The following is a 288,358-nucleotide window of genomic DNA, read 5'->3' as shown; positions in this document are numbered from 1 at the left end:
CGTGGCAGAATGCACTGGGCCTACAGCAGGCTGTAATGCAGCCTGGCCTTTTCAAGTGGAAGTTAAATTTCTTTCATATTTCCACAGTGTGAGATATCTACATTCACAAATATTTCAAAAATACATGATCCAATTCTTTTGAAACATGCAGCATCCTTTGGGAAGTATTTTTGGTGTCTTACACTTTGCTTGGTTCTTTTTATAATGAACTCTTTATATGTTTTTAAAAGTGAATTCATGGCATGTGAGCATCACTGACAAGGCCAGCATTTGGTTCCTATCTCTAATCAGTCTTGAGGTGATAATAATGAAGCTACCTTTTCAAATCAATGTAGTACGAATACACCCACAATGCAGTGAGAACATTACAACTAGGAGCAGGATGAGGCTCTTCAGTCCCTTGAGCCTGACCCATCATGGTTGATCTCATGTTGGCCTCAAGTCTATTTTCCTGTCCACTCTCCCTAACGCTTCAAACCATTACAAACTTTGTCTAATCTCCCCCTCCTTCCTTAAATGTATTCAATGGCCTGGCATCTATTGCATTCTGGGATAATGAATTCCACAGATTTGTGACCCTTTAAGAGAATTAATTCCTCCTCATGTCTAAGAAAGCTTCAAATTGCTGAGGAAATAAATTTCTTGTGAATGAATGTAGAATGTTTAGTTGAGGGCTGCATACATTCAGCAGCTACTATACTTGGCGAGGGAGGTGGAAAAATTTCAGTGTAATAAACTTTGTCAATTATTAAAGTTAAATCTGAAATGGAGGTCCAAGATGTAATAAATAAAGCTCTCACCACTTGACGATGCTCAGCCCTCTTGTCTCACTTTCCAAAATTGTCAGTCTTTGAGGGGCGATGTACAATGTTCAATTCCCCTCCCTTGCCCGCTCTAGCTGCCCTCACTCTCACTCCTTTCCTGCACTTCCTCCTCCAACTGAGCTGGCTCCTGTCTGACCGAGGTCAAAAGCCTCACCACTTCCAGTGTTGTGGATGGAAGCTGGTGAGCGCTATCAGAACGTTTCGTGTGGGGATAGTGAGCACAAGGAGATGAACACTATCGGGGTGTGCTGGTTGGATAACAGATGTCGGGGTTGTGAGTACCATAGGGCTGGGGGAGTTTAGTGCTGTAGCACTATCGAGGGCTGCACAAGATTGGTCATGTGCTCTGTCAGGGAGAGTGGTGAGAGAGAGAGGCGGAGGGTTGAATCCATTTTCATGGGGTTCTGAGCTGTTGGTGAACTAAGTTGAGGTTGTCATATTGCTGGATTGGTTTACACTCCTTTCATGAAAGTTCAAAGTGAATCTGTCTTAAAGCCAGGATAAATGCATTTATGACAAGCAGGCCAAGTGCCTTAGGGTACAGTCATAGGGAATTGTGTAGAAATCTGTGCAGAGTAAAACCAGTGACTGAAAGTTGTTCATAAGTACCCTGTTACATGTTTGTTAGAGTGCGAGAGATGATTGAGCAGGGATGAATACAGGGCACCACGGTGGCTCAGTGGTCAGCATTACTCCCTCAGGGCACCAGAGACCCGGGCTTGATTCCAGGAGTTTGTGGATACCCCCGTATCTGCATGGGTTTCCTCTGAGTGCTCTGGTTTCTTCCCACAGTCCAAAGAGGTGCAGGCTAGGGTGTCATTTCCTGTTCTTTTTTTCAAGAGATGATAAATGAGATCCAAGTCAATGTGTTTGTTGATAGGGTTCTGGTTGGAATGCCTGAATGTTTGTTAGAACTTCCTTAGGGTCTAAAAGTATATCACTTCCTCCTACCAAGACTTGGGCAGATGTATATTGTATTCTTATAATAATCCTCATTGTAACTATTAATTCACATTCTATTTGTAGTTCATTAACTTTAATTGGCTCACTATGAACCAGTTATTAAGTGCCCTTTTTTAAGATGTAATAAATGCTCATTATATCTGATTGTCGATAATTGGATTGACTAAAAAAGTTTCTTTATGCAATTAATGTTTTAGATGGTGCATTTCCATTTTGTGTAGCATATTGCACAACATCAGTGCTAATAATGCTGGAAACTTTTAACCAGACCGGTCTTAAAATGCTGTGGGGAGTGGAATAAAAGGTGACGATTAAAATGAACCACAGTATTGTGATTACAATTGATCTACAATGATTGAATAGTAAACACAGTACTCTGCAATAAATATGATCCTTAAGTGTCTCAAAGTCACAATAAATGTCAACAGTTATGAAAGATGAAAGTTGAGGTGCTACTTCAGTCCCAAAGGTGTGAAGACAGCCTCTGTATTGAACATTAAGCAGCCAGATGCAAAAAAGACCCTGAGCTTCCAGTTGCTTTCTACTTCAACACAACATGTTTTCTGGCCAACAGCTGTCTCAGGCTTGCTGCGGTGCTCCAGCAAAACTCAGTGCAAGCTGGAAGAGTTTCTGCTTGGGAACCCTACAGCCTTCTGGAGTTAATATCAAGTTAAACAATTTTAGGGCTTTGGGCACCTCCTCCCATCTCCTTACCCCAACTCCCACACACCAGGCCTTGTTACCATATGGTCTGCTATTACACACTACCTATTGATTGCCACTAACTGTCCCCATTAGCAGCCATTCATTCTCCTAGGCTGACCATTATCTACTGTTTTGTCTATCCAACTGTTTGTCTCTTTCTTTGGGCTCTATCCTTACCTGGATAGAGGTTTGCTCACTGAGCTGGGAGGTTCATTTTCAGACGTTTCATCACTATACTAGGTAACATCTTCAGTAAGTCTCTGGATGAAGCACTGGTGCTGTAGCCTGCTTTCTATTTATATGTTTGGGTTTCCTTGGGTTGGTGATGTTATTTCCTGTAGTTACATCATTTCCTATGGTGATGTCATTTCCTGTTCTTTTTTTCCAAGAGATGATAAATGAGATCCAAGTCAATGTGTTTGTTGATAGGGTTCTGGTTGGAATGCCTGAAAATGAACCTTCCAGCTCAGCAAGCAAACCTACATCCAGAACCTCAGCCTGAGCTACAAATCTTCTCAAAACCCTCTATCCCTACCTATCATTTATTCTTTGCCACCTCTCTCCGCCCTGTTTTCTGTGTAAAAAACAACTTTTCCTAGCTGCCAACAGTTCTGAAGAAGGGCCACTGGATCCAAAATGTTAACTATTGATCTCTCTTCATTGATGTTGCCAGACCTTTTGAGCTTTTCCAGCATTCTCTGTTTTGATTAAGCAGCCAGTGTGGTGCTAAGCATTCAGTGAGTGCTGCTGTGTAGTGAAATGCTGGAAATTTCTTCTGTGCAATGACGCCAATGAAACATGTGAAAATGTGCAAAATATGTTGAACAGAGTTGGTGACAGGTCATCATACCACACTATGGTTTTTAAGTCATTAACATCAATGAACTGTGAAATAAAAAAGGCCATTATATGGTGCTTTTAATGATCTCAATCTAACCTAGGGAGTGTTGCCGAACAAAGAGACCTTGGAGTGCAGGTTCATAGCTCCTTGAAAGTGGAGTCGCAGGTAGATAGGATAGTGAAGAAGGGGTTTGGTATGCTTTCCTTTATTGGTCAGAGTATTGAGTACAGGAGTTGGGAGGTCATATTGCGGCTGTACAGGACATTGGTTAGGCCACTGTTGGAATATTGCGTGCAATTCTGTTCTCCTTCCTATCGGAAAGATGTTGTGAAACTTGAAAGGGTTCAGAGAAGATTTACAAGGATGTTGCCAGGGTTGGAGGATCTGAGCTACAGGGAGAGGCTGAACAGGCTGGGACTGTTTTTCCTGGAGCGTCGGAGGCTGGGGGGTGACCTTATAGAGGTTTACAAAATTATGAGGGGCATGGATAGGATAAATAGACAAAGTCTTTTCCCTGGGGTCAGGGAGTCCAGAACTAGAGGGCATAGGTTTAGGGTAAGAGGGGAAAGATATAAAAGAGACCTAAGGGGCAACTTTTTCACACAGAGGGTGGTACGTGTATGGAATGAGCTGCCAGAGGATGTGGTGGAGGCTGGTACAATTGCAATATTTAAGGGGCATTTGGATGGGTATATGAATAGGAAGGATTTGGAGGGATATGGGCCGGGTGCTGGCAGGTGGGACTAGATTGGGTTGGGATATCTGGTCGGCATAGACGGGTTGGACTGAAGGGTCTGTTTCCATGCTGTACATCTCTATGACTCTAGTGAGTGTTACACACTGCAAAATTGCTTTGTTTCTTTGCTATAACTATTAAGGCTCCCTTTATCTTTTGTTCTATTAGACCTTTGTCATTTAATCTCTCCCCATCCTCTACCCTTCCCCAGATCTTTTCTTTTTTAAAAAAATTTTAGCTTTCTCCCTCTCCTGTTAATTCTGCTCAGCTGTCCACAAATACTGCCAGACCTGATGAATATTTCCAGCACTTCTATTTCTATCTTTTTATCATCTGCAGTCTTCTGTTGCATTTTAGCAAGAAAAATTACATATCTTGGAAACCTGAAATCCAAACAGATGATGAAATGCGTATCAGTCAGCATCTGAAAGACAGGATAAGGAATTGACTGAAGGGGAAAAGCATCATTTAGCTGTTGGAGTTAGTCAAAGCGACTGTCTGGAGATTTAGTATCCTTGTAATTCATTAATTTTTTTGAACTGACAAGTTCAATGCAACTTACACCAATTTACAAATGAGATTAAACGATGCAGAATAGTAGACAGAATTGAAAGGTTTATAAGGATATGGGTCTAGACTGTGGTGCTGGAAAAGCACAGCAGGTCAGGCAGCATCTGAGACGCAGGAGAATCGATTAGATTAGATTACATTACAGTGTGGAAACAGGCCCTTCGGCCCAACAAGTCCACACCGACCCGCCGAAGTGCAACACACCCATACCCCTACATTTACCCCTTACCTAACACTACGGGCAATTTAGCATGGCCAATTCACTTGGCCCTGCACATCTTTGGACTGTGGGAGGAAACTGGAGCACCCGGAGGAAACCCACGCAGACACGGGGAGAATGTGCAAACTCCACACAGTCAGTCGCCTGAGGCGGGAATTGAACCCGGGTCTCCGGCGCTGTGAGGCAGCAGTGCTAACCACTGTGCCACCGTGCCGCCCACAAAAGGATTCCGGCTGAAGGGTTTTTGCCTGAAACGTCAATTCTCCTGCTCCTAGGATGCTGCCTGACCTGTTATGCTTTTCCAGCACCACACTCTCGACTCTAAACTCCAGCATCTGCAGTCCTCACTTTTGCCCTTATAAGGATATGGGCCAAGTGCAGGCAAATGATTCTAATTTAATTTGGGAAACTTGGTCAGCATGGATGAGTTGGACTGAAGGGTATGTTTCCATGCTGTATGTCTCTATGACTGTTTTAAATCTGCCAGTCCTTTGCCAGAGATTATGACCTCTCATTGTCAATTCCCCCACAAGGGGAAATGCCTAATTTGTCAACCCCCTTTAGCGTCTCACATAACATTAGATCTCCTCTCATTCTTCTAAACTCCAGAGAGGATAAGCCTAAATGGCTCAACCTCTCTACATAAGACAACACCTCATCTATGGAGTCAAACTAGTGATTCTCCCTGAACAATTACATCCCTCCTCAAATAATAGGACCAAAATTGGTTCAGTGATTGCGATGAAAAGTTGGTTCAGAATTTACATATGATCAAGTGCAACTGATCACAAGCAGTTCTAGAGATATCCATTTTGTATGCTGTGCTCAGGCTCAGTTATTAATATTTGCAAATACTTTTATCTATTTCTTGTGGTTTTCCTGAAATAAAACTCTGAGTCATTTCTGGTTTATCCCATTTGGTATTTCTAAAAAAGTCTTTCTATGGAGAACTGAGCAAACATAAATAGAACACATAGAATCCCTACAGCATGGAAACAGGCCATTCAGCCCTACATGTCCTCACTGACTGTCTAAAGAGTATCCCACCCACATTCACCCTTATTCCTGTAACCCTGTATTCTCCATCTAATCGACACATTCCTGTATACTATGGGCAATTTAGCATGGCCAATCCACCCAACCTGCACATCTTTGGACTGAGGGAGGAAACCAGAGCACCCAGAGGAAACCCACAGAGACACAGGGAAGAGCATGCAAACTCCACACAGAAAGTCACCTGAGGTGGACTTGAACCCCGATCCCTGGCACTGTGAGGCAGCAGTGCTAACCGCTGAGCCACCATACCACCCGAAGGCAAAGTAATGCAGTGGAATAGTTGACAAGTTGATTGGAGTCTAACAGGCCATGACAGTCACAACCTTCCATGGACAGAGTGGGGGTTAGACTCACTGAGGAAGCCCCAACTCATTTTCACCAAACTCAAATATCTCACTTGATGTCAACCCAGAATGCAAAGCTGGAAAAGCAGCAGCCTTCATTCAGCAGGATGGTCAAGCTGCAGACTTGGAAACCTGGGAAAGATACCCATCAAACAAAGTTTCACTGACCTTTTTTGTTTAATCTTTCATAATTGCATGTGGGAGTTTTGGTTAGCTCAGTTGACTAAATGGCTCGGCTGGTGTTGCAGAATAAAACCAACAGCAGGAGTACAATCCCTCTACTGACTGTGGTAGTTCGTGGAGTGTCTAATTCCCTCACCTTACACACTGCCTGTGGGATTGACACCCTTGAACTGTATGTCATCCATTAAAGAGAGCTGCTTATTGTCCTCTGTGAACTCAGGAATCGATTTTCAGAGTCAAGAGGAGAGAGACTGAGTAGACTGGGACTATACTCATTGGAATGTAGAAGAATGAGGGGGGGAATCTTATAGAAACATATAAAATTATGAAGCAAATAATTAAGGTAGAAGCAGAGAGGTTGTTTCCACTGGTGGGTGTAACTAGAACTAGAGGGCATAGCCTCAAAGTAAAGAGGGAGCAGATTTAGGACGGAGTTGAGAAGGAACTTCTTCACCCAGAGGGTTGTGAATCTGTGGAATTCCCCACCCATTGAAACAGTTGATGCTCTCTCTTTGAATGTTTTTAAGGCAACAATAGGTTTTTGAACAGGAAAGGAACTCAGGGTCATTGTGAGCATGTGGCTATGTGGAGCTGAGTCCGTAAAACGATCAGCTGTGATCTTACTGGATGGCTGGAGCAGGAGTATGGCCTGCTCCATTTCTGACGTTCTTATATTTTTATGTTCTTAACGACGGCCACCACCATCACACAGGTAAGGGACATCAGCATTATTCACAAACCTCAACACATTTCAAAGAGGCTGGTTGGAAAATATATACTGTACAGAGAAGGTGGTGAGCGTGTGAAGTGGGCTGTGAAGAGAAGTCGTGGGGACTGATTACAATCAGCAAATTTAGAAGACTGGAGATCGAGAGGAATTGTGATTTCTTTTCCTGGACTGGAACTTGGCAATGATCGTTCACAGAACCTTTATTTTCTGGACCAATAGCTTCATCACTATATTTCATAGATTTTCATGTTCTTGTTGAAAGGATACAGAAACTCTCAGCGATCTGAGCAAAACCCAGTGAATATCAGTGGCTGTTGAATTGTGATTTTATTTTGTAGCATAGCAATTTATTCAGATATTTGACTGGTAGCTGAGATAAACCATTGCAAAAATGTGAATAAAGATAGGTGTGTAGATTCCATTTATAGTCACGTGATTTATAATCCAATGAAGATTAACACCCTATGGCATTTTACAGTGATAATGCCAGCCTTAATTGAACCCATGCTGATAATAAACTTGGCAGTTCAGGAACTGGGACACGGCATTATTACTTGTATTTCATTGACAACCTCTACAGTATTCTTAACACAGAAAGAAATGAATATACTGGAAAAGGTTAAACAAGGAGGTTAACTACTTTCCTTGTTGGAACATAGCTCTGGCATATGCATTAATATGCTGAATGTATTTCTTACTAATAGTGGTGCCACTTATGAATACAGTCTATTATTCTCAGTTGCATTGGATCACGTGCAGTCACATTACTTCCTTGTACAGACAATTATTTGACCCTTGGCGTGATTTTGCTTAGTGCTGTGGGGGCAGACATATTGTTTTGTTGCTTAGGTAACACACACACCGGAATGAGCCCCATCCTCAAAGAAGACTTGAGATGTTAACTGTGTTCCTTTCTCCACAGAGTATGCCAGATCTGCTGAGTGTTTCCAGCACTTCCTGCGTCTATTTTAGATACCCAGAATCTGCAATATCTTGCATATTTTTATTTATTCACTTTTGGGGTGTGTGTGTTGCTGACTGGGCCAGCATTTTATTGCCCATCCCCAGTTGCCTTTGAGAACGTGATGGTGAGCTGCCTTCTGGAACTGCTGCAGTCCACCTGCCGTGAGGTGACCCTGGAATTCTCTCCCTCGGGGCACTGTGGGTCAACCCACAGCAGGTGGTCTGCAGGGGTTCAAGAAGGCAACTCACCACTGCGTTCTCACGGGCAACAGGGGACAGGCAATAAATGCCGGCCAGCCAACGAGGCCCTCTTCCCAAAAACGTATAAATAAAAAACAAATTGGAGAGACCTGTTTCCAGAAACATGACTTTTTGAAGAGCAGCTTGATGGTGACAAGTGAACCAAGTGGGACACCTGCCTTGGAAAGATTTAGATCTCCCTCAGCTATAACACGTTCTTGACCTCCCTCATCCAACTACTTCTTGCTTGTTCATCTACATGAGGCCTCTAAAGTTGCTGTAATATTTGCCAGTAGGCAGCTCCTTCACTGCATTGCCACAGCTACTGGGTATACTGTCATCATTGATGTGCAACCACTCCTATCAAAAAGAGCTGGGCAGTGGCATCAATGTTAGTAAGCCAGTCTAACCCTGTCTCTAAAAATGCCTCAAAGTGCTGGTAAGAGTCTGGTCAACAGCACAAAACTGAGGCCCATTAAGACGAGGGCAACCAATGGTGGCTGAGTAAATTAAAGAGGTAAAACTTTCATTTATACAGCATATTTCGATGCTCCTTTCAGTCAACAGCATATTCTTGAAGTGTTGTCAACTGTTGCAAAATAAGAAATGCAGCAGTTAATTATGTGCTATAAAGTGTTAGTAAATAAGTGTTAATAATCTGCTGTTTGAGGGATAGAGTGGCCAGGCTGCTGGGAGGAGTACCTGATCTTGTTTGATATCATTCAAAGAGATCTTTTGAAACTAGGGTTCCTTGAGCTCTCTTTCAAGGTGATAACAGAGAGGTTAGAAAATAGAGAAATTTATACTTGCAAAATGAGGATATCACAGTCCAATAATTCTCATTGTTGGTGCAATTGGAGAATTGTGTGTAATTAACTGAATGAGTCTTTGTTTGTTTAAATATTGACATTTGCTAGTTGACTACTTCCTTATCAGACCTTGCCAGTGAACAACAAATATAAAATGTCCCTGTGATAGGATGGCTCTTAATGAAATAGTTCAATAACAGGGTTTGCTTGTGAAGAAGCTATAAAGAACCAGCTGTAAACAGAAGCAGTAACAGAAGTTGCTGGAAAAGCGCAGTAGGTCTGGCAGTATCTGTGAAGAGTGACCCTTCCTCAGAACTTATGATAACTAGGGAAATATCGGTTTTTATGCAGAAGATAGAGTGGGATAGGGGTAAGGAGTAAACAATAGTTGGGGATGGAGCTCAAAGAGAGAGAAGAACAGTTGGACAGACAAAGGAGTGGATAGCAGTCTGGCTGGGAGGGTGAATAGCTGTTAATGAAGACTGTTAGTGGCTAACAACAGGTAATATGTAGCGGCAGATCATGTGATAACAACGCCTGGTGTGTGCGGGGGGGGTAAGACATGGGGAGTTCAGGCCCTAAAATTATTGAGCTCAATGTCAAGTCCAGAAGGCTGCGGAAGATGAGGTGTTGTTCTTTCACCTAGCACTGAGCTTCACTGAGCAAACCAGTGCAACTCTCTCCCTCTACCTAGACCTCTCCCTCTGGCCTTCTGCCTGTACTCGACCTGTTCATTGAGAATTGGCAGTGTGACATTGCTCGCCTCAATTTCTCTGCCCACTTCACCCATTTAAACCTGTCTCTCCCTGAACTGACTGCACTCTGTGCACTCAGATCCAACCCTGACTTTGTTATTAAGCCTGCTGATCAGGGTGGTGCTGTTATAATCGGGGATACTGGTCTCTACATTGCAGAGGCTGACTGCCAGTTCTCAGATACCTCCTCCTATCTCCCCCAGACTAATGACCCCATCATGGAACATCAAGCCATTGTATCAACTACAGTCAGTAACCTCATTTCATTTGGTGATCTCCTCCCCCAACCGCTGCCTCCAAGCTGATAGACCCCCAGCCCCACACAGCTTGCTTCTACCTCCTTCCTAAAATCCACAAACAGGTCTGCCTGGGCAGACTCATTGTCTCTGACTGCTCCTACCCCACAGAACCCATCTCCTCCACCTTGTCTCAGTCTTATCCGTCCTGGTCCAGTCCCTGCCCACGGATATCTGTGATTCCTCTGAAGCTTTACGCCAGTTCCGGAATTTCCAGTTTGCAGGCTCCAGCTGCCTTCTCTTCACCATGGATATGCAATCCCCTGTGCACGCCTGTCCCCCACCAGGATGGTCTCAGAGCTCTCTGCTTCTTCCTGGGACAAAGACCTGAACTGACCCCACTCCCCCACCAGCTTCCTCCGCCTGGCTGAGCTCGTCCTCACCCTCAATAACTTCTCTTTTAACTCCTCACATTTACTTCAGGTCAGAGGGGTGGTCATGGGTACCCACATGGGCCCCAGTTATGCCTGTCTCTCTGAGGAGTACGTGGAACATTCAATGTTCCAGTCCTATTCCGGTATCTACCCAACCTTTATCCAATATATCGATGATGTCATCGGTGCTGTTTCCCTCTCTTGTCTGGAATTGGAAAAGTTCATCGATTTCACTTCCAATTTCCACACTGCCTCACTTTTACCTGGTCTATCTCGGACTCCTCCCTTGACATCTCGGACTCCATTTCTGGGAATAGATTTGCCACTAATATCCACTTTACACCCGCCTCCTCAATCACCTGGACTATACATCCTCACATCCTGTTTCCTGTAGAGACTCCATTCCATTCTCCCAGTTTCTCCATCACGGTCACATATATTCCGATGAGACCAACTTCAGTAAGGGGGCCTCGGAAATGTCTACTTGCTTCCTCAACCGAGCATTCCCAAACACTGTTGTTGACAGGGCCCTCAGCCGGGTCTGACCCATCTTCTGCACATCCACCCTCACCCCCACGCTTCCCTCCCACAACAGCAATAAGCTTCCTCTTGTCCTTACCTACCATCCCATCAGAAGATCATCAGCGCCATTTTTGCCACCTCCAGTGAGATGCCACCACCAGACACATATTCTCCTCCCCTTGTCCGCCTTCCGCAGAGATCATTTCCTCCAGGATACCATGGTCCACTCTTCCTTCACTGCCAACACGTCCCACAGCCCCAAGGTGCCTTTCCCTGCAACAGCCGAAGGTGTAACACCTGCCCATTTACCTGCTCCCTTCTCAGTGTCCAAGGGCCCAAACATACCTTCCAGGTGAAGCAGCACTTTACCTGTACTTCATACAATCTAGACTACTGCATTCTCTGCTCACGATGTCATCTCCTCTACATTGGGGAAACGAAGCGTAGACTGGGTGACCACTTTGCAGAACATCCACATTCTGCCCACAAAAATGACCCGGAGCTTCCAGTTGCCTGCCACTTTAACACCACCCTGTTCCCTGGCCAACGTTTCTCTCTTATGCTTGCTGCAGTGCTCCAACAAAGCTCAGCGCAAGCTGGATGAACAGCATCTCAATTTCCTCTTGGAGACCCATCAGCCCTCCACACTCAATATTAATGCCAGCCCTCCACAGCCCAAGTTCAATAATTTTAGGACCTGAACTCTCCCATGTCTTCGCCCCCTACTGTACACACCAGGCCTTGTCATCACATAATCTGCCATTATACACAACCTATTGTTAACCACTGACAGTCTCCATTAACAGCTACTCACTCTCCTGACCAGATTACTGTTGACTCCTTTGTCTGTCTAACTGTTCTTTTCTCTTTGGGCTCTAACCCCACCTATCGTTTACTCCTTATCCCCTACCCCACTCTATCTTCTGCATGTAAACTGATATTTTCCTAGCTATCACAAATTCTGAGGAAGGGTCACCAGACTCAAAACGTTAACTTTGATTTCTCTGCACAGATGCTGCCAGACCTACTTGTTTTTCCAGCAACTTCCGATTTTGTTTCTGATTTATAGCATCCACACTTATTTCAGTTTTTACATAGAATCAATAACCCGCTGACTGACACTCAGCTTGGGATCTGCCAGAGCCAGTTAGCACCTGACTTCACCGGAGCCTTGGTCCAAACATGGACAAAGAACTGAATTCCAGAGATGTATTGAGTAACAGCCCTTAACATCATGGCTGCATTTGACTGAGTTTGGCATCAAGGATCCCTAACAAAACTGAAATAAAATGCGTATTGCGAGCAAACTCTCCGGTGGTTGGAGTCATATCTGACACACAGGCCATGGTTTTTGGAGGTCAGTCATCTCAGCTCCAGGACATCTCTGCAGGAGGTCCTCAGGATAGTGTTCTCAGCCCAGCTACCTTCAGCTGCTTCAATGACCTTCCCTCAATCATAAGGTCAGTAGTGGGGATGTTCGCTGACAACTGCATAATGTTCAGCACCATTTTCAACTCCTCAGGTAGTAAACCAGTCTATGTCTAAATGCAGCAAGACCTGGAGAACATCCAGATTTGGGTTGACAAATGTCAAGTAGCAATCATTCCACACAAGTGCCAGGCAATAACCATCTCCAACAAGAGAAAATCGAACCATCACTTTTTAACTGTCAATGGCATTAATATTGTTGAATTTCCCACAATCAACAGCCTGGCAGTTATAATTGACCAGACACTAATCTGGACTTGCCATATAATACCGTGAGTACAAGAGCAGGTCCACCATCTATATTGGCACATATCAGGCATGTAATGGAGTACTCCCCACTTGCCTGGATGAGTGCAGCTCCAACAATACTTAGTAAGCGTGACACCATCAAGGATAAAGCAGCCAGCTTGACGGAGACCACATCCACATGCATCCATTAGCAGGCACAGTAGCATCATGATGTCCCATCAACAAGAGGAATTGCAGTTCCATGACTTCTTGGAAACGAAACCTCACCATCCCCAGCATTGACGCAAATGTGAAAAGTGGATTGAACCTTGAATTGCCTAAATTTCACCTAATTCAGATTAAAATAATATGCACATCATGTTTTTCATTGACAAGAAAATAATCGATTTATTGTATTCAAATGCCTGGCTAGAAGGAAGTGTGCATTGCTACCTTATGAATCCGAAACCTAAACTCTAACTTTTTAAAAAATTTCCATACATGTACAGGAAGATAGATATATTATGGGTAGTAAAGGAAAAAAAATGTCAAATAAGTGAGCTGTGATGAAAGGTTAAGCCCGAAACATCGACTCTCCTGCTCCTCGGATGCTGGCTGACCTTCTGTGCTTTTACAAGTGCCACGCTTTATTGACTCGGAGTCTCCAGCATTGCAGTCTGCACTACCTCCAAGGAAAAAAATGTCAGAGAACCACAGACCTGACACCTCAGGCGACTGACTGTGTGGAGTTTGCACGTTCTCCCCGTGTCTGCGTGGGTTTCCTCCGGGTGCTCCGGTTTCTTCCCACAGTCCAAAGATGTGCAGGTCAGGTGAATTGGCCATGCTAAATTGCCCGTAGTGTTAGGTAAGGGGTAAATGTAGGGGTATGGGTGGGTTACGCTTCGGCGGGTCGGTGTGGACTTGTTGGGCCGAAGGGCCTGTTTCCACACTGTAAAGTAATCTAATCTAATCTAAAAAAAACAGTCTGGATCACAAACATTGATGAGTTATTTTCTTACAACTCTTTATGGTCCATTGCTAATGATGTGAGGTAGTGAATGCACTGATTCTCAATCTTCCATTCACTCATTGAGCATTCACCTCTTCAGGATCTCTGCTGGTGCTTTTTTTCCTTATTGTTTCAACAGGGGATTTGCAGAAAGAACAATTTACAGAGAAAAGTAAAGCACAATGGATTTTATTTCACGTCACAGAAGAGAGGGTGGTGGGGTGAGGGTTGCTGAAGGATGCTGTATCTCAGCACACTGGATCATTCTGCTAACATGGTCCACACCACAGCTGTAGGCATCTCCCTGGAACCAATCAAGTGGCTACTACTATGCTGAACACGCCTAAACTCACAACCATTTGTAAAGCCAATTAAAAGACTGTCTTTGGACAAAATGGCCCTGAACGTACACGCAGCACCATTCTGCTGGAATGCTCGCTCCCTGTTTTATTAAGGCAACATTGTAGACACAACTCCGCAATGTTCTCCATTAAGTTGCTTTCAATACTGAAAGAACTTCTCGAATGAGTTCCTTGGTTCAACACACTGGCTTTTCCCAAATTTAGTCTACAGTCCAAATGAAAGCTAGCTTTACAGCAAATATCCACCAACTCAACAGCAACACCCAAATCCATGACCACTGCCTTCTAGAAGGACATTGGAGCACCACTTCCTGCAAGGTTCCCTCGGAGCCACTCACCATCCTGACTTGGAAATACATTCCCATTTCTTCAGTGTCGCTCGGTCAAAATCCTGGAATTCCCTCGGCAACAGCATTTTGAGTCTACCTATAGGAGTTCAAGGAGGCAGCTCACCACCACATTCTGAAAGACAATATGGAACAAGCAGGAAACCTAGGCCCAGCCAGTGATGTGCAACCACATCCCATGAATTAATTTTTTAAAAATTTTATAGGGCAGGATCAAATCTGTGAATCAGAAATAGAGGCGTACAGCATGGAAACAGTCACTTCGGTCCAACTTGTCTGTGCTGACCAATTTCTCAAACTAAATGAGTCCCACTTGCCTGCGTTTGGCCCATATTCCTTGAGACCTTTCCTATCCATGTACCTGTCCAAATGGCTTTCAAATATGTTGTGACTGTACCTTTATCTACACTTCCTCTGGCAGTTAATTCCATATGAAAATGTGTGAGAGAAAGTTGCACCTCAGGTCCCTTTTCTCCTTTCACCTTAAAACTATGCCCCCTAGTTTTAAACTCATCCACCCTATTGGAAAAGGCCTTGACTATCCACCTTATCTACGCCCCTTGTGATTTTATAAGCCTCTATAAGGTCAACTCCAACCTCCTATACTCAGTGAAAAATGTTCCAGCCTATCCAGCATCTCCTTAGAACTCAACCCTTCCAGTCCCAGCAACATCTTGGTAAATATTTTCAAAGGAGGTTAGAACACAATACAAGTGCTAATCCTGAGTTGGTAGCATGATATCAACTCAAAAGGCATAAATAAAAACTGGAGGGCTAAACAGTTCAATAAGATATTACAATCAAGGTGGTTCAAATAGTAAAAAAAGATAGCAAATGCATCCTACTTCCAAACACTACATTCTGAACACATTGGACATCCATTACTTTGAAGTCTTCAGGGAAAACAGGTTGCATTGATTGCTTGTCATTGAATGTCATACTTTAGTGTGTAGGCAATGCTGTAATTAGCCAGAACATTGCAACTTGTTTAAAAATCCTTCAGTGCAGAATCTGGCAGAGCGTTCTGTTGATTGGTTTACACAAAGACAACCAGGAGGCTGCTCATATGGAGTTTAGCCATAAATCACTAGCTTAGTCCAGATGGGACAATTGACCAATTTCTGTGTTGCAGTATCATTGTAATTCAACAAAACCTACTGCTAAGAGACATAACAATGTAATGTTGCATCAATAGCTATGGAGAGAAATTCACTGATGCCAGGAAAGGTAATTTACTGCTCTCAGATTAGTAGTTTTAATTTTCTGTCTAAATCATGACCTAATAAATTTAAGAATGAAAATGTGTTTCGTTTTTCATTCCATTTCCAAAACATCACCATTTTTGTTTACAAATGTTAAACTGACTGGAACTAGACATAAGAATCTGAGACATGGTTGCTATTAGTTGACTAGACTACGACACTTTCCAAGGGTGAATTATAAAGTGACATGCCCAGACTGTAAAGACACTTATCCAGGAGATAATAAATATTTTATTGAAGACTCATTGTGAGAATCTAAACTGGACTTTGACCAGAACAAAAAGATTTTAAAAAAAGGTGGGAGAAGGGCTGTTACAGGTACAATATCTAAAATAGGATGATTTATCAGGAGACTTCTGCAAAACGCTATGAGCAACCATCCTAGATTGCCAAATAAGAAAGGTATCAAATGGAAAACTGTCTAAATACAGAGCATTTGCATTTTAAATATCTGGAAGTCATCATTGGAGACAAAATGAAAGGGCGAAGGAGCCTCATTTTCTGCCTGGAGACCCTGCAGCCTTCTAGACTTAATATTGAGTTCAATAACTTTAAGGCTTTGAGGTCCTTAACCCAACCCCCAACCCCCACACCAGGCCTTGTTAACACAGAGAATGTGGTGCTGGAAAAGCACAACATCTGAGGGGTAGGGGAATCAACATTTCAGACATAAATAGCATTGTTGTACTGGCCAGTTATCTCTCTACCCCCTCGGCTCACAAGCCTCATTCCTGATGAAGGGCTCTTGCTGGAAACGTCAATTCATCTGCGCCTCGGATGCTGCCTGACCTGCTGTGCTTTTCCAGCACCACACTCTCAACTCTGATCTCCAGCATCTGCAGTCCTCACTTTCTCTTTGTTATCATGCAGTCTGTTATTACGCACAACCTATTGTTAGCCTCTAACAATCCTCATTAGCAGCTATTCCCTCTTAGTCAGCTTGTTATCCAACTATTCCTCTCTCTCTTTGTGGGCTCTATTCCCACATATTGTTTACTCCTTCTCCCTTCCCCAACTCTATCTTCTGCATGTAAACCGACATCTTCCTAACTACTATGACCCTTCTGAGGAAGGGTCACTCGACCAGAAACATTAACTCTGATTTCTCTCCACAGATGTTGACAGGCCTGCTGAGCTTTTCTAACAATTTTTGTTTCTGTGAGCAAAATGTTAGGTCAACGAGGCAAGTTTCTGCGCACTCTAGCCAAAATCCGTTGTTCGCTTGAGAAGCTTGACTGGGGCTGTTAGCACCTCTGCAGGCATAATGAGTCTCAATTAGATCTGTTCATCTGCAGAAATGAAAGATCTGTGCTTCTTTTTGTCCCACTGTTCTTGCAATTTGACCACACAATGACAAGTGTGAAATTACTCAAGGATGATTTCTTTTTAGTTTTGTCCTTAGAATTACACTGCTGGCAGTTTCTGGAGCCAATTTGCAAGTTATTTGATCTGTAGAAGCTATTTTAGCTCAGCAGAGACCATTTTAAAAATAAGATAGTATAGCTTTTTAAAAACAATTTAATGATCTTTCATGACTTATGGAAACTTCAGCAAAACTTGTATTAAACTTACCTTAAACTTGTTTTTTTTTTTAAAAAAAAGCTTGATCATTAGTCTACATTAAATTGAAATAATACAAATGTGAAAAAAGAGCGGAGTGAGCCATAATAATTCAGTCACTGACCACACTGTGCAAAAGCCAAGTAGTTACTTTGCAAATGCGTTTTGACATTAAGTGAGGACAATGGTTAATTTTGCTGTCCTGGTAACCCAATAATTTGGGCTGAGAGATTTTGGGGAGTATGTGTAAGGCAATTTAAGAATTTGATTGGAAACCTGGCAACATGAGTGTGTTGTGTTCCCACTATGTTTCAAATAGATCAGTACTCTTTAGGGAAAGGAACCTGCTACTCTTGCCAATCTGGTCGACAGAGGAACCTCGATTATCCAAAGGACACAGGCAAGGAGTATTTCGTTCGGTTAAACGATTTCCGGATAATCAAATACCAGATAACATTGTTTAGCGAAGCGTTGGGACCTTGTGATCTCGCTGGATAATCCGATATTGGGATAATCAAATGCCGGATAATCGATGTTCCTCTGTATATGTAACCAATGTGGTTGAACTAAAAGACCTGGCACGTAACAGTTGCACTAAGAGATATTCAGTAAATGGTCTGCCAGTGGATCTCATATTCTGAGAATCAATTTAAAAAAAACACAAACCAAGAAAGAAAAACCATCACAAAAATCAGATCTATCCTCACTGTAGTGATTGTAACTCAGTCAGCCAGGTGGTCTTCATGGAATATGAGCTTCCTCATTGAACTGAAGGAACATTCCCAATCAGGGAGCCTAGGCTGACAGATATAAACAGGACAAAAGTGAGGACTGCAGATGCTGGAGATTAGAGTCGAGAATGTGGTGCTGGAAAAACACAGCAGTTCAGGCAGCATCCGAGGAGCAGGTGAATCGATGTTCCGGGCAAAATCCCTTCATCAGGAATTCTGGGCTTTTCCAGCAACCACACTCTTGAGGTATAAACAAGAGTTGCATAGAATCCCTACAGTGTGGAAACAGGCCATTTAGCCCAACAAGTCCACACCGATCTTCCAAAGAAGAACTCATTCAGACCCATTCCCCTACTGTAATACTCTACATTTACCCCTGACTAATGCACCTAACTTACGCATCCATGAATACTGTGGACAATTTTACCATGACCAATTCACCCAACCTGCACATCTTTTGGACTGTGGGAGGAAACAGGAGCACCCAGAGGAAACTCACACAGACACAGGGAGAATGTGAAAAATTCACATGGACAGTCACTCAAGGCTGGAATTGAACACGAGTCCCTGGTGTTGTGAGGCAGCAGTGCTAACCACTGAGCCACCGTGCCACTCTGTCAGAGGGTTTGTTCACGCGGAGAGCTGGCTCTGAGGGAGCTGGATTGGTGTCAATGTGTAAATAAAGGGTGACTTGGTGACAGTATACCGACCTCTGTGGAGTTATATCAGTGGCCACGAGGGAAAAACACACTCCTGAAGAAATTCACTCGCATCAGACATCTTTGAGTTGAAGTAGGTATTTCTGGCATCATGCCATTATTTGGGAAGCTTGAGTCATTTAATCCTGCTGTTGAAGTGTGGGCCTTGTATGTGGGGAGCATGTATTACTTTCTCCTGACAAATGACATTAGGGCAGATGAAAAGCAATGAATAATTCTCCTGACACCTCATTGGCCCGCAGCTTTTTGAGTTGTTAGGAGCCTTACTCTCCCTGAGGCACCAGATAGTAAAACCTTTCAAGACCTGATGAATTTAATGAAGGAATATTACAACCCCAAGCCTATTCTAATTCTGAGACATATTGATTTTACTTGGAAGTTCGAAAACCAATGAGATGGGTATCGGGAGTTTTGACTAGGTTAAGACAACTGGCAGAGGCATGGTGACTTTGGTTCAACGCTTAATGAGAGGCTGAGAGAACGTGTGATATGTGGGATTAATGATGTAACCAGGCAAAAGTGCCTACTGACAAACCCAACTGGACTTCGACCAGACACTACTACTGACTTTGTCATTGGAAAATGAGGCAAGTGGAGCATGTGAGTTGCAGGATATTCCAATGGAAGTTGCCTGTCCAGGCTAAGGTTGGGGAATACCACGTGAATGAAGGTAATTGCATAGCCTCACTCAGGACCTATCCTGAGCAGACGGACTCCAGCTCAGCCCACAGCAAAACCCCAAAACAAAGCCAAGTCTTGGCCAAACAGTTAAAATGTGTCAGAGGTTCTGCTCTCTCAGAGCTGGCTCTGAGGGAGTGAAGTCAGTGTCAAGAACTCTCCACATGTAAATAAAGGGTGACTTGGTGATGGGATACCGGCCTCTGTGAACTTATTTCACTCATCACCAACTATCAGTTACATCTTTGTTGTACCGCTTCCAAATGTTTCCAGAATAAAACTCACACTGGCTTCAACATATTCCTAGGGCACATTCCAGGTCTATAGTCAGACAAAACCAAATAAGAACAATTGCTTAAACGTTTGTCAATGTGGTAGATTTTAAGAAAGAGAGAGATAAAGAGAGAGAAAATGTGCCAATATCCATCCAATGTTAATTGTATGATCAAGATATTCTGAACATAGCACATTTCATTTTGTGAAATGATGAACAGTACTAGTGACATGCGATTGGAGAAGTCAGTAATTGTTATTCATACAGTTGCATTCAATTAGTGGACATTATCTGGGGATTCACTTACATAGGAATAGATTGAGAGTGGCATTGCTGGGTTTGGAGCTGCATATTTGGAATATACATCTGTAAATTAAAAACTTATTAAAAATGGTTAGGGTTCAGTTCTATCCTCCAACTGATGACTATCTGATAGGAGAGTATTGTACAGAAGGAACAACATTTTTCAATTATATAACACATTAAAGTTATACATGAATGCAAACTGACCAAAGGATTAGGAAAAAAAAAATGTTGTTAACTGAAGAAGTGAGTTAATAGAAAGAGAGTGATGACAATTGGTAATGAGATGGGTTTCAAGGGATATGTTAGAGGAGAAGTGGGACACAGGAACGTCAGGTGTTTACAACATTCAATGTAGACTGCTAGAACCATCTCACATATGGGATATGTACATTGATCACCAATTATAATGATCAACTCAATAGTGTGGGACCTTTTCCAAAATGAATTTAACTGAGCAACACAAACTACTGTATACTGCACAGTTTCAATTGACCAACACGAAGCCACTGCTCCCTACATAAGAGGGAAGCAGATGGCGGTTACCCAATGCCACGAGTACATTAAAAGAATTTGTATTAGTGACATTCAATTAGTGGACAAAGGGCATGCTCTCCTCTCATTTTTCAACATTCTAATTAAAAGTGTAACCTCCACATCAGGAAGCAGACAGGACTTATGTTTAATATTTTCTTCTAAAGACAGCATCACCCAGGGTTTGAATATTTTCAACACTGAAGATCCTAGGCTGAGTTAGAGTGCTACCCGATTAAGGGCTTTTGCCTGAAACATCGATTCTCCTGCTCCTCAGATGCTGCCTGACCTGCTGTGCTTTTCCAGCACCACACTCTTGACTCTAACCTCCAGCACCTGCAATCCTCAATTTTGCTTAGAGTGTTACCAGTCAGTAAACATTGCACCTGCACACTGCTGATCAACTCCCTTGAAGAACCTTTTGGCAAATTTTAAACTGGAATGCCTGCTGTACTGAGACCTACATTTTAAAAAGAAAATCTGTGCACAGGGCTTCCTTGAATGCAAGGGCAAAGTTTTTAATGTACCTAGAATGCCTGCTGTGTAATCCGAAGATTTTACCTTCTATCCAGTCAAACATTCTGTATCTTTTACCTCTAATAACAAGTGCAGAGACATTTAAAAGGTCTTCGGTGCCTTTCAATTATCTCATAGAATTTAACAGCATAAAAACAAATGGACTCCAAATGACATTATAGAGGTTTGTAAATAGGGTCTTTTCCCTAGGGTGATGGAGTTCAAAATTCAAGTAGTTCCATGTCAGCAGTTAACAGTTACATGTTAAGTTGGGGCGGCATGGTGGCTCAGTGGTTAGCACTGCTGCCTCACAGTGTCAAGGACATGGGTTCGATTCTAACCTCAGACCACTGTGTGGAGTTTGCACATTCTCCCTGTGTCTGCATGGGTTTCCTCCTGGTGCTCTGGTTTCCTCCCACAAACCAAAGATGTGCAGGTTCGGTGAATTGGCCACGCTAAATTGCCCATTGTGTTCAGGGATGTGTAAGTGCACTAGTCAGAGTAATAGTGTAGGGGAACGTGTCTGGTTGGGTTACTCTTCGGTGTGGACCTGAAGGGCGTGTTTCTACACTGTAGGCATTCTATGAAAACTAGGGGGCACATTTAAGGAGAGAGGAGAAAGTTTAAAGAAAGGACACGAGGGACAAATTTTTCACAGAGTGGTTCGTGTGTGGAATGTGGTAATTGCAGGTATAGTTACAATGTTTAAACAACATTTGGATAGGTACATGAATATGAAAGGTTTGGAATTATATGGGCCAAGCACAGGCAGGTGAAATTAGTTTAGTTTCGGAACATGGTCAGCGTGGACTACTTAGAGTGAAAAGTCTGTTTCTGTGCTGTGTGGCTCTATGAAATATAGGATAAAACATTTGAAAGGGCAGAGTTCCATGTTAAGTAGGTTCATTTTCTGTCTTCCAATAGGAGGGGGTTATATATCCTCCTTAAATGTTTAAATCACATATTGTTTGATAATCATGTCTTCCAGCATTAACCAGGCAAACATTTGTCTTCTGCCACAGTACTTCAACTTCAACATTATAGTACAAGATTGCAACCTTGAATTCAATGCCAGAATCGTGCACATTAGAAGATGCCCTTTGGCAATGTGTGCTTGTCAGAAACTGCTTTGTTAAATACCTCAGCAAATGTACGCAGCATCTCAAGTTTGCAAAAAAAACCCTGAATTTTAACAACTGAGAAATTCTTTCAGCTCTGAAAAAAGGCTCAATGCAAAGACATGAGCATAACAGCCAGAGTGAAAAGGCCTCAAAGCCATTGATGGAAATATCCTGTATACAGTATTATCTACTATTGCCAGCTTCAACTGAAACTTAAGCACATGGCTACAAGACTCAGGGGCCACAGAACTATGTTGAGCCAAGGCTGACAATCCACAGGCTACTGGTTCAATTCTTTGTCTGATGCCCTTTGATCCTTGTAAATGGAACACCTAGTATACCAGGATGTGTTGTTTGGAAGGGATTTTAGTTGTAGTCACAAATAGAAAGGTGAAAAGTGTACGAACCGATCATTAATCCACACTGGTATTATATTACTGATGTTAAAATATGATATTTTAAGTTGTACAGTTTGTGCAACATTGATGTACCATAACTCACAATAATCCAATACTCAGGATACAGTGAATTCCAATCAAAGGGATAAAATTATATCTCTTTTTTGTATATTGTACCTTTGGCTTTAAAGGAAGTGAGTTATAAGTTTTTTCAATACAATTGATTTGACAGATTTATTTATGATATGAGTGATAAAGTTACACTCAATAAACTATTCTTTCAACTAATCATGGTTACCACAATCAAGACGAGCTTTATTCTCCAGACTGATTATTCGAATGTCAAATTCCACCAGCTACTGCAGTGCAAATTGAACATACACCCCCAAAGCTTAATCTAATACCAGCCCAGTGACAACACCAAACCACTTCCCCACCACATCACCTTCTCCCAGTTATGCACCAATCCCTTAAATTTGTTCAAGTTCTTCAGCCTCTAATCTAAATGATAAAAGTCACTGGGGTGGAATTGTTACTGACACTGTATTTTCAACATCAGAGTTTGTCTATTGAGCACCATGGGGTTGATGGATTCAGGTAGGTAAAAATAATGACTGCAGATGCTGGAAACCAGAGCCTAGATTAGAGTGGTGCTGGAAAAGCACAGCAGTTCAGGCAGCATCCGAGGAGCAATAAAATCGACGTTTCAGGCAAAAGCCCTTCATCAGGAATACAGGCAGAGAGCCTGAAGGGTGGAGAGATAAGTGAGAGGAGGGTGGGGGTGGGGAGAAAGTAGCATAGAGTACAATAGGTGAGTGGGGGAGGGGATGAAGGTGATAGGTTGGGGGGGGGGGGGGGAGGGTGGAATGGATAGGTGGAAAAGAAGATAGGCAGGTAGGACAAGTCATGGAGGAGAAAGGTGAGGACTGCAGATGCTGGAGATCAGAGCTGAAAAATGTGTTGCTGGAAAAGCGCAGCAGGTCAGGCAGCATCCACGTTTCGGGCATAAGCCCTTCTTCAGGAATGAGGAGGGTGTGCCAAGCAGGCTAAGATAAAAGGTAGGGAGGAGGGATGTTGGGAATGTGATAGGAGGAAGGAGGTTAAGGTGAGGGTGATAGGCTGGAGAGGGGGTGGGGGGCAGAGAGGTTGGGAAGAAGATTGCAGGTCAAGAAGGCGGTGCTGAGTCCGAAGGTTGGGACTGAGATAAGGTGGGGGGAGGGGAAATGAGGAAGCTGGAGAAATCTGCACTCATCCCTTGTGGTTGGAGTGTTCCTAGGTGGAAGATGAGGCGCTCTTCCTCTAGGCGTCATGTTGCCAGGGTCTGGCGATGGAGGAGGCCAAGGACCTGCATGTCCTTGGCGGAGTGGGAGGGGGAGTTGCATCCGCTGCACCCCGATGTGGCCTCCTCGATATTGGGGACACAGGCTGCCTACTTGCGGAACGTTTCAGAGAACACCTCTGGGACACCAACCCAACCGCCCCATGGCTGAACACTTTAACACCCCCTCCCACTCCGCCAAGGAACTCCTTTCTTTAGGTCATGTTCGAGATCTTCACAACTGGGTGTAAAAAAAAGTCTTCATCATTCCTCTCAATCTTTTACCAATCATTTCAGATCCATGAATAATGATAAAGCTGTTCTGTGCATTTGCAAGTTATCATTAAGCTAATACATTAAGGACTTTCATCATCATGTAATGCTTTAGTAGGTCATCTCTTAACCTTGGCCATTTAGAGAACTGTCCTGACTCTTCCAAGTTCTCTTCATGGATTTATAAGACTATAAGACCATAAGACATAGGAGTGGAAGTAAGGCCATTCGGCCCATCGAGTCCACTCCGCCATTTAATCATGGCTGATGGGCATTTCAACTCCACTTACCTGCATTCTCTCCGTAGCCCTTAATTCCTTGTGACATCAAGAATTTATCAATCTCTGCCTTGAAGACATTTAGCGTCCCGGTCTCCACTGCGCTCCACGGCAATGAATTCCACAGGCCCACCACTGTCTCCAGAAAAGCCAATCAATATCTCCAGCTTAGAAAGTGAACAGTTTAAACTGTGCAGTTTTACTCCAACAAGTTGCTGAAGATGTTAAAACTTTACAATGCAAAAAAAAAATACTTTTTCTTGTTTCTGTTTATCCTCTCTTTTTGAAATGAAGTGATATATTTAATCCACTCAAATCCCATTCACTGAGACTGGAGTTGAGTCAGGTGTAGTTCTAGATCGGCGTTCAGCTTTTGTACAATTCTGCTTCAGTTAGGGAGATTCCCACTTGGAGTCAGAGTCAAGACTTTGAATGCTGCTATGTTCTGTTGATTTGAAGCTACCATAAATGTTATGACCAGAATTTACATCTCAAGAGATGCTCCAATTACTTCAGCTCAAACAGGTTTTGCCCTTTGACTTGCTGATGCAGTGAGCTGATAGTACAGAATGTCTAACTAGGCATCAGGAACCACAGTAGGATTGTAAACGGATCTCCAAAATAATGAATTGACCTCGACTGAGTGCTGCAGACGGGCTCATTTTAAGATCCAGGACCACCTTTTGGGGGCACAATAAAGCATGGGCAGATGCCAAAGCATAGCGGGGAAAGACCACTGTCTGTGGTCTGCCTACTGAAATTCATTGGGAGCTGGTTCAGCTGTTGGACCCTCCATTGTGCCTCAATGCATGTAAAATAAATCTTGCATGTGTAAGAAGGGCCTTTGGTTTGTTGGGATAGAGTCAAACTCAAATGTTTGTTTGCTTAATTGATATGCTACTGTACAGAAGTCACTTACATTTGTGACAATGTATATATAATAGGGATTTTTTAATGAATAAAGTATATTAAAAAAAGTGACAGCAGATTTCCTTTAGCTATGATGTTAAAGGATTCAAAGAGAAAGAAAATAGTCTGGATTAGAGTCACTTGACTTGGCTTACCATATGAAGCCAGTGTTTCCTTTGTAGCATCAGATACAGAGCATTGCAGGAAATTCTCTTGAACACAGTCTAGGCACACTTGTCCGCCACTACCCCTTGCATCCCAGTTGACAATTGGATAATTAAAGTCCCCCATCATAACTGTTCTATACTGCTTACACCTCTCTACTTTTCCTGCAGACTTGATGATCTACATCCTGCCCACTGTTTGGTGGCCTATTTACTACACCAAGCAATATATTTGCATCCTTCTTATTCCTTAATTTAAACCAACTTCATTCTATTCTTGAACCATTGCCTTCCTCTGGGCTGCAGTGCTCTCCTTAATCGAAAACCCCATCCCTACTCATTATTTTTCTTATCTTTTCTGAACACCAGGAATATTTAACAGCCAGACCTGCTCTTCCTGAAGACTACTCTCTGCTATTAGCACACCAAAATTCCAGATGGCAAACTATACTTGTGACTTTCCAATCTATACACCATGCTTTCACAGACATGCAGTCTAACCCCGATTCAGAGTTTTCAATACTTTCTCCCTGACTTCACCGATTAACTTACTTTTACTTAAGTGCTATCTGTTCTCCCAGCATGTTGTGTACCATTCCTACCTAATATATTCTCCTGATTTCCACATTCCTGCTGAGTTTGTTTAAACCCTCCCCTACATAACTAACAATCCCCACCCACCACCCAGAACTCAGTCTCAGCTTGGTTCAGATGTAACCATTCCAACTTGTACAGGTACAATCCCATTCAGTCAAGCCCGTGTCCAATGAAGCTAAATCCCTCTCTCCTGCACCTTCCTTCCAACAGTGCCTTATCCTGTTATTTCTATACACACTTGCACGTGGCCCTGGAATTAATTCAGGCAGCTGAGGAGCAGGCTGCTGCCTGACCGGCTGTGCTTTTCCAGCACAACACTCGATTCTGATCTCCAGCATCTGAAGTCCTCAGTTTCTCCTAATTCTGATTGCAGCATGGCATTCCTGCTTCCTGCCATGTCATTGGCATAAATGTGGGTCATGACCTTTGGCAGCTCATCCTTACCCAGAATAATGCCAAACTCGGTCATCCCTGACCCTAGCACCAAGGTGACAATACACCGTCATGGAGTCAGGTTGACAGTCACAGAAGTGCAGGTCTCTTCTCTAAGCTTAAAAAGAAACCCTCTCAATACTGTCTTTCCTTTCTCATTCCCTTCCTTCCAGCTAGGCTACCAATGGGCTTTGCTCTTACTGCACCCATCACTCTCACCAATACTTCCTTCTCATTTAGGCATGGGATGTGGATGGTATTGGCTGGGACAGCATTTAGCACTCATCCCTGATTGCCCAGCGGGCAGTCAAAAATCAACAACATTGCTGTGGATCTGAAGTCACATGTAGGCCAGACCAGGTAAGATTAGCAGATTTCCTTCCCTGGAAAGCACTAGTGAACCAGGTGGGGTTTTCCTGGTTATTGCCAATGGTTTCATGATCATTACTAGACTTTTAATGCCAGATTCTTTATTGAATTTGAATTCCACCATCAGCCTTGGTGGGAATTGAACCTGGTCCCCAGAACATTACCTGGTTTAGGATTATTAGTCTAGCAATAATGCTACTAGGCCATCACTTCCCCTGCAGAACAGAAAACTGGTTAGCGAGCAGGACCTTTTGTGGCTGCTGCACTGTTTCTCTCAGACTAGCTGGTAGTCACTCACTGCCTCTCTATTTGCTTGTCCCTATCTTGTGGTGTGACCGCCTCTTTGACTGTGCTATCCATACAGCTCTCTGTCTCATGGATGTACCTTCCAGTCACTGCTCAGGCTTTGAAATGAAGAGCTCAAGCTGGTACAGCCAGTGACACTTGCTGCACCCTGGACTCCTCCAGGCCGCAAGACATGTCCACAACTCCCCACATGCCACAGGATAGGCATTCGAACAGTTATCACAATATAAAATAATGAGGATATAGATAGGATTAGTGGTAGTTATCCTTTCCCTCGGGATGGTTGATTTCAAGACTGGGGACACATTTTTAAGGTGAGAGGAGAGTGATTTAAAAAGACATGGGGGCATTTTTTTTATTTTACACAGAGGGTGGTTCGCATGTAGAATGAAGTTTGAGGAACTAGTGGATGTGGGTACAATCACAATCTTTAAAAGACATTTGGACAAATACATGAATAGGAAAGATTTGAATGGATATGGGCCAGGAGCATGTGGGACTAATTTAATTGGAGATTATGTTCAGTATGGACTGGTTGCATCAAAGGGTCTGTTTCCGTGCTGGATAACTCGACGACATATTCATTAAAAACACTGAATGCCAACAATATTAATAATGTTGAACTCTCATTTTGATTGCAAATTCTGAATCATGATTGATTTTCAGCAATCTTGGATTACAACGAACTTTAAAACAAGTTAAAAACAAGAACACGTTACAGTTCAAATGTATTTACTGCATTTGCTTGGCCAACTAGCACCAACCAACTGTTAAATTATCTAAACGTATGTATCATTCCAGAATCCAATGTAATGTCTTACATATGGCCACTAAATGTTAACACTGTTTCTCTCTCCACAGACCTTGCCAGACCTACAGGGTGTCTCCAGCATTTTCTATTTTTATATATAACCCAGCACCAAATCACCCAATTCACAAAATAAACCAAACAGCAAGTTATAAGCACCACTCACCAAGGGCAGTGCAACACCAACAGAAGTGAAGGCAGCGTTAAAATGGAGTTGAAGAGATAATAATACACACCAACTCCTCCAATGCCCAACTCAAGGGTTCTCCAGCACTTCCTCGTTTTTATTCACCTGACTTGGCTCAAATTAATGACATGCTATCTCATGGTTTAAGCTGATTGGTGCAGAAAGAATCGACAAAGCTCTGCCACTAGGTGGGTGGAGTCCAGGAGTTTAGGGGGAGGTCAGAATTGTTGCCAGGACAGCAGATACCTGAAAGAAAAAGAGCGACAGTTGGAAATGGGACTTGGGGCAGAATGATGATGGATCGAGGACTTTGGAATAGGGAGGAAAGCTGGTGGAACATCAGGTCTAATTGTGGTTGTAAAGTCATGGGGATAAGGTCTTGAATGCAGCCAGGTCACAGAACTGAAAGTTTGTGCCAAACAATATTAAACTGAATCTCACAATGTTAAATGAGTCATTGCAGAAATGGAACATTAACGAAGGTAAGCCCTTTTTGGAGATTCCTGGTGGCATGGTGGCTCAGTGGTTAGCACTGCTGCCTCACAGCGCCAGAGAACTGGGTTTGATTCCACCCTCAGGCGACTGTCTGTGTGGAGTTTGCACATTCTCCCTGTATTTGCATGAGTTTCCTCCCATAGTCCAAAGATATGCAGGTTAGATGGAATGGCCATGCTAAATTGCCCATAGTGTTCAGGGATGTGTGGGTTAAGTGCATTGGTCGGGGTAAATGTAAAGTAATAAGGTAGGGGATTGTGGCTGAGGTGGGTAACTCTTCAGAGGTTTGGTGTGGACTAGTTGGGCCAAATTGCCTGTTTTCCCACTGTAGAGATCCTATGAAACAGCAGACAGGCTAAAAGGGGATCCAGTCATTGCTAATTCAAACCAATCACTCTGAGCCATTCATGAAGAAGAGTCATAATAATTTCCGGATCAACACCAAAGTGCATACATTTAATCATTCTGGCAAACAAACTTTTTGGTTCTTCTGGGAAAATAAAAATCGCTCAGATTCATGCTAAAACAATTTGTGCAATCAGTGCCAGGGAATCCTGATCATGGGCAGTCTTTTCTTCCACTGCATGGACCTCTGGAAGAAGTTGGCATTGACTTCTGTAACCGCAAGGCAATGCATCAGTGCACCCATCACACCGAACCTCAGAACTGGCTGATTGACCATGCAACTTAGAGGAAATATTCTAGGCAGCCGTTGAATTAAAAGGCTCACTTTTCAGAGATTTAAGCACACCACCCAGGGCTGATACTACGGTGAAGCACTGAAGGGAGTGCAGCACCATTAACAGTGCAATCTTTGGAGTGTGATCTTGAACACAGACATCTGCTCCCTCAGGTATTTGGAGAAATTAAAAGTTCTTTCTTATGTCCTGACCAGTACATTTTCCCAAAAATTATATCATTGGAAAAAAGCAGAGGTGGCAGGTTTCTAACCTCATTGCTGCTTGTGGAATCTTTCTGTGTACAATTTGGCATTATGGAGTACAGTCAGTGGAGTGATTTAGAAATGTAAAAGTGTTTTGCCATTTCCTGAGGGCACTACAGGTGATACATAAATGTACCCTGTTTCAATTGGCCAAGTAAATGTCACTTGGGAAGGCAGATATACACCAGTCCTCAATTACCTCTCACTAACCACCTCCACTTGTTTCTGTGTGCCTCCTACCATTGTTTCTGGTTGTTTTTCTGGTGGATGTCCCGGTCAGTAAGAAATAGTCATCCCCTCCCTCCCTCCCAAAGTTGGCCGGGGCGTTGCTATATATAGAACAAGAACCAGGTACACAGAAAGCAAAACAAAAAATGTCTACATTGCAAATGATTGGTTCAAAACGTCAAAAGCAGCTCCACTGAAACAAGATGAACCTTATTTAACTATCAAAAAGTCAACATTCTTTATCATTTGAATCTACGCTTGGCAGAACACCATCCTGCATTTTTGTTTGGTTCAATGGGGATTCACCAATGAATGTTTTGGTTCTATACAGAATATGGAATATAGCAGTGTAAACCTTCCCTGCAAGTTGTCACACTGCGACAGGCATCCAGGTACTAAAGTTTCTTCCAATTAAGCATTTCGAAGACAAAGATATTATCTTCAGCCCTTGGCACAATCTCCATGCCTTCAGTCATCCAGAAGCCAACACAGCCTTTAAGTCTTTCATCATGTCCGGGTGTATTATTTCTTAAAATAAATGTTCCTCTTTTGGAGATTTTGGCTATTGAGTTGGAAATAATAGTGTCCTGTTGTGGTTCTGTTCGCCGAGCTGGGAATTTGTCTTGCAAATGTTTCGTCCTCTGTCTAGGTGACATCCTCAGTGCTTGGGAGCCTCCTGTGAAGCGCTTCTGTGGTGTTTCCTCCGGCATTTATAGTGGCCTGTCTCTGCCGCTTCCGGTTGTCAGTTCCAGCTGTCCGCTGTAGTGGCCGGTATATTGGGTCCAGGTCTATGTGTTTATTGATAGAGTCTGTGGATGAGTGCCATGCCTCTAGGAATTCCCTGGCTGTTCTCTGTTTAGCTTGCCCTATAATGGTAGTGTTGTCCCAGTCGAATTCATGTTGCTTGTCATCTGCGTAGTCAGGGGACGAAACGTTTGCAAAACAAATTCCCAGCTCGGCGAACAGAACCACAACAACGAGCACCCGAGCTACAAATCTTCTCACGAACTTTGAATAATAGTGTCTTAATGTAACCATGTCTCTTTACTTTTACAACTTGGCTTCAATCAGCATACATATGCTTACATATCATTGCTTTCATACAGTGTGTCCCAGGCAATTTGGATTATTGCACAGATCCCAGAAAGGCAATGTGCTTTTAAGGCATCACAAAATGAGATACTCCAGTGTGACGATGCTATCACTTTAAAAGGTTATTTTGTCCTTTTTTTTTGGAGAGAGGTTGAGAAGCAGTGGTGTTGAACTGGCTACTAAAGACTACTTAAGTAAACAATTTCTGAAGCCTTGGTTTTTGTTTAAAGATTGAAATAATGGAAGCAGCCCTCACAGATCTAGAAATCTGGGTTTTGGTTTCTTTCAGTAAGCCTTTGAGATCTCCAAAGAGTTGGAAACTTCAGTGAATGAATCCTAGTTGCTATTCTCTCTGAATTTTCTCTTAATGGTTGTTTTTCTCCTGGATTAGAGAACTGCATGTGAACATCTGTGTCTTAATTTGTCAAGGAGTGCGTTTATGGGATACTACTGTATTGGAACAGTTAATTAGTAATGGGTACTGTATCTATTATTCAGGTAAGTTTTCCAATAGTTAAGTTATTCTAAATTCCTCTTTCTGTTTGTATTTTAATTATAGTATTTACATAAATTGTGTTTTGCTTAACGTCAAGTAGTTTGACCAGTCGTATTGCAACTGGAACACAGCACTTCACATCTACTTTTTAAAATAAGAAAAAGTTAAGGCCGAGGATACCCTCTTCCAGTCTAGATGTCCTTGTCTCAATCACAGTGACTGGAATGGAGACAGCACACATTGTCGGGTCACAGTCATATAGTGCAGGCATAACATCAGTAAGCCTGGATTCCAATCTGTGTGTGAGTCTGAGATCTTATAAGAGTGTAAAGAGTTAGTGTGTTAATAAACTTCAAGACATGTGTCTCAGTAAAAACTCAATATTCACAGTGTATTCCACATGAGCTAACACTGAGGGTACATTCAGACTTGAGCACCCCCTTCCATGTCGTCCCCCATCCCCACATTCTAGGCCTTGTCATCATATGAGCTGATGTTACCACAGCCAACCCTTTTTCTCTTATTAGTAGTCCCCATCAGCAGCTTTCTTTTCTCCCCAGCTCACCATTATCTGTTGTGGTTCTGTTCGCCGAGCTGGAAGTTTTTGTTGCAAACGTTTCGTCCCCTGGCTCGGCGACATCATCAGTGCTTGGGAGCCTCCTGCGAAGCGCTTCTTTGATGTTTCCTCCGGTGTTTATAGTGGTCTGTCCCTGCCGCTTCCGGTTGTCAGTTTCAGCTGTCCGCTGTAGTGGTTGGTATATTGGGTCCAGGTCGATGTGTTTGTTGATGGAGTTTGTGGATGAATGCCATGCCTCTAGGAATTCCCTGGCTGTTCTCTGTCTGGCTTGCCCTATGATAGTAGTGTTGTCCCAGTCGAATTCATGTTGCTTGTTGTCTGCGTGTGTGGCTACTAAGGATAGCTGGTCGTGTCGTTTCGTGGCTAGTTGATGTTCATGTATGCGGATAGTTAGCTGTCTTCCTGTTTGTCCTATATAGTGTTTTGTGCAGTCCTTGCATGGTATTTTGTACACTACATTAGTTTTGCTCATGTTGGGTATTGGGTCCTTCATTCTGGTGAGCTGAAACTGACAAGCGGAAGCGGCAGGGACAGACCACTATAAACACCGGAGGAAACATCAAAGAAGCGCTTCGCAGGAGGCTCCCAAGCGCTGATGATGTCGCCTAGCCAGGGGACGAAACGTTTGCAACAAAAACTTCCAGCTCGGCGAACAGAACCACAGCAACAAGCACCCGAGCTACAAATCTTCGCACAAACTTTGATCACCATTATCTATTCCTTTGTCTGCTGGTCTCCCTCTGGGCTTCACCTCCACCTATCATTTCCTCCTTCCTTCGTTCTGAAGGGGGGGTCACTGCACCCAAAACTTTCACTCTGATTCTTCACCACTGATGCTGCCAGACCTGCTGGTTTTCTGAAGTAATTTCTGTTTTTGTTTCGGATTTCCAGCATCCGCAGTTCTTTTTAAATTTTACTCAGACTGTATCATAGTGGCAGTCAGATTATACCACCTCCCCACCACACCAAAACATCCACGTGCTGGTGGCAGCCAATTGAGTGATAATGGCATTAGCAGTTGTGACGACCTTCTCTAATAGTTATTTACAAGAGTTAAGGGCGGACGTTTACAACCAACATCAAAGTGCTCCAACCCATTCTGCAACGCAGTAACCTCAGAGAAAGAACACATGTGACCAATTACTTAAAAATAATCAAGTTTCAAAAAAAGAGAGACATTTACATGAGGTATAGGGCAGCTCTAATCTAGAGAAATTGACCTTGGGAAAAGCACAGGCAGAAAACTGTTGAAAAATAAGCCTGGGAAGCCTTCAGAAATGAGATAACAAGAGCCCAGAGACCATATATTCCTGTGAGGGTGAAAAGAAAGGCTGGTGGGTATAAGGAATGCTGGATGACTAAAGAAATTGAGGGTTTGGTTAAGAAAATAGAAGGAAACATATGTCAGGAATAAACAGGAGAAATCAAGTGAATGCTTAGAAGAGTATAAAGGCAGTAGGAGTACACTTAAGAGGGCAAAAAGAGGACAGGAGATAGCTTTGGCAAATAGGGTTAAGGAGAATCCAAAGGGTTTTTACAAATACATTAAGGACAAAAAGGTAACTAGGGAGCGAATAGGGCCCCTCAAAGATCAACAAGATTGCCTTTGTGTGGAGCTGCAGGAGATGGGGGAAATACTAAACAAGTATTTTGCATCAGTGTTTACTGTGGACAAGCATGTGGAAGATATAGAATCCAGGGAAATGGATGGTGACATCTTTAAAAATGTCCATATTACAGAGGAGGTGGTGCTGGAATGTCTTGAAATGCATAAAGGCGGATAAATCCCCAGGACCTGATCAGGTGTACTCTACAACTCTGTGGGAAGCTAGGGAAGTGATTGCTGAGATATTTGTGTCATTGATAGTCACAGGTGAGGTGCTGGAAGACTGGAGGTTGGATAACGTGGTACCATAATTTAAGAAAGGTGGTAAGGACAAGCCAGGGAACTATAGACCAGTGAGCCTGATGTCGGTGGTGGGCAAGTTGTTGGAAGGAATCCTGAGGGACAGGATGTACATGTATTTGGAAAGGCAAAGATTGATTAGAGATAGTCAACATGGCTTTGTGCATGGGAATTCATATCTCACAAACTTGATTGAGTTATTTGAAGAAGTAACAGAGGATTCATGAGGGGAGAGCATTTGACGTGATCTATCTGGACTTCAGTAAGGTGTTCGACAAGGTTCCCTATGGGAGGCTGGTTAGCAAGGTTAGATCTCATGGAATACAGGGAAACTAGCCATTTGGATACAGAACTGGCTCAAAAGGTAAAAGGCAGGTGGTGGAGGGTTGTTTTTCAGACTGGAGGCCTGGGACCAGTGGAGTGCCACAAGGATAGGTGCTGGGTCCTCTACTTTTCATCATTTAAATGAATGATTTGGATATGAACATAGGAGGTATAGTTGGTAAGTTTGCAGATGACACCAAAATTGGAGGTGTCGTCGACAGCAAAGAAGGTTACCTCAGATTACAATGGAATCTTGATCAGATGGGTTAATGGACTGTGGTGCGGCAGATGGAGTTTAGTTTAGATAAATGCAAGGTGCTGCATTTTGGGAAAGCAAATCTTAGCAGGACTTATACACTTAATGGTAAGGTCCGAGGGTGTGTTGCTGAACAAAGACACCTTGGAGTGCAGGTTCATAGCTCCTTGAAAGTGGAGTCGCAGGTAGATAGGATAATGAATATGGCATTTGGTATGCTTTCTTTTATTAGTCAGAGCATTGAGCACAGAAGTTGGGAGGTTATGCCCCTCATGATTTTATAAACCTCTATGAGATCATCCCTCATCCTTCAATGCTCCAGGCAAAACAAATAGGTAAAAACAATGACTGCAGATGCTGGAAACCAGGAATGGGCTGATGAAGGGCTTTTGCCCGAAATGTCGATTTTACTGCTCCTCAGATGCTGCCTGAGCTGCTGTGCTTTTCCAGCACCACTAATCCGGGGAAAACAACCCTAGATTATTCAACCTGTCCCTGTAACACAATGTCCAGCTGTACAGGACATTGGTTTGGCCACTTTTGGAATATTGGTGCAATTCTGGCCTCCTTTCTATCGGAAGAATGTTGTGAAACTTGAAATGGTTCAGAAAAGATTTACAAGGATGTTGCCAGGGTTGGAGGATTTGAGCTATAGGGAGAGGCTGAACAGGCTGGGTTGTTTTCCCTGGAGCATCGAAGGCTGAGGGGTGACCTGATAGAGGTTTATAAAATCATGAGGGGCATGGATAGGATAAATAGACAAAGTCTTTTCCCTGGGATAGGTGAGTCTAGAATGAGCGGGCATAGGTTCAGGGTGAGAGGTGAAAAATATAAAGGCACCTAGGGGCAACCTTTTCATGCAGAGGGTGGTGCGTGTATGTAATGAGCTGTGAGAGGAAGTGGTACAATTGCATTATTTAAAAGGCATCTGGATGAGGATATGAATAAGAAGGGTTGAGGGATATGGGCCAAGTGCTGGCAAATGGGACTAGATTAGGTTGGGTTATCTGGTCGGCATGGAAGAGTTGGACTGAAGGGTCGGTTTCCATGCTGTACATCTCAATGACTCTATGATTCCATGACCTCTGCATTTCTCAGATGTGAGCAATGTTCAGACATCTAGTGTCCTTTCTAAGACCGCTCTTTTCTTGCTGTGTGTTTCCTTTCTTATTAATGTCAGGGGTGTCTCATCAGATTGTCGTCAGGTCTACAATGATCTCATTACACGGCACGAGGGGAGGGGAATCCTAGCGGGATAGAGAGCTCCCTTTCCTCCATGTTATCAATCTTTCCCTGTGGATGACCATGACAGAAGGCACTGGCTGTGCAGCAACTAAGGGAATGGGACATCAGCAAACCCCAAACTTGCCACCCTCACTTACATGTGGCAGGGTGGGCAATTAAATAATAGCATCATTATCCTATTGCTGAGGCCACCTTCAAATGGAGAAGCCATGCACGCAGCACTTCCCCCTTATAGAAAACTGGGTGAAATCTATCTCTGCATTTGGCAAAGTGGGTCTATTATAAGTTCCTGCATCAATGCTGATGGTGGAAATGGTCTCTCTAAAAGTTTGCTTCAATGTTATAGATCCTTCCTGTCCCTCACTCTCTCATGCTGCACTTCTGGGAGAATGCAAGTACAACTTACCAAGGCAAATCCCATTACAGGTGTGGACATTTCGGGCAGAATATTTTGATAGTTTGGATTTAAGATAAAGGGATTGTCTTATGAAAACAGATTGAGCAGTTTAGGCCACTTTCAAGTTAAGAAGATATGGAGGTGCCAGAGTTGGACCTGGGGTGGACATAGCCGAAAATCACACAACACCAGGTAATAGTCTAACAGGTTTATTTGGAAGCACTAGCTTTCAGAGCGCTGCCCCTTCATCAGGTAGGATCATAAGATTCAGAATTTATAGCAAAAGATTTCAGTGTTATGCAGCTGAAATGATATATTGGAATGATATGATTGTTAATAAAATTAGAGATCTAATTGAGGTATAGAAGATACTGAAGGGGATTGGCAACATAGCTGCAAAAGGGATGATCTAGAATGAGATGTTATGGCTTTCGGATAAGGAGTAGTAGGTTTAAAACAGGAATGAGGAGAATTACTTCTCTCAAAATCTGTAGAATTAATTCCCTCAGAGTGTGACAGCTGCTGGGACATTTACTCAATGTGAGGAGGAGATTTTTAATTAGTAACAGCTTGAAAGAAATGGAGGAGAAAGTGGAGTTGAGGTCAAGGTGAGATCAGTCATGATCGTATCAAGTGGGAGAGCAGGCTCGATGGGCTGAATTGCCTAAACCTGCTCCTAGTTCTTTAAGAACATAAAAAAAGAACAATGTCATGGCAATACTGTCCAAGCTGCACGTGTAAGTCTTGGTGTCGAACATTTCTGTCGACTTTGGGGTAACGTGGCTGCAACACATATCAGCAAGATATTCAGTCCCCCTCCTTTAGACAGTCAGCCCAATGTTAAATCCAGTAGGTACGATTAACATTCTAAATCAGGATCCTAAAATGCTAAGGCGATCACAATTGGACCTCTCACTGGCGGAGGATGCAGGTTAAAGATCACTTACAATAAAAAAACCTCAAGAAGAGAACAGGACTCTTTAAAGACAGAGTTGTTCTGATTTGCAACTCACTGTCTGAGAGGTTAGCGAAATAAAGGTTCAACCACAATGTTCAAAAGGAAATTGGATTTATGCTTGACGAGGGGAAAGAAAATACAGGGAGCTGTTGAACCAAATAGCCTGACTCTGTGCTGGATGATTCTGAATACATTAGCTGTTATTCGTTTTCCTCAAAAGGAACTTTCCAGGACAGCTGCCGACACAGCATTCGATTTTCTTCAAAAGAGATTGTAGCCATTGTAGAGCTAAGGAACAAACATTTCTTGGCATGCATTTTTTAATTGGCTTTAGTGACAGAATCTTCCCACTGCTTCTTGTTTTAAATTGCCTGCATTTGGAAGCAAACAGGAGAGTGGGAGGAAGATATCCTCACACCTTTCTGAAAAGGAATCTCATTCTCATGTCTTCAACGTTTACACTTCCTCCAGATAATCCTACATCTGCCACTGCTGTAAATGATGGTTATTTACTTCAATAAACACAAATCTAATTTATCTTCTATACAATTCATATTGGAAATGAGAGTGATGGAGTCAGGGGCTGGAGCAAATGATTTGTGGTTAATTAGAAGCCCCCCCCCCCCTCTTCATACACACACACACACACACAAACACACCTTCACATGTTCACTTACACCCCCCCGTTTACACTCACACACCCCTCCATGTGTTTACTTGCACACGTCCACTCACACACTGACTCACACCATCGTTTGTTCACTCTCACATCCCACATATATACCCTTCTCATGTTCATGTGTTCAGTCACACACACACACCCTGTATTCACTCAGACATACTCACTTGTATGCTATCTCTCATGCCCCCAACCACATGCACTCTTATGCACCTAACAAGTATAAGAGGTGTTAAATATGGAAAGAAGTCACAAAGAAGTCAGTTGAATGGCTGGCACTGATGAAGTTTCAAGGCAAGACTGGAGCTGAAGTCCAGGCTGTGGAGAGCACAGCAGGTGTTTTGTGGAAGTTGGCAGTAGATGAAATTGTGATTTGTGAGAGATATTTGTTGTTTACGTTCCAGAGAGAGAGAGAGACGCAGACAGAGAGCGCGAGAAAGAGAAAGAAAAAGAAAGAAAGAGAGAGAGCGCGTGCGAGAGAGAGAGGGAGGGAGAGAGAGAGAGAGAGATTGTCTAGGAATTGGATTTGAAAATGCTGTTGTCACACAGTGGAAAGAAATGTGAAATGGCGGAGAAAAGCACTTAATTTCTTCATAAATCCACCTGTGGGATGTGGTTTTAGACACCCATGTGGTTATCAAACACAGGCTGGCAGACAGGGCCACACCAACACATCACAAAATCCCTTTGGGGTATAGCAGGAAAGCCAGTATTTAAAAATAAAGATGGATACACAGATCTAAACACTTATCCTAAAGATTATAAAAATTGCTGGATAATCAGAGACAAGGTTGGTATGAAAGTGTGAAATTTGGTAACAGATTAATATACCATGATGAAGTTAATTCAGACATAACAAAGAATCAGTTATCATTGCATGGCAAGAGAACACTTTTTTGAAAATGTGGCCAGCCCAAGAGTATCAAATTCTCTGAATCTGCCAACAATCTAAGAGCTCAAGGATAAAACAATCAAATCCTCGATCCCACCCAGTCACAGGGAGCGGTGTTTGAAGGATGTTGGAAACACAATGGTAAAGTCCATTCTCTGGCCTTTGTTCAGCTCAGAGTCATAAAATACAGAAACAGACCCTTTGGCCCAACTCTTCTATGCCCACCAGGTTTGCCTGCGTCTGGCCCCATATCTGTTTAAACTGTTCCTTTCCATATACCTGTCCAAATGTCTGTTAAATGCTGCAATTGTATTTGCCTCTACCATTTCCTCTGGCAGCTCGTTCCATAAACGCACTAGCTTCTGCATGAAAAAGTTGTCCCTCAGGTCCCTTTTTTATCTTTTCCCTCTCGCCTTAAAACTACACCCTTTAGCTTTGCATTCCCTACCCTGGGGCAAAGATCTTTGTATTCACCTTATCCAAATCCCTCATGATTTTATAAACATCTTTAAGATCACCCCTCAGCCTCCGACACTCCAAGGAAAAATGTCCTGGCCTATCCAGCCTTCCAGTCTCGGTAACATCCTCGTCAATCCTTTTTTTTTTGCACTCTCTCCAGTTTAATAACATCCATTCTATAGGAAAGTGACCAGAATTGTATGCAGTTTTCCAAAAGTGGCCAACTGAGCTAAGCGTGCTGTTGGACTGTACAAGTGGGATATTGCTTGATTCCTCTTCCTTTTCTCACGGAGCTCTCTAGGCTACAGATCAAGAACACTTCGAGTAGAAGAACATGGCTGTAAAACAAGTGAAGGAGAGGCTCTTATGATTGCCGCTCAGTTGTAAATAACTAACATTCAATGTTGATACCGATCTGCCAAATTGGGAACATTGGGCTAACGTTTACAATGGCCAAGCCAACATATTGGCTCCCATATCACGGTGGGCAGGTAAGGCATCCTGCCCAGCCTTTGGATTATTGAGCGACCAATATAACCTACAATATGGACCTTATTCCACCTCAGTCAGTATGACATGAGCAGCTGCAGGAAGTGGAAGCAAGGGAGATTTGGGCCCAGAGACACTCTGCCCACCAAAATCATGCCACCACTTCCTTATGAATATCGTTTTGTCACGTGCATTCAATATAAATACAGCAAAAAGTGTGTACCGTCGCTCATACATAATCACCATTCATAGAATAAAGTTTTAAAAATAACTTAAAGAGAGTCCAACGTTACCTTCTCTGCTGTTCCCATTCCACCTCCAGAGTCCTGCTTTGGTCTTTCCAGCCCACAATATGCAGCTGAGAGAGTGTCCCACTCTGGCCTTGACCAGCACACACCATGCCGCTGAGAGAGTGTGTCCCTCCACCCGCCTCCACACTCTAAAAAAACACAGCTTCTTATCCTACCCCATTACTGACTGAGGTACAACCTGGCAGGCCTGTCAAAATTCCCCAAGATTAGCTGAAGTCCATAGTGTATCAGCTTCCTTCCTCAGGGATTAACTACCTATTGTCTCTGAATTGACCTTGAGTCAATACTGACGCAGCCAGGACTGTTGGATTGGCAGTCAGCTTTGTGGGGCACTGTGAGACCACCTCCCAGAGGGGAATGGAACCTTCACTCTAGATCAGGTAAGGTCTGCCCTCTGCCTAATGCCACTCTGGCTGGGTTTCCGCTGGGTAGACTGCCAGTGGTGCTTTTGGTCAGTGGTGAGGAATCAGTCACCCTGTTGTATCCAGCCCACAGGAATCGCTGCGTGGCATTCAGACTGTTACACCATTCATTCAGTGAGATCATGTCTGGTCTGTGGTCAAATCCAGCAACTCTCTTTTAATATCATTTGACATTAGTATTCAAAAATCTTATGATTCACAGTTTACAAAATTAATAATTTGATCAGGCTCTATTGTGACACTCTTAACTTGAGGGTATTTCATCTACCTATCTTAAACTTCAGCATTTTGTAAAATTCCCACACACTTACACAACTGCACAAAAAAAATGGACAACACATTATGAGTAGAGTCAGAAGAACACAAGTCTGTATCAGGAGTCCAAATCACCAAACTTGGTGACTTATTTCACAAATCCTTTGATTTTTGTTGCTCTCTAAGAAGTGACGATGAGTCGTTAGCTGCTTGGTTGGACCTGGGATCTTTCTACTTGTCTTAGGGTTTTAAAATTATATCTTTCTGCATTTTATCTACTCTTTTTGATGGGAAAGTAGAGACAGCAACATTATAGAGAAACACAAGAGCAAGAACAACACAGCCAACATCTGGAGGTCTCTTTACTTCAACTCTTTCACTCCTTTCACTTGGTCTGTGCTAATTACAATCTAACCAATCACAGGGTTGTTGTTATGTTGAGCACTCCTGTCTGGACACAATGTTGCCAAAAATTAGTCATGATTTGGAGATGCTGGCGTTGGACTGGGGTGTACTAAGTTAAAAATCAGTAACATTGTTTTTTCCAAGCTGAAAATAAATCCTTATATTCTTCCCATTTTTATAAAGCATTGAATGAATTGAATTGAATTTATTGTCACGTGTACCGAGGCACAGTGAAAAGCGTTGTCTTGTGAGCAATACAGGCAGATCTCAGAGGTAAGTAGCATAGAGAGTAAATAATAGGTAAACAGCAGCAAAAACAAAAACACAGGTACAGGCGAATGTTAACAGTTTGTGAGTCCATTCGGGATTCTAACAACAGTAGGGTAGAAAAACTGTTACAAAACCGGGATTTCTGTACCTTCTTCCAGATGGTAGAGAAAAAAAAAAGAAAATCGCCTGGGTGGGATGGATCTTTGAGGATGCTGGAGGCCTTTCTTTGACAGTGGGCCTGGTAAATGGATTCTATAGATGGGAGGTTGGCCTTTGTGATTGTCTGGGCCGAGTTCACCACTCTCTGTAACTGTCTCTGGTCTTGAGTGGTACAGTTGCCATACCAGGTAGTGATACATCCAGACGGAATGCTCTTGATGGCGCATCTATAAAAATTGCCAGGGGTATTTGCCGTCATGCCGAATTTCCCCAGCTGCCTGAGGAAGAAGAGACATTGTTGGGCCTTTGTAACCAGTGCGTCCACATGAAGAATCCAAGAAAGCTTGTTGTGGATGACCGCTCCCAGGAGCTTGACACTCTCCACTTGTTCCACCTCTGTGCTGTTAATGTGTAGGGGGGCATGAGTAACATCCCACCAAAAGTCAATAATGAGTTCCTTGGTTTTGCCAGCACTAAGAGCTAGGTTGTTCTCAGTGCACCATTTTTCCAGGTCTTCCACCTTCCATCTGTAATCTGTTTCATTGCTATCAGAGATTCGACCGACTATGGTCGTGTCTTCAACGAACTTGTAAATGGCATTCATCTGGTATTTGGTGACGCAGTCATAGATATACAGTGAGTACAGTAGGGGGCTGAGTACACACCCTGGGGGGTTCCAGTGTTGAGTGTCTGTGAAGATGAAATATTGTCCCCAGTCTTCGTTGTTTGAGGCCTGTGGGTCAGGAAACTGAGGATCCAGTAGCAGAGAGTGGGGCTTAGTCTGAGATCACTAAGTTTAGTAATCAGTCTCGAGGGGATAATGGTGAACTGTAGTCAATGAGTTAACTATATTGGCAGGCAGGGCATTCCACGCCCTGGAGTAGAGTCAAGAGTAGTGGGGAGGCTGGAGTTGATTAATGCCATGACCAGCCTTTCAAAGCACTTCATGACCACCGAAGTTAGGGCCACTGGGTGGTGGTCATTGAGACATGCTGCATGAGCCTTCTTAGGTACAGGGATGATGATGGCCCTCTTGAAACAGGCAGGGACAGTGGCCTGCTGCAGGGAGAGGTTGAAGATGTCTGAGACAACCTCTGCCAGTTGATCTGTGCATGCTCTGAGTGCACGGCCTGGTACTCTGTCTGGTCCCATCGCTTTCCTAGGATTCACACAAAGGAAAACTGATCTGACCTCTGATGCAGTGACTGCTAGGATAGGTTCATCAGGACTTGTCAGAATAAGTGTTACCTCTCCGCCAAAATTCTGCTCAACGTGAGCATAGAAGGCATTGAGACAATCTGGGATGTGTCATCATATGTCATCATCTGCTTTGTCTATTATTCCCCCCCAGGTTCTGTCCAATGTACAAAAAAAAACTTGTCTATAAAGAACTGTCTCACAGCATATGGATCATCACAACCATGCTGGAAGCCAGTGTGCCAGTTCAGTTTGGATTCCTGAAATTATCTGACCGAAAATCCCAATATTCCAGCAGTGACTGTGCAGCAAAGACAATCACCAAAACTTGTGAATTTCCTCAAGCAACTTCTTTTCATAAATCTTACCTACACCAATGCTACACCTCCAGCAAAGGCACAATTCTGGAAGTTGATACATCAAAGGAATAAGAACCTGTCTTTTGCAAGATGTGAAGTTTATTGTTTTTGATTTAAAACCTGGTCATCTGCACAAATCATCTATTGCAATATATAGTGCACAAGACATTATCCCTGATGTTTGACGCCATGCAGTTTCCCCATCTATTCATTTCGCGAAAATTTACCATTGAAATGGATCATAGGCCTCTGGCCGCAGCCAGCATGAACAGTTACAAATGCCAACTACCAAAGATGAGTAACCATAAGACTTGAAAAAAAAAGATAATTTTCTAAGGATCGCCTCCTAGCTCAACAGGGGGATGGGTACCTGAGGTGTGGTTTCAGTGCACAGGAGGATGAGTGTAGGGAGGACAGGGACAGGATTTCACAGTCACAGGAATGTGCTGGCAGACAGCAAGCTGGTTTGAAGTGTGTCTACTTCCCCGCTAGAAGTATCCAAAATAAGGTAGGTGAGCTTGCAGCATGAATAGGTACCTGGGACTTCTATGTTGTGGCCATTTCGGAGACATGGATAGAGCAGGGTCAGGAATGATCTTTCATTAAGAACAGGGAAGGCGGTAAAAGAGGGGGAGGTGTGGCCTTGTTAGCCAAGGACAGTATAACGGTGGCTGAAAGAACTTTTGATAAGGACATGCCTACTGAGGTAGTGGGCTGAGGTTAGAAACAGGAGAGGAGAGGTCACACTGCTTGGAGGTTTATATAGGCCTCCGCAAAGTTCCAGGGATGTGGAGGAGAGGATCTGCAAAACGATTCTGGGTAGGAGTGAAAGGAACAGGGTGGCCACTATGGGAGACTTTAACTTGCCCAACATTGATTGGAAATGTTGTAACTCTAGTACGTCGGATGGATCAGTTTTTGTTCAATTGTGCAGAAGAGTTTCCTGACACAGTATGTTGAAGGGCCGACAAGAGGGGAGGCCATGCTGGATCTGGTGCTTGGTAATGAACCAGGCCAGGTGTTTGATTTTGTGGTAGGTGAGCAATTTGGACAGAGCGACCATAATACCGCCAATTGGGCGGTACGGTGGCACAGTGGTTAGCACGGCTGCCTCACAGCGTCAGAGACCCGGGTTCAATTCCCGCCTCAGGCGACTGACTGTGTGGAGTTTGCACGTTCTCCTCGTGTCTGCGTGGGTTTCCTCCGGGTGCTCCGGTTTCCTCCCACAGTCCAAAGATGTGCAGGTCAGGTGAATTGGCCATGCTAAATTGCCCGTAGTGTTAGCTAAGGGGTAAATGTAGGGGTATGGGTGGGTTGCGCTTCGGCGGGGCGGTGTGGACTTGTTGGGCCGAAGGGCCTGTTTCCACACTGTAAGTAATCTAATCTAATCTATAATTCAGTTATGTTTAGTTTAGCGATGAGCTTAAAAATGTGTTACTGGAAAAGCGCAGGTCAGGCAGCATCAAAGGAGAAGGAGTATCGACGTTTCGGACCTAAGGCCTTCTTCAGGCTTATGCCCGAAACGTCGATTCTCCTTCTCCTTTGATGCCTCCTGACCTGCTGCGCTTTTCCAGCAACACATTTTAAGCTCTGATTTCCAGCATCTGCAGTCCTCACTTTCTCTTAGTTTAAGATGGAAAGGGATAGGTACATGCCACAGAGCAAGAGTTATTAATGAGGGAAGGGCAATTATAATGCGATTAGGCAAGACTTAGGATGCATAGAATGGGGTAGCAAAATGCAGGGGACGGGGACACTCGAAATGTGGAGCTGGTTTAAGGAACACATCTTGCGTGTCCTTGATAGGTATGTCCCTGTCAGACAGGGAGGAAGTGACAAGGTAAGGGAACCGTGGTTTACTCAAGAAATTGCATCTCTTGAAGCGAAAGAAGGAGGCTTATGTGACGTTGAGACATGATGGTTTAGATGAGGCGATGGAGAGTTACAGATCAGCTAGGAATGATTTACAAAGAGAGTTAAGAAGAGCAAAGAGAGGACATGAGCAGTCTTTAGCAAATAGAATAAAGGAGAACCCAAAGCTTTCTATAGGTACATGAGGAATAAAAGGATGACTAGGGTAGGAATAAGGCCAGTCAAAGACAGAAGTGGGAAGTTGCGTGTGGACCCTGTGGAGATCGGAGAGTTCCTAAATGAATATTTCTCATCAATTTTCACTCAGGGAAAAGGTGAATATTGTAGAGGAGAAGAATGAGATACAAGATATTAGACTAGAAAGGATCAAGGTTAGTAAGGAAGAGGTGTTACCAATTCTAGAAGGAATGAAAACAGACAAGTCACCTGGGCTGGATGGAATTTATCCAAGGATTCTCTGAGAAGCTCGGGAGGAAATTTTGGAGCCTTTGGCTTTGATCTTTGAGTCAGCATTGTCTACAGGCTTAGGACCAGAGGACTGGAGGATTGAAAATATTGTGACCTTGTTCAAGAAGGGGAGTAGAGATGGCCCAGATAATTATAGACCAGTGAGCCTTACATCTGTTGTAGGAAAAGTTTTAGAAAGGATTATGAGAGATAGGATTTATAATCATCCAGCAAGCAACAATTTGATTGCAGATAGTCAACATGGTTTTGTCGAGAGCAGGTCAGGTCTCACAAAACTCATTGAGTTTTTTGAAAAGGTGACTAAGCATATGGATGAGGGTAGGGAAGTTGACGTGGTGAACATGGACTTTGATAAGGTTCCACATGGTAGGCTGTTGGAGAAAATGCAGAGGCATGGGATTGAGGGTGATTTAGTAGTTTGGATTAGAAACTGGCTTTCTGAAAGAAGGCAGTGAGTGGTGGTTGATGAAAAATATTCAACCTGGAGTCCAGTTACTAGTGGTGTGCCACAAGGATCTGTTTTGGGACCACTGCTGTTTGTCATATTTATAAATGACTTGGACGCAGGCATAGTTGGATGGGTTAGTAAGTTTGCAGCCGACACTAAAGTCGATGGAGTAGTGGACAGTGTAGAAAAATGTTGCAGGTTGCAGAGGGGCTTGGATAAACTGCAGAATTGGGCTGAGAGGTGGCAAATGGAGTTCAATGCAGCTAAATGTGAGGTGATTCACTTTGGGAAGAATAACAGGAAGGCAGAATACTGGGTCAATGGAAAGATTCTTGGTAGCGTGGATGTGCAGCGGGATCTTGGAGTCCATGTACATAGATCGCTGACAGCTGCCACCCAGGTGGATAGTGCTGTTAAGAAGGTGTTTGGTGTGTTAGGTTTCATCGGTAGAGGGATTGAGTTCTGGAGTTGTAATGTCATGCTGCAACTGTACAAAATGCTAGAGCGGCCGGAACATTGTGTACTGTTCTGTTCGCCTCATTACAGAAAGGATGTGGAAGCATTGGAAAAGGTGCAGAGGAGATTTACCAGGATGTTGCATAGTCTGGAGGGAAGGTCTTATGAGGAAAGACTGAGAGACTTGGTCTGTTTTTATTGGAAAGAAGAAGGCTAAGAGGAGATTTGATAGAGACATACAAGATGATCAGAGGATTAGATAGGGTAGACAGTGAAAGTCTTTTCCCTAGGATGATGATGTCAGCTTGTACGAGGGCGTATAGCTACAAATTGAGGGGTGGTACATTTAAGACAGATGTCAGAGGCTGGTTCTTTACTCAGAGAGTGGTAAGGGCATGGAATGCCCTGCCCGCCAATATAGTTAACGCAGCCACATTAGGGAAATTTAAATAATCCTTGGATAAGCACATGGATGATGATGGGATAGTGTAGGAGATGAGCTTAGATTAGTTCACAGGTCAGCATAACATCAAGGGCCGAAGGGCCTGTTCTGCGCTATATTGTTCTATGATCTATGTTCTCTATGTTCTAATAGTATTAAGGACGTTCTTGATAATATTTATTCATGTTGGTTGTACAGAGATCAACTTGGTATATTATGGTGAGTCAAGAGCAAAAAAGTTCAAATACCAAAAGTGTTAGGCGAGGATATTACAGCCATATTACATCAGGGATACATGGCTATTGTGCACCCAAGAAGGACAGTATGTGAATCTGTGCACTGGCCTGCGGTGAAATTAGGATATCTAAAAACAACTCTTGGAATGCATATAAAAGGTATCAAGCTCAGCCATGGAGGGAGCTTTTTTATCCGCATATTTAACTCTCTGGACAAAGATTAGCAACAGAACTATTCACATTGGGCAGAGAAGATGACATCCTTACCTGCCAGCTCAAAGTGGAGAGACAACCACCTGATGAAGAAGCAGGGCTTTGAATGCTAGTGATTCCAAATAAACCTATTAGACTATAAGCTAGTGTTGTGTGATTTTTAACTTTATCCTTATGGTAGATTACTTCTCCAAATTTCCCATTGTTCAACAACTTAGCAACGTTATTGCAACCATGACTGAAACAATGCCCACTGCTTTCAGTTTATTCAGCAAACTAGTGTTGATAAGATTCGACAATGGACTGCAGTTCACTAGCAAACCGTTCTGAGACCTACATGCTTTGTGGAGAGAGTGAGCCACCTCACATTGTGACTGCATTATCTACATTTCGAATGCTTTAGCAAAATGTGTGGTACAGACCATCAAACCCATGCTTATCAAGTACTAAGAAACCAGTTTCTCATATTGCACTGTTCATGGAACACTGATGGAGAAGGGACGATCATCCCAATCTGCATAACATATGCTCAGAAGACAAGTGTGAACAATTTTGCCTAGCAACCAATTTTTTAACCATTTCGAGGCACATCACCTTCCACAAGGACAGAAGAACCACAGCTACACAATAGACAGGATGTAAAGTCTGAAATGCAATCACAAAACCTGGGCACCAGCAAAGATTTCTAAGAAATGCTAACAACCCAGGTTATATGAAGTCAATATTAATCCTGGTGCAACATTGAGAAGGAACAGAAGCCAGCTCTGATCAATGTGTAGAGGTACTAATCATACACAGAGAATGAGTAAGACGACACTGATGATTGTTTGATGATGCTGAGTGACAGCTAACAGCAACAAGACAAACAAGTTGTCAACCAAATGCAAACAAGAATAATGCAAAACTCTCCACGATGAGTGGTTGAGCTTCCGAAAGCATTATATCAAGGTTTGATTTATTATTTTTGTAAACGTTATTTTTACTGGTCAACATAATTCTGGACCTAACAAAACCAATGTTCAATGAAGCAATGAAGCATAACTGTTTGGAATTTAGTTTCCTTTGGAAAAAGGGGATGTTGTGAGATGTCTTTCAGCAGATATGGAGTACATCTATAAGATTGATGCTCATGATTTACCATCGTATCATTGCTTGTGACCTAACAGTATAAAAGGTCTCCATCTCCATCCTACTGAGTCCTCTTGTAGCATGACATGCTGAGGGAACATGCTGCAGTACGTCTGAAATGCTTACCTTGAGCCCAGACACTGCCTGAGATTCAAGTCTCCATATATAAATGCAAGCAGATGTAATAAGAAAGCTTATTGGTTTCTTTTGTATTCAGGGGAGCTAATGCAATCACATCGTGACAGTTGCATATCCTCAGCTCTCAAGTCTATGAACACAGATTAGATTGGAATCAAGATTGGAATTAAGCGGTAGCCTAGTGGTATTGTCATATGACCTGTATTTCAGAAATCCAGGTGATGTTTAGGAGACAGTTTTCAAATTTTCCATCGTGGAAAGAATAATTATCTGGAAATCAAGACTAATCGTGATCATGGGCAAGATAAGATTAGATTCTCTACAGTGTGGAAACAGGCCCTTCAGCCCAACAAGTCCACACCGACCCTCCGAAGAGTAACCCACCCAGACCCATTTCCCTCTGACTAATGCACCTAACACTATGGGCAATTTAGCATGGCCAGTTCACCTGACCTGCACATCTTTGGACTGTGGGAGGAAACCGGAGCACCCGGAAGAAAACCCACACAGACACGGGGAGAATGTGCAAACTGCACACAGACAGTCCCCCAAGGCTGGAATTGAACCTGGGACCTTGGTACTGTGAGGCAGCAGTGCTAACCACTGAGCCACTGAGTCACCCAAGGAAGCCACCTGCTAATTACCATGTTCTGCCCACTCCAGACTCTGGAATCAGTGCTCCTTCATGTTGAACAACATTTGGAGGAATCTCTAAAGGTTGACAAGTGTGCAGAATGTACTTTGGGTGAGTGATTTCACTGTCTACCACCAAGGATAGCTCAGTAGCAGCATTACTGATCAAGCATATTGGATCGTAAAGGGCGCAAGTGGCGAGGCAACCAACAAAAGGGAAAAGCATTCAACCTCATCCTTACAAATTTGTCAGCTTCAGATCCATCTGTAGTATTGGTAAAAGTGACCACTGCACAGTCCTTGTGGCGATGATGTACAATTTCCACATTAAGAATATTTTCCACATTGTTCCATTTAGCAGGGTGATTGTGTGGCACTGACTTTGAACATATCTAGCAACTCAAGACTAGACATCCATGAGGTGCTGTGAGCCATCAACAGCAGAACTATACTGCACAATCTGTAACCTCATGGCCTGGCACATCCTCCACTCAACCATTACTATCGACCAAGGGGATCACCCCTGATTCAATGGAGAGTGCGGGGGGGCATGCCAGGAGCTTCAGGCAAACCAAAAATGAGGTGTCAATCTGGTGAAGTTACCACACAGGACTACTTGCATGTCAAAAGGCACAAGCAGCAAGTGATAGACAGAGCTAAGCGATCCAGCAACCAACAGATCAGATCTAAGCTCTGCAGTCCTGCCACATCCAGTCGTAAATGGTGATGGACAATTAAACAACTCAGTGGAGGAGGAAGCTCCACAAATATCCTCATTTTCAATAATGCAAGAGCTCAACATAACAGTGCGTAAAATAAGACTAAAGCAATTGCAACAATCTTCAGCCAGAAGTACTGAATGGATGATCCAACTCAGCCTCCTCCAGTCGTTCTCAGCATCAATGAAGCCGGTCTTTAGCCAATTGGATTAACTTCACATGATTAAACGAAATGGACACAGTAAAGGCAATGGGCCCTGAAACCATTCCAGCAGCAGTACAGAAGACTTGTGTTCCAGAATTTGCCATTCCCCTGAGCCAAGCTGTTCCAATACAGTTACAACACTGGCATCTATCCAACAATGTGGAAAATTGTGGTGCTGGAAAAACACAGCAGGCCACTCCAGCTTCCTCATTTCCCCTCCCCCCACCTTATCTCAGTCCCTTATCCCTCGGATTCAGCACCGACCTCTTGACCTGCAATCTTCTTCCCGACCTCTCCGTCCCCACCCCCTCTCCGGCCTATCACCCTCACCCTCACCTCCTTCCACCTATCGTATTCCCAGCGCCCCTCCCCCAAATTCCTTCCCCCCTACTTTTTATCTCAGCCCGCTTGGCACACCAGCCTCATTCCTGAAGAAGGGCTTATGCCCGAAACGTCGATTCTCCCGCTCCTCGGATGCTGCCTGGCCTGATGTGTTTTTCCAGCACCACATTTTTCAACTCTGGTCTCCAGCATCTGCAGCCCTCCCTTTCTCCCAATGTGGAAAATTGCCCAGGTATGTCGTGTACACAAAAAGCAGGACAAATCCAATCTGATTAATTACTGCCCCATCAATTCACTCTCAATCATCAGTAAAGTGATGGAAGGTGTTCATCAACAGTGCTGTCAAACATCCATACCCTCCACCAATGATGCTCAGTAGCAGCAGTGGATATCATCTCCAAGCTGCACTGCAGACATTGACTAAATTTCCTGAGACAGCACCTTTCAAATCCATGACCACTTCTGTCAAGAAGGACAAGGCAGCAGACACATGGGAACACCACCACCTGCAAGTTCTCCTCCAAGTCACTCTTCATCCTGACTTGGAAACATATCGCTGTTCCTTCAGCGTTGCTGAGTCAAAATCCCGAAATTCCCTCCCTAAGGACCCAGAGCCTGTGGACTGCAGCAGTTCTTGAAGACAGCTTACCACCACTTTCTCAAGGGCAATTATGGATGGGTAATAAACGCTGGCTCAATCAGTGATATGCATATCCCATGAATAATTTTTTTTAAAAGAGAAACTTTGATGAATGTTTTACAAATGAACATTCAGATTGGCCAAATGTGGTTATGTTCTTCCCTGAACTGCTCTTGGGCTGGAGGGTTGGAGACATAGGGGCAGTACAATGGCTGAGTGATTAGCACCGCTACCTCACAGCACCAGGGTCCCAGGTTCAATTCCAGGCTTCTTGTGACTGTCTGTGTGGAGTTTGCATGTTCTCCCTGTGTCTGTGTGGGTTTCCTCCAAGTGCTCTGGTTTCTCCCAAAGACCTGCAGGCCAGGTGAATTGGCCGTGCTAAATTGTCCATAGCGTTAGGTGCATTAGCCAGAGTGAAATGGGTCTGGGTGGGTTACTCTTCAGAGGGTCAGGGTGGACTTGTTGAGCTGAAAGGCCTGTTTCCACACTGTAAGGAATCTAAAAAATATCTAATCTCCAGTAACCTTTTTGAGACAACATGAAGGCTTGGAAAACAAATTTTCTTCACAGCATTAATGGCCCATAAGACAGTCCAACAGTTAAACATTTGTCATGATGTTAACAAATTAATTGTATTTGAGGTTTTTATTTTGTTTAAACCTTATAACCAATAGAATGTATCTTAAATATGTAAAGTCTATACATGGTTTAATATTCACATTAAAATTCAAAATAAATCAAAATAAATGAATTATCAGGAAAGATCAATCAATACGTATCACAAATAACCAAGGAAGAAACAAAAGGATCTCATGGATTTAGTTGGCAGATCCCTCAGCTTACTCGGCAACAAATTCGGTCACAAGGTTCTTCAGAATACAAGATAATCTTGTTGGAGTTGCTTTTCTTTGAAGAATTAACCTTCGACCCTTTGCTGCTAGCAGGAAACATCACAGGTATTGCCTTCAAAAGCAACATGTTTTCAAGAAGCCCTTCAGCTCTGCTGTTGGTGGTCATGATTTCATGAATCAGCTAATTCCCTTTCTCCAAAGATCCCATGTACACTATACAGCCAGTTCAATTCCATCAATTACATACAAGCTGCAGCAGCTTGCCACCACCTTCGGAAGGCCAATTAGGAATGGGTAGTAAATACTGACCTTGTCAGCAGTCCCAAGATTAAATAAATAAAACTAAATACAAGAACTAGTGCTTGGATAAAACATATCTCACTCCAGGTGTTACAGCCAGACAGAAATAGTGACCGTCAATCTTGCCTGTACATTGAAAAGACAAAATAGTCACACATTCTGTTATTATAAAGATTTAACTTCACCTAACCATTGATTGAGAACTGAGGGAGTTGTAGCCAAATTCTTCTTCATGAATCTCCAAAGACTTCTTAGCTTCAAGCACATGAAACATAAAATCTATATTCTCAGTGCACTAAATAGCTTGTTGAGTAAATAAAGGCTGTCAGACTTCAAAGGTGAGCTGATTCAACTTACCTCCCTATCTTATTTACTTAACATCTTGCAGCTCTCACAAATGGCTCTCGTCACTCACTTAACAATTAACTGTTCATTTCAAATTCTCTAATAACCAACCTGTCAACCTGGATCTAAGCCTGTGAGGCAGAAACCAAGACACCTTTTCTCATGGATCATGTTTATGAACTATTCAGTCTTACAGCTCCGTCCACAGTCTGGATACCCAATTCCCCGTTTACATACACACAGTCAATTATTTTTCCATCATGACTAAAAAATAATTTTATTAAGTAAATGTTCTGCCACAACTAAACAGGTATAAATGACATGACAATAATACATTAAGCTTCAATCTGCAATTTGAGAGGGAGAGGGTACAGTTGGAAGTGATAGTACTTCTGTTGAATAAAGGGAACTATGGAGCTATGAGGGAGGAGCTGGCGAAAGTTCAATGGTGCAATACCTTAGCAGGGATGACCGTGGAGGAACAATGACGGATATTTCTGTGTATAATGCAGAAGTTGCAGGATCAGTTCATTCCTAAAAGGAAGAAAGATCCCAGGAGGAGGCATGGGCGGCCGTGGCTGACGAGGGAAGTTAAGAAACATATAAAGTTAAAAGAGAAAAAGTATAACATAGCTAAGATAAGTGGGAAAACTGAGGACTGGGAAGCTTTTAAAGAGCAACAGAGGATTACTAAGAAGGAAATACGCAGAGGAAAAATGAGGTACGAAGGTAAATTGGCCAATAATATAAAGGAGGATAGTAATAGCTTTTTTAGGTATGTGCAAGGCAAAAAAATGGTTAGGACTAAAATTGGGCCCTTGAAGACAGAAACAGGGGAATATATTACGGGGAACAAAGAAATGGCAGAGGAATTAAATGGGTACTTCAGATCTGTGTTCACTGGGGAAGACACAAGCAATCTCCCTGAGGTAACAGTGGCTGAAGGACCTGAACTTAAGGGAATTAATATTTGCCAGGATTTGGTGTTGGAGAGACTGTTAGGTCTGAAGGTTGATAAGTCTCCGGGGCCTGATGGTCTGCATCCCAGGGTATTGAAGGAGGTGGCTCGGGAAATCGTGGATGCGTTGGTGATTATTTTCCAGAGTTTGATAGATTCGGGGTCGGTTCCTGAGGATTGGAGGGTGGCTAATGTTATACCACTTTTTAAGAAAGGTGGGAGAGAGAAAGCAGGAAATTATAGACCAGTTAGTCTGACCTCAGTGGTGGGAAAGATGCTGGAGTCTATTATAAAGGATGAAATTACAGCACATCTGGATAGTAGTAACAGGATAGGACAGAGTCAGCATGGATTTATGAAGGGAAAATCATGCTTGACTAATTTTCTTGAATTTTTTGAGGATGAAACTCTGAAGATGGATGAGGGAGATCCAATAGATGTAGTGTGCCTGGACTTTCAGAAAGCTTTTGATAAAGTCCCACACAGGAGGTTAGTGAGTAAAATTAGGGTGCATGGTATTGGGGGCAAAGTACTAGATTCGATTGAAAATTGGTTGGCTGATAGGAAACAAAGCTCCATTTCAGAATGGCAGGCAGTGACCAGTGGGGTACCGCAAGAATCCATGCTGGGACCGCAGCTTTTTACAATATATGTTAATGATATAGAAGATGGTATCAGCAATAACATTAGCAAATTTGCTGATGATACAAAGCTGGGTGGCAGGGTGAAATGTATGAGGATGTTAGGAGATTACAGGGTGACCTGGGCTTTTGCCCGAAACGTCGATTCTGAAGCTCCATGGATGCTGCCTGAACTGCTGTGCTCTTCCAGCACCACTAATCCAGAAGTTAGGTGAGTGGGCAGATGCATGGCAGATGCAGTTCAATGTGGATAAATGTATGGTTATCCACTTTGGTGGCAAGAACAGGAAGGCAGATTACTACCTCAATGGAATCAATTTAGGTAAAAGGGCAGTACAGAGAGATCTGGGTGTTCTTGTACACCAGTCAATAAAGGCAAGCATGCAGGTACAGCAGGTGGTGAAGAAGGCTAATAGCATGCTGGCCTTCATAACAAGAGCAAAGAGGTGTTTCTGCAGCTGTACAGGGCCCTGGTGAGACCACACCTGGAGTACTGCGTGCAGTTCTGGTCTCCAAATTTGAGGAAAGACATTCTGGCTATTGAGGGAGTGCAGCGTAGGTTCACGAGGTCAATTCCTGGAATGGCAGGATTGCCTTACACTGAAAGACTGAAGCGACTGGGCTTGTATACCATTGAGTTTCGAAGACTGAGAGGGGATCTGATTGAGACGTATAGGATTATGAAAGGATTGGAGACTCTGGCAGCAGGAAGCATGTTTCCGCTGATGGGTGAGTGCCAAACCAGAGGACACAGCTTGAAAATACGGGGTAGACCATTTAGGACAGAGCTCAGGAGAAACTTCTTCACCCAGAGAGTGGTGGCTGTGTGGAATGCTCTGCCCCAGAGGGCAGTGGAGGCCCAGTCTCTGGATTCATTTAAGAAAGAGTTGGATAGAGCTCTCAAAGATAGTGGAATCATGGGTTATGGAGAAAAGGCAGGAACAGGATACTGATTAGGAATGATCAGCCATGATCATGTTGAATGGCGGTGCAGGCTCGAAGGGCTGAATGGCCTACTCCTGCACCTATTGTCTATTGTCTATTGTCTATTGTCTAATTCAATACATTTTATGGTGAATACCTTCCAGAGATTTGGAACACGGGATTAGGAGCAAAAGGTCCATTCAGTTGATTAACTAATCAATTAACCCAAATCACTTTAATTACTTGTTGATTAAAGCATTCCTCTCTTTAAAAAGGCCCTTTGAAGATGTAACAGAAAACTTAAGCAAAGCTAATGAAAATTATGCAAAACGATATATTTATTTCACTGGAGCTCAGTTGGTAAAAGAACTGGTATTTAACCCGACAGTCTGGGATTCAAGTCATAGTCTGGGTGCAATTTTGGCCACCGCCCTGTATTTATTTCACAATCTATCTCTTAGCTCATGAATACAACTGAGTAGTAACATTTCTTCCATATCCAATATGACACAATCAACCTTCCAGATTTACCTGATTTCTTTAAATAAAAGAGAGTCGGTTTAATTACAAAGCTACTGAAACAAAAATTGATTTTTCATTTCCATGCTCCTATGCCTCCTCATCCATAGCTGATTGAAGATGTCTGATAATCTTTTGAAGTGGGCACTATCTTTTATTAAGCCATGGACTGGATTGTCCAAGGAGTAGGAATCTCACTTGGGTCAGTTCTTGTGGGGAGGTAACTGTTGGGACCAAGTGTCTGTTTGGTAGTGTGGGCTGGGGGTGTGTGAGGTAAATATGGGGTCATTCAGGAGTTAAACTATGTACTTAATAGTCTACTGAGTAACATTTTCATTTAATTTCATTAGAACCCTCTGATGTCTCCAATTTAAATGTCAATTTTTGGAGGGTTCCAGACGTAAAGGAATGTCCACAGGAACATTCAACTTCCGAGGCCATTCCTTCAGAGAGAGCTACAGTGGAGATTCTGCAGTTTGAGTAACTGCTTAATCAGTACCAATTACCCTCAAGGAATCCCTCCCAATAGCTTGGTTGCCAGGCTGTAATATCACTGTTTCTCTCATCATTACCTCTAACCTTATCCAAATATTTCCAATCTCTGCTCTACTCTTTGGTTACATATCATACGCACTTGTTAAGAACGATGGCCTTCCATGATTCACAAGCCTTTTGCACTTGCTTTAAAACTTTAACCTGAAAGGCATCCTTTCTCCCTGTAGTAATTGTCGTCTTTTCATCAACTGAAGGTTGATCACTCATTACTGCTCTCTCACTTACTATGTTGACTAATAATAAACTGAAATGGACTGTGGCCACCAACCATGTCACAATCAGTTCTTCACATGGATTCATCATTCCTGGCAAATTACTAATTTATATCTTGATTCGTCCAACAGGATTTTGTGAAGCATCTAATCTATTACCACATGATTTCTTTCACACTTTCTTTGAGTAAAGAGACTTTGGACTGTGGCCTTCATTATCACAATGTTCATATCTTCACACATACTCCTAAATTAATCAATGACAAATGCATGGTCAGTTAGAAATTTGACTGATGGTCCCCAGTCAGGTCACTATCCATTTCACCATTACCTTGTCTGCTATTATTACATTTCTCTTTATTGTATATTATGTAGACTGACTAAATCTAGTGACCAGGTCTACTAAGTTTCAGGTTAAAACAGTTTCATCCTTATCCCTTACCTTCTCATCCATTGCTACAAGTTCTTCTTAATGGGAACATTACAATGGACTGTTATGGTATCCACCTATATCTTTTATATATATTGCCAACCTCTTCTAGATGTTTAATGTGATTATCAGCCCTTATTCCTGCACCCTTCAGTAAGATCTACAACCTGTAAGAAGATGGATGGGCAAACTGCCAGTGTCGTTTCAAGTTAATTGGATGTCTTTTCTTTTAGAACTCCTATGCTGTGATGTCAATAACACCTGCTTACTATGTTGATTAGAGAAGTTAGGTCTTGTTAAAGGAATACAACAAGGACTGGAACTGTATAAACTGCAAATCTATTAACTTCTCAAAAACAATTGTCTTATCATGTTTCCTGCCCAGTTTCATTTAAGTGTTTTTCATTGATGGCCTGTTCAACACTAAGGGCATTTCACTGATAAAGTGCTTTACCCTAACTTTGTAACAGAGAATCACCACACGCTTAAGCGATTAAAGCAAGTTTAAACCAATAGTAGGTACTACTCTAAATTCCTTAACTTTACTTTGGCCCTTACTATTTAAAGAATCAAAGTGATACTATAATCAAACTACTCCACACACTGTAGATGTGCATTTGACAATAAATTTGAATGAATGTACATCTAAAATATTAAATACTGGGTGGAAGCTTCTTGTAACAAGCTCATTGTTTCTGTTTAATCAGTGTCACTATCCCCTCTTCCCAAATAATCTGTATCTTGAGTGTTTTCAGAAATCTTGTTATGCCATTTAAAACAATTCATTGCATAACTGTGTTTTGAGTCACATCATAAGCACTTATAAGCCATTTCCCAGGGATTTCTGGGGTTCATTATTTTGTTATGGTTCCCTGTTATGCGTTCTAATTGCCTAAGGCAACTCTATTAGGCATGATTTTCCTTTCACATTGATGCTTTCAACCTCTACATGTGCTCTCTGTCACACTGAATCCTCCATTTCTTCAACTAATGTCAAGCATCCCATTTAAGTCATGAGAGCCTCTGGGGATGAATATTTTTCCAAGAATTTTTTAAAGCTTCTGAGATCTGTTCCAAATCTCTTGTTTCTTTTGGAAAGTCTGACTCTAGTTAATACTGAGAATTGACACCTTAGCACAATCCAACAATTAAAGGCAAGCACTGAATAAGGAATTTCCAAGCAGTTTTTGTTTGCAATCTTGTTTCTAGCCTGTTAAATTCCATTACATGTCCTTCTACAGAATAGCCATAATACCTTCTAAATTTAACAAACTCTAATAATAATTAAATGGATCATCTTTCTTATTCATTTTGCCCATACGTAATGTCCACACGTTTTGTCCAGAAATAACATCCTGACATTTTGCACTTTTTTGTTAACCAACTGTTCAACTGATAGAGATTCAGATTTCTAGGCTTTTGTCTGAAAAACCAACTTTTCACCATCCCCTAATATCAAAGTTATTTTGGATCCTAGAGACTTTCTAAGACAGATACAAGATGCCTTTCCTCAAGGATGGAGTTTATTAACTACTCGGTCTTACTTTTCTAAGAGGGTTCTTGCACACACCCGAACATTGTTATTCGCCATCACTGAATCTCTCGTGTATTTTTTTCAACTATTAACCTCAACCAATAAATCATTCATGTTTTCCAACTGATCAATTTACATAGAAAGACCATTTGTGCAATTTGGATCATCAAAGAGGGAGCGGGCCTAAATCAGAATGGATTTGAAGGGGATACGTAAACTCCCTTCTGAGGACCACATGGAAGGAAAATGAAAGAAGATTTTGACCCACTTATTTATCACCTGAACCATTGGGAGCAGAGCATTTTTCACTTGAGCTATTTTCTAATTGACTTTCAGAGATGTCATTACACCCCTCTGGAGCAGGAAGGACTTGAACCCAATCCTCTGAAGACCCCTATCATTTTCCATTTTAAACAGCTCCGTTGAACGAGTACCAAGAGCCATCTTTAAAAAGGGATGTTGGGCTCCAGGTGAAGCTGACAAGTAAGGTCACCGGTGGCCAGCAGTACTAACTGTCCTTGTATGGCCAGGGGGAGTAGGAGTTTTGCACTGAATCCTACAAGGGAGGCTTCCAAATCATGTGATTCCCCAGGGAGTGTGTACAGCATGCAATATACCCTCAACTGTTGTCAGCAGGCAACACCACCACTGTGCGATTTTCCTTCATTTGTGACCAAAATAGATCAGATTTTAATGAGCTTTTTTCTCCCCTTCTTTCTTGGATTGTGGGTCTTTCTGGCAATTTGCTGTACATCTCTAATTCAGCTATCTTCAGAGGACAGTTAAGAACCAAGTTGCTGTGTATCTGGATTAACGTACCAGCTAGACTAGGTAAGAGGGACAGGATTTACTTTTCTGTACAAGTCATTAGTATGCACACTGAGGACAGTTTTACACTCTGGCTTTTATGAATTGAACTGAAATTCCATTGGCTGCTATAAACTTTGTTTCCAGACCATAAACCCATGGATTGTAAATCCTATAATGCCACTTTCCCTGTATTTGCATGTCTCTTATTGCAGAAGTGATTTGATGTATCGGGATTTCTTGGTATGGATGTAATTGTCCAGGAAGCAGGGTCAACGCCCTGAGGCATCTTTTCTGATCTTGATTTCAGCAAGGGCGGATAATGGTGTTTTCATGGAGAGGCCACAGTTTAATGGCTATGGGCTCACCTTCCCACAGTCCTCTGTCTCAAATCATGTGATGCCTATGGAAGGTACCAGCAGATAATCAGAAATTCTGTATCAGCAGGAGAGCAACTCATGTTGTCTTGAAAAATGTGAGAACCATTGTTTTTAGGTAAGGCTAAGAGTATTGGTGGTTTTATCTGGGTCTGGAAGTGTTAATACTGACGATTGTCATAAGCATTACCTAAATGATGATATTATATGGTCTCATGGGTGGAACAGTTTAGGATCCTGAGGGAGTGAGACCAATCATCTAAGTCCTTCCTAAAGTATCTGTAACAACATCTATTATATCAGTGTAATCTGTAATGAGTTGTTAATGTGAAATAAACTATAGCTTGTTAATTACAAGAGACTCTTCTAATTAGATCAGGAAATTATTATTTTTGTCTCTACTACACAAGACAAACATTCTCTGCGGTTTCTGATATTTAAGAAAGATGGTGGCACGCAGTTTCAGCAACTCATATGACATGCTGAGCTGGCATGTCAATAAAGCATTGTGGCGGTGGTGTGGGTTTGTGTTCACTGCTCATACTACAAATGGTGAGCAGTGTGGTGAGATCTTCAGACTCATTTTGAAGCCACCTGCTCAGACAGTATGACAATTAACTCGTCATTCCAGAGTCACTTGAGCAAGTTGTCCGAGGGAAGCAGGGAATTACCAAGTGCAGAATCAGACCTCAGTCATAGGTGTGGTGACCCAGGCAGTGCATTCCAGATCACCATCAACCACTGCGTGGAAGATTTTCCTCAAATCCTCTTGAAATCTCCTGTCTTTCATTTTAATATTACACCCACTTCTTATTGACCCTTTGAATAAGGGTCAACAAAAACTCATTGGCGCCTCCTATTCCTATTTAACAGGTTCGAGCAGTTGAATGGCTTCCTCCTGTTTCTCTAGAACAGGCTTGAGAGGTTGAACAATCTCCTTTACGTAAAATAAAAATTCATGGATTAGGGGCATTACTAATAAGGATGTCTTAGTTATAATTGCATAACTGCTCTTCATAAGGTGGTGGTGAGCTGCAGTCTATCCGGTGCTATTGGGAAGGGGTTCCAAGATTTTGACACAGCAACAGTGCGGAAATGCTGATATACTTTCAATTCATAATGGTATATGGCTGGGAGATGAACGTGCAAGTGCAGGTGTTTCAATACATCTGTTATCCAGGAGGTTTGATTCACAGGTTTGGAAAGTACTGTCACAAAAATCTTGATAAGTGATTGCAGCCCATTGTGTGTCTGGTACACTTTGTTGGAGCTATACATCAGCGATGGAAGTGAATGTTTCCATTGATGGATGGAGTCTTGAGCAAATGGACTGCTTTGCCCTGGATAATGCTAGGTATTTTCTGAGTGTTGTTAGAGCTACAGTCACTTAAGCAAGTCAAAAATATTCCATCACACTCTCGATTTGTGCTTAATAGATAGTGGATAAGCTTTGGGGAGTCAATAGGTGAAATTACTCAGTGCAGAACTCCCAGCCTCTGATTTGTTCTTGTAACATCACTATTTAAATGGCTGGTCTCAGTTTGGTTTCTAGGAGAAAGTGAGGACTGCAGATGCTGGAGATCAGAGCTGAAAATGTGTTGCTGGAAAAGCGCAGCAGGTCAGGCAGCATCCAGGGAACAGGATAATCGACGTTTCGGGCATAAGCCCTTCTTCAGGAATCAGCATGGAAACAGACCCTTTGGTCCAAATCATCCATACCAACCAGATATCTTAAAATAATCTCGTCCCATTTGCCAGGATTTGGCCCATATCCCTCTTAACCTTTCCCATTTATGCCCATCCAGATGCTTTTTAAAATGTTGTACTTGTACCAGCCTCCTGAAGAAGGGCTTATGCCCGAAACGTCGATTCTACTGTTCCTTGGATGCTGCCTGACCTGCTGCGCTTTTCCAGCACATTTTCAGCTCAGTTTGGTTTCTCGTCAACATTAGCCCCAGAGTGTTGATAGTGGAAGATTCTTTGATGTTAAAGCCACTGAATGTTGAGGGATGATGTTTGGAAAATCTCTTGTCAGAGATGGTAATTACTTAGTACTTCAATGTTACTTGGTACGTTTCAGCGCAAACCTGGGTTTTGTCCAGGGCTATGTTGCATTTGGACATGGACTGCTTCACTGTCTAAGGAATCACAAATGCTGCTGGTTATTGCACAGTTGTGAACATCCCCACTCTGACCTTATGATGGAAGGAAACAGCTGAAGATGATTGGGCACAAGACTTTATCTTCAGGACCACGGGGCTTTTGTGGTGCTGTGGTAGTGTCTCTATCTCTGGGCCAGGAGACCCAGATTAAAGTCCCACCTGTTCCAAAATTATGTAGTAATATCTCTGAGCAGGTTGATTAGGAAAACATCTATCTTAAGGAAGTCCTGCAGTGATTGTCTGAAATTGTGTTGATTGACATGTGTGTGGAACGAGCTGCCAGAGGTAGTGATGGAGGCTGGTACAAGTACAACATTTTAAAAAGCATCTGGATGGGCATAAATAGGAAGGGTTAAGAGGGATATGGGCCAAATCCTGGCAAATGGGACGAGATTATTTTAAGATATCTGGTCGGCATGGATGATTTGGACCAAAGGGTCTGTTTCCATGCTGTGCATCTCTATGACTCTGACTCTATAACCTCAACCATACCCATTTCTACTAATAATGACTCTAACCAATGAAAAGCTTATCCCAACTCCCAATGACTTGGTTTGCTCATGTCCCTTGATAACACACTTGACCAAATGCTGCCTTGCCATCAGGAGCAGTCTCTCACCATGCCTCTTCCAGTTCAAAGTTCATGTTTGGTTCAAGGCTGTTGGTATGAAGAAGCTTGATAGTTATGAATCATTGGAGCATTTAAATATTGAAGGTCTGTGTGGAAATGAATTTATTGCAAGTTTGCTATACCTAGCACATAATTTCTTTAAAAGTGGTCATTGAAGGTTCACTCCAGACATTGGAAAGATTTTTCAACTAGGTTTCCTAAAAATCATATGACTGGTGATAACTGCTTGCTTTATTGTAGACCCTGCCGGGACTGATCGAATACGAAGTGGTTTGGAGAGCTTTTAGTTTTATCTTGTTGACTTGGAAGAAAGCTCGCTATGAACAAGCTGCCCAGCTGTTCCCGCCCAATTCTGGAAAGAAAATCCTCAACATCAGTTCAAGGTGAAACCTGTCTCTCCTTTTGAAGAGTGACTGAATAAACGTCACAAAATTAAATTTCCTGAACAAGCTGTTTCTGTAAGACTTCAGAGACACAGTTACACTCACCAAAACATCAGAACAACAGGCTCTGGAATGTTCTGCTTAATGTTTCAACATTTAAGAATAACCCACTAACCACCAGTTTTATGGATATTTGGGCAATTTTCCACATTACTAGATAAATGCCAATATTGTAGCTGGTCTGGAACAGCTTGACTAGTTGCACACCAAGTTCTGGAGAAGACACCTTTAATACTATTGCCAAAATGTTGTCGGACCCCATAGCTTTTGCAGTATCCTGTGCCTTCAGCCATTTCATGATATCACTTTTAGAGTTAATTGATTTGGCAGACAGGAGGATGAAATGGATCGTCCACTCAATATTTTTTGACTGAATATGCTTGCAAATGCTTCAGCCTTGTCCTTGCACTGATGTGCTCGACTTCACCATTATTGAAGATGGAGATATTTGAAGACTTTTCCTCCCATTAACTGTCTAATTGTACATCAGTGTTCACAACTGGATGAGGCAAAACTGATCAGTTTGCCAATGGGTTTGCATATTCCGAAATAACTGGCAGAATAATGGGTCAAATAGCGTCCATTCTACGGATACACTATTTAATGAGTATTTATTTGATGAGGGCAACACGGTGGCTCAGTGGTTAGCAATGCTGCCTCACAGCGCCAGTGACCCGGGTTTGATTCCAGCCTCAGGCGACTGAATGTGTGGAGTTTGGACATTCTCCCCGTGTCTGTGTGGGTTTCCACTTCGTGCTCCGATTACCTCCCACAATCCAAAGATGTGCAGGTTAGGTGGATTGTTATGCTAAGTTGTCCCATAATATCTAGGGATATGCAGATCAGGTGGATTAGCCATGGGAAATGCAGGGTAACAGGGTTGGGGGAAGGTCTAGGTGGGATGCTCTGAGGGTCATTGTGGACTCAATGGGCTGACTGACTGAACACCCTAGGGATTCAATGATTAATGAGAAATTGAAATTCTCAACTATTTAGTAATGATATTTAAACTAGACTAGTTTTTAACAATAAGATGCAGCACTGCTAAAAGATCACGTAGTCTGATAAAAACATCTCCACATTTAGAAACTCAAAAGGCTAATAGATCCAACCTGACTACTTCCCAATCCACACCATTTATATTCTGATGCATAAACAGTTGATGGCAAAACTTCAGTTCTTTTTCACGAGACCAGAATGTTTGATGTGCAGACAGTTAGAGTAATGAAGAGTTAAATCAAACCAGCTTACCCCTGGGAGGAGCAGTGAATACACAGAGACACAGAAATTCCTATCACTTCATAGCACAGAACAAATCTCAGAGATGTGGATGGAAGAGACAGTTCTGTCTGCCAGCAGCTACTGGAATTTAGATAAAATACAAGGTCACCTTGAGAGAATAATTGCTGCCAATCTCCTGCTTAAGACTTGGAAGAGTGTGAGCTGTTATATATACAGCTTGACTTTAGGTAAATGCACACAGAAGATTGTCACCTTGGTATGGCTGATGGAGGAACAAATGAAGCCCAGCATGACAAAATTTAAAGAGGGAGAGGGGAAGGAGTTTGAGGAACTGGCAACACCTAAGCATATTGTCTGAAGATGTCAGCCTGATGCCCATCCAATTTCAGGAAGACAGTCTTACCTGCATGAGAAAATGATAGAACTCCTCTATCCTTTGTTGTTACTACCACAAAGCATTTTACTTTCACCAGTGAGGAGAAACTGAGTCTTAACTTAGCATCACATCTGAAACAAATTATAGTAGGATCAGATCTCAATTGTTGATAGTCCACATCTAGTTGATAGTCGTTAATTATCAGTATTCAATATAAATATATACAGGGATGATAAGAAATGACATCTCCTGAACTCTACAGACTCAGGTCCCAAGCCCATGTGATCAAATATGGCTCCCTACACACATGCTCAGCAGCTATTATTAAAGTTACCCCCATATTCTGCATCTCCCTCAAAGTTCACTCTTCCCCCAAATTGTTAACATTATTAACTATTTACAGATTCTGTCCAACTCATGGGTCTGACCAGCCCCTCCAAGCCTCTTTGACTGTGAGCTCAAGCGCCCAGAGAGCTCAAGTGCTCTCTGCTCATTTCAACAACATAGAGGTGATATTTAATCCCTTATCATTTCTCTGAAAAGCAAAGTATGGAGTGGAATAGCTCCTTCATGATCTCTGACACTTATAATGGCCTTATTGTAATGGCATTGAAGACTAGTGAAGGAAAACCTGATACAAGACACAAAGCTCCAAGACCCAAACTTCCTGAAGAAGGAGCCAACAGACTGGAGTTTGAATTCTGCTTTCCCCTTGAGTGGCGACTAGTTTAACTCAAAGAAAAAGTGAATCACTTTCAGTTCCAATGAAAAATGTCAGGATTATACTGTGCATGGCAAAAGAATCATTCAACACTGTCTCCAGCAACAGACAAAAGGAAGACTGAAGATCACTCTAAAGTCAATCTGCAGATGGAGAAATGTGGGCATCACTGCTATTTCTTGGCTCAGTATGTCTCTCTCTATGAGTAATGTTCTCACTTGCCGCAATTCAACATTGCTCCTCTGCTCATAAACAACATGTTGGCAACTTCACCTAAAAGTAGGAGTGCAATTTAAGTTCACTTTTGTTTCCATCTCTGTCTTCGAAAGGATATAACTGCTGTGATGTTGAGCTCTGCGATGAACAAAGACTTGCTTTTCCAGGGTAGTCTCCAGTGCATTTCCAGCAGCTTAGATCCAAGATGGCAGAGGAGTAGAGCTCCTGAGCTGGAGCTTGTCTGCCCCGACCGCTGTTCATTCTTCTTTTCTCACTTTTGTTGCTCTCTTTTCCTTTCAGTGTTTGTTAGTTTTCTTGTTCTCTCGGCTTACCTTCTGAAGGCAGGTCAGTCGTGGAGGCGATGGCAGCGGCTGGGGGCTCAGAGCAGGTCTTTGCCGGTTCACCATGAGGTGGTTGGTGTGCCTGGGTATTGCTCTGGCATTTGGAGGCACCATGAAAGCAGCGTCAGAGTGGAATGTTGGCAGCCTGTTGCGAAGCGGTTGGTAACCCGGGATGGTGGTCAGCGGTGAGTCGGGGGGGCAAGGGGATTGAGAGATCAAGCCCAGTGCGGGGGACAGATTGCGCCCTTGAGGGGAAAGCCCAGTGTGGTGCGACTACAGGCCCATGACTAAAGAAGGACTGTCATTTGGAACTTTTAACATTATTTTTCATTTCCTCTTTTATACCGATAAGAACTGTAATACTGAACTGTTATTTCTTCAGTTTTCTACTTTTTAACCTAAGATTTTGTACCAAGGGAGCTACGATGACACCCATCAATGGCAACATTGTGAACTTGTTACTGCACTTGTTACTTGAGTATGCATCACAGTAAAACTTAATTCTAATTCTCAATGCAAAGTAAGATTGCAGTTCTCTCTCTCTCTTTCTCTCAAGAGTATCATTTGTTGATTGTAACAGAATGTTTTCCTCACAGTGATCTTCAAGTCACTGAACACTATTTCAGTGAGAGAGAGGCTTTCTTCACCATGACAACCTTTCTCTCAGGAATCATTTTCTCAATAGCACTGATGGCCTTTGCAAAGGATCTATGGAAATCTTATGTCATGTATGTGACTGCTAATATCTGGGCTTTCAGTTCAGCATCAATTTTAGATCATTAGATTTTTCTAAATATTGTTTAATTTTAATGTATTCACACTCCAATTGATGCTTAGCTAGTCTAATGTTCTCTGCAGCTCTCGAAACCTAAATGTTGGGCCTTTGCTCTATTTTTTAAATACCCCCCTAATTATTTCCACAGCTTCGTGATGGAATTCAATTGCAGACTTCCACTGCTATTTATTAATAATTTCTTAAAATCCAATACATAATACCTGACCCAGTTTGGACCTGTATCTCCTTTTCCATGGTCACTGACTAGGCAGTTATTGAACCTATTTTTCCTAATAAACCCATTCAGAGATGTTATTACACTCCACTGGAGCAGGTGAGACGTGAACCCTGGTCCAGGGGGAGGGACTCTGCCACTGTGCCACAAGATGGCCCTTAATTTTCTTTTTTACTTAATCTATTTATTCAATTTGCCTGGTCAGTGATATTATTACACTCCTCTGAAGGAATGGCCCACGTTGGGATCAAACCCACAATTGAGCTAACCTGCCAGTTGTTGAGTTACCTCTCAGTGGGTTGTTTCTCAGATTTGCAGCTTTTCTTTTATGAAATGAATCACATTCATTTTCATCTTTTGCTGTATTGAAGTGTTGCGTACAATTGCTGTCTGCTTATAGAGGTTGGACACTACTCATGCTGCTCAAAGCTTTGATGCTCATGATTCTGTGGTGAAGACCTGAGCCTTATTTCATGCGTTATTGAAGATCCCTTTCTGACCCCACGACACTTGACCTCTGAGATATTTGTGGCATCTTGCTGAGTGACCACATTGCTGAAATTCAGTTTATCTTTGTTTGTAAGCTCCAGGGCCTATAGAGGTACAGCTCCAAAATTTCACTCTCTTTCTGTTTCCTAAGTCCTATGGGCTTCTTCCAGGCTCTTACTGTTGCTATTGTTCTCTGCCTCTAGTGGATTGGTGAACTAAGCCAATAGATTTACCTCTTTGTTACCTTGTTTCACAAAACAGTGAGTCTCCTCAAAAGAGGTAACAGAGACTTCACAATCAATGGCAGTGGAGTCAAAGGGTATAGAAAGATCAGCGGCTTCTGTTATCTGCAGTATCTTCCTGCAGTTCTATGAATGGAGCTTCTGCAATGGAGACTGATTCATACCTCAGTGTCTTGGCAAGCTGCTGAGTGAAGAAGATTCAAATATCTCCATTTAGTAAGGAACGATACTCAGGAATGATGCACAATGGACTGTTAGTCTCTAACATATGATCACAAAGTATAGCTTGCATTCGCTCTCTCACTCTGATTTGAAGATCTCCTGTGTCCTGAAGTTCAATAGAAGGAGGATGGAGAATTCTCAACCACTGTGTGAACTCAAAAAGAATGGATCCATTTTCTCCTGTATCCAATTCGAAATTCACTTTCCTGCCATTGTCATATTATATGCAAGTCAGAACATCTCTCATGGGTCTGTATCGAGAGTCATTGAGATGTACAGCACGGAAACAGACCCTTCAGTCCAACTCTTCCGTGCCGACCAGATAGCCTAACCTAATCTAGTCCTATTTGCCAGCACTTGGCCCATATCCCTCCAAACCCTTCCTATTCATATACCCAACCAGATGTCTTTTAAATGTTGTAATTGTACCAGCCTGCTCACTTCCTCTGGCAGCTCATTCCACTCACGCACCACCCTCTGTGTGAAAAAGTTGCCCCTTAGTTCCCTTTTATAACTTTCCCCTCTCACCCTAAATCTATGCCCTCTAGTTCTGGACTCCGCCACCCCAAGGGAAAAACCTTGTCTTTTTAACCTATCCATGCCCCTCAAGATTTTATAAACCTCTATAAGGTCACCCCTCAGCCTCTGACCCTCCAGGGAAAACAGCCCCAGCCTATTCAGCTTCTCCCTATAGATCAAATCCTCCAATCCTGGCAACATCCTTGTAAATCTTTTCTGAACCCTTTCAAGTTTCACAACATCCTCCCAATAGAAAGGAGATCAAAACTGCATGCAATATTCCAACCAATGTCCTGTACAGCCGCAACATGACCTCCCAACACCTGTACTCAATACTCTGACCAATAAAGGAAAGTATACCAAATGCCTTTTTCACTATCCTATCCACCTGCGACTCTACTTTCAAGGAGCTATGAACCTGCACTCCAAAATCTTTTTGTTCAGCAACACTCCCTAAGACCTTACCGTTAAGTGTTCAAATCCTGCTCTGATTTGCTTTTCCAAAATGCAGCACATCGCATTTATCTAAATTAAACTCCATCTGCCACTCTGCAACCATTGGCCCACCTGATCAAGATCCTGTTGTAATCTGAGGTAACCCTCTTCGCTGTCCACTACACCTCCAATTTTGGTGTCATCTGGAAACCTCCTAAAACAGTACAGTGAACCAGTTATATTTTCCAAGAATTCACATTGTTTCTCAATTATCACTAATGATTGAACGTTTATAGATGACTGTAGTCTTCTTTTTTCCTTTTTTTAATGCTGCTAATCCAGCTCTTAAATGTGGGCTTTGGCATTTCTGGCTCTGTAATACTATCTGAGCAAGTCCCTAACTGTTGGATCTTTAATAAGTGTGCTTTGATCCTCACCCCATTTTCTGCTGGCAGACTTACTATGTGTGTTCTTATTTCCCGTCTCTGTAACTTTTAATCTATAGTCATCTATTCTTCACTCTTGTTGATTGATTTTTGAACTTGCCCTGTTCCCAGTGTTGACTATTCTCGTGTTCTGTCATTCATTCATTCACTAGATAAGGATGTCAGCAAGGCCAGCATTTATTGCCCATCCCTAAGTGCCCTGGAGAAGATGGTAGTGAGCTGCTTTGTTGCAACGTGTGCGGCCAGCCACAGTGCTACTCGGAAGGGAGTTCCAGGATTTTGATCCAGTGACAATGAAGGAATGGTGATATATTTCCATGTCAGGGTGGCTTGTGGCTCAGAGGGGAACTTGCAGATTGTGGTGCTCCCATGTATCTGTTTCTCTTGTTCTTCCAGCCTTTAGAGGTTGTGGGATTGGAAGGTGTTGGGAAAAGAGATTTGCTGAGTTCCTAGAGTACCTCTTGCAGATCTTTCATCGCGATGCCACTCTGCGTCAATCGTGAAGGGAGTGAATGTTGAAGATTGCAATTGAGGTGCCAATGAAGTGAGCTATTATTTCCTGAGATCCAAGGGATTCCCTCTCTATGGTCCAGTGACTAGGTCAGACTTAATGTGCTTCACCATGCATTATACTATCACCGGACATTCACAGTCCACTTGTCTCTGATTCTGTCAGACCTGCTGCCAATTGCCTCTGTGTAGTATGATTCTATCTAGGCTTTTGATTGAAGACAATCCACACTTATATCAGTGAACACCAACAACCATTATTAAGTCTATGTATATGAATGAGAATAAGTAAGGAAATTTTTGAAATCTTGTATACTCAAGTCTCAGTTCCATGTGATTTGTTATTATGGCATAACTCCTTATGCATCTGAGCAGTAGCTCTTTTTTAGAAATACAGTTAAGACTTTACTCTGCATCAGCGCCTCTGACAATATACTCCATAAGTACTATATTAGAATATTATCTTTGTATTTTGTATTCAAGTCACCGGAATTAGACATGATTCACAATGTGCCCACTGAGAGGCCAAAAGTGCTACCAACTGAGGCACTGTTACATTTTGTGATGCATTTAAAGTGATAAAGAATATTACTCAATGCTTAATCCCCTACCACTAACACCCTGGCTGACACTATTGACCAGAAACCAGCGACATAAATATTGAGGCTACTCAGTCAGAAGCTGTGAACACTATGGTGAGGACATCCTAGCTCCTCGAATCCTATCCACTATTTACAATGTACAATCCAGAAGTGTGGTGGACCATGCCTCACTTGCATGTACAGCTCCAACAACACTCAAGAAACTCAACATCATCCAAGACAAAGCAGTCCATTTGATTAGCATCTCATCGACCTCTGCACAGTGAAAGCAGTGTGGACTGTTACAAAGACTTCATGTTTAATCATTTTGTGGACTACGTGGAAAACAGTATTGTTTTATTTTGAAAGAGGCCATTGAAAGGACATTGGACTGATTTTATTAACAAGGCATTTCTTGACTCGGCAAGATGGTGGTGATTCTGTAGAACTGCTGTGGACAGGTCTGCCTAACAGTCAAGGCATACTCGTGTTTTTTGCCATCCCTGGCCAACTTATGTGGTGGAATTATTAGTTTAAAACCTTACAGAACACATATTTGTTAATATTTTGGAGTGGGAAGGATGCCAATGGGAAAAGGAGCAAGCAAACAGCAGCAGGGAGGACGCTCCCCTGCGGCACCTGCCACACCAGACACTGCAGCAACAGCAGCCTCTCCTGACCCCCCGGGGACCTGACAGATTCACAGGAATTGGCTGCAGCGATGGAGAGACTTACCTTGAAAGTTGGGGCTGCGATTGAGGAGATCCGTTGGGAGATTCGTGCCCAGGTCCAACCTATCGCAATCATGCTGCAGAAGCATGAGCAGGAAATCCAGGGCCTTGGGGAGAGGCTGGAGGAGGTGGAGGGTCGAACTAAGGCCTCGGAAGCTGTGATGGAGTCCTCATCCAGTCGGATCCAGGTGCTGGAGTGAGAGGTGCGGGCCTTGTAAAACCATATCGATGACCTTGAAAATCGAGGACGGAGGATAAATCTCCGAATTGTTGGGCTCCCTGAAGGTGAGGAAGGTGAGCAGCCAGTCAGCTTCTTTGAAAGGTGGCTGCCAAAGTTTTTGGGCCTTCACATTGAGTCCAGCAGGCTTCAGATTGAAAGGGGTAAAAACAATGACTGCAGATGCTGGAAACCAGATTCTGGATCAGTGGTGCTGGAAGAGCACAGCAATTCAGGCAGCATCCGAGGACAGGCAAAATCGACATTTCGGGCAAAAGCCCTTCATCCTGATGAAGGGCTTTTGCCCGAAACGTCGATTTTGCCTGTCCTCGGATGCTGCCTGAATTGCTGTGCTCTTCCAGCACCACTGATCCAGATTCAGATTGAAAGGGCTTATCGGGTTATAGTGCACAGTGCAGCACTTCCACTCAGTCCTAGTGCACTTCCATTCATATAGGGACAAGCAAAAAGTCATAGAAGCTTCCAGATCCCTGGGAAAAGATCCGCAGGCACTGCTGTACAAGCGGTCAAAAAATCGTGTTTTTATGTTCAGTTAAAAAGAGGCTGAGGAACCTGGGCATCCAGTACTCCATGAGATACCCCGCAGTGCTTCGTTTCAGCCACGAGGACTCAGTTTATACATGTGACTCAGCAGATAAAGCTAAAATCTTTATGGACACTGTAAAATAGACGGATTGGCCTGAAAAACACAGTTAATGTTTATTCTCTTTTCTATCTTTCCCCATGTTTTCCCTACCTTTTTTTAAAATTCCTTTCTTTCTCCCTAATAATTTCCTTTTTGGAAAGCGGGGAAAAGACTTTGGAATAAGTTGTTCCTTTTTTTTAGTAACTGGATTTTCTGATGGGAGATTTTGTGGATGTTCCTTGTTGTCTCTCCCCCTTCCTTTTTGTTTCTTCTGTTTTTCTTTTAGTCACTAGTAGGGGTGACATGAAGCCAGGGATGGGTGCAGTGCTCATCCTGACTTGGTCTTTTTTCTGTTGAGTTAAGGATCATCTCCTTGTTTTTTTTCGTGGCCTAAGGCTGGGGCACAGTCTGGTTTTGAAGGAGCTTAAAAGAGGGGATGGGCAAGGGGAAGAGTCTTCCATTCAATGTTCTATAATTGGTTTTCTTTGGAGTTTTTTTGTAGTAATAGTTGTTTATAGTTATGATAGAGTAGTTTTTGTATGTATAGTTTTTCAATTCTATGAGTCTTTAATTACTTATGCTTGGTGTTTTATAAGCAGGGTTCTCCCTCCCAGGGGTTCAAGGGTCTCTGAAAGGGGATATGGCTAAGTGTCTTATTAAATGGTGCACATGGAACATTAAGGGAAGTCATTCGCCTGTTAAAAGGAAAATAAAATGCTTTCTAGCCTTAAGAAGGAAAGTGTTGATATCGCTTTGTTGCAGGACACCCATTTGATGATGGGGAACACCTGAAATTACAACAGTGGGGTTATAACCGGTTATTCATCTCATCCTTTACTACTAAAAGTAGGGGAGTGGACGTACTTATCCAGAAAAATCTTCCATTCACATTATTAGAGCAGGTGAAAGATGAGCAGGGCTGGTTTGTGATACTTAAAGCCCTGATACAGGGGGAGGAATATGGCATTTTAAATGTCTACTGTCCCCCGGCACATCCCCTCAAATTTTTGATTAATGCTTTCTCTAAGTTGAGTGCTTTTGGAACACAGCACATTATTATAGGGGGGGATTTTAATTGTCTTTTGGATCTGATAGTGGACAGGACGCCTTGTGGGCCCCCAACTATTTCTTCGCAGGCCAAGCAGGCGGTTGACTTATGCAAGGTGTTGGGGCTGGTGGATATTTGGAGATGTCTTCACCCTACCGGCAGGGGCTTCACTTTTTTTTCAAACCCACATAAATGTCACACGAGGATTGACTTCTTTCTGGCTCCCTCGGCCCTTCTGGATACGATTATGGGTTGTAAAATGGGGAATATAGCGATAGAACATAGAACATAGAACATAGAAGAATATAATGCAGTACAGGCCCTTTGGCCCTCGATGTTGCGCCGATCCAAGCCCACCTAACCTACACTAGCCCACTATCCTCCATATGCCGATCCAATGCCTGCTTAAATGCACATAAAGAGGGAGAGTCCACCACTGCTACTGGCAGGGCATTCCATGAACTCACGATTTGCTGAGTAAAGAACCTACCCCTAACATCTGTCCTATACCTACCCCCCTTAATTTAAAGCTATGCCCCCTCGTAATAGCTGACTCCATACGTGGAAAAAGGTTCTCACAGTCAACCCTATCTAAACCCCTAATCATCTTGTACACCTCTATCAAGTCACCCCTAAACCTTCTTTTCTCCAATGAAAACAACCCCAAGTGCCTCAGCCTTTCCTCATACGATCTTCCTACCATACCAGGCAACATCCTGGTAAACCTCCTCTGCACCCGTTCCAGTGCCTCCACATCCTTCCTATAGTATGGCGACCAAAACTGCACACAATACTCCAGATGCGGCCGCACCAGAGTCTTATACAACTGCAACATGATCTCAGGACTCCGGAACTCAATTCCTCTACCAATAAAAGCCAGTACGCCATATGCCTTCTTCACCGCACTATTTACCTGGGAGTCAACTTTCAAAGATCTGTGTACATGGACACCAAGATCCCTCTGCTCATCCACACTACCAAGTATCCGACCATTAGCCCAGTACCCCATCTTTTTGTTACTCTTACCAAAGTGAATCACCTCACACTTAGCTACATTGAACTCCATTTGCCACCTTTCTGCCCAGTTCTGCAGCTTATCTATATCCCGCTGTAACCTGCCACATCCTTCCTCACTGTCAACAACTCCTCCGACTTTCGTATCATCTGCAAACTTGCTCACCCATCCTTCTAGCCCCTCCTCCAGGTCATTTATTAAAATGACAAACAGCAATGGTCCCAAAACAGATCCTTGCGGAACACCGCTAGTAACGGCACTCCAAGATGAACCTTTACCATCAACTACTACCCTCTGTCTTCTTCCAGCCAGCCAATTCCTAATCCAAACCTCCAATTCACCCTCAATGCCATACCTCCGTATTTTTTGAAGTAGCCTACCATGGGGAACCTTATCAAACGCCTTACTAAAATCCATATACACCACATCTACCGCTTTACCCTCGTCCACCTCCTTAGTCACCTTCTCAAAGAATTCAATAAGGTTTGTGAGGCATGACCTGCCCTTCACAAAACCATGCTGACTATCCTTGATCACATTATTCCTATCCAGATGTTCATAAATCCTATCCCTTACAATTCTCTCTAAGACTTTGCCCACAACAGAAGTGAGACTCACCAGCCTATAGTTACTAGGGTTATCCATACTCCCCTTGTTGAACAAGGGAACCACATTTGCTAGCCTCCAGTCTTCTGGCACTACTCCTGTAGACAACGAGGACATAAAAATCAAGGCCAATGGCTCTGCAATCTCCTCCCTTGCTTCCCAGAGAATCCTAGGATAAATGCCATCAGGCCCAGGGGACTTATCTATTTTCACCCTTTCCAGAATTTCCAACACCTCTTCCCTACATACCTCAAAGCCATCCATTCTACTTAATTGTGACTCAGTATTCACATCGGCAACAATGTCCTGTTCCTGAGTGAATACTGACGAAAAGTATTCATTCAGTGTCTCCCCAATCTCTTCAGCCTCCACACGCAACTTCCCACTACTATCCTTGACTGGACCTATTCCTACCCTAGTCATTCTTTTATTCCTGACATACCTATAGAAAGCCTTAGGGTTTTCCCTAATCCTACCAACTAAGTTCCTTTCATGTCCCCTCCTTGCTGCTCTTATCTCTGATCACGCAGCAGTATATTCGGAGGTTAAAGCCAAGAGTGAAGGGCTAGGTTTGCGGCGCTGGCATTTGGACCCTTTTCTCCTTCAGGATTCCAAATTTGTGGAATACGTTTTGAAGGAGCTTCAGGAATTCTTGACTATCAACTCAGGCACGGCTAGTAGTCCATCTATGCTATGGGAGACTGCTAAGGCCTTTGCTAGAGGATTAGCTATTCCCTATTCGGCCAGTTGGAAATGACAGAAGGAGGAACAGTAGCGTCTACTGCGCAGAGGCGGCACATTTTGTGCGGCCTTCGATGACTAAGCTACAACGGATCATGGCCCTTCGGGCTGCCTTGAATTCAATCCTGACACAAAACGCAAAGAAAGAACTTGCTTTTACTCAACAAAGGAAGTTCGAATATGGGGATAGGCCAGGGAACTATTTAGCCAACCTGACTAGGAAAAAGCATGCTCCCCAATCCATTACTGCAATCAGAGACAGTGCCGGGGTCCTTACATACGATGCTAAAAAGATTAATGAGGCTTTTCGGAACTTTTACTCTGAACTGTATCGCTCTGAAGGTTGCGAAGACAGGAGGGCTAAAATGGAGACCGTTTTTAAGAACCAGGACCTCCCAGGAGTAACCTTGGAACAGGCCTCTCTCCTTATTGCTCCCTTGACAGTTCAGGAAATACAGGAGGCAGCTGGGCAACTTCAGAGTGGGAAAGCGCCTGACCCTGATGGTCTCCCGGGTGAGTTTTATAAGGAGTTTATAGGGATTCCTATATGCATGAATGCCTCACATCATCTTTGAGAGAAGCTAATATTTCCTTAATTCTTAAGAAGGGGAAGGTTCCTGAGGATTGTGCCTCATACAGGCCCATCTCTCTATTAAATTCAGATTTCAAAATTCTATCCAAGATCCTGGTGCTGAGATTGGAAAGGGTGTTGCCCCATATTATTAAAGAGGACCATTCAGGCTTTATAAGGGGCTGTAGGTCATCTAATAATATTAGAAGTTTGCTGAATATGGTCCAAGTTTGTCAGCAACGATCGAATCAGGGATTGGTGATTTCCTTAGATGCAGAGAAAGCATTTGACCGGGTGGAATCACCATGCTTTTTTTATGTCTCAGAACAGTTTGGGTTGGGTGGAGTCTTTACTAGGTGGGTGGAGGTTTTATATCGCCACCCTCTGGCCGTAGTCATCACCAACGGGGTGAAGTCAGGGAATTTTACGATTGTTAGGGGTAGTTGGCAAAGCTGCCCCCTCTCACCGTTGTTGTTTACGTTGGTGATAGAGCCTCTGACAGAGGCCATTCATCAGAACATCCACATAACCGCTCCGGAAGTGGTTACATTGTACGCGGATGATGTTCTTCTGTTTTTATCGAACCCGATGACTTCCATATCCCGTTTGATACAATGTATCAATTCATTTGGGGCTATTTCAGGATATAAGATCAACTTTGCAAAATTGGAGGCTATGCCTTTGGGGAACCTTAAGGATATGCCAGAAGTTGAAGGTGGCCCTAAGTTCCCTTTTAAGTGGTCACGGGCAGAGTTCTGATACCGAGGCATTTTTATTACCCCCAAAGTTTGATCTGTTATTTCGGACTAACTTTGGTTATTTGCTCGACAATATTAGGCGAGATCTCCAGACATGGGAGCCTCTTCCAATTTCATGGCTGGGCCGAATATCTCTCATTAAAATGAATGCTCTTCCTCGTTTGCTTTATCCCATGCGTGTGCTCCCTATAATGTTTCCAAGGTCAACGCTGCAGAAGCTTATGGGGTGGTTTGGTTCTGTCGTCTGGCATCGTGGGCGGACCCTCATCAAACTTACTAAATTGCAGTTGCCTCAAGGAGAGGGAGAAGTTGATTTCTCAGACATCAGAAGGTATCAATTGAGTTCCCTGCTGTCCTTTGTCTGTGATTGAGTAGGTAACGATCCAAACTCAATATGGCTGGATATTGAGGCCTCCCAGGCCAAGTGCCCTCTTTTTAACCTGTTGTTCATGGATAAGATGAGGACAGTTATGGACCACTGCCGGAACCCCATTGTCATTAGTACAGTCAAGACATGGAGGGCGATGCGTCAGAGTGAGGGTTGTTTATCCAAGACTTCGCCACTCAGTCCCATAGTTGGCATGCCAGGGTTCTGACCAGGAATGATGGACTCAGGGTTCCAACTATGGGCAGCGAGAGGAGTTTCTAGTTTGGGAGACTTGTTTGAAGGGGAGGTTATGATGTCTTTTGAGCAACTGAGCCGCAAATACGGGCTGCCCAGCAGAGACCTTTTCCGTTTTTTTTAGGTTAGGGATTTCATCCGGAAGAAGACTATGCTTCTCACTAAGCCTCCGATACAGAGAGGCTGTTGCTACGTTCCACAAGCACCCTTTCGGTTAGTGCCCTCTGGCTGCTGGGTAGCAGGGCCTGGCAGGTTATTAACCGGTTATGTGAGGTATGGGAGCAAGAGCTGGGAGTGGAGATCTTTTCTGAAACATGGGACAACATATGGGAGAATACTCGAAAGATCTCAATCTGTACTAGGACATGTGCTACTCAGTTAAAAGTTCTGCACAGGGCTCATCTGGCACCAAACCGTCTGGCGAAGTTTAAAAGAGGGGCATCTACAGTGTGCCCCAAATGTAAAATAAGTGTAAGTACTCTTACCCATTGCTTCTGGACAGGCCACAGGCTCCGTGTTTATTGGAGCGCTATGGTGGGAGAGATAGGGAGGGTTTTGAGGGCTGAAGTCAAAGTAGACCCAATATCTCTCCTCTTAGGTCTACCGAATCTACCATCTTTAGACGTGCATGGAAAGAAACTATTTAATATTCTTGCATACTGTGCACGGAAGAATATTCTGATGAATTGGGTGTCTGAGAACCCGCCGGACTTGCTGGGATGGCAGAAATTAATTATGGAACACATTCCCTTGTATTTTTATACAAACATGATGCACCACACAACAGACCATTTTAATAAGACATGGCAGCCCTATTTGAGTAATTTGGAAATAGATTTGTCAGTTGTCTTAACTAGAGCGTTTGTTTAACCAGGATGGTTAGATTTGTCAAGCCCTGGGCCCTGGAGGGGGTCTCCTGAGTTAATACGGGTATATATACAATGCTTCAGTTCCTTTATTTGGGAGCTTTACGTCGGGCATAGCAGTTCTGTATTTTGTGGATTTTTTTGGTTTTTTTTTGCTTTGCTTTCTTTTATTGGTGTTGCTTTGCACAGTGTTAGGGTTTGCTTTGCATTATAGGGTAGGTTAATAGTTAGCAGACAGTAGTTGTATTGTAATTTGTGTTTTTCTTTCTTTTTATTATACTGTTACTTGTTATTGATTTTTTTTTCAATAATTTTATATGTTGATAAAATTAAAAAAATTTACTAATAAATATACTTACAAAAAAAAGGCATTTCTTGGTCATCATATTTCTTGTGGCAAATGTTTGTTTACCACAGACTCCTGTGGCCGTCAAGTTTCTTTGCCTGTTCTGGGTATTTGTTTGGAGTAGTTGGTGACCATTTTGCTGAAGGAACGAAGATTCCTGTTTCTCACATAAATCTTTGTTGTGTATCCAATGAGAAACGCACTTTGTTTTTGAGAGTACATTCAGGGGTCTGATGGTTAAGATGATCAAGGGTTATGGGCAGATGGCAAGCCAACCAGGTGGTGAAACATCTCAGTCATGATTGAATGGTGGAGCAGGCTCAATGGGCTAAATGGTCTAATTCTGCTCCTGCGTCTTATGGTCTTACGGGAAATGGACTTCCCTGGCTTGGCCTGAAGTGATTGCCCACCCCTAATTGCTCTTGAGAAGATGGTGATCACTGCCTTATTGAACCATTGCAATCCTTAGGATTGGGTTCTCTTTGACCTCTTAACTGTCCTCTGGAAAGGTTCTCAGTTCTGTGTTTCTGAGGGGAAAGGCATTTTCAAAGATCTCAGAGATAGCTGTCTCTGTATGATGATGTGTCCTCATGTGACAGAATGCCAGACGGACAGTCATCTGAACATTCCACATCTTAGCATTTTTGCCTTCAAGAACTAACTATCATTGGTCAAATGTGCTTTTCTTTTTGAAGTGAAATCTATAGAGCGAGAATTCCAATCTTCCCCTTTTCCAGGTTTGCAATTCCAAAAGGAAGCTATTTATACTTGCCTATTTCGAACTGTGTTATGTTTATACCAAATAATTTTCATTTTCACAATAATTTCACAATCGGTTTAGAGTTTACCAAAATAACTGATTGATGAGCTTTTCATTCTAATTCTGAGTAGAGAAAGCACACAATTGGTTGCATTCGGAACTTATGAGACACTTAAACTTTATGTTGTGACAGATGGAATAGTGGGACTACAAGGAGATTGTGCACTCCTGCAGCTTCATGCACACCACAAGACACACCACAGGAACTCACCAAGGCTCCTTTGACTGCACCATTCAAAACAACAGCCTCTACCAATTGGGAAGACAAGGGCAGCAGGTACATGGGAACACCATCACCTCCCCAAGCCACTCACCATCCTGACTTGGAAAGATATTATTGCTCCTTCAGTGTCGCAGAGTCAAAATCCTGAAATTCCCTGCCTAATGGTGTTCTGAGTTTACCTACAGCACATGGACTGTAACGTTTCAAGAAAGCAGCTTTTCCAGGACAATTAGCGATGTGCAATAAATGCTGGCAAAGCCAGTAATACTCACATTCCATGAACAAATAAAATATTCGGCTGTAGCTATCTCTGCCCTTCTCTTTACTTTTATACAAATGGCTATGTTCTACCATAATAATTTGTGATATATGTGAATATCATTTCTCAGAAGGTACAGATGATTATGGAATTTGATGTCATGATTTATTAACACACTGACGCCTTAGTGGTGACAGGATTGCAATCTCTAACTATACCTTTGGCTAATTTCCAATTTTAAATATGAACCTCTGTTCAAGAGAACAACTTTGAAACATGTCAAGCATTTCCAATATTTTTATTCACAATATGAAATAGAACAAAACAAAATCACTGAATGGTTATAGTGCATCAGAGGCCATTTGACCCATCGTGTCTGCACTGGCTGTCTGAGTAAATACAAGACAAAGACAATTTGAAATGTTACATTAAGAATTGCACCATCTTCAAAAACAATGAACAAAGGACTTGCATTTATACAGTGCCTCCATCCAATCTCAGGGTAACCCACAGTCCATGAGGTACATTTTCATGCACAGTCACCATTATAGCAGAAATAAATTATATGCTTTATATGCTTGAAAAGAAACAAAATCAGAAGTTGTTGGAGAAACTCAGCAGGCCTGGCAGCATTTGTGGGGAGAAAACACAAAGATACCTCATACTGCAAGCTCATAGTACCTTGAATGTGGTGGATAGGATAGTGAAGAAGGTGTTTGGTATGCTTGCCTTTATTGGTCAGTGCATTGAGTATAGGAGTTGGGAGATCATGTGGCAGCTGTACAGGACATTGGTTAGGCCACTTTTGGAATATTGTGTGCAGTCCTGGTCTCCATCCTATCAGAAGGATGTTGTGAAACTTGAAAGGGTTCCAAAAATATTTACAAGGATGTTGCCAGGGTTGGAGGATCTGAGCTATAGGGAGAGGCTGAGGGGTGACTTTGCACAAGTTTATAACATCATGAGGGGCATGGACAGGGTAAATAAACAAGGTCTTTTCCCTGGGTGGGGGAATCCAGAACTAGAGGGCATAGATTTAGGGTGAGAGGAGAAAGATATAAATGGGACCTAAGGGACAACTTTTTCATGCAGAGGGTGATGCGTGTATGGAATGAGCTGCCAGAAGAAGTGGTGGAGGCTGGTACAATTACAGCATTTAAAAGGCATCTGGATGGATATATGAATATGAAGGGTTTAAAGGGATATGGGTCAAGTGCTGGAAAATGGGACTAGATTAGGTTAGGACATTGAGTCGGAATGGATGAGTTGGACTGAAGGGTCTATTTCTGTGCTGTACATCTGTAATGACTCTATGACTCTATAACAATGTGACACTTCATCAGAGTCTGTATTTTTCTCCACAGAGGCTGCCAGAGCTGCTGAGTTTCCCCAGCAATTTCTGTTTTTGTTTCAGATTACCAGCATCTGCAGTTCTGAGGAAGAGTCACCGGACCTGAAATGTTAACTGTAATTTCTCTTTACTGATGCTACCCGACCTGCTGAGATTTTCCAGCAATTTTCGTTTCAGATTTAGCGCAGCAGCAGTTCATTTGGTTTTTATTCTGCAGTTTTTTTGTGTTATTATACTTTCAAAGAGAGTTTACTCTGTTCAAGTGCTGGTCAGAAACATTTATAGGTGGACATTTTTGATGTAAATTACATACAACTATCATTACATCACACACAGTCTGAAATTAGAGGAAAACAGTTTGTTATTAGATCATTGCATAATAGAAATTGGACTAATTAATTGGTCCAAAACTTTGTGCCATCATTCTGATTTTAACTTTGTCCACCCCAGTCCAACACCGGCACCTCCTCATCCTGATTTTCAATGACTTGGTGCTACCTTGACTCAATATAAAACCTTGAGCTGAAAACCAGCCTACCTCTGCAGGAGAGCTGCACTCTTAGCAGTTCCATTTTTGGACCAGATGTTAAAACAAGGTCTCATGGGCGTAAACGTTAACAGTGCATTAACCTGAAGACAAGCATCCTGTTCTCCTTGTCAATATTCATCTTTCAGCCAACAGCTATTGTGACTATTTATGGGAGCTTGCTGAGCTCCAACTGACTAGCAAGTTCTCCTGCTTTACAGAGAGACTTCACATTAAATATACTTCCTTTGTTGCAATTGGGATTCGAAAATGCAATTCTTTCTTTCTGATGTGGGGATATGATCACCTTCTACCACTTTCTCAATTCTGGAAGCATCTCTTAGAAATGGAGTAAACTGGTTTGTAAGACCTCTTACCATCACCTTTAATAGCCAGACCGTTCCTTTTGCATAAGCATAATTTCTTTGTATCGTGGAACCTGTTTATCTTCAGACCTTGTCAAATATATACTGTTATGGACCGACCAAACCTCCTCAAAATATATTCAGAAGATAATCTAGATCCTAACTTTTTTTCATATTTTAAAGGTGTTCCATTCCAGATGCAATTCAATTAGTCAAACTACTCCATGCTATTTTACTTTTATACTACAGTTAAAATACTGAAAGAATGAGTTGGCTTAACATTAACTCTATCAAAATGCTGTATATGTATATGTTCCAATGTAATAACATCCCATAAACACACCCTTGGTAAAGGTAAATTCAGTAAAATCGATTGTCTCACAGGCAATTCTCCAGTCCAGAAGGAAAATAATCAAAAGAAAACTCAGAGAGAGAGAGAGTAGCAAGGAGAAATCTAATGCAGTTTCCAAACCTGACTTCAAGACCCCAGCACCTGCTACTGAGAAACTAAAACTAAAAACCCTGGTTCTGTGGGAGTTTGACCCCAACCATCCAGGTTGCTTCTATTATTCTGACTCTTCAAAACAAAAACCAAGGCCTCACAAGTTGTTTACTTTACAAGATTCAAATAGACAGCTCAACACCTCTATCTTAAAACCTCTTTTTAAAAAACATAATAAAATACACCTCTTAGAGCCATTGTGTCATCACAATACATAAACCTCTGACTATTTTAAAACTGTCCACATTTCTGTAATCCTTGGCTATGACTCACTGGATAGAGCTGAGGGAGTCACACATTGCCTGCCATGCTGCTCTCAGTCTTTTGCTGGATGCTTACATATATTGCATCCCTAAACATCAAACAAAAACAAGTATCTGCAAAAACCTTCATCTGTCATTTGACTCTGAACAGTTCAAATCCCTACCAGCCAAAATCAGGCAGTAAGAGCAAATTTAAAATGATATCTTTTCTTTCTGTACTTTTTCTTGGCTTGTAGGAGAATGCTGACCAGCCACTGGTTGAAATGGTTTGAAAAAATGCCAGGGAGCAAATTTTGAAAATGTTTATTTCAATATGAGTTGGCCAGCATCTTTACAATTCTTCTAACAACCTTCTGCTCTCACTATACCTGGAACCCAATTGTTTTCAAAGCTTCTTAGAATAGAATCCTACAGTATGGAAGCAAGTCATTTGGCCCATCGAGTCTGTACCAATCCTCCAATCCCTGGACTCTATGGGGCAATTTAGCATGGCCAATCCACCAACCTACACATCTTTGGACTGAGGGAGAAACCCGAACACCTGGAGGAAGCCCACGCAGACACAAGGAGACTGTGCAAACTCCACACAGACAGTTGCCGGAGGCTGGAATCGAATCCGGGCACCTTGTGCTGTGAGGCACCAGTGCTAACCATTAAGCTCTCGGACTAGGACCATTCTTCAAATCCAGGTCACCATCATATCACTCCAGTCAGTGCTGGTAAACCCTGGCTACTTGGCTTTCCACTGTTGCATCATACAAACTATCTTCTACATATTTCCAGCCTCAAAACAGCAAAGTATAATAGTTAACTCGAGGCATAATAGATAATGTATAAAATATAATGACAACTCACTTGCCGTTATGAAATAATGGGATGGCTTGTACGACTCAATTCCCAAAACACCAGTGAGAAAAACAATTATGGAAAGTATTTAAATAAAAATGAACCTTGAGTCATTCTATTTTGCAATCCTGTTGTTACTCCCTCTGCCCAACAATATCAAAGCAGCATGTTCTCTGACTCAGAGCTAACAACACCACGGCAGATTGACTGGTTACATCAATAAATAGCAGTGCTGTTTTACAATCCTTAATTTAAATTTAAATGGATCAGTTATTAGCTTCTAATTCTTATTAACAACAGAATATTTTGTAAGGTAATGAGCATGGATTTGATTATCAACACAGACCATACCCAACGTTTCATGTCATTCCCTCCACAAGTCACCCCCACCTTCTCAGGGGCAATTAGAGCTGGTGACAAGTGATGGTCTTGTCAGAATTGCTCACATTCCATGAATAAATTTTTCAAAAACTAATCTATTTCAAGAAGCAGATAAATAAACAAGAGGAGAGGTCCAGTTACCACAACATATAATAGAGGCAGTTTGACAGTGGGCACTAACTGAGTGCAACTTCTGAAATGATACAGCACACACTCACTTCATTACACAATCCTTTTATGATCCCAAGTGTGAATGTCAACTTCTTATTACTATAGGTTACTTATTACGTCAAGAGACACAGAAACACATTTATATGCAAAGAAAATCACAAAACTAATTTGCATGCAAAACTAAAAGCCTCAGCTGCCTAATTGTATAACTCTATTTCCAGTTCCATGTATGCTAATTTATTTATATGCAAATGAGTTAATCCCTGTGTAATGGCTGCTGAGATACAGAGAATAAAAATTGCACTCATTACTCTGCAGTCCAGCATCAGATACATCGTGTTATGGATTTCTCATTGAGTCTCAAAGCTCAGGGGCACAAACCACACTCCAGAGCACCTAAAGACAATTGAGGGTGGGCACTAAATGTTGATCCTGCCAGGGGACACTCCAGTGCAGTGTGGGTTGGTACTGTACTATTGGAGGGGTTGCCTTTTGGATGAGATTTTAGGTTAAGCACCTTGTCTGTTCTCATGTGAGAACAGAGAAAATCCCTGTTGCATAATTTTAAAGAACACAGCCCATCTCATTGGTGGTTGAGGGAGCCTGATGTACAGAAATTGGCTGCTGATTTATTAGAATCACAAGGTTACCGCACAGGAGAAGGTCATTTAGTCAGTTGCGTCCATGCCAACTCTGTGACAAAGCAACTCGACTATTCTCACTTCCCTGCCTATCCCCTGCAGTTCACCAAATTGATTTTTCATTTCAGGTGTTTATCCAAGCTTTCTTATTGAATCGGACTTCATCACACTCTCAGGTTGTATTTTCCTGATTCCAACCATTCACTCAATAAAAACATTTTCCTTCTGTTAGCTGTTGGTTCTTTTACCACTTACTTTAATATGAGGTGAAATGGACTGTGCTGATGTCATTTAAATGTGTGAGGTATCAAGAAGCTCTAACAAAACTGGAGTTAATGGAAGTCACAGGATTGGAGTCATACCTAGCTCAAAGGAAGATGGTTGTGGTTTTTGGAGGTAACTCACCTCAATCCCACCACTTCAAAGGCTTGGGCTCAACTCTCTTCAGCAGCTTGGTCGATGACTTTCCCTCCCCCACAAAGGTAAAGGCTTCCTCAGCCCTATATCATATTCAGCAGAATTCACAAATCTCCAGATCCTAAAGCAATCCATGCCTAAATACGGCAAAACCTGGAGGTCCAAGCTTGGGCTGATTCATAGCAAATAACATTTGTGTCGCACAAGTGCCAGGCATTTACCATTTCAAAGAAGAGAAATTCTCTAAGCTTCACTTCTCCAAAGGGAAAGGTCTTAGCTTCTCCAAACTGCCAATGTCACTGAAGCTGGAACCATTCTCAGTCAACCTGTTCTGCATTGTCTCTTCAGCCTTTACATCTTTTCTAAACTGCAGTGCCCACCTCAAATGGTCCATTTCAAAACATTGTTTCAACTAATTCTAACTGCCACTTTCAATGATAAATGCACAATTATCCCCAGCTCTCTGTTCATGCATACCCTTTAGAATAGTACCCTTTAATTTAATTTCATTTGTCACTTATCCACCTATTCCATCAGCCCATTTGTCCCTTTGAAGTATCACTCTTACCCTCAAAACTTACAATTCTTCCAAGTGTAGTGCCACCTTCAAATTTTCAAGTCTAGATCATTAAAATATATCAAGAAAAGCAGTGATCCGTGTTTCAATCTCTGGAGAAGCCCATTTTATACCTTCCTTCCAACCAAAAGCAACAATTCACTACTATTCTCTTATTAGCTGCCATTCAACCAATCAATGATGTTAATGTCTTTGGTTATTCCATAGACTTCAGCTTTGTTGACATCAGAAAAGTGACTACACTTCATTGACTCTAACATTTGGTTAAGTACATGAATAGGAAAGGTATGGAGGGATAATGGGCCAGGAGCAGGAAGGTGGGACTAGTTTAGTTTAGGACTATGTTCGGCATGGACTGGATGGATCGAAGGGTCTGTTTCCGTGCTGTGTGACTCTATAACATTACGAGGCCATGAAGTGTGCTATCGAATTGCGAGTTCTTTCTTAAATTTGTAACTTATGCACTTTTGGACTGTGCAAGGACCTTTTTTTTATTTTGAACTGTGGACTAAAAGCAGAAAAAATGGACCTCATTTTAAACAGGGATAACAAAGTGTGCACGGAGTTTATTTGCAACTTGTAAAAAAGCAAGCAAAGTTAAGTGATGCATATGAAACAATGTTAATTTTTTGGCACAAAGAATTTGGACAAATTGGTGCAATCTTTTGTGGGTTCACCTGAGCTCAGCATGGTAACAGCTTTCAGATTGGTCCAGCTGCAGATTAATACAGACTGGATGATTGGACTGCAAATAGAAACCTCCAGGCACCAGTGATAACAGCATCTCTCTACCTGCTTTCTCTGTAAATTGCTCTGTCCCACTCTTTATCAAAAGAACAGGAAAGGCGACATTCCAACCTCAGGTGACATTCCAACCTCAGGTGACCAAGTGTGTGGAGTTTGCACGTTCTCCCCATGCCTACGTGGGTTTCCTCCGGGTGCTCAGGTTTCCTCCCACAGTCACAAAGGTGTGCAGGTCAGGTGAATTGGCAATGCTAAATTGCTCATTGTGTGCATTAGTCAGAGGGAGATGGGTCTGGGTGGATTGCTCTTCGGAGGGTCGGTGTGGACTTGTTGTGCCGAAGGGCCTGTTTCCACACTGTAAGGAATCTAATCTAATCTAATCTAAAAGAAAGAATTCCAAAATATCAAGGAAAGCAAAGACTCTGGGTCCAACCGCTCAATCAATGAATCAAAATCTGATCATCACTTTGCAGACAACATTGTGTCATCATCGATGACAATTAAGACAATTGCTGAGAACAGATCATTCTACTTTTGTAATCTGAAATGTGATGCCAAACTATGACTTTCACTTTTGTGTCCCCATTCATACTATTGTGTCAGTCTGTCTATCCTCTGTCTTATTTGTGAACTAATGTATATTTGGGGTAAGAGACGTATAGCTTAAGTTTAATAATATTGTAATTAAAAATAGTTGACGATGGAACTCCAATGAGAACCTCAAAGTAATTAAAAGTCTGTCTTGGTCATTTTGTTAAAGTTTAAAGGTACACTCAGTTCTGATATAATGCGATACTTCAATTCTCGTGCAATCTTCCGTTATAAGAAAACTGCACGATAGCTACGCCATTTAAACTAATGAGGCTGGAACTGCGTTATAGCCAATGCAAGTAAGGAAAGTTTGCATTCTACAAATAACAGCCTAAACTCTTCAATCGCATTAAAGCCAATTTGTGTTGAAGAAACACGCATTATAGCAGAACTGACTGTATATGATAAATAGAGTTACTTTTCCTTTTAGATTCAAATACATTTGTCACAACTTGTGGGAATACTCAGGCGTGATTATCGGCATCATCTTCTCAAACGGGTCACGACCAGCTAAAAAGGAATATCAAGTTAATTTTTAAATAATGATATGTTAGAAACTGTCCAGGAGCAAAGACACTTCCAAGGGATCCACATACAGAAATCATGACATTCTAGATATTAGACCTAATGGAATGTTCACCATGATCTTGAGTGGGTTGAATCATAAGAGCACTAAAAATCTGTTCCATTCAATCCTACAAATCTTTTAGAGTCCCTTAGAGAGTCCCTACAATGTGGAAACAGGTCATTCGGCCCAACAAGTCCACAGTAAGCCTCCAAACGGTATCCCTCCCAGACCCATCACAGCCATCGCACCTCACTTACACTTCCCTGAACACTATGAGCAATTTAGCATGGCCGATCCACTTGACGTGCTCATCTTTGGACTGTGGGAGGAAACCGGAGCACCTGGCAGACATCCTGGCAGACATCCACGCGGACATAGGGAGAATGTGCAAACTCTGCACAGATAGTCGCCCGCGGGTGGAAGAGAACCTCGGTCCCTGGCGATGTGAGGCATCGATGAAGAAATTTTATCAGATCAGTTCTGGGTACCACACCATGAAAAATGTTGAGAGAAAAAAAAGTTAAATGATGAGGCAGGTTGAATAGTAAGGGATGATCTAATTGAGGAGTTTGAAATGATTCAAGCATTTAAGAGTGTAGAACATAAGAATTAGGAACAAGACTAAGTAATTCAGCTCCTGAAGGCGGTTCCATCTTTTAATTAGATAACAATGTTGAAAAGCTTATTTCTCTTGGTGGAGGTTCCTTACCCCCAGGCATTTCCTTAGCATTAGAGTTAGGCCATTTGGGTAATGTCAGGAAGCCCTTCTTCACAAGAAGACACCCAGAACCCTCCAGATAATAGTTACTGATGGGGCTCCATTGAGAATATCAAAGCACACTGACAAAGGTATTAACAGTTGCACAAACAGGGACTCTAGGCAAACTTAAGAGCCAGCTCAGAAATGACTTAATTGAACACCAGAATAGGTGTGAATGGCTGAGTAGCTCATGTTCCTATCTTCCAAACAGTTTGAAAATTAATGACAGTGCAATAATTTTTAAAATACTGCATTTCAAGTAAAGCACAGCGTTCAGTGTGGAGTGGACATTCGAGCCAGAGAATCAGAGCGAAGACAATTTTTCCCCTAATTGAACATGTTGGTCGTTAACATATTATAACTCTTCCGTCCAACACTAAGATTCAGTGTTGTGCTGACAGCAATTTGACTATCTCTTCCATGACCTGAATGCTAATGGCACAGCTGTCACACTGTATAATGAATCTGTTGGTCATGAACACAACGCACAGTAATGCATTCTAACTGAAACCAATTGCAGATTTTATTTAAAGACAAATTGCTGCGCTTGCTGGCATTTGAGTCCATGCAAGTTTATGGCTTCACAAGGAGCCTTGCTGAGTTTTAAATTACATTTGCTCGCTAGCTCCCTAATATTATATTTACACCTTTCTTTACGGAAAACGTGCCATTGCTGTAAAGAAAGCTCAGACGAACAAACAGATTCATTATGCTGCTGACCATGAAATTGTTGGTGAAATGATAAACCATTTTGTCAACATTAGTTTATTTTTTAAAAAAAGAGAGTAATCTGTGGTGTGGAAGAGATAGATCTTGATTGTTAATTCCCTGCAAATCGCTGGAGGATTTTAACCACTCAGCCCCAATAAAGCCCCAAAGCTTGCACCATGATGATGTTTGAATGGAACCACCATGATATGTCTGGATTTATGTCCATGATGTAGATTAATGGTGCTGCAGACATAGAGCTGGTACTTCTGGTTGATGTGAATTATATGAGTTATGGATGTTGTTGTGTAAAGTAGTAATGATCGGAAAGGATGGACAGACTTTGCCTCTCAGGACACAAAGGACTGTTCCTGAGAGGAGCTAACCAGAGTTTCTAGAGAGTATTTGGAGTCCATTGCCTTCTGCCAATGCTGTGTTAGAGTGTTTTAGTCACTGTAATGGGAACACATTCTTGAATTGAGCCTGACATCTCACAAACAACAATGTTAGTTTTCCTCTTTCCTTTTTCATGGGTTGTAAGCATCACTGGTGTTGCCCAGCTCTAATTGCTCTTGAGTGGTTTGTTGGGGCCAGTTCAGAGGGCAGTTACAAGTCAACCGTATTGTTCAGAGACTACAGTCACCTGTAATCTAAGATTGGGTGAGAATGAGTGATTTCCTTCTTGAAAACGGACATTAATAAATCAGATTGATTTTACAACAATTGATAATAGTTGCTAAGATTACCAACACTAACATTAAGATTTTCCTATTTTGAGTCAGTGTTTTTTTTAAAAATGAGATTCATGGCATCCAGTTTGCCATGATTCACTGCATGTTTTGTCACTCAATCTTCCTCTCTTTATCTCATTCATGATGCGTTCAGCCTCTACAGCATACCTCATGGGCAAAGACATGTACAAGTTCTGGCAGGAACATCCAGTGTCCCAACAGTTGGCACCATATTTAAGCCCCAGTCACACTTCGTAGAAGGCCTACAGTGTAGAAACAGGCCATTCAGCCCAACAAGTCCACACCAACTTTCCAGACAGTAACCCACCCAGACCCATTACTAATGCACCTAATCCACACACCCCTGAACACTCTGGGCAATTTAGCATGGCTAATTCAGCTAACCTGCACACGTTTGGACTGTGGGAGAAAACTGGAGCACCCGGAGGAAACACATGCAGATATGGGGAGAACATTCAAACTCCACACAGATGGTCACCTGAGGCTGGAATCGAACCTGGGTCCCTGGCTCCGTGAGGCAGCAGTACTAACCACTGAGTCACCGTGCTGTCTCCCTAGAACATCTGGATAACAAGGACACCTACACCAGAGTCCTATTTATTGAGTTTAGCTCTGCCTTCAACATCATAATTCCAACAAAACTCATCTCCAAACTTCAAGACCTAGGACTCTGCTCCCCCCTCTGCATACAGTAAGGATAGGTGACAACACCTTCCGCAAAACAATCCTCAATACCAGTGCCCCACAGGCTGCTTACTCAGCTACTTACTATATTCCTTACACACTCACAACTGTGTGGCCAAATTCAGCTCTAACTCCATTTACAAGTTTGCTGATGACACCACTGTGGTTGGTTGGATCTCACACAATGACGAGACAGGAAAATGCTAAAACGTTTAAAGGCATGGTATAAAGACAACAATCTCTCCTTCAATGTCAGAAAAATGAAGGAGCTGGTCATCAACTTTAGGAAGCAGAGTGGAGGACACACTCCTGAGATGGAGGTAGTCAAGAGCTTCAAGTTCCTAGGAGTAAGTATCACCAACAATCTACCCTGGTCCATCCATATCAATGCTATGGTCAAGAAAGCAAATCAATGCCTCTAGTTCTTCAGAAGGCTCAAGAAATTTGATATATCCACAATGACTCTTACCATTTTTTTTTGCTGTACCATAGAAACCATCTTATCCGGATGTGTCACAGCTTGGTATGACAACTGGTCTTCCCCAGACCACAAGAAATTCTCGAGGGTTGTGAACACAGCCCAGGTAGTCTTCCTTCCATCGACTCCGCCTACACTTCCCACTGCCTCAGGAATGCAGCCAACGTAATCAAAGACCCCTACCACCCACTTACATCAGACAGTGGCCTACCAAAACATTCAAGAACAGTTTCTTCCCAGCCATTATCAGGCTTACGGATGGACTGCTCATATTTGCAGTTTTTGAGAAGATTTGTAGCTCAGGTTGTTGTTCAGGTTGTAAGTTTGCCTGCTGAGCTGGCACCTTAGTTCCCAGACGTTTCATCACCATGCTGGGTAACATCATCAGTGAGCCTCTGTTAAAGCGCTGATGTACTGTCCTGCTTTCTATTTGTATGTCTTGGTCTACCAACACACTGAATCAGCTCTTGATTAATCTAAAGGACGCTGTACCAACAATGAGTAGAACAAACATCGTATACAAAATACTCTGCAAGGACTGCAACAAACATTATATCAGACAGATGGGCAGGAAACTGGCCACTAGGATACATGAGCACTAAAAGACACAACCAACTATCACTACTTTCCTTATACACAGACAACGATGGACACCAGTTCGACGAGGACAATATGTAAATCTTGGGACAGGCTAAACAAAGACATACACAGGAATTCCTGGAGGCCTGGCAGTCAAATCAGAACTCCATTAACAAAAACATTGATTTGGACCCCATTTACCAACCTCTGAGAAAAAGAACTGGAAGTGATATCACCCCACAACAGACCAAACACATAAACAGAAAGCAGGACATAACACCAATGCTTCAACAATGGCTCACTGATGATGTTGCCTAGCATAGTGACGAAACATCTGAGAACAAACCTTCCAGCTCAGCGAGCAAATTTACAACCTGGACTGCACCTCTCTCTGCACCTTCTCTGCAGCTGTAACACTATATTCTGCATTCTGTTCTGTTAACCTGATGTGCTTTTGTAAGGTATGATTTTCCTGGAAAGCAGGCAAGACAATCCTTTCAACATGTGACAATAATAAATCAAATTCTACTACATGTCAGGAGCTGCCCAGGAGAAACCCAGGAGAGGATTCAACAGTTATGATCAGATCCCAGAAAAGCAGATTATCTCTTTTCTGCACTGACAGATCCTGGTGGGTGAAGACCCCTATCAGACCCAGCGCTGGACTGGAACACACACTTTGGAAATGAGAAGAATGGTTCTGCCCTATTGACAGCCAACCCAAAACCACACAAACAAGATGTGGCCAGGTTTAGTTGGGGGAAACCTAATAAGATTTGAGCAGAGGTGTCATGATTTGAAGTTGTGCAACATGTTTTTGAGGCTTTTACATTGCCAGTGAGGCATTTTTCCAGGCAGATGATCGCACAGTCTCCACCATGAATGACTTTGTCAAAATGCATAGACAGGATCACGAAAAGCACACAGCTTTGTCCGAGACATTTGGATTGAAGGGTGGAGTATTTCACCAACTTTGTCAGCGCTGCACTGGCTCCAACATGTAGAGAGTGGAGTTGTTGGTAACCATCATGTAGGCCTGGTCCAGCAGAGCATCTGCCTTTATACGCACACAGGCCTGTACTTCCTTTCTGTACTGAAGCAAGAGAGTGATTAAAAAGAAAACCTCAAGCTCACAGGGAGACAGGATGGTGCAAAAAGACACCTAGGAGGAGGAGAAGCCACAGATGGCACCCCTAGGTAGGATATTCCAGAGGTACATAAACCCTCCACCTAGCTACTGCATGTGGGCATCTGTCTGTATATGGGATCGATAGCCTAAGCTAATGCCAACAAGAAAGATTTGTGGCAATCAATCTATCAAGGACATCCCAGACACTAAAAGCGAAAATCAATACATGTCAGATGGTGATGACAATGGGCATTTGAAGATATCATTTAACCTACCACAGTGGATGATGCAGCCTTATATTAAGAAGGTTTCCCTTAAATTAGAGATGCTGGATTCAGACAAAGCTGGTTATGATTTTTAACCACTTACTGAATCCGACTATTCACCTGAAGCCTCAGGCTTTTGAATTTGAGGGCCAGGGAGACTCCGAACAGGAGCTGCCCCCAGCCTTACTGCCCACTGTAGACATTTTCAAAGAATGTACAAGATGAGAATCAAACTGTTAGGCTGCATCATGAATGCACCTTCTGTGAGCATTAAGTCCAGGAATGGGGCATATAATTCCAGCTATGGAAATTCAGAATACAAAGTGTGGACCCTCACTCCTGCAGGTGGCCCATTCTTTCCCAGCATTTTCTTGTATTTTAAATTATTTTCTGTTTCTGCTTTTCTGTCTCTTCTTTCTCTGTCATCTTCCTTGCCCTCCCTTTAATTCTCTTTCTCTGTCTAATTTGGCTCTAAAACATTCGATTTGGTTTCTGCTCTTTCCTTCTGATTTTCTCCCTCTCGCTTTGGTTAAGGAGACAGGTCTGAGCAACCAATGCTCAGGAGGTTTCAGATGCCCCATTGATGTTGTAACATCATTATGAAACCGCATTGGCTGCAATTTGTGGTGCAGACATTAATGATCTCTAGGAGGAAGTCCAACCCTTAGTATTCACGGCCTGATGTTTAATCCCCACACTAACCCCACACCCCCATCCCAAATCTAGCTCAGTGGAAACATGGGAATCAGTAATTTTTGTTTCCAGTTACAATAAGATGGAGAATAAGTGAGAGTGTTGTATCTAAACATATAATCCATCAGCACAGAAACAGAGCCCCCCTTTGGTCCAACTCATCTATGCTGATCAGATATCCTAAATTAATCTAGTCCCATTTGCCAGTAGTTGGCCCCTATCCCTTTAAAGCCTTCCTATTCATATATCCATCCAGATGCCTTTTAAATGTTGTAATTGTACCAGCCTCTACCACTTCCTCTGGCAGCTCATTCTATACACGCACCACCCTCTGCGTGAAAAGGCTACCACTTTGGTGCCTTTAAAATCTTCCTTCTGTCACCATAAACCTACGTCTTCTAGTTTTGGACTCCCCTATCCTGGGAAAAAGGTCCTTGGCTATTCACCCTCTCAATGCCCCTTATGATGTTATAAACTTCTATAAGATCAGCCTCTGACGCTCCAGGGAAAATAGCCCCAGCCTATTCAGCCTCTCACTAGAGCTCAAACCCTCTATCTGACTCTATGGCTCTATATATGTGATCTATATATAGCGGAACTGAACTCATCAGTTTAAAAAAGTCAGCAGTGTAGACTGCACATCAGCAAATGCACTTTGTGAACAGACTTCCACTCAAAACAAACATAAATGTATGAGTTAGGAATAAGGTAGGCCATTAAACCCTTCTAGCCTGGTCTGTCTTCCTATAAGATCATGACTGACCTGATTATGACATATTCCCATCTACCCCTGATAACCATTCACTCCCTTCCTTATCAATGATCTAGCTACCTCTCCCTTGAGAGTATTCAAGGACTCTGGATCCACTGTGAAACTATGAGTTCTCGTCCTTTCCACCTGCAACCAGTGAAAACACCTCTTAGACACTCCTTGGGCGAGAAATTATTTAGAATCTGGTAAAATGTAATCCTGTTTCAGAGATCAAACTTATTCAACAAATTGACAATTTGTGGGTGTTGGGAAATCTGAAACCGAAACAGTGATTGCTGGAGAAATTCAGCAGGTCTGTCAGCTTTGGTGGAGAAAAGGCAAAGTTCACTTTTCAGAATGGAAGTGTCATTGGCCCTGAAATGTTGACTCCGCTGTCTCTCCACTGATGCTGCCATATCTGCTGAGTTTCTCCAGCAATATCTATTTTCATATCAAAATGATTAAGCTGCGTTCCACGAGGCTTAAGCAACAAGAGATAAAATGGCAAAATAGTGGTATCAACACTTATAATAGAGCACCCTTAGCAATATTGACAGACAATGCATGAGATTGAACTGCACTGACAGCTGCAAAGTCATTATAAACTTGAAAGGCAGGAGGTCAAAGGGGAGACAAGAATGAGCGAAAGCCGTTTCACATTTGTGTGCTGTCCAGCTCCTGATTAAATCTTCTCAGGTTGAGTGACGCAATTTGACAATATGTTGGTGCACAGTAAGGCTCCATTGTAAAACGAGATGACAGCTGTGTAACTTGGCTTGTCCCCTGCACTGCTTTCCGTCAACGTCAGGCAAAGAGATTTAGTCTCATCTACGTGTTATCAGGCAGCTTCACTCTTAAGGTTTCAGCTTGATTTGATAACATGTATTCCATGATATTATGGCTGGTTACCAAACTTACAGGGTTGTCGTGATGGCTCTAAGAACTGAAGATTATTTGTTTTTTGTAACTCAACAGAAAAATCACAGTAGCCCTGAAGAAAAATGCTGCATTGTTCCATCTCTTTAAACTCATCTATTTATTAGTTTATTAAATATGGAAGATGACTATCGAAGGGCTATTTGGCTGGGGAGATTAATTTAAACATGAGTGGCAGAATGGCTCAGTGGTTAACACTGCTACATCAAAGCACAGGGGACCTGGGTTCAATTCCCACCTTAGGTGACTGTCTGTGTGGAGTTGATATGTTTTCCCTGTGTCTGCATAGGCATTCTCTGGTTCCCTTAAACCTAGGCCCTCTAGTTTTGGACTCCCTTATCATGGATAAAAGACCTTAGCTATTCAGCCCCTCATGATTTTATAAATCTCTGTAAGGTCACCCCTCAGCCTCTGATGCTGCAGGGAAAATACCCCCAACCTCTCCCGATAGCTCAAACCCTCCAGCCTCCACAACATTCTTGTAAATCTTTTCTGAACCCTTTCAAGTTTCACATCTTTCCTATAGCAGGGAAACCAGAATTGTACACACTATTCCAAAAGTGGCCGAACCAATATCCTGTACAACTGAAACACGTCATTGCAAATCCTATACTCAATGCACTGACCAATGTAGGCAAATGTACCAAACACCTTCACTACCCTGATTACCTCTGACTTCGCTTTCAAGGAACCATTAACTTACATTTCATGCTTTTCCGAGGGTCAGTGTGGACTCGATGGGTCAAATGGCCTGCTTCCACTCTGTAGGGATGCTATGATTCATTTGTGTAATGACACCTCCAGGAACACCTCCAAAAAAAGATGGTGGTAGCAAGGCACTAGGACTTCACTATCATATTACTAACTTCCCTAATATATCGTGCTGGAAATTCCTGTTTTGGATTAAAGAGCAAACTGCCATCCACACTAATTTTATTAAATATATACAGAGAATACGACCAACAGAGAAAACTGGCAGCTCTTCTGAAAAATGGATCATCACCAGATTCCTCCAGACAACTGAAGTTAATTTTCAAATTACCATATGTTCTCTTGATTGGAAGCCAAGAATAATAATGAACTTGTTTATTCACATTACATTGGAGATTCAAATTCTAGAATAATAGTCAGCCTTTAAACCGCTTCCTTATTCAATTCCAACACTTCAATGAGTCATTAATCACTGTTCCTTTATCATCACTCAGTTAAAAACTGGAATTCCTTCACCTATGAAAGCTATTTTCACCGAATGATCTGCAGTAGTTCAAGAGGGCAGCTCAGCAGGACCTTCCCAAGGGCAATCAGGGATGGATAGCCAATGTTGGTCTTGCCAACACTTCCCACATGCCAAAAATGGATGACCAAGAACGTTGACCATCTGATCCAAATAGAACTGTGGTTATCTGACAAGAATTTGCCACTAAAATCACCTTGTTGGAGAGGTTCAGTGGCTGCTGAGGTCCCTATAACAGTCATCTGCAGAGCCTGGTGTTTTCTCCACAGAGAGCCAGATTGTTAAAAGGCAGGTTAACATAGTCCCTTACAGATAGTTTTGCCAAGGACAACGGAAATATTTGGAGGCTTCTTAATAGATGCAGAAAAGTCAGCCTTGGATTCTGGTCACCCTAACCTAACTCCTTTCATTCAGTCCCATATAATTTATGGCAAACTCTAACCAAATGATTCAGAAGAACCTTCACATTTCTTTACTTCAAGTCTACAGCACAGAAACAGATCATTTACTCAAATAGGTCTTTTATACTCGATACAAGCCTCCTTCCATCTCTCTTCATCCAGTGTGTTTGGACACCTCTCTGTTCCTTTCTTCCTCATATGCTTATTCAGTTACCCCTGAAATACATATCCAAAAGCATCAGTACAGTCTAGAATGTTTGGGACCAAGTAATTTCTTATTGCAGAGATTTGGGGAGTATTGGATAATGTTAAAGTGCATAATCTCAAGTACATGAACTGGAAAATGCTGTAGATATAAATATTTAAAATAGCCCTTTCTAAAAAGACAGTGATAAAACATTATTAAGTCACTGTTAAAATTGTTCTATTTATCCAAATACAATATCTTTCATACTTGTGCTTCAAGAACCAGAGAGGAAAATCAAGAGAGAGAAGGAAAAACAGACTGACATCAAGAGAAAGAGAGAAATCAAGACAAAAAAGAAGAATTGATAGAGTCGTTGAGTGATGCATCACGGAAAAAGCCCCTTTGATCCAATCTGTCCATGCTGACCATGTTTCCCAAACTAAACTAGTCCCACTCTTTTGAGTGTGGCCCACATCCCTCTAGACCTTTCCTATTTGTGTACCTATCCAAATATCCTTTAAATGTTGCAACCTTACCTGCATCTACCACTTCCTCTGGCAGTTCACCCTCTGTATGAAAATGTTATCTCTTGGGTCTCTTTCAAATCTTTCCCCTCTCCTCTCACTTTAAAAATATGGCCCCAGGTTTTGAACTCACCCAGTCGAGGGAAAAGACCTTTGCTATTCCCCTCAATAAGGGTCACCCCTCAACCTCCTACGCTCCTGTGAGAAAAGTCCCAGCCTATCTAGCCTCTCCTTCTAACTCAAAGCCTCCAGTCCCAGCAGCAGCAACCCAGTAAATATTTTCTGAATCCTCTCGAATTTAATAATATCTTCCCTGTTGCAGGGTAGACAGAGAGAGATTGAAAGAGAGAGACAGAGAAAGAAATCATGAGAATACGAGGTAAACTGAAAGATAGGAAAGCTGGAGAAGTAGACAGACAGATAGACAAAGAATATATAGAAAGAGAAATCTGTAGCTTTGTAAACTCAAGCTGCAATTTCTTGTGCCACACATCTGCCTATCACCTTTCTGTTGTTACCCTCTGTCTGAAGCTTAGGTAAGCTCATGCATTCCTGATTTCTTCCACCAGTCAAACAGCAAGTGCATGGCTGGCTTGGAGTTACTCTGATTATTTCTGAATAAGCAGTTGCAAACTTTGCATTTCCAGACTTGGACGTTTGCTATGAGATGCTTCTAATCTTGAAAAGAAAAATCTCTTTCTTGAACATATTTAATGATTTATCTCCACAGCCTTCTGTGGTAAAGAATTCATTTTCTTCTACATCTCACTTCTAAATGGTCTATCCTATATCCTGAGACTGTATTCCCAAGCGCGAGACTCCCCAACCATGGAAAACATCCTCTTTACATCCAGTCTATTTAGTGGTGTTAGAATTTTATACATTTCAAACCTCTCATCTTTCTAAATTCTAGTAAATATAAGCCCAATTGAACCAATCTCTCCTCATGGAGAAGTTTCACAATCCTTGGTATCAGCCAAGTGAACCTCCACTGCAATCCCTCTGTGGCAAGCATATTATCTCTTTGGTGGAGACACCAAAATAGCACCTCAGTTTTCCGAGTGTGGTCTCACTAAGACCCTATATAATTGCAATATGACATCCCTATTTCAGATCTCAAATCCTCTTGCAGTGAAGGCCAATAAAACCACTTGCCCTTTTAATTGCTTGTTGACTTTGCCAGTCTGCTTTCATTGTTTGGAGCACAAGGACACCCAGAACCATTTGTACAATCCACATTTCCCAATGCATCATCACTTAAACAATACTCTGCCTCATTGTTTCTTAACTTCTTTTGTAGTATTTCTGTATTCAGTTTTTCCATTCTGTGCTTTGTGCTCTACAAACTTTCTTTGTTTTCAATTTTGCTCTTTATGCATCCTCAGTGATTCATTTTTGATGGGTTGTTGGAGAAATATATTTACTCCTGAACTCTATTGAACATTGAGTTCTGAGGAAGGGTGACTGGACCCGAAACAGACCTGCTGAGATTTTCTAGCAATTTCTATATTTTTTTTGGTCATTGTTTTAAGCATTTTCTCCTGTTTCTTTCTTTCTCCCCAGTTCATTATACTTACTTCCACTTTTATCCCACATAATGATGAATTATTTCTAATCTGCTTAAGAATTAGAATCCCTACAGTGTGGAAATAGGCCCTTCAGCCCAAGCCCACACTGACCCTCAGAACAGTAACCCACCCAGACTCATCCCCCCCTCCCCTACATTTAGGCCTGACTAATGCACCTGACCTACACATTACTGAACACGATGGACAATTTAGCATGGTCAATTCACCAAACTTGCACATCTTTGGACTGTGGAAGGAAACCCACACAGACACTGGGAGAGTGTGCAAATGCCACACAGACAGTTGTCCAAGACTGGAATTGAACCTGGGTTGTTAGCACTGTGAGGCAGCAGTGCTAATCACCGAGCCACCGTGCCGCTACTGCTGCTGGGGCAATTTTCTTACTTAGTCTTTCTTGAACATTATTTTTTACTCAATTACAATTAGTATTGCCAAGACTATTTGCTTCGGATGATTCCCCAACACTTGATCCATAAGGGAAAACTCTGTTTTTCTAATACTCTGAGAAAGCAAAGACTACACTTTAACATTCCCTCTCTTTGTCTGCTTTTACGACTTCATCCTAATGACAGGACCCCAAAGTACAACCTTGGAATTCATCAGTGAGATGAGAGTAGATCAGAGATGTGTCCTGATGATGCAGATAAACTGGCATGCATCTGAAACCAGTGTCTATGTGAATGGCTGCTGCCCAAGGACTGTGGCCTATCATGGTGATTTCAGGTACCTAAGATGGAGATGCAGAGCTACTGAGAAAAGCCTCATTCAATTCTCACATGATTCTCTCAAATTTCTCATCATAACCCAAATTGCTCATGGTCCTATAATACTCTGCCCTCTGTATGTATTCTCCAGGAGACAGGCTAGGGCTCGGACACTAGAGAAAGGCAATGGCCCCAGTTTTGGATTCTCTAAGGAATTTGACACTGCCCTTTCTTCAGCATCGAAACAGTTGGGCCCATTGAATGTAATGAATTTCTGAGAAGCTGGATTTTTAGCCATCACCTCTTGATATAAACAAAGCACAGGTGGGTGTCAAACTGATGCCAGAAGTTGGACCACCGAGGTTGAGACATAGGTTTGAGGCTTAAGAAGCAATAGTACTAAGTTTCAATTCAAATACATGGAATAATTCCTCAGCAAAATCTGGAGATCTAATGGCACTGGAAAATGATCATGAAATGTTGATGTTTAGTCTGACAGAAGAAATCGATGCACATCCAATATAAATGTATAGGGATTTATCTTACACGTACCCATTATTATGAAGTATAATGATGACATGTTAAGTATAATATCATGATGCTGCATTAAGAATAAGGTGGAATTTTAAGTTAATTTATATTTTGCATTTTTGTGCTGGGGACGTGGTTTAGTTTAATGTTTCAGTGTTCTTGTAGATTGGTGCAGAGATGCGTGGAGGTCTGTTTCGTTTCCATGCATTTTAATGAGGTTCCTTAGAGGTGAACAGTTCAGTGCATTAAGCAAAAAAAAGGAAAAAAAAATGTTCTGGTGCTCAAAGGCAGGGGTCCAAGTGATGGCAGCTATACAGGCAAGGAGCCTTAGAGTCAAGGTGGTAAAGTCTTTGTACGGATATTTCTGGGATAAAAGAAGTAATGTGAATTTAAATTCTTTTCTGGTGTCTGTAATGAAATCTTTCCAATCTTGCATTGCTTAATGTAAATATAAGTTCTCCTCCTTTAATAATTGATTGATTCTTTGATTCACTGGCAGCCTCTTGCAAATTTGTTCAATAACTGACGTCTATAATTAACACAGAACAAAGTTAGGATCTAGTAAGCCTGATCCGACTCTAGGATCTGTCTTATACTGTTTAATATTAGACAAGGTCATACAGACGTGATTGAGTAGAGTGAACTGGAAGCAGATAGAATCTCTTACTAAATGCTGAGAGAAAGCAGTTGTAACTGAAGAGTTCTTATACAAAGACCCATGGATTCCAGCAGCAATACTATGGGAACAAAAGAAAATTGAACCCACAACATACAACAAAATAGAAAGAAATCTTGAAAAGATGAAGTTGAAACAGTCATGAGGCTGAGAACTTTGCAGCTTATTCATCGAGTTGAGGGAGCTGAAGATTTTTGAAAACTGAGGTATTTTTCTCTTATGATAGTTCTTCTGCTACTTATTCAGCTGCAACATCCAGCAGGGGATTTACAACCAATGAAATTGTTTCAGAGTTTTTTCAATGCTTTTCCACTTATCTTCTGGAGAGAGAGCTCAGTCGTGGAGGCAACAGCAGCAATGGAGCATGGCAGTGGCTGTGTACCCACGCGAGCCACTGGTTTGCGAGTTATTGGGGAAGCAGCTGGCACAATTTAGCCTAGTGTGCGTGAAAGCGTGCCCAGTGTGGGGAAGAGTGAGCCCACATAGGGAAAGCCCCAACATCTGCAGGCCAATGACTTAAGAAAGGATTATATTAGAGTCATGGTCATAGAGTTGCAGAGTCATAGGACAGCACTTTGGCTCAAAGGTGAGCACTGCTGCCTCACAGCACCAGGGACCAGGGTTCGATTCCAGCCTTGGGCAACTGTCTGTGTGGAGTTTGCACATTCTACCAGTGTCTGTGTGGGTTTCTGTCCAAAGATGTGCAAGCTAGGTGAATTGGCCTTGATAAATTGCCCATAGCATTCAAGGACTTTTAACTTCGTTGTATTAGTCAGGGGAAATGTAGGGGAATGTGTCTGAGTAGATTAGATTAGATTGTAGATTACATTACAGTGTGGAAACAGGCCCTTCGGCCCAACAAGTCCACACCGACCCGCCGAAGCGAAACCCACCCATACCCCTACCCCTACATTTACCCCTTACCTAACACTACGGGCAATTTAGAATGGCCAATTCACCTGGCCCTGCACATCTTTGGACTGTGGGAGGAAACCGGAGCACCCGGAGGAAACCCGCGCAGACACGGGGAGAACGTGCAAACTCCACACAGTCAGTCGCCTGAGGCGGGAATTGAACCCGGGTCTCTGGCGCTGTGAGGCAGCAGTGCTAACCACTGTGCCACCGTGCCGCCCAGAGGTTCAGAGGTTCAGTATAGACTTCTTCAGAGTATTCTTCAGAGGTTCAGTATAGACTTATTGGGCAAAAATGGCCCATTTACATGTTGTAGGGATTCTAGGATAAAACATGGAAACAGACCCTTCCGTCCAACCAGTCGATGCTGAACATAATCCCAAACTAAACTAAACATAGTCCCGCCTGCGTGAATTCTAACTTTATTTTCTTATTTTTCTACTTTATACTGAAAAATACCATAGTGATGAACTTTTTAAGTTATTTCTTTATTTTTCTATTTTTGTATCTAAGATTTTGTACCTTGGCACTTTTGTACTTAAGATGGCCCCTGGAAGAGCGACTTTATCCATTTCTCACTGTGTCCCTATACTTGAGTACATATTACAATAAATGCAATTTCTCATTTTTAACCCGCTGAGTGAAAGCGTGCGCCCAAACTTTACTGAAATTAAGAACTGGAAAGGTATAGGAAACTGAGTAAAATTTGAGTTAGTGTGGATTTATTTTTTGCCAACATTTACTTGTACAAATTCAAAAGTCACCGGAGAACTTGCTTCGCAAAAGTGAAGCCTAGAGCTTTGAAAAATAACTGGCAGAGATTGAATTTGAACTTTTCAAAACACTTGTATCAGTTTTCTTAAAAAAAAAGGAACTGAAAAAACAAATCAAATTAATGTCACGTTTCCCTGACTGCTTCTTTCAAATGAGATTTGGCAGCAAACATCAAAAATTGAACCACACTTTCAAGACAGATTTACAAAATTGATGATAAATAAGCCATTCAGAAGATTGAAAAAATAGCAAAAGTATTTGAGGTGCATGCAGTTTAAAATTGAGTTGGTTCTTCTTTTGATTGGGAAAGTTTTTCAACAGAATTGTGTAAAAGCACATGTTTCAATTACATATAGTTTTCTTCATGCTTTGCAAACGTTAACCCTTTTGCAGGTAGATAATTATTCTAACTCACCACACAGTATCCACTGTATATTCCAACAAGTACATTTGAGTATCATTCAATTTTAAATTCCTAAACTTACAGATGTGATTGGACAGATTATTGCATTGCAGTCTTGTTTAGAGCCATCATGTACCAAATTAGAGTTGCTTTTTTAACTATGATCATGGTTTCCAATTCCATGTTAATACTGATGAAGGGTCACTGGATCTAAAATGTTGACACCGCTTTCTCTCCACAGACCTGCTAAGTTCCTCCAGTGATTTCTTAACCATTCAGATCATTTGTTATCTCTATGAGACAAGTATTTATGAACAGCAGATATGGATGATACCGCTAAAAGAATTAGAGGTGCTTTCTTCTGATGTGAAACCATCGCTTAAAGTCTCAGAGTTTCTGAATTTTTGAATTGATGAAATGAGACCAGTGACCAGTGGTGTGCCACAAGGATCAGTGCTGGGTCCATTGCTTTCTGTCATTTATATAAATGCTTTGGATGTCAATATGGCAGGAATGGTTAGTACGTTTGCAGATGACACCAAAATTGGAGGTGGAATGGACAGTGAAGAAGATTACCGCAGAGTACAGCGGGACATTGATCAGGTGGGCAAATAGGCTGAGGAGTGGCAGATGGAGTTTAATTTAGAGAAATATGAGGTGTTGCATTTTGGAAAGTAAATCAGGGCAGGACTTATACAATTAATGGTAAGGTCCTGGTGAGTGTTGCTGAACAAAGAAACCTTCAGGTTCACATCCTTGAAAGTAAGTCGCAGGTAGATAGGATAGTCAAGAAGGCATTTGGTACGCTTGCCTCTATTGGTCAATGCATTGAGTACAGGAGTTAGGAGGTCACGTTGCAGCTGAACAGGACATTAGTTAGACCACTATTGGAATACTGCGAACAATTCTGGTCTCCCGGCTATAGAAAAGATGTGGTGAAACTTGAGGGGGGTTCAGAAAAGATTTACGAGGGTATTACCAGGGTTGGAGGCTTTGAGCTATAGGGAGATGCTGAACAGGCTGGGGCTATTTTTCCTGGAGGATGATAGGTAACATTTTATAGAAGTTTATAGAGGGGCATGTATAGGGTGAATAGTCAAGGTCTTTTTCCCAGGGTAGGGGAGTCCAAAACTACAGGGCATAGGTTTAAGGTGAGAGGGGAAAAATTTAGAAGGTACCCAAGGGGGAACTATTTCACGCAGAAGGTGGTGAATGTATGAAACGAGCTTCCAGAGGAGGTGGGGGAGGCTGGCATAATTACAACATGTAAAAGTCATCTGCATGGGTACTTGAATAGGAAGGGTTTAGAGAGATATGGGCTAAATGCTGGCAAATGGGACTAGATTAATGCAGAATATCTGGTCGGCCTGGATGAGTTGAACCTAAGGGTCTGATTCCATGCTGTACATCTCTATGACTCTGTATTGAAATGAAATATTATTTCAATTACTCAAAGTGAAATTTACCTGAAGTTTAAGGAGTCATTAATGTTATCACTTATTTTTAAAAAATCTTATCGAAAATACAGTCTAGGTGTTTCCAGAATATGAAAAAGGAAATTTGTTTTGCGAATTTAACAGTACTTTTTAATATGGGATAATCTTGAAATCCAAAAAGAAACATCAAGTATCATTGAATGTCACCAAAATTACAGTAATGCCAGGACTCAAATAGGAATGCTTGATTTGTCTTAAAGATAACATGAAAATACTTTATCACAATAATATTTATTGAGGGTTCTTGAATTAGACAGCTTGTTAGCTGTCTCTTGTATGAACACACCAACAAGGAACAACACATCAAGACTTCTCCACCATTCTGATCTGATTTAATCTCAAATCTACATTCCTACATTTTTCCAATTATCTTTCAATCCCTTGATAATCAATAATTTATTGGAATGTATTGAATTTATGGAACTAGAAACTATTATCACTGTTAAAAAAAATCAACACTGGTCATCCATTGTGGTTCTGACTAAGACCCCAGAGGGCCAATCTGTCCAATCATATTTGTAAATTCAGAAACTTAAAATTGAATGATGTCCAATGCGTGTTTAGACATGCATTTAAGAAGCATAGAATCCCTACAGTATGGAAACAGGCCATTTGGCCCAACAAGTCCACACTGACCTTCCAAAGATTAACCCACCCAGACCCATTCCACTATGCTATTACTCTACATTTCCCCTGACTAATGCACCTAACCTACACATCTCTGAACACTATGGGCAATTTGGCATGGCTAATTCACCAAATCCACACATCTTTGAATTGTGGAAGGAAACCGACACAGAGATGGGGAGAATGTGCCATCTCCACACAGACAGTCTCCCAAGACTGGAATTGAACCCAGGTCCCTAGTGCTGTGAGGCAGCAGTGCTAACCACTGAGCCACCATGCCATCCCATTTTGCAAGGTAAACTTTTAAAAAACTACTTGCAGAAAGTGTTAATTCCACTGTTTATTTGCAAGGGATGAAGAAAACTACATACAATTCCATTTTTTTTTACGTAGAGTCACAGCATGGAAACAGACCTTTCAGTCCAGCCAGCCCTTGCCGACCATAATTCTAAATGAAACTAGCCCCACCTGCCTGCGCCTGGTCCACATCCCTCCAAACATTTCTTATTCATGTACTTGACTAAATGACTTTTAAATATTGTAATAGTACCCACATCCACCACTTCCTCAGGAAGCTCATTCCACACACAAACCACCCTCTGTGTAAATAAATTGCTCCATTTGCCTTTTTAAAATCTTCCTCCTGTCGTCCTAAAAATATGCCCTCTATTTTGAAATCCCCAACCCTAGGGAAAAGACACTTCCCGGTCACCTTATCTATACCCTTCATGATTTTATAAACCTCTATAAGGTCACCCTTTGACTTCCTACATAATTCTTAAAATGGTGGAGAATGGAAAATCATGTCATCGAATGGGAATTGAAGTAACTCATCTTCATTGTAGATCACTGGAATACTTCAACTCACACTGCTTCACTATCTAGTTAAAATAAAAGCACAGATGCAATAAGCTGGCAGTTTTCCTTTGGAGAATATACATTTTGTATTCTACGAACCTTTAAAGACACTGAATTTCACAGTCTGGCTAAAAGTCAAAATGTCACGATTCTACAGGGGCTGATAAGGAAAGATTTTCAGACAGACAATCATTGATCTTTTGAAAAGGTAACTTCAAAGCTAAGAAGGCTCACATTAAATGGAACATGCTATTGGGATATTGTTGTGAGTGTGCAGGAGTGATTTGTTCCGCGTGAAGTAACTAAAATGCAGGAGTGTACAGACATATATCCCAGACATAGACTGTTACTTGCCAACCAGAACAACATGAAATGATTGATGTATCCTGCTGAGAAAGAAAATATTTTCAATGATCACTGCACTGGCAGATACTCCATAGAGAAACTCAATTTAAGACAATCAAGGTGGTGGCCATCAGAGAGAGCAAAACTAAAATAAAGAGAAGTGGTTTGGCTTATTTGAATGCTAGGGAGAAATACACAGTCTAATTCATGAGCAGAAATCTCACCTGAATCTTTTAAGGGGATGGAGAAAACTAAACAGTGAAGGCCAGTGGTAACATCCCTGTCCCTGGATTGGGAAGTCTAGGTTCAAGTGCACTACAAGTGTATAATAACAGGTCTCAACAGGTAGATTAGAAAAATAGGTTAGAATTTTAAAAACAAAGTTCAATGAAATCGGGTTGTATTTAAACCCAAGGAAATGGTGCAAGGAATGATAACGGCATAACAGAATCACACAGACGTTAAAACATGGACGGAGGTTAAGTGCAGGGTGAGCAGCAGCATGAGTACAGGCCATTCTGCTATAACGCGACAGTTGGACAAACGGGCAGGAAGCTAACCACCAGGATACATGAGCACCAACTAGCCACCAAAAGACATGACCAACTATCCATACACACAGACAAAAAGGGACACCAGTTCAACCGGGATAATACATCCATCCTGGGACAGGCCAAACAAAGACACGGGTGGGAATCCCTAGCGGCCTGGCATTCAAATAGGAACTTCATTAACAAACATATAGATATGGACCCCATTTACCAATCTCGCAGAAACAGAACTGGAAATGATATCACCCACCACAACAGACTAAGACACATAAATAGCAAATGGGACAGAACACCAGCGCTTCACTGGATACTCACTGATAATGTTACCTGCTTGGTGAGGAAACATCTGAGAACAAATCTACCAGCTCAGCGAGCAACCTGATCCAAGAGCTGAGCAACAAATCTTCTCTAAAATCGTGACTGTTGTGTTCCTCTACAACCTTGCCTTACAGAAATCTGCGCTAGGGAAGATTGCTAATAAAAAATTGCTATACCTGTTTCATAGAAAGTTCACATTATCCAAACAACGCCCACAATTCGTCAATTGTGTTATAGCCAATTCACGCTGATAAAACGCATGTTATAGCACAATGGCCCATAGCATCTTAATTCCATGTGCTTAATATCCCGTTGTTATCTCTTTGAGGGTCAGTTAACTGAGCTGGCCTGTAATGATACCAACAGCATAGATTCAATTCCTACTTCGGTTGAGGTTATTGTGAAAGACTCCCCTCAATCTGTCCTGCCACCTGACAATTGCTGACCCTCAACTTAATCCACCATCAGTTATCTTTCTCTAATGAGCAAGCAGCCCTGTGGTTTGGTATGATTATGGCAACTTTGCCTTTATTATCTCTTTGTCTATCTCTCTAACCCTCTCCTGGGTCAGCTGCAATCACAAGCTGTCATCAGATGGGAACTGGAGGAACTCATCTTCATTGTAGATCATTAGAATATATCAACTCACATTGTTTCACTATCTAGTTAAAATAAAAGCACGGATGTGATAAGTTGGCAGCTTTCCCTCGGAAGGTAAACATTTTATATTCTATGGATCCTCTCACACAAAGAAAATCTCTGCTTTCTGTTCAAAATTTCCTAAATTATATCTTTGGCCTCTGACCTCTCTTCCTAGACTCTGCTGAATGCCTCCTCTATTGTGCACTCAGGCCCCACTGTACAAATCTCACATGGTCACCAATGACGGAAGTGGAGACTGTTGCCCACCATCGCTCCCGCTACATGTTTGAAACCCAACAGTGTGCCGTTCCCAAAAGGTGCAAAGCAGGAGCCGCCCTTCAGAGTGTGGCCAATCACAAGGAAATGTTTGGCAAAGATATGTGGCATTCCACTTCACTGGCAGGGAGCATGTAGACGGGCATGTGGATAGAAAGACTGTCAAGAGACCTTGCCACTCAATACCATCCAGCTAGTCTGAAGTTGCCATTAGTGCAGTGTCCACGGTCAAGAGAAAGGTTAATGATCTCTGTGAGGGTAAGTGCCACCATCTACTCTCAGCCACCTCACTCCATCTCTCTGCTACTGCACCCATCTCCCATCGAGACTGACACACTTCGTCAACAAAAACAGTCCGCTGAAGAAGCTTAGCAGGTTTGACAGCATGTGTGGAGGGAAAAAAAAGAGTTGACGCATCAAGTCCAGTGACCCTTCAGGACTCACAATGTTAACCCTGCTTTCTCTCTGTACAGATGCTGCCAGATCTGCTGAGTTTCTCCAGCGCTCTCTCTTTTTGTTTCGGATTGCCAGCATCCACTGTACTTTGTGCATATTGTTTTGCTCTTCTATTGCATGCAGCTTTCTCCCTTACTGCTCTTACTCAAGTCATCTCCCCCCCAACTTCCAGCACAAAGTAGGAGTCCCCTTCCGCTCTCTGTGCTTCCTGCTCATTTACTTGGGACACCCAACCACTTTCATTAGTCCTCCTCTATCACTAACAGCCCTTCTAGCCACTTTCATCTTGGTTAATCCCACCCCCACTTGGTCCCACAAAGCAGCCCATAACAGAGCTGAAAGGACCAAGACACAAGTTGCTTGTGGCTAATATTCATCGCCACAGTCTACATTTAAAATTCTCAATCCCTTTGATACTAGTTTCAGATAGATCTTGGTCAATAATAAATGCAGCGATCAGGTAGGATTTCCTGCCCAGCAAATTAAGGAAGCCATTCGGGCAGACAAGATTGTTCTGGGAGCCATTACTATCATGCTTCATTCCAGAAATGGTTGTCTCTCTCTCTCTCGGTCTCAGTGCCCACAAAATAGAGAAACAGGAGGCTGGAAGAACACAGCAAGCCAGGCAACATCAGGAGGTGGAGATGTCAACATTTCAGGTGTAACCCTTCTTCAGGGACTGGAGGTGGGTATGAGGGCATCTGTAGGTAGAGGAGGTGGTGGGGGGGGGGGGAGCAGGGTGGCAAGGTGAGGATAGGTGAAGACAGGTCGAGGGTATGACCTGGTTGGTCAATGGGAGGAATGAATCCAGTTGGTAGCTGAAGGGAGGGTTGATCAGAGGAATGGAAGGAATGGGAAGGGGCTGGGAAAGGAGTCGGGGGATGGGGAGGAGGTTATTTGAAATTGGGGAACTTAATGTTGAGTCCACCGGGCTGTAGGCCTACAGAGCTGCTCCTAAACTCAAGTCCCCCAATATTTGGAAAGAAGATCAAACATTGAGCACGCAAACAGGTCTGAAAATTAGGTCCAAAAATATTTCTGTAAATCCTAATTTGTTTATAAATTAACTTATCAATTTAGACACTGCGTCTTTATGGAATCGTTACCTTTGATTATAAGATAAATGACACTGAATATACTGAACTAGCAACATGGGAGCATTTTATGTTTTCCCTTTTATTCAGTACAATTGATTGCTTCACGTTGTTTATTATCTTTCATTCTATATTTTCCATTCTCAGTGTAATTTAATCAGCTTCTCTTTTACCAAGGGTTTTACTACAATTCTTTGATCAATCCGAAAACCATCAGTTCACCATCTCCTATCTCCCCTGGGTTTAGTGAAGTAATGATCTGCTTTGCAAAACCAAAGTTAAGTGCACAGTAAAAAAAAATTTCCAAAATTGGCACAATATTCATAGCTAACCTTTCAGCCAATGAACCCTCCATATCTTGGCATTCTTCCAATTCTGACCCGCTGTGCCTTGGCAATTCCCTCTGCCCCATTACTGATGCCCATGCATGCTTTGGCACCATCTTTTTATCCTCACCTCTTGGCCTCTCAAGACATTCTTTCAAACATATTTCTATTAGCCAAGCTCTTGGTTAGTTGTCCGAATACTCTTTATTGGCTCGGTATCAAATTTGCTTCATAACAGTCATTTGAAGTGCCTTTGGACATTTTACTTCCTGAAAGGCACTGTACAAATGCAACATGTTGTTGTTGTTATGTAACCTAGCTGGATTAGGGGCAGGAGTAAGCCATTCCGCCCATGCTATGCCACTTAATAAGATCTCATTGCGCCCTCAATGTTCCCCCTTTTATTCCCACAATGACTGAGCCTCTATACTCGCTCGGCTAGACAATTCGACCATCCTTTCAGTGAAGAAATTCCTCTTCATCTCAATCCTCTTATTCTGTGGTTGTGTCTCTCATTCTTGACCCTACTTCCCCCTCCTCAATCCTGGGGAAACATCACTCCTGCATCTACCCTGTAAAGCTCTGTAACCCATTCAAAGTCAAATTCCAGCAGCCCCCGTGTTGGCGCACATGTCACTGTAATGTTTCACAGGGTTGGAATCTTCCCAGCGCTGGTTAAGCTGGGTGCTGGCAAGACAGTTGTGAAAATGGGGTAAGATGGACTGAAAGGCTCCAATTAAGTTTCGAACAGCACGATGGGAATCTCATCAGCAAGAGGCCACAGCTGAACTGCAGAAGTTCTGGCCCATATTTGACATGGTGCTGTGATGAAATTTCATTTCCAGAAACGAAAAAGGAACAGAGAGGAAGCCAACAGTAATTCGTCTCCATCATTTCCTACCAGATATCAGTGTCATGGCCAACAATGCTACACTCCACAGTGGTCTGCTCTCCCCTCCGACTGGAATCTGGTGTCAGTGACATTCTGGTCAGGCTTGTCGTGCCTGATATAACCAAGCTGTAATTCCTTCTTCCTTGTACCATCATCCTCTTCTTCAGAAGATGCTCCTGCTCCCCCCCCCCACTTCCTCAGCATCCAGCACATCACTTCGCTACCTACTTCAATTATACAGAGCATGGCACACCAGGATGATGGGGCACACTCTGTCCAGTTTATATTGGAGGGCTCCCCTCCTTCCAAACCAGTCCAAGCAGCAGAACCATTTCTTCAGCAACCCCTTTGCTGTACCACAGCTTGTGTTGGGGCATGGGTGCCAATAAACCTGCTCTCTGCATCAGCAGGGGGGTTGTTCAATAGTATAATGAGCTATGGTTGCTGTGGGTAGCCCCAGAAACCAGGAACACGAGAGTGGTTCTGGATGGAGTTATGGCTGCTGCCAGAGTAGACGCCTGCAGTGCTACCCCAGCCTCTCAACCTTACACCCACCTCCTCAAATACTCACCCTCACATTCATTCCACAAATACACTCATTACACTTACGTTACCCAAACCTGTGTGGCCCACACAGTATCCTTCGAAGATGGATCGAACAATGGTTCCCATTTCAGCCCGCACTGGTCATTTGGACCAGCGTGGCTGCTAACCTCCCATGATGCCCAGGTTCCATTTACAAGTGCCAACTGTGTGTAGCAAATTGCCTTTTACCAGCATCTGATCCTCAGCTTGAATGTATTTGAAACGGACAATACTTGTAAGTGGAATGGGGTTGGGCTTTGCAAAGGGCTGCTTCATGTTTTAATCAATGCCATGTGGTTACATGGATCTCATGCTGTTGGCCATCAAACTGGCTCTGACTCCACCCATGCTGGGTGATGTTCCACTCACTTTCTAGTAGCATTTCACCTCCAGATAGCAGAAATGCTGATCACACTGGACACGATCGGCAGCGGGCCCCAACTGGTTGCCCAATATCTTCCAGATTCTACGTATACCTCCCACCCAGATTACCTCAGACCACCTCGACAACCCATTTCCCCAATGTTTCTGATGCAGAGGCATGCCTCTGTTTCCCTCTCCGAGCCTCCTAAACCTCAGCATTGCTCTTTAATGAGGCCCACCATATTCCTCCAAGCTATCCCTCGGAAGGCCATTGCCAATAATCCCCACATTCCTATAGCCTGTCACACTCTCCAATACTTTTCCACAGAAATATTGGAGAGAGGAGCAGGAGTAGGCCATTCAGCCCCACGAGCCTACTTCACCACCCAATACAAATCATGGCTGATCTTGCAACTCGGCAGCCAGTTCCCACTTTCTCCCCCATACCCTTTGATCCCTTTAGCTCGAAGAACTATATCTCGGTTTTTATAGATACACTATAGAAAGCATCCTATCTGGATGCCTCACAGATTGGTAATGGCAACTGCTCTGCCTGAGACCAAAAGAAATTACAGAGTTGTGAATGCAGTCCAGTCCATCAAAAAACAAACAGATTTCCATGCATTGGTTCCATCTACACAATCCTCAGGAAAGCGGCCAACGTAATCAAAGACCCCTCCCACCCCAGTAATATCTTCTTCCACCCTCTTGCATTGGGCAGAAGATAAAAGAGTTTGAAAACATGTACCAACAGATTTAAGAACAACTTCTTCCCTGATGTTATCAGACATATGGACGGACCTCTCATATACTAGAGTTGACCTTTCTCTGTACCTTCTCTGTAGCTGTAACACTATACTCTGCATGCTGTTCTAGTACCCTGATGTACTTGTGGAAGGCATGATTTGTCTGGTTAGCACACAAAACAATACTTTTCACTGTGTCTCAGAACATGTGACAACAATAAATCAAATCAAATCAAAATCCTTCAAGGATGTTGGAATCATTTGCAGGGTAGTGAAATCTCGAGTCTTTCACATAGATGAGCCAACAGCTACTCAGTACAACCACTGAAAGGCTTTTCAGTATGTCAGCTTCAGTAATTAATGATTCTGCTCTCAGCTTGTTGACTCTGATGAATTCCACAGAGCTGGGAAAATTCATGTGCAGTTGGTCAGCCTGGGCTGTCGGTGCTAATTCCTCCAATTCTTTCCATTCGTTCCTAGGATGTGCGTGTTGCTGGCTGAGCCAGTATTCATTTACTCATTTCCAAAGTTCCATTGTTTTTTACACACCAGGGCTTGAAACATTTCTGTGAAAGAATGCTTCAGCATCAGTGTGTCACCCATGCTGGTTACAGATATTTTCCAATCAACTTGTTAACTTCTCAAGGTAACTGGGGTGTGAGGAATTAATGACAGCCCTGCCAACAACACCCCCATCCCAGAAATGATTGCTTTCAAGGTAATGTTCTTGCTTTTGAGTCTCCGTGGATACATGAGAGAGAAGGAATAGCAGGATATAGAAGGGAGCAGAGTGGGAAGAGGTAAGAGAGTCCCTTCAGTGAGAAAGCAGGTCATTCAGCCCATCGAGTCCACACCGACCCTCTGAAGGGCATCCTACCCCCACCCCCATCCACACCCACCCCATCCTTGTAACCCCACATTTCCCACGGTTAATTCACCTAGGCTGTACGTCCCTGGACACCACAGACAATTTAGCATGGCCAATCCATCTAACCTGCACATCTTTGAGCTGTGGGAGGAAGCTGGAGCACCCAGAGGTAACCCACACAGGCAAAGGGAGAACATGCAAACGCTACACGGACAGTCACCGCTGAGCCAGTGTGCTGTCAGTGGAGTGGTAGACATTTACTTGAAGTATAAACACTATTAGGGACTATCTGGAGTCAATGTTTGTGCACTGCAGATTCTAGATAATTTTATGTAATGTATGCAAGCCTCATACAACATTTAAATCAATATTCCCACTGATGGGCCTATATCTCAGGTTGCTGATGGGAATCGATCTCAGTGTTCTAATTTAAGATTTAGTCTCTAACCAGGTGCCAGCACAAAGAATAGACCTTTCCAAACCTCAGACTTTCTGAGCAATCTCTCAACAGTTCACAAACTACTAGAAGCCACAAACCAATTGCAGTCTATAGATAGCTCTTGGCAGCAATACCAGAAGGTCCTGTATTGTCGATTGTACTGATGCAGTTAGTCAGAATTATCCTGCTTTATCAGATCTGGGACCCAAGCTTCCTTTATGTATTTAGGGAGAAATGTTGATATAAAGGCTTTCCCTGAAAATAATCCAAAAACAATTTTCAATGATGGATAAATGTTGAATACCCAAGCAGAGCCTGTTTGCAGGAAACAAAAATACTTCATTCTAATTCAAGTTAGAATTCATTGAACTTTCAGTTGACCTGAAAAGTAGGTCGACATAAGTAGTTTTGACAATGAATTACCTTTAATATGTATCATCATTAATTACACTTCAAGCAAAATTTGCATTTAAAGAGGAGATTATTTTCCATTTAAGCACTTTGCAAACCCCATCATTGTGGAAACTGAGTACCTCTATGTCTTGACTTTCAGCTAAGCCAGCGCTGGGGACTTGCATTTGATTCCACCCTCGGGCAACTGTCTGTGTGGAGTTTGCACATTCTCCCCATGTCTGTGCGGGTTTCCTCTGGGTGGTCCAGATTCCTCCCACAACCCAAAGATATGCAGGTTAGGTGGATTAGCCATGGGAAATGGAGGAATGGGATAGGAGATCAGAGTCAAAGAGGGCGGTGCTGGAAAAGCACAGTTGGTCAGGCAGCATCTGAGGAGCAGGAGAATTGACATTTCGGGTATAAGCCCCTCATCAGGAATGGGGCGGGGGGAGGCGGAGAGATAAATGGGGTGAGGTAGCTGGGAAGGTGATAGGTAGATGCAGGCAGAGGGTGATAGTGAGAAGTCAGAGGGGAGGGTGGAGCAGATAGATGTGAAGGAAGATGGACAGGTAGGACAGTTCAAGAACATGGTGCCGAGTTGGAGGGTTGGATCTGGGATGACGTGGGGGGTCGGGAGTTGAGGAAATTGGTGAAGTCAATATTGATGCTGTGTGGTTGGAGGGTCCCAAGGTGGAAGATGAGGTGTTCTTCCTTCAGGCGTCAGGTGGCTGAGATTTGGCAGTGGACGAGGCCCAGGACTTGGATGTCCTTGATGGAGTGGTAGGGGAAGTCGAAGTGGTTGGCCACAGAGCGGTGGGGTTGTTTGGTGCATGTGTTCCAGAGATGTTCCCTGAAGCATTCTGTGAGTTGGCGTCCTGTCTCTCCAGAGAAGACCACATTGAGAGCAATGGATACATTAAATGGGGCATTTGGATCTCTGTGTGGAGTTGGTCACCAGAGATGGAAACAGAGAGTTCCAGAAAGAAGAGGGAAGTGTCCAAAAGGTCCAGGTGAACTTGAGGTCAGGGTGGAATGTGTTCTATCCATGGCCCTTATGATTTTACAAACCTCTATAAGATTACCCCTCAGCCTAGGGAAAATAGCCCCAGCCTACTCAGCTTCTCCCTTTAACTCAAACCCTCCAACCCTGTGAAGGAGACTTTGGAGTGCAGGTTCATAGCTCCTTGAAAGTAGAGTCATAGGTAGATAGGATAGTGAAGATGGCATTTGGTCTGCTTACCTTTATTGGTCAAAGTATAGAGTACAAGAGTTAGGAGCTCATGCTGAGGGTGTACAGGACATTGGTTAGGCCACTTTTGGAAAATTGTGTGCAATTCTGGTTTCCTTCCTATCAGACGGATGTTGTGAAAGTTGGGAGGGTTCAGAAAAGATTTACAAGGATGTTGTCAGGGTTGGAGGATTTGAGCTATACGGAGAGGCTGAATAGGCCGGGGCTGTTTTCCCTGGAGCGTCAGAGGCTGAGGAGTGACCTCATAGAGGTTTATAAAATCATGAGGGGCATGGATATGGTAAATAGACAAAGATTTTTCCCTGGGGTGGGGAAGTCCAGAACTAGAGGGCATAGATTTAGGGTGAGAGAGGAAAGATATAAAAGGGACCTAAGGGGCAACATGTTCACTCAGAGGGTGGTACGTGTATGGAATGACGTGCCAGAGGAAGTGGCGGAGACTGGCACAATTGCAACATTTAAAAGGCATCTGGATGGGTACATGAATAGGAAGGGTTTGGAGAGATATGGGCCAAATGCTGGCAAATGGGACTAGATTAGGTTGGGATATCTGGTTGGCATGGATGAGTTGAACCGAAGGGTCTGTTTCCGTGCTGTACATCTCTATGATTCTGTGATGCATTTAAGATATTTATATTGTTCCATTAAATTTTCAAGAATAAGTAAAATCTGAATGAGTGAGACTCCACAGCTGTTAAATTCTATTTTCAGTACCAGAGAGGTTGAAGGGGAATAATTTATCACAGGATTGAAAAGGTAGTTACTCTGGAAGAGCAAAACGCAAACTTTCTCTGGCGAATTTAAAACACTGATTCTGTAAATTTGAAGATCACCTCTCCTCACATGGCAATGTTCAAGCAAAAGAAGCAAAGCATTCCAAATAACAGCTTCCTCATTTATGCGTCTCGCTCCACATGTGCCTTCACTTGAAGCTGCTGTCAAATTGACATGTTAATAACAGGGAGTATGCTTGATTAATTTTCACCATTAATTTTACTGCAAAAGCCCGGTCAATACATGTCCAAGTCAGGAGAGTGCATGATTTGGACCAGAATTTGGAGGTTATACAGTTCAGGATTTGGTGGCATGGAAAAGAAGATTGGCAAGGTGTTTTAATCTTATTCCTTGATGATAAATTTTCAGACAATAATTAATAAATTAATCATACATTTCCCTGACTAGAAACAGTTCTTTCTGACCAATCCTGTTATTGTGAAATGTATAACCTTGAATTAATAATCAACTGATCCAAACATTCAATTAAAATCATTCTTTTTTTAACCGCCAGGAAATTAATTATAGTAATTATAACAGAATTATGAATTTCTCATTTGTATGGAATTGCATTGAAAGTAAAATACATCTTAATCCAGCAATCTTTTTAATTCTGCAGGGAAATATGGGCTGGACTGAGTTTCCTAACTTTGTGTATCTCAGGTTCAAAGTTCCCAACAGCAGAGGGATACTCGAGTCTTTGCCCCATGGAGTGGATTGTGCTATCTTTTTGATGATTTTTCTTTGAGGAATATTCAACAAGGATAGAAGACCAAGTACTAGGACTAATTAAACGCATTATTGGGACATAATCTGGCAGTTTGTCATGAGGCACAAGGTTTAAAGATATGTGCAGAGTATGGTTGGAGGCTCCATGGTTTTGTGATGCAGTGGTAGCATTCTTACTTTTGAGCAAGAAGTCCTGGGTTCAAATCCCACACCATCTCTTGCTGGCCATATTAACCCTGTTTGTAATGTGACCAGACGTGAAGACCACTGGACTGCAAACCTTTCCAATACATCCAATGGCAGACTGTAAGAGCCATGAGTGCTTCCTGGTCCGCCATCCCACACAAGGCAATGGAAAATGAGTGCGGACTAATCCGCTGGCAGGAGAAAGTGAGGACTGCAGATGCTGGAGCTCAGAGTCGAGAGCGTGGCGCTGGAAAAGCGCAGCAGGTCAGGCAGCATCCGAGGAGCAAGAGGATTGACGTTACGGGTATAAACCCTTCATCAGGGAATCATTGGCAGCCAGGAGCAGAATCCTTGTGCATAGCTAAGGCTGACACGGTTAGATTCTTGATGAGTTGGGAATCAAAGGTTCTGGGGAAAGTTAATAGGAGTAATGGCGGATCTGCCACAATCCAACTGAATGACGGAGCAGACTCCGGGGGCTAATGGCCTACCTCTTTTCTTGTTTGTTATGACCTTACAGTCTAAGTCATTGGCCCAGCCCTGGGAAATGTACATGCGAGAAAGAGTAGCCTTCACAAGGAGCGTTTGCCCCACAGAAACAGTGACACTTCCCTGTAGGCTGCTCATCCAAGGAGAGACATTCTGTTTCCAGCAGACCAGAGGAAGGGGTCTGCAAGCAGAATGTAGGAGGCTATCTGGGATAGTCGGCAACTGAGCAGCAGTACTACAAGAACCTGGATCCTGGAAAGGTGAGGATCAAGTCGAGTGGAAGTACTGTATGCATGAAAAGTGAGGCCTGATGAAACACCAGGCATGAACAACCAGTCCTGAGCTAGTACATGGCCTGCCTTTTCACCTCCACTGCCTCACCAGACCCAACCACTACTTAAGTCGCCACTTTTCGGGCACCATCTTTCACCACTGGGCCAATTCTTCTCCATTACCGCCCACGTCGAACCCACCAATGTCAGTCAAAGTCGCATCTTTCACTGCTGAGCCCACCCCAAATGTTGCTGTGATGCCCATCCACCACTGCTTCACTGTCGCCAGCAACAAACCCAACGAACTGATCCTCAAGCACCATCCTTCACCACTGGGCCTGCCTTGCCGACGACACCTCCACCAGTGTAGCAGCCACCGATTCTGATGCCAGGTCCCATGTTTGCCCTAGGAAAGGAGGGGCTCAGTCGCTGAGTCCACTCAACTCTATACTGGACTCCCTCGACTCCATGCTGGGTCCACTTGACTCTGCACTGGACCCACTCAGCTCTGCACTGGGCCCACTCGGCTCCCCGCTGGGCCCACTCGGCTCCGCACTGGGCCCACTCGGCTCCACCCTGGGCCCACTTGGCTCTGCACTGGGCCCACTCGGCTCCCCGCTGAGTTCACCTGAGTCCATGTTAGGCCAACGTAACTCTGCCCTGGGTCCACACAACTCCACACTGGGCCCACTGGACTCTGTGCTGGGCTTGCTCACCTCCGACAAGGCCATCTGAGCTTGGGACCAAAGGTAAATAAAAAGAAAAATAAAGTAGTTGGAGCGGACGAACCCCAGCTCAGAATTTAGGAAGCGATCTTATCAAAACACTTAAAATGATTAAGAAACTCAATGACGTAAAGAGAGAGAATCTAATGGTGGAGACAGCCATCCCACAAATGGCACTAAAAGCAGGAGGAGAGGGACAAACCCACCCTTCAGCAGTGAATGGGACCCAGGGACATCTCTTGCTAGTGGCAATTAGCTTTCCCAACACAGCCATCCGTAAGAAAGAGAGTTTCCCTCCCTTAGAACTAAGCACCAACCAGCAAGTGGGCATATCAGCAGTCCCAACAGTACCACTGGGAGACAAGGCCACTACTGGTACTGCAACTGGTGGAAGAGCACCATATCAATGGAATGTGCTCTCACAAGTAGGGACGTGGGGTCTGGGACAATCAGCCAACCCCCGTGCTGTGGGGCTGTTGCAGGTGTAGATGGGTTGCTAAGGCAGATCCTGCCATTGACTCAAGGAAACCAATGTCTATAAATGGATTGCCCCTCTGTGGGCCAAAGAGTGCCCAGATAGGAATCTCTCACCGCTTCTACTCAAAGCCTGCTGGGATCACTGCCATGCCTCACCAGGAATTCTCCGCACGCAGAGGAGTGCTGACCATTGGCAAGGCGGCATGGCAGGAGGACAACAAGCCTGGGCGCTACCAACTTGGCCATCTTTCCTCGCCATTTTACAGACGCCACTGCCAGTCAACCTGTTGGTGGGAAAATCCTATCCCTATTTCTCTCACGGTGAGCAGAATTAGAGCTGACCCCAAAAGGGAGCTTCCGGAATCTCAAAGAAGCTTTTTATTGTGTAGGAAAATGGAGCAGATCAGCCTGGTATGGCTGCTTGGGGTTTGCAGACTTGTGAGAATGAATACCTACAACTCTCCCTACATTTCTCTTCAAACTTGGGAGTCGCTGGACAATTGGAATGGATTTGGGAGTACAAACACAGTGAGACATTTTTGGAGCGGACCGAGAAGTTAATTTGATGTGGAAGGGGATAGAGTTAAGGATGGATTTTTTTTTTTTGGTGGAAAAGAGCTGAACAGGTTGGTTAGGGAAGATGACCAGAGAAGAGAGAATCATTCCCAATGTCAGCCAGTGTGGATAGCACGGAGGAAATCTGACTGGTCAGCAGCTCGGTGAAACCCAACCCTATTAAATACATAAATCATACACATTCAGCAGCCAGCCGTTCCTCGAGAACGTTAAAAGGGCATTTTATTTTGCTATGATCAGATTTGCTGAACAGAAAACCACTGTGCAAATGGAGAATTTAATGAGAATAAACAGTGTATGAGCTGCAAATCTTACAGCAGCATGATGTTTAATAAAGGTCAGTTATGACGAAGATTGGCAAAGCAATGATTATAAAAGATTAATTATGTTAATTAGATATCTTGTTCCCCTTGCTAAATCTCTGAGCTGTGTTATTTAAATATCAGATAATTAATCTGGAATCCTGAATGAAGTACACCACTTCGTCCTCAGAGAATCTAATTTATACTGACGCAGCACTGATAGAAACCTACAACAGGCCATTTGGCCCAAGCAGTCCATATTTTACAGCAAAGTTGTGATCAACACTTCTGTAAGTGAATATCAGGCCTTATGAAACATAATTACACACAAGGGTTAGTAAAACAAGAACATTTTTCTGGAACTGTACAGACTCAAACTCCAATTCTACGTGAACAAAGTGTCATAGTGACACATCTCCTGATGCACACAATCTATAGATATACTCGGAGTACAGGTAAAATCAACCCTTTCACCACAGTGTAAGTACTCCACACAAACTTCCTTCCAAACCTCGTCAATCCAGTTTGTTCAGCATATCCACCTGTTTCTTCCTCCGTCACGTGCTGTTCAAGGTGATTCATCACAGTGTGGTCTTGAGTCATCTCCCCTTTCTGGGTAATGAAGTTGCCCTTCCTCTTACTATTGAACTTATTGCCCATTTCATACATGTGCGGCCTCCAGTTTTTATCTTAGTGTCATCTGTTTCACTAGTTTTGTTAAGCCAAATCAGCAGAGTTCTTTTACATCCTTAACATTGTTCACATCTGCTACAAATGTTAGATTTCTGTATCATCACCAATGTTGGGTCAGCCATGATGCTATTGAATAGCAGAGCAGGCTCAAGGGGCCAAATGGCTTACTCTTGTTCCTTACAGTATCAGCTCACCCTTTTTTACTTGTTCTTTTTGACTGCATCTGACCTGAAGCCCTTGAGTTGGTCATTTGGTGTATCTGGAGAGCTGCCATAAAGAATGCATGGATCGAATGGTGAATTGTTACAATGTGCCTGGTAAATCTACTTAACTATTCCCCAGTTGGGAAGAGAAGGAGGATATATTGTTCCTGCAGCAGACTTCAAGCAATAACTGAACACTTAAAAGGATAAAATATTAAAGTTTTTTTTTCATTTGAAGGCTGTGAGAATTGATGCAATGTGTAGTCTCATTCTCCCTTAGTCAGAAGGACTCGGTTGAGTTCCACTTCAGGACCTGAAATCCAATGAAGATGCAACTGTCAGATTTAAAATTCTAAATATGGGTTTACAAAATGTCATGCATCGTAGTTATTCAATGGTAAACATAAAGAGCAATTATTGTCAGATAATAGTTTTGCTACACAATTACTCAAATATATTCCAAGCGTCAAAAGAAAAGTGTCCACATTTTGAGTTTTCTTGGCTCCTTACCAATAAATCTCAAAATGTGACTCAACTGACGCCCACCAAAATTTCATTTCACACAAGAAGTAAGCTCGTCAATTCTGAACACGCATCTCAATAGTGACATCTATTACAAATATTAATACCTTCTGTGTCATGCTGTTAAAGTGATACTCAGAAATAGATTCCTCCAACTGAAGAACTCATGCAATGGAGAATTGTTCATAAATCTCAAAGATAATAGCTACCCCGAAGGGATTTGTATTTATGGTTAATACATTCTGAGTAAATGACGGCATTAACCAATTATTTTTAATGAGGACTGTGAGAATTATAATTAAGCTAGTGCACACTTTGTGGTCTAATGACCACACAGGGTTATGCAATTGATCTCTTACAGGTTTCCTTCTAGAATCCTTACAGTGTGGAAGCAGACTATTCAGCCATCAAGTCCACACTGACCCTCTGAAGGACATCTCACACACTCTCCATTTCCTATGGCTAATCCACCTAGCCTGCATATCCCTGGGCACTATGAGCAATTTAGCATGGTCAGTCCAGCTAACTTGCACATCTCTGGACTGTAGGAGGAAACCAGAGCACCCAGAGGAAACCCATGCAGACACAGGGGAGAATATGCAAACTCCACACAGGTGGTGGCCTGAGGAATCGATCTCGGGTCCCTGGTGCTGTAAGGCAGCAGTGCCAACCACTGAGCCACTGTGCCAACCCCTGTCCTGAGGGTGGAGATTGCCTTGAAAGCAGAATTAATAGAATAAATCAGTAGAAAAGTCCCCACTGAAACCAAAACCAAGTAATACGTTTTCCTATTCCCACAGTAGTAAAGTTTATTAGCTCTCACTGAGCAAAATAACACTGAAATGTGTTATTTTGTCTTTTCTCAGCAGATGAGAATGTTATTTACTTTGTTAAGTTGAGTGAGCTCTCATTTTTAAACGATTGGTCACAACCGCTCAACTACTCTGCGCCTGGGGGGCTCTTGTGCAGTGTAAGTGTCCCTACCTCTAAACCAGGCGGCCTGGATTTAAGACCCACCTTCTTCAGAAGTACGTATTAACATCACTGAATCGGTAGATTAGCAAATAGGTACATATACACTCTGTCCCCGATTCACAAATCAAGATGAATGAATAAGGCTGGGTGAAGATATTTAAAGTAATATTTCATCCTGACAAATACCAGCAGTGACCATCTCCTAAATGAGAGAATCTAACCATCTCTCATTTGACATTAAATGGCATTAAAATTCCTAGGACCCTCAGTACCATAATTCGGAGAGTTAGCAGTGACAAAAATCTAAACTGACCAGCCATGTAAACACTGTGACTACTAGAGTAGGTAAAGGCTAGGTATCCTCTGGGGAGTAACTCAGCCCTTGACTCCTGACAGTGCCCGTCCACCATCTACAAAGCTCAAGGCCGAGAGTGCAATGGATTACTCCTCAAGTGCCTGGATGGGTGCAACAATAACAGTGGAGAAGCTTAAAGCAGTCTATTTGACTGGCACCACATCTAGCAGTTTAAACATTTACTCCATCCTTTCCTGACACTGTGCACCACAAGGTATACTATGGCATCTTCACCCAGATGGTGGTGAATCTGTGCAGCTCATTGCTACAGAAGGCTGTGGGGACCAAATCTTTAAGTGCACTTAAGAGAGAGAGAGAGAGGTTCTGGTTTGGTAAGGAGATCAAAGGGGAGAAGGCAGGAGAATCAGGTTGAGAAACATATCAGTCCTGATTGAATAGTGGAGCAGACTTGATGGGCCAAATGGCATAATTCTGGTCCTACATCATATGGTCTTATCTCTGAGCCTCCTTCAACAATGCCTTCCTTGACTTCTGTCATCTAGAAGAACAATAGCTTTATGGGAACATCACCACTTGCAGGTTTTTCTCCAAGTCATTCACCATCCTAATATTGCTGTGAACATCCCAGAACTCCCTCCCTAAACACACTGCAGGTGTCCTTAGAGCACATAGCCTGCGCTGATCCAAGAAGATCACTCACTACCATCTTTTCAAGAGGTAGTTAGTGTCTACTCAATCAAGCCACATGGAGGAATGGTTTATGTCAATGATGAACCAATAACCTTGATCATCAAAGTGTTTCCACTCCCATCCCTCCTTACAATAGCTCTTAGACAGGACATGCAAGAACAAAATGCATGAGGCATAGATTTTGTTTCAACCTCTAATGCAGTTGTTTATTGAACTTTCAAAATTTCCTTCCCAATTCAAAACCTCCATAACTTGCTGGAATATTACACCAATCTCACAGCTCAAAATAAATGATTGAAACTTACACAAGTAAACACAGTCTAAGCCCCTCTGGAATTTGACTGTAACTTGAAATGCTCCCAGTACAAATTGCTGTCCGATTTGACAGAAAAGGTATCACAGGCATTGCTGCTTACTACTGGGGTTGGTAATAGGCTGAACCAACAGATGACCAGTTTCTTCTCCCAGCTGCAGTAACCAGACACAGGTGGTGAATATTTTTTATGATAACTCATGTCACTAATATCAACCTGCTCAATTGTCCTGTGTTAAACAGGACTTACTTCACAGGCTGGCCTTGGCAGAACTGAAAGCGCATGGTAATGTTTCAGGAGCTGAAGGATCCCTGCCTTGATGGATGTGTGAATGCTCCTTCTGTCTTAATGCTTATGATAATGGAGCCTTCTTAGTACATTTGGCAATGGAAGTTAGCTTGTCCCATTGTTTGTGATAATGTTACTTCCAATCTTTTAATGAACTTGAGATTTGGTTCGGAGATGCCGGTGTTGGACTGGGGTGTACAAAGTTAAAAATCACACAACACCAGGTTATAGTCCAACAGGTTTAATTGGAAGCACTAGCTTTCGGAGCGACAATCACCTGATGAAGGAGTGTCGCTCCGAAAGCTAGTGCTTCCAATTAAACCTGTTGGACTATGACCTGGTGTTGTGTGATTTTTAACTTTGAGATTTGGATATACCATCTTTATGGATACAATGAACCAACTCATACCTATGTAGCTCATCCATACATGTTGAGATTTGGCTATTTATATCTGTGGTTTTGGATCTGTTTTTTCCTTCCAGATTTTATGATTTTACTGTTTGAGGCACATCATGACCTGCCATTCCCAATTCCCTGTTCAACAACATTGTTCAACTTCCTACCTTCCCTCAGTCTCTGATCATCACAACCTTCTTTGTAACAATGTCAAAGTAAAGGATAACATGAAAGGAAGGATTTCATCCCAAACTTATAAATCATAACCTCTAGAGGTGAGATGAGAGTGACTGCCTTTGACATTAAAGCCATGTTTAATGGAGTTTGGCATCAAAACGACCTAGCGAAACTGATCAAAGGGAATCAGGGGCCAACTCTCCGCTAGTTGGAGTCAGACCTGGCACATAGGAAGATGGTTATGGCTATTGGAGGTCAGTCACCTGAGCTCCAGTTCCTCGGGTAGTTTCCTAGGCCCAACCATCTTCAGCTGCTTCATCAATGACTTCCCTCCAATCATAAGGTCAGAAGTAGGGATGGTCGGCCAGCCAGTGACCCCTCATTTGTAATTAAATACATTGTGCTTGTTTATTAATCACATTAACACTCGTCTTCCTCTGGCCTCGTACTCCTATACTGTCTTAACCAAGTAGCTGAGCATGCTGGTGGAAGGTTGTTGATTTTCACTGAGTGATACTACAGATGACCAGAGGATAAATTTGAGTGGCACTTGGGCTAGAAGCCCTGGCTTTGAACTGCGCAATGGCGAGGCACAGATTACAATATCTATAGACAACTGACAAAGCACGGGCAAGGGCACAAGCAGAGTGGCAAAAGCAGGAGGACAAACATTATCCTCCGAAGGGAGGGTGGCAGCTTTGAGCTCCATAGGATTGCTCCTGGGACAATGCCTCAGCGATCCTTGTAGCCTGCTCGAGGACAGAGTGCAGGAATCTTGCCAGAACCTGCATTATTAAGCACAGGCATCCAGCACATGCAATGATAGCAGGTTGAGTTTACAGAACAGCCATAGCCATTTCCACTGCATTACTCTACCTGAGGCTGGAGGCTGCTTGAGTCACAATGGAAGTGCAACATAAACAGCCAGACTCTGTCTGAATGACTGAATCCATGTGTGTGCAGTCGGAGGTAGCCTGCTATTCCATGTGGAAAGCATAGACTCCAGGCTCTGCCCAGACTGTGCTCATTGCTGGAACTGGGCCCACCTGGACCAGACAGACTATACCACAGAGTTCGAAGGGAGATGGCTGAGGAGATAGTGGAGGCGTTAGTGGTGATCTTTCAGGAATTGCTAGAATCATGGAGAATCTCAGAGGACTGGAAAATTGTTAACAGAACATCCCTGTTTAAAAAGGGAGTAAGGCAGAAGACAAAAAACTACAGACTGATTCGCCTAATCTTTTTCTGGAATCCATCGTGAAGGCTGAGGTTTCTGAATACTTGGAAGTGTATGGGAAAATAGAGCAAAGTCAGCATGGATCCATCAAGGGGAAGTCATGCCTGGCAAATCTGCTAGAATTCCTTGAGGAAGTGATGAGCAGGTTAGACCAAGGAGATTCAATGGATTTTATGTACCTGGACTTCAAGAAGGCCTTTGACAAGGTGGTGCACAGGAGGCAGCTGAGTAAGTTAATGGCCCAAGGTGTTAGAGGCAAGGTGCTAGCATGGATAGAAGCTTGGCTGATTAGCAGAAGGCAGGGAGTGGGGATAAAAGGGTCCTTCTCAGTAATGGCAGCTAGTGATAGGTGGTGTTCCACAAGGCTCAGTTTTGGGACCACAACTATTCACTTTATACATTAACAATCTGGATGGAGGAACTGAGGACATTCTGGCTAAGTTTACAGATGATACAAAGGCTGCAGAAAGATGATACAAAGGCTGCAGAAAGATGATACAAAGGCTGCAGAAAGATGATACAAAGGCTGCAGAAGGATATGGACAGGTTAGATAAATGGGTAAAGATGGAGTACAATGTGGGAAAGGTGAGGTCATGTACTTTGGTAGGAGGAATGGAGGCATGGATTATTTTCTAAATGGGGAGAAAATTCAGAAGTCTGAAATGCAAAGAGACTTGGGAGTTTTAGTCTGGAATTGTCTCAAGGTAAACTTTCAGGGCGAGTCAGGTTGAGGACTTGAATATAAAAGCAGGGATGTACTTCTGAGGCTACATAAGGCTCTGATCAGACCACATTTGGAGTATTGTGCACAGTTGTGAGCCCCATATCTCAGGAAGGATGCTCTGGCCCTGGAGCGTGTTCAGAGGAGATTCACGAGTATTGTCCCAGGAATGAACAGCTTAATATATGAGGAATGTTTGAGGACTCTGGGTTTACATTCGATGGAGGTTGGAAAGACAAGGGGAGGTCTAATTGAAACTTACAGAATACTGAATGGCCTGGACAGAGTTGATATTGGGAAGATGTTTCCATTGATAGAAAAGACTAGAACCTGAGGGCAGAGCCTTAGAGTAAAGAGAAGACCTTTTAGAACAGAAATCAAGAGAAATTACTACAGCCAGAGAGTGGTGAATCTATGGAATTCATTGTTACAGAAGGCTGTGGAGGGCATGTCAGTGAATATACATAAGGTTGAGATAGATAGGTTCTTGATTGTAAAAGGGATCAAGGGTTAAGGGGGAAAGTGAGACAATGGTGTTAAGAAACTAATTAGCCATGATGAAATGGCCAAGCAGATTCGATGGGCTGAATGGACTAATTTCTACTCCTTGATCTTATAGTCCTTATGGTCTTAAACCAGGATCAAAACAGTTGAATTATGAGGATAGGTTGAATGACTGTGGGTCTAATACCTTGAGCACTGAGAATTAAGGGTGATCTAGTTGGGGCAGTTAAGGTGATTGATGGAGTTGGCAGGCTTGACAGATTAAGTGCCTGCTGGACATGCACATGGACAGCAGTGAATTGAGGCCTGCGTAGGTTAAGTTGTTTTATTTTACATTAGGATTAATCCTCGACACAACATCATGGGCCAAAAGGCCTTTTCTGTGCTGTACTTTTCTATGTTCTATGTTCTATAAGAAAGGCACTTGGACAAGTTAGAGTTCAGGTACTTAGGGATGGTGCCAATCATCACTTCCTCACACAAAGCACTGTCTTCCTCACAGAGTAAGGTGCCAACAGAAAACTTCAAAACTGAGATTGGTGCATTGTTGTTAGGTGAGATATGAAGCAGCTACACGGCAAAGATGTGACAGTGGAATTATAGAGAGTCATAGAGTCATATATCATTCATAAGGAGCTGGCTTGAGAGGTTTCTGTGAACTCTCTCTGCTCCTAATTTTAAGTCAGTAAATATACGGCACAAAACATTAGTTTTTTTACAGGGGGTGTTGAGGGCAAAACCTGAGAAATGGATAGGCATCTTCCTGTTTGATTCACTAAAACAGTTTGACACAACAGAGTCATTTGTTCAGCCTCTTCAGAGGACAGTTAAGTGTGAGCGATTTTGGAATGGGACTGAAGGAACAGACTGGTTTGAATGTCTAAGGACAGCAATGTGCCTTTCTCTCAGCAAGCATCAGTGAGCAAGTTGGGTTTTTCTTTAAACAATGACCTGACAACTTATTTGTTTGGTGCAGGGACTAGGTTTTGTTTCGTTTTGTTGCTAAATTCTGTAAATTGCCACACCAGGATATGAACACACAGCTGAAAATGTGTTGCTGGAAAAGTGCAGCAGGTCAGGCAGCATCCAGGGAACAGGAGAATCGACGTTTCAGGCATAAGCCCTTCTTCAGGAAGGGCTTATGCCATGATTCCTGAAGAAGGGCTTATGCCTGAAATGTCGATTCTCCTGTTCCCTGGATGCTGCCTGACCTGCTGCGCTTTTCCAGCAACACATTTTCAGCTCTGATCTCCAGCATCTGCAGACCTCACTTTCTCCTATGAACACACAGCCACAACCGCTATGATGCACTGCACATAAACTAACCTGGATAGTGCTGTTAAGCTCCAGACCAAATCCCCTCAAAATATATCAAGGAGGAAGCCTGGGCCTTAACTTATTTAAAGGCAAGTGTAAGGCACTGCATTTCAGATGTGATTCAATTTGTCCACTACTAGGTTTAAAGCAAAACACAATTTATTCTTACACCACTGTTAAAATACAAACAAAGAAACATTGACATCATTTTAACTCTATTGAGAGTCAGAGAGATGTACAGCACGGAAACAGACACTTTGGTCCAACTCATCCATCCTGACCAGATATCCTAAATTACTCTAGTCCTCATGGCCAGCATTTGGTCTATATATCCCTCTAAACCCTTCCTTTTCATATACCCAACAAGATGCCTTTTAACTGCTGTAATTGTACCAGCCTCCACCACTTCCTCTGGCAGCTCATTCCATACATGCACCACCCTCTGCGTGAAAATGTTGCTCCTTAAGTCCCTTTTATGTATTTACCCTCGCACCTTAAACCTATGCCCTCTAGTTTTCGACTCTCCTATCCTACCGAAAAAACATTGGCTGTTCACCCTATCCATGCCCGTCTTGATTTTATAAACTTCTATAAAGTCATTCCTCACCCTCCAACACTCCACGGGAAATAGCCCCAGCCTATTAAGCCTCTCCCTGTACAGTCAGTTCTGCTATAATGCTGTAGCTCCATTCTCGTGCAACCCCAATTATAAGAAAATTGTGTGATGGCAGCATCACTTAAACGAATGGGGCCGGAATTGTGTTCTAACCAATACACTGGCTATAGATACACTGTCCCCAATTTGTCAATTGTGTTATAGTGGATTTGCATTAACAAAACATGTGTCATTGCAGAATGACCTGTAGTTCAAACTCTCCAACCCTGGCAACATCCTTGTAGATCTCTTCTGAATCCTCTCAAGTTTCACAACATTGTTCCTAAAGCACGGAGACCATAATTGAATGCAATATTCCAAAAGTGGCCTAACCAATGTTCTTAAGTACATAATAAAATAATTATTTAACCACTAATTATCATCTGCTCCAATGTAGCTGCATTCACATAAACACATCCTTGGCAAAGGCAAATTCAGCAAAACAGATTTTTCTCATGTGTAATCTTCCAGTCCAGGAGAAAGGAACACTCAAAGAAGAAATCTAGCAGCAGAGAGGTTTCAAGCTTTTTGCTGTAACAGAGAGAGAGAGAGCTGTATCCATCAGCTTCAAGAGCCAACACGAAACCCCAACTGAAAGCAAAATCTAAACCCTGGGTCTGTGCCAGTCTGAGGCGAAAGTGAGGATGCTGGAGATTAGAGTCAAGATTAGAGTGGTGCTGGAAAAGCACAGCAGGTCAGGCAGCATCTGGGGAGCAGGAAAATCAATGTTTCAGGCAGGAGCCCTTCATCTGGAAGCCCAGCACCACTCAGATTAATCTTGACTGTGTTAGTCTGACTCCACCTACAAAAGCTTCTTTTGTCTAATTTTGGGAAAAAAAAAGTCAGAGAGCTCAAAGCTGTTTACCCACTGCTTCTGAAGCAGACATTCTGCTCTCACTGTCTCCTCGCATCTCTGCGAGAAAAAACAGCGTGGAACAAATCTCTCTTAAAGCTGCAGTACTTCCTTGTACTTGGACATGGCCACATTCAAATGGGATGTTGCAACGTAAATTCAAAGTAAATTTGACAGCAGTGGTCTTTATACTTGCACTCAACTGGTTATGGCATCACTGTTTTTTGGACAAAGATTTCCTTCACTAATATCCAGTATGGATCAGTTGTAAATTGCCCTCACTGCTTCACTGATTCCTGTACAAGACTCATACACAAGACAAAGATTCTGAAAGGGTCACAGAGTCACACAGCACAGAAACAGACCCTTCGGTCCAGCTCATACCCACTGACCAGACATCCCAATCTGACACAATCTCATTCGCCAGCATTTGGCCCATGCCCTTCTGAACACTTCCTAATCATATACCCATCAAAATGCCTTTTAAATGTCGTATTTGTACTCATCTCCAGCACTTCCTCTGGTGGCTCGTTCCAAAAAAGTTACCCCTCATGTCTTTTTTAAATCTCTTCCCCGTCAACTTTAACCAATGCCATTTCGTTTTGGACTCCCCTATTCTAGTAAAAAAGACCTAGCCTATAAAGATCTTGGGTCCTCCAGCCTCAGAGGCCCCCTGAATTCCTCTTACGTTTATGACCGAGACTAACAGTGGATTGTACTTTCACCCTTGAGGTTAAATGAGATACCGGAGCCTTTTTGAAGCTTTGCCCTTGTTTTCCCATCCCAGACACTGGCGATAGCAAACATAAGTGGTTGAGTATCCACTGCTACAGCGAGAACTGTCCTTTTTACAGATTCTAGGGAGAGCATCTGTCAGTAAATATTTTCTCCCGTAATCCCAATGTACTGTTAATTTTAATCGATAAGATATGGATGGGAATAGGCTATGCAATCCCATGTCATCTTTTGAGATCGCTGCATTTCCTCCTATTCCCCAGGAGAAGAGGAAGAGTGAAATCTTTTCTTAAGACGTTGCAACATCAGCAAGGATGCGATAAAACATGGAATTATCAAGAATTACTTGAGACAATCATGTCGGTCTGTGATACCACCAGGAGCTGTTTTTAATCGATTGCTTCAGGTCTCAGGCTTTTAGCAACTTCATGGTGACAGTGTGGTTGCTAAGAGATTAGTTATTTTTAGTGCAGAATTTTTTTAAGTGAATTGTTGAAGTGGGAAGCATGTAGCAAGGAGAAATGCTGAAACAACACCCACACCAACAGAGACGTTGTCGACTCTTAACTCTCCTCTGAAATGGCCTTGCAAGCCATTTAGCTGAAGGGCAATTGGGGACAGGCAACATTGACCCTGAGATATCCCAAGAAATAAATATCTTTACCTCAGAAAGCAGGATCTTTTACATCTGAGAGACAGTCAAGTCCTTGATTTCAGCTCTAAAGCCAAAAAAAAAATGCAGTGGAACCTTGAAGTGTCAGCATAGACTTTGCTATTGAGTGTCTGGAGCAGGATCTGAATCCACAACTTTGTATCTCAGAAGTGAGTGCGCTTTGACTGAGTCCCAGTCTGAACAGGACTGAATTCAACCAGCTTTCACATCCAAGCAAAGCTCCTGAAATCCACATTGGGTGAAAAGGCTAGAGATTCTAACCTCACAGATATCATAGATCATAGAAACCCTACAGTGTGGAAACAGACCCTTCGGCCCAACATGTCCACACCGACCATCCAAGGAGTATCCCACCCAGATCTATTCCCTTACATTTACCTCTGACTAATGCACCCAACCCACACATACCTGAACACTATGGGCAATTTAGTATGGCCAATTCACCTAACCTGCATATCTTTGGACTGTGAGAGGAAACCAGAGCACCCGGAGGAAATCCATGCAGACAGGGGGAGAATGTGCAAACTCCACACAGACAATCGCCAGAGGCTGGAATTGAATCCAGGTCTCCGGCGCTATGAGGCAGTAGTCCTTACCATTTAGCCACCATGCCTCCCTAACTGTTTCACCCAGAAACAGAGGTTTCTCAGCACCTGAATGTAGTACTGGCAATCTTTCATTCCAGGTCCCACGGGGCATTGAGCCTAGCTTCGATTTTTCCCTTTGAAGAACGATGGTGAATTTTTGTCTATAGGTTGTGCACCAGAAAAACGCATTCACAAAATAATTCATGCTTTTCTCTGTTCCTGTATGAACTCGTTCCAGCTTCTACCTGGATTTCAGACTATTCACATCACATAGAAAATGAAGGCGCAAAATCAGGAAAAGCTGCAAGTCCTGATCAATTGACAGTATTCCAGCAAAGAATGCTCTGAAATCCAGTTTCAAAGCCCTAATTAAATTGAAGAACATGGAGTCAGAACTCCACTGTCACTGCCTTCACAGAACAAATACTTCACGCTTTTCCACGACAGCTCTTTTTATTTACTTCAATTACATTGCCTTGATTTCCAGATGCTCAAAGTAAGTGAAAGGAACTCAGAACAATACAAAATAATCAGGAACACGTTTTGACTTAAAAACAGCAAGTTCTGGAAATGCTCAGCAGGCCCAGCAGTATCTGTACAGAAAGAAACAGAGTTTACGTTTCAAGCAAAAGTGGCTCACCGCCAGAATTGGAGGGAGGTAGAAATGTCACTGAAAGGGCTTTATGTCATTGAAAGGGCGAGAGATATAGAACAACAGAATGGAAAGCCTGTGCTGATGTAGGTGCAAGGAGAGATCAAACAACATAGATGTCTTGGGACAAACGGCAAAGAGAGTGGGCATGATTACAGTAAAGCCCTTTGTCCCCAGTGAATGTCATCAGAACCGGGATAAATAAATCAGGCACAGAATAAAGGGTATGCAATTTAAGAGTCAGGTAAGGAAGAACTTCTACATTCAGAAAGGAGGTGAATATTCGGAATCCCAAATAGTGTACATGTTCAAGAAACAGATTGGTAGTTTTCAGGATGCGAATGAAATCGAGGAATAGTGTGACCTTGCAACATTGAAGTACATCATCGGCCATGATCTAATATGGTTCCTAAAGTATTGAAACAAAGGGGATCTGAATAGGACTAGGACAAGAGTGTTCCACACTTTCCACAAAAAGAGAGGCATAGCTAGGACCTGTGTGGGCTACATCTTTTGTTTGGAGGAAGTGAGCCAAGTAAAGGGAGAACAAGCCAGGCAGATAAGGAAGATGGTGGATGGTGAATAGTGAGCTTTGATTTAGGGAAGAAAGCATCTATCCAGTGAAGTAAAAAATCACCTACAAATGCCATGTACACAAATCATTGGACAAAACCAATCCTGTCAATTTCTGCCCCATCAATGTACTCGGGCCTTTATATTAACTAGAGGTCTGGAGCAGGAACAGGAGTAGGCCTTTCAGCTCCTCCAGCCATTCAATAAGATCATGGCTGATCTATGGCCTGATTCTATATGCCTGCCTTGGGGCCACATCTCTTGATGTTGTTGCTTAATAAACATTTGTCAACCTCAGTTTTAAATGTAGCAACTGAATTAACATCAACCTCCATTTGAGGAAGAGAGTTCTGAATCTCCATGACTGTTTGTGTGTACAAGTGCTTTCTAACATCTCTTCTGATTGGCCAAGCCCTAATTCTTCATGGTGCCCCCGGTTCTAGAATCTTCCGCCTGCCACATCTTTGCTCATTAACATAACCTTTCAATGTTCTGTTCTAATTTTATGTAGTCATCAACACTGTCTACAATGACGTCTAATTTTGTGTTACAGGCAAATTTTTGGATATTTGACTTTTTATGCCATAACCTAAGTTATCAATGAGTATTGTGAATAATTATTGGCCCATCACAGATCCCTGTGGAATATCACTAGCCATATCTGCACTTTGAATACTTACCCATTATTCCAACTCTCTGTTTTCTGCGACTCAACTAATTTCCTTTCCACGTCATAATTTTCCTTCAATTCCATGAGCGTCCACCTTAGCAAACAGTCTCTTGTGTGGGACTTCATCAAAAATCTTCTGGATAACATTCATCAACTTTCCTCTGCCCGCTTCTAGAAAACCTCTATGAGATTTGTAAAGCATGACCTACCCTTTGTGAATCTCCTGGATTAACTGACATTTTTCATGGTGATCAGTAACCTCATGGTTAATCATAGGCTCCAACAATTTCTCCATTACATATGTTAGGCTAACTGGTCTGTAATAATAACTGGAGTGTAAGGATGCAGGAGTTATGCTGCAGTTAAAATAAACCCTGGTTGGACCCTACCTGGAATACTGTGATCAGATCTGGGCACCACACCTTAGGACAGATGTATTAGCCTTAGATGGAATACAATATAGGTTTACAAGAATTATACCTGGTTCAGGGATTGACTTATGAATAGAAATTATACAAATAATGCCTGCTTTCTCTAGAATTCAGAAGCTTACAGAGTGATCGGGTTAATGACTTCAAGATATCAGTAGGACACAACAGGGCAGATAAACTATTTCCATTGGTTAGTGAGTCTGGAACTATGGGGCACAGTCTGAGAATTAGGGCCAGACTATTCAGGAGCTGCGAGGAAGCACTTCTTCGCCCAAAGTGATAGATGTTTGGAACACTCTTCCACAAACAGCAGTAGATGTTGGATGAGTTGTCAATTTTACACCTGAGATAGATTTTTTTTGTTAATTGTTATGGGCCAAAGGCAGGTATATGGAGTTAGGCTGCAGATCCGATATCTTTGGATGGTGTATCAGGCTCGAGAGGCTGAATGGCCTACTCCTGTTTCCAAGTTCCTACTCTTGATTATCAGTAAAGTGACAGATGATATCAACAACAGTGCCATCAAGCAGCACCTGCTCAGCAATAACCCGCTCAGTGACACCCAGTTTGGGTTTCACCAACGCAATTCAGCTCCTGACCTCATTACAGCCTTGGTTCAAACATGGACAAAAGAGTTGAATTCCAGAGGTGAGGTGACAGTGACCACCCTTGCCATCAAGGCTGCATTGACCAAGTGTGGTATCAAGAAGCCCTAGCAAAACTGGAATAAATTGGAATGGGGGGAAAGTCTCTCTGCTGGTTGGAGTTGGAACAAGCACAAAGGAAGGTGATTGTGACTGTTGGAGGTCAGTTATTGAAGCTCCAGGACATTTCTACAGGAGCTCCACAGAATCGTGTCCTAGGCCCAATCATCTTCAGATGCTTCATCAGTGATCTTCATTTTTAGGTCAGAAGTGAGGATATTTGCTGAGGAACATATGAGGAAGGTTTGAGGACTCCGAGTCTATACTCGATGGAATTTAGAAGGATGAGGGAGGAACCTAATTGAAACAAACAGAATATTGAATGGCCTGGACAGCGTAGATGTTGGGAAGATGTTTCTATTAGTAGGGAAGACAAGGACACAGCATTAGAAAAAAAAGGAAGACCCTTTAGAACAGAGATAAGGAGAAACTTCTCTAGCCAGAGAGTGGGGAATCCACGGAATTCACTGTCACAGAAGGCCGTGAAGGCCAGGTCATTGAGGGTATTTAAGATGGAGATAAATCGGTTCTTGATTATCAAGGGGATCCAGGGTTATGGGAAGGAGGTGAGATAATGGGAATGAGAAATTATCAGCCATGATTAAATGGTGGAGCAGACTCGATGGGCTGAATGGCCTAATTTCTGCTCCTATGTCTTATGGTCTTATGGTGGCACAATATTCAGTACCACTCCCGACTCCTCAGATACTGAAGCAATCCATATTCATATGCAGCAAAAGCTGGACAATATCCAGGTTTGGGCTGAAAAGTAGCAAATACCAGTCACACCACAAAAGTGTCAGGCAATGACCATTTCCAATGAAATGGCTTTCTGCTGGCAGTCATACCTGTCAGACTATCTCTTTAAAGTACTAATGTGACATAGTCACTGATTCTTCCTCCAGTCTGCAATACCCACTACATAATTTACATCAAATTATTTATGATTTGATAAGATTCAGTGAATCATACTGTTAAGGTTCTCCAGAGATTGGTAAAAACTCCTACACATTGTCTCCATCAACATATTGAACTTGGGCCGTTTTTTATCTGCTCTGGATTTTATTGAGTATTGACTGCCCTTCAAATGCTTCTGAGTCAACATTCGCTTTTCTTAGTTTTTCTCTGAAACTCAAAAGATAAGCTGAAAGTCTAACTTCTGAGCTTTGTCTGACCATTTCTTCCTTCATCATTTGAAGTGGTCCACTCAAATCATTTCCATATGTCAGTTCAAAAGGACTGAACTCTGGACAATCATCAGGAACATTCCTAATGCTGAATAGCAAAAAGAGAATTTCTTTATCTCAATCAATAGAACATTCTGAAGCACCTTGAAATTAAACGATAAGCAGAGTGCATAAATTATTTTGTTTCCTATTATGGTCTTGGCCAGACCACTCAAAACTTTATTAAGCAGGCAGCCCAGACCATACTTTTGCTATTTGTTTCGGTAAGTGTACAGTGAACATTACATTGGGGAAACCGAGCAAAGGCTACGACAACGGATGAATGGGCACCGCACAACAATCAACAGACAGGAGGGTTCCCTCCCAGTTGGGGAATACGTCAGTGGTCCAGGACATTCAGCCTCGGACCTTCGGGTGACCATCCTCCAAGGTGGACTTCGGGACAGGCAGCAGAGGAAAGTGGCTGAGCAGAGGCTGATAGCTAAGTTCGGTACCTATAGGGAGGGCCTCAACCGGGACCTTGGGTTCATGTCACATTACAGGTGATCACCATTGCACTACACACACACACAGATATTCCTACACACACACTCTCACATACACACGGACACAGATACACACAGACGCAGATACACACAGACACCCACACACACCCTTATAGACACACAGACTTCCACACATGCACCCCCTCACAGACTTAAGACACTCTGCACTCACGACACACACACACACACTTTTTCACACTCACAACCCCCACCCCAAACTGACACACACACAGACAGACAAAGACCCACATGCACACATATATTTTGTGTGGCGAATTTTTTTGGTACTTTCAGGGTTACATTGCACTTTGCTCAAAAACCACATACATTCATATAGAACTCTGAGCTCAAAAACTGCATGAATTTATGTAAAACTCTGTTATCTCACTTTTTAGATTGGAATCAATCTAAACATCAGGTCATAGACAGAGAACACAGGAGGCTAACACCTTCAACATATTGTCTAGCTATCACCATTGTTAACAGCTAACCCGAGAATGCAACTTTATAAAAAAGGGTTTTGTGATTTACACATGAAAGAAGTGAAACTATCACTGTATTCTAACAGATGGAAGGCTTAACAGACAATCAATTCTTCAATGTATAATTTCAGTTACATCACACTGCAAATTTTTGCTATAAATTCTGTGTTACGATCAAGCCCTCCACAATCACCTGATGAAGGAGCGTCGCTCCGAAAGCTAGTGTGCTTCCAATTAAACCTGTTGGACTATAACCTGGTGTTGTGTGATTTTTAACTTACCTGGAGTAAGTTAGCTAGGTTTACTACCCGGTTTTAAAACAGACAAAAAATTATTCACAAAACTATAGAATGAAACACAAAGGACAGAATATAGAATACCCACAGAACTCAGTCTATCCATCTATCAGTGGGCTGCATGTTGGCTCAGTGGTTAGCACTGCTGCCTCACAGCACCAGAGATTCGAGGTCGATTTCAGCCTTAGGCAACTGGCTGTGTGGAGTTTGCACATCCTCCCCGTGGCTGCGTCGGTTTCCTTCCACAATCTAAAGATGTGGAGGTCAGGAGAATTGGCCATGTTAAATTGCCCATATTATTAGTTACATTAGTCATGGGTAAATGTAGGAGAATGGGGCTGGGTGGGTTACTCTTCGGAGGGTCAATGTGGACTTGTGCCGAATGGTCTGTTTCCATACAGTAGGGAATCTAATCTAGCCAAACAAGACTTAATTATGCTGTTCCGAATATACACAACAGTCCCAATAAACCAACCCCTCAAATATAGAGTAAAACTGAAACAGAGGCTTACAGGTTAAAGTTAGAAGGGCAGAAGGAGAGAGTGTTCAGCAGCCTGTTTCATACATAGCTCCTGCTGCACCGAACTGAAGTTTTAAACTGAACTGCTCAGTTAGAGAGCTGGACACACCCCCATAAAACATAAAAGCTTTGACCTAAAGTCTCATCTGTTTAGGCATAAACAAAAAGGCCTCCCAATACCCTATTCATCTCTGTACCAAACCAGTCGTTTCGGAGCCCAGAGTGTTTTGCGAATCCTCTGAAGAAAACCAAGTACACTGCACAGTATCCTGGAGAAAAGGAAAAGGGACCAGCTTTGTGACACACCAAACTGGTCATCATTTTTTGAATATTTGCAATATAAAGTTTGAACTTTGATCTGATTGTATTCATTTGAGTAATTCATATCTTGCAAATAATTAAACTAACTTTTCCAAGAACATTTTTGGACTGATCTTTCCTAAATGCAGTAAATCTTATTGAAACATACATAATCATTCAAAGATTCCTATTCTTGAGAGAGGTCCTGCACAATCTATTCAGCTCCAGCTAAATGATTCTTTGAGAGTTGCTATTGGAATTAAAGGCATAGATACAATTGATGGTTCCCCACTACCTGATATATGGCATGTCTGGCAAAAGTTGACCCAAAATCTATGTAGTCCTTGACAATGTTTAATAATGTATCCTACACTTTCCAACTATGTAACTGATCTGTAATTGGAATCAACTCAAAATGTTGATACGCAATTCCAATAGAACCATTACCTGTTAAACCACTGCCCATTCTCTGGTAGCTGAGGTGATCTCATTTTCCTTATTAGACCTCTAACACACAGCTATCAGTTCAGCTGCAATTTCATAACAAGTCAAGTGGTTTTATTCTTTCAATTCAGTAGTTGGGACGTCATGTTGCTGCTGTATTGGACATTGGTGAAGTCATGTTTAGAAAACTGTGTACAGTTCTGGTCACCCTGCTATAGAAACTTGAAAGGGTGCAAAAAGATTTTACAAGGATGCTACCGAGACTGGAGGGCTTGAGTTACAAAGAGAGGTTTAATAGGCTGGGACTGCTTTTCCTGGAGAGTGGGAGGTTGAGGAGTGACCCTATAGAGGTTTATAAAATCGTAACAGGCATTATAAGGGGTGGCACAGAGACTCACTAGTTAGCACTGCTGCCTCACAGCACCAGGGACCCGGGTTTGATTCCTACCTCGGCCAAATGTCTGTGTGGAGTTTGCACATTCTCCCCGTGTCTGCATGGGTTTTCTCAGTGTGCTCCGGTTTCCTCCCACAATCCAAAGATGTGCAGATCAGGTGAATTGGCCATGCTAAATTCCCGTAGTGTTAGGTGCATTATTCAGGGGTAAATGCAGGGTAAGGAAATGGGTCTGGTTGGGTTATTCTTCGGAGGGTCGGTGTGGACTTGTTGGGCCGAAGGGCCTGTTTCCATACTGTAAGGAATCTAATATATTAGATGAGTAGTAGGGTGGGGAAGTTCAAAACTACAGGACGTAGGTTTAAGGTGAGAGGGGAAAGATTTAAAAGGGACCTGAAGGGGAACCTTTTCACACAGAAGGTGGAGTGTATATGGAATGAACTGCCAGAAGAAGTGGGAGAAAGTGAGGACTGCAGATGCTGGAGATCAGAGTCGAGAGTGTGCTGCTGGAAAAGCACAGCAGGTCAGGCAGCATCCGAGGAGCAGGAAAGTCGACGTTTTGGGCAAAAGCCCTTCATCAGGAAGGAGAAAACCACTTCATTCCTGATGAAGGGTTTTTTGCCCGAAATGTCAATTCTCCTGCTCGTTAGATGCTGCCTGACCTGTTGTGCTTTTCCAGCACCACACTCTCGACTCTTGCCAGAACATTTAAAAGACATTTGTACAGGTATGTGAATAGGAAAGGTTTAGAGGGATATGGGCCAAATCTAGGCAAATGGGACTTGATCAGCTTAGGAAACCTGGTCGGCATGGACAAAATGGATCAAAGGATTCGTTTGCATGTTGTGTGACTCTATGACTCTACCAATTATTACATTTCTATTAATTACATTTTTGAAAATCTTATCTGATCAGTGGAATATTAAGCAATCTCCTGGGAAACTAGTACAGGTTATATAATTTGATGTAGACAGCAATTTAAAACATGTAAGATAATTTCCAAAATATGTCTGATAATATAGTGTACATTAGTCTAGATTCAGGGTGGCACGGTGACTCGATGGTTAACACTGCTACTTCACAGCACCAGGGTCCCAATTTCGATTCCAGCCTCGGACGACTGTGTGGAGTTTGCACATTCTCCCCGTGTCTGCGTGGGTTTCCTCCGGGTGCTCCGGTTTCCTCCCACAATCCAAAGATGTGCAGGTTGAGAGAATTGGCCATGCTAAATTGCCCATAGCGATAAGTGCATTAGTAAAGGGGAAATGGGTCTGGATGGGTTACTGTTCGGAGGGTTGGTGTGGACTGGTTGGACCGAAGGGCCTGTTTTCACACTGTAGGGAATCTAATCTAATATGATAAATTGCTGCAACAAGTTTGTGAACAGCACAAAAATAAATTGAAAGGCAAGTGGTGAGGATGGCATAGTCAGTAAAACAGTATAATCTCAGAATAAAGGGTTACCCAGTTAGGAAAGAGATGATAATTTCTTCACTCAGAGTGTAGTTAATCTGTGGAATTCTTCACCACAGAGAGCTGTTGATGCTGGGTCATTACGTATGTTCAAGGCTGAGATAGATTTTTCAGAGGTAAGGCAATCAAGGGTTTTGGGGATAAGGCAGGAATGTGGAGTTGAGGATTATTGAATCAACTATGATCTCAATGAATGGCAGAGCAGACCTGATGGACTGAATGGCCTACTTCTGCTCCTACATCCTAAGTCTATAGACTCCTTTCCTTCTTGACTAACTCTATGGACATGCGATCTGGTCACAACCGGCGCATCTTAATTTCTTTTCTTCCACCATCTTCAGTGCTATTAATATTCTTGAACTATCGATATTCTTGAATCTATTCCCAACACCATCACATTACAGATAACCAAAATCTTGTAACATTTTCCTACCTGATGAAATCTGTGGGTTCAACATAACTGGCTTTTCTCAGAACTCACCCTGTGAGCCATGGAGCCTTTCCCTTGATCATTCTCTTAACTAAGAGTCACAGAGTCATAGTGATGTACAGCATGGAAACAGACCTTCGGTCCAATTCATCCATGACAAACAGATATCCTAATTTAATTCCCCAAGACAAAATCAATACCTTCTTTAGGAATTTGCTCCACTATTCATATTGCAATTTCCCCATTTACTATATCCCACCTTAATCCAACCTTTTATAATGGGACTGGTCCGTAACTAGTATGTATACCTCCAATTCGTATTCTCTCCTTCATTACCCTTCTGGAAAACAAACAATGTCATCAGCCAACATCAGTAAATGGCTTGCTCCACAGTCTTTCAGTATCTTTGTTGGTTTACCTCTATGATTTAATGCACAATAAAATACCTTTCCCGTTAAGATAAAAAGATTCAGTGAAACACAGTTCCTCTTTGTCAATATTTGAAGAATTTTCATGACTATCCTGAGACAAGTCTCCCTTCTTAGTACATTCTAAGGAAACATGTTCTCTTTAAATATCCATTTCCTTCCCTGATGCTCCCTTTTCTGATGATTCTTCAGACATTCATACTACCGTTGCCAGTCTCCCATTTAAATTCCAGCAATTGGCTTTGGTATGTCAAGTCTTATTACAATGGCAGCTTTTCAATTTCTTCTTCTTATTTTTTTGGCTCTGGCCACTCATTTATTGTTTGGGCATCATTTTGGCTTTCCTAATCCTCCAATTTCTTTGCGAATTCCCATATGATCCCCTCCAAACTAGCAACTAACTGCGTGAGACATTTAGTCTCTTCTAAAACTGCTGCCTCCTCTGACTTTTGACACTCATCAACATAGGTTTTAGGCTTGCAGAAATGTGATTTTTAGATTCTTCCATCATCATAATTTCCCCGACATTCTCAAAACTTTCCTTTGGCTTTGGTAATCAAAATTACTGATCCCACAAATATTTTTTCCTGCCTTGCCAATTCTTCAAATCTCTGAATTGATTTATTTTTTAATCCCTAAATTTTAATGGATAAGATTTAGAGTCAAACAGCAATGACTGTTGCCTTTTACATAATCTGCAAATTGGTGCTCTGACAAATGTACACACTCATACTCAAAGTGCTTTGCAAGTTAAGGTCTAAAAATCTTTTGTGCATGTCATACATCCAGCTATACTTCTGGGTAATCCAAGATGGAGAACGGGAAAAATTTCTGGCTGTAACACCTGTTCCTTTTCTGAGGTATTTTAGGGCTGGAAGTGATTTCCTTGAATTCCAGGAGCAGCAATTACTGTTTTATATGCCATGATTTGTAGATGCCGGTGTTGGACTGGGGTGTACAAAGTTAAAACTCACGCAACACCAGGTTATAGTCCAACAGGTTTAATTGGAAGCACACTAGCTTTCGGAGCGACACTCCTTCATCAGGTGATAGTGGAGGGCTAAACATCATGGCATTGACAGAGAACACAGGGGGCCAACACCTTCAGCATATTGTCTAGCTATCACCATTGTTAACAGCTAACCCGAGAATGCAACTTTTAAAAAAAGGTTTTGTGATTTACACATGAAAGAAGTGAAACTATCACTGTATTCCAACAGATGAAAGGCTTAACAGACAATCAATTTTTCAAAGTATAATTTCAGTTACATCACACTGTAAATTTTTGCTATAAATTCTGTGTGTTAGGATTGAGCCCTCCACTATCACCTGATGAAGGAGCGTGATTTTTAACTTTGTTTTATATGCTGTTGCATTGTTTTGGAACTTTGGGAAAAAAAAGTCAAAACAACAGCAGTTTTAAAAGGGAGAAGTACAGACAAAGGAAGCACATGGTGAGGTCAGTGTAGGACAGAGAGAGAGAGAGACAGAGAAAAAGAAACTAACACCACAGTGTACCTGTACAGTTACTGCCTTTGCTGTTTGAATTCATGCATTGCTGGACATCGGAGTGCATCTGGGAAAATTAAGAAACAGTGAAATTCATAACTGATCTTGGAGGAACTGTTTGCGTGAAATCACAGCACAGAATCAGATAAGTAAATAGTTTTAAGTGTGGCCTACAGAAAGTCTGCAGTAGTGAGTAGAGTGGGTTCTTTCTTGATTATATGTTTTTTGAGATATACCTCTTGATTAAATTTAAAATATAAGCCGTAACTATTAATTTAACCTGGAGCAGTGTTTTGTAGAGGAATAGGATGGTGTTATGTTCTGGGTCTGTAGATTGTGAAGGAGCAAAAATGGCATTTATTAGAGTAACATGCGCTTCTTATCAGATGTGGGAGTTTAAGGAGAGTTTATGGGTTACTGTAGATTATATCTGCAATTAGTGCTGTTGGTTGCAAATCCTATCAGATCGAATGGATCAGTTGGAGAGACAATGAGAGGCAATGAGGAATTTGCCACAGCAACGATATATGATGGAGGGCTGTTAAATGAAGGGAGAAAAGTCAGGGATACAGTCACATAGATGGGTTAACTCCAGGAAAGGTAAGAGAGGTAGGGAGCTAGTGCAGGTGTCTTCTATGGTTATCCCCATTTCAAACAGGTATGCTGTTTTGGAAAATGTAGGGGGTGATGGATTCTCAGGGGAATTTAGCATGAACAGCCAAGTTTCTGGTATTGAGATTGGCTCCAATGCAATGAGGGGTATGTCGGATTACAAGAAATCAATTGTGTTAGGGGACTCTCTAGTCCATGGTACAGACAGACGTTTCTGTGGTCAGCAATAAAAAATCTGAATACTATGTTGCTTCCCTGGTGCCAGGATCAAGGATGTCTCAGGAAGGGTGCAGAATGTTCTCAAAGGGGAGAGGGACCAGCAAGAGGTCATTGTCCACATTGGAACCAACGACATAGGAAGGGGAAAGATTCAGATTCTGAAGGGAGATTGCAGAGACTTAGGCAGGAATTTTAAAAGGGGGTCCTCAAGAGTAGTAATATCTGGATTACTCCCAATGCAATGAGCTAGTGAGGGCAGGAATAGGAAAATAGAGCAAATGAATGCTTGGCTGAGGAGCTGGTGTATGGCAGAAGGATTCACATTTTTGGATCTTTGGAAATGCCTTTGAGGTAGAAGTGACCTGTACAAGAAGGACGGATTGCACCTAAATTGGAAGGGGACTAATATACTGGCAGGGAGATTTGCTAGAGCTGCTCGGGAGGATTTAAACTAGTAAGGTCGGGGGGGTGGTACCCAGGGAGATAGCGAGGAAAGAGATCGATTCTGAGACTGGCACAGCTGAGAACAGAAGTGAGTCAAACAGTCAGGGCAGGCAGGGACAAGGTAGGACTAATAAATTAAACTGCATTTATTTCAATGCAAGGGGCCTAACAAGGAAGGCAGATGAACTCAGGGCATGGTTAGGAACATGGGACTGGGATATCACAGCAATTACAGAAACATGGCTCAGGGATGGACAGGACTGGCAGCTTAATGCTCCAGGATACAAATGCTACAGGAAGGATAGAAAGGGAGGCAAGAGAGAAAGGGGAGTGGTGTAAATGAAAAGGGAGAGCATTACTGAGGAGGGGTACTGAGGGAGAATATTCCTGGAAATACACCCAGGGAAGTTATTTGGGTGGAACTGAGAAATAAGAAAGGGATGATCACCTTGTTGGGATTGTATTATAGACCTCTTAATAGTCAGAGGGAAATTGAGAAACAAACTTGTAAGGAGATCACAGCTATCTGTAAGAATAATAGTGTGGTTATGGTAGGGGATTTTAACTTTCCAAACATAGACTGGGACTGCCATAGAGTTAAAGGGTTTAGATGGAGAGGCATTTGTTAAGTGTGTACAAGAAAATTTTCTGATTCAGTATGTGGATGTACCAACTAGAGAAGGTGCAAAACTTGACCTACTCTTGGGAAATAAGGCAGGGCAGGTGACTGAGGTGTCAGTGGGGAGCACTTTGGGGCCAGCGACCATAATTGTATTAAATTTAAAATAGCGATGGAAAAGGATAGTCCAGATCTAAAAGTTGAAGTTCTAAATTGGAGAAAGATCAATTTTGATGGTATTAGGCAAGAACTTTCAAAAGCTGATTGGGGGCAGATGTTCACAGGTAAAGGGACGGCTGGAAAATGGGAAGTCTTCAGGAATGAGATAACGAGAATCCAGAGAACGTATATTTCTGTTTGGGTGAAAGGGAAGGCTGGTAGGTATAGGGAATGCTGGATGACTAAAGAAATTGAGGGTTTGGTTAAGAAAAAAAAGGAAGCATATGTAAGTTATAGACAGGATAGATCGAGTGAATCCTTAGAAGAGTATAACGGCAGTAGGAGTATACTTAAGAGGGAAATCAGGAGGGCAAAACGGGGACATGAGATAGCTTTGGCAAATAGAATTGAGAAGAATCCACAGAGTTTTTACAAATAGATTAAGGGCAGAAGGGTAACTAGGGAGAGAATAGGGCCCCTCAAAGGTCAGCAAGGCGGCCTTTGTGTGGAGCCACAGAAAATGGGGGAGATACTAAGCGAGTTTTTTGCATCCATATTTACTGTGGAAAAGGATGTGGAAGATATAGAATGTAGGGAAATAGATGGTGACATCTTGAAAAATGTTCATATTACAGAGGAGGAAGTGCTGGATCTCTTGAAATGCATAAAGGTAGATAAATCCCCAAGACCTGATCAGGTGTACCCGAGAACTCTGTGGGAAGCTAGGGAAGTGATTGATAGGTACCTTGCTGAGATATTTGTATCATCGATAGTCACAGGTGAGGTGCCGGAAGACTGGAGGTTGGCTAATGTGATGCCACTATTTAAGAAAGATGGTAAGGACAAGCCAGGGAACTATAGACCAGTGAGCATGATGTCGCTGGTGGGCAAGTTGTTGGAGGGAATCCTGAGAGACAGGATGTACATGTATTTGGAAAGGCAAGGACTGACTAGGGATAGTCAACATGGCTTTGTGCAAGGGAAATCGTGTCTCGCAAGCTTGACTGAAGAAGTAACAAAGAGGATTGATGAGGGCAGAGTGGTATATGTGATCTATATGGACTTAAGTCAGGCATTCGACAACGTTCCCCCTGGGAGACTGGTGAGCAAGGTTAGATCTCATGGAATACAGGGAGAACAAGCCATTTGGATACAGACCTGGCTCAAAGGTAGAAGACAGAGGGTGTTGGTGGAGGGTTGTTTTTCAGACTGGAGGCCTGTCACCAGTGGAGTGCCACAAGGCTCGGTGCTGGGCCCTATACATTTCATCATGATTTAGATGTGCGCATAAGAGGTATAGTTAGTAAGTTTGCAGATGACACCAAAATTGGAGGTGTTGTGGACAGTGAAGAAGGTTACCTCAGATTACAACAGGATCTTGATCAGGTGGGCCAATGGGCTGAGAAGTGACAGATGGAGTTTAATTCAGATAAAGTCGAGGTGCTGCTTTTTGGGAAAGCAAATCCTAGCAGGACTTACACACTTAATGGTAAGGTCCGAGGGTGTGTTGCTAAACAAAGAGACCTTGGAGTGCAGATTCATAGCTCATTGAAAGTGGAGTCACAAGTAGATAGGATAGTGAAGAAGGCTTTTGCTATACTTTCCTTTATTGGTCAGAGTATTGAGTACAGGAGTTGGGAGGTCACATACAGGAAATTGGTTAGGTCACTGTTGGAATATTGAGTGCCATTCTGGTCTCCTTCCTATCAGAAGGATGTTGTGAAACTTGAAAGGGTTCAGAGAAGATTTACAAGGATGTTGCCAGGGTTGGAGGATTTGAGCTATAGAGAGAGGCTGAACAGGCTGAGGCTGTTTTCCCTGGAGCGTCGGAGGCTGGGGGGTGACCTTATAGTGGTTTACAAAATTATGAGGGGCATGGATAGGATAAATAGACAAAGTATTTTCCCTGGTTTGGGGGAGTCCAGAACTAAAGGGCATAGGTTTAGGGTGAGAGGGGAAAGATATAAAAGAGACCTAAGGGGCAACTTTTTCACACAGAGGGTGGTTCATGTCTGGAATGAGCTGCCAGAGGATGTGGTGGAGGCTGGTACAATTGCAACATTTAAAAGGCATTTGGATGGGTATATGAATAGGAAGGGTTTGGGGGGATATGGGCCAGGTGCTGGCAGGTGGGACTAGATTAGGTTGGGATATCTGGTCAGCATGGACGGGTTGGACCGAAGGGTCTGTTTCCGTGCTGTACATCTCTATGACTCTATGATTCTACAAGATGAAATAACTTTCGATTCTATCCTCAGTAAACTTTAAGACTAACTGCAGTTATAGTGTCATAGAGATGTACATCACGGAAACAGACCCTTTGATCCAACCCATCCATGCCGACCAGATATCCCAACCCAATCTAGTCCCACTGCCAGCACCCGGCCCATATACCCATCCAGATGCCTTTTAAATGGTGGAATTGTACCAGCCACCACTGCTTCCTCTGGCAGCTCATTCCATACACGTATCACCCTCTGGGTGAAAAAGTTGCCCTTTAAATCTCTTTCATGTCTTTCCCCTCTCACCTTAAATCTACGCCCTCTACTTCTAGACTCCCCCACCCCAGGGAAAATACTTTGTCTATTTATCCTATCCATGCCCCTCATGATTTTATAAACCTCGATAAGGTCACCCCTCAGCCTCCAATGCTCCTGAGAAAACAGCCCCAGCCTGTTCAGCCTCTCCCTGTAGCTCAGATTCTCCAACCCTGGCAACATCCTTGTAAATCTTTTCTGAACCCTTTCAAGTTTCACAACATCTTTCCAATAGGAAGGAGACCAGAATTGCATGCAATATTCCAACAGTGACCTAACCAATGTCTTAGCAATGACCTCCCAACTCCTGTGCTCAATATTCTGACCAATAAAGAAAAGCATTCCAAATCCCTTCTTCACTATCCTATCTACCTATGACTCCACTTTCAAGGAACTATGAACCTGCACTCCAAAGTCTCTTTGTTCAGCAACACTCCCTAGGACCTTATCATTAAATGTATAAGTCCTGCTAAGATTTGCTTTCCCAAAATGCAGCATCTCGCAGTTATCTGAATTAAACTCCATCTGTCACTTCTCAGCCCATTGGCCCATCTGATCAAGATCTTGTTGTCATCTGAGGTAACCATCTTCGCTGTCTGCTAAACTTCCAATTATGGTGTCAACTGCAAATTTACTAAATGTACCTCTTATGTTCACATCCAAATCATTTATATAAATGATGAAAATTAGTGGACCCAGCACCGATCCTTGTGGCAATCCACTGGTCACAGGCCTCCAGTCTGAAAAACAACCCTCCACCACCACTCTCTGACTTCTACTTTTGAGCCAGGTCTGTATCCAAATGGCTAGTTCTCCCTGTATTCCATGAGATCTAACCTTGCTCACCAGTCTCCCACGGGGTACCTTGTCAAACGACTTACTGAAGTCCATATAGATCACATCTACCACTCTGTCCTCATCAATCCTCTTTGTTACTTCTTTAAGAAACTCAATCAAGTTTGTGAGACATGATTTTCCATGCATAAAGCCATGTTGACTATCCCTAATCAGTCTTTCCAAATACATGAGGAGAAAGTGAGGTCTGCAGATGCTGGAGATCAGAGCTGAAAATGTGTTGCTGGAAAAGCGCAGCAGGTCAGGCAGCATCCAGGGAACAGGAGAATCGACGTTTCGGGCATAAGCCTGAAGAAGGGCTTATGCCCGAAACGTCGATTGTCCTGTTCCCTGGATGCTGCCTGACCTGCTGCGCTTTTCCAGCAACACATTTTCTTTCCAAATACATGTACATCCTGTCTCTCAGGATTCCCTCCAACAATTGGCCCACCACCAACGTCAGGCTCACTGGTCTATAGTTCCCTGGCTTGTCCTTACCATCTTTCTTAAATAGTGGCATCACATTAGCCAACCTCCAGTCTTCCGGCACCTCACCTGTGACTATCAATGTTAAATCAAGTCCCTCCTTGCAATGAGAATTATCATCTTTTCTCTTCTTTCTTTCAATTTTATTGTTAAAAATCAAATCTGCAGCTAGAGTGTTGATACTTTGGGGGAAGACAGCTATGTTACATTAAGAGGAAACAAAACATGATTTGCCAAACCAGATTTCATTCTGGGAACCGACTTGGAAACTGGAAATATCAACTGGGATCTTAACAAATAAACATGATGTAATACAAAATGCAATTTAAGAAAGATATACCAAGGTATCCAAATATAATATAGTTTGAAAGATTTCAGAACACGTGGCAAAACAAAAATGAATCTATTCCCAACACCATCACAATACAGATAACCAAAATCTTGTAACATTTTCCGACACTATCAAATCTGCGGGTTCAGCTTAATTGGTTTTTCTCAGAACTCACCGTGTGAACCATAAAGCCTTTCCCTTGATCACTCTCTTAACTAAGAGTCATAAAGTCATAGAGCTGTACAACACGGAAACAGACCCTTCGGTCCAACTCGTCCTAATTTAATCTTGCTCCATTTGCCACACATTCCTCTAAACCATTCCTATTCATATACCCATCCAGATGCCTTTTAAATGTTGTAATGGTCCCACCCTCTACAACTTCCTCTGGCAGCTCATTCCATACACGCACCACCCTCTGTGTGAAAAAGTTACCCCTCATGTCCCTTTTAAATCTTTCCCCTCTCACCTTAAACCTATGCCCTCTATCTTTGGATTCCCCTACCCTGGAGAAAAAGATCTTGACTATTCACCCTATCCATGCCCCTAAGATTTTATAAACCACTAACACTCAGCCTCTAACACTCCAGGGAAATCAGTCCCAGCCTATTCAACCTCTCCCTGTAGCTCAAACCTTCCAACCTGGCAACATCCTTGTTAATCTTTTCTGAACCCATTCACACTGAACAATAACCTTCCTATAGCAAGGACACCAGAAATGAATGCAATATTCCAAAAGTGGCCTAACCCATGTCTTTGCAGCTGCAACATGGCCTCCTAACTCCTATACTCAATGCACTGATCAGTAAAGGCAAGCATACCAAATACCTTCTTCACTATTCTATCCACCTACAACTCCACTTTCAAGGAACTATGAATCTGCACTCCAAGGCCTCTATGTTTGGCAATGCTCCCAATGACCTTATCATAAACTGTATATGTCCTGCCCTACCAAAAGGTAGCACATCACATTTATCTCGATTAAACTCCATCTGCCATTCCTTGATCCATTGGCCCATCTGATCAAGGTCCCATTGTACTCTGAGGTAAATTTCTTCACTGCTCACTCCACCCTCAATTTTGGTGTAATCTGTAAATTTACTAATCCATACCTCCTCATATTCACATCCAAATCAAAAAGCAATGGACCTAGCACCAATCATTGAGGCACACCACTGTTCACAGGCCTCCAGTCTGAAAAGCAACCCTCCACCACCACCTCTGTCTCCTACATTCTGGCCCATTTTGCATCCAAATGGCTAGATCTCCCTGTATTCCATGTGGCCTAACCTTGTTAGCTAGTCGGCCATGCAGAACCATGTCAAGCACCATACTGAAGTCCATATAGACAACATCCACTGATTTGCCTTAATCAATCCTCATCGTCACTTTTTCAAAAAACACAATCAAGTTAGTGAGACATAATTTCCCAAGCAAAAAGCCATAAGTTTAGACCTTTTGAGCTTTGAAGAACTAGTGCAGATTTCTAACCAAACACACTGGTCTGGAAATTTCAAAAACTATACTGTTTCCTAAGGTAACTAATTCCTTTAACAGCTCTGAATAATCTTTTTTCTAGGAGAGACTAAGTTTGCTTCTGGCCTCAGTCAGCTCTCCTATCCGAACATAAAAAAAATTAGGTGAAATGTTTTTAAAACTTGTTTATTCTAGATTCTGCTAACTGCTTAATGTTTTCTCTCTCCTGTCATAATCCCTCACAAGCTAAACAAACGTCCATCAACACTCTAGGGGTCCTTAGTCATCTGTTCTCTGACACATGCTGGTTTTAAAATTATCCTTGAGGCACGAGTTTGTAAACACTGCATACTGTTCTAACAACCAGGGCTAATTAACTATTAAACCCATGAAGAAAAGTAAGTCCACACCCATATCCTCTAGCTTAAAAGCCAAACTCCATATAAATGGGATATTACTATATATAAATCACACACCTTTTGTTATAATTTCATCATAATTATCATTCTCGAGACTAGCTTTTGTTGTGCTATATTAGCCACTAACTGTAGTATAAGTTTGGTGGAACTCTTATTAAGGTCCATGATTTGACAGAAAATAAATCTCATCTTTATTTATATATTGTGTACATTCATTTAGGTCAACTGAACAAACTTGTCTTCCTATATGTCAAGGATGTTTATCTGACCAAAGGAGTAGTGAGTACACAAAGTTTAACTGAGTTTTGAAGCAACAGTGTCCATTTATGTCATGCCCATTGCTAATTGCACATGAATTGCTGTTAGTGGATAGAATGGCAACTCATTGGAAATTCCAAGCACTAAGTTGGAAGAAATTAATGAAAAATAACTGATTAACATTGATTTAATTTTAAATTGATACATGAAATGTAGACTCAACAGTTTTACAGAAAAGGACAGGATGCAAAGTTATTGTTCACCATATAATTTGCAGCAAGGGTCCTATGACCTGACTGTTACCTGAGTAATATGAGATATACAGTTCCAGGCAAATAATAGGCATTCAATTAACACAATAAATCAAAGTGATGCATTTTGATTTTCCTGTTATGGATTCTGTGACAGTTACATGTAACCGTAATAAACCATTGAGTCATACAACAAAAAGACCTATAAAAAGCATTATTAAAACTGATAATGGATGGCGTTAATAAGGAACATTGACTACGTTTAATAGTTAGCCTGCAAAGACCTGCATTTCAGAAGATCAGAAGGCAAGTCATAGGACAAGAGACATGGGAGAAAATTCCAAATGGGCAGGAGCTGGCAGAGGGAACAAGCTAATAGGTGATAGTGATACACAGCACAAGGGCAGCAGGTACATGGGAACACCACCACCTACATGCTCCCCTCCGAGCCACTCACCATCCCGATTTGGAAATATACAGCAGTTCCTTCACATTTGTTGGGTCAAAGACCTAAAATTCCTTCCCTGCCAGCATTGTGGGTCAACCACATAACGTAGACTGCAACGATTCAAGAAGGTAGCTCACCATCACCTTCTCAAGGGCAAATAGGGATGGGCTTTCAATACTGAACAGTCAGCGATGCCAAAGAACCACAAATTTAAAAAAAACAGCACAGTACTCATTGCAGAATACACACAGTGACACCAGTACCCAGTAATCACTGCAGAATCCACACACTGATACCAGAGCCCAGAAATCACTGCAGAATACACACACAGACACCAGTACCCAGTAATCACTGCAGAATACACACACAGACACCAGTACCCAGTAATCACTGCAGAATCCACACACTGACACCAGAGCCCAGTAATCACTGCAGAATACACACACAGACACCACCACCCAGTAATCACTGCAGAATACACACACTGACACCACCACCCAGTAATCACTGCAGAATACAGACACTGACACAGCGCCAAGTAATCACTGCAGAATACACACACTGACACCAGGAAATAGTAATCACTGCAGAATACACACACTGACACCAGCACCTAGTAATCACTGCAGAATACACACACTGACACCACCACCCAGTAATCACTGCAGAATACAGACACTGACACCACCACCCAGTAATCACTGCAGAATACAGACACTGACACAGCGCCAAGTAATCACTGCAGAATACACACACTGACACCACCACCCAGTAATCACTGCAGAATACAGACACTGACACAGCGCCAAGTAATCACTGCAGAAAACACACACTGACACCAGCACCTAGTAATCACTGCAGAAAACACACACTGACACCCGAACCCAGTAATCACTGCAGAAAACACACACTGACACCAACAATCAGTAATCACAGCAGAATATGCACACACTGATACCAGCACTCAGGAATCACTGCAAAATACACACAGTGACACCAAAAACCAATAATCACTGCAGAACATACAGACTGACACCAGCACCCAGTAATCACTTCAGGATATACATGCTGACACAGGCACCCAGTAATCACTGCAGCATACACACACTGACACCAGCACACAATAATCACTGCAGAATACGCACACTGACATCAGAACTCAGTAATCACTGCAGAATACACACACAGACACCTGAACTCAGTAATCACTGCAGAATACGTAACGGACACAAATGGGGTAAAAACAATGACTGCAGATGCTGGAAACCAGATTCTGGATTAGTGGTGCTGGAAGAGCACAGCAGTTCAGGCAGCATCCAAGGAGCAGCAAAATCGACATTTCGGGCAAAAGCGCTTAATCAGGAATAAAGGCAGAGAACCTGAAGTGTGGAGAGATAAGCTAGAGGAGGGTGGGACGTCCCCAACATAACCCTTCCACCGACACTCTCATTCGTTTGGCCGAACTGGTCCTCACCCTTAACAATTTCTCCTTTGAATCCTCCCACTTCCTCCAGACCAAAGGGGTAGTCACGTGCACACATATGGGCCCCAGCTATGCCTGTCTCTTTGTTGGCTACGTAGAGCAGTTGATCTTCCGTAAGTACACTGGCACCACTCCCCACCTCTTCCTCCGCTATATTGATGACTGCATTGGTGCCACCTAGTGCTCCCGCGAGGAGGTTGAGCAATTCATCAACTTCACCAACACATTCCACCCTGACCTTAAATTTACCTGGACCATCTCTGACACCTCTGTCCCCTTCCTGGACCTCTCCATCTCCATTAATGATGACCGACTTGACACTGGCATTTTTTACAAACCCACCGACTCCCACAGCTACCTGGATTACACCTCTTCCCACCCTACCTCTTGTAAAAATGCCATCCCGTATTCCCAATTCCTCCGCCTCCGCCGTATCTGCTCCCAGGAGGACCAGTTCCACCACAGAACACACCAGATGGCCTCCTTCTTTAGAGACCGCAAATTCCCTTCCCACGTGGTTAAAAATGCCCTCCAACGCATCTTGTCCACATCCCGCACCTCTGCCCTCAGACCCCACCCCTCCAACCGTAATAAGGACAGAAAGCCCCTGGTGCTCACCTTCCACCCTACCAACCTTCACGTAAACCAAACCATCCGCCGACATTTCCGCCACTTCCAAAAAGACCCCACCACCAAGGATATATTTCCCTCACCACCCCTTTCCGCCTTCCGCAAAGACCGTTCCTTCCGTGACTACCTGGTCAGGTCCACGCCCCCCTACAAACCATCCTCCCATCCTGGCACCTTCCCCTGCCACCGCAGGAACTGTAAAACCTGTGCCCACACCTCCTCCCTCACCTCCATCCAAGGCCCTAAAGGAGCCTTCCACATCCATCAAAGTTTTACCTGCACATCCACCAATATCATTTATTGGATCCGTTGCTCCCGATGTGGTCTCCTCTACATTGGGGAGACTGGACGGCTCCTAGCAGAGAGCTTTAGGGATCATCTCCGGGACACCCGCACCAATCAATCACACCGCCCTGTGGCCCAACATTTCAACTCCCCCTCCCACTCAGCCAAGAACATGGAGGGCCTGGGCCTCCTTCACTGCCGCTCCCTCACCACCAGACACCTGGAGGAAGAACGCCTCATCTTCCACCTCGGAACACTTCAACCCCAGGGCATCAATGTGGACTTCAACAGTTTCCTCATTTCCCCTTCCCACACCTCACCCTAGTTCCAAACTTCCAGCTCAGCACTGTCCCCATGACTTGTCCGGACTTGTCCTCCCTGACCTATCACCTTCATCCCCTCCCCGACTCACCTATTGTACTCTATGCTCCTTTCTCCCCACTCTCACCCTCCTCTAGCTTAACTCTCCACGCTTCAGGTTCTCTGCCTTCATTCCGGTTGAAGGGCTTTTGCCTGAAACGTCGATTTCGCTGCTCCTTGGATGCTGCCTGAACTGCTGTGCACTTCCAGCACCACTAATCCAGATACTGACACCAATACCTAGTATAATCTGCAGCATATGCACACTGTCGCCGGTACCGTGTAATCACTGCAGAATATGCAGACTGACACCAGCACCCAGCAATCACTGCCGAATACACACAGTGATACCAGCGCCAGTAATCACTGCAGAATACACACACTGACACCAGGAAATAGTATTTACTGCAGAAAGGACACACTGTCACCAGCGCCCAGTAATCACTGCAGAATACACACACTGACACCAGGAAATAGTATTTACTGCAGAAAGGACACACTGTCACCAGCGCCCAGTAATCACTGCAGAATACACACACTGACACCAGTACCCAGTAATCACTGCAGAATCTGCTATGACACCCGAACCCAGTAATCACTGCAGAATACGTACGCTGACAACAATACCTTCTATACTCTGCAAGCATAAGCACACTGTCGCCAGTACCCAGTAATCACTGCAGAATACACACACTGACACCAGCACCCAGTAATCACTGCAGAATATGCAGACTGACACGAGCGCCCAGTAATCACAGCAGAATACACACACCGACATCAATAACTAATCATCTCTGCAGCATACACACAATGACACCAGGACAAAGTAATCACTGCAGAATACACATACTGACATCAATGCCCAAGAAATACTGCACAACATACACACTGACACCAGCAACCAGTAATCACTGCAGAATACACACTTTGACACAGGCACCCAGTAATCACTGCACAATACACACACTGACTCCAGTACCCAGTAATCACTGCAGAATATGCAGACTGACACCAGCAACCAGTAATCACTGCAGAATACACACACTGACACCAGCACCCAGTAATCACTGCAGATTGCACACAGTGATACCCGCACCCATTAATCACTGCAGAATACATACACTGACACCAGTACCCATTAATCTCTGCAGAATACACACACCGACACCAATAACTAGTATTCTGTGCAGCATACACACACTGACACCAGTACAAAGAAATCACTGAAGAATACACACCCTGACACCAGCAACCAGTAATCACTGCAGAGTACACACACTAACATCAACGCACAAAAAATACTGCAGAATATGCACACTGACACCAGCAACCAGTAATCACTGCAGAATCTGCTATGACACCCGAACCCAGTAATCACTGCAGAATACGTACACTGACACCAATACCTTCTATACTCTGCAAGCATACGCACACTGTCGCCGGTACCCAGTAATCACTGCAGAATATACACACTGACACCAGCAACCAGTAATCACTGCAGAATATGCAGACTGACACCTGCACCCAGTGATCACTGCAGAATACACACACTGACACCAGAAACCAACAATCACTGCCAAATACACACATTGACAACAGCACCCAGTAATCACGGCAGAATACACACATTGACACCAGTACCCATTAATGTCTGCAGAATACACACACCGACATCAATAACTAGTAATCTCTGCAGCATACACACACTGACACCAGTACAAAGTAATCACTGCAGAATATACACACTGACACCAGCAACCAGCAATCACTGCAGAATACACACATTGACACAGGCACCCAGTAATCACTGCACAATACACACACTGACACCAGTACAAAGTAATCACTGCAGAATATGCAGACTGACACCAGCAACCAGTAATCACTGCACAATACACACACAGACACCCAAACTCAGTAATCACTGCAGAATACGTACACAGACACCAATACCTAGTATATTCTGCAGCATACGCACACTGTCGCCGGTAGCGAGTAATCACTGCAGAATATGCAGACTGACACCAGCATCCAGTAATCACTGCACAATACACACAGTGACACCAGCAAACTGCAAACACTGCTGAATAAACACATTGACAGCAGCAACCAGCAAACAGCAAACCAGCAAATCCAATGCTCTCGGATTAATGAGTTCAACACGCGGCGTGACATCGAACAATTCTTCCGCCGCATTCGCCTCCGCGCCTACTTCTTTAACCAAGACTCTCGCCCACCCTCTGACGACCCCTTCTCACGCCTCCAACACACCCCATCTACCTGGACACCCCGTGCTGGCCTCCTACCTGCCCTCGACCTCTTCATAGCCAACTGCCGCCGCGATATTAACCGCCACCTGAACTCCCCCACCCCTCTCACCCACTCCAACCTCTCACCCTCGGAACGTGCAGCCCTCCACTCCCTCCGTTGCAACCCCAACCTCACTATCAAACCAGCAGACAAGGGAGGCGCGGTAGTAGTTTGGCGCACCGACCTCTACACCGCTGAGGCCAAACGCCAGCTCGCAGATACCTCCTCCTGCTGCCCCCTTGACCATGACCCCACCCCCCACCACCAAACCATCATCTCCCAGACCATCCATAACCTCATCACCTCAGGGGACCTCCCATCCACCGCCTCCAACCTCATAGTCCCACAACCCCGCACCTCCCGCTTCTACCTCCTGCCCAAAATCCACAAACCTGACTGCCCCAGCCGACCCATTGTCTCCGCCTGCTCCTGCCCCACTGAACTCATCTCCGCATACCTTAACACGGTCCTGTCCCCCTTAGTCCAAGAACTCCCCACCTACGTTCGGGACACCACCCACGCCCTCCACCTCCTCCAGGATTTCCGCTTCCCCGGTCCCCAACGCCTCATCTTCACCATGGACATCCAGTCCCTGTACAACTCCATCCCCCATCACGAAGGACTCAAAACCCTCCGCTTCTTCCTTTCCCGCCGTACCGACCAGTACCCTTCCACTGACACCCTCCTTCGACTGACTGAACTGGTCCTCAGCTGAAAATGTGTTGCTAGAAAAGCGCAGCAGGTCAGGCAGCATCCAGGGAACAGGAGAATCGACGTTTCGGGCATAAGCCCATCTTCAGGAATGAGGAAAGTTTGTCCAGCAGGCTAAGATAAAAGGTAGGGAGGAGGGACTTGGGGGAAGGGCGTTGGAAATGTGATAGGTGGAAAGAGGTCAAGGTGAGGGTGATAGGTCAAACTGGGGTGGGGGCGGAGAGGTCAGGAAGAAGATTACAGGTTAGGAAGGCAGTGCTGAATTCGATGGATTTGACTGAGACAAGGTGGAGGGAGGGGAAATGAGGAAACTGGTGAAATCCGAGTTCATCCCTTGTGGTTGGAGGGTTCCTAGGCGGAAGATGAGGCGCTCTTCCTCCAACCGTTGTGTTGTTGTGGTCTGGCGATGGAGGAGTCCAAAGACCTGCATATCCTTGGTGGAGTGGGAGGGGGAGTTGAAGTGTTGAGCCAAGGGTGGTTGGGTTGGTTGGTCCGGGTGTCCCAGAGGTGTTCTCTGAAATGCTCCGCAAGTAGCCGGCCTGTCTCCCCAATATAGAGGAGGCCACATCGGGTGCAGAGGATGCAACAGATGATGTGTGTGGAGGTGCGGGTGAATCTGTGGCGGAGTCACGGAGGGAGTGGTCTTTACGGATCCTCCCACTTCCTCCAAACGAAAGGAGTAGCCATGGGCACCCGCATGGGCCCCAGCTATGCCTGCCTCTTCGTTGGATATGTGGAACAGTCCATCTTCCGCAACTACACTGGCCCCACCCCCCACCTTTTCATCCGCTACATCGATGACTGTATCGGCGCCGCCTCGTGCTCCCACGAGGAGGTTGAACAGTTCATCCACTTCACCAACACCTTCCACCCGACCTCAAATTCACCTGGACAGTCTCAGATTCCTCCCTCCCCTTCCTCGACCTTTCTATTTCTATCTCAGGCGACCGAATCAACACGGACATCTACTACAAACCGACCAACTCCCACAGCTACCTGGACTACACCTCCTCCCACCCTGCCCCCTGTAAAAATGCCATCCCATTCTCCCAATTCCTTCGTCTCCGCCGCATCTGCTCCCAGGAGGACCAGTTCCAAAAACGCACAACCCAGATGGCCTCCTTCTTCAAGGACCGCAATTTCCCCCCCGACGTGGTCGACGATGCCCTCCACCGCATCTCTTCCACTTCCCGCTCCTCCGCCCTTGAGCCCCGCCCCTCCAACCACCACAAGGACAGAACCCCACTGGTCCTCACCTACCACCCCACCAATCTCCATGTACAGCGCATCATCCGTAGTCATTTCCGCCACCTCCAAACGGACCCCACCACCAAGGATATATTTCCCTCCCCTCCCCTATCAGCATTCCGTAAAGACCACTCCCTCCGTGACTCCCTCGTCAGATCCACACCCCCCACCAACCCAACCTCCACTCCCAGCACCCTCCCCTGCAACCGCAGGAGGTGCAAGACTTGCGCCCACACCTCCCCCCTCACCTCCCTCCAAGGCCCCAAAGGAAACTTCCATATCCGCCACAAATTCACCTGTTCCTCCACACACATCATCTGTTGCATCCTCTGCACCCGATGTGGCCTCCTCTATATTGGGGAGACAGGCCGCCTACTTGCGGAGCATTTCAGAGAACACCTCTGGGACAACCGGACCAACCAACCCAACCCAACCACCCTGTGGCTCAACACTTCAACTCCCCCTCTCACTCCACCAAGAATATGCAGGTCTTTGGACTCCTCCATCGCCAGACCACAACAACACAACGGCTGGAGGAAGAGCGCCTCATCTTCCACCTAGGAACCCTCCAACCAAAAGGGATGAACTCGGATTTCACCAGTTTCCACATTTCCCCTCCCCCCACCTTGTCTCAGTCAAATCCATCGAATTCAGCACCGCCTTCCGAACCTGCAATCTTCTTCCTGACCTCTCCGCCCCCACCCCAGTCTGACCTATCACCCTCACCTTGACCTCTTTCCACCTATCGCATTTCCAACGCCCCTCTCCCAAGTCCCTCCTCCTTGGGGGAGGGACTTAGCCTGCGGGACAAACTTTCCTCATTCCTGAAGAAGGGCTCATGCCCGAAATGTCGATTCTCCTATTCCCTGGATGCTGCCTGACCTGCTGCGCTTTTCCAGCAACACATTTTCAACTGCTGAATACACACATTGACAGTAGCATCAGTAATCACTGCAGAATACGCCCACTGACACCAGCACCCAGTAATCACTGCAGATTGCACACAGTGATACCAGTGCCCAGTAATCATTGCAGAATACGCCCATTGACACCAGCAACCAGTAATCACTGCAGAATACACACAATGACAACAGTACCCAGTAATCACTCAGAATACACACACTGACATCAGCAATCAGTAATCACTACAGAATATGTAACTGAAACCAATACCTAGTATACCCTGCAGCATACGCACCCTGACGCCAGTACACAGTAATCATTGCAGAATATGCAGACTGACACTAGCACTTAGTAATCACTCAGAATAAACACACTGATACCCGCACCCAGTAATCACTGCAGAATACATACACTGACACCAGTACCCATTAATCTCTGCAGAATACACACACCGACACCAATAACTAGTATTCTCTGCAGCATACACACACTGACACCAGTACAAAGAAATCACTGAAGAATACACACACTGACACCAGCAACCATTAATCACTGCAGAGTACACACACTAACATCAACGCACAAAAAATACTGCAGAATATGCACACTGACACCAGCGCCCAGTAATCACTGCAGAATACACACACAGACACCACCACCCAGTAATCACTGCAGAATGCACACACTGACACCACAACCCAGTCATCACTGCTGCATACACACACTGACACCAGCGCCCAGTAATCACTGCAGAATACACACACTGACACCCACACCCAGTAATCACTGCAGAATACACACACTGACATCAACACTCAGTAATCACTGCAGAATATACACACTAATACCAGCACTCAGTAATCACTGCAGAATATACACAGTGACACCAACAACCAGTAATCACTGCAGAACATACACACACTGACGCCGGCAAACAGCAATCACTGCAGAATGGACACACGACACCAGTACCCAGTAATCAGTGCAGAATGCACACACTGAAACCATCACCCAGTAATCACTGCAGAATGCACACACTGACACCACCACCCAGTCATCACTGCAGAATACACACAGCGAAGTAATCACTGCAGAATACACACACAGACACCAGCACCCAGTAATCACTGCAGAGTACACACATGAACACAAGCACCCAGTAATCACTGAAGAATGCACACACTGACACCAGTGCCCAGTAATAACTGCGGAATACACACACTGACACCCGCACTCAGTAATCACTGCAGAATACAAGCATTGACACCAGGAAACAGTAATGACTGCCGAATACACACACTGACACCCGCACTCAGTAATCACTGCAGAATACAAGCACTGACACCAGGAAACAGTAATCACTGCAGAATACACACACTGACACCACCACCCAGTAATCACTGCAGAATACACACACTCACACCAGCGCCCAGTAATCACTGCAGAATACACACACGGACACCAGCAACCAGTAATCACTGCCGAATCCTCATACTGACACAAGTGCCCAGCAAACACTGCAGAATACACACACTGGCCTCAGCACCCAGTAATCACTGCAGAATACAAGCACTGACACCAGGAAACAGTATTCACTGTAGAATGGACACACAGAAACCAGCACCCAGTAATCACTGCAGAAAACACACACTGACACCAACAACCAGTAGTCACTGCAGAATATACACACTGACACCAGTAACCAGTAATCACAGCAGAATATACACACGGACACCAGCACGCAGTTATCACTGCAGCATACACACATTGACACCAGCACCCAGGAATCAGTGCAGCATACACACAAACGAACACCAGCACACAGTAATCAATGCAGAATACGCACACTGACACCAGCAACCAGTAATCAAAGCAGAATGCACACACTAACACCAGCGCACAATACTGACTGCAGAATACACAAACTGACACCAATACCTAGTTATTATGGCTGAATATACACACTGACACCAGCAACCGGTAATCACTGCCAAATACACACACTGACACCAGCAACCGGTAATCACTGCCAAATACACACACTGACACCAGCAAACAGTAATCACTGCAGAATATGCACACACTGACACCAACAACCAGTAATCACTGCAGAACATACACACAGACTCCATCGCCCAGTAATCACTTCAGGATATACATGCTGACACAGGCACCCAGTAGTCACTGCAGCATACACGCACTGACACCAGCAACCGGTAATCACAGCAGAATGCACACTGGCACCAGCACCCAGTAATCACAGCAGAATACACACACTGACACCAGAAACCAGTAATGACTGCAGAATACGCACAACGACATCAGCACTTAGTAATCACTGCAGAACATACACACTGACTCCAGCCCCCAGTAATCACTTCAGGATATACATGCTGACACAGGCACCCAGTAATCAATGCAGCATATACAGACTGATACCAGCGCCCAGTAGTCACTGCAGCATGCATACACTGACACCAGCAACCAGTAATCACTGCAGCATATACACACTGACACCAGCACCCAGTAATCACTGCAGAATACACACCAGCGCCCAATAATCAGTGCAGAATATGCACAGTGACACCAGCAACCAGTAATGACTGCAGAATACACACAATGACACCAGCAACCAGTAATCACAGCAGAATATACACACTGACACCCGCACCCAGTAATCACTGCAGAATATACACACTGATACCCACACCCAGTAATCACTGCAGAATACACACACTGACACCAGCACCCAGTAATCACTGCAGAATACACACACTGACATCAACACTCAGTAATCACTGCAGAATATACACACTGATACCAGCACTCAGTAATCACTGCAGAATACACACAGTGACACCAACAACCAGTAATCACTGCAGAATATACAGACTGACACCAGCGCCCAGTAATCACTTCAGGATAAAAATGCTGACACAGGCGCCCAGTAATCACTGCAGCATACACACACTGACGCCGGCAAACAGCAATGACTGCAGAATGGACACACGACACCAGTACCCAGTAATCAGTGCAGAATGCATACACTGAAACCATCACCCACTAAGCACTGCAGAGTACACACACTGACACCAGCAACCAGTAATCACAGCAGAACATGGACACACTGATATCAGCACTCAGTAATCACTGCAGAATACACACACTGACACCAACAACCAGTAATCACGGCAGAACATACACACTGACACCAGCAAACAGTCATCAATGCAGAATATACTCACTGACACCAACGCTCAGTAATCAGTGCAGAAACCACACACTGACTCCAGCAACCAGTAATCACTGCAGAATACTCACACTGGCACCAGCGCCCAGTAATCACATGACTGCAGCACCCAGTAATCACAGCAGACTACACTCCTGATACCTGTACCTAATAATCACGACAGCATACACACACTGACACCAGACCACATTAATCAGTGCAGAATACACACGCTGACACCAGCAACCAGTACTCACTGCAGAAGACACACACTGACACCAGAGCCCAATAATCAGTGCAGAATATCAGCAACCAGTAATCACTACAGAATACACACACTGACACCAGCACCCAGTAATCACTACAGAATACACACACTGACACCAGCGCCCAATAATCAGTGCAGAATATCAGCAACCAGTAATCACTGAAGAATACACACACTGACACCAGCACCCAGTAATCACTGCAGAAGACACACACTGACACCAGCGCCCAATAATCAGTGCAGAATATCAGCACCCACTAATCACTGCAGAATCCACACACCGATTCCAGCAACCAGTAATCACTGCAGAATACTCACACTGGCACCAGCACCCAGTAATCACAGTAGACTACACTCATTGACGCCTGTACCTAATAATTTCGATAGAATACACACACTGACACCAGTCCACATTAATCAGTGCAGAATACACACGCTGACACCAGCAACCAGTACTCACTGCAGAAGACACACACTGACACTAGCACCCAGTATTCACTGCAGCATACACACACTGACACCAGCGCCCAATAATCAGTGCAGAATATCAGCAACCAGTAATCACTGCAGAATACACACACTGACGCAAGCACCCAGTAATCACTGCACAATACACACATACACTGACAAGAGCACCCAGTAATCACTGCAGATTACACACAGTGACACCAGCAACCAGTATTCACTCAAGAATGAACACACTCACATCAGCAACCAGTAATCACGTCGAATACACACACTGACACCAGTGACCAGTAATCACTGCACACTGCACACTACACACATTGACACCAGCACCCAGTAATCACTGCAGAATACACACACACTGACAACAGCACCCAGTAATCACCATAGAATAAACACACTGACACCAGCACCCAGTAATCACTGCAGCATACACACATTGACACCAGCAACCATTAATCACTGCACTATATGCACACTGACACCAGCGCCTAGTAATCACTGTAGAATATACACACTGAAACCAGCGCCCAGGATTCACTGCAGAATACACACAGTGATACCAGTGCCCTGTATTCACTGCAGACTCCGCACTGACATCCGCACCCAGTAATCACTGCATACTACACACACTGAGACAAGCGCACAGTAATCACTGCAGAATACACACACTGACACCAGCGCCCAGTAATCAGTGCAGAATATCAGCAACCAGTAATCACTGCAGAATACACACACTGACGCAAGCACCCAGTAATCACTGCACAATACACACATACACTGACAAGAGCACCCAGTAATCATTGCAGATTACACACAGTGACACCAGCAACCAGTAGTCACTGCAGAATACACACATAGACACCAGAAACCAGTAATGACTGCAGAATACGCACAACGACATCAGCACTTAGTAATCACTGCAGAACATACACACAGACTCCATCGCCCAGTAATCACTTCAGGATATACATGCTGACACAGGCACCCAGTAGTCACTGCAGCATATACAGACTGATACCAGTGCCCAGTAGTCACTGCAGCATGCATACACTGACACCAGCAACCAGTAATCACAGCAGAATACACACACTGACACCAGAAACCAGTAATGACTGCAGAATACCCACAACGACATCAGCACTTAGTAATCACTGCAGAACATACACACTGACTCCAGCCCCCAGTAATCACTTCAGGATATACATGCTGACACAGGCACCCATTAATCAATGCAGCATATACAGACTGATACCAGCGCCCAGTAGTCACTGCAGCATGCATACACTGACACCAGCAACCAGTAATCACTGCAGAATATACACAAACGAGCACCAGCACTCAGTAATCACTGCAGAACATACACACTGACACCAGCAACCAGTAATCACTGCAGTATATACACACTGACACCAGCACCCAGTAATCACTGCAGAATACACACCAGCGCCCAATAATCAGTGCAGAATATGCACAGTGACACCAGCAACCAGTAATGACTACAGAATACACACAATGACACCTGCGCCCAGTAATCACTGAAAAATATACACACTGATACCCGCACCCAGTAATCACTGCAGCATACACACAAACGAGCACCAGCACGCTGTAATCAATACACACGCTGACAGCAGCAACCAGTAATCCCGGCACAATGCACACACTGACACCAGCACCCAGTAATCACTGCAGAATACACACACTGACATCAACACTCAGTAATCACTGCAGAATATACACACTGATACCAGCACTCAGTAATCACTGCAGAATATACACACTGATACCAGCACTCAGTAATCACTGCAGAATACACACACTGACACCAGCACCCAGTAATCACTGCAGAATACACACACTGACATCAACACTCAGTAATCACTGCAGAATATACACACTGATACCAGCACTCAGTAAACACTGCAGAATACACACAGTGACACCAACAACCAGTAATCACTGCAGAACATACACACTGACACCAACAACCAGTAATCACTGCAGAATATACAGACTGACACCAGCACCCAGTAATCACTTCAGGATAAAAATGCTGACACAGGCGCCCAGTAATCACTGCAGCATACACACATTGACGCCGGCAAACAGTAATGACTGCAGAATGGACACACGACACCAGTACCCAGTAATCAGTGCAGAATGCATACACTGAAACCATCACCCACTAAGCACTGCAGAGTACACACACTGACACCAGCAACCAGTAATCACTGCAGATTATACACACTGAAACCAGCAACCAGTAATCACTGCAGAATATACACACTGACACCAGCAACCAGTAATCACTGCAGAATATACACACTGACACCAGCAAACAGTAATCACTGCAGAATACACACACTGACACCAACAACCAATAATCATGGCAGAACATACACACTGACACCTGCAACCAGTAATCACTGCAGAATATACACACTGACACCAGCAAACAGTAATCACTGCAGAATACACACACTGACACCAGAAACCAGTAATGACTGCAGAATACGCACAACGACATCAGCACTTAGTAATCACTGCAGAACATACACACTGACTCCAGCCCCCAGTAATCACTTCAGGATATACATGCTGACACAGGCACCCATTAATCAATGCAGCATATACAGACTGATACCAGCGCCCAGTAGTCACTGCAGCATGCATACACTGACACCAGCAACCAGTAATCACTGCAGTATATACACACTGACACCAGCACCCAGTAATCACTGCAGAATACACACCAGCGCCCAATAATCAGTGCAGAATATGCACAGTGACACCAGCAACCAGTAATGACTACAGAATACACACAATGACACCTGCACCCAGTAATCACTGCAAAATATACACACTGATACCCGCACCCAGTAATCACTGCAGCATACACACAAACGAGCACCAGCACGCTGTAATCAATACACACGCTGACAGCAGCAACCAGTAATCCCGGCACAATGCACACACTGACACCAGCATCCAGTAATCACTGCAGCATACACACACTGACATCAACACTCAGTAATCACTGCAGAATATACACACTGATACCAGCACTCAGTAATCACTGCAGAATACACACAGTGACACCAACAACCAGTAATCACTGCAGAACATACACACTGACACCAACAACCAGTAATCACTGCAGAATATACACACTGACACCAGCACCCAGTAATCACTTCAGGATAAAAATGCTGACACAGGCGCCCAGTAATCACTGCAGCATACACACATTGACGCCGGCAAACAGTAATGACTGCAGAATGGACACACGACACCAGTACCCAGTAATCAGTGCAGAATGCATACACTGAAACCATCACCCACTAAGCACTGCAGAGTACACACACTGACACCAGCAACCAGTAATCACTGCAGATTATACACACTGACACCAGCAACCAGTAATCACTGCCGAATACACACACTGACATCAGTACCCAGTAATCACTGCAGAACACACATACTGATGCTAGCAAACAACAATCACTGCAGAATGGACACATGACACCAGTACCCAGTAATCAGTGCAGAATGCATACACTGAAACCATCACCCACTAAGCACTGCAGAGTACACACACTGACACCAACAACCAGTAATCACTGCAGAATACACACACTGACACCAGCAAACAGTAATCACTGCAGAATACACACACTGACACCAGCAAACAGTAATCACTGCAGAATACACACACTGACACCAGCAAACAGTAATCACTGCAGAACATACACACTGACACCAACAACCAGTAATCACTGCAGAATATACAGACTGACACCAGCGCCCAGTAATCACTTCAGGATAAAAATGCTGACACAGGCGCCCAGTAATCACTGCAGCATACACACACTGACGCCGGCAAACAGCAATGACTGCAGAATGGACACACGACACCAGTACCCAGTAATCAGTGCAGAATGCATACACTGAAACCATCACCCACTAAGCACTGCAGAGTACACACACTGACACCAGCAACCAGTAATCACTGCAGAATATACACACTGACACTAGCAACCAGTAATCACTGCAGAATACACACACTGACACCAACAACCAGTAATCATGGCAGAACATACACACTGACACCAACAAACAGTAATCACTGCAGAATATACTCACTGACACCAGCGCTCAGTAATCACTGCAGAATCCACACACCGACTCCAGCAACCAGTAATCACTGCAGAATACTCACACTGGCACCAGCGCCCAGTAATCACATGACTGCAGCACCCAGTAATCACAGCAGACTACACACACTGACACCTGTACCTAATAATCACGACAGCATACACACATTGACACCAGACCACATTAATCAGTGCAGAATACACACACTGACACCAGCAACCAGTACTCACTGCAGAAGACACACACTGACACCAGCGCCCAATAATCAGTGCAGAATATCAGCAACCAGTAATCACTGCAGAATACACACATACTGACAAGAGCACCCAGTAATCACTGCACACTACACACATTGACACCAGCAACCAGTATTCACTGCAGAATATACACACACTGACACCAGCAACCAGTAATCACTGCAGAATACACACACACTGACACCAGCACCCAGTAATCACTGCAGAATACACACACACTGACAACAGCACCCAGTAATCACCGTAGAATAAACACAGTGACACCAGCAACCAGTATTCACTGCAGAATATACACACACTGACACCAGCAACCAGTAATCACTGCAGAATACACACACTGACACCAGCAACCAGTAATCAGTGCAGAATACACACACTGACACCAGCAACCAGTAATCACTGCAGAATACACACACTGACACCAGCACCCAGTATTCACTGCAGCATACGCACACCAACTCCAGCCACCAGTAATCACTGCAGCAGACACACACTGACTCCAGCAACCAGTACTCACTGCAGAAAACACACATTGACACCAGCAACCAGTAATCACTGCAGAATATACACATGACTGCAGCATCCAGCATTCATTGCAGGATACACACACTGACACCAGCACCCAGTAATCACTGCAGCATACACTCATTGACACCAGCAACCATTAATCACTGCACTATATGCACACTGACACCAGCGCATAGTAATCATTGTATAATACACACAGTGACACCAGTGCCCTGTATTCACTGCAGAACACACACACGGACACCAGCAACCAGTAATCACTGCAGAATATACGCACTGACACTAGCACCCAGCATTCACTGCAGCACACACACATTGACACCAGCAACCAGTAATCACTGCAGAATATACACACTGACACCAGCGCACAGTAATCACTGCAGAATATACACATGACTGCTGCACCCAGTAATCATTGTAGAATACACACACTGCCACCAGCACCAAATAATCACTGCAGAATACGCAAACTGACGCCAGCATCAAGAAAACACTGCAGCATACACACAGTGACACCAGCACCCAGCAATCAGTGCAGAATAGACACACTGACACCAGCAATAATTAATCACTGCAGAATACACACACTGACACCAATACCTAGAAATCACTTCAGCATACACACATTGACACCAGCACCCAGTAATCACTGCAAAGTACTCACACGGACAATAGCGCCCAACAATTACTGCAGAATACACACACGGACACCAGCAACCAGTAATCACTGCAGAATACACGCACTGACACCAGCACCCAGCATTCACTGCTGCATATACACACTGACACCAGCAACCAGTAATCACAGCAGAATATACATACTGACCCTAGCACCCAGCATTCACTGCAGCATATACACACTGACACCAGCAACCAGTAATCACTGCACAATACACACTCTGACACTAGTGCCTTGTAATCTATGCAGAATACACACACCTCCACCTCCACTCAGTAATCACTGCAGCATATGCACACTGATACCAGAGCCCAGTAATCACTGCAGAATACACACGCTCAGACACCAACACCCAGTATTCACTGCTGCATACACACACTGACACCAGCACCCAGTAATCACTGCAGAACACACACACGGACACCAGCAACCAGTAATCACTGCAGAATATACGCACTGACACTAGCACCCAGCATTCACTGCAGCACACACACATTGACACCAGCAACCAGTAATCACTGCAGAATATACGCACTGACACTAGCACCCAGTAATCACTGCATCATACACACATTGACACCAGCAACCAGTAATCACTGCATTATATGCACACCGACACCAGCGCCTAGTAATCACTGTAGAATATACACACACACTGACACCAGCACCCAGTATTCACTGCAGAATATGCACACTGACACCAGCGCACAGTATTCACTGCAGAATATACACATGACTGCCGCACCCAGCATTCACTGCAGAATACGCACACTGCCACCAGCACCAAGTAATCACTGCAGACTAAACACATTGGCACCAGCACCCAGTAATTACTGCAGAATACGCAAACTGACACTAGCATCCAGAAAACACTGCAGAATACACACAGTGACACCAGCACCCAGCAATCAGTGCAGAATACACACACTGACACCAGCACCACAGTATTCACTGCAGCATACGCACACCAACTCCAGCAACCAGTAGTCACTGCAGCAGACACACACTGACTCCAGCAACCAGTACTCGCTGCAGAAAACACAGACAGACACCAGCACCCAGTAATCACTGCAGCATACACACATTGACACCAGCAACCATTAATCACTGCACTGTATGCACACTGACACCAGCGCCTAGTAATCACTGTAGAATATACACACTGACACCAGTGCCCAGTATTCACTGCAGAATACACACACTGACACCAGTGCCCTGTATTCACTGCAGACTCCGCACTGACATCCGCACCCAGTAATCACTGCATTCTATACACACTGACACCAGCGCACAGTAATCACTGCAGAATATACATATGACTGCTGCACCCAGTAATCATTGCAGAATACACACACTGCCACCAGCACCAAATAATCACTGCAGAATACGCAAACTGACACCAGCATCCAGAAAACACTGCAGCATACACACATTGACACCAGCACCCAGCAATCAGTGCAGAATAGACACACTGACACCAGCAATCGTTAATCATTGCAGAATACACACACTGACACCAATACCTAGAAATCACTTCAGCATACACACATTGACACCAGCACCCAGTAATCACTGCAAAGTACTCACACGGACAATAGCGCCCAACAATTACTGCAGAATATACACACTGACACTAGCACCCAGCATTCACTGCAGCATATACACACTGACGCCAGCAACCAGTAATCACTGCAGAATACATACACTGACACCAGCACCCAGCATTCACTGCAGCATATACACACTGACACCAGCAACCAGTAATCACTGCACAATACATACTCTGACACTAGTGCCTTGTAATCTATGCAGAATACACACACTGACACCTCCACCCAGTAATCACTGCGGCATACGCACACTGATATCAGAGCCCAGTAATCACTGCAGAATACACACGCTCGGACACCAACACCCAGCATTCACTGCTGCATACACACACTGACATCAGCACCTAGTAATCACTGCAGAACACACACACGGACACCAGCAACCAGTAATCACTGCAGAATATACACACTGACACTAGCACCCAGCATTCACTGCAGCATATACACACTGACACCAGCAACCAGTAATCACTGCAGAATACACACACTGACACCAGCACCCAGCATTCACTGCAGCATATACACACTGACACCAGCAACCAGTAATCACTGCAGAATACACGCACTGACACTAGCACCCAGCATTCACTGCAGCATACACACATTGACACCAGCAACCAGTAATCACTGCATTATATGCACACCGACACCAGCGCCTAGTAATCACTGTAGAATATACACACACACTGACACCAGCACCCAGTATTCACTGCAGAATATGCACACTGACACCAGCGCACAGTATTCACTGCAGAATATACACATGACTGCCGCACCCAGCATTCACTGCAGAATACGCACACTGCCACCAGCACCAAGTAATCACTGCAGACTAAACACATTGGCACCAGCACCCAGTAATTACTGCAGAATACGCAAACTGACACCAGCATCCAGAAAAAACTGCAGCATACACACAGTGACACCAGCACCCAGCAATCAGTGCAGAATAGACACACTGACACCAGCAATCGTTAATCACTGCAGAATACACACACTGACACCAGCACCCAGTATTCACTGCAGAATGCACACACACTGACACCAGCGCCCAGTACTTGCTGCAGAATATACAGACTGACACCAGCACCCAGTAATCACTGCAGAATCCACACACTGACACCAGTGCCTTGTAATCTATGCAGAATACACACATTGACACCACCACCCAGTAATCACTGCAGCATATGCACACTGATACCAGCACCCAGTAATTACTGCAGAATACACACACTGACACCAGCACCCAGTATTCACTGCAGAATACACACACTGACACCAGCACCCAGTATTCACTGCTGCATACACACACTGACACCAACTCCCAGTAATCACTGCAGAATACACACACTGACACCAACTCCCAGTAATCACTGTATAATACACACACTGTCACCAACACCCAGTAATCACTGAAGAATACACACACTGTCACCAACACCCAGTAATCACTGCAGAATACACACACTGCCACCAACACCCAGTAATCACTGCAGAATACACACACTGCCACCAACACCCAGTAATCACTGCAGAATACACACACTGACACCAACTCCCAGTAATCACTGCAGAATACACACACTGCCACCAACACCCAGTAATCACTGCAGAATACACACACACTGACACCAACTCCCAGTAATCACTGTATAATACACACACCAACAGCAATATCCAGTAATCTGTGTAGATTACAAAAACCAGCACCCACTATTATACAGTAATAACTATGGACTACTCACTCTGTCTCCATTAAAACCAGCACAGTAACAATAGCAGAATTCACATGCTGACGCTTTTAATACTCAACACAGTAATAACAGCAGAAGCTCACTTTGGACAGCATTAACATTCAGCATTGTAATAGCTGCAGAGTACATACTCAACACTAATATTACCCAACACAGTAATAATCGCAACATTCATACTCTAATATCATTAATACTCAGTACACTAATAACTGGAAAATACACACTTTCAACAATATTAATACCCAGTGTAGTAATCACTGCAGAATACTCACTGATAGCATTAGAAACCATAATCTCTGCTGAATACATACTACAGAACCATTAACACTACCTATCCATGGCTGAATATTCACACCAATACATTCACATCCAGAGCAATGACTTTAAAATACATAATCCGTGACCATGAAATCCTAGAACAGTAATCAACAAATCAAAAACAGACATTTCTGGAGAAACTCAGCAAGAATCTCAGCAGCTGTGGAAAGAGAACTAACATTTCGAGTATAGTGACCCCAGCGTTTTTCAGCAGTTATGTAACTTTTAACAGTTTTTCCAGCAATCTGGTTTCCCACTTTCAGTATCCACTGTCTCTTGTTCAATAATTAAAACAAAGTATCTGCTCCAATACCACAACAGATTGTATGCTGCAGCACCACTAATGCTCAACACAGTAAGCACAGTAGAACACAAATTGAGAACCATTACTATGCAGTAATAACTGCAGAATACACATTCCGTCACCAGTGATATAGCATAAACACTACAAGTGTACACTCCCACACCACTGATATCCGACAGAGTGCTCACTTCAAAATACTCACTCCAAATTGATTAAATCCTATAATCACAGCAGAATGCACATTCCAGCTGAATTAATGAGTGAACACAGTCGTGCTGTGCTGAAGGCAAAGGCACACTCAGTTCTGAATACAGAATGTTAAGAGATCAGTTCCATATCCATGGACTTGAGTATATAATGATAGCCAACACTCAGGAGAGCCATCACTTTAAGATGTTTTATCTCAGCTTAGAAGCAACACCAAAGCCCTTGTCTGCCCTCACTAATAGACATAAATAAAACTGTAGCACTATGAAGATCTCAGTGGGTTCCCTGTTGACCTGGGCAATATTTTCTGCTCAGCCAGCATCAATAATATTTTTTTGACTATTACATAGAAGCTCTTGCTGTTGATCTTTCTTGAAAACAAATTTTCTGGTCCACAACTTACTTCTGTTTGAAAGGGTTTTGTGTGTACAAATTGACTGCATTTTTTTCCTACGGTCATTAAACCTTCTTATGTATTCATTTGGCAGTGAAATGCTTGCAGACTAGATGAGGTTCTGAAAGATGCCAGTTCCTGCTTTGTTCAACAATTTGATCTTACAATATCCAACATAATTCTAATCAGCATTTCAGTGTCTGAAATTGTGACATCTACCAGAACGCAGTTGAAATCAGGAAGCTCACCTTTTTTCTTAATCCCTGTAGTTTACCGTTAGATTGCCTACATCTTTTGCCGAACAATATTTCACTATCAATTTGCAGAATGAATACAAAGCAGCTTCCTTTTGCTGGCGAACTGCTGTTGCTCACATCTCTTTGCCCCCAATGGACAACACTAAAACTTTTTCATCTCTGACCTCAAGCAGGAGGAAGGAAATGAGGTGTTATCCACAACTTTTGAAATATCATAGAGTCATGGAGATGTACAGCACGGAAATAGACCCTTCAGTCCAACTCGTCCATGCCAACCAGATATCCCAACCCAATCTAGTCGTAACTGCCAGCACCTGGCCCATATCCCTCCAAACCTTTTCTATTCATTAGATTAGATTAGATTACATTACAGTGTGGAAACAGGCCCTTCGGCCCAACAAGTCCACACCGACCCGCCGAAGCGAAACCCACCCATACCCCTACGTCTACCCCTTACCTAACACTACGGGCAATTTAGCATGACCTGCCAATTCACCTGACCTGCACATCTTTGGACTGTGGAATGAAACTGGAGCACCCGGAGGAAACCCACGCAGACACGGGGAGAACGTGCAAACTCCACACAGTCAGTCGCCTGAGGCGGGAATTGAACCCGGGTCTCTGGCGCTGTGAGGCAGCAGTGCTAACCACTTGCCACCGTGCCACCCACATATACCCATCCAGGTGCCTTTTATATGTTGCAATTGTACCAGCCTCCATTACTTCCTCTGGCAGCTCATTCCATATACATACCACCCTCTGTGTGAAAAAGTTGCTCCTTAACCCCCCTTTTACGTCTTTCCCCTCTCACCCTAAACCTATGCCCTCTAGTTCTGGACTCCCCCATCCCAGGGAAAAGACTTTATCTGTTTAGCCTATCCATACCACTCATGATTTTATAAAACTCTATAAGGTCACCCCTCAGCCTCCAATGATCCAGGGAAAACAACACCAGCCTATTCAGCCTCTCCCTGTAGCTCAAATCCTCTAACTCTGGCAACATCCTTGTAAATCTTTTCTGAACACTTTCAAGTTTCACAATATCCTTCCGATAGGAAGGAGACAAAAATTGCATACAATATTCCAAAAGTGGCCTAACCAATGTCCTGTACAACTGCAACATGACCTCCCAACTCCTGTACTCAATACTTTGACCAATAAAGGAAAGCATACCAAATGTCTTCTTCACTATCCTGTCTACCTGTGATTCCACTTCCAAGGACCCATGAACCTGCACTCCAAGGTCTCTTTGTTCAGCAACACTCCCTAGGACCATTAAGTGTAAAAGTCCTGCTAAGGTTTCCTTTCCCAAAATGCAGAACCTCGCAATAATCTAAATTAAACTCCATCTGCCTCTTCTCAGCCCATTGGCCCATCAGATCAAGATCTCATTGTAATCTCAGGCAACCTTCTTCGCTGTCCACTACACCTCCAATTTTGGCGGCATCTGCAAACTTACTAACTATATCTCTTATGCTCATATCCAAATCATTTATACAAATGATGAAAAGTACTGGACCCAGCACCGATCCTTGTGGCACTCCACTGGTCACAGGCCTCCAGTCTGAAAAACAACCCTCCACAACGGTCTTCTACCTTTGAGCCTGTTCTGTATCCAAATGGCTAGTTCTCCCTTTATTCTATGAGATCTAACCTTGCTAACCAGTCTCCCATGGGGAATTTTGTCGAACGCCTTGCTGAAGTCCATATAGATCACGTCCACTCTTCTGCCCTCATCAATCCTCCTTGTAACTTCTTCAAAAAACTCCATCGAGTTTGTGAGATCTGATTTCCCACAAACAAAGCCATGTTGACTATTGTTAATCAGTCCTTGCTTAAAGCTCCCCAACTGAAAAAATTCCAAAGGCAAGGATTCAAAGTAGCCATTTCCTAGAAATTGCCTTAGTTCAGAAATGCTTGCATATACACAAAGCTAATCTGATTCTTGTGGCAATTATATCTTGTACCCTTGGGTAACTTAATTATAACATAAAATCAGCTCAAACTGCAAATGGAAAAGTGCAAGGTGACAAAGGCTTCATGCTGGTTTTTAGCAAATATAAAATCTGCTGCTTGACAGGGAAAAAAATGTTTTGCTGGAAAAGCGCAGTAGGTCAGGCAGCATCCAAGGAGCAGGAGAATCGACGTTTCGGGCATAAGCCCTTCTTCAGGAATGAGGAGGGTGTGCCAAGCAGGCTAAGATAAAACATAGGGAGGAGTTACTTGGGGGAGGGGCGTTGGGAATGCGATAGGTGGAAGGAGGTTAAGGTGAGGGTGATAGGCCGGAGAGGGGGTGGGGGCGGAGAGGTCGGGAAGAAGATTGCAGGTCAAGAAGGCGGTGCTGAGTCCGAGGGTTGGGACTGAGACAAGGTTGGGGGGAGGGGAAATAAGGAAGCTGGAGAAATCTACATTCATCCCTTGTGGTTGGAGGGTTCCTAGGCAGAGGATGAGGTGCACTTCCTCCAGCCGTCGTGTTGCTATGGTCTGGCGATGGAGGAGGCCAAGGACCTGCATGTCCTTGGTGGAGTGGGAGGGGGAGTTAACGTGTTGAGCCACGGGGTGGTTGGGTTGGTTGGTCCGGGTGTCCCAGAGGTGTTCTCTGAAACATTCCGCAAGTAGGCGGCCTGTCTCCCCAATGTAGAGGAGGTCACATCGGGTGCAGCAGATGCAGTAAATGATGTGTGTGGAGGTGCAGGTGAATTTGTGATGGATATGGAAGGATCCCTTGGGGCCTTGGAGGGAGGTGAGCGGGGAGGTGTGGGCGCAAGTTTTGCATTTCCTGTGGTTGCAGTGGAAGGTGCCGGGAGAGGAGGTTGGGTTGGTGGGGGGTGTGGACCTGACGAGGGAGTCGTGGAGGGAGTGGTCTTTCTGGAACACTGATAGGGGAGGGGAGGGATATATATCCTTGGTGGTGGGGTCCGTTTGGAGGTGGAGGAAAGGACGAAGGATGATACGATGTATCTGGAGGTTGGTGGGATGGTAGGTGAGGACCAGTGGGGTTCTGTCCTGGTGGCGATTGAAGGGGCGGGGTTCAAGGGCGGAGGAGCAGGAAGTGGAGAAGGAGGCCATCTGGGTTGTTCGTATTGGAATTGGTCCTCATGGGAGCAGATACGACGAAGGTGAAGGAAATGGGAATATGGGATGGCGTTTTTACAGGGGGCAGATGGGAGGAGGTGTAATCTAGGTAGCTGTGGGAGTCGGTCGGTTTATAGTAAATGTCCATGTGGAGTTGGTCGCCCGAGATAGACCGCAATTTCCCTTCAGACGTGATTGACGATGCCCTCCACTGCGTCTCTTCCACTTCGCCCTTGAACCCCACCCATCCAATCGCCACCAGGACAGAACCCCACTGGTCCTCAGCTACCACCCCACCAACCTCCAGATACATCGGATCATCCTTCGTCATTTCCGCCACCTTGGATGGTTTGTTGCCTCCCGGGTGCCAGGGTCCGAGACGTCTCGGACTGTGTCTTCAGAATCCTTAACGGGGAGGGTGTGCTGCCAGAAGTCATGGTGCACATTGGCACCAACGACATAGGTAGGAAGAGGGGTGGGAAGGTCATTCAGGAGCTCAGGGAGTTAGGCTGGAAGCTAAAAGCTAAAAGCTAGCACGGACAAAGTCATCATCTCTGAGTTGTTGCCGGTGCCTCGTGACAGTGAGGCAAGGAATAGGGAGAGAGTGCAGTTGAACACGTGGCTGCAAGGATGGTGTTGGAGGGAGGGCTTCAGGTATTTGGACAATTGGACTGCATTCTGGGGAAGGTGGGACCTGTACAATCAGGACGGGTTGCACCTGAACCAGAAGGGCACCAATATCCTGGGAGGTAGGTTTGCTAGCACTCTTCGGGGGGGTTTAAACTAATTTGGCAGGGGGATAGGATCCGGACTTGTAGTCCAGAAAGTAGGTTAGTTGTTTTTCAGGATGTCCAAGAATGTAGGGAGGCTGTGGAGAAGGTAGCACTGACAGGGAATACTTGTGGACACAGAGATGGGTTCAAGTGTGTATACTTCAACGCAAGGAGTATCAGAAATAAGGTGGGTGAACTTAAGGCGTGGATCGGTACTTAGGACTATGATGTTGTGGCCATCACGGAAACGTGGATAGAAGAGGGACAGGAATGGTTGTTGGAGGTTCCTGGTTACAGATGTTTCAGTAAGATTAGGGAGGTGCTAAAAAAGGAGGGGGGTGACGTTGCTAATTAGAAATGGTATAACGGCTGCAGAAAGGCAGTTCGAGGGGGATCTGCCTTTGGAAGTAGTATGGGCTGAAGTCAGAAATAGGAAAGGTGCAGTCACCTTGTTGGGTGTTTACTATAGGTCCCCCAATAGCAGCAGAGATGTGGAGAAACAGATTGGGAAACAGATTTTGGAAAGGTGCAGAAGCCACAGGGTAGAAGTCATGGGCAATTTCAACTTCCCAAATATTGATTGGAAGCTCTTTAGAGCAAGTAGATTGGACGGGGCGGTGTTTGTGCAGTGTGTCCAGGAAGCTTTTCGAACTCAGTATGTAGATTGTCCGACCAGAGGGGAGGCCATATTGGATTTGGTACTTGGTAACAAACCGGGACAAGTGATGGGCTTGTTAGTGGGTGAGCATTTTGGTGATGGTGACCACAGTTCTGTAACTTTCCCTTTGGTTATGGAGAGAGATAGGTGCGTGCAACAGGGTAGGTTTTACAATTGGGGCAAGGGAAAATACGATGCTGCGAGACAAGATCTGAGGAGCATAAGTTGGGAGCATAGGCTGTCAGGGAAGGATGTCGTTGAAATGTGGAACTTTTTCAAGGAACAGATACGACGTGTCCTTGATATGTATGTACCTGTCAGGCAGGTAAGAGATGGTCGTGTGAGGGAACCTTGGTTGACGAGGGAGGTTGAATGTCTTGTAAAGAGGAAGAAGGAAGCTTACATAAGGTTGAGGAAACAAGCTTCAGACAGAGCGTTGGAGGGATACAGGATAGCCAGGAGGGAGCTGAAGAAAGGGATTAGGAGAGCTAAGAGAGGGCATGAAAAATCTTTGGCGGATAGGATCAAGGATAACCCAAAGGCCTTTTATGCATATGTGAGAAACATGAGAATGACGAGAACGAGGGTAGGTCCGATCAAGGACAGTAGTGGAAGACTGTGTATTGAGTCGGAAGACATAGGGGAGGTCTTGAATGAGTACTTTTCTTCAGTATTTACAAATGAGAGGGACCGTATTGTTGAAGAGGAGAGTATGAAACAGACTGGTAAGTTAGAGGAGATACTTGTTAGGGAGGAAGATGTGTTGGGCATTTTGAAAAACTTGAGGATAGACAAGTCCCCCGGGCCTGACGGGATAGATCCTAGGATTATGTGGGAAGCAAGAGAGGAAATTGCAGAACTGTTGGCACTGATCTGTTCGTCTTCACTGTCAACGGGGGTAGTACCAGGGGACTGGAGAGTGGCAAATGTTGTGCCCCTGTTCAAAAAAGGGAATAGGGATAACCCCGGGAATTACAGGCCAGTTAGTCTTACTTCGGTGGTAGACAAAGAAATGGAAAGGGTACTGAAGGATAGGATTTATGAGTATCTGGAAAGACACTGCTTGATTATGGACAGCCAGCACGGATTTGTGAGGGGTAGGTCTTGCCTTACAAGTCTTATTGAATTCTTTGAGGAGGTGACCAAGCATGTGGATGAGGGTAGAGCAGTGGATGTAGTGTACATGGATTTTAGTAAGGCATTTGATAAGGTTCCCCATGGTAGGTTTATGCAGAAAGTCAGGAGGCATGGGATAGTGGGAAATTTGGCCAGTTGGATAGAGAACTGGCTAACCGGTCGAAGTCAGAGAGTGGTGGTAGATGGTAAATATTCAGCCTGGAGCCCAGTTACAAGTGAAGTTCCGTAGGGATCAGTTCTGGGTCCTCTGCTGTTTGTAATGTTTATTAATGACTTGGAAGAGGGAGTCGAAGGGTGGGTCAGTAAATTTGCAGACGATACGAAGGTTGGTGGAGTTGTGGATAGTGAGGAGGGCTGTTGTCAGCTGCAAAGAGACTTAGATATGATGCAGAGCTGGGCTGAGGAGTGGCAGATGGAGTTCAACCCTGTCAAATGTTAGGTTGTCCATTTTGGAAGGATAAATAAGAATGCGGAATACAGGGTTAACGGTAAGGTTCTTAGTAAGGTGGAGGAGCAGAGGGATCTTGGGGTCTATGTTCATAGCTCTTTGAAAGTTGCCACTCAGGTGGATAGAGCTTGTAAGAAGGCCTATGGTGTATTAGCGTTCATTGGCAGAGGGATTGAATTCAAGAGTCGTGAGGTGATGTTGCAGCTGTATAGGACCTTGGTAAGGCCACATTTGGAGTACTGTGTGCAGTTCTGGTCGCCTCATTTTAGGAAAGATGTGGAAGCTTTGGAGAGGGTGCAGAGAAGATTTACCAGGATGTTGCCTGGAATGGAGAATAGGACTTACGAGGATAGGTTGAGAGTGCTAGGCCTTTTCTCATTGGAATGGCGAAGGATGAGGGGTGACTTGATAGAGGTGTATAAGATGATCAGAGGAATAGATAGAGTAGACAGTCGGAGACTTTTTCCCCGGGTACAACAGAGTGTTACAAGGGGACAAAAATTTAAGGTGAAGGGTGGAAGGTATACGGGGGATGTCAGGGGTAGGTTCTTTACCCAGAGAGTGGGGGGGGCATGGAATGCGCTGCCTGTGGGAGTGGCAGAGTCCGAATCATTGGTGACCTTTAAGCGGCAATTGGATAGGTACATGGATAGGTGCTTAAGCTAGAACAAATGTTCGGCACAACATCGTGGGCCGAAGGGCCTGTTCTGTGCTGTATTGTTCTATGTTCTATGTTCTATGACGCCTGGAGGAAGAGCACCTCATCTTCCGCCTAGGAACCCTCCAACCACAAGGGATGAATGCTGATTTCTCCAGCTTCCTCATTTCCCCTCCCCCCACCTTGTCTCAGTCCCAACCCTCAGACTCAGCACCCCCTTCTTGACCTGCAATCTTCTTCCCGACCTCTCCGCCCCCACCCCCTCTCCGGCCTATCACCTCACCTTAACCTCCTTCCACCTAACGCATTTCCAATGCCCCTCCCCCAAGTGCCTCCTCCCTACCTTTTATCTTAGCCTGCTTGGCACGCCCTCCTCATTCCTGAAGAAGGGCTTATGCCCGAAACATCGATTCTCCTGCTCCTTGGATGCTGCCTGACCTGCTGCGCTTTTCCAGCAACACAATTTTCAGATCTGATCTCCAGCATCTGCAGTCCTCACTTTCTCCAACTTGATAGCTAGTCAGGTTAAATATTGAACCTTATTTGTCGTAAGCATGGATTAAATAGATATAATCCAGTTACTCTGTGATTAAGTGAAATTACTTTTCTGTTTTATTTCTTTTGCATTAAGTTGAAAGTGAACTTAAATCACATTTTCCTAAATTATAAATTGAAAGGGAGAATAAGTGCTTAGTTTTCCATGAAAGCACATTCATATCAGATTTTATGCCTTATTTTCTAGTTCCCAGCTAAGTGAAATGTATGATTTATACAAAATAAGGCCAGAATGCAGTTCAGCAAAGATTATGCCTCGACTCAGTCCTTGACTGAAAGAAGAATTTGGAATTATTTCACATCTTTCAGAATGCGATGACATCCTATTCAAAGACAATGAACAGCCCCTCAGTCTATCGCAGACATGTTGTTAGGGACATGATCTACACATCATAGGAACATAATGACACTACTGCTATAGAACAAACCCTTAGAAATCATTTCTCAGTAAAATAATCAGTATTGTACATAGCGTACCTGGCTTTACCTTCACCACAAATGCTAAAAGAAATAAACTAGATATGCTCCAAACTGATTAAAATAAATGTTTCTGGATTAAAAATGATAAATAGCAATATAAATTTGTACCATGGCATCCTTACCTCTGCAGTTTCCTTTAATCATACAACCCTTTAATACATTTCCAATTGTAGCCTTTTGAGCATCCCTGAATATAATCACTCCCCGTTTGGTGTCTGTGGTACAAGTCGCTTAGGTCCTCCTACCCTGCACTTCTCTGCCTCTCTAACTTGTTTTTCTTTCAGGCACTCCATAATAACAACCTCTGACTGCACCTTTGATCATCTCACCTAATAGCCTGGATTTTCCTTTCCCCCCATCAGCAGGTTTGAAGGTGAGCTGAACCTCATACAAACCAGGTAGAAACGAATTACTGCAGATGCTGGAATCTGTTGTGAAAACAAAAAATGCTGGAGATCACAACAGGTCAGGCAGCAATCATAGAGAGAGAGCAAGCTAATGTTTCAAGTCTAGATGACCCTTCATCAGGGCTGATATGAAGTCTGGAGGGCACAGTGTTCATGCAATAGTGTTGGGAGTGGAGTGCTGGGGGAGAAAGGATGTTGATAGTCCAGATTAAGTGTTCAGAATATGAGAATGGTAGAACAATGTTGTGTCTAAATGCCAGACTGAAAGAACAGACGGTCCCACTGGAGTGGGGGGAGGGGAGAGAGAACACGGTGACAGAGAATGTAACGAGTAAAGCTACAAGAAAGGCAAGGAATGGGTTTTGGTTCATAGTCTCATACAATCCAGTGTGCACGCTCTTTCTCCCACCCCCAACCATTCATCTTATAAGGGGCATTCAAAGCATTGTGCTATAGCAGCCAATTTGTGGGCACTAAAAAGCATCAGCCAGCTCCCTATTTCTGTTTCACCGACAGCAGGGGCAGTCCTATGCCAGGTGGGTAACCCAACATCTTAAGCTGTCTAACCAGTGTTGGACAAAGGAGGGGGTGGGGGTGTTGCATAATGTCTCATGATCAGTATATTTGTATTTTTTTTTTAAAATGCTCATTATACCATGACTGTAGCACAGCATTTGGCCTTAGGTTATAAAAGTCTCAGATTCAATCTTACCCTGGGATCACTTGATCCACTCTCCTGGAAGCACGCTGCTCTGCTGTAAATTAATATTAACCCAGACACTTATGTGTCTGTGGAATGTAATACTTGCACAAAATAGTTAGCTGGAATAAATATCTTTTAGAATCTTCAACAACTTATATTCTAGACATAATTTAAGCATCATCACCTCAGGTAAAACAATCTGTTAGAGGTAAACCCACACTAGGGAGGTCCCCTTTTGTAGGTCTGCCAAGCCCAAAGGTACTCCTTCCCCACACACTTGCCCCAACCTGTCCTTCAAGCCTTGCTCACCCAAAAGCATGCTAACCCAGCCCTAACAATACCAAATCTGGGCTCTACTTTATTGGGACTACCTGTGTCCCAGCAGGGACCATCTCTCCAAGCTGGTGCTGATGGGATTACAGAGAGTAATTACTGTCGAGTCTCTGTCAGTAGTGTGGGTGACCTGGTCCCTAATGCATTTAGCCGGGCTGCAAAGACCAGAACATATTGGAAAATGTAGCCCAAGATCTCATTTTCTAGCCTGGTGATCATATTTGTTTTGTAAATGTTCCTGTGTAGCACTTTGTGTTTTATTACATTAAAAGATGCGATGCAAATGTAAATTATTGTTGCTCTCTTCTTTCTGGACAGCTCTGCAATCCAAGTCGGAATTTCTCGTTCTCTTGCAGATTTGGTACCTGTAGTGATTGGGACCAAGTGGACCCCATTGACTACAAAGTTCTTCATAACAACCCCAGACAGGAAAGCCTTGGCTGACCAATATAACCAGAAGATTAGATTCTCCTCGGCTGAAGACTGACTCCCAGCTGGTTGGCCATAGCCAGTGCATTGATAAATAAAGGGTGACTTGGTGATGGGACTTGGCCTCCTGGCTTAACTTTTACTGAAGGTCACCTAGTCTGGTTTTATATCTGATTGTTGAGTCAATACATGAAACAACGGATTTTCTTCAGGACGTGAATTTCAGCGTAGCCAGTCACAGCTTTCTCTTCTTTCCAGGCTGTCGGGTTTGCTGCTGCAATCGAGACCAAGAATTGAGAGTTATGACCTCTCCTATCTCTCAGAGAGAGTTTAGCAAGGTAATTAGTCAAACTGCTAAGTAAATGCCTGTTTCTGCTGGGAGTACACAATAATGTGAACTCTCTGCAAACAACTGTTGTGTAATTATGATGAAAAGAGAGGTTTATGGGCAATTTTCGCCAATTTTCCTCCATTTAAATGCTAATGTCTTTTAGAGATGGGAACTGTCCTTTGGAAGTTATTCACTGTTGAAATCACAGAAACTCCTAGTGCATGCTTGGCAAATCCCACAAATAAAAGAAGGGCTAATAATTAGACAATGTGTTTATACTAATATTGATTGAGGGATAAACATTGTCAAGGTGAAATTCTGTCTTTTAAATATTACCATGAAAACCTTTACTTTCAGTTAAGAACATGGTTAGAGTCTTGATTTAATGTCTTCTCTGGAATACGTAACCTCTGTCAGTCCAGTACTCCATCAGCTATAAAGTATTCATTGAAAATATTGTGAGGTGAGCTTCTAGCAATCTGTAGCGTTTTTTTATTTATATAAAGAATCATAGAATCTTAACAGTATGGAAGCAGATCATTTGGCCCATTAAGTATCACCAACTCTCCAAAGAGCATCCCACTCAGACCCACCCACCCCTGTACACTATGGGCAATTTAGCATGGCCAATTCACCTAACTTATATATCTTTGGACTGTGGGTGGAAAATGGAACACCCAGAGGAAGCTCACACAGACACAGGGAGAATGTGCAAAATCCACACAGATAGTTGCCCAAGGCTGAAATCGAAGCCAGGTCCCGAGTGCTGTGACATGTAGTCTGTTGCCATTGTCTCCTTTTGTAGACTGGGTCTAAGGGTTTCTTGGTTTGCAATGTTACAGGAACAACCACTAGTGAGTCCTAATGAGAAGAGACTTCATCTTAAACAAGACAGTATTTATTATATAAATGCCGGTATAAGCTACTATAGTACAATATACGTTGTTACAAAGACAATAATGAGCCCTGTTACGGACCAGGCCAGACCCCCTCAAAACATTTCAAGAAAGTTTGTGAGAAGATTTGTAGCTTGGGTGCTCGTTGTTGTGGTTCTATTCGCCGAGCTGGGAATTTGTGTTGCAGACGTGTCGTCCCCTGTCTAGGTGACATCCTCAGTGCTTGGGAGCCTCCTGTGAAGCGCTTCTGTGATGTTTCCTCCGGCATTTGTAGTGGTTTGAATCTGCTGCTTCCGGTTGTCAGTTCCAGCTGTCTGCTGCAGTGGTCGGTATATTGGGTCCAGGTCGATGGGCTTATTGATTGAAACACCTGATCAGCGGATCCAGACACTCTATAAAATCAACACAGGAATTCTTGGACATCATCAGAAATATACACATAGACAAGGAAGAAACCATGGTCTCATTCGATGTAACGGCACTGTTCACCTCTACCAACAAAACCCTAGCCAGAGAAACAATAGCCAACCTGCTGGACATACAGAACAGACAACAGGACGTTGAACCTATCATCAAAGACGGCATACTCAAACTACTGGACCTGTGCCTCACAACACACTTCACATTCAACAACCAAATATATGAACAAATCAACGGCACACCCATGGGCTCACCCATCTCTGGACTCATAGCAGAAGCGGTAATGCAAAGATTAGAACAAACAGTCTTACCGCAAATTCAACCCAAACTCTGGGTCAGATATGTGGATGACACCTTTGTAATCATTAAAAACACAGAAATAGAGAACACACACCGGGTCATCAACGCCACATTCACAGGAATCCGATTCACTAGAGAGGAAGAAAAGGACAACCAACTCCCATTCCTAGAGATGATGGTACAGAGAACACCGAACGGAGAATTCACCACAAAGGTATACAGGAAAGCCACACACACAGACCAAGTCCTGAACTACAAAAGCAACCACCCCAACACACACAAAAGAAGTTGCATCAAGACACTATTCAAAAGGGCCACAACACACTGCAGTACACCAGAACTGCAAAAAGAGGAAGAAGAACACCTACACAATGTATTCGCCAAAAACGGATACCCGCGCAATTTCATCAACAGATGCCTAAGGGAAAGACAACAGAACGAGGACATGCCGCAACCCAAAGGACTAGCCACACTACCATACATCAAGAGCAGTTCCGAACTGACAGCCAGACTACTGCGACCACTAGGACTCATAACAGCACACAAACCAACAGCCACTCTCAGACAACAACTCACCAGAACGAAGGACCCGATACCCAGCATGAGCAAAACCAACGTAGTGTACAAAATCCCATGCAAGGACTGCACAAAACACTACACAGGACAAACAGGAAGACAGCTAACGATCCGCATCCATGAACACCAACTAGACACGAAACGACACAACCGGCCATCCTTAGTAGCCACACACGCAGATGACAAGCAACATAAATTCGACTGGGACAACACTACTATTATAGGAGAAGCCAAACAGAGAACAGCCAGGGAATTCCTAGAGGCATGGCACTCATCCACAGATTCAATCAATAAGCACATCGACCTGGACCCAATATACCGACCACTGCAGCGGACAGCTGGAACTGACAACCGGAAGCGGCAGATTCAAACCACTACAAATGGCGGAGGAAAGATCACAGAAGCACTTCACAGGAGGCTCCCAAGCAGTGAGGATGTCACCTAGACAGGGGACGTAATGTCTGCAACACAAATTCCCAGTTCGGCGATCAGAACCATTTCAAGAAAGTAGCCCCGACCTTAACTTTGTTACCTGTTTTAAGCAGGTGTAATATGGATATTCCAGGAGGGATGCAGTTGGTCAAACCACATAGTTTTAATCAGAACAGAATTTATTTACCCAATGAAACACAAACAAAAGACAACAGAGTACTGAATAATGTAATCTATCGATGACCCAATAGGTTATCCCAACCTAATGATGCTGTTCCAAATACATGCAACAATCCCCATAAACACCCCTTGACACAAAAGATAAAATCAAACACGGGGTCAGAGAGAGAGAGGACCACCATGGATCTGCTTCTCTGGGTCCAGCAGCTTCCAAAGATTAACTGCTTTCAGTGAATAGCCAGACTGCCAAACACCAAATCAAACCAGAGACAAGCTGAACTGGAAGAATTGGCCAGCCCCCTTTCATTGTATAGATGTTTTTATTAAACTTGAAAGCCTTTTGCCTGAGGCCATTTGTGTTAGCTATAATTGAATTGACCCATTAGAACCTATGTTTTTTACAACCTCCTGAGAAAAAAAAAATGGACAACACAACCTTCTTGAAGGAGCACCATCATCACAGGCCATAGATTTGGATCTCCACTCAACAAGATTATAAGCTGTTCGGCCTTTTCCCCTTCTAAGTCTGTATGACAGCATCAGATTAGATGGGTCTTAAGGTTTTAAAGTTTTCAGAGCCATTACCTTAGATAACAACAGCCCGAAGCTTTATTTTCCCCATAGTTAACCTTCATATGATCAACACAGTTCCATTGTTCACTCAAGTCTCTAACTTTACAAATCTAGGCAGTCTAGAGTTTTCACAGTTCTACTAAAACATATTCACTTCATACTTAGAAAATGAGTAGGCCTTTAACTTGGGGACAACCAGTTTTGATTCTGATCTTGACCCTGTGTGGCCTGTATAGGGCCTTTTATCTCTTGGCAGTCATTTGTTCCTGGTAGTCAGCCAATTACTTTGTCTGGAAAACCCTCCACCTGCTCAATTTCTTCTGAAATGGAACTCGTTTCAGCTGAATCAGATAGTTAAAACAATGCAGGGCATCTTGAATCTCGCGAATTCCCTTCACTGAAGATGTATGCTTTGCTATAATAGAAACTTTTCTCCTGAAAAATCCTGAATGTACGTGCCAGGCATTTCTTCCCTTTCATGAGCTGAATCTATGGACATTGGTCAACCCATGTCAGTCCAGCTCATCTTCAATCTGCATAAGCAAATTATTCATTATCTTCTGAGCTATCAATGCATTGAAGTGAATAACCTCTTCAATTTGTCAATTATGCTGGACATCTTTACTTGCCCTCTATAGGGCAACACAGTGGCTCAGTGGTTAGCACTGTTGCCTCACAGAGCCAGGGACCCAGGTTCAATTCCAACCTCAGGCGACTGTCTGTGTGGAGTTTGCACATTGTCCCAGTGTCTGCATGGGCTTCCTCCAGGTGTGCCGGTTTCCTCCCACAATCCAAAGATGTGCAAGCCAAGTGAATTGGCTATGCTAAATTGCCCATAGTGTTAGGTGCATTAGTCAGAGGTAAATATAAGGAAGGGGAATGGGTCTGGGTGGGTTGCTCTTTGGAGGGTCGGTATGGACTTGTTGGGCCAAAGGGCCTGTTTCCACACTGTAGAGTATCTAATCTATCAGTGCCTTATTGCTGAGTCCCGTATCACTCGCATGAGAGTTTCTGTGATTTAGTTCCAGCATTTGTACTGATCATTCTTCCTTGGGAGATGAAAATCCTTGTTTCAACATGTGAAATGAAATTTGAAGCTGCCTTTACACCAGGTTATGTTGATGCCTAAACAATTTTGTTGACCAATGAGCTCAAGTAAGCTGCACTGCTTATTCTTTTTCTACTGATCTGCATTTCTTCAGATATGTTGCTGGTTTCTACCATCTGAATTTTCTTCAGTGGTGACTGGACTGTTGTTTCCAGTTCTGACAGTCCCACATAATTTGAGGTTTAACAAGTATTTATAAGATCTTCAAACCATTTTAAGATCTCAAGCCACCGTACTGTAGGCTGTACACCTCACGAGTGTCCCAAGTGTCTTCACTGTATCAATGACTGGGCATCACACTGAAATGAAGTCAAAGTAACTGGTGTTCTCTCAAACCCTGGTCAGTTGAATTTAATTGAAAAATGCCATTAATGCTCAAAGTATGTTCTCTCAGCCAACTCACAATATTCGGACTGGCTGTCTTTCAACATAATATTGGTGAATGACAACACACTTTTTAAAGGAAAGCTGGACAATGCTTATGTTTTTGAAACTACCACAGTCCTGATGCTTATTTCTATCATCTGGGGTCTTGCCTATACTTTGTGTTAGTTTGTTAAATGTACTATTAGGGTTTTTACAGCTTATAAATTCAATAGATTCATTTGTTGTCCTGTGATAAAGCTGATCTGTTTGTGCTTCAATTTCCACATTCTCATCTATTTCTGATGATCTTTAATTAATATTCAATGACCTCACCTCTGCCAACCTCTGAGACAGAGAATTCCAAACCGACGTGATCCCCTGCAAGAAAAATACCCACTCATTCTTCATCATCATCATCAAGTCATTCCAGCATGGAAACAGACCCTTCAGTCCAAGCAATCCATGCCAACCATATTTCCTAACTAAACTAGTCCCACCTGACTGCGCCTTTTTAAAATAGAATCCCTACACAGTGTGGAAACAGACCCTTAAGCCCAACAAGTGCACCTAACCCACACATACCTGAACACTACGGGCAATTTAGCATGGCCAATTCACCTAACCTGCACATCATGGATTGTGGAAGGAAACTAGAGCAAACCCACGCAGACAAGGGGAGAATGTGTAAACTCCACATAGACAGTTGCCCGAGGCTGGAATCGAACCCATGTCCCTGGTGATGTGAGTCAGCAGAGCTAACCACTGAGCCACCGTGCCGCCCCAGCTACTTGGAGGAGTTATTACAACACAGCAGTGAACCCAGAAAAGCTCATCTTGCCTCGTAATCTATTAAAGTATGAGTGACAGGGAACTACCTGAATTCCACCATTTAAAGCAAAAGATAACAATTTTATTTGTTAACTCTAAAATGCACATTAATCAACAACTAGTTACAACTCTAAGCCTCCTTTCTCTTAAAGGTTTGTTAGCTAGCTCCCACTCTATAACAATGTACAGACCCAATAAAGCCCTTATTAAATTTACAGCAACTTAATGTTTTCAAAACCAGACAGCAGGCTGCCATCTCCGGTATCGATCTTCCTCTGTTTGTAGATCTCCCTGGGTCGTCTTTGGTCTTCTGCTGCAAAGATATCTCATACGATAAAGGTACCTTTGACAGAGAGTGTGGTGAATAGCAATCGTTCAAATGGCAGATGGTGCTCTTTTTCCTGGCTAACTGTCCAAAATGCCTCCTTTTATACACCAAACATCAGGTCGTCTCATTGGTTTGATGTTGTCAAAACAGTAAAATTAAAATTTGAAACACACACACTCCTACAGACCCATACACTCATGCAGACCTTCTCTCATGCACAAGCTGTCTCTCATACGCTCGCCCATACACTCCCACAGTTGCGCACACACACACACCCTCTCACAAAAACTCATAACCAGCCCCCATCCACACGCACCCATGTACACGCACACCCACACACACTCACAAGTTTGTGGGGTGATTTTGTACTTGCAGAATTACATTTTAATTTGCTCAAAAATTGCATGGATCCATGTAAGATGCTGTAAATCTGTTTTTTAGATTAGAATCAGTCTGACCATTGTGGCACAGACAGCCTCACACAGGGCACCTCACACCTTCAATGCATTATCGGGGCTGACATGACACCAATTGTTAAAGTTCATCTGAGAATGTAATTTTAAAAAAGTTTGGTGATTTACATGTGAAAGAACTGAAACCAACATGTTCATTCTAAAATATGAGAGAGTTAACAAACAATCCAGGTCTTTTTCAATATTGTAAACTTTTGCTATAAATTTTGTGTCTTACAATCTTATACTCAACAACCACCTGATGAAGCCAGTGCTTCTAAATAAACCTATTGGACTATAACCTGGTGTTGTGTGATTTTTAACCAAATTTGATTGGATTTTAGTATCTTGAGGCATAGTTTAAACTGATTGGTTAAATTTGAACTGCTGTGAAAACAACTCAGGTATCTAGGTTACAGCCACAATGTTATATCTTTCAATTTTCCACCACACTCTGTGACCTGACAGGTGCTTGCCAGCTTTCATTCTCTCTTAAAAGTACAGTTCACGCCTTCAACTTTATAACAGAGTTTAAGATTAAGACAAGTATGTGTGCTCAAGAGCAAGATTTCTTTATGATAAATTATGTATACATTCTCTACTGTCATACAACATTTAAAGAAACAATGTTGATTTGATCATACTTCTAATCTAGACAGCTGCTCCACCAGAACCACAGAGTTCATTTCTGTAGGCATCAACTATTGCTACTTCCTCCATGGTAAACAACCTAATAAGACAGTGACACTTATCCCTCACCAACTTCCCCAAGAAATGCATTGGTAATGTTGGTAGTTCTACTGCTTTACATTTTCATATGAGTACCCATTTGACTTTTTGCTGCTCTGTACCCATGTCCTATTTCTACATGTCTGATGGAAGTGACCTATAATTTTACCAATGTAGCATTCTTAACAAAAAGGTAGCTGGACATTTCTTATGCTTTTGGAACAACCACACCCTGATGATGATTTCTAGCATCTGCAGTCTAGTCCATACTTTGTACAAGTTTGTTAAATGTATTTTTATGGTTTTTAATATCTTACAAATCCAATGTATTCATGTTCCTTCCTGTGATAAAGCTGACCTGTTTGTGTTTCAATTTGCACCTTCTCATCTATTTCCGATGGCCCTTAATTAATATTCAATGACCTCACCTCCATCAACCTCTGAGGCAGAGAATTCCAAACTGGCATGATCCTCTGCAATAAATATCTCTTTATTTCTGTCTAAAAAGGATTACCCCTAACTTTGAAACAATGTCCTCTAGTTTTGGGCATTCAAAAGTAAACTTTATTTCCACATCCACCTTATCAAGAGCATTCAGCACTGTTCACAATCCTTGCACCCCCACCCCCGACACTTGAAACCTCTGTCAGTATGTCCAATTCTTCCTCATAATAACATGCTCATTCCAGTTACCAATCCAGTACACCTCCTCTGAACTACTCCTGAGTGTCAATATGCTTTTTAAAATAAGATCAAAACTGTATACAATTCGAGATATAGTCTCATCGATGCTCTGTATCATAACATTCTTGCCATTATGCTGATTCCAATTGTAATAAAGGATAACATCCCATTAGCCACTCTCATATTTTGTACCTGCATGCTAACTTTCTGTGACTCTTGCATCTAAATAATCCTGCCAAACCAAACAATTTCATACTTTCCCACCTTCTACTCCAGAATTTTGCCTATTCACTTAAATTATCTAAATCAGCAAATTTGTTATGTCATCTTCATACAGCATACTCTTCTACCTATCATTGTATCATCTCTAATTTAGCTACCATGTCTTCACTCTCCTCATTAAAATCATTGCTATAAATTCTAAAACATCGAGATTCCAGAAAAAGTCCCAAATGGATTCCATTGATTACATTGCACCAATCTGAGAGTTTGTAAGTGCTCGGTTTCCTCCCAGCCAGCAAATCTTCTATCTATACTGGTCTGATACCTGTGACACCATGAGCTCCTACAGTGCACAGTAACCTTTTATGTAAAATCTTGTCAAATTCTCTGTCGACCATCTGACTCGGGTATGAGAATGAGTCAGGATAAGCAGCTGGGGAGGAACAGAAAATCTAAACCATACTTTAAACTTTTGAATATAAATTACTTTGAACACCTCTTCCAAATACAGTGCAGAATACCCTGAATCATCGAAACACATCCACCTACAGTGAAACAAGTTATTCATTCTAAATATGCCGCTAATCAAATTGAGCGAACAGATGCAGTTGTTCAAAGACACGCTTATCTCTGCATAAATGAAACAAATGATTTAAAACTCATTATGTCATACCTGATAGTGAATAGAAAGACTTACGTTGATATATCACCACTGACCATGGACTGGCCCAAAGTGATTTACAGTCAATGGAGTACTTTTAGAGTCATAGAGTTGTACATTTGGAAACAGACCTTTCGGTCCAACTCATCCATGTTGACCAGATATCCTAAATTAATCTAGTCTCATTTTCCAGCATATAGCCCATATCCCTCTAAACCTTTCCTATTCACATATCATCCAGATGCCTTTTAAAATGTTGTAATTGTACCAGCCTCCACCACTTCCTCTGGCAGCTCATTTCATACACGCACCACCCTCTGCGTGAAACACGTTGCCCCTCAGGCCCTTTTTAAATCTTTCCCCTCTCACTTTAAACCTATACCCTCTAGTTTTGGACTCCCCCACCCTGGAGGAAAAGGCCTTGACTGTCCACCCTAACTATGCCCTTGATGATTTATAAACCTCTACAAAGGTGTCCCCCCGGCCTCTGATGCTCCAGGGATAACAGCCCTAGCCTGTTCAGTCTCTCCCTGTAGCTCAAACCCTGGCAACAACCTTGTAAATCTTTTCTGAACTCTTTCAAGTTTCACAACATCTTTCCTATAGCTAGGAGACCAGAATTGAATGCCATATTCCAAAGTGGCCTAACCAAAGTCATGTAAAGCCACAGGGTGAAAGTGAGGACTGCAGATGCTGGAGATCAGAGCTGAAAAATGTGTTGCTGGAAAAGCGCAGCAGGTCAGGCAGCATCCAAGGAGCAGGAGAATCGACGTTTCGGGCATAAGCCCTTCTTCAGGAATCTCCGATGCTGCCTGACCTGCTGCACTTTTCCAGCAACACATTTTTCAACTCCTGTATAGCCACAATATGACATCCTCACTCCAAAGCTCAATGCACTGATCAAGGAAAGGAAAGCATAGTCGTCATAGATTCAAACAGCACAGAAACAGATCCTTCAGTCCAACTTGTCCATGCCGACCAAGTTTCCCAAAGTAAACCTGTCCCACTTGCCTGTGTTTGGCCTATATCCCTCCAAACCTTTCTTTTCATGTTCCTGTCCAAATGTCTTTTAAAGGTTCGAACTGTACCTGCACCTGCCACTGCCTCCAGTAGCTCAATCTACACACAAACCACCTTCTGTGTAAAAACTTTGCCCCTCGAGTCCCTTTTAAATTTTTCCTCTCTCCTCTTAAAAATACGCCAGCTAGTTTTGAACTCCCGAACCTGAGGGAAAAGACCTTTTGATTTTCACCGTATCTATGCCCTTCATGATTTTATAAACCTCTGTAACGTCAGCCTCTTGTGCTCCAGTGAAAAAAGTCCCAGCTTATCCTTATTATTCAAACCCTCCAGTCCCAGTCCAGTTAAACACGGGGAACTCCCACAAACAGCAATGAGATCATGGCCAGATAACCTGTTTGTAAGATGTTGATCAGGGGCTAAATATTGACAACACTGCAATGCTCCCTCAGAATTCACTTGAAGCAGCAGTCCTGATATTTGTACTCACATCCTGGAGGAAGACATGAGGCCAAATTTTCAGAGACAAAGTGCTACAAAGCCAAGTTAGCAATCTTTCTCAGATCTCACATTTAAGCTTTAACCTATTGACTGAATGCAAATCTCCAGAACCATTTACACATTTGTTGAGTCTATCGAGGGAACACTCCTTGGTAATTTGTAACCTTCCCGTATCTCTCCATAACGGGTTAGTGCTGAAGTCCCAGTTGTGCAAGTAGACCATACAGGGACCCTAGCTTGACCTGAATCTGTTCAGCAGGAACCACTCTCGCTGTGATTCTATTCAACAGATGGGTTTTGGCACAAAAAATGTGTTTGTGGCTTTCCATTTTTGCCATTCACTGATTCGGACGATGTAAGCTGTTGGCCTTTGCTCCGAAAGGTTGCTGCATATGAGGTACCAAGATGAAGGCTGGCAGATTGAACAAGTCCTTAAAAAAAAGGCAGTGGGGAAAGAGAGAGAGATTGCACGACCTGGTGATGTCGAGGAATTTGGGGGTTCTGGTGTATGAGCCACAGAAACATAGGTACAGCTTGTAGCTGGGAGCGGAATGGAATGTTGTTGAAAGAAAAGATACAGCTGAAAGAGTCCATCATTTCTGAGCCAGCTTATCACCATTAAAGATGTCTGTGCCACAATGCCTCCTCCATTGCTTCACTGCCACCTACACCAGACCCACCAATGTCCAAGTTGTTGATCCTCAGGCAGCATCTTACACCACTGGGCCTAACTTGCTGATATCTCCTCCTGGTTGATTCTGGTGCCAGGTCCTGTGCTCACCCTGGAAAATAAGTAAGGCCCACTCACCCCTACGGTGGGCTCACTCTCCTCTGCACTGGGCTCACTCACCCCCACAGTGGGCCCACTCTCGTCCACACTGGGCTCACTCACCCCCACAGTGGGCCCACTCTCCTCCACACTGGGCTCACTCACCCCCACGGTGGGCCCACTCTCCTCTGCACTGGCCTCACTCACCCCCACAGTGGGCCCACTCTCCTCCACACTGGGCTCACTCATCCCCACGGTGAGCCCACTCTCCTCTGCACTGGCCTCACTCACCCCCACAGTGGGCCCACTCTCCTCCACACTGGGCTCACTCACCCCCACGGTGGGCCTGCTCAATGTCCAGAATGTAAACGGAGGGAAGTTTTACTGCAGTTGTGCAGAGCTTTAGTGAGACTACATCTGGAGAACCATATAGATATTTTCATCTCCTTTATCAAAACAAAAATATATAGTTGTCTTAGAAGGTTCACTTAGCTCATTCCTGTGAACGCACAGCTTATTCTATGAAGAAAGCTTGAACTGCTTATACCGATAACTACTGGAGTTCATGAGTATAAAAAACAATGGAATATTTTTTGTTTAGTCATTGATTGTGAGCATCACTGGCTGGGCCAGCGTTTACTTCCTGCCCCTTGTTGCCCTTGAGAAGGTGGTGGTGAGCTACCTTCTTGAATTGCTGCAGTCCACCTGCTGTGGTTTGATCCACAATACCCCAAAGAAGGGAATTCCTGGATTTTGACCCAGCGACTGTGAAGGAACAGTGATACATTTCCAAGTCAGGATGGTGAGTGGCTTGAAGGGGAACTTGAAGGTGGCTTTCCCATGTATCTGCTGCCCTTGTCCTACACTGAAGTAATCATGGGTTAGAAAGGTGCTGTCTCAGGATGTTTGGTAAACTTCTGCTGTGCATCATGTGGATAGTAAACAGTGCTGCTGTTGAGCGTCAGTGGGTGGAGAGTGTTGGTGTTTGTAGATGTGGTAACAACTGAGTGGGCTGCTTTTTTCCTGGATAGTGTCCAACTTCTAGAGTGTAACAGGAGCTGCACCTATCCAGGAAAGTGGGAGTATTCCATTACTGTCCTGACTTGTGCTTGTAGAAGGTGGGTGGCCTTTAGGAGTCAGGAGGTGACTTACTCACCACATTATTAGAATCATAGAATCCCTACAGTGTGGAAACAGGCCAATAAGCCCAACAAGTCCACACCGACCCGCCGAAGAGTAACTCACCCAGACCCACTCCCCTACCTTATTACTCTACATTTACCCTTGACTAATGCACCTAATCTACACATCCCTGAACACTATGGGTAATTTAGGAAGGCCACTTCACCTAACCTGCACATCTTTGGACCGTGGGAGGAAACCCACGCAGACACAGGAAGAATGGGCAAATTCCACACAGAGAGTCGCCCGAGCTGGAATCGAATCCAGGTGCCTGGTGCTGTGAGGCAGCTGTGCTGACCACTAAGCCACCGTGCCATATCGCTAGCCCCTGACCTGCTCTTGTAACCATTTACAGTGTAGATGACATGACAATGTTCCATTTGATTGAGGAGACAAAAACCAGGCAGCATAGTAAAGAATCAGGGGATTCCCTTTGAAGATAAGGTTAAAGAGGTATTTTTTCACTCTCAGAGGGTCATGTCATGGCTAGATAGCATAAAGAGAAATCCCAAAGAACTATCTGATTCCATTTGGTTCTGGTCAAAGGAGATCACCTAGAGCCATGATGCTGGAATCGAATGCTTTACAGTGATCTCATCTTGGCACTATGGAAACTCGAAGGGAGAAGATAAGCCACACTGTTAGCTTAATGACCTTCAAATTACCCCATTGAGATGGGCTATCAGCACTCGCAAAGCTGGCCTTGTCACATGACTGAAATTTGAACTTGCTGAATTGCTTATAAGTAGAATTCTGGGAATTTAAATCAGTTGCTGTTTGCCACAAAACCATCTTGTAGACATCAGTGGAAACTTGTAACTACTTAACTGGACTTGTAAATCTTTATAGGTTTTTGTAAATACTTCAAAGAACTTAAAGGCAGTGGGGCACTTAAAAACACTTAAACCTCTAAGTGGTTAAAACAGAATACTGCTGGCCCCCGAGGGTGCGCGTTCTGTCAACAACCCGAGCAGTGGAGTGACTTCACCATATTTGCACCTTTCTATTGGTCATCCTGAGATCCTATGACAATGGCTGCGAGCTGCAGCTGGGAAAGGAACTAATAGGAAAAGGGTAGCAGTCCACTTTCAAACACATTCAGAAAGAGACAGCAGCATTTTACCACATGTGGGATCTTGACAAAAGCCTTGCCAAAACCTACAAAGGTAAACCCAACTACTACAGGCTCAATGTGATGGTGGGCAACGTTTTAGAAATGATAATCCAGGACAAAATTAAGTTAGTTGGAGAAGTATGGAAAACCAGCATGTGCCTTTGCAAGGCTGTGTGGAGATTGCACTTTCTCCCTGTGTCTGCGTGGGTTTCCTCTGGGTGCTCTGGTTTCATCTTACAGTTCACAGACGTGCAGATTAGGGTGAATTGGCCATGCTAAATCGGCTGTAGTGTTCAGGGATGTGTAGGTTAAGTGCATTCGTCAGGGTAAATGTAGAGTAATTGGGTTGGGGAATGGGTCTGGGTAGGATACTCTTCGGAGCGTCGGTATGAACATGTTGGGTCAAATGGTCTGTTTCCACACAGCAAAGATTCTATGATTCTATGGAGGCAAATAATTTTTAACAAACTTAGTCATAGAGTCATATAGCATGAAAACAGAACCTTTGGTCCAACTTATCCATGTCGACTAATTTTCCCAATCTAAATCAGTTCCACTTGCCTGTTCCTGGCCCATATCCCTCTAAACCTTTCCTAATCATGTACTTATCCAAATGCATTTTAAATTTTGTAATTGTACCTACAGCTAACACTTCTTCTGGTAGTTCATTTCATGAAGAAAACACCTTCTTTGTGAAACAGTTGCCCCTCAGGTCCCTTTAAAATCTTTCCCCTCTCACCTTAAAACTATTCCTTTTAGATTGGAACTCGCCCAGACTGGGGAAAAATCTTTTACTGTTCACCCCAGCTATGCCCCTCATGGTTCTAAAACCTTTATCAGATCGCCCCTCAACCTCCGATGTTCTAGTGAAACAAGTCCCATCCTATTCAGCCTCCCCTTATAACTCAAACCCTCCAGTCCCTGTAACATCCTGGTAAATCTTTTCTGAACCCACTCCATCCTTCCTCCAGTAGGACAAGTAAAGCTGTACACAGTACTCCAAAACTGGCCCCACCAACGTTGTGTGTAACCTCAACATGACATCCACACTCTCAGACACGATAGTCTGAGCAATGAAGGGAAGAGTGCTAAATAACCTTCTTAACCGCCCTATCTAATTGATGCAACTGTCTAAGAACTACATATTTTGGTTTTTCTAAGTGATAACACTACTCAGGGCTGTATAACTCCTGTCTTTTTCTTTTAACCAAAATGCAATGCCTCACATTTATTCAAATCACACTCGATCTGTCACTCCTCAGCCCATTGGCCCAATTGATCAAGATCTCTTTGTAATCTTTGATAACCTTCTTCACTGTCCACGATACCATCACTTATGGTCTCATCTGCAAACTTACTAACTATTCCTCCTGAATTGTCATCCAAAGCTTTTAGATAAATAACAAAAGTAGACCCAGCGTCGATCTCTCCGAAACACCACTTTGTCACAGGCCTCAGTCTGAAAGACACCACTCCAACACCATACTCAAGCCAATTTTATATCCAATTGACAGGCTTCCCCTGAATCCCATGGAATCTATGAGGAGAAAGTGAGGTCTGCAGATGCTGGAGATCAGAGCTGAAAATGTGTTGCTGGAAAAGCGCAGCAGGTCAGGCAGCATCCAGGGAACAGGAGAATCGACGTTTCGGGCATAAGCCCTTCTTCAGGAATGAGGAAAGTGTGTCCTAAGATAAAAGGCTAAGATAAAAGGTAGGGAGGAGGGACTTGGGGGAGGGGCGTCGGAAATGCGATAGGTGGAAAGAGGTCAAGGTGAGGGTGATAGGTCAGACTGGGGTGGGGGCGGAGAGGTCAGGAAGAAGATTGCAGGTTAAGAAGGCGGTGCTGAATTCGATGGATTTGACTGAGACAAGGTGGGGGGAGGGGAAATGAGGAAACTGGTGAAATCCGAGTTCATCCCTTGTGGTTGGAGGGTTCCTAGGCGGAAGATGAGGCGCTCTTCCTCCAACTGTCGTGTTGTTGTGATCTGGCGATGGAGGAGTCCAAAGACCTGCATATCCTTGGTGGAGTGGGAGGGGGAGTTGAAGTGTTGAGCCACAGGGTGGTTGGGTTGGGGTTGGTCCGGGTGTCCCAGAGGGAGCACGAGGCGGCGCCGATACAGTCATCGCTGTAGCGGAGGAAAAGATGGGGGGTGGGGCCAGTGTAGTTGCTCCCACGAGGAGGTTGAACAGTTTATCCACTTCACCAACACCTTCCACCCCGACCTCAAATTCACCTGGACAGTCTCAGATTCCTCCCTCCCCTTCCTCGACCTTTCTATTTCTACCTCAGGCGACCGAATCAACACAGACATCTACTACAAACCGACCGACTCCCACAGCTACCTGGACTACACCTCCTCCCACCCTGCCCCCTGTAAAAACGCCATCCCATTCTCCCAATTCCTTCGTCTCCGACGCATCTGCTCCCAGGAGGACCAGTTCCAAAAACGTACAACCCAGATGGTCTCCTTCTTCAAGGACCGCAATTTCCCCCCCGACGTGGTCGACGATGCCCTCCACCGCATCTCTTCCACTTCCCGCTCCTCCGCCCTTGAGCCCAGCCCCTCCAACCACCACCAGGACAGAACCCCACTGGTCCTCACCTACCACCCCACCAATCTCCATGAACAGCACATCATCCGCCGTCATTTCCGCCACCTCCAAACGGACCCCACCACCAAGGATATATTTCCCTCCCCTCCCCTATCAGCATTCCGTAAAGACCACTCCCTCCGTGACTCCCTCGTCAGATCCACACCCCCCACCAACCCAACCTCAACTCCCGGCACCTTCCCCTGCAACCGCAAGAGGTGCAAGACTTGCGCCCACACCTCCCCCCTCACCTCCCTCCAAGGCCCCAAAGGAAACTTCCATATCCGCCACAAATTCACCTGCACCTCCACACACATCATCTATTGCATCCTCTGCACCCGATGTGGCCTCCTCTATATTGCGGAGACAGGCCGCCTTCTTGCGGAGCGTTTCAGAGAACACCTCTGGGACACCCGGACCAACCAACCCAACCACCCTGTGGCTCAACACTTCAACTCCCCCTCCCACTCCACCAAGGATATGCAGGTCTTTGGACTCCTCCATCGCCAGACCACAACAACATGACGGTTGGAGGAAGAGCGCCTCATCTTCCGCCTAGGAACCCCCTAACCACAAGGGATGAACTCGGATTTCACCAGTTTCCTCATTTCCCCTCCCCCCACCTTGTCTCAGTCAAATCCATCGAACTCAGCACCGCCTTCCTAACCTGCAATCTTCTTCCTGACCTCTCCGCCCCCACCCCAGTCTGACCTATCACCCTCACCTTGACCTCTTTCCACCTATCGCATTTCCGACGCCCCTCCCCCAAGTCTCTCCTCCCTACCTTTTATCTTAGCCTGCTGGACACACTTTCCTCATTCCTGAAGAAGGGCTTATGCCCGAAACGTCGATTCTCCTGTTCCCTGGATGCTACCTGACCTGCTGCGCTTTTCCAGCAACACATTTTCAGCTCCCATGTAATCTAGCTTTACTAATTAGTTTACCACATGGAACCTTGGTCAAAGGATTTACTAAAGTCCATGTAGACAATGTCTACCACTATGCCCTCATCAATTATTTGGTTGTGTCCTCAAAAAACTCAAATCAACTTTATGAGGTACGATTTCCCACACATAGAACCATGCTGACTATCCCTAATCAATCCTTGCCTTTCCAAATGCATGTAAACCCTACCTTTCAGAATCCCCTCCAACAATTTACTCACCACTGATGTCATACTCACAGATCTTTAATTCCCAGATTTCTACTTAGTCTCCCTTAAATAAAGGTATGACATTAGCTACCTTTCAGTCCTCTGGCACCTCACCCTTGCTTGTAGATGATACAAATATTTGTAAATTTTTTTTGATGAAGTGACAAGTTGATGAAGCTAATGTGATTGATGGGATGTATGTAGACTTCCTAAAGACATTTGATAATGTGCCACAATCTGCCAAATGAAGGTGTATGGAATAAAAGGGACTATAGTAGCATGGATGTGACATTGACTTAATGGCAGGAGACAGAGAGTGACAATGAGTAGTAGTTGCTTTACAGACAAGATGAATGTATACAGTACAGTATAGCTGCCTGGGATTGAGTTAAGCACTGATGCTTTTTTTAATAAATATTAACAATGACGATTTTGTCAAAACAGACAGATGACACAAAACTTGGTTATTTTTGAGATGTGAAGAGGGTAATGATAAACATTAAAAGGATATAAAAAGACTGGTGGTATGAAGAAATCACAAATGAAATTTAGTTTAGATAACTGTGAGATGAAACATTTTGATGGATAGGATGAGGCAATATGAAATCAAGGGCCTGATTCTAAAAGGGGGCAGGAACAGACGGCGTGACAAACACTCTTCCACTTCAGGGTATCGTCACGACAACTGAATTCCCATCTGCCAACTCTGCAATGGTGATGGAAATCAACAAATGCACTCCACTGTTGCTTGGCCCCTTCAAAGCCCAGCACCCTCTTCTGTGATAGGTCAACCTGGACATTGTTAATCCATTACTTCTCTGTTTCCTATTTGGTCTACATCTGTCTGGCAGGGTCAGGTATGACAGACAAATTTGTTCAATTGTAGAAACATCCGGAAAGGTTCATTCCTGTCCCAAGTCATCGTCTTGGATTAGTTTGAATTAGTTGCCTCCTGGATGCACTCAGTATTCTGCCACCCAACTTATCCCTGCTGTTACCTTACACTTATCAAAGTTCCTCATGTTCTAACATTCTGATCTACTTAGTAAGATGGAAATCAAAACACCAAGATACTGTTAGCTATGTGCTGAATACGGTTACATATTAAATAAGGAGACATGCAAAAGTGGTAATTCCTATATTGGTTATACTGTATGGTGCAAGTATGAAGACATTTGGAGCTTTCAGATTGCTAGTTTTTTTGTTAGAATATTTTAGTAAGGGCACGATGACTGGTGAATGGCATGGTGGCTCAGTGGTTAGCAACGCTGCCTCACAGAGCCAGGAACCTGGCTTTGATTCCAGCCTCGGGTGACTGTCTATGTGGAAATTGCACATGTTCCCATGTTTGCTGGAGCTCTGGTTTCCGCCCACAATCCAATGATGTGCAGGTTAGGTGAATTGGCCATGCTAATTTGCCCATAGTGTCCAGGAATGTGTAGGTAAGGTGCATTAGTCAGGGGTAATGTAGAGGGACAGGGGAATGGATGTGGATGAGACACTCTTTGCAGAGTCGGTGTGAACATGTTGGGCCAAATGGCCTGTTTCCACACTAGAGGGATTTTATGATATTAAACATAGGCAGGTAAACAGAGTTGGAGCATAGATCAGGCAATCTCCAATTGCCCAATAAACAGGCTTAATGTTACAACCTTCTCTCGTGAAGAGTCATATACATTCTTTCAGATTTGAAAAAACACACGCTGGTATTTTGATGGAATACTTGAGATTCATTTTTGAGCACAAGTTCTTCTCATTCACAGTGTTTAACCTTCCACTAGCATTTCCCTTTATAATGAGGATAATGTATCTACAGGGACATCAAATGGTGCCTGTTCAACACTGTGAAGGAGAGAAAGAATACAAAGGCAAAATTGACCCTGAAACCCTTCCCAATCTTCCTTTACAATCCCACAGTGATCAGAAAGAAGACTGTAACAACTTGGGAGGTACTGCACAGCAAAGCAGCCTGTCAGACGTCATATAAAGACACTATGAATTAGGTACAGGCGTTTGTCAAAACCTGGCATTGGAATGATTAGCTATGATCATGAAAGAGCTCCTGAACTGTTGATTGCAGATGACACTAAAATAGGAGGTATCATGGACAGTGAGGAAGGTTATCAGAAATTGCAGCTGTACCTTGATCAGCTGGGAAAATGGGCTAAGAAATGGCAATTGAAATTTAATATAGATAAGTGAGAGGTCTTGCATTTTGGAAAGTCAAACCAAGGTAGGAGTTTCATAGTGAATGGAAGGGCCTTAAGGAACAGAGGGATCTTGGAGTTCAGGTGCACGGTTCCCTAAAAGTGGAGTCACAGGTAGACGGGGCAGTGAGGAAGGCTTTTGGCACACTGGCCTTCATCAGTCAGGGCATGGAGTATAGAAATTGGGAAGTTATATGGCAGTTGTACAGGATGTTGGCGAGCCCGCACTTGGAGTATTGTGTTCTGTTTTGGTCACCCTGTTATAAGCAGGATGTTATTAAACTGGAAAAAGTGCAGAAGAAATTTATAAGATGTTGCCAGGACTCAAGGATCACAGTTATAGGGAGAGGTTAGACAAGCGGGGATTTTTTCTTGAAAGCGTAGGAGACTGAGGGTGGATATTATAGAAGTGTGTAAGATCATGAGAGGCATTCAGTCTTTTTTCCCAGGGTTGGGGAATTGAGGACTCGAGGGCATCAGTTTAAGGTTGGAGGGGAAATAATAAAAGGGAATCTGAGGGGAAACCTTTTTACAGAGACGGTAATACGCTTATGGAATGAGCTGCCAGCCGAAGTGTTTGAGGGGGTACATTAACAACATTTAAAAGGCATTTGGACAAATACGTGAATAGGAGAGGATTAGAAGAATATGGTGAAATTGAGGACTGCAGATGATGGAGATTAGAGCCGAGAGTGTGGTGCTGGAAAAGCACAGCAGGTCAGGCAGCATCCGAGGAGCAGGAGAATCAATATTCCGGGCAAAAGCCCTTCATCAGGATTCCTGATGAAGAGCTTTTGTGAGAAACATCGACTCTCTTGCTCCTCGGATGCTGCCTGACCTGCTGTGCTTTTCCAGCACCACACTCTTAGAAGGATATGGGCCAAGTGTAGGGAAATGGGCTTAGTTTGAATGGTCATTTTGGTCAGCATGGACCAGCTGGACCCTGTTACTCAGCTCAGAGCCAGGGCCTGGTCAGTCGAGAACCAGTGTCGGAGGAGGTATGGAACCCATGCAGTGTAACCATCTCCAGCTTGGAAATGATGGTGCTGGTGGTCGTGGAGAGGGAGCATAGTGCCAGGACCCCAGGGACGACATTGGACAGTGGCGACTGGAAGAGGAGAGAGGGTGAAGTCTACTAAGAGGGAAAGCTGAACTTTTAAAGCTGTTTCAGTTCTAGTGATCTCTATTTAATATTAATTTATTCACTACTTTACCATTTTTACAACTCATTCAGGAATTTATCCTGCAATCCAAGATGGCGCCGGAACGTGGCGACATTATTCACTTTTTACTGCACAAGTGACAATATATATTAAATAAATCTACTCTCTTACTCACACACTTCCACTCTCCTCCGCCTACAATCTCCTTGTCCAACATAATAACCTTACCCACATCATGCTTCTCTTTAACGTGATCAAAAGAAACACAATCAACTTACTGAAGCACGATTTGCCCTCATCAAATCCAAACTGGATTTCATTAATTACTCCATGTTTGCTCAAGCAACTATTATTTACTGTTCCGAATCACTGTTTCCAAAAGCATCCCACGACTAAGCTTCAGTTTACAGTTTATAGTTATCTGCTTATCGCTGCTGGACTTCTCATTACACCCACTTTAGAATATCATTGGCAATAATTATGAATATATTGGAGATACTTGTGGCATAATCTCTCAAGGATGATGACAGCCTGTGAATTGTGTTTGAATTGTAGTCACTTCTGTACCATGGTAGAAAATAGCATTATTTCATTTTTCATAATTAACTTACGTTGAGAGATCCAAAATGCTGGTCAGCTGTCTAAAGTTCTTTATAAATAGAATGAAAATAAACACGACAATTATTGCAATGAACATCGTCAGGTATCAAAGATTTCCTGATTGTGATGGGCGGCACGGTGGCACAGTAGTTAGCACTGCTGCCTCACAGCGCCAGAGACCTGGGTTCAATTCCCGCCTCAGGTGACTGTCTGTGTGGAGTTTGCACGTTCTCCCCGTGTCTGCGTGGGTTTCCTCCGGGTGCTCCAGTTTCCTCCTACAGTCCAAAGATGTGCAGGTCAGGTGAATTGGCCATGCTAAATTGCCCGTAGTGTTAGGTAAGGAGTAAATGTAGGGGTATGGGTGGGTTGTGCTTCAGCGGGGCGGCGTGGACTTGTTGGGCCGAAGGGCCTGTTTCCACACTGTAAGTAATCTAATATTAACCCTGAATGTTAATACAATTAACCCTGTTAAATTAGAATTATTGATATATTTTAATTGGAAGTGTAAATATTTCACTTCTTTCTTTGTATTTATTCTCTGTTTAACCCCTACAACATTTTCCTTAGCTAATACAACTAACCGATCTAACTCATACATTATTTTAAAAAGTTATCTATTTTTCTAATATTGCTTGTTACAAGATAGTGAGATGTGGGATGAAGCACTGAAACTGGAAATAAATGACAAAGTGAATCAGAAGCTGAAACATTTGAGAGATAGAAAGTGAAGCTGGCAGAAGGTGGCTACATAAAAGGAAAAATGGGATAAAAGAGGGAGTAGCAGGTCAGGCAGCATCCAAGGAGCAGGAGAATCGACGTTTCGGGCATGAGCCCTTCTTCTCCCACAGCTACCTAGACTACACCTCCTACCACCCTGCCCCCTGTATTCCCATTCCATATTCCCAATTCCTTCGTCTCCGCCGCATCTGCTCCCAGGAGGACCAGTTCCAATACCGTACAACCCAGATGGCCTCCTTCTTCAAAGACCGCAATTTCCCCCCAGACGTGATTGACAATGCCCTCCACTGCATCTCCTCCACTTCCCGCTCCTCCGCCCTTGAGCCCCGCCCCTCCAATCACCACCAGGACAGAACACCACTGGTCCTCACCCACCACCCCACCAACCTCCATATACAACGTATCATCCGTCGTCATTTCCGCCACCTCCAAACGGACCCCACCAACAGGGATATATTTCCCTCCCCTCCCCTATCAGCGTTCCGAAAAGACCACTCCCTCCGTGAATCCCTCGTCAGGTCCACACCCCCCACCAACCCAACCTCCACTCCCGGCACCTTCCCCTGCAACCGCAAGAAATGCAAAACTTGCTTCTGGATCAGTGGTGCTGGAAGAGCACAGCAATTCAGGCAGCATCCGAGGAGCTTCGAAATCGACGTTTCAGGCAAAGGCCCTTCATCAGGAATAAAGGCTGAGAGCCTGAAGTGTGGAGAGATAAGCTAGAGGAGGGTGGGGGTGGGGATAGAGTAGCATAGAGTACAATAGGTCAGTGGAGGAGGAGATGAAGGTGATAGGTCAGGGAGGAGAGGGTGGAATGGATAGGTGGAAAAGGAGCTGGGCAGGTCGGACAAGTCCGGACAAGTCCGGACAAGTCAAGGGGACAGTTTTGCTGGAGGTTAGAACCTAGGATGAGGTGGGGGAAGGGGAAATGAGGAAGCTTTTGAAATCCACATTGATGCCCTGGGGTTGAAGTGTTCCGAGGCGGAAGATGAGGCGTTCTTCTTCCATGCGTCTGGTGGTGAGGGAGCGGCGGTGGAGGAGGCCCAGCACCTCCATATCCTCGGCAGAGTGGGAGGGGGAGTTGAAATGTTGAGCCACTGGGCGATTTGGTTGATTGGTGTGGGTGTCTCGGAGATGTTCCCTAAAGCACTCTGCTAGGAGGCGCCCAGTCTCCCCAATGTAGAGGAGACCGCATCGGGAGCAACGGATACAATAAATGATATTAGTGGATGTGCAGGTAAAACTTTGATGGATGTGGAAGGCTCCTTTAGGGCCTTGGATGGAGGTGAGGGAGGAGGTGTGGGCACAGGTTTTACAGATCCTGCGGTGGCAGGGGAAAGTGCCAGGATGGGAGGGTGGGTCGTAGGGGGGCGTGGACCTGACCAAGTAGTCACGGAGGGAACGGTCTTTGCGGAAGGCGGAGAGAGGTGGGGAGGGAAATATATCCCTGGTGGTGGGGTCTGTTTGGAGGTGGCGGAAATGTCAGCGGATGATTTGGTTTATGCGAAGGTTGGTAGGGTGGAAGGTGAGCACCAGGGGCGTTCTGTCCTTGTTGCGATTGGAGGGGTTGGGTCTGAGGGCGGAGGTGCGGGATGTGGACGAGATGCGTTGGAGGGCATCTTTAACCACGTGGGAAGGGAAATTGCGGTCTCTAAAGAAGGAGGCCATCTGGTGTGTTCTATGGTGGAACCGCTTCTCCTGGGAGCAGATACGGCGGAGGCGGAGGAATTGGGAATACGGGATGGCATTTTTGCAAGATGTAGGGTGGGAAGAGGTGTAATCCAGGTAGCTGTGGGAGTCGGTGGGTTTGTAGAAAATGTCAGTGTCAAGTCGGTCGTCACTGATGGAGATGGAGAGGTCCAGGAAGGGGAGGGAGGTGTCAGAGATGGTCCAGGTAAATTTAAGGTCAGGGTGGAATGTGTTGGCGAAGTTGATGAATTGCTCAACCTCCTCGCGGGAGCACGAGGTGGCACCAATGCAGTTATCAATATAACGGAGGAAGAGGTGGGGAGTGGTGCCAGTGTAATTAAGGAAGATCAACTGCTCTATGTAGCCAACAAAGAGACAGGCATAGCTGGGGCCCATACGTGTGCCCATGGCTACCCCTTTGGTCTGGAGGAAGTGGGAGGATTCAAAGGAGAAATTGTTAAGGGTGAGGTCCAGTTCAGCCAAATGAATGAGAGTGTCGGTGGAGGGGTACTGTTGGGAACGTCTGGAGAGGAAAAAACGGAGGGCTTGGAGACCCTGGTCATGGTGGATGGAGGTGTAGAGGGATTGGATATCCATGGTGAAGGTGAGGCGTTGGGGACCGGGGAAACGGAAGTCTTGGAGGAGGTGGAGGGCGTGGATGGTGTCTCGAACGTATGTGGGGAGTTCCTGAACTAGGGGGGATAGGACAGTGTCGAGGTAGGTAGAGATGAGTTCAGTGGGGCAGGAGCATGCTGAGACAATGGGTCGGCCAGGGTGGTCAGGCTTGTGGATCTTGGGAAGGAGGTAGAACCGGGCAGTGCAGGGTTCCCGGACTATGCGGTTGGAAGCTGTGGGTGGGAGATCTCCTGAGGTGATGAGGTTCTGTATGGTCTGGGAGATGATGGTTTGGTGATGGGGGGGTGGGGTCATGGTCAAGGGGGCGGTAGGAAGAGGTGTCCTCGAGTTGGCGTTTGGCTTCAGCGGTGTAGAGGTCAGTGCGCCAGACTACCACTGCGCCTCCTTTGTCCGCTGGCTTGATGGTGAGGTTGGGATTGGAGCAGAGGGATTGGAGGGCTGCGCGTTGTGAGGGTGAGAGGTTGGAGTGGGGGAGGGGTGTCGACAGGTTGAGGCGGTTAATGTCCCGGCGGTAGTTGGAAATGAAGAGGTTGAGGACAGGTAATAGGCCAGCACGGGGTGTCCAGGTGGATGCAGTGTGTTGGAGGTGGGCGAAGGGGTCCTCGGAAGGTGGGCGGGAATCCTGATTGTGAAAGTAAGCTCGGAGGCGGAGGCGACGGAAGAAGTGTTCGATGTCACGGCGTGTATTAAATTCATTGATGCTTGGACGGAGGGGGACGAAGGTGAGTCCTTTGCTGAGGACTGATCGTTCGTCCTCAGTGAGGGGGAGGTCTGGGGGGATGGTGAAAACTCGGCAGGGCTGGGAGCTGGGAGCTGGTGTGGGTGTAGAGCTGGGAGTGGGGTCGGAGCCAGTACCTGGAGTGGGTGTGATGGTGGGGGGAATGGGGGTAGAGTCATGAGCAGGGGTAGTGTTCCCCTCGGGGTTCTGGGGGGTGGGGATAGTGACAGTGGGGTCTGTGGGGGGCGTGTCAGCAGAATGCAGGTGAGTGACGCTGGTGGGGGCGGAAGTGGTGGCAGACACGGCAGTAGGGGTGGCGGAAGTCACTGAGCGTGTGGCATCAGCAATGATGTGAGGGCCGGAAGTGGCTGTGGGAGCGGCCATGATGGGGGCAGAAGTGACATCATCAATCAGCGTGGGGGTGGTAGCTGCATCAGCCGCATGGCTAATGGTGTTTCCGAGGCCAGGGGAATCTTCTGGAATGTTTGAGGAGTGCTGGTTATGGAGGTGGGTAGATAAAAGTTTGTTGTACTTACAGTTTTTGATGTTTGAGATGGAATTGAAATACTGTTTGTTGAGAGTATGAATTCTCCTGAGGATGTAGTACAGAGTGGGTCCTTTGCAATTCTGAGAGAGTGTGGCCCTCAGCTGAGTCAGGGCTGACTGTAGAGAGGTTAGGTACCGGCGCATTGCTGCAAGCGTGGAGCGGAGGATCTTGAAGGAGAACTGTTGCTGGTGTTTTTGAATCTGTAGTCTGTACTGTTTGTCCTGTTCGGGTCCGAACTCTGCTGGTTTAAAGGTGGTCCGGAGTCCGCGTGGGATGAGTTGGTTACGGAGGCAGGCACTGAGGAAGCAAATGTGGCTGTAGTAGCGAGTTTGTTTCAGGACATGGTTGAAGAGCTTCAGGGCAGAGGAAATGACCTGGGAGTTGCAGTGGGAGAGAGACTCCCTGAGATTCTTGTAGAGAGAGGAGGAAAACTTCTTCAAGGCAGGCATCTTTGCAAGAGGATTCGCAGTAGGGTTAAAATCAACGAGGTAAAAACAATGACTGCAGATGCTGGAAACCAGATTCTGGATCGCGCCCACACCTCCCCTCTTACTTCCCTCCAAGACCCCAAGGGATCCTTCCATATCCGCCACAAATTCACCTCCACACACATCATTTATTGCATCTGCTGCACCCGATGTGGCCTCCTCTATATTGGGGAGACAGGCCGCCTACTTGCGGAGCATTTCAGAGAACACCTCTGGGACACCCAGACCAACCAACCCAACCACCCCGTAGCTCAACACTACAACTCCCCCTCCCACTCCACCAAGGACATGCAGGTCCTTGGACTCCTCCATCACCAGACCATAGCAACATGACGGCTGGAGGAAGAGCGCCTCATCTTCTGCCTAGAAACCCTCCAACCACAAGGGATGAACTCAGATTTCTCCAGTTTCCTCATTTCCCCTCCCCCCACCTTGTCTCAGTCAAATCCCTCGAACTCAGCACCGCCTTCCTAACCTGCAATCTTCTTCCCGACCTCTCCGCCCCCACCCCCACTCCAGCCTATCACCCTCACCTTGACCTCCTTCCACCTATCGCATTTCCAACGCCCCTCCCCCAAGTCCCTCCTCCCTACCTTTTATCTTAGCCTGCTGGACACACTTTCCTCATTCGTGAAGAAAGGCTCATGCCCAAAACATCGATTCTCCGGCTCCTTGGATGTTGCCTGACCTGCTGCGCTTTTCCAGCAACACATTTTCAGCTCTGATCTCCAGCATCTGCAGTCCTCACTTTCTCCTAAAAGAGGGAGTACTCAGGATTTATAGAAAAACAGTGAAGTCAATGTTGTGATTCCAGAATGCTTTGAGGTTGGTGCACATGGGAAAGTATCTGTCACAGATGAATTTCAAAACAACACCTCAAGGTCCATGGAAAAATTGAATTAGGCAGGATCATAGAATGAAATTGAATCACAGAATCCCTACAGTGTGGAGGTAAGCCATTTGGCCCATCAAGTCTGTATCAACCCTCCAAAGAGCATCCAATCCAGCCCCAACAAACCACTCCCCCCAACCCCGTAACCCTGCCTTTCCCATGGCCAGCCCACCTCGCCTGCACATCCCTGGACACTCCGTGACTACCTGGTCAGGTCTACGCCCCCCAACAAAGCACCATGCCGTCCTGGAACCCTCCCCTGCCACCGCAGGAATTGCAAAACCTGCGCCCACACCTCCTCCCTCACCACCATCCAAGGCCCCAAAGGAGCCTTCCACATCCATCAAAGTTTCACCTGCACATCCACCAATATCATTTATTGTACCCGTTGATCCTGATGTGGTCTCCTCTACATTGGGGAAACTGGACACCTTCTCGCAGAGCGCTTCAGGGAACATCCCTGGGACACCCGCACCAATCAACCACACTGCCCTGTGGCCCAACATTTCAACTCCCCCTCCCACTCTGCCGAGGACATGCAGGTCCTGGGCCTCCTCTACCGCCGCCCCCTCACCACCCGACACCTGGAGGAAGAACGCCTCATCTTCTGCCTTGGAACATTTCAACCCCAGGGCATCAATGTGGACTTCACCACTTTTCCTCATTTCCTCTCCCCCCACCTTACCTCAGTTCCATCCTTCCAGCTCAGCACTGTCCCTATGGCCTGTCCTACCTGCCAATCTCCCTTCCGACTGATCCGCTCCACCCTCCCCTCTGACCTATCACCTCCATCCCCACCCCCATTCACCTATTGTACTCTTTGCTGCCTTCAGATTACAGATTACATTACAGATTACAGATTACATTACAGTGTGGAAACAGGCCCTTCGGCCCAACAAGTCCACACCGACCCGCCGAAGCGAAACCCACCCAAACCCCTACATTTACCCCTTACCTAACACTACGGGCAATTTAGCATGGCCAATTCACCTGACCCTGCACATCTTTGGACTGTGGGAGGAAACCGGAGCACCCGGAGGAAACCCACGCAGACACGGGGAGAACATGCAAACTCCACACAGTCGGTCGCCTGAGGTGGGGCTTCTCCCCAGCCCCACCCCCCCATTTATCTCTCCACCCTGGAGGCTTCCTGCCTTTATTCCTGATGAAGGGCTTTTGTCTGAAATTAGGAGAAAGTGAGGACTGCAGATGCTGTAGATCAGAGCTTAAAAATGTGTTGCTGGAAAACGCAGCAGGTCAGGCAGCATCAAAGGAACAGGAGTATCGACGTTTCAGGCATAAGCCCTTTCCTGAAGAAGGGTTTATGCCCGAAACATCGATTCTCCTGTTCCTTTGATGCTGCCTGATCTGCTGCGCTTTTCCAGCAACACATTTTTAAGCTTTTGCCCGAAACGTCGATTCTCCTGCTCCTCGGATGCTGCATGACCTGCTGTGCTTTTCCAGCACCACTCTGATCGAAACTATGGGCATTTTAGCATGGCCAATCCATCTAATCTGTACATTTTTAGACTATGGGAGGAAACCACAGCACTCAGAGAAAATCCCATGCAGACATGGGAAAAGTGTGTAAACTCCACTCAGACAGCTACCTGAGGGTCAAATCGAACCTGGGTACCTGGCACTGTGAGGCAGCAGCGCTAACCACTGAGCTACCATGCCAATGAGTCAGATATATTCTAGAGGAGCTGCATTTTGGAACAGCAAATCAGAGTGGGATTAATGACACTTAATGGTAAGGTGCTGGGGAGTGTTGCTGAACAAAGTGACCTTGGAGTGCAGGTTCATTGTTCCTTGAAAGTAGAATCACAGGTAGATAGGATAGTGAAGGCGTCTGGTTTTATTGGACAAAGCATTGAGTATAGGAGTTGAGAGGTCATGTTGCGGTTGTACAGGACATTGGTTAGACCATTTTTGGAATAATGCATGCAATTCTGGTCTCCTTCCTGTCGGAAGGATGTTGTGAAACTTGAAAGGGTTTAGAACGGAATTCAAATAATGTTGCCAGCGTTAGAGGAGTTGTGTTACAGAGAGAGGCAAAATTGGCTGGGACTGTTTTCCCTGGAGCATTGGAGGCTGAGGGGTGACCTTATAGAGGGTTATAAAATCATGAGGAGCATGGATAGGGTAAATAGACAAGATGTTTTCTCAGGGGTCGGCGAGTCCAGTACTAGAAAGCATAGGTTTAGGGTGAGGGGGAAAGATTTAAAAGGAGCCTAAGGGGCAACGTTTTCACGCAGAGGGTGGTGCGTTTATGGAATGAGCTGCTTGAACAAGTGGTGGCGGCTGGTACAATTATAACATTGAAAGGGCATCTAGATGGATATATGAATAGGCAGAGTTTAGAGGGAAATGGGTCAAGTCTGGCAAATGGGACTAGATAAGGTTAGGATATCTGGTCGGCATGAATGAGTTGGACCGAAGGGTCTGTTTCTGTGCTGTACATCTCTATGATTCTAAGTATTTAGATGTTGGTTAATGGAAAATGGGATTCCAATAGTTTGTTGTTTGTTTTTGACCAGTGCAGACTTGAAGGGGTGAAAGGCCTCTGTACTGAGCTGTAAGTTCTTTATGATGCGAACACTCTATAAAGCTAATGAGTTATCTCATTAAAGTGATCTTGAAAATGATACATTTTAAGCAGAATTTATTGGCAGGCAGTCCATATTTATAAACTGAAGTAGAACAACAGAGGGAATAATTTAGCCAAAAAACAATCTTCAATAAATACCTTGAAGTAAATAAGAACATTTCCATATGCTTCATAGACAATGAAAAAGCCTCTGATCCTATTGATCACCAAAAGCTAATTAATGTGCCACTGAATGTGACATTGACAGTAAAGATGAGCTTTATCCAGAGCCTACACTGGGAGCAAACAGCAAGTTTTGGGGAAAGAAGGAGGGTAATCAGACATGTTTAGAGGACTACAAAACTGTGTATCAAGGTATTTAACCCGCACACAAAACAGTATTAAGAATTAGAGATATTTCCAAAGGTAAAAATTAGAGCAAGAACATAAACCTGTGATATGCTGATGACACAGCACATCCAGCAGGGTCAGGAAAACATCCTGAAAATCAAGTAAAATCTGAAAGTTTGATTAGATTAGATTCCCTACAGTATGGAAACAGGCCCTTCAGCCCAACAAGTCCACACCGACCCTCCGAAGAGTTACCTACCCAGTCCCATTTCCCTCTGACTAATGCACCTAACATTATGGGGAATTTAGCATGGCCAATTCACCTAACCTGTACATCTTTGGAATGTGGGAGGAAACCGGAGCACCCAGAGGAAACCCACGCAGACACAGGGAGAATGTGTAAACTCCACACAGACCCGAGGCCGGAATCGAACCTGGGACCCTGGTTCTGTAAGGCAACAGTACTAACCATTGAACCACCATGCCGCCCATAGTTGGAGTACCAATTGATTATGAACCCCCAAAAAACAAAACCCATAGTGTGTAAAAAACGCATTAGATAAAACTAGAGTGAGGGCTGAGGCAGTTGGTATCAGGCTAGAACAAGTTTGTCTCTTTGGGGCAAATGAGAACAGTCGATGTCTTGCAGAAGTTGGAAAGACAGGGAGAGCCAGAAGTTATTTTCTGAAGATGTAATGTCTGTGAACAACAAGAAAACTAAACTTGCAACAAAAAAAAACATATAGTGCTACATTCTATCGACTTTCCCGTGTGTCTCAGAAATCTGGATGCTAAACAAGGTTTTAAGAAGAAAGTGTAGGTCTTTAAATGTAGATGCAGAAACATCTGCTAAAAACTTTGAATACAGACTATAGGAAGGATGAAGAGGTGTTTGAAATTGCAAGACCAAAGCAAACTCTAAAAGTAACATCACAAAATGAAAAATGTCAGTACTTCAACCATTTTATCAGAGCTGAAACGTTACACAGATCTCTCGGAAAGCAAGCAGTAGCTTCACTTTCTCTCAGACGTTCCTAAGAAAACCTCAGGCCACCAAGAGCTGAGAACATGTCCCAATAGATGGTTCTTTAGCCAACTGAATCTCACTGGAACAGAGGCTATAGTGGGATTACATCATGGACAAGACCTCGCCAATCCCTGACACAGCTTATCCACACCCAATCTAAAGAACGATTTGTCACAACCTCAGGACAATCCAAAGTGCTCTACAGCCAATTGAAGTACTTCATCTAGCTATAACAACATATTGAAAGTTTCATGCAGTTCTAAGATGTTTTAGATTATAAAGTAAACTGTTAGAATTTAAAATTAGATCTGCAATCCAGATATAAATAAAATATATAGCAACTCAATCCAAACATAATATTAAAGTTATGTTTCCTTACTATAGACCCTCCCACCAGAGGAGATAGTTTCTCTCTATTTATTGTCAACTCCTTTAATTATCATAAGTCCTCAATTTGATCACTCTTTAATCTTATATAGGTAGGGAAAACAAGGTTAGTCGATACCAACATCTTCTCACAAATTAATTCCTCTAACTTTGGTATTATTCCACAATGTGCAAACACAACCTCTCCAAGATGGATATCTTCTCCTTGATGTTGGGCCAAACTTTCTTTCATAGCTAATGTAAAGTTTCAAAAACCTTTGCATTTTAAACTATTTGAAACGTAGGTCATTAACTTTTCAGTTTCATTTTTAACCTACCCATTCTGGTCTGAATAGACAATACTTGACCTGAGAAACAACACTTGCTCCAACACTCTCACTGCATGTACATGATACACCAGACCAAGATGCTGCATCTATTTATTTATGGGAGATGATGAGTTAAATATGATAGAGGTGAAGGTTAGCTTACACTGTATTGCTGCTTGTATAATGTGATCCTATTTTTTTCACCAAACTACATTAAAATTTGTGACTATCTGTGAGTGTGACCTAGCTACTGATGAGACCTGTTATAGCTACTGGGAAAGCAGATGTATAATATATATAAAAATTGATTTGCAACTTTTCCTAACTTTGATAAGATTAGATCATTTTAGGAGACCTAACATTATGGAAAGTGATTATTTCAACGTAATAACCTAATCTCTTGCAATAAAGATGATATAAATCCTCCTGTGTCTATTATATTCCATTCTAATCATTTTTATTTGTGCAGATCTAGCAGTTTAAAAGATAATGTGTTCACAGCATTTGCAAGGGAATTGGTTTGACTGTAAAATGCAACATTATTAGAAGGTCTATAAATTTAAACTTGCAGTTAATGGCAATATGTTTTTATATTCATCCATGCCTTTGCTACCTTTGGCCCTGACTATTCTGATGCACTTCTTGGCTTGTCTCCCACATTCCAATCTCCATAAACTTGAGATAATTGGAAACTCTGCTGTCCATGTCTTAACTCACACTACATCCCAGTCCTCCAGCATCCTTGTGCTCACTTACTCCTTCTTGCTCTGAAATCTCTCTGTGGCATTCTCCTATCTTCCCTATTCCCCTCTCTCAATGATATCTTAACTGTTCCACCTCTGGGGTTGTGCTTTCAACTGCCAAGAGCCCAAGCTCTGAAATTCCTTCTGAACATCTCTCTGCCTCTCCACGTTACTCCCACACATTCTTCCTTTAAGACACTTGGAACTTACATCTTTGACAACGATTTTGATCATCTGATCTGATAGCACCTTTATGTCAGATTTGTTTGATAATGCTCCTGGGAAAACACTCTGAAATGTTCTTGTGCTTACGTAAAAACAGAGTTAGAAAGAGATTTTTTTTAAAAAGGCTAAAGAGTTCTGAGGGACAGACAGTATAGTGGAGTTGACATTACAACCAATTCAGCCATGATCTTATTGAATGTCAGCATGGGTGCAAAGGATTGTTTGTCCTTATCCTGTTATTATGTTCCAGAGAGTATTGAGACTATAAAGCTCACCATCACACTGGTATTCCACAAGGGTCAGTGTTGGAACCACAACTTTTACACTTTAAACACTAATAATTTAGATGAAGGAACTGAGGGCATTCTAGTTAAGTTTGCAGATGCTTCAAAGGTAGGTAGAGGGACAGATAGCATTGAGGAGGCAGGGAGGCTGCAGAAGGATCTAGCTAGGTGAGGAGAGTGGGCAAAGGAGTGGCAGATGGAGCACAGCATGGGAAAGTGTGAGGTCATGCACTTTGGCAAGAAGAATAGAAGCATTTTAATTGCTATTTTCTAAATGGGGAGAATATTCACAATTACAATGTGCAAAGAGACTTGGGAGTTCTCAACCAGGATTCTCTCAAGGTAAACTTGCAGGTTGAGTCGGTAGTTAGGAAGGGAATTACAATGTTGCTATTTATTTTGAGAGGAGTAGAATATAAAAGCAGGGATATATTTCTGAGGCTTGGAAAGTTATAGTCAGACATTAAAATCATTATGAGCAATTTTGGGCCCCATACCTCAGAAAAAATGTACTGGCACTGGAGTGGGTCCAGAGGAGTTTCACGAGAATGGTCCCAAGGATGAACAGCTTATGAAGAATGTTTAAGTACTTTGGGTCTATATTCGATGGAGTTTAGAAAGATGAGGGGGGATCTAATTGAAACTTACAGAATACTGAATGGCCTGGACAGAGTGGATGTTGGGAAGATATTCCATTGGTAGGAGAGACTAGGACCTGAGGGCACAGCCTTCGAGTATAGGGAAATCCTTTAGAATGAAGATAAGAAGAAACTTCTGTCAGCCAGAGAGTGGTGAATCTATGGAATTCATTGCCACAGAAGACTGTGGAGGCCAGGTCATTGAGTGTATTTAAGACTGAGATAGATAGTTTCTTGATTGTCAAGGGGATCAAGCTTTATGGGGAGAAAGTGTGAGAATGGGGTTGAGAAACCTATCAGCCATGATTGAATGGCGAAGCTGACTCAATGGGCCAAATAGCATAATTTCTGCTCCTTTGTCTTATGGTCTTATGGTATTTCAGCAGAAGCACATTTAAGGGAAAGCTGGATAAACAAATGATGGTGATATGACAGAAGGACTCTTAAGTTGTTTAGATAATAGAGGTTAGAAGAATCTTACTTATGCTGAATCTAGCATAGCTCTAATAAGCATGAATGGCCTGTTTCCATGATATAAATATTTTGTACTATTTACTATTGAAGCCTTCACCACATGTTCACTGATTTCTGTCAATCTTCCAAAAAGTTACAATTCTGTGAGTGCAAGTTACCATGTGAGCACACTCTAACAAGTTTTGCATCTCTCCCGCATTATGGTGCTCTCATTGTACTTGTGGTAAAATTTATCACGTTTATTGCTTATATAAGACTTGTCCTTCAGTGAACTGGCAACATAAGGCCCTTATAGAACATAGAACATAGAAGAATACAGCGCAGTACAGGCCCTTGGGCCCTCGATGTTGCGCCGATCCAAGCCCACCTAAACTACACTAACCCACTATCCTCCATATACCTATCCAATGCCCTCTTAAATGCCCATAAAGATGGAGAGTCCACCACTGTTACTGGCAGGGCATTCCATGAACTAACGACTCGCTGAGTGAAGAACCTACCCCTAACATCAGTCCTATATCTACCCCCCCTTAATTTAAAGCTATGCCCAATGATATTATTTCTAGTCATTCATTTAAGCTGAATGGAGCAGAGCATTTCCACAGCTTACAGTTAGTTTACATGTCTTCCTTGTCTTACAGCAAAGATTTTTGCTCTGCAATATTTTATAAGACACAATAATACCAATGCTCACATTAAAAATGCAGTTATTTAATCAATGCTTTAAAGGTCCATAAGGTGTTGGAGAAGTAGGCCTTTCAGCCCATCAGGACTGCTCTGCCATTCAATGAGATCATGACAGATCTGATAATTTACAACTCCACTTACCTGCCTTTTCTCCAAATCTTTGATTCCCTTACGAACTAAAACTCATTCTCAGCCTTAAATACACTTAATGACCAAGCATCCACAGCCCTCCGTGATAAAGACTTCCACAGATTCACTGCCCTTAGATAAAAGAAATAACTCTTCATCGCTCCCTTTAGTGGGTGACCCCTTACTCTGCGATTCTGGCCTCTGGTCCTAATCTGTCCCACGTTGGGAAATAATCACACCACATCTATTCTGCCCAGGTCCAGAAGAAACTGCAGAAAGTTTTGTACACATCCCAGACCATCACAAAAGCCAAACTCCCATCCATGGACTCCATCCATACTTCGTGTTGCCACGGAAAGGCTACCAACATCAAATAACCCCTTCCAACTTGGTAATACTCTTTTCCAACCTCTTCCATCATGAAGAAGATGCAGAAGCTTGAACACAGTACCAACTTCTTCCCCGCTGTTACTCAACTGCTGAATGGACCTCTCAAATTTCAAATCTTGCTTTTGTGCACCTGCTGTGTAGCCGTAACCTTGTATGCCGATGATCTGTATATTCTTGTATGGTATGATCTGCCTGTACGGTTCACAAAACAAGATTTTTCACTGTAGATTAGATTACTTTACAGTGTGGAAACAGGCCCTTCGGCCCAACAAGTCCACACCGACCCGCCGAAGCGCAAACCACCCATACCCCTACATTTACCCCTTATCTAACACTACAGACAATTTAGCATGGCCAATTCACCTGACCTGCACATCTTTGGACTGTGGGAGGAAACCGGAGCACCCGGGGGAAACCCACGCAGACACGGGGAGAACGTGCAAACTCCACACAGACAGTCACCTGAGGCGGGAATTGAACCCGGGTCTCTGGCACTGTGAGGCAGCAGCGCTAATCACTGTGCCACCGTGCCGCCCTACTTAGGTACATGAGACAACAATAAATCAAATCAAATCAAGGAAACTCCAAGAAGAGGTACTGACATGAGAATACATTCCACGTTTATATTGTCTTTAATATAGAAATGAGACTGATTAGGTACCATAGCAACACTGGTTAAAGTCCCAAACGTTGATCAGAGCTGCTTTCACCAGCGCACTCATTGATTCAACCTTTGATTCCATTCATAGTCCTGAGTAGAATCATAGAGTCATAGAGATGTACAGCACAGACGCAGATCCTGAGGTCCAACGCGTCCATGTCAACCAGATAACCCAAAGCTTATCTAGTCCCATTTGCCAGCACTTGGCTCCTACTTCCTCTAAACCCTTCCTATTCATACCTTTTAAATGCTGTAATTGTATCAGCCTCCACCACTTGCTCTGGCAGCTCGTTCCATACATGCACCATGCCTTACGTGAAAAAGTTGCCCTTTAGGCCCCTTTTCGATTTTTCCCCTCTCACCTTAAACCTATACCCTCTGGTTCTGGACTACCACATCCCAGGGGAAAATACTTTGTCTATTTACCCTATCTATGCCCCTTGTGATTTTATAAACCTCTATAAAGTCACCCCTCACCTTTCAATGCTTCAGGGAAAACAGCCCCAGCCTATTCAGCCTCTCCCTATAGCTCAAACTCTCCAGTCCTGACAACATCCTTGTAAATCTTTTCTGAACCCTTTCAAGTTTCACAACATCTTTCCTATAGCAGGGAGACCAGAACTGCACACAATATTCCAAAAGTGGCCTAACCAATGTACTGTGGAGCCGCAACATGACGTCCCAACTCCTATACTCAACGCTCTGTCCAATAAAGAAAAGCATACCAAACGCCTTCTTCACTATCCTATCTACCTGTGACTTCACTTTCAAGAAGCTATGAACCTGCACTCCAAGGTCTCTTTGTTCAGCAACACTCCCCAGCTCCTGACCATTAAGTGTCATTAATCCTGCTCTGATTTGCTTTTCCAAAATGCAGTACCTCACATTTATCTAAATTAAACTCCATCTGCCACTCCTAGGCCCTTTGGCCCCTCAGATCAAGACCCTGTTGTACTATGAGATAAACTTCTACACTGTCCACTACATCTCCAATTTTGGTGTCATCTGCAAACTTATTAATTATACCTCCTATGTTCACATCCAAAGCATTTATATAAATGACAAAAAGCAGTGGACGCAGCACCGCTCTTTGTGGCACTCCACTGACCACAGGCCTCCAGTCTGAAAAGCAACCCTCCACCACGACCCTCTGTCTTCTACCTTTGAACCAGTTCCGTATCCAAATGGCTGGTTCTCTCTGTTCAAAGTTTGGGTGAAGATTTGTAGCTCGGGTGCTCGTTGTTGTGGTTCTGTTCGCCGAGCTGGAAATTTTTGTTGCAAACGTTTCGTCCCCTGTCTAGGTGACATCCTCAGTGCTTGGGAGCCTCCTGTGAAGTGCACAAATGCCGGAGGAAACACCACAGAAGCGCTTCACAGGAGGCTCCCAAGCACTGAGGATGTCACCTAGACAGGGGACGAAACATTTGCAACAAAAATTCCCAGCTCGGCGAACAGAACCACAACAGTTCTCTCTGTATTTCATGTGATTTAACCTTGCTAAGCAGTCTCCCATGAACAGAGTTATGATTCAGGAAGAATCATGATGAGCAGTGGCGACTGAGACAGGGAGATAACATGGGAATTCAGCACAAATTCAAAAAATGTTTAAATAAGATTGGTGTCTCAATTCAAACATACAAGTTCCTGAGGAGCCTTGACAGGGGAAACATGGAGGGGATGTTTCCTCTTAGCTGGAATGAGAGGTCTCTCTTGTAGCCCATTTAAAACACAAACAGGGTTCTTTCTTCCTTAGTGTCATGAAAGTCTGAAACTCTCTTCTTGAAAAGGTTGTGGAATCTTTGAATATATTTAAGGCAGAGGTGGATAGATTTTTAGTTTTAGACAAAGAGATGTACAGCATGGAAACAGACCCTTTGGTCCAACTCATCCATGCCGATCAGATATCCTAAATTAATCTAGTCCCATTTGCCAGCACTTGGCCCAAATCCCCCTAAACCTCTCCTACTCACGTACCCATCCAGATGCCTTTTAAATGCTGTAATTGTAACAGCCTCCACCACTTCCTATGGCAGCTCACTGCATACAGGCACCACCCTCTGCGTGAAAACAATACTGCAAAAGTCGCCCCATCAACATCATGCACAAACTCAACATGATGCCCCAACTCCCACACTTGATGATCTGAGCACTGAAGGCAAGCGTGCTAAGTGCCTTCTTAACCACTCTGTCTACCTGCGATGCAACTTTCTAAGAACTGTGTACCTGAACCCCTAGGTCCTACTATTCCACAACACTGCTCAGGGCTGTATTTGTCTAGCCCCTTCTTTTAACCAAAATGCGATATCTCACATTTAGAGACATAGACATAGAGATGTATAGCACAGAAACTGACCCTTCCATCCAATTTGTCCATGCTGACCAGATATCCCAAATTAATCTAGTCCCATTTGCCAGCATTTGGCCCATCCCAGGATTAGACAGGGATGCAAAACTTGGAGAGGTTTATAAAGTCATGAAGAGTACAGATAAGGTGAATGGCAGGTGGCTTTCCTGAGAGTGGGACATTACAAGATCAGGCAGCATATTTTTAAGGTGAGGGAAAAAAAGACTGAGAAAAAGACATGAGGGTGTTTTCTTTTACACAGAGTGTGATTCATGTGTGGAATAACCTCCAGAGGAAGTGGTGACAATCAGATCACATTGAATGGCTCAAGGGGCTCCTAATTGGCATGCATGCCAACCAGAAGTACTGAGTGGATAATCCATCACAGTCTCCTCCTGTGGTCCCCAACATCACAGGAGCTCAATCCTCAGCCAATTCAATTCACTCCACATGATATCAAGAACAGTTGAATGCGACAAAGGCTATGGGTCCTGACAATATAGCAACAACAGTATCCAAGACTTGTGCTTCAGAAGTTGCCACACTCATGGCCAAGCTGTTCAAGTACAGTTACAACACTTGCATCTCCCCGACAATGGGGAAAATTGCTCAGGTACACAAAAAGCAGGACAAATCCAACCTGGCCAACTACTGTCCAATCAGTCTACTTTCGATCAAGAGTAAACTGATGGAAGTAGTCACATTCTGTTGCTAATCATCTCACAGAGTCATATAGCATTCCGTCCACCAGACCATGCCAATCTTAATCCTAAACTAAACTAGTCCCACCTGCCTGTGCTCGGCCCATAACTTTGCAAACATTTCTTATTCACGTACTTAGCCAAATGTCCGTTAAACATTGTAACTGTACCCACATCACCACTTCCTCTGGAAGGTCTTTCCTCATATGAACCACCCTCTGCATAAAATAATTGCCCTCATGTTTTTTTTTAAATCTTTCTCCTCTCACTTTAAAAATATGCCCCATGGTCTTCAAATCCCCCACTATCAGGAAAAGACGCCTGGTATTCATCTGATCTATACCACTCAATATTGCATAAACATCTATAAGGCCACCTGTCAAACTGTTATGCTCCAGTGGAAAAAGTCCCAGTCTCTCCAGCTCCTAGTTATAACTCAAAACCTCCTATCCCTGGCAATGTCCTGGTAAATCTTTTCTGAACACTCTCCAGCTTAATAACAGGTCAACCAGAACTGCTCTGCAACAACTTGCTCAGTGATGCCCAGTTTGGGTTCCACCAGCACCACTCAGCTCCTGACCTCATTACAGCCTTGGTTCATACATGGGCAAAAGAGTTGAATTCCAGAGGTGAGGTGACAGTGACTGCCTTTAACATGAAAAAACATTTGTCTGGTATCAAGGACCTCTAACAAACTGGAGTCAATGGGAATCAAGGGGGGAACTCCACTCAGGTTAGAGTCACATAGTAGCACATAGGAAGATAGCTGTGGTTGCTGAAGGTCAGTCATCTCAGCTCCAGAACATCTCTGCAGGAGTTCTTCAAGATAATGCCCTAGGCGCAACCATTTCTAACATTTTCATCAATAACCTTCCCTTCCATTATAAGGTCAGAAGTGGAGATGTTCGCCAATGATTACTCAATGTTCAGTACTATTTGCAACTCCTCTGATACTGAAGAAGTTCATGTCCAAATGCAACAAGATCTGGACAATATCCAGGCTTGGGCTGACAAGCAACAAGTAACATTCGTGCCACACAAATGCCAGGCAATGACCATCTCCAATAACAGACAATCTAAGTACCACTCTTTGACATTCAATGGTGTTATTAAATCCCCCACTATCGACATTCTTGGAGCTACCATTGACCAGAAACTCAACTGGACTCACTACCCCCTAATATTGTGGCTACAAGAGCAAGTCAGAGGCTCGGAACGCTGTGACAAGTAACTCACCTCCTGACTTCCCAAAGCCTGCCCATCATCTACAAGGCACAAGTCAGGAGGGTGATGGAAAACTCCCCACTTGCCTGGAAGGGTGGAGCTCCAACAACACTTAAGAAGTTTAACAACATCTTGGACAAAGCACCCACTTAAGACCGCGTGTACTCTTGAACTGTTCAGAAACACAATAAATGTGTTTAACTTTTTGCATATATTTGCTGTCTTTAGCACAATAAATCTGTTCTTAAAAACAGAAGAATGGCCTCAGAGAGAATAGCCTCCACTTACCTCTACATCATGTGACCAACTTGCTCCTTAGACTACAGGCCTGAAACTATGGATAATGTTGACCTCAGGCTGACACTGTGGTGTCTTATCTGAAAATGTGTTGCTGGAAAAGCACAGCAGGTCAGGCAACATCCAAGGAGCAGAAGAATCGACGTTTCGGGCCTGAGCCTGAAGAAGGGCTCATGCCCAAAACGTCGATTCTCCTGCTCCTTGGATGCTGCCTGACCTGCTGCGCTTTTCCAGCAACACATTTTCAGCTTGGATCTCCAGCACCTGCAGTCCTCACTTTCTCCACTGTGGTGTCTTATACCTTAAGGATATGCAACAATGCACCAGGTTCCACATCTAAACAGAAATTCCATTTGCAACCACTTCCTAAATGTCTGCCCTTGCATACGTCCATTGTCCCTTCTCAGTCACCACACCCAGACTGCATCAACAGCACACAGAACAGATTCAACAGACCTACATAATCAAATGCCAAACATTGCAGCAGGCCTTTAGACCATAAGACCATAAGACATAGGAGCGGAAGTAAGGCCATTCGGCCCATCGAGTCCACTCAGCCATTCAATCATGGTTGATGGGCATTTCAACTCGGCTTACCCGCATTCTCCTCGTAGCCAATTCCTTGTGACATCAAGAATTTATCAATTTCTGCCTTGAAGACATTTAGCGTCCCAGCCTCCACTGCACTCTGTGGCAATGAATTCCACAGGCCCAACACTCTGGCGGAAGAAATGTCTCCGCATTTCTGTTCTGAATTTCCCCACTCTAATTCTAAGGCTGTGTCCACGGGTCTTAGCTGAAAATGTGTTGCTGGAAAAGCGCAGCAGGTCAGGCAGCATCCAGGGAACAGGAGAATCGACGTTTCGTGCATAAGCCCTTCTTCAGGAATGAGGAAAGTTTGTCCAGCAGGCTAAGATAAAAGGTAGGGAGGAGGGACCGGGGGGAGGGGCGTCAGAAATGTGATAGGTGGAAAGAGGTCAAGGTGAGGGTGATAGGTCAGACTGGGGTGGAAGAAGATTGCAGGTTAGGAAGGCGGTGCTGAATTCGATGGATTTGACTGAGACAAGGTGGGAGGAGGGGAAATGAGGAAACTGGTGAAATCCGAGTTCATCCCTTGTGGTTGGAAGGTTCCCAGGCGGAAGATGAGACGCTCTTCCTCCAACTGTCGTGTTGTTATGGTCTGGCGATGGAGGAGTCCAAAGATCTGCATATCCTTGGTGGAGTGGGAGGGGGAGTTGAAGTGTTGAGCCACAGGGTGGTTGGGTTGGTTGGTCCGGGTGTCCCAGAGGTGTTTTCTGAAACGCTCCGCAAGTAGCCGGCCTGTCTCCCCAATATAGAGAAGGCCACATCGGGTGCAGAGGATGCAATAGATGATGTGTGAGGAGGTGCAGGTGAATCTGTGGCGGATATGGAAGTTTCCTTTGGGGCCTTGGAGGGAGGTGAGGGGGGAGGTGTGGGCGCAAGTCTTGCACCTCCTGTGGTTGCAGGGGAAGGTGCCGGGAGTGGAGGTTGGGTTGGTGGGGGATGTGGATCTGACGAGGGAGTCATGGAGGGAGTGGTCTTTACGGAATGCTGATAGGGGAGGGGAGGGAAATATATCCTTGGTGGTGGGGTCCGTTTGGAGGTGGCGGAAATGACGGCGGATGATGCGCTGTACATGGAGATTGGTGGGGTGGTAGGTGAGGACCAGTGGGGTTCTGTCTGGTGGCGTTGGAGGGGCGGGGCTCAAGGGCAGAGGAGCGGGAAGTGGAAGAGATGCGGTGGAGGGCATCGTCGACCACGTCGGGGGGGAAACTGCGGTCCTTGAAGAAGGAGGCCATCTGGGATGTGCGTTTTTGGAACTGGTCCTCCTGGGAGCAGATGCGGCGGAGTCGAAGGAATTGGGAGAATGGGATGGCGTTTTTACAGGGGGCAGGGTGGGAGGAGGTGTAGTCCAGGTAGCTGTGGGAGTCGGTCGGTTTGTAGTAGATGTCCGTGTTGATTGGGTCGCCTGAGATAGAAATAGAAAGGTTGAGGAAGGGGAGGGAGGAATCTGAGACTGTCCAGGTGAATTTGAGGTCAGGGTGAAAGGTGTTGGTGAAGTGGATGAACTGTTCAACCTCCTCGTGGGAGAACGAGGCGGCGCCGATACAGTCATCGATGTAGCGGAGGAAAAGGTGGGGGGTGGGGCCAGTGTAGTTGCGGAAGATGGATTGTTCCACATATCCTACGAAGAGGCAGGCATAGCTGGGGCCCATGCGGGTGCCCATGGCTACTCCTTTCGTTTGGAGGAAGTGGGAGGATTGGAAAGAGAAGTTGTTCAGGGTGAGGACCAGTTCAGTCAGTCGAAGGAGGGTGTCAGTGGAAGGGTACTGGTCGGTACGGCGGGAAAGGAAGAAGCGGAGGGCTTTAAGTCCTTTGTGATGGGGGATGGAGGTGTACAGGGACTGGATGTCCATGGTGAAAATAAGGCGTTGGGGACCGGGGAAGCGAAAATCCTGGAGCAGGTGGAGGGCATGGGTGATGTCCCGAACAACAGACCACAACAACACGACGGTTGGAGGAAGAGCGCCTCATCTTCCACCTGGGAACCCTCCAACCACAAGGGATGAACTCGGATTTCACCAGTTTCCTCATTTCCCCTCCCCCCACCTTGTCTCAGTCAAATCCATCAAATTCAGCACCGCCTTCCTAACCTGCAATCTTCTTCCTGACCTCTCCGCCCCCACCCCAGTCTGACCTATCACCCTCACCTTGACCTCTTTCCACCTATCACATTTCCGACGCCCCTCCCCCAGGTCCCTCCTCCCTACCTTTTATCTTAGCCTGCTGGACAAACTTTCCTCATTCCTGAAGAAGGGCTTATGCCCGAAACGTCGATTCTCCTGTTCCCTGGATGCTGCCTGACCTGCTGCGCTTTTCCAGCAACGCATTTTCAGCTCTGATCTCCAGCATCTGCAGACCTCACTTTCTCCTTCACGGGTCTTAGTCTCCTCGCCTAAGGGAAACAATTTCCTAGCGTCCACCCTTTCCAAGCCATGTATTATCTTGTCAGTTTCTATTAGATCTCCCCTTAATCTTCTAAACTCCAATGAATACAATCCCAGGATCCTCAGCTGTTCCTCATATATTAGACCTACCATTCCAGGGATTATCCGTGTGAATCTCCGCTGGACACACTCCAGTGCCAGTGTGTCCTTCCTGAGGTGTGGGGACCAAAACTGGACACAGTACTCCAAATGGTGCCTAACCAGAGCTTTATAAAGTCTCAGTAGCACAACGGTGCTTTTATATTCCAACCCTCTTGAGATAATTGACAACATTGCATTCGCTTTCTTAATCATGGACTCAACCTGCATGTTTACCTTTAGAGAATCCTCAACTAGCACTCCCAGATTCCTTTGTACTTTGGCTTTAAGAATTTTCTCACCGTTTAGAAAATAATCCATGCTTCTATTCTTTTTCCCAAAGTGCAAGACCTCGCATTTGCTCACATTGAATTCCATCAACCATTTCCTGGACCACTCCTCCAAACTGTCTAGATCCTTCTGCAGCCTCCCCACTTCCTCAGTACTACCTGCCTGTCCACCTAACTTTGTATCATCAGCAAACTTCGCTAGAATGCCCCCAGTCCCTTCATCCAGATCATTAATATATAATGTGAACAGCTGCGGCCCCAACACTGAACCCTGCGGGACACCGCTTGTCAACGGCTGCCATTTCGAAAAAGAACCTTTTATCCCAACTCTCTGCCTCCTGTCAGACAGCCAATCCTCAATCAATGCCAGTAGCTCACCTCGAACACCATGGGCCCTCACCTTGCTTAGCAGCCTCCCATGTGGCACCTTATCAAAGGCCTTTTGGAAGTCTAGGTAGACCACATCCATTGGGTTTCCCCGGTCTAAACTACTAGTCACCTCTTCAAAGAACTCCAACAGGTTTGTCAGGCACGACCTCCCCTTACTAAATCCATGTTGACTTGTTCTAATCCAACCCTGCTCTTCCAAGAATTTAGAAACCTCATCCTTAATGATGGATTCTAGAATTTTACCAACAACCGAGGTTAGGCTAATTGGCCTATAATTTTCCATCTTTTGCCTTGATCCTTTCTTGAACAAGGGGGTTACAACAGCCATCTTCCAATTATCTGGGACTTTCCCTGACTCCAGTGACTTTTGACATATGGTCTTATGGTCTTATGGACCTTATTGATATGTATAAAATCCTGAGAGGCACGGATAAGGTGAATGACAAGGTCTTTTCCCGTGGCGGGGGGGGGCGAGTTCAAACCTAGCGGGCATATTTTTAAGGGGAGAGGAGAAAGATTTAAAAAGGATATATGGGGCAACATTTTTACACTTCATGTTTGGAATGAAGTGCCAGAGAAAGTGGTGAATGCAGGTACAGTTGCAATGTTTAAAATACATTTGGATAACTTCATGAATAGGAAAGATTTGAAGAGATATGGGTCAATTGCAGGCAGGCAGGACTAGTTTAGACCATAAGACCATAAGACATAGGAGTGGAAGCAAGGCCATTCGGCCCATCGAGTCCACTCCGCCATTCAATCATGGCTGATGCGCATTTCAGCTCCACTTACCAGCGTTCTCCCCGTAGCCCTTAATTCTTCTAGACAACAAGAATATATCAATCTCGGCCTTGAAGACATTTAGCGTCCCGGCTTCCACTGCACTCCGTGGCAATGAATTCCACAGGCCCACCACTCTCTGGCTGAAGAAATGTCTCCGCATTTCTGTTCTGAAATGACCCCCTCTAATTCTAAGGCTGTGTCCACGGGTCCTAGTCTCCTCGTCTAACGGAAACAATTTCCTAGCATCCGCCTTTTCCAAGCCATGTATTATTTTTTATGTCTCTATTATGTCTCCCCTTAATCTTCTAAACTCCAACGAATACAATCCCAGTATCCTCAGCCGTTCCTCATATGTTAGACCTGTCATTCCAGGGATCATCCGTGTGAATCTCCGCTGGACACGTTCCAGTGCCAGTATGTCCTTCCTGAGGTGTGGGGACCAAAACTGGACACAGTACTCCAAATGGGGCCTAACCAGAGCTTTATAAAGTCTTAGTAGTACATCTCTGCTTTTGTATTCCAACCCTCTTGAGATAAGAGACAACATTGCATTCGCTTTCTTAATCACGGACTCAACCTGCATGTTTACCTTTAGAGAATCCTCGACTAGCACTCCCAGATCCCTTTGTGCTTTGGCTTTATTAATTTTCTCACCATTTAGAAAGTAGTCTATGCTTTTATTCTTTTTGCCAAAGTGCAAGACCTCGCACTTGCTCACGTTAAATTCCATCAGCCATTTCCTGGACCACTCTCCCAACCTGTCTAGATCCTTCTGTAGCCTCCCCACTTCCTCAGTACTACCTGCCTGTCCACCTAACTTTGTATCATCGGCAAACTTTGCTAGAATGTCCCCGGTTCCCTCATCCAAATCATTAATATATAATGCGAACAGCTGTGGCCCCAACACCGAACCCTGCGGGACACCGCTCGTCACCGGCTGCCATTCTGAAAAAGAACCTTTTATCCCAACTCTCTGCCTTCTGTTAGACAGCCAATCCTCAATCATCCCAGCAGCTCACCTCGAACACCATGGGCCCTCACCTTGCTCAGCAGCCTCCCGTGTGGCACCTTATCAAAGGCCTTTTGAAAGTCTAGATAGACCACATCCACTGGGTTTCCCTGGTCTAACCTACTTGTTACCTCTTCAAATTGGGAACATGATATGGACTGGTTGGACAAAGAGTCTGCTTCTGTGCTGAATGACTCAAGACTCTATGGATAGATTTGGCCATTCCTTATCAAAATCTATCGTTCTAACTATCCTTCTCCTGTACCTTAACTCAGCCTGCAAGAGAATCCATGTTTCAAAGAATTAGCTCATCCGTTTTGCTGCTTTTCTGGTTTAACAGAATGACTTCTCACAACTTGACTCACACATTTTAATAACCCACACCGACACTACGAGTGCCTTTACAAGGCTGGATCTAACAAAGACTGTCCTTGTTTACTCCATCTCTGTAATCAGCTCAAGGTGGACTGCTGTACCTTTTCAGAAAAGCTGTGCATTTCTTACAAGCTTTACTCAATAAGCAAGCACTCAAATTTGAAATTAATCCTTTCCTTATTGTTTGGATGCCTGAAAGAATCCTCAAAAGCATTGGATTTTAAAGTGGTTCATTGTTCCTTGGGTGAATAAAGAAGACAACTTGAATCTAGTATGGCTAATGAAGGTGTTTTGCTTTGTTTGGGTATGACATAAATGTGTTTGCAAATGACACTAAGGCGATTGATAAAGCAGAGTGTGCAGAGGACACTGAAAGATTGCAGAGGGATATAGATATGTTAGTGAGTGGGAAAGGGTCTGGCAGATGGAGTACAATGTTGGGAAATGTGAGGTAGGAATTTTGGTGGGAATAACAACAAAATGGACTATTGTTTAAATGTGAAAAATTGCAGCACACTGCTGTTCAGAAGGAACTGTGCATGATGACAAAAAGTTGATTTGCAGGTGCAGGAGGTAAGGAAGAAGGCAAATGGAATATTGATCTTCATCGCTAGAGGAATGGAGTTTAAAAACAGGGAGGTTATGCTGCAGCTGTCTTGGGTGCTGGTGAGGTCATACCTGGAGTAGTGTATACAGTTTTGATATCCTTATTTGAGAAAGGAAGTATTGACATTGGAGGGGGGTGCAGAGGAAGTTTATTAGGTTAATTCCAGAGTACGGAGGGTTGACCTATGAAGAGAGATTGAGTAGACTGGGACTATGCTCATTGAAATTTAGAAGAATGGGGGGGATCTTATAGAAACATATAAAATTATGAAGGGAATAGATAAGGTAGAAACAGAGAGGTTGTTTCAACTGGCAGGTAAAGCTAAAACTAGCGAGCATTGTCTCAAAATAAGGGGGAGCAGATTTAGGATTTGGGGAGGAACTTCTTCACCCAAAGGGTTGTGAATCTGTAAAATTCTCTGCCCAGTGAAGCAGTTGAGGCTTCCTTGTTGAATGTTTTAAAGGTAAAGGTAGTTTATTGAACAATATAGGAATTAGGCATTATGGTAAGCAGGCGGTAATGGAGCTGAGTCCATGAAAATGATCTTACTGAATGGCAGAGCTGGCTGGATGGGCCAAATGGCCTACTCCTGCTCCTGGTCCTTGTGTTCCACCTAGAAAATAACCTGATTTTCTTTCAATAATAACATGGAGTCTCCATATTTAGCATCTTATCAAAAGGCAGAGCCTCCAGAGATCGCTCCAGTACTGCTCTAGAATGTTCATTTCAGTCCATACTTATTCCCAGGAGTAAGGTTTATAACAGTCACCCTCCGACTTGGGCAGGGGGGGGAACGGGAGGAAAGTGCGACCACTGAGCAAAACTGAAAGAGAGTGGAGAACCATAATCATTAGCAAAGGTTTGAATTGTTTTTGATGACTTTTGACAATGCCTGACCTTGCCTCGTGAGTGGAGCTGCTCAAGGGAATATGTTCACAGAAACTGAAAGGTAAATGAGTTGGTTCAGGACTTCAATTACGTTTTTGTTTTCATACTTTAACATCATTCTCTAAGCAATATTAAGTGACCTCTGCCCCTCTCACTTTAGAATGGTTCCTATAAACATACTTTTGGCCAATAGAAGGAGATTTTCCAAATGAATGTAGATCCGAACCCATGACCTTCTTCTATCAGACGCGCCAGTGTGACATTCAGAATGAAGATTGACAAGTTAGAAATTAATAAGAATTTCTCACAGATGCCTTATTTAGATTCATCTACGCAAAGCAAATGTAATGATGATAACTTCTTGTACTGATTCAAAGTACCATGGAAACAATGTCTAACTGCTTTCAATTTTAATGTATTCAGTCAATTTGTCAAGTTGAAGGTAACTGTTGCTCAGATCAATTCCCAATCCCTCCACTTGGAGGTGGCTTGTCAATTCGGATGCCTGTGGGGAGGGGAGGGATTGACAGCTTGTGTCCACTCTATCAAGTACTTTACTGAGCTTTTGAATACAAAAGGACCCAAAATCAGTCACATTTTTAACAGGAGGTGCTGCAAGATTCAGCAAGTCTGACAGCAGAAGCAGAGTTGGTATTGCAGGTCGATGACCTTGTGTGACCCCCAGCTCCTCTGACCCAGATTGGAATAGTGTGCTGTCAGCCTTTTACACAGTTCCACTTGAGCTCAATCAATGAGACATTTTGCACCCTTCAGTACTCACCCTGGGATGGCATGGTGGCTCAGTAATAAGCACTGCTGCCTCACAGTACCAGGGTGAATGTTCAATCCCACCCTTGAACGACTGTGTATGCAGAATTTGCACATTCTCCCTCTGTCTGTGTGATTTTCCTCCCACAGTCCAAATATGTGGAGGCTAGGTGGATTGGCATGGGAAATGCAGGGTTACAGGAATAGGGTGGGGTGGATGGGGTGCTGTTCGGAGGCTTGTTGTGAACTTGATGGGCTGAATGGCCTGCTTCCACATTGTAGGAACACATTGTTCAACAAATTTGAATCATTACTACTGTCTCCACCATCTTTTTGGACAGCAGTTTTGGCTTATAATATAGCTGGGTAATAATTCTGCATTCCTCATTGATATCTCCTTTGGAGATAACATTTCACTGTTTTTAGCTTCTGATTTAGGCGCTGATTGTGTTCCCAGGTAGAGTGCATTAAATTCCCCTTCTCATCCTCGAAGGGGTCAATTTTATCTTAGCCACTCTTTTTTGTTTTATACATTGTGGAAATATTTGCTGTTTTTATATTCTGAGCTAATTTCCTCTCATGATCCCTATTTACTTATTTAAATAGTTTTTTCTCCTGGCTTTCTGTTGACCTTTAAAGATTTCCCAAGCCCCTCATTTCCCACTAATCTTTGCCACTCTGTACGCATTAGCTTTTGATCTGATACCCTCCTTTATTTCCTTAGTTACCATGGCTGATTATGCCTTTTCCTACAGTCTTTCCTTTTCACTGGTATATACTTTTGCTGAGCACTGTGAACAATCATGTTGAAAGTCCCCCCATTGTTCTTCACTTGTTCCACCACATAGTCTTTGCACCCAGTCTACTGTAGCCAACTCCTCCATCATCTCTTTGTAGTCTCCTTCATTTAAGCAAAAGACACTGGTATTGAATTTTATCTTCTCACCCTCCATCCGTATTTTAAATTCAACCATACTATGATTGCTTCTTCCGAGAGGATTCCTAACTATGAGATCATCAAATATTCCTGTTCAATTACACAGAACCAGATCTAGGATAGCTTGAACTCTCATGAATTCCTGTACATACTGTTCAAGGAAACTATGGCGGATGCATTCTGAGAACTCTTCCTCAAGACCGCCTTGAAATACTTGGTTTGACCAATTAAAATGTCGATTGAAATCCTCCATGATAATTGTTGTAGCATTTCTACATGCATCAGTTGGTGATTCAGGCAGAGGTGAAGAGGCTACCAGTTGCTGAAGTGGGGCTAGACAGAAAGCCTCCCTCAGGGCTAAAGCAATGTATAAAACTGGAAACAGAAGAAGATAATATAAAACACACCTCTAGCCTTCCTGCCTCATACCCCTTCACTCATCTTTACCCTCACTCTGCATGTGCCCTATTTCTAATGACCTCCGCCCATCCTGCACAGTTTCTGACACTGCTGTGCCACCTTAGGCTCTTCTATGCAATGCCCCACGGCTCTTCATGCCTCCTGTGCCAACTCAATGCCAATTCGTGCCAACCCATAGTTCCATCCTGACCTCTTCACCTACCATACCAACTCATTTGGTAGTATCCAGTACCCAGCCATGTGGAAAAAAAAATAAAGTCATATCATTTAAAGTTCCACATTGCAGTTCTATTCATAAACAAAAGTCAGTCATTAAAATAAAACAAATTTTGACAGCTGTTGACAGATTCGATTCACAGTCCTTGACAAGTTTTACATTTCTTGACAGCGATATAGCTCTGAGGATTTTAAAGCTAATATTCTCTTCTGTTGACAATCCTAAAGCATCTCTGGCCTCCAAAGGTATTTACCCTACCTGGAGAAAGTGAGGACTGCCGATGCTGGAGATCAAAGTTGAGAGTGTGGAGCTGGAAAAGCACAGCAAGTCAGTCAGCATCCGAGGAGCAGGAGAATTGACGTTTCAGGCATAAGCCCTTCATCAGGATAATGCTTGAAATTATGCCTAAAACGTCGACTCACCTGGTCCTCAGATGATGCCTGACTTGCTGTGTTTTTCTAGCACACCGCACTCACTACTTATCCTACCCAACCAGGGTACCTGAAACCCTGGCATTGGCACTGAGAATATCAGACACCACCAATGATATCTTGGACTCATACCCAGAGAGGTACCTTACCTCTCCAAAGAAGTAGCCTGCGGTCATTCAAACGCACCCGCAATATTCATAAATACCCTAAACAAGTCTAATGTGTGCACCTTGATTTCCATGCTGCAGAAATACAAAATCCTACTTCAGTAGAGACACCTGGTGATTTAAACGTGCAACTATCTATTTTTAAACAGTGTGTACACTCAGAGCGGTTTGACTCCATTCCCTGCTTTGTGAAACAAGGCAGGTGTCACATCCAGGAGAGGGATTTATAATTTTGGGGCACTTCCACCATTTTTATCACAATGGAGTAGGTCTCCACTGGAGTGAAGATTGGGCTCCTGGTCTCTTCTCCTTCCAACCAAGCGCGGACCCCTCTCTTTTTCTTTCTTTCCTGGTCCCTTTCCCTGCTGCTACAATTGCTTCAAACCTACTACATCTCTAACCTCTTTCTGGTTTCATTGCAGGTTATTCACCTGAAACTTTAGGAGGAATTTAATGCTCCCACCAACCTACCTCCTGACGGGGGAGAAGATGGAATGGGATAGAAATAACCCCTTCCTGATGGAGGCCGGGATGAAAGTGGGTCAAGAATGACTATCCTGCCCAGAAGCCACCTGAGGTCCTTAGGTAGACACTCAAAGATTTCATCCTGAGGCCTTGACCACGCCATGTGGGCCACTTGCCAGGTGAACTCTGGGGCATGTTTGTGACTTGGGGGACAATTTCTTCTGCACTTGGGCTGCTCATGTCCAACAGAGAGACCACCAGTGGCATGGATCACCCAGGCAGGTGATTCTACCCCACCCACCCCCAGGTATGGGCATTCCAGACCATCCCTACCTATTAATCCTGCTCCACTGCCCTGCACTCCAGTGACCATTCTTATCCTCAGGTCTCATGCAGTACCAGAAATGGCCAGCACTACTGGTGGTGGTGCTGATACTGGAGAGCAGCTGGCCTCTGATTTGTTGGACATGTGAAATTCATCCTAAAGATGCCTATACATTTTGTATCAGATTGGTACTAAATTGTTGAGTACCTGGAATGGTCAAAGTGATGTTGACTTTCCAGTGAAGGATTGATCATTATGATAATTAAATTCTGCCTACTCTCTCTATTTGTCTGTTTACAAATATTGTCTGACCTGCTGAGTACTTCCAGCATTTTCTGAGTTTTCCTTTCAGATCCCCAACATGCAACAGCATTTTGCTTTTGTCTGACATGAACTGAAGTGTTTTGAGTTGAAAACCTACCTTGAACTAACAGATCTTTGTACCGCTGGCAACAGCAAATGGGCAAAGTCAGAAAATAACTAATGACTCCAATGTTCTTCTATTCATTTATGAAATGTCGGTACCACTGACAAAGTCAGCATTTACTGTCCATTCCTAATTGCCCTTTAGAAGGTGGTGGTGAGATGCATGTCATAAACAAGTACAGCCCTTGAGCTGTAGGGACACCTCTAGTGGCTTCAGGGAGGGAATTCTAGGACCCAACATTCAGCCTTCCTGTTGCATTGCAAGTAACGTGGTGAGCTCATGACGTGTTCCAGGTTGTGTAGAGGTAATGTCACTGGATTAGCAACCCAAAGCAGTGTTCTGGGGGCATGGGTTCAAAACCCACAATTGCAGATGGTGGCATTTAAATTCATTAAACATCTGTAATGAAGAGATCACTTAAGGATGGCCCTGTAGAATTATAAATTCCTACAGTGTAGAAAGAAGCTATTCAGCCCATCAAGGCTGCACCAACCCTCCAAAGAACATTCCACTCCAACTCTATCCCTGTAATTCCACAGTTAATTGACTTTGCCCAAAAATCCCTGGACACTATGGACAATTTAGCATGGCCAACCAACTTAATCTTTGCATGTCTTTGGACTGTGGGAGAACGTGCAAACTCCATACAGACGGTCACCCACGGCTGGGATCAAATCCCGGTCCCTGGCACTGTGAAGTAGCAGTGCTAGCCAAAGAGCCACTGTGCCAGCAACCACTGTTAATTGCAATAAAAAAATACACCTGGCTCAGTAATGCTATCTAAGGAAGGAAATCTGCCATCTTTAGTTGACCTTGTATACATGTAATACCAGCCCCACAGCAACATGGTTGACTCTTAACTGCCCTCTGGGCAAATAGGGATGGGTAATAAATGCTGGTCTAGCAGCTTGCATGGGTGCTCAGTGGTTAGGAGAAAGTGAGGACTGCAGATGCTGGAGATCCGAATCGAGAGTGTGGTGCTGGAAAAGCGCAGCCGGTCAGTCAGCATCCAAGGAGCAGGAGAATCCACATTTCGGGCAAGAGCGTTTTATCAGGAATATGGGCTCTTGCCCGAAATGTCAATTCTCCTGCCCTCAGATGCTGCCTGACCTGCTGTGCTTTTCCAGCACCACACTCTTGGCTCAGTGGTTAGTGCTGCTGCTTTACGATGCCAGGGATCCAAGTTCGATTCCATTCTTGGGCAGCTGTCTGTGTAGAGTTTGCACATTCCCATCCCTCCCCCTCCCCCACTCTATATCCGTGTGGTTTACCTCAGGATGCTCTAGTTTCTTGCCACAGTCCGAAGATATGCAGGCTAGGAGGATTGGCCATGATGTGCAGGCTAGGTGGGTCTGGGTGGGATGCTCTTTGGAGGGTCAGTAACAGCCAAATGGCCTGCTTTCATACTATAGGGATTCTATGATTCAGTGATACCTATACATTGTGATCAATTTTATTTTTCAAAAGACTTGTCTGCAACATGGCTGAAACACTCATTCGCAAATAGGGGCCCATGGTTTGAAAAAAAAATGGTACTGGGAATACCACATGCTGCAAAGAAGTTGAGTAAACCTCCAAACACTGCTTCCATGGTCAATATGTGTGACTCCTTAACCTTAATCCACATGGACTGATAATTAGAAGAGGTAAAACTTTCTGTTCAAAATAAACCAAGACTTCCCCATCCATTCCCAAGTTCTGATTGGGTATTTCAGGTCTTCTTTGTTCTGACCTGTGAATGGCATTTCTTTGACAATTGGAAATAAATTCCTCCAAGTCCCTAAACAGACCCAGGGTCACCATACCTTTAAACAAATCTGACCCAGAGCTTTGTGATTCCCAAGTGTCCTGGGTGTAACTTCCCCAAGATGTCCTGTCATAAAGACAAAATGAACAGTCATTCAGCAAATATTAGTATGTCGTCTACAATAGTGAAATACTTCTGCAATAGTGCAAAGGGGTTATCTTAGACACACTGATGCCCCATTACTGCAGCCAGCCCTCAGTGCTTTTGGATGATGCAGATGACACTTGGCCTATATGTCAGGATAACGAATATTCTCGGAATGGTGTTCAGCAGAACGTAGTTCAATTCATGAATGACATACATTTGAGCAATAGGAGAGGCAATGGCCTACTGGTATTATCATTGGACCATTAATCCAGAGATGCAGATAATGTTCTAGGTACCCAGGTATGAATCCCACCACAGCAGAATCCCACCACCACAGAATTTGAATTCAATAAATATCTGAAATTGTTGATTGTCGGAAAAAGCCCATCTGGTTCACTAATGCCCTTTAGAGAAGGAAACTGCAATCCTAGCCCGGTCTGGTCTACATGTGACTCCAGATCCACAGCAATGTGGTTGAACCCTTAGCTACCCTCTGGGCAAATAGGGATGGGCAATAAATCCTTAACCAGTGACACCTTCATCCTGTGAATGAATAAAGAAAAAAAATTGCCATCAAGGCTGGTCAACGATCCAAATTTTGTGAAACATGCAGGTTTTTCTCACTCTGCAAGAGTTAAGATTCATTCTTTCTTCAGAATTTTTGTTTAGAGACTCTCTGATGGAAACCTTGAAAGGCTGGCATGAAGCGAGAAATGAAGCTCAAAGTTGTAGAGACATACATTGAGACATTTATGGTCTCTCACTTTTCCTTGTCAAATCTGGTTAAGCCAATTGTGACTTGCTGACCATTGTGCCACCTTGGACCAGATTTGTGAGTCCACCTTGTAGAACATGTCCATATAGAGTCGTAGAGATGTACAGCATGGAAACACACCCCTTGGTCCAATTCGTCCATGCTGACCAGATATCCTAACCTAATCTAGTCCCATTTTCCAGCATTTGGCCCATATCCCTTTAAACTCTCCCTATTCATATACTCATCCAGATGCCTTTTAAAAGTTGTAATTGTACCAGCCTCCACCACTTCCTCTGGTAGCACATTCCATACACGCACCACCCTCTGCGTGAAAAAGATGGCCCTTGGGTCCCTTTTAAATGTTTTCCCTCTCAACTTAAACCCCTGCCCTCTTATTCTGGACTCCCCTCCCTGGAGATAAACCTTGTCTATATACCCTATCCATGGCCTTTGTGATTTTATGAACCTCTATAAGTCACCCTTCCGCCTCCGATGCTCCAGGGAAAACAGCCCCAGCCTATTCAGGGTCAATCACAGGTGAATGGGGCTACTTCATTTCAGGAAACCTGGTTGGCATTGATGTGTTGGGCTAAATGGTCTGTTTCCATGCTGTATGACTCGATGCTCCTCATCCAGTCAAGAATCCAAAGAGGATCCATTTTCAATGTCCATAATTGATGCAAGGATATAATCTGAAAATCTCTCACAAGCCCATGTAACTGAAAGTTCTTCCTTTTCAATCACTGAATATTGTGTTTCTGTATCATAATATTCTTGGTACACTGCAGCATGCCAGTTCCTGCGGAGTCTCGCTTAAATTCAGAGCTGTATTCTAATTGTAGCAAGAATGAGTGGCAGTACTCAACAACATGTTAAAATAATTTATTCAATATAATAACCATATACAATGATAGTGCACCAACTATAAATGATAATATAATTGATATTGCAATATATAAGGAAAAAAAAACTTTCAATGAAAGGAAAAAATGCACGTTGTACATATGTATTGGAAAGAAGGAAGAAATGCAACTCTATTTCAACCCCAAATTTTCCTACCTACGATCCAAAATGGTAAAGTAGCCTCACGTTTGTCAAATTTCTAAAATGGTACCATGACCTTTGGTGTATACTTCACCACGTTTCTGAACACTTTTACCAGTGAGGGACATTTCCACCTATGTCTCTTCCCTCCACATCTTTAATTGACCACCTGGCTGGAGTAGGGTCACTTTGACCCAAATTTATGGCTTCATTCCAAGTTTCCATGAGAGATTCTCAAAACAAAAAAAATCTGAACAGAGCACGAATCCCTTCTCTCGCAATGTTAGTGAAGCCTGCATACTTCACAAAATTCTGATGGTTGACCCAGACTCGACGGTATCATTCAAATATATGCTGTTCATCAATTTAATTCCATTTGACTGACCTTTTTTGTATGAATATTCATGATCCTGGCATGTAGTTCAAGAATCATCTGCATTAATCCAAAAGGAGCAACTCATCTTTTTAAACAACACAAAAATAGCATCAACAATAACATCTGGGAGGAAGCAGTATCCAAGCAAAACAGCAGCTGAATATGATATCCTTGCTAACAGAGCCATGATTAGAAGATATTGCTACTGATGACATAATAGATCAATTTTCACTGATTCAAACAACAATCGTTCTTAGGTTTAAATCAACGTTTGCAAAATAAGAATTCACCTCAGGTTATAACGATTAAAAGTGAAGCAGAAATGAGACACAAAAATTGTAAAAATTGATGATTTCCAAAGCCTAAAAGATTAGCTTGTGACGTCCATCCAGTTACTGTTAGAAAACTAATGCTCCTATGCTTAAAGCTGAAACATTGGCTATGATTACTGTTGGAATTGTAGGTTTGCATCGTGCTAAGACATTTAGAAACATCAACATTTCTTTAATCTTCTGTTGGTTAGGATTCTGGCATTGTATTTGTGCCTTCTGGAACAATTGTCTAAATGCCAACTGATTCACCAGCGTGTCATGACCAGGTGAAGAGGGGGTGAATCAATCCCACTCTTTTCAACCTCTTCAACTGGCTGAAACCAAGATCTTATTTTTTGTTTACAGCTTTCCCCCACTCCAATTGAAATCTATTTAACTAGCTCACAACAAAACAATAAAACAGGACAAGACAAAAAGATTTTCTTGAGTAAAATCAGGTTTAACTCTGAGAAATAAAAAATAATATAGATGCAACATCAAACACATGTAGGCAAACATAGGGACAAAGCGAAAAGGGGGATAGTGTCCGGTATGAAAAGAAAGCGAAAATAATATAGAGTTTCAAGTTTATATGGTGTTCTTGAGGTGATGGGCTTTAACAGAAGTTGAAAGTTGGTAAGGGGTGTCCTGGATCAATAACAGCTGTGAATATTGCAAATATTTTGGGGGTGTTAGCATTTGAATGTTTGTCCAATTTCTTTCATTACTAAATCTTTTTCTCTTTCCTGAGAGAAGAGAGAGAGAGGCAAAGAGAAAACTTTCTGTGGTTATAGTTACAAATCTATCTCTTCAGTGCTCCCAACGCAATTGCGTGAAATACAGTTCATTTGTGTGTTTGTGTGTCTGAGTTCATTGTCTACAACCTAGATAATTGTAGGGAATTTTTTTAATTCAATGTGTGAACTCATAGAAGTGTAATTAAAATAGGAGATATAACTTTCTTCACACTTGTCCTAACAGTTAATATGAATCAGGTAATAAACTCATTAGTTTCAAAGCTAGCACACTGGAAAATGGCTGTGGTTGTTAGAAGTCTGTCAACTCATCTCCAAGATTCTGCAAGAGTTTCTTGGAGTAGTGTCAGAGGCCTAACCATCTTCAGTTGCTTCATAAATGATCTTCCCTTCATCAGAAGGTCAGAAGTGAGGACGTTCATTGATAATTACATAATCTTAAGCAGCATTTGCAATTTTTCAGATACTGAAACAGTCCATCTCCATGTGCAACAAGATCTGAGCAGCATAGAGACCTGGGCTGATAAGTGGCAAATAACATTCAAGCCACACAAATGCCAGGCAATGGTCACTTCTAACAAGAGAGAATCCAACTATCCTCCCTTGACACATTAACATTGATATGTCCTATGCTATCAACATCCTAAGCCTTAATATTAACCAGAAACTGAATTGGATCAGTCATACAGTTCAAGCAACAGTTCATAGGCTAGGAATTCTGTGACAAGTAGGTTGCCTCCTGTCTCCCTAATTCCTGCCCATCATCTCCAAGGCACAAGACAGGAGAGTGTTGAAATACTCTTCTTTTGCCTAGATGGCTGCAGGTCCAACAACACTCAAGAAACATGACATAACAGGACAAAGCAGTCGGCTTGAATGGCACCTCATCCACTTCAACATTCACTTCCGTCACATTACAGTGTATACCATCTACAAGAGATATTATAGTAACTCACCAAGGCTCCTTTGCCCTTTAAAACTTGCAACATGTATCATTTAGAGGGGCAACAGTTACATGAGATCACTACCATCTGCAAGCCGCTCACCATCCTGACTTGGAATTATATTTTTGTTTCTTCACTGAAACTGAGTCAAAATGCCTTCCCAATAGCACTCCAGGTGTCCTTACACGTTACATACTGCAGCAATTCAAGAAGACAGCTCACCACTACATTCTCCAAAGCAATTCGAGATGGGCAGTAAATGCTGGCCTAGCATTTATTTCCATTTGTCCAGATAAATAAATTACATTTTAAAAATCAAAGCGAAATGTGTCATGTTTTGAAGATCTGAAATGAAAAAACGACGTGTTGAAGATACTCAATAAGTCTGGTAAAATCATGAGAGAGAAACAGAGTTAACATTTTGAATCCAATATGATGTAAAGCTCTGAAGAAGAGTCATATCAGACAAAGGGACATTGGGATTAGGAACAGGAATAGGCAATTCAGCCCTTCAAACCCTCTCCCCCATTTAACATTATCATGGCTAGTGTTATCCTGGTTTCAACTGCACTTTCCTGCCTGCTCCCTGTAGTCCTTTATTCTGTTTGTAATCAGAAACATATCTATTTCTTTCTTGAATCTGTTGATTGATTCTGCCTCCACTGCGCTCTGGGGCAGTGAGTGCCACAGATTCACAGCCCTCTGAGAGAAATAGTCCTCATCTCAGTTTTGAACCTAACTCCTCTCATCCTATATTTATGACCACTTGTTTGAGACTCTACTCCAAGGGGGAGCATCTGATCAACGTCCATCTTATCAAACTTGTTTAGCATTTTATATAATCAATCAGACTCTCCTCATTCTTCTGAACTCCAGCGAGTACGCGCTCAAGCTATTCAACTGTTTATCTTATGACAAACCTTTCATACCTGGAATCAACCTGGTGAACTTCCGCTGGACTGTCTCGAGTGCCGCCACATCCTTTCTCAAGTAAGGAGACCAGAACCAGACACAATACTCCAGATGTCGTCTCATCAATGCCCTAGATAATTGTAACAACACTTCCTTACTTCTTTAATCCAGTCCTTCTGCAATAAGTGTAAGGATTCCATTTGGTTCCATGCCATGTTGCTCTAAGAAATAATCCCTCATAAACTCTACGAACGTTTCTTTAAGACTACCCTCGCCAAGTTGAATAATCCAGTCAAAAAGCATGTTCAAATCACCCAAAGATATCGTTGTGGCCTTCCCACAAGCCCTCATTATTTCCTCGTTTATATTATACCCTACTTCAGAAGTACAGTTCAGGAGCCTGTAAATTACTCCCACCAAGGAGTTTCCTCCCTTACTTTTTATTTCCACGCAGACCAATTCAACATTTTGTTTCCCAGTGCCAATGTCATTTCTTAATACACTCTTAATGTTGTCCTTAACTAATAAAGCAACTCCATCTCCTGCTTGAAAAGTTAACTCTGTTTCTCTCTCCACAGATGTTGCCAGACCTGCTGAGTTGCTCCAGCACATTCTAGTTTAATTACATTATAAAGAACACCTAGTGGTTTCCAGTCTTATTTGAGAAAGCCACTTATTTCAGTTCTGAATAGTTCATGTTTGTTAATGGTTTCTCAAAGCTTCATTAAACCTCTAGTCAGGTAGTTGCTGAAACTATTTTTCACTCAGTATTTTTTTTCCTTTTTTCCTTTTCTTAAATGAATCCAGACAGTGGGCCTCCACTGCCCTCTGGGGCAAGGCATTCCACACAGCCACCACTCTCTGGGTGAAGAAGCTTCTCCTGAGCTCTGTCCTAAATGGTCTACCCCGTATTTTTAAGCTGTGTCCTCTGGTTCGGCACTCACCCATCAGTGGAAATATGTTTCCTACTGCCAGAGTGTCCAATCCTTTCATAATCTTATACGTCTCAATCAGATCCCCTCTCAGTCTTCAAAACTCAAGGGTATATAAGCCCAGTCGCTTCAGTCTTTCAGTGTAATCCTGCCATTCCAGGAATTGACCTCGTGAATCTACGCTGCACTCCCTCAATAGCCAGAATGTCTTTTCTCAAATTTGGAGACCAAAACTGCACACAGTATTCCAGGTGTGGTCTCACCAGGGCCCTGTACAGCTGCAGAAGCACCTCTTTGCTTCTATACTCAATTCCTCTTGTTATGAAGGCCAGCAAGATATTAGCCTTCTTCACTACCTGCTGTACCTGCATGCTTGCCTTCATTGACTGGTGTACAAGAACACCCAGATCTCTCTGTACTGCCCCTTTACATAAATTGATTCCATTGAGGTAGTAGTCTGCCTTCCTGTTCTTGCCACCAAAGTGGATAACCATACATTTATCCACATTAAACTGCATCTGCCATGCATCTGCCCACTCACTTAACTTGTCCAGGTCATCCTGTAATCTCCTAACATCCTCATCACATTTCACCCTGCCACCCAGCTTTGTATCATCAGCAAATTTGCTAATGTTATTGCTGATACCATCTTCTATATCATTAACATATATTGTAAAAAGCTGCGGTCCCAGCACGGATCCCTGCGGTACCCCACTGGTCACTGCCTGCCATTCCGAAATGGAGCCGTTTATCACTACCCTTTGTTTCCTATTAGCCAACCAATTTTCAATCCAATCTAGTACTTTGCCCCCAATACCATGCACCCTAATTTTACTCACTAACCTCCTGTGTGGGACTTTATCAAAAGCTTTCTGAAAGTCCAGGTATACTACATCTACTGGATCTCCCTCGTCCAACTTCAGCGTTACATCCTCAAAAAATTCAAGAAGATTAGTCAAGCATGATTTCCCCTTCATAAATCCATGCTGACTCTGTCCTATCCTGTTACTACTATCCAGATGTGCAGTAATTTCATCCTTTATAATAGACTCCAGCATCTTTCCCACCACTGAGGTCAGACTAACTGGTCTATAATTTCCTGCTTTCTCTCACCCACCTTTCTTAAAAAGTGGTATAACATTAGCCACCCTCCAATCCTCAGGAACCGACCCCGAATCTATTGAACTCTGGAAAATAATCACCAACGCATCCACGATTTCCTGAGCCACCTCCTTCAGTACCCTGGGATGCAGACCATCAGGACCTGGAGACTTATCAACCTTCAGACCTAACAGTCTCTCCAACACCAAATCCTGGCAAATATAAATTCCCTTAAGTTCAGGTCCTTCAGCCACTGTTACCTCAGGGAGATTGCTTGTGTCTTCCCCAGTGAACACAGATCTGAAGTACCCATTTAATTCCTCTGCCATTTCTTTGTTCCTAGTAATATATTCCCCTGTTTCTGTCTTCAAGGGCCCAATTTTTGTCCTAACCATTTTTTTGCCTTGCACATACCTAAAAAAGCTTTTACTATCCTCCTTAATATTCTTGGCCAGTTTACCTTCGTGGAAGTTGATAGTCTGCATTTTATCATTATTGTGGCAATAGTCAAGAATCTTTGAACATGCTGGATTGATGTTGGAGTTGGAAATTCTGTAATGGCTTACGTCTTCGGAAGACTCAGCATTTACAATGGGTCCCAAGAAATGACTGGATTCCTTGAAGAATTCACACTTGTCCCTAAGTGTAAGGTCTTCCGCTTGTAAATTTTTCAATATTGAATGAATTGTCTAAACATGCTCTTTCCTGTTTCGTCATTTTTGTCATCTATATGACATAAAATGCTATGAAATTCCATAACGTGTTTCACATTGGCCTTTGGAAAATCTTGAAATGCAATTCTAAAAGGTAATCTCTTCAAATAAATCATCCAAATGGAATTAGAAATGTGGTAAGCAATCTTAATAGTTTACCTAATACATTTGTCAATTTGTATTGAGTTTCATGACAACTTTGCTTTTGTTATTCTTGTAACTGTGAACAATGGGTGAATTTCCCTCAATCTTACTGGGTTGCTTAATGTCAATACAAATTGGAATAATATCATTTGAATGCATCGTGGGACCAAATGCATTGTACCCAAACACAGTCCCACTGGTTTAGTTGTGAAATAAGTTATCTTATTCTTGTCTTTTCTTCAGTGTGGTTCTCAACTTGTTTTAGTGAGGGATGTGGTACATTTCTGGTTGTATATGGGCATTAAGATTTAACATTTTTTTATCAATGTAATATTATATTCACTTTTTAAACATTCCAAATCTTTGAACAAATTGGGGTATTTATTTCCAAAGAATATTTTAGCTTCTCTTGCTAAACTTTTATTTTTTGAAGAAGATTGAGGACAATATTTGACATTCTACTCAGGGGAATTGGTGGCGAAGTGACAAAAAAGGTTTTCTGGGATTTTCTAGTCGAGATTTGCGTGTAACTTGTTTTTAATGTAAGGTGTATTACCCTCTGGACCAAGTAGCTGATCTTGTGTCAGCGGTAAGTACTTTTTTTGTCAACTAAGGCTAGTTATCTGACAATATTGTGATATTTGCTCCCATGTATAACCTGAAATTCATTACCTATCCATGGATGTAAATGTTGGCATGCAACAATGTTTAGTTTGTGTCACTAATTTTCCCAGGAAAATGCTGGATTAATTTTTTTCATTTGTGTGGGTGGTTCTGTTAACTTTTCTGTGTCTGTATCATGCTTTGGCACTTTTTCTGGAAGTGACCTAGTTCTTTATAATAAAAGTATTCAGTTTTGAAAGCTGGCATTATTCATATCCATGAGGTTCCTTTCTTTCATATTATTGACAGCAATTTTTATTTTCTGGTATCTGTCCAATCCACTTGGTTTATCTGATATTTGTTTTGTGGTTTTGTAGCTTAAGATTCAATACTTCAGATTTTGTCTGCCAAATTTAGTCTTCTTATTTTGGGATTGATTGTTTTGCTTCTGAATTATTGCTTCACTCATCATCAAAATGATTTTCCCTAGAATTGTTTCTTCATTGAACCATAATAAAGATGACAAATACTTATCAATAATGCCTGTAACAAAACCATCTCTTATGAAGTTTTACTAGTCACAACACTCACGCCTCTCCAACAATTATTAATAAAATTGTACACATGTATATCCTGTTGCATTACACTTCACTAAATCTTGTTCTGTTCAGAATTCTTCTTAGTAATGCCAAAGCATCCAAATGTGATTATGTATCAAAAACATAAATTGGTGGAGAAACTCAACAGATCTGGCAGCATTCATGGAGAGAAAGCAGAATTATTGCTTTGAGTCCAGTGACCCTTCTTCCAAACTACTTTATTTATTTAAGTGATTATGTATGTTATTTATATTATTTATAATAGACAAGCAGGAGGCTGGAAGAACGCAGCAAGCTAGGCAGCATGAGGAAGTGGAGAAGTCGATGTTTCAGGTGTAACTCTTCTTCAGGGCACTTTTAATCCAATGGTAGTTTTGGTATGCATCATCACTGGGAAGGGTTTGGCAAGGGTTTCTTATGCTTCATACCTGTACTAGAAGATTTCTCATGTTTCATGGCTGCATGAGGATTTTCCATGCTCCATGGCAGTAATGGAGGATTTCCCATGCTACATGGCTGTAGTGGAGGGTTTCCCATGCTACATGACTGTAATGGAGGAATTCCCATGCTTCATGGCTGTGATGGAGGATTTCCCATGCTACATGGCTGTAAGTGGAGGATTTCCCATGGTACATGGCTGTAATGACGTTTTTCCCATGCTACATGACTGTAATGGAGGATTTCCCATGCTACATGGCAGTAATGGAGGATTTCCCATGCTACATGGCTGTAATGGAGAGTTTTGTGTGCTACATAGCTATAATGGAGGATTTCCCATGATACATGGCAGTAATGGAGAGTTTCCTCTGCTACATGGCTATAATGGAGGGTTCCCCATGATACATGGCAGTAATGCAGAATTTCCCATGCTACATGGCTATAATGGAGGATTTCCCATCATACATGGCAGTAATGGAGGGTTTCCTTGCTGTAACGAGGGATTTCCCATGCTACATGGCTGTGATGGAGGATTTCCCATGCTTCTTGAATGTGGCCAAATTTTTCCCTTATATCGTTACTGTGATATGAGCTCCACCGCATTCTCTTTTTCTCTGATATATCAGAATCGCATACTTCTTTAAATTGTCCAAAGATCTATCTGCTTTAAGGTTTTGCTAATGAATGTCCCAACCCACTGATCCTAGACTTTCTCTTGTGGCCTTCATAGTTTCATTCCTCCAGCCCTCTATTATCATATCTGTGCACTATGACAGTAATACCTGATCAGAGGAGCATTTGTTTTTAAATGATTTGGACAATTAGATTTAAAGTTTTGACTTAAAACATTGATTCAACAAGATACTTTCTCCCAGTGTGAAACAAAAATATACTTTGTGAAGTAGTATTTGTTGCAATTACTTATGAAGTTTCAGACAATGGGTCTTATTTTTATACTCTTCTGATCCCTCCTGTTTGCAAATGTGGATATTAATCCTCTGGTTATGAATGCCTTGCCATCCAATTACGTGTAATGTTCTATCATTTAATATTATTTTTAATTAGCCAATGAATTTATGAAATTGGGGGCTTTTATTTTCTCAAATAGTATGTGATGTTTTAGAACTTGTAAGTTAAAATTTCTTTTGACTCCCCTTTTACATTTCCATCTTAAAATAATCCTGTTTAACAGTCTAACAGTAAAAGGATATTTCATTTAATGCAATTCAAATTTCTGTCTGTTTTTGATGTGCCTTTTTTTATATATAGAGTTCCCACAATGTGGAAACTTTGATCCTGTGTTTCATAGTATTCACATGATTAGGATCCTTGAATGCCATCTCCTATCAGTAGAATGCTTCAGGTTTAATGGGTCAAGAACCCCACTTGTAATTGGCATCTTAGTTTCATACGAAGGAAGGATGTTGCATTATCTCTTTCCAGACCTTCATCTGTATGATTAAATTATTGTTTTGTCTGTGTTGCATTCTAGTCTATGAATTTAATAGCCTATGTGTGTTATCCTCAATGAGCTATATCCTAATTTCAAAGTGAACTTTTCTGCCTTTTCCCACCAGCTAAAATAGTTAGCTCCTTGTTCCACATAAATCCTGTTTTCAATATTTTTGTGTGTCCTACCTAATTTGACTTATTTCTCAATCAAACCTAAATTTCTATTAGGTGATAAGGTTCCACGTGGCAGGTTGGTCAGAGCCGTAAAAGCCCATGAAATATAGAAGAATGTTGAAAGGTGAATGTACAATTAGAGTCATAGAGATGTACAGCATGTAAACTTATCCATGTTGATCAGCGATCCTAAATTAATACAGTCCCATTTGTCAGCATTTGACCCTTATCCTTCTAAACCGTTCTTTCTCATATACCAATCCAGATGTGATTAAATGTTGTAATTGTATCATCCTCGCACACGTCCTAAGGCAGCTCATTCCATACATACACCATCCTTTGCATGAAAACGCTGGCCCTCAGGTCCCTTTTAAATTTTTCCCCTCTCACCTTAAACCTACGCACTCTAGTTCTGGACTTCCCCACCCCAGGGAAAAGACCTTAGCTATTCTTGCTATCCATGCTCCTCATGGTTTTATAAACTTCTATAAGTCACCTCTCAACCTCCGACATCAAAAAATGTTGTTCTGGAAAAGCAGAGCAGGTCAGACAGCATCCGAGGAGCAGGAGAGTCAACATTTCAAGTATAATCTCTTCAGTCCTGATGAAAAGCTTATGCTCGAATCATTGACTCTCCTGCTCCTCGAATGCTGCCTGACCTGCTGTGCTTTTCCAGCACCACACTTTTTGACTCTGCTCTCCAGCATCTGCAGTCCTCACTTTCTCCTCAGTTCCAGTGAAAATAACCATGGCTTATTCAGCTTCTTCCTATAACTGAAACTTTCCAGTCCCAGTAACATCCTTGTAAATCTTTTCTGAATCCTTTCAAGTTTAACAACAATTTTCTTATAGCAGGGAGAGCAGAACTGAATGCTGTATTCCAAAAGTGGCCTAACCAATATCCTGTACACCCGCAACATAACGTCCCAACTCTTATTCCCCATGCACTGACTATCTCATCTACCTGCGACTACACTGTCAAGGAACTATGCACCTGCACTCCAAGGTCTCGTTGTTAGGCATCATTTCCCAGGACTTTACCATTAAGTATATTAGTCCTGCCCTGATTTGCCTTTCCAAAATGCTATTGTCTCCATGACAGGAAATAAAGGCTCAATGATAATTGTTTTGTAAATAGAATGTGTATGAAAATTAAATGGAGTTATTGAGAAGGCTAGAGGAAGTGAGAGATAATGGATTGCATATCCTTAAGCCTCTGAAGGTGGAAGGACAGGTACAGAAGGTGATAAAGAAGGCATGTGGAATGTCTTCCTTTATTGGATGTGATTTGGAATTCCAAAGATGGAATGCTGTAACACTGGTTAGGCTACAGCTGGAGTTTCAGACACCACTTTGGAGGAAGGACAGTCTCTAGAGAGACTGCCGATGAGACTGACAAGAATGTGACCAAGGTTTGAAAATTGAGGCTATGAGGAAAAATTGGAAAGGCTATGGCTCTTTCTTTGTATAGGGGTGACTTTACTGACATGTACAAAACTATGAGGGGCCTGGAAAAAGTAGAGAAGAAAGTTTGGTTTCCCAGAGTGAAGAATCTGATTCCAGGGGCACAGATTTAATGCAATTCAGAGGGATTGCATGGGTCATGAGGAAAGTCTCTTTCACACAGAGAGTGGTGTGTGTTTGGTAATCACTGCTCTGTTTGATGAGGGTAAGTAGTTAGATCTGCTCCTGAAGTGTTGTGACCTGCAAGGCTACAGGTACTGGAGGTGTGGGATTAGAATGAGCAGTTTGGTTCTTTCTGTTCTTTTTATTGGGTCTGCACAGACAGAATGGGCTGAATGGCCTCTTTCTGTGCCACAGCTTTTCTTTGATACCACGATCAGATACAACCACTCTTAGTTATCTGGAAAAGCCGGTGTGGTTCCTCTCAGAAAAACAGATAATTCAAGGCAGATTCAACAAAGTTGTCCAGAACTATGGAAGGTTTTGACAGAGTAAGTGGGAAGGAATGGGGGGACATTTGTAAATGAGGAGACTGCATGGATTGAAGGTTCTCTTTCTGTACTATATAATTCTAGGAAACTGACCAATTAGCAAGTAACTGGAGACATAATTTCAAACTACTTATGAACAATTCAGAAAGGAAGATAAGAAGAAATAGAATGAGTTGATACAAACTATAATTTAACATTGAAACAGAGTAAACAGGAGCAAGAGGAAGCCATTGTTTCATTGAACCTTCACCTCCATTCAATGTGACCATGGCTGATCCAATACCTCAATGTCATTCTGCTGTGCTATCCCCATATCCCTGGATGCACTGCCTGAAAGGATGGTTCAAGTAGGTTTCATTACATTTTTCAAAAAGTGTTGGTTAATTCAAGGACAATTCAACAGGATTATGATGGAAGAGTGGGAAAACAGCACCTATGATTGGCTCAATGGCATCCTTTTTTGTTGTATGACTCTAACACACTACTCATCACAAACCCTTTGAATGTGAATCTCTGCATGTGGAGGAATAAGGAGGCTTAAAAGACTGTTTCTTCATTTGAACTTGGTTTGTAGCTAAGGAAACACATTTACTTAAGGCATTTACAAAACGGAAAGGCTAAATCGCTGGTGAAAGCTGAATTGAACTGAATGCTTTGAAATGTGAAGAAGCCTTTAGAACACAGATGGTAGGTAAATAAGCAGAACTGGCAGATAAATGGAGAACAGACTTCAATTACCTGATAATTCAAAGTGCAGTAGCCTAGATGTGGAATTACCCTGAATTCAAGCACTGTTCAAAATGAAAGGAAACTGTAATGTGACATGACAGCCTATCAATACAAGTTGGTCTTTATTACTGAGCAATGCCAAGTTGTGTCTGTCACAGATAAGAATCTGTGCTCAACATGAAACATGTAAGTGTATCTCTTTGATCATGTTCCTTCAACAGAGCAATTTAGATCCAGAAGTGTTTGATGTACTTGGTCATCAGGTTAGGGTTTATGGGTAACGCAGTGCTGTCCTCTCAGGAACTGGGACCCAACAACTTCCAAATCAATTTCTGCAAAAGACAATTCATCACATAGTGATGTTAGCAAAGTCATTCCAGTATTAGATGGCGTTACTATGGAAGAATGTACTCAAGTGAGATGAATGATGTGACACATGGAGAATGGTGTCTTTAGAAAGTTGCTGCATATGTCCTTCACAGTGAGACTGCAGGGTTGGGTGATGCTGTCAATGGAGGCTGGGAAAGGTGTTCCCAAGTACCAGGAAGAGAGTATAATTTGCAGGCATGATGCACAAGAGACACCTGCAAACAAGGCCTGGGTTTTGTTAAGCTTTCTCAATAGCTGCTGCAGCTGTTGTCCCAAAGTTCCATCTCAAGCCTGCCTTGAGCTTTGCAGCTGATGGATAGGTTTTCAGTAGTAATCAGATAAATCATACGTTGTGTTATGCCTCACAAACAATATATCAGTATACCATTAATAGGCACAATATGTCAATACCTTTAAGAGATATGCTCATGACATCTTCGGTGCATCATAGTATCTGACCTGAGGGTATAAACGCCTCAGACTCTATCTTACCCTGGAATCGTTTTGAGCAACTCCTCAGATACTGAAACAGTCTATGTCCAAATGCAGCAAGAGCTGGAAACTAACTGGGCTTGGCTGACAAGTGGCAAGTGACATTCACACCACACAAATACCTTCTCCAATAAGAGAAAATCTATTTCTCACCTCTTGATGTTCAAGGGTATTACCATCACTAATTTCCCCCATTGTCAAAGTCATCATTGACCAGAAACTAAACTGAATCAGACAGGGGCACAATCTTTTATCCGAAATCCTTGGGGCCAGTTGTTTTTTGGAATTCAGAATTTTTTAGGTTTTGGAATATATGACATTTTCACAGTGAAGTAAAAAAAAACCTAACAGCAGACGCACGTGTGAACAGTACAAGTGCTGAGACACAATTGATGCCTGCCAGTGCTGGGCCATGTGCCAAGTCACATCTGAGTGATGTGGTTCGAGGGGATGTGGAGTTGGGTCACCTGTCCGCATGCCAAAATGACGATCCACGAAAAAAAATTGCAGATTTTGGAGCTTTTTGGATTTTGCAATTTCGGATAAAGGATTGTATACCTGTACTCACAATGCAAGAGCAAGTAAGAAGTTTGGAATCCTGTAGTGAGTAACTCACCTCCTGACTCCCCACATCCCAAATCACCATCTACAAGGTATAAGTCAGGAGTGTAATGGAATACTCCCTGCTTGCCTGGATGAGTGTAGCTCCAACACTCAAGAGCTTGACACCATTCAGGACAAAGTCATCCATTTGATTGGCACCCACATCTACAAATGTCCACTCCCTACACCAATGATTCTAGATAGCAGTAGTCTACAAGATACACTGCAGAAATTCACCAAGGCTCCTGAGACAGCACCTTCTATGGCCACTTCAATCTAGAAGGACAAGAACAGCATATGCTAAGGAATATTGCCCTCTGCAAGTTCCCCTCCAGGTCACTCATTATCCTGACTCAGAAATATATTGTCATTCCCTCACTGTCGCTGGATCAAAATCCTGGAAAGCCCTCCATAAAGGCATTGTGTGTCTACCTACACAGGATTGTACTGATTGAAGAGGGCAGCTCACCTTCACCTCATAAAGAACAAATGGGATTGGACAATAAATGCTGGCCTAGAACAGCAATGCCCACATCACTGAGTGAACAAAGAAAAAATTGAAACATGGCACACTACTGGAAGCATGCTGTCCTGTTGTAACCTATTAATTGAATCTTATCCCTGACACTTAGGTGTCTGGGAATTGTAATCTTTGTTTACAATGGTTTGCTGTAGTTGGCCTCATCCAGACTCATACCGTTTCCTGAAGAAGGGCCTGTGCCCGAAACGTCGAATCTCCTGTTCCCTGGATGCTGCCTGACCTGCTGTGCTGTTCCAGCAATAAAGTTTCAACTTTGATCTCCAGCATCTGCAGACCTCACTTTCTCCTCATACCGTTTAGATAGACTTTGCCTGCGTTTGTAGTCTAACCGAATTAAAATGTCAGCACAATATTGCAGAATATTGAACTATCCAACGGGCAATGATAAAATTGGACAGGCACAAACCCAAAGTAGCTATATGCTGGAGATATTGGTTGAGGAGATGGTCTGGGAATATTAATATTTAGTGACAAACAGAGCTGATTTCTGGTTTGCATTATCTTTGGTGCGTTCTCCCATCAGATGACGGACAGAGAGGACCACAGTTAGTGCAGAACTATAATGTCTCCCTTTCATGAAAGCAGACTGGTACTGATTAAGTTTACCTGGTTAGTAACTTATTACATTATTATTACTTATTACATTTGTTGGTTACTGGCTCAATTCTGGTAACTGGTTATACCTTGTTACTAATTGAATAAATTTGATGGGCATGATCATCAGAAGCAGACAGATAGCCTTTTGGCTTTACTTAAGCCTTTAAGAATTGAAGCTAACTGTGAGTCAGACAGAATAATGGTGGCTTGTTATGCTGAGAGACAGCAGCAGGAAAATGATGCAATAGTGAGCAGAACAGAAAATGCAGGAAATCTAAGGTATTTTCACTCGAGTACTTTGTGAGTTAGGTGAAGGACTGAGAGTGGGGAAGGCTTGTAATCACTCTTACTGCTAGGTGACATTTTAAAAAAAAAACATGTACACTTCATCACATCAGACTCCAATCTCATGACACTCATCTCATTCACACCTTGAATCCAAGAGCTCTTCCGACCCACCATTAACATTGTCGATGCTAGGGGGCATGCTCTTTCAGTTCTCGCCTTTGGAAAATTTTGACTCGAAATAAGAATTGAGCCTGTAGAGGTGAACAGCAGGAGGTGAAATGTGCAATATTAAATGCCAGACTGTATCTTTCTGTTGAACAACATAAAAAATGGAAAGCACAGTGATGTTTGCTGTTTCCCCTGGAGGAAAACAATAAAAAAGCTGCTACCATTTCTCAGCCAACTTTACTTCTCCTCAGCAATAGGATCCGACCTGCTAACGGAATTTAATATTGTACAGTAGTGTTATGAACCAGACCAAATCCCCTCAAAATATGTGAATAAGGTAGCCCAGACCCCAACATGTTATTATTTTTAAAGGCAAGTGCAAGGTGTAGCATTCTGGATGTAGTTTGATGGGTCAAACTACCAGGCTTGAAACAAAACACAATTTGTTTTTACACTGCAGTTAAAATACAAACAAAAGAAAGATGAATTGAAATAACTGAACTCTATAGCAAGCCTTAACATAAAATATTTAACTACTGAACAGCAAGTATTCCAATATAATAACATCCCATAAACACACCCTTGGAAAGGGAAAATTTAGTAAAATAGATTGTCTCACATGCAATTGTCCAGTCCAGGAGGAAAGAAAGAACACCAAGAGAAAGCGCTGAGAGACAGAGACAGAGACAGAGAGAACTCAAGCATTTTGCTGTGGCAGGGAGAGATGTATAGCAGCTTCCAAATACCAACAGTTGCTGAAAACTCAACTAAAATCCTGGTTCTGTGGGAGCTTGACGCCCACTCATCATGCTGCTTCTATTGTTCCAAATTTTAAAAAACTCAATGCTTCACAAACTGTTTACTTTATTAGCTTTGAGCAAATTGCTTTTCACCTCTGTCTCAACCTCCCTTCATAAACATAACAGGACAAAATGCACCTCTTAAAGCCATGGTATTGACACAGTAGGCATGCAGCTTAATATAAAATATATCCTTCTTTTGCCCAAAGGTGGATGAAGTTGCATGTCATTTTCCGTGTGAAAAATATGGCTTCGAACGCCATACATGTAGCTTGGTGTGTGCAGTTCTACTTTGAAGGCCCCATTCCAAAATACCATTTTATTGCAAACCAACCCTGAAATGACCTACAGAATGGATGGAAGAAGATGGTTTATCATGTGTTCTGGCCTCGAAACTGACGGTAAATTGCAAGAGTCTTTGCATCATTCCCATGAACAATGAAACAGAGGGAGCTATAATCATGGTGTTGACTTTCAACATTCAAGTATAACAGTTGTAAGTCAATAAAACCAAGATTATTTAAATTGGGAATACTTTATTGGTATCTGGTGAAATTCTGTTCATTTCAATCTGAAGATTGGAAATGCTTCATGAATTATGTATGGCAAGCTTTTTATTTTTCATTTGTTCTGGGACACGCTGTCCTTGCATTTATAACACAGTGGTTTTAGTACTTAAGTGATATTGGAATACTTGTGAAGCATGAGTTTGACTCTAATGTGCATTGCCATCCAATTCATTTAAAATGATTAAATCCTAATTAGCATAAAATGACTGCTTAATAGAATGGGAAAACAATTTATTTTCTACTTGTAATTCAATGTAATTTTATATTTCCTCCACATCAGGACAAATGTCTTTCCTTACCTGTTATTAGTCTACACTATCACTTTATTTAAAAGAAATAACTTAAATTGATGTAGCATCTTTCACAGCTTCAAATAGCTCAAGGGTTGAAGATTCAAATACAGGACAGGGATGTCTTGCTGCAAAATTACAATACTTTGGGGAGACCCTGAATATTGTGTGCAGTTTTGGCTTCCTTATCTGAGGAAGGCTGGAGGGAGAGCAATGAAGGTTTAACAGACTGCTTCCTCAGATAGCAGGACTGACGGATGAGGAACAGTTGAATTGGCTAGGATTATACTCGCTGGAGTTCAGTGAGTGGGATTTCAGTGAAACCTATAAAATTCTGATAGGACTGGACAGAGTGGATGTTCCTGATATTCAGGAGTCCAGAACCAGGGAATACAGTAAGGATAGAAGGTAAACCATTTAGGGCTGAGATGAAGAGAAATTTCTTTACCAGAATCTGTTGAGCCTGAAGAATTCTCTGCCATAGAAAGCAGTTGAGGTCAAAACATTGTATGATTTCAAGGAATTGGATATAGTATTTTGGACTAAAGCTATCAAAAGATATTAGGGGAAAAGTGGGAACAGGCTACTGAATTGGATGATCAGCCATGAATATATTGGATGGTGGGACAGGATTGAAGGGCTAAATGGTCTACTACTGCTCCTCTTTTCTACATTTCTATGGCTAAGATCCTTAAAAGGAAGCACTTTGAAGTAGCTGTTATAGCATCAGAAAGACTGCAGTTAATGGGAGAGTGGCAAGATCCCACAAACAACAATGTGATGGGTGGCCAGTGACAGAACTGATCTGATAAGCTGAATGGTCTACTTCTCCTTCTTGGTCTTATGGTTAAATGTTGCTCAGGGTTCCAAAGCCCACACCTTCATCGTCACCGTGGAAGCTGGGGAATTAGTAAGAAAGTGTTGCTCACAATGAAATGATGTACAATGGGAACTCCACCATGGGAATCTCCAGGGCAGAAGGCATCTAAAGGTAAGTGGGTCATTGTTAATCTATTAATGGAACTGAAATAGGGTTTCTAATCTTGATCGGAATCCCTGGGCCTTTATGGAAGCAGTGGATCTGGGACATCTAAGACATACTGATGTCTTAGGCAGAAGCAGGAAGAGGTACAATCTTGGATTCTTGTGGAAGACAGGAAACTTCAGTTTGTCTGTTGGCTCGATATCAGATATTTTACTTTTTGATTAACTAACTGTTATTGTAAGACATGTCGCACCCAATGACGGTTTTATCTTAAAAGAAAAAAATCTTAAAATTCAATAAAACATTTTCTATTCAACAAGACACTTGTTGGAGCTGAACTGGAGTTTTATGTCAGTGCCACATTGTAGGAAAGACATGAATTCATTGGAGAGAGTGCAGATGGATTTACAAGAGTGTTTCCAGTGTGTAGAAACTTCAACTGAGGACAGATTGAAGGAGTTTGGACTGTTCTCCTTGAAGAGAAGAAGGCTGAGAGGAGATATAATTGAGATTTTCAAAATCATGAGCGGGCAGGATAGAGTACATAGGTAAAAGGATCATGGAAGTATCTTCCATTTTCATCATTGTCTGGAAGTCGGAGTTCTTGAATGAATGCTGGGAGTAAATCAAAGCTTTCTGGTTGTGTTTAATATCCACACAGACTGTTCTATATAGCTGTGTCATCAGCATGGCACTGTGGTTCCATGATTATCACTGCTGCCTCACAGCCTCAGCCCGGGTCCAATTCCAGCCTTGGGTGACTGTCTGCGTGGAGTTTGCACATTCTCTACGTTTCTGCATGCGTTTCCTCTGGGTAGTCCTGTTTCCTCCCACAATCCAAAGAGGTACAGATTAGATGAATTGGGATGCTAAATTATGCATAGTGTTCAGGGATGTGTAAATGAGGTGCATTCGTCAGGGGTACATGTAGAGTAACGGGATAGGGGGAATGGGTCTGGTTGGGTTACTCTTTGAATGGTTAGTGTGGACTTGTTGGGCCGAATGGCCTGTTTCCAAACTGTAGGGATTCGAGATAGATATATCTTTTGTCCTGTCATAATGCAAATGCTCATTTCAGCAAGTCTTTTCTTCCCTGTCTCTTTTATTTTTCAACCAATTACATAAAACTTATAATTAACTATTTTTTAAAATATAAAATGAGACCCTAAGCTGTAGTTTACATCTAAAGTTGACACTATACGAAAGTCAATATTAAGCCAAAGACTCTGGCAAACAAATTTCAATTGGAGAACGGTTCATTGAAGATGTGGAATCTCTTGATGGTGATTTTAGTGGATGAAGGCTGGAGTAGAACAAAACCTTTCAATCATCTTGATTTTCTTGCCATTAGATCAAGGTTCTGTCCCCTCAAGATACTTGTGGAAGCCAGTGTGCAATAGTTTCTCCACACTAAAAGATGTCCCCTCACAGGTGTCTTCCTTTCTGACTATATCCTCCGAACCCTTCACCAAGCAGCAAGAGGTGATGGGAGTAGTGTTGTGTTACCTGCAAGCATCCAGTCATGGCCTGGTGTGGAGGTAGCAGTTCTATAGAGTCCGGACATCCCAATTTAACCTCCTCAGCCATCTTCTGACTGATGGAAGACAATCAGTGAGGCTCAGATAGTAATATTATTGCTCAGATCATTGAGGATAACTGCCACATTCTCTGAAATAGGTGCAATGAAAACTTTCAACTCTGAGAAGTTACATGAGGGCTCACTCTTTCAGTGCTGCATCACAATTAAAACTTAAATGTTGCATTTGCATCTGTGCAGAGGATCTTAAACCCATTGTGTTTGAAATTAGAGAGTGCGCAGAGACCCTCACAACCTTGCTTGTATTTTGCCTGCAGGTTTTTGGTGGAACTGTGAGTGAGGTTAAAAGTCAACTTTGAACAGTTGCATGTTTTAAAAGAGAAGCAAACAAACACAGATGTTTGCTGTTCATGACTGGCCTGGAAGAGAATGCAACTCAGTTTCAAATCTGTGGATGATTCTGCACAGAGTGTTGCTTTGATCAGGGTTGGCAGCTGGTTGGATGTTGAGTATGTCAATTGAGGGAGGATCGATGCCTACCAACAACCATAAAGAATATTGATTGAAGAAAAAGGGCTGACTGTAGTGTTTTACTCTCTTTAGTTTTCTATCCACTTAAAGAATTGTTGCATGTTCTGAGAAAATCATCCAAAATAAGTAAATACTGCTGAAGTATTCATTCACTGATGACTTGAAAATGAGATATATTATACATGCTTCTGATGATCTCATTATCCAAAGATTTCACAAACGGCAAATTATAGTTCTTTTATTTACTTTTGGATTGATCCCATAACTGTATCTGTCTGCTTGAATGGGGTTTTGGATTAAAGAAGTTTGAGTTTAAAACATAGATATTAATTAGAATACCTAGTTGTTTAGCCTTGTCCTGTGAGGTTACCATAAAGGATTTGCCTTCTCTGTCTCTCCCCTCATTGGAGATGTGGTGACCCTCAGATTAAACCATCACCAGTCATTTCACTTTAATGAAAGTGCAGCCCTTTGGTCTGCTTTACCTTCCTTTATCTTAATGTATCAGAATTAATTGGTATTTTTTGTCAAAGTTATGAACTTGGTGTCCATGATCTATTATTCATAAAGTCTGGTTGGAACAATTAGGAATGTAGAAGGTTGTTGAAGATTCTAATTTCACTGTGTTGCAAATCCAGTGATAGTGAGGCTGATTTGGTTTGACATGTTATCTGTGTTTCAACAAGTACTACCACTGAGCTACACTTAGACAATAATGTATCCTGTTCATAAATCAAATCTTAATGCAATAAATTTAAAAGGTCTGCTATAGATGCTAGAATCTGAAAAAAAGAATAAAAATAAGAACAGAAGATGAGGACGGTCAAGTTCACGTTTTAGGACAATGATCTTTCATCAGCAGATCTGACAAAGAAACATGTTATAAGAAGGTAGTACTCAGTAAAGCTGCCAGGATCTGTTGATAGAGAAATGGCTTGGAAACATTATCACTATTTCGCTCATATATGTTGCCAGACCTACCTTCATAATATTTTGCTTTCAACCTACAAGGAGAAACAGACCTTGGAGAAAGGGAGTGGAAGAGAAAACAGTACAGTTGGTGATTAGATGGGAACAGATGATTAAAATACAAAATTGATGTAGTCAGAGGCAATGAGTACATATATCAGTAAGTTAAACATTGGCTCTGAGATACAGAATGTGTAAATGGTGATGAAAGAGAGCAGAAGGAAAAGCAAGTCTAGGCACATATATCTAATGTTTTGTAATCTAGTATTCTTTCATTCTTATCTATCCTGTCCTATCCAGAGAATCAAGTGCAACATGACTCCCCATAGCTACTTTCACGACAGCTCTTCCCACCCCATGCCCTGCAAGGATTCCATCCCATTCTCCCAGTTCCGTCGCCTACGTCGTTTCTGTTTGGATGATGCCATCTTCCAAAATAGTACTGCTGACATGATTTCCTTCTTGCATAACTGTGGTTTCCCGCCCACTGTGGTTGACAGGGCCCTCAACCACAGCTGACTCATCGCCCATGAAAGCGCCCTTGCCCTTTCCCATCACAACAGCGTGATCTGGTCACCCTCGTTCTCACTTTTCACCTACCAACCTCTGCATTCAAAAGAGTATTCTCTGCCATTGCCTTAAATTTACCTGGACCATCTCTGATACCTCCCTCCCCTTCCTGGACCTCTCCATCTCCATTAATGACGACCGACTTGACACTGACATTTTTTACAAACCCACCGACACCAGCTACCTGGATTACACCTCTTCCCACCCTACCTACTGCAAAAATGCCATCCCGTATTCCCAATTCCTCCACCTCCGCCGTATCTGCTCCCAGGAGGACCAGTTCCACCACAGAACGCACGAGATGGCCTCCTTTTTTAGAGACCGCAATTTCCCTTCCCACGTGGTTAAAGATGCCCTCCAACGCATCTCGTCCACATCCCGCACCTCTGCCCTCAGACCCCACCCCTCCAACCGTAACAAGGACAGAACGCCCCTGGTGCTCACCTTCCAACCTACCAACCTTCGCATAAACCAAATCATCCGCCGACGTTTCCGCCACCTCCAAACAGACCCCACCACCAGGGATATATCTCCCTCCCCACCCCTTTCCGTCTTCCGCAAAGACCGTTCCGTCCGTGACTACCTGGTCAGGTCCACGCCCCCCTACAACCCACCCTCCCATCCTTGCACCTTCCCCTGCCACTGCAAGAACTGTAAAACCTGCGCCCACATCTCTTCCCTCACCTCCACTCAAGGCCCTAAAGGAGCCTTCCACATCCATCAAAGTTTTACCTGCACATCCACCAATATCATTTATTGTATCCGTTGCTCCCGATGCGGTCTCCTCTACATTGGGGAGACTGGGCGCCTCCTAGCAGAGCGCTTTAGGGAACTTCTCTGGGGCACCCACACCAATCTACCACACCGCCCTGTGGCTCAACATTTCAACTCCTCCTCCCACTCTGCCGAGGACATGGAGGTCCTGGGCCTTCTTCACCGCCACTCCCTCACCATCAGACGTCTGGAGGAAGAACGCCTCATCTTCCGCCTCGGAACACTTCAACCCCAGGGCATCAATGTGGACTTCAACATTTTCCTCATTTCCCCTTCCCCCACCTCACCCCAGTTCCAAACTTCCAGCTCAGCACTGTCCCCATGACCTGTCCTACCTGCCTATCTCCTTTTCCACCTATCCACTCCCCCCTCCCTCCAACCTACCACCTTCATCCCCTCCCCCACTCACCTATTGTACTCTATGCTACTTTCTCCCCACCCCCACCCTCCTCTCATTTATCTCTCCACCCTTCAGGCTCTCTGCCTGTATTCCTGATGAAGGACTTTTGCCTGAAACGTTGATTTTACTGCTCCTTGGATGCTGCCTGAACTGCTGTGCTTTTCCAGCACACTCTAATCTAGACTCTGCCATTTCAGACAACTCTGGCAGAATGCCACCACCAAACACATCTTCCCTTCACTCCCCCTGTCTGCATTTCACAGGGATTGTTCCCTCTGGGGCACCCTAGTCCATTCCTCAACCACTAACCACCTTCCCGTGTCACCTTTCCATGTAACTGCAGAAGTTGCAACACCTGCCCCATTCACCTCCTCCCTGCTCACCAACCAAGGGTCTAAACAATCTTTCCAGGTGAAGCAGTATTTCACATGTACCTCCTCCAGTCTTGTGTACTGTATCCACTGCACCCAGTGTGGCCTACTCTGCACTGGAGAAAGCAAACACAGACTTTGTGACCATCTTCAGTCCATGCAGAAACATGACCCCAACCTTGCTGTGTCCGATCATTTTAACACAGCATCCTGCTCATATGGCCACTAATCACAGCATAAACTGGAGGTGCAACATCATCTCTTCAAAGAAGGCATTTTACAACCTTCTGGGCTCAATATTGAGTTCAAATTATGAACCCACTCTCATTCCTTTCCTTTCCTTTGGCGTTGCTTGTTACATTCTCTGTCACCATGTTCTCTCTCCCCTCCCCCCACCCCAGTGGGACTGTCTGTTTTTTCCAGTCTGGCAGTTAGACACAGCTTTGTTCTCATACTTAATCTGAACTGTCAGCACCCTTTCTCCCCCAGCACTTCATCCCCCATGCGCCCTCCACACTTCACTTCAGTTCTCATGACAAGTCGTCGAGACTGAAAACGTTAGCTTGCTTTCTCTCTATGGATGCTGCCTGATCTGCTGTGATCTCCAGCATTTTTTGTTTTCAGTACAGATTCCACAATCTGCAGTAATTTGCTCTTGCAATGTTTCTCTTCCTGCTTCTTCCCTGTTACATCTGGAGACCCTTAAGGATCTATCCTTTGTCCCATTCAGTTACTCAAATATATGCTGTCCCGATGTGGTATAGTCGTGAAGCATGATGTTAGTTCCTCAAGTATGCTGATAACTACCTCACTAATGTCGAGGTAATGTCAAGGGCTGTTGCAGGCTACAACAAGACACTGTCAGGTTCAGAGCTGGGCTAAGAAGTGACAGATGCAGTTCAACCTGGATAAATGCAAAGTGATTTATTTTGGAAGGTTGAATTTGAATGCTGAATACAGGGTTAAAGACAGGATTCTTGACAGTGTGGAGGAACAGTGGGATCTTAGGGTCCACGTACATAGATCGCTCAAAGTTGCCACACAAGTTGATTGGATTGTTAAGAAGGCGTGTGCTGTTTTGGTTTTCATTAACAGGGGGATTGAGCTTAAGAGCCGCAAGGTTTTTCTACAACTCTATAAAACCCTGGTTAGAACACACTTGGAATATTGTGTCCATTTCTGGTCGCCACATTATAGGAAGGAAGTACATGCTTTAGAGAGGTTGCAGAGAAGATTTACCAGGATGCTGCCTGAATTGGAGGGCTTGTCTTATGAAGAGAGTTTGAGTGAGGTCACGTTTTACACACTGGAGAGAAGGAGGAAGAGAGGTGATTTGATAAAGATGTACAAGGTAAAAAGATAGAGTCATAAAGATGTAAACACGGAAACAGACCCTTCGGTCCAACTCGTCCATGCCGGCCAAATATCCCAACCTAATCTAGTCCCATTTGCCAGCACTTGGCCCATATCCCTCTAAACCCTTTCTATTCATAAACTCATCCAGATGCCTTTTAAATGTTGCAATTGTACCAGCCTCCACCACTTCCTCTGGCAGCTCATTCCACACACATACCACCTTCTGCGTGTAAAAGTTGACCCGTATGTCTCTTTTATATCTTTCCCCTCTCACCGTAAACCTATGCCCTCTAGTTCTGGACTCCCTCTCCCCAGGGAAAAGACCTTGTCTTTTTATCCTATCTATGCCCCTCATGATTTTATAAACCTCTATGAGGTCACCCCTCAGCCTCCAACGCTCCAAGGAAAACAGCCTCAGCCTAAACAGACTCTCCCCGTAGCTCAAGTCGTTCAACCCTGGCAACATCCTTGTAAATCTTTTCTGAACCCTTTCAAGTTTCACAACATCCTTCCAATAGGAAGGAGACCAGAATATTCCAACAGTGGCATAACCAATGTCCTGTACAGCCACAACATGACCTCCCAATTCCTATACTCAGTAGCCAGAGACTTTTTCCTAGAGCAGAAATACTGTCACGAGGGGTCATCATTTTAAGGTGATTGGAGGAGGGTTTAGGGGAGATGTCAGAGGAAGGTCCTTTACACAGAGAGTGGTGGGTGCATGGAATGCACTGCCAGTGATGGTAGTTGAGTCAGATACATTAGGGACATTTAAGCAACTGCTGGACAAGCACATGGATGGCAGTAAATTGAGGGGAATGTAAATTAGGTTGATCTTAGATTAAGATTAATGCTTAGCACGACACCTTGGGCCGAAGGGCCTGTACTGTGCTGTACTATTCTATGTTCTAACTGCTTCCCAAAACTCCTCCACTCTCTAATCTTCCCTGCTGCTTGACTGACATCTCGTTCTGGATATGCAGCAATTTCCTCCAATGATTTATCACAAGTTCCATTCCTTATATATCGCCTGATGCACTTTGCCTGAGAAGTGTCTGAGGCTGAGCCGCTTTCCTAAATGTTAGTGTCATGCTTGACCACAGGGTGAGCTTTCCACCATATTTCTGATCCATCATTAAGATCGCTTCCTTCTGCCTCTGTCACCTTTCCTATCTACTCCTGACTCAGCCTAAAGGCACAGAACGATTTATCCATGTTTGTGTGATTTTGAGACTTGACTATTCCAAGGCTTTCTTAGCTGATCTCCCATAGTTTGCATCACATCCAAAACCTACCTCTTATATCCTAAAACACATTCCATACCCCACACCACTCTGTTTGCTGAATGACCATTATTGACTTGTGGCTCAGTGGAGCATCAATTATAAAATTCTTCATTGCATTCAAATTAATCTCTGACCTTTCTTATTCCCACACACACCTGCTCCCATAAGTCTGCTCTCTGCCCACTTCCTCCAGATCTCCTATGAATCCTCCCACTTCCTTCAGACCAAAGGGTTAGCCATGGGCCCCAGCTATGCCTGCCCCTTTGTCGGGTATGTGGAACAGTCCATCTTTCGCAGCTACACTGACACCATTCCCCACCTTTTCCTCTGCTACATCGATGACTGTATCGGTGTCACCTTTGTTCCCATGGGGAGGTTGAACAGTTCATCAACTTCACTAAAACCTTCCACCCTCACCTTAAGTTCACCTGAACTATCTCGAACACCTGCCTTGCCTTCCCAGACCTCTCCATCAACCAACTCAATACAGACATCTACTTCACTGACTCCCACAGATGCCTGCACTACACCTCCCACCAACCTGCCTCCTGTAAAAATGCTATCCCTTATTCCCAATTCTTCCACCCTCCCCACATCTGCTCCCATAGAACATCCCAGATGGCCTCCTACTTCAAGGACCGCAATTTCCCCTCCCACGTGGTCAATGATGCCCTCCAGCGCATCTGCTCCACTTCCCGCACATCTGCCATTTAACCCCACTCCTTCAGTCACAACAAGAACAGAACTCCTCCGTCTTCACGTTGCAACTCACCAACCTCTGGATACATCGTATCATCCTCCGCTACTTCTGCCACCTCCAAAAAGACCCCACCAACAGGAATATAATTCCCTCCCTACCCCTATCTGCCTTCCGCAGAGACCATTCCCTCGCAACTACCTTGTTAGGTTCATGTCCCCAACAATCCTCCCTCGACCTCGGCACCTTCCACTGTAACCGCAATAAATGCAAAACCTGCACCCATACCTCCCCCCTCACCTCCGTCCAAGGTCCCAAAGGATCCTTCCACATCCAACAAAGATTTACCTGCACCTCCACACATGTCATCTACTGTGTCCGTTGCTGTCAATGTGCTCTCCTCTACATTGGGAAGACAGGGCACCAACTTGCGAAACGTTTCAGAGAACATCTCTGGGACACATGCACGAAACAACCCCACTGCCGTGTGGCCGCGCACTTTAACTCTCCCTACCACTCCACCAAGGTCATGCACTGCCAAATTCTAGCCACCCGATGCCTGGAGGAAGAAAGCCTCATCTTCTGCCTTGGGACCCTCTAACCAAATGGGATCAGTGTCGGTTTCACCAGTTTCCTCATCTCTCCTCCCCCCAACCTTATCCCAGATCCAACCCTCCAACTCAGCACCACCTCTTTGAATTGTCCTACCTGTACATCTTCCTTCTCACCTATCCACTCTTCTCCGACCTATCACCATCATCCCCTACCTTCATCTACTTATCGCATTCCCAGCTACCTTCCCCCCCCAGCCACACCTCCCTCCCATTTACCTCTCAGCCCCGGTGGACCACAAACCTCATTCCTGATGAAGAGTTCATGCTCGAAACATTGACTGCCCTGCTCCTCGGACACTGCCTGACTGGTTGTGCTTTTCCAGCACCACACTCTTCAAGTCTTGAGCAACCCCAATAATTTAATTCATCCACAATTGGCTTCTGCCCCTTCAGTCATTCAGTCCCCAAGTTCCATGCTTCTCCTACTACCGCTTTCTGTCTCCCTCCCTTATTTTTCTCTTACAAGACACGCATTGAAACCTATCTCTTTAAGCAAGCTTTTAGTTAGCTGTCCTAATGTCTCCTTATGTATCAACACAGTCTATTTGGAGATCAACGGTTCAATATTAGTGGAAAAATGGTCAAAAATGCTAACAACAATGTGCATTTACATAACTCCTTTAATGCTATATAGTTAATGCAATCTCCAAATAGACTGTGTTAGAATTTCTCAATATTTTTGAACTATACAGCCAGGTCAGGAGGTGGCTCATTGGTTAACACTGCTGCCTCACAGCATCAGGGAACCAGGTTCAATTCCACCCTTGGGTGACTGTCTGTGTGGAGTTTGCACATTGTCTCTATGGGTTTCCTCCATGTGCTCCGGTTTCCTCCCACAAGTCTAAAGATGTACAGTTTAGGTGGATTGGCCATGCTAAATGCAGGGGGATGGGGTTAGGTGGATTGCTCTTTGGATGCTAAGTGTGGACTTGATGGTCTGAATGGCCTGCTAAAACACTGTAGGGATTCTCTTCTATGAAGTTCACTAGTTGTTTATGCATCACACAGGGAAAATCTGCATGATGCTGACAATGCATGCAAATTAGCCAACAAATGAACATGAAGAGCAATTTCCTTCCCAACCAATTTTAATAGCTAATTGACTAAAGTAGCAAATAAATCATTTACTATTATTGCAGTGTTTCATGTAATGAATCAATCAACGGAAAAGATATGTAGTTGCTAAATGCAACATTTAATCTTGCTGCTGTTTAGAGACACACAGCTCACATTTTAGTGGTTAGTAAAACTGGTAACCATCTCGAAACCAAGACTGGGAGAATTGGTGCTGCATAAAAATTGGATACAGGGCAGTTTTCTACATTGGGGATACCACATAAATGTAGGTTTTTCTTGTTGTGACAGCTAAAGCTGTTCTTCAGACTGTCCTCATCCTTCCCCTCTTTACCCACTGATGTTAGAACATCTCTTTTGCTTTTACGTATTTTACCCAAAGGAAGAGAAATTTGCATTTATGTAGCACCTATCCTACCCACAAATGGCAGCCAAGGTCTCTGTTCAGTGTTTGGTATGAAAGAGGTCACTCCTTACACTGCAACATCTTCTCAGTACTGCGCTGGAGTGGCCTGGAGTGGGGATTGAACCCCTAAATTTGGAACTCAGAGAAGAGTGCATTTTCACTGACTGACACCTTCAGACTTACCGTTCTCACTAAATACCACACTTCCTCATTGAACAGGAAGTGTAGGATGTTTTGAATAGCAAGTCTGAGTTTGCTCACATCTACAAATTAAAGCAATTGGCTTTTTATTCCCAAACTAATTCCTGCTTGGTTATCACACCCTTTGTCTCAACCCTCTGCTTCCTTTGCACTGTCTCCTGAGCACTGATTTGAACATATAGGATATTGTATGCACTATCTTTAAGGAGGAAAAAGTGAGGATTGCAGATGCTGGAGATCAGAGCTGAAAAATGTGTTGCTGGAAAAGCGCAGCAGGTCAGGCAGCATCCAAGGAGCAGGAGAATCGACATTTCGGGCATAAGCCCTTCTTCAGGAATGTCATTCCTGAAGAAGGGCTTATGCCCGAAATGTCGATTCCTGAAGAAGGGCTTATGCCCGAAACGTTGATTCTCCTGCTTCTTGGATGCTGGCTGACCTGCTGCGCTTTTCCAGCAACACATTTTTCTGCACTATCTTTAAGACAGGTTCACTGTCTTCTGCATTCCCATCCAGACTTCACTCATACACATATATGGTCTGTACTTTCTGGGTATTTCTCACTCTCTCTCTTCTTTTATTATTCTTTCATGGGATGTAGACACCATTGGCAAAGTTAGCATGTGTTGTCCATCCTTACTTGCCCTTAAACTGAGTGGCTTGTGACACCATTGCAGACAGCAGTTAAGAGTCAACTCTGTACAGTAGGTCAACATTTACATGTTAGCCAGACTAGCTGAGGGAAGCAGATTTCCTTCAAGTACATTTGTGAAACAGATGGGTTTTATGCTAATCAATGTCACTTTCACTATTTTTCAATTCCAGAATTATTCTATTTTTTTAGTGAGTTGAATTAAAGTTCCACACGTTGCCATGTTGGTGTTTGAACCTGTATCCTTGGAGCATCTAGGATTCTAGGTTACTTGTCCAGTGATATTACCAAATGGCACCATCTCCCAATGTAGGGCTCAAGGCAATGACTGTAGGGTTAAGTGCATTGGTTTCACCAGTTGACTGACACTCAGTGTGTTTGCAATGTCTTGCTCTCTCTTTCAATCAGCCTCTTCTTGTGACCTCTTGGTCTTGAGTTTCTTGTTTCTGTGCACTTTCTGTAACAGATGTTATTCCATACTTGCACTTTGTTACAGTGGTAGAATCAGTTGTCCCCTATTTGTATTCTATCAGTCAAATGATGAATTATTCCACATCTCTTCTGGCACAGGTAGAAAATAAATTATTCCCTGGTTACAACGTCATTTTTAGATAATACCTTATTGTATATTTACACTATATTACTGTCACATCATATATTATTCCAAATTTATTTCTTAACTGGTATAAAATGAATACAGCTGCAAACCGGTCTGATTTTTAGATGATAAATTATTCTATTTATATAATCTGTCACTGATAGTTAATTCTTTTATAGTCACAGTCTGTTAGTGCGAGATCATGAATTAATCCAATGTTATAGTCTGTCACTGTTAGATTACGAATTATTCCATATTTACTATTTGTCACTTCTTTAAAATTAATCAATCTATGAGCTGTTCTTCAGAACAGTGAAAGTTCTCACGTTATTGTCAAATAAAGAATTGTTCTCTGTTTACAGTCTATACCCTGTGCGATTGTTCCACATTTCCATCTGGCTCTATTACATAATGAACTAAACCTTATTTCATGTCTGTTGTTATTGGATGCTGACAGATTCTATAATCACCATTTATCACTTTCAGAAAGTTATTTATTGTGCACTTTCAGTGCACCACTTTAAAATCAGTTATTCAGCATTTGTATTCTGTCAATGTTGGAGAGTTTAAAATACTGCATGTTAAGTCAGTTACTAATATGAGGACCATTACATGTACACAGTCCGTTCCTGTTAGATGGCAAACTACTCCAACCTTAAGTCTGTTATTTTTCAATACTGAAGCCCTGATAATATCTATAATGTTTTTATCCTGCGCTCTCAGTCTACGAACATGGATTATTTATCCAGATTTATTTTAAGTTCAGATCCTCACCACGGCATTTCAAGAATTTGAATTCAGTTCGATCTAAAGATTAAAGTAATCACAGTACCACAAAAACCCATGTCCTTTATTTAAGGGAAACCTATTGTCTCTACCTGCAGGAGATCTACATTCCAAGAATGAATAAACATTGTTCTTGATATTGTGTTACTGTTAGAAAATGAATTAATCTATCGTCACTCTCGTTGATTCTGCGATAATGGATTATTCCATATTTGCAGCGTTACTATGAGATAATTATTCAATACTTGTCATCTGTTGGGTAGTGATTTTATTTCCATATTTTCAGTCTGTTGCAATTAGGTTTGAATTACATGCCATTAACACTGTTAGCATTTCCAAAATCCAGCACAGCTGCTTCTTCCTTGATTCAGCGCTCAGGCGGCAGTCAACAAAGTATTTAGGGTGTAATAAGTGGCTGGCTAAAGAAATTTGAGAGCACACAAGAGGATAGATCTGAAGAAGTGCCGAGTTCTCGAAGGGATCTAAAGAGGACTCAGTTATAGGGATCAGAAGGATTTAAAAACAACGATGCGAATTTTTGTTGAACTCAAGAGTTGGTGAATTTGGGTTTCAGCAATCACAGATGTGTTGGAGACTTGATATCAGTTTGGAAACAGGCAGCAGGAGTTTGGAATGAGCTCAGGTTTCTGTAGGGTGGAAGATGAGAGTTGACCAGGAGAATCAGCAGTAACTCCCCCATGCTTGCTCTTGAGTTTTCACTGAGAGACGGTCGGTGCTGGTTACCTTTGTCAGGGCTTGCAGAATGGCAACAAACTTCAACAAACCATTGACTTTGGGAGCTTCCATAGGGCTGAAAGGCAGTGGCTTCGAGAATCCCTGAGGTGAGAGAGAGATGCGCACATGAGGCTACTAGGAGAAGGAGAAAGGGCATTCAGAGAAGCAGATTCAGAAAAATAATGCACCATCCTGCGTCATTCTATTTCTCCTGTTCCTCATTGTCTCCATAGCTACTTTTCCTCACTCCTCCCCCAGCCTCTCTCCCTGCCTCCTACCCTGCCCCTCACTCTGCCTCATCCCCTCCCCCACCCCCTCACTCTGCCTCATCCCCTCCCCCACCCCCTCACTCTGCCTCATCCCCTCTCCAGCTCCTCACCCTGCCTCCTCCCCTCCCCAGCCCCTTACCCTACCTCCTCTCTTCCCCCAGCCTCTTTCCCTGCCCCCTCCCCTCCCCTCCCCAGCCCCTCACTGTGCCTCCTTCCCTCCCCCAGCCCCTCACTCTGCCTCCTCCCCTCACCCTGCCTCGTCCCCTTCCCCAGCCCCTCACCCTGTCTCCTTCCCTCCCCCAGTCCCTCACTCGGCCTCCTCCCCTCCCCAGCCCCTCACCGTGCCTCCTTCCCTCCCCCAGCTCCTCACCCTGCCTTCTTCCCTCCCCCAGTCCCTCACCCTGCCTCCTTCCCTCCCCCAGTCCCTCACTCAGCCTCCTCCCCTTCCCAGCCCCTCACCATGCCTCTTTCCCTCCCCCAGCCCCTCACCCTGCCTCCTTCCCTCCCCCAGTCCCTCACTCGGCCTCCTTCCCCCCCCCAGCCCCTCACTGTGCCTCCTTCCCTCCCCCAGCTCCTCACCCTGCCTTCTTCCCTCCCCAAGCCCCTCACCCTGCCTCCTTCCCTCCCCCAGTCCCTCACTCGGTCTCCTCCCCTCCCCAGCCCCTCACCGTGCCTCCTTCCCTCCCCCAGTCCCTCACTCGGCCTCCTTCCCTTCCCCAGCCCCTCACCGTGCCTCCTTCCCTCCCCCAGCTCCTCACCCTGCCTTCTTCCCTCCCCAAGCCCCTCACCCTGCCTCCTTCCCTCTCCCAGTCTCTCATTCAGCCTCCTCCCTTCCACCAGCCCTTCACCCTGACTCTGCCCCTTCCCTTCCCCAGACCCTCACCTGCCTCCTCCCCTCCCCAGCTCTTTATCCTGACTCCACTTATCCCTTCCCCTCCCCCAACCCCTCAACCTGCCTCCTTCTCTGTGTCTTCTCCGTTTCCCAGCCCGATCCTAGACCCTCTTTCCCCCCAACCAATCACCTGGCTTGCTCCCCCCATTCAGCTCTTTCTTTCTGCTTTCCCTCAGTTGCCCTCTTCCTTTGCCCTGTCAGTAACACCCTTCCACCCCCTCGAGCCATCCTCTCTAAACATTCTCCGCCCTTCCCTCCAATGCTACCTCCGCACCCTCCTGTCATCGTCCCTCTGGCCCTCCTACTGTTCCCCTCTCGGTAACCCCTCAGCACAACCTGACCACACCCTCTCTGGAGAAAGTGAGGACTGCAGATGCTGGAGCTTAGAGTTGAAGATTGTGGTGCTGGAAAAGCACAGTCGGTCAGGCAGCATCCGAAGAGCAGGAGGGTCGACATTTCAGGCATAAACCCTTCCTGAAACATTGCCTCTCCTGTTCCAGGGATGCTGCCAAACTGGCATGGGCTTGCCTGCTCCCCAGGGTCTCTGGGATCCAGTTGTCTTTCAAATGACTCAACTACATCTGTGTTTATATTCAGATGGTCTATTTAGGTAAAACTCTACATACGCTAAGAGTGCCTTCTCCATGAGATCTCACTCCAGACGGTCCCTGTTTGGCCATGTAGCTTTTCTTAATATTCACTCTTGGGCAGTGAGTCACTTGCTAGGCCAGCATTTATTATCCATCTTTCATCCCTTTGAGAAGGTGAGCTACCTACTTGAAACAACAAAACATAGAAATGGAAAATAGGAGCATGTGTTGGCCATTCAGCCCTTCGAATCTGCTCCACCATTCAGTATGATCATGGATGATTACCCAATTCAGTCCTGTATCTAACTCCATCTTGAAATTCGATATTCTGGCCTCAACCACTTCTGAGAGTATTAGAGTCATAGAGTCCAATTTGTCCATGCCAAACAGGTATCCTAAGTTAATCTAGTCCCATTTGCCAGCACTTGACCCATATCCCTCTCAACCCTTCCTATTCATGTACTCACCCAGGTGCCTTTTAAATGTTGCAATTGTATCAGCCTCCACCACTTCCTCTGGCAGCTCATTCCATGCAAGAACCATCCTCTGTGTGAAAAAGGTGCCCCTAAATGTTTTGCCTCTCACCCTAAACCTATGCACTCTAGTTCTGAACTCTCTCACCTCAGGGAAAAGACTTTATCTATTTACTCTGTACATGCCCCTCATGATCTTATAAACCTCTATTAGATCACCCCTCTGCCTCTGACGCTCCAGGGAAAACAGCCCCAACCAATTCAGCCTCTCCCAATAGCTCAAACCCTCCAAACCTGGCAACATCCTTGTAAATCCTTTTTGAACCCTTTCAAGTTTCACAACATCTTTCCCAAAAGGAAGAAGGCCAGACTATTCCAAAAATAGTCTGTCCAATGTCATGTACAGCCGCAACCTCCCAACTCCTATACTCAATGCTCTGACCAATAAAGGGAAACATAACAAACATCTTCTTCACTATCCTATCTACCTGCAACTCCACAATTTCACAGGCTCACCTGTTTCTGCTGAAGACATTTCTCCTCATCCTCACCTTAAAAATGTTTTTCCCACATCCTTAGACCGTGACTCCTCATTCTGGACTCCCTAGTCATCAGCACATCCTTCTGGCATTTACCATGTCTAATCCTGTCAGAATTTAATATGTTTCTATGAGATCCACCCTCATTCCTCTAAAGTCCAGTGAATACAGTGTATAGTATGCAACCATTGCAATCCATGTGTTGTAGGAGCACACAGAGTGCTTTTAAGATGGTAGTTCCAGGTCTTTGAAACAGTGATAGTGAAGGGATGTGGTTCCAGGTCAGAATGGTGTGAGGCTTGGAGAGGAACCTGTAGTTGATGGGACTCCCATGTATTTGATGCCTTGTATTGCAAGGTGGCATTGGATTATGTCTCACACTAGTTTCTTAAGTATGCCTCACACATATTTAAGAAACATACTTGTGATATCAGCACAAACTAAACATGTGAGCCAAGAGGATAAAGGTCTCAGTCTCCATCATTACAGGGCCCACTTGAAGTATGGCCTGCTTTTTGTAACTGAACAGCATACTATTAGCCCAGAGACTGTTGTTACTGTGATCTATATATACAGCAGGAGCTATAATATATATCTATTGAATCTTGTAGCACCACATTACACATTTCTCATTCTTATGTTATGTGAACTAATACACTAAAGCCTCATCAGATAGAAATACGCTGCTGGAGGGAAACATCCACATCATCATAGCCAATCAGGTGGTAGCACAATGGTAAGCAACAGTGGCCTCTTGTAAGACAAAACCAGTTTTCAGTGACAGACACTTGGAAACATAATTGAAGATCAGCTAGATAATTGCCTTGGACTTTAAAGCATTCAGAAAACTGCTAACATCAATTTCTTTGAGTAGAGATTTACAAATTGAATAACCAAAGGGTGCAATGATTAAAATAAGCTCTGTCAATATTGCCCATAGTGTTCAGGGATGTATAGGCTAGGTGCGTTAGTCAGGGGAAATGTAGGGTAATGGGTCTGGGTGGGATACCCTTTGAAGGGACAGTGTGGACTTGTTGGGCCAAAGGGCCTGTTTCCACACTGTAAGAATTCTAATTCTAATTCTACCGTGCGCACAAAAATATATTTTTGAAGTGCATGGTCAAATAAGTGAAAAACACATTTCGGAAGATGACCAAGCCTTTTACATTGCTAACATCACATACCATGTCAATGGTTGAAGCCTTTACAGTCATTAATATCAGATGTCCTGAGAAAGTAGGACAATGCATTTTGAAAGGTAAAATCAACACAGGAATGACATATGCAGCAGCAAGTGACATGTCAACAGTTTACAAGAGATGGTCTCGCAGTCTAAAACACATCACTCATTCTGTACATGGGTAGAATCACACAGCAGTGTCAATATGCAACCTCTTTTTGACTTCCCAAAAAGTTTTGCTTAGTAGATACCAGCAACCCAGCACAGGACAGCCAATGTGCACCCAGCTCGAGGTAGTTACAATTCCGGTGACACAAACCACACCCACTGTTGTGGAACACAGGACACAATTGCATCAGCCAATGATCCCAAATTTATATGCCCAGAATGATTCAACATGATCAGCAATATTAAGGATAATGCAGTATTGCATTTCAAGAATGATATAATTACTTATCCTGCAAGGAAATGCAACCTGCACTTCCAGGAGATGCTCTGAGCAGAACTGATTGAGATAGAGGGAAATGGTATGGTTCCGAAACTGAGTACCACACAGGTTGGTGCAATTGCATCAGATGCATCTTTACGAAAGACAGCGCTATAAGAACAAGCATAATTCCAAGGAGACTCAACTTTTACTTTAAAAGGTGTCCACACAAAATACTGAAACTGGAAGAATTCAATTTTAATGTTCTGGAGTTAGGTTCTTTCCCAAACTGGATCCATCCATTTAGCAGGAGAATCCCAAGAGCTCTCAACGCTTTGGATGTCATTTGGAGAGTACTGTTTTTGACAGTTACCACTTGGGCTGCCAGTCAGCTCAGACCTATTCTCATCATATGAGGAGCAGTTGAGGACTCTAGGTCTGTACTCAATGGAGTTTAGAAGGATGCGGGGGGTGACCTGATTTAAACTTACAGAATAAAGAGAGGCTTGGATAGAGGCTACATGGAGAAAATGGTTCCACTAATAGGAGAGACAAGGACCTGAGAGCAGAGTGAAGGGACAATCCTTCAGAACTGAGACGGGGTGTGGTTAACCAGGCAGAACATTGCAACTCATTGCAACAGAGGGCTTTAGAGGCCAAATCGTTGAGTGTATTTAAGACAGCAATTGATAGTTTTTGATTAGTAAGGGGATCAGAGGTTGTGGAGAGAAGGCAGGAGAATGGGCCTGAGAAACATATCAGCCAAATGGCCTCAGGTTGCTTGTTTATTCTTCCGCCTCGGAACACTTCAACCCCAGGGCATCAATGTGGACTTCACCAGTTTCCTCATTTCCCCTTCCCCCACCTCACCCCAGTTCCAAACTTCCAGCTCAGCACTGTCCCCATGACCTGTCCTACTGGCCTATCTTCTTTTCCACCTATCCACTCCACCCTCCTCTCTGACTTATCACCTCCATCCCCACCCCCATCCACCTATTGTACTCTTTGCTACCTTCCCCCACCCTCCTCCCTGACCTATCACCTTCATCCCCACCCCCACTCACCTACTGTACCCTATGCTACTTTCTCCCCACCCCCACCCTCCTCTCATTTATCTGTCCACCCTTCAGGCACTCTGCCTGTATTCCTGATGAAGGGCTTTTGCCCGAAACATCGATTTTCCTGCTCCTCGGATGCTGCCTGAACTGCTGTGCTTTTCCAGTACCACTCTACTCAGGAATCTGTTTTCCAGCATCTGCAGTCATTGTTTTTACCTTGTTCATTTTATTGCCTTATGGTCTATATAGGCAGCACTTGGATATAGTTAGCAACAATGTACTTGGCTATGTTTGCACAATTGATGATATCACAACCATGGCTAAGACAATGGGAGAGCATGACCACAACCTTCATTCTTCTGGTGGCACCAGCACAATGACATGGGTTGGCATTTAACAGCACAAAGTGCCAGATCCCTGTCAGCTGGAGAAACATTCTTGGGTCCACTATCAATGCTCACAGATCTGTCCCAATTCAAGTAAGGTCAAGGATGTTAGACAAGTGCTAACCCCACAGAGCATGGGGAATCTGCAACATTGCCTCAGATTTTCCAAGTTCCTTTCACCGAATATTTGACAACCTAGCTGAAAAGATAATTTTGTTGAGTGAATTCCTCAAGAAGGATGACCACTGCGTATGATAAACCAACCACCATTACATCTTTGATTTTCTCAAGCTGATCCTGTTGAAAAAAATCCTGTGCACTGCAATTCTACAATCCCAGGAGAAAACGCAATTCTGGAAGAGGCCACATTCCAAAAGGTGTATGTTGTTTCCAAGATTAAACAATACTTTTGGTTCAAAAGCTGTGCAAGCTAACTATTCCAATATTGAGCACAAGACTTGAACTCTGATACTTTCACAATCAGAAAATCATCATTGAAACAGACCATAAGGCATTAAAAAAAATGATAGCTATGAATGACTAGTGAGTGCACTGGTCTATTATTAGTGTCTACTTCACAAGGTGAAATGATATGATTTTGAGATAGAAGCCAGGTACCTGGAGGATTACATCCGACATGGTGAGCAGATAAACCAAGCCTCACAAAAACCAAGACGTAAAAGACCAGTATTCAGACTGACCTGACAGCATTAAAGGATACCTGAGGACATTTATTTATTTGGATCATAAAGGGATGAACTTGGCATTTCACAGCAAGTTATCATCAAGGTCAAGCAAGCCCTTATACAGAAAGCAATACGTCAAGGTACCATCACCATGTCACACAAAGGGCTCATGGATATTGAATATATAAGGCAGCTAGCATGTGAGTCTGTGTAGTGGCCAGGGATAAATGAGGATGTTCAACAATGCAATAATGTATGTGAGACATGCCAAATGTATCAATTCCAGCAACACAGGCAGCCTACACATCCACGCAGTGTTCTATCCACTCCTTGGTCAAAAATAACATCAGTGCCTGGGGATGATTGCATCTCTGTGATGGCTTACTTCTCCCAAGCTCCCATTATTCAGCAGCTTAGCAACATAGCTAGTGCAACCGTCGCTGACACAATGAGTGCTATTTTCAGTTGATTGACATACTGGAATGGATGGTGTCTGAAAAAGGATCACGTTGTATGAGCAGACCATTTTAAAATGTGTACTAAATGGGGAGTGACCCATATCATACAATCACCCCACTATCCTTACTCAAGAGGCCCAACAGAATATATGGTGCATACTATCAAGTTAATAATCATTAAGTGTCAGCCATCAAAAATAATATTTGCGCATTTTCCATTCCCAGCAGAATTTAAGCACAAGAAGGTAAGTGTGAACGATGTTGCTCAGTAACTCATTGTTGAACTATTCTGATACTCAGGACATCCATCTTCAAATCAGAGGAGAATGAAAGAGATATGCTATAAACAAGCAGGTAGAGAACTTCTAAAACTGCGCACCAAGCAGAGAATGCAAGACAAAAATTCAGTTACAGATACTTTTCAAACATGTAAACAACTGAAAGTGTGTTGCTGGAAAAGCGCAGCAGGTCAGGCAGCATCCAGGGAACAGGATTCTCCTGTTCCCTGGATGCTGCCTGACCTGCTGCGCTTTTCCAGCAACACATTTTCAGCTCTAATCTCCAGCATCTGCAGCCCTCACTTTCTCCTCAAACATGTAAACAGTCCAGGTTTAGAATTCATTCATTGAATCCCTACAGTATGGAAACAGGCCATTTGGCCCAAAAAGTCCACACTGACTCTCTGAAGAGTAACCCACCCAGACCTATTCCCCTGCCCTATTACTCTCCATGTCCCCTGACTAATGCACCTAACCTACACATCCCTGAACACTATGGGCAATTCAGTAAAAGCTTATCACTGACTGTGGTGTAACATTATGAAGGAAGAGGAGCCAGGTCAGTCCAGAGTACAGCTCAGTAATCATGCACAAAAAGAGCGAGGGGAAAATCTATGATGCTGATTGTGTGATGATGAATGACAGTGACCAGCAGAAGCCAGCTAAGTTGTCAACAAAAAGCAAATGAAAACAACATGTACCTCTTCAGATGGACATATGCTTATCAGATCAGGATGAGTTAACAAACCTTCAAATTAATATATTGAAGTTTGAATTATGAATCTTGTTAATACCGTTTTTACAAGTTTGTATAATTACCAAATTGATGACACAGTTCTATGAAGAACCATGCCTCTCTGTTTGGAATTTACCTTTTTTTTGGAAAAAGTAAGATGATGTGTTGTGAGTCACAGCCAGTTATTATGGCTTGAACAGACATGCTCATTATATCTGCACAGTATCATACCATTGTGACCAAGAGTATGAGGCTCGATCTTAACTGGGACAGTTTGAAGCAAGGCATGTTTATGAAAATATGCCATTGATTATAACTGAATAGCTGAGTATTAGCCTGAAGTGCCTGTGACTCTAATATGTATAAATACCAAGAGCTGTAATGAATATTTGTTGAATTGTTCAGTACCACACTACCACTCTTAGTTCTTATGCTTCAGAGCTAATGTCCATCAGATACAAATACTCTGCTGAAGGAAAAGGCCCATCACTGCCACAGATCAGGTAGGGGAGATCACAGCATTGGAAGATGCTGTTGGAGGAGCCTTTGATGAGTTATATTGAAATCACATCATCATGAAATCCTGATCTCTTTAACTCATTATTCTACACCTCTCTTCTATCATGTCAATGTCCCCATTTTCTCTGCAAGCTGCCTTTCACTACATTCGCATTCGCTCCAGCTTCATCTGTTCTCAACCCAAACTTTTGCTATGAAAAGGCATTAGGTCATTAGCAAGTTTAAAATCATCTAATACTCAAATCATAACTGATGCTTTTTAAAACAGAAGTGTCTAGTTTTTATTTTCATAGGAACCATGGGTGTTGAACACACAACACAGCAAGCATGTATTACGATACTGGGTAAACCCTCCAGCTTAATTCAAACCAGCAACACAGAAAAGATTTATCCCGTGCTGTAACCTGTGAAAATTCAAGAGGCCAAGAACTATTTAATATAAAAATTGTCTCCAGACAACCAGCTACCCTAGCTACCCCAGTAGCTAGACCACATGCTACATTGTACCTTGTTGAGAGCACTTGGTGCTGTCAGGTAGTTCTGCTCGCTTTTAACTTTCTTAAAGGTACAGTACACCCACAACTTCATAACACCTCCCCCTTAAGAAAAAATGAACCATCATCATGAAAAGATAGCTTCATTTGTTTTGTGTGTATCCTTTAAACACATGACCCGAGCGTACAGATAACTTTAATCTAAGTTCACCTTAACTTCATCCCATATAAATGTATAAAGGCAAATCTCATCTAAACTTTATCAGTTAAATCCACGATAACGCATCTGCAATTACATTCTTATGCCCCGCAACATGTACGATTTTGAAATTAAAAGTCTGTATCATGAGACTCCAATGAAATAGCCTCATATACTTGTCTTTAAAGCATTCTAAGAATGTCAACAGATTGTGATCCATGTACACAACCATCTCCAACACATTGTTAGAGACATAAACACCAAAATGTTGTAAGGCCAGTACCAAACCCAATAGTTCTTTTTTGATAGTGGAGTATTTCTCCTGGTGGATGTTGATCTTCTTTGAAAAGTAACCAATTGGCAGTTCAATCCCATCCTCATCTTCCTGTAGGAGTACAGCTCCAACTCCAATGTCACTAGCATCAATGGCAACTTTAAAAGGTTTTGAAAAGTTTGGCGTAGCTAAAGCTGATTTGGTGGTTAATATTGATCTCAAATGGCTGAATGCCTCCTGGCATTGTTTTGTCCACCGAAACTTTGAGTTCTTCTTCAGCAAATTGGTTAACAGTGCCACTATGCTGCTAAAGTTTGGAACAATCTTCCAATAGAATCCGCTGAGTCCTAAGAATTGAAGCACCTCTTTCTTTGAGGTTGGTCGTGGAAATTCCTCAACAGCCTTCGTCTTTGCATTCCGTGGGGTCAACCTTTCATGACCGATGTTATGCCCCAAGAACATCACCTCTGCTTTCGTGAATTCAGTTTTATTTAAGTTTATGCCAGGTTTTGCTTCTCGTAGTCATTCAAAGAGCTTTGCCAACTGTATCATGTGATCTTTCCAGGGCTTACTAAAGATCACTACATCATCCAAATAGACTGCACAGTTTTTTTAACCCAGCCACATCTCTGTTGATGAGGTTTTGGAATGTGGCCAGTGTGTTTTTCATTCCAAAGGGTGCCCCTTTAAATTGATATAGCCCACTTGGGGTTACCAACGCAGAATTGTCTTTTGCTGTCTCTGATAAAGGTACCTGCCAGTAACCTCACATTAAGTCCAACTTGGTGATGTAACTGGCTTGTCCGACTGTCTTGATACAGTCCTCCAATCTAGGAATTGGATATGAGTCCGATTTTGTAACAGCATTGACCTTCCAACAATCTGTGCAGAATCGTTGAGTCCTGTACAATTTGGGAACTAAGACAATCGACGAACCCTACCCTTTCTGGATTGGTTCAATGTTGTCTTCAAGGTGCATGGCTTTCGCCTCCATCTGGACCTGTCTGGCTTTGAAAGGATTAAGCCAATAGGGGTGTTGTTTTATCAGAGCAGTATTCCCTATGTCTACTTCATGTACAATAGCATTAGTCCTCCCCATCTGATTCTTACAGATGTCCTTATACTGCAGTAACAGATCTTGCAACTGTGTTCTGTGCTCCTGAGACAGATAGCTTACTAACCTACCGCACTCCTCATGGACTTCTTCCTTTTTTAATCTATTTTGAGACACATCAAAATCCACCCCATCTGGATTTGATTCCTCACTCTGCGGGGAAGTAACGAACACCCGATTATTCAGTTCTTTCTCTCTGTTGTAATACAGTATCAACATGTTCACATGAAATACCTGATACTTTTTTTAATCTATCTAGCATTTTTACAAGATAGTTTACCTGACTCAACTTTTTCTCGATTTGATAGGGACCACTAAACTTGGTTTTGAAAGGGTCTCCTAACACTGGTAACAGTACTAACACATCATCCCTTTGGGTAAACATCCAAGTCTCAGAGGTTTTATCTGCCACCTGCTTCATTCTATACTGTGCCCTCTTTAGGTGTCGTTTAGCTAACTCACCTACTCGATTTAATCTCTCCCTCATCTCCAATATATAATCTAAGTGTGAGATCTCTGACTTTGGTCTTGTCAATTGTTCTTTAATTAATTTGAATGCCCGAATATTAACTCGAAGGGAGTGAACTGAGTAGATTTGTTTGGGGCATTTCTAATGGCAAACAATACGAATGGGATACCTTTATCCCAATCATTCGGGTAATCCTGACAGTATGCTCTCAAAATCGTCATCAAGGTCTGATGCCACCTTTCTAAAGCTCCCCGGGATTCAGGATGATACACACTGGATTTAAAATGCTGTATACCTAAGCTTTCCATAACTTCCTTAAACAGCCTAGCAATAAAATTTGACCCTTGGTCCAACTGAATCTCTCTGGGTAACCCATACCATATGAAGAAAGCTACTAGCTCCTCTAGTACCATGTTTGCCTTGACATTCCATAATGGAATCACCTCTGGAACTCTGGTAGACACATCCATTACGGTTAACAAATACTGGTTCCCACTTTTATTTCTCAGGAGGGGACCTACACAAGCAATTATATCCCATGTGGAAGATGCTTCAAATGCGGGAATTGGTAACAAAGGGATTAGTTTTATTACTGCCTGTGGCTTATCAACCATCTGGCATGTTTGACATGAACGGCAAAAGTTAACCACATCCTTGTGCATTCCAAGCCAATAAAAATGTTTTTGTTACATAGCCTGAGTCTTTCATACCCCTAGGTGACCTCCTACAGGTAGTTCATGTGCTACCCATAACATCTCCTGTCTATACGCTACCAGCAACACAATCTGGTGCACTTCGGCCCATTTCTCCTCTGCACTAACCTGCCGTGATCTCCATTTCCACCTTAGGATTCTATCTTTCAGATACTAACCCTCTGGAATATTCTCTGCCTCCTTTTCGGAGTATGGATCCATATATATATCTTTTATTGTCTTGTCTTGCTGTTGCAAGTCTCTAAGCCTTTCAGGGCTAAGCACTTCTGTCTGACCCTGTGCCTGAACAAGCTTTTTCCTGCACCTTTACATCAAACAGGGTGTCCGCTAACTGAACCTCAACTCCTTCATCTTTCTCTTTACTTTTTGCTTCATGCAGTGACTTATGATAGCAGGATCTGGTTGCCACACAGTCTGGGAAAATACCAGGATATTTCTGTTTTAACTTCTCAGTTTCTTGGTCTTTCTTGGGCTTCTTCACAACAAGGGGTGTCACTCCCACCTTGGCTCCTGCCAAATCATTCCTAAGAACAATCTGAATTCCTTGAAACGACACTCTGTCAATCACTCCCACTGTAACTTCCCCAGTCTTGAGTTGGCACTCCAACATGATAGGGGAATGCTAAATTTCTGTCCATCTATCCCACAAATTACCACACTCTCGGGTAACAGATAGAAAGAGTGCATATTTGCTCATCTCTTACTATCAGCAACTGGTTAGATCCTGTATCTCCCCCTGTTCTTTCTGAGTAAACTTTACCTACAGAGGCAAATGCTTTGTAGAGATCAGGTACTAACTCCATACCCAGCCCCTCCCTAGGCTGTGCACTCTCCTACAGCTCCTCAGCTCTACTTGAGGTCTCCTATACTACCTTCAATAATGCCACTGGCTTAGCTTCTTTTACCACATCTTTTCCCACAGTCCCTTTCTTTAACACCTAGCACTGTGCGTTTACGTGTCCCACTTTACCACAGTGGAAACACCTGAGGCCTTTCACCTCCTTTCCACCCACTTAGGTTTCTTTTTTATCCTGTGGTAAATTCTTACCAGTGCTCTCACCTCTTGGTTTCGTAGTGTAGGATCTTCCTTTCTTCCAACTTCTATCTCTCACAGCATGAAATTCTGGCCAGAACCTTATCTTATGCACCAACATGTATTCTGCTGCTCTTCTCACTTTCTGAACTTTCTGTTCCTCCATGTGAATTCTTATCATCTCTGGAAGTGAGTTTTTAAACTCCTTCAGCAGAATAATCTCACTTAGAGCCTCAAAGGTCCCACCAATTTTCAAAGCACGCACTCATCTATTAAAATGACTATGTTTAACTCTTTTGAACTCAACTTAGGTCTGGCCTGGTTCCTTCTTTGTGTTTCTAAACTGCTGTCTATATGCTTCTGGTACAAATTCATAAGCACTTAAAGTAGCTTGTTTAACTTCTTCATAATCTCCCTCAGCTGACAGTGTGGCTAATCCCTCACTAGCTCTGCCTACCAGTTTAGTCTGAACTAGCATTACCCTAAATCATCAGACCACTCCATCTACCTAGCTAATTTTTCAAATGAAATAAAGAAGGCTTCAACATCTATCTCATCAAGTTTGATATATTTGTATATATCACTACCTTCTCTTTTAATCTCCATCCTATTAACTTGACTTTGCTGACTAAGTCACAGCTTCTCAAGTTCAAATTCTCTCTCTTTTTGCTCAGCTAAGAACCTTCTCTCTCTTTCTTTTTCCTCTTTTTCTTGTTCTCTCTCCCTTTCTTCTCTCTCTTTACTCAGCTAATAACCTTCTCTGGCGTTTTCGTCTCTCTCTCTCTCTCACCCTTTCTCTTTCTCTCTCGCTCTCTCTTTGTTTATCTTCTAATTCCATTTTCCTCAATTGTAATTTAAGTTTTGTACCTCTCCTGCACTTGTCTGTTTCTCTGACACACCTGAGTGTTTGAATAACTCCCCTAAAGTTTCAACTTTATTTTTGCCCTTGGTTAAACCCAAATCTAACTTATTTCATTTATTCGAAAAGTATGGCCATTTTCTTTCCTTCTAAACTTTCTTGGCAAATTTGAGAATCATCTTCAAATCCCAGAACCTCTTTAGCAATGTTAAAAGCCATTTCTCTTACTTTTAATTTAATGAACCCCAAGTCACCAAAATTAAACAAATTGTCTCATCTACATTTTATTTAAAGATCTAGGACATTAACTTGCAAGTGTTTAAATCTGCTGGGATTTTTCGTTCCCCCAAATCTATTCAAGTCTAAACCAGTGCAAATCCCAAATCCAAAACCCAAACTGTTTAAATTGTGGACAAAAGCCTCCTAAACTGTTAAAATCCCAGCGACGAGCCCCCAAACTGTTACGTCACGGAGTAAACCCTCCTGTTTAATTTAAACCAGCAACACAAAAAAGATTTATCCCATGCAGTAATCTGTGAAAATTTAAGAGGCCAAGAACTATTTAAAGTAAAAATTAACAACTTTATTTCTTAAAGTATAACAGAGAATAATTAACTAATAACTATTCACAACTCCTTCCTCTAACCTATCTTTTACTTTCCCTTCTATAATACCAGTCCGATACAGTCCCCTAATTAAGATTTACCCAAAATTCAAGTTTTCAAAACCAGCCAGCTGTCGAATCTTCTGTTTGGATATTCCTGTCTTCGTTTTTTTTCTTAGGGATTATGCTTCACAGGTCACAGATTAATAAAGGTACCTTTAAGAGAGCTATTTTTTGGGTAGTCTCTACATGCTGGTAGCATGGCAGTTCTCACTCCAATTGTTCAATTTTCCCTGGTCTTATACTCCCAAAGCATCGGATGATGTCTTTGGCTTTTAAGATTGTCAATATACTAAATTCAAACTTTATTGGAATTTGATATGTTTCAGGGTATAATTTAAACTGATTGGCATAATTTGAATCTATTTTTGTCTCCAGGCAACTAGTTACCCTATCTACCCCAGTAGCTGGACCACATGCTACATTGTATCTTGTTGAGAACACTTGGTGCTGTCAGGTAGTTCTGCTCACTTTTAACTTTCTTAAAGGTAGAGTACACCCATATCTTTATAACACATGAGTCTGCATGGTCCCCAATAAAGAATCAGGATAAATGCTCATCAGTGTAGCTTGAGATGCTGATTGGATTGGAAGAGAGAGAGCACATTTATGGTTGGAATAGCAAAGCATGCTCAAATGAATTTTAAAGAAAGGGAACATTATTGAAAAATGTCAGAAATTACCTAGCAATCCCAAGGCTGAAAAGAGGGAGCTGAAAGAACAGGAAACCGAAGGTACAAGTATGAGTTTACATGTAAATTAAGGTAAAGTCACCATTGTCTTGTCAGACCTGGCTGCTCTCTCATTAGACAGAGATGACTGGTGGAGGTTTAACCCAAGGATTGCCAGATACAGGCAAGGTGAGAGGTTGAGAAGCAGAATCCTTCATAGTAACCTCAGCTGAGACAGCAAATGAACCTATGTTATTAACATCACTCTGTTTTACAAACCAGCCATTCAGCCAACGGAGCTGCACTGGTAGATGATAGATACATCAAAAGGTTAAAAAAAACTTACTACTCATCTTTAAAGTATTTATTATGAATGAATGTTTCCTTCCCTGCTTGCTTCTTGTTGCCTCTTCATTGGCAGAAGGTTTCCTTTAACATCTTTCCTGTTGGATGACACCTAAGCAAATGTGCCATTTTATTAATACTGTAGTGAATTCTTAGTCAAAATACCAAGTTCTGGAATCTCAATCTTCTGGGAATACTACCAACTGAGGCAAGCAAATAGTAACAACTTGCAATAAGTCGCTAGGTAGAGTCGAGTTGGACTATTACTGAAAGGGGAGAAAAGTTTTGTGTTTTACCCTCAATAGGTCAGAATTGTAAGAAAACCAAATCTGAAAGCATAGAACAAGTAATGCTGCCATGCTAGGTTGTTAGAAAAGCAGACAGCTGCACTCAACCAATCTTATGTTGTACTGAGGGAATGATGAGACAAAAGTCAAGGACCTATTTGCAGTCAGGTGGGAATAAATAATTCCACAGCAGTATTTGAAGATCAATGACTTCCCCTGGTGTCCCAGATGAGCTTTTCAACTCAAACAACATCAATCAAAATAGAATATTCGGCCCTTTCTCTCCTTGCTGGTTATAGATTTTGTTGTATGCAAATTGAAAAAGAATAACTCAAATCTTTGCAGAACAGCATTCTTAAGATATTTTAATTATCTGGGTTAAGTTATAAGGACAGGTCAGTTTGCATTCCTTAGACATTACATGATTAAGCTTTTATTAAATGATGTATACGAGATGATCAAAGAAATTGACAGGTGGATGGAAACTATTTCCTTTATTAAGGGAGTCAAGGAAAAAGAGATATCAGCTTAGAGTTAGGTTCCTGATGGCAGGAAACATTCTTTCACACAGCAACATAGTGGAAAGCTGGAACCCTCTCCCCTGGGAGAAAAAATTATAATTTGAAGATTGAAAGGGATATTTCTTTTTGCCATGGATTAAGGATTAGAGCGGTAGAGTTATACAGCATGGAAACAGACACTTCAGCCCAACTAGCCCATGCCGACCAGATATTCGAAATTAATCTAGTCCCATTTGCCAGCATTTGATCCATATCAACTGAAACTTTTCATTTCCATTTACCCATCTAGATACCTTTTAAATTCTGTAATTGTACCAGACTCCACCACTTCCTCTGGCAGCTCATTCCATACACACACTGCCTTCTGCGTGAAAAAGGTGCCTCTTAGGTCTCTTTTAATTCTTTCGCCTCTCATATGAGACCTATGCCTTCTAGTTTTTGATACCCCTACCCTTGGAAAAAGCCCATGGCTATTCATCCAGTCTATGCCCTTCATGATTTTCTAAACCTCCATTAACTGGGTAGGCAGATTTAGACCATAAGACCATAAGACCATAAGACATAGGAGTGGAAGTAAGGCCATTCGGCCCATCGAGTCCACTCCGCCATTCAATCATGGCTGATGCGCATTTCAGCTCCACTTACCAGCATTCTCCCCGTAGCCCTTAATTCCTCTAGACAACAAGAATCTATCAATCTCGGCCTTGAAGACATTTAGCGTCCCGGCTTCCACTGCACT

Source organism: Chiloscyllium plagiosum, unplaced genomic scaffold (assembly GCF_037043375.1).
Source record: "Chiloscyllium plagiosum isolate Xiang-an unplaced genomic scaffold, Cpla_swu_hap1 HiC_scaffold_11, whole genome shotgun sequence".
NCBI lineage: Eukaryota > Metazoa > Chordata > Chondrichthyes > Orectolobiformes > Hemiscylliidae > Chiloscyllium > Chiloscyllium plagiosum.
The sequence above is the reverse complement of the archived record's forward strand: the minus strand, read 5'-3'. Positions refer to the sequence as shown.